Source organism: Marmota monax, unplaced genomic scaffold, assembly GCF_021218885.2.
Source record: "Marmota monax isolate L192 unplaced genomic scaffold, Marmota_monax_Labrador192_F-V1.1 WCK01_AAM20220418_F8-fsc00010, whole genome shotgun sequence".
NCBI classification, from domain to species: domain Eukaryota; kingdom Metazoa; phylum Chordata; class Mammalia; order Rodentia; family Sciuridae; genus Marmota; species Marmota monax.
In genome coordinates this window covers 16,724,635-17,006,339 of record NW_026692321.1, presented here as the reverse complement: position 1 = coordinate 17,006,339, position 281,705 = coordinate 16,724,635, and the positions used below count along the sequence as shown (strand labels likewise).

General features: G+C 38.8%; 6 protein-coding genes across 17 annotated transcripts; 3 read left to right on the top strand and 3 right to left on the bottom strand.

The window, feature by feature from the left end:
- The first annotated feature begins 64,818 nt into the window (after positions 1 to 64,818).
- Itsn2 (intersectin 2) lies at positions 64,819 to 191,487 on the top strand. Of its 6 annotated transcripts, none has more exons than XM_046441363.2 (40): positions 64,819 to 65,008; positions 87,422 to 87,485; positions 93,267 to 93,359; positions 94,921 to 94,984; positions 96,205 to 96,368; positions 98,511 to 98,717; positions 98,842 to 98,938; positions 99,894 to 100,033; positions 108,588 to 108,651; positions 109,325 to 109,462; positions 110,332 to 110,417; positions 111,098 to 111,360; positions 112,343 to 112,492; positions 114,227 to 114,367; positions 115,852 to 115,939; positions 121,990 to 122,129; positions 123,326 to 123,406; positions 131,709 to 131,845; positions 134,878 to 135,014; positions 135,973 to 136,070; positions 139,856 to 140,031; positions 140,384 to 140,525; positions 143,395 to 143,600; positions 145,820 to 145,884; positions 147,887 to 148,053; positions 151,183 to 151,228; positions 151,315 to 151,436; positions 152,468 to 152,564; positions 153,212 to 153,403; positions 175,600 to 175,721; positions 178,449 to 178,555; positions 179,387 to 179,570; positions 182,140 to 182,238; positions 183,934 to 184,101; positions 184,494 to 184,709; positions 185,222 to 185,343; positions 186,124 to 186,206; positions 189,356 to 189,439; positions 189,912 to 190,085; positions 190,594 to 191,487. In XM_046441363.2, the coding sequence occupies exons 2-40, from the start codon at positions 87,455 to 87,457 to the stop codon at positions 190,749 to 190,751; spliced, it is 5,049 nt and encodes a 1,682-aa protein (XP_046297319.1). In that variant the 5' UTR covers positions 64,819 to 65,008; positions 87,422 to 87,454; the 3' UTR covers positions 190,752 to 191,487. The 6 variants fall into 6 exon arrangements, with proteins under 6 accessions (XP_046297319.1, XP_046297318.1, XP_046297317.1 ...); XM_046441362.2 differs by lacking the exon at positions 64,819 to 65,008 and adding an exon at positions 65,028 to 65,122; XM_046441361.2 differs by lacking the exon at positions 64,819 to 65,008 and adding an exon at positions 65,275 to 65,457.
- A 1,112-nt stretch (positions 191,488 to 192,599) lies between these two features.
- On the bottom strand, positions 192,600 to 208,095 carry Fam228a (family with sequence similarity 228 member A). Its single transcript, XM_046441366.2, has 7 exons — positions 207,905 to 208,095; positions 205,874 to 205,942; positions 204,407 to 204,598; positions 201,346 to 201,433; positions 201,082 to 201,226; positions 195,958 to 196,096; positions 192,600 to 192,812 (listed from the first exon to the last, which is right to left on the bottom strand). Exons 1-7 carry the CDS (start codon positions 207,989 to 207,991, stop codon positions 192,600 to 192,602), a joined length of 933 nt encoding a protein of 310 aa, XP_046297322.2. The 5' UTR covers positions 207,992 to 208,095.
- An 8,741-nt stretch (positions 208,096 to 216,836) lies between these two features.
- Positions 216,837 to 239,258, bottom strand: Fam228b (family with sequence similarity 228 member B). The gene is given in 10 exon segments (XM_046441356.2): positions 216,837 to 218,356; positions 218,359 to 218,392; positions 220,749 to 220,853; positions 225,513 to 225,663; positions 225,758 to 225,845; positions 228,715 to 228,795; positions 229,430 to 229,621; positions 232,604 to 232,672; positions 238,184 to 238,311; positions 238,735 to 239,258. Coding segments are annotated over 9 exon segments (1,044 nt in total). The 5' UTR covers positions 238,280 to 238,311; positions 238,735 to 239,258; the 3' UTR covers positions 216,837 to 218,128.
- On the top strand, positions 238,473 to 256,226 carry LOC124090655 (profilin-4). Of its 6 annotated transcripts, XM_058578387.1 has the most exons (10): positions 238,560 to 238,666; positions 240,069 to 240,197; positions 240,792 to 240,929; positions 241,817 to 241,922; positions 247,561 to 247,647; positions 249,800 to 249,942; positions 252,050 to 252,317; positions 253,929 to 254,141; positions 254,986 to 255,182; positions 255,912 to 256,226. In XM_058578387.1, the coding sequence occupies exons 2-10, from the start codon at positions 240,081 to 240,083 to the stop codon at positions 256,092 to 256,094; spliced, it is 1,452 nt and encodes a 483-aa protein (XP_058434370.1). In that variant the 5' UTR covers positions 238,560 to 238,666; positions 240,069 to 240,080; the 3' UTR covers positions 256,095 to 256,226. The 6 variants fall into 6 exon arrangements, with proteins under 6 accessions (XP_046297311.1, XP_046297309.1, XP_058434370.1 ...); XM_046441350.2 differs by lacking the exon at positions 247,561 to 247,647 and having other exon boundaries at positions 238,562 to 238,666; XM_046441353.2 differs by lacking the exons at positions 240,069 to 240,197; positions 240,792 to 240,929; positions 241,817 to 241,922; positions 247,561 to 247,647 and having other exon boundaries at positions 238,541 to 238,666.
- A 415-nt stretch (positions 256,227 to 256,641) lies between these two features.
- Sf3b6 (splicing factor 3b subunit 6) lies at positions 256,642 to 267,444 on the top strand. The gene is made up of 4 exons (XM_046441357.2): positions 256,642 to 256,883; positions 259,693 to 259,811; positions 266,238 to 266,376; positions 266,556 to 267,444. Exons 1-4 carry the CDS (start codon positions 256,854 to 256,856, stop codon positions 266,643 to 266,645), a joined length of 378 nt encoding a protein of 125 aa, XP_046297313.1. The 5' UTR covers positions 256,642 to 256,853; the 3' UTR covers positions 266,646 to 267,444.
- Positions 267,445 to 270,088: 2,644 nt separating this feature from the next.
- Fkbp1b (FKBP prolyl isomerase 1B) lies at positions 270,089 to 281,063 on the bottom strand. 2 transcript variants are annotated; one of them, XM_046441358.2, is made up of 4 exons: positions 280,883 to 281,055; positions 276,996 to 277,043; positions 271,898 to 272,010; positions 270,089 to 270,694 (listed from the first exon to the last, which is right to left on the bottom strand). In XM_046441358.2, the coding sequence occupies exons 1-4, from the start codon at positions 280,917 to 280,919 to the stop codon at positions 270,566 to 270,568; spliced, it is 327 nt and encodes a 108-aa protein (XP_046297314.1). In that variant the 5' UTR covers positions 280,920 to 281,055; the 3' UTR covers positions 270,089 to 270,565. The 2 variants fall into 2 exon arrangements, with proteins under 2 accessions (XP_046297314.1, XP_046297316.1); XM_046441360.2 differs by having other exon boundaries at positions 270,603 to 270,739; positions 280,883 to 281,063.
- Between the last annotated feature and the right edge of the window lie 642 nt (positions 281,064 to 281,705).

Here is a 281,705-nt window from a genome sequence, read left to right as displayed (position 1 = left end):
CTCAATTATTAAATAGGAGATAATATTACCTGCCTCACAAGATAGTTATAAGGATTCAGTAAACACATACAAACCATTTTTAAAAATTAAAATAAACTCCAAAAAAATGCCTAGAAATAAAGGATGAACTGAGTCTACATATCAAAAGGAAGATACAGGGCTGGGGTTGTGGCTCAGCGGTAGAGTGCTTGCCTAGCACGTGCAAGGCTCTGGGTTCGATCCTCAGCACCACATAAAAATAAATAAATAAAGGTATTGTGTCCAATCACAACCAAAAAAAATAAATAAATATTTTTTTAAAAAGGAAGATACAGAGCTAATATTGATGACCAGATGGGCCAGATTGTTTAGGTACTTGCAGGCCACCATAAGAAATTGAAGTTTCATTTTAAATGCAATAGGGATCCTTTGGAGGATTTAAACCAGAGAAGTAGAAGTGTGTGCAGACTTGAAAAGCATTAAGTATGAAAATGAAGAAATGCTTTTGCTTTACAGTGCAGCCTTTCTACGTCCACTTCAGTTGTGGCAGCTCTCACATTCTCTTCTTGCATAGAACCCCTTCTTCCATTTTTCAAAATTCTACCCATAAAGTGACAAGCTTTATACTAGCTTTTCTGGTATGAAGATTTTGGGGGACTAAGCATAGCATGTGATTTAGGGATTAAGTGCATAAAATTAGCATCACCATTGTTTAATAAGCTTGTTTAGCCTAGCCAGATGATGAGCATGGGAAGTGGCAAGGTGATCAGAAGCCAGTTGTCATGTTGGAAGAAGAGGTTTAGAATGATAACTCAGGAACTGGGGGATGAAAGGGTATGAGAAGGAGTTTTCAGAAAACAAAATTCAGGCCAGGCATGGTGATGTATGCCTGTAATCCCAGTTACTAAGGAGGCTGAGACAGGAGGATCACAAGTTCAAGGTCAGCATGAGCTTGTCTCAAAATAAAGTTTAAGAAAGGGCTGTGGGTGGAGTTCAGTAGTAGAATTCTCATCTAACATGTATAAGGACCTGGGTTCAATCCCGGGGTTGGGCTAGGGGGAGAAAACAAAAGTTCTTGACAAGGACAAAGCTTTACTTTCAGCATATCCCAAGGAATCAAAGAAGGCGATTCTATGAAATTGAGGGTGGTATAATGGGACTAGAGGAAAAAATTATGAGAAAGATCAAAGAATACTTGGTGCTTTCCATCCAAACCTATAACTGAATGGGTAGAAAACATTAGGAGATTCCCTGTCAAACATTTGTCCATTTTAACATCACTATCTTTCTTATTCTTCTTTCAATTCTTTTTTAAAAATATTTTTTTAGTTGTAGATAGACTCAATATCTTTATTTTTATTTATTTATTTATTTTTATGTGGTGCTGAGGATTGAACCCTCGGCCTCACACAAGGGAGGCAAGTGATCTACCACCGAGCCACAACCCAGCCCCAATTCTTATTTGTTCTTAAGTTCTATTCTTTAAATCTCAAATTATGTGTAACTTCCTGCAATGTTAAAATACTTACATGGGGTGTTTTGGTTCCATGAGATATTATGCTAATAGGAACCAACTCTCACTATGAATATATTAAAATGCTATATAAAATAATACAATAATTTAATGACATAGTCAAATCTGAGATAAAGAAAGAAGGGGGGTGAGAAGAAAAGGGAAACTACAGAGGCAAAAAATGTGAACTGAAATCAAAGCAGTAAATTCCAGTTATACTATAGTAACCTGGAAAATAGGATACTGGATCTGGATATAAGGACGTGGGGACCCAGGCTGGGGATGGAACATGAACATGGCTGCAGACTTGAGAAAGGCAAAGACTTAGAACTGGGACTCTTACTTAAGTCCTGCTTAACTCTTGCTAATAAGTTCATGACAAAGGAATGAAAAAACAAGTTATCCCAATGGAGGTAGCAAAGTTGCTCTGTACCTGGTACAAGATGGATAAGATCTCCAGTGAGGGAAGAGGAAGTCTAGACTGACTTAATGAGGACATATTGTCCATATTTTCGTGTCCTTGAGGTCTATTAATCCCCAAACTAGTCTAGGACCCATAACATTTTTCAAACTTTGATAGAAGAGTGACCCCCACCGTTCAGGGTACAAAGATGAAGAAAATACACCCTCTCTCCCCTATCCAAAGAAGACATGAACCAGCATGAGGGAGAGCTCATTTATACAACAATGGAAAGAGTCTGTATCCTAAAAACTAGTTATAACAGCAAATCATAAAGAGACCACAATATTTAGGTTAAAATGATTAAGGAGTTGACAGGAAATGCATGATTCATAAAAGGAAAAATTAATAAATTGGACATCATCAAGATGTAAAACTTCTGGTGGGGGTGTAGATCAGGGCAGAGCATGCACCAGACTCTAGGTTCGATCCCTAATGCCAAGAATCAACAAGAAAAACTTTAAACTGCTCACAACTTCTGTAAAGATGATTGAAAGATAAGCCACAGACTGGGAGGGAATTAAAGAGAATGGGAAATGTGTGAGAAAGGTAAGAGACACATCTCTAACAGGAGCTCCTGAGGGAGAAAACCGAGGGAGAGGCAATGTTCAAAAACATAAGAGGTCAAAATTTACTCAGGGAAAGAAATAAGTCCTTACATTGAAGAAACCAACAGGAAAACACACACACACTCCACACAATGGTAAAACTATACAATACAAGATACCAAAAATTACAGTCTCAAAAGCTACCAGAGACAAAGGACATATTACCAAATAAGAATAATTAGTAGACTGTCAGCAGATTTCTTAGCACCAGTAATAGCATCTTAAAGACTAGGTTAATATCGTGAAAGAAGAAGAGAAAATAACTATTTAACTTAAAATCACATTCAGAATTAAAGTGTCTTTTAAAAAAAGAGAAATAAAGACAATGTCAGACATAGACATTGAAATAGAGAATAAGGTTATTACTCACAGGCTATCACTGGAAGATCTATGAGGATCTTCCTGGAGTAAGAGAAGAAAGAAATTGAAACCAAAGTGAAAAAATGAGATGCAAAAAGCAGTTGAGAAATAAATTGGTAAACATATAGACCAAATGTGTACCAATACTCATTGCAAAAAGTACAATAAAAATATCGAAAACTAGCGTTTAGAAACACAGTGCAAATAAAGTAGCAATCAAGAGTAACTTATCAAATGGGAGGACAGGTAAACAAATGAAAGAATATAAGGCCCTTGAATGTGTGGAAAAAGGATAGAATTCTTAATTAACTTTAAGCATTGTTAAATTAATTGCACATTAAACATTAACAATAATAAAAAAACTCCTCTGAAAGTATAAATATAGAATTATATAACTTCCCAATCAATAGAGAAGAAAAGATGACTTTAAAAATCAAGACAATTTATGACAGGAAAAAATACAAACAGAAAATACAAAATAACTTGCTAACATTAATATCAAATATATCTGGGCTGGGACTGGGACTCTGTGGTAGAGCACTTGCCAAGCATGTATGAGATACTGGGCTTGATTCTCAGCATCACATATAAATAAATAAATTAAATAAAGGTCCATCAACAACTAAAAAAAACCAAATATATGGGCTGAGGTTGTGGCTCAATGGTAGAGTGTTCGCCTAGCACATGTGAGGCACTGGGTTCAAACCTCAGCACCACATAAAAATAAAATAAAGACATTGTGTCTACCTACAACTAAAACCCAAGTATATAAGTGATCAAAATAAAAGAAAAAGATTACATTCTGGATTAAAAGTCAGAGATTCTCAGACTGGATTTAAAAAACAGTCAAGTTGGGCTGGAGTGTGGCTCAGTGGTAGAGAGCTTGCCTGACAGGTGTGAGGCCCTGGGTTCTATCCCTAGCACCAAAAAAACAAGTCCTGCCATAAGCTTAGGAAGACAAACATCTGGAAAAAATTAGGAAAATATACATTTAAAAAAAAACAGGTACACTAATATTATTATATAAACATTTACAAGTATTCCTAGTGATTAAGAGCATTTGTTACATAAATAATAAAAGAAATGTCTTTGTTTTGTTCAGTGCTTTTTTTTTTACTGTCTCTTTTTTTTAATTTTTTTTTTTTTAGAGAGAGAGAGAGAATTTTTTTTAATATTTATTTTTTAGTTTTCGGTGGACACAATATCTTTGTTTGTATGTGATGCTGAGGATCGAACCCGGGCCGTACGCATGCCAGGCGAGCGCACTACTGCTTGAGCCACATCCCCAGTCCTTTTTCACTGTCTCTTGAACAATGTGTGGAATATAATAGATACTCAATAAAAGAATCATTAATTTAGTTGTGAGGAAGCTCTCATAACCCAGTCATTTCATAGCCTTAAAATATGTGGATAACAACTTTACAAAAGTCAAGTTATTGATAAATTCATAACCACACTTGAACAATTTAATATTCTTTGCATGGGAAATAAGATCCTTGAATTTAGTTTAAAATACAGATGATGTGTATAGCTGAGTTAATAAATTCAATGGACACACATAAAATGCTATATTCAACAATTAAAGATTAATTTTTCAAGATCATTTATGCCATGTCATAAAGGAAGTCTTAACAAATATTAAAGAATCTATATAGAGATCATGTTTTCTTGACACAGTGTGATGAAGTTAGAAATTAATAACAAAAATATTTTTTAATTTTTTTTTTTAGTTGTTGATAGGCCTTTATTTTATTTATTTATACATGGTGCTGAGAATCAAACCCAGTGCCTCACACATGCCAGGCAAGTGCGCTACTGATGAGCCATAGCCCCAGCCCCCAAAATATTTTTTTAATGTTAGGAAATTTAAAAGCATACTTTGATAATTCCATCTTCAAAGAAGAAATAATAATAAGTGTTAAATACATAAAACTGAATGGCAATGAAAATATCACTTCTCAAACTCAGTACAAATGGGATAGAAAGAAATTACTACCTCAGGTATACATGTATATTTTTTAAAATAATGAAAATTAAGAAGTTGTTTCTAAATCTAGACATTAGAAAATGAATCATAGAAGGTAAAAAGAAGGGATAATAAGAATAACAGTAGAAACTCATTATATGATAAATGAACACTATAACAATACTACTCCTTTGAAGAGGGGCTAAGAAGGTACCATATTTTATCTATTTTTAGATACTTTTTTCATATTAGTATCTTTTTTTAATTTAATTTTTTTTTAGCTGTACGTAAACACAATACCTTTATTTTATTTATTCGGTGCTGAGGATCGAACCCAGGGCCTCACACGTCCTAGGTGAGCGCTCTACCGCTGAGCCCCTGCCCCAGCCCCAGCCCATGTTTCAGTATCTTTAAAATATTTTACAATTGATGGTATCTGTTTTAATCAGCTTTTTTGTCGGGGTAACCACAATACATGACAAGTAACTTAAAGGAGGAAAAATGTATTTGGTGCTCATGGCTTCAGAGGTCTTACTCCATTGCTCTGGGCCCAAGGTGAGGCAGAACTTCACACCAAGAGTGTGGAGAAGGAATGCAGCTCAGAACTTGGCCACCTGGAAGCCTCGAGGGCTCTCACTGAGGGAGAAAATATAAATCCCAAAGACACGCCCCCAGTGACCTGCGTCCTTGAGCTGCACCCTGTCTGTCTACAGTTACCATCCAGTTAATCCATTGGAGTGAATTAATACACTAATTAGGTTAAGGCTCTCATAACCCAGCCATTTCACCTCTAAACTTTCTTGCATTGTCTCACATATGTGCTTTTGGGGGACCTGTTATATCTAGACCATAATAGTATCTAAGAATCAATAAGTTTTCTAGACAAATTTCTGGTAAGGCTGATTGATCTAAAGAGAGAGAGAGAGACAGTGCTAGAAAACAACAACAAAAAAATGCTTTAACCCAATTAGCACCAATAATTATGAAATGACATTATATAAATATATGTATATATGTTTCATATATGTCTATGTACATATACATATATTTCCATTGAGAAGTGGAAAATATAGTAGGCCTATAATCATAAAAGAAAATAAATAATAGTCAATTCTACCACAAAGAAAACATGAGGTTCATATGATTTTATAAACAAGTTCATTTCCAGAAAATGAACTCAAAAATGAAAAGTTCATTTTATGAGGCTAGTATACCCTTGATACCAAAACCAGACAATGATTGCATAAGAAAGGAAGATATAAATCAATCTTGGTTAAAAACATAAATGTAAAAAAAAAAAAAAGTCCTAAACAAAATAACAGCAATTGAAATCCAGGAATGTGATTTTTTTAAAAATCATGACCAACCTGGGTTTATCATACAAACACAATGATGAATACTATAAGAAAAAAATCTATTTCATTTCAACACATTAATAAGTTAAAGAAGGAAGACCATGTGATGATCATCTCAGAGGATACAGGAAAAGCAATCAATAAAATTTATGACCATTCATGATTTTTAAAACCACAAAACTCTTAGCTAAACTAGAAATAGAAGATTTTTCTAACCTTAAAAAAATAAAAGGTATTTCCCAAAACCCTACAACAAACATTATAGTCAGTAGCGAAATGTTACAAACATTTTTAAGTTTAGGGAAGAAAGGATGATTGTTACCACCACTTCCACTTAACATTGTATCAGGATCCTGTGTAAGACACATGTAAAATGTGTAAGAATTAGACTTATAGACTTAAGACTATAATAACATATTAATCATAGTTGTTTTAAATTTCCAGTCTGACAATCCCAACATCTCTGCCATATCTGAATCTGGTTTTGATGCTTGCTTTGTCTCTGTGAACTGGTTTTTTTTTTTTTTTTTTTGGTGTGTGTGTGTGTGTGTGTGTGTTTTAGAATGCCTTATTTATAAATTTTGTTGAAAACCAGACCTAATATACCGAATAAAATGAACTAAAGTAAATAGGTCTTTAGTGGGAGCGTTTATATTTATCTGGCAGGAGGATAAACTGTATTTACAGTTTGCTGTGGCTGTAGATGTCAGAGGCTAAATTTTTCTCTGATTTGTTACTGTTTCTTCTATTGGCTTTAGGTTTCGCTAAAATAGGTTTTCTTAAATAGTGTCTGACACATGCAGACACACAATTCCTTCAGTCATATTCCCTGGTGTTATAAAGGGGCTCAAGCGCTGGTAGGGTTTTGGGAAAGGGGAAGGAGTCTGTTAGATCTATGATTAGGTCTCAGAATTATAGCGAGCCTGTGTGCCTGGGCTGTGACCTTCACAAGGGTTACTTGGTTTTGTTTCATTTTTGTTTTGCCTCCTTTAAATGAAACAGGAAGGCTAGAGGGAGATGGAGTGGGGGGTTTCCCTTCACTACAACTTCAACAAGTGGAAAGATAGTAGGCCCTGGAACTGGGTATTCCCCTTCCCTCTGGTTACTTAATTTTTGGTAAAACCTCACTTAGGCTCAGATAAATAATCTTTCTTGAGGGCAGACCTTTCTAGGAAGAACAAAATGCTCTGGGCATATTTCAGAAGGGTTATTATCTGCCTCTCCCTGTCAGAAACACAGGGGAAATTTCTCTGCTATTCGCCATGAGAATACAGAGGGCTCCTGGAGGTAAAACTCATGAAAGTGTAGGGGTTCCACTAAGGCTGGACCCCGCCACAGTTTTTGATTCTCTCCCATGTCCACATCAAGCCTCCAACAACTCATCATTACAGCCTTGTTTCCCAGCCTCAGTACTGGTTCTGAGGGAGGTTCCTACTCCTGGGCCTCCCAGGCCTCTGCTGGGGTAAGTTGGATTCTCTGTTTCCACCTTTCTGAGCCTTCAATTTATGAGGCAGTAGTTTGCTCTGCGGCCTCAGTTCTCTAAAGAATATTTTTAAAAGTGTTGATTTTCAGTCTGTCCAACCTTTTTCTTTGGTGGACAGGAATGAAGACTTATAACCTTCCACTGCAAAGACCAAAAACCAGAAGTCTCCAACAAAACTGGCTTTATTCATAAATTGTATAATTGTTTATATAGAAAATCCAAAATACCCTATTACAAAAAGTTGAGTAAGGTTTCCAAATTTAAAATAAATATACAACATTCAGTATCATTATTATACACCAAGAACAACTGAATGGAAGATGAAGTTAAAGATTCTATTTGCCAGGGGGCTGGGGTTATGGCTCAGTGGTAGAGTGCTCACCCAGCATGTATGAGGCACTGGGTTTGATCCTCAGCACCACATAAAAAATAAATAAACAAAATAAAGGTATTGTGTCCATCTACAACTAGAAAAGAAATTCTCAAAAAAAAAAAAAAAGATTCTATTGCTGGGCCTAGGTTTGTGGCTCAGTGGTAGAGTGCTTGCCTAACATGTATGAGGCACAGGATTAAATTCTCAGCACCACATATAGATAAATAAAGGTTCATTGACAACTAAATAATATTTTTTTAAAAAGATTCTATTTTCTATTAAAAAAAGTCTATAAGGTTCCTCAGATTAAATATAACAAAAGATGAATAAAACATTTATGAAGAATATTATTTAAGACAACTTTTTAAAATCTAAATAAATGGAGATATAAACCATGCTCAAGGATAGGATACCTCTATATCACAGGCTATATAATGGAAAATATTAATGAATATAATGTAAATATTAATGGGTTTAAGATTTTAAATGTCTGTATCAGGACACACAACCTCAGCTAAAAGACAAGTACCATGTTGGTCAGAGTATGGAGAAACAGGAACTCTCATACACTGCTAGTAGATATCTAAAAGGGTTCAATACCTTTGAAGAGCAATCTAGTGTTATCTTGTGAAGCTGTAGCTGTCTATCTCCTAAGTCCCAACAATTCCACTCCATACTACTTGCCTTTATCGATGTATTTTTAATTTGCCTTTCCAATGCGAAAGAAATAATAAGTAAAATTGTTGGTACTTTAGCACAAATCAAGGTAGAGATTTCAAACTATTCTGGGTCATTATCATATTCTTTACTGTCATGTGCTTGAATAAAAATAATGATACTAATAATTTAATTTTACTTAACTTTATACATGAAGCAATAAAATTAGTAACGAATCTTATTAAATCCCAGACCCACTTTTGAGTACCTGTCTTTTCAATGTTAATATTCTGTGTAATGAAATGGGAAATGTATATAAAAGCACTCTGCACACCAAGGCATGAATTTTTCTCTCAAGGAAAAATAGTTGTGCAATGTTTTGACCTATGAGCTGAAGTAGCCACTTTTTTCATAGAATACCATTTTACTTGAAAGACTGACAAACCATGGTTATTCAGACTTGGCAGGCATTTTCTCAAAAAATGAACAAAGTGAGCCTGTCACTTCAAGGAAAGAGACTGCATCTGTTGCCAATGATAAATGTTCAGCTTTCAAGAAAAAAATTTGAATTTGGAGAATTTGTGTCCACCACCATGAACTTTATAGTTTCCCAATTTTTAAAAACTTTGATGATTAACTCTGTGGTGATATAAATAAATGTGCATTTTTGATATTGCATAATGAAATCTGTCAACATTTATAAGACATGCATAATTCAGTGAACTAATGTTTTCCAAATGACCAAGAAAGATCAGTGGGTTTCATGTAACAGAGTACAATTACATTTATTTGATTTCAGATTCCACATTACAAGTAACCTTTAAGAAACTTGCTGGATTGGGGTTGTGGCTCAGTGGTAGAGCGCTCGCCTAGCACGTGTGAGGCACTGGGTTCAATCCTCAACACCACCTAAAAATAAATAAATAAAATAAAGTCACTGTGTGCATCTACAACTAAAAAACAAATATTCTTTAAAAAAGAAATTTGCTGACTTTTGATTTAGTTTCCAAATTTATCTGAGTTTAGTAGAATGTTCCTCCCTTTTACAACTACATATCTGTGTGAGACCCATGTTTCTTCATATATTTCAACCAGACAACATATTGCAACAGATTGGATACGGAAGCAGATAGAGAATCAGCTGACTTCTATTAACAAAGACATTAAAGAGACTTGCAAAAATGCAAAACAACCGCCCTCTTCTTGCTTATTTTTTCCTGTGGTAAAATGTGGCTGTTTTTTTATTTAAAAACACGTTATTTGTGTTAAAATACATTATTTGTGTTAATATACAGTAGGTTTATTTATTGCTATGTTTAAATGAATTAATACATGTTTTAAAATTTCCCAATTTTGATCACTATAAATATCAGTAGATATAATATACATAAACAAAAGCTATTTGGAGACCTTAATAATTTTAAAAGAATAAAGGATCCCAAGAGCAAAACTGAGAACTATTGCCCTAGAGAGAAAAAAAATCTGTCATATGTTCCCCCAAGAGAAACATAACACTATTCATTGTAGCGATGTTGATGATTTCCCTCCAAAATAAATTACTTCATCAATAAGGGAATGAATAAATACCTTTTGATATCATCGTATAATAAAATGCCTTTTTGAAGTTAACATGAATGTGCTAAATTTATTTGTATTTACTTTAAGTGGTTGATTCTGAAACATTTTGAGAGAAATAAAAATATGTTGCAAAAGGAGAGGTACAGAATGATACTGCTTACAGACATTCCAAAAACAGAGAGAAGGATGTCATTGCTTAGGGTCCACCCACATGCAGTAATAATGTACACACTTGGTTGTGGATACCCAGGAAGATCCATACCAACCCCATGATGGGAGTGGGGAGTGAGGCCAGGGGAATGTGGGGACATTTTAAGTGTATACACAAACTATTTAGAAAAAGATGTAAAGTAAATGAAGCACAAAGCTAACTTTAACTGATCTGGGGCCATTGCCATTCGTTTGAAAAATTCCAGGGTTAAAACATACTTAGTTTTAAGTGCCTGTGTGCATTTCTCTCCGTGAGTGAAGGTAGATCCAACTGGCTATTCCTAGTGAAGTACATTTCTCCACTCTGGGCCTGACGGCCAGCTGCCCTGCTTTTTGCCGGCTGCTGGTTGAGCCTAATAAATGACTTGGGCTAGTTGAAGGGTAATGTCTTTTCTGTCTGCAAAGCTCTTGATCCTGGGTTCTCAGTCATGGCTGCAAAGGAAATTCTCCCTCAGATTTCTTACAGAACTCCTGCAGCTGTCAGGCAGGGCAAGAAGCCAGAATACCCAGGGAACAACTTGAACAGGCATCAGCATAGTTCCCGCTCGCTCGGTGCAGGACTCCCCACACAAAGTCTCCTGTTCCTTTTCCTTTTCCTTTTGAAGCCAGAGAGAAGCCTTTGATTTGTGTGGTGATGATATCATGTAGCCTGCTGGGTGTAGCTGGCTCTGGGCGTGGAGGCACCTAATTCCCCCAGCACCCCCAGCGCTCCCGGAGCCTCCCGAGCCCCACTGGATAATTCCATCATAGAGCTCAGATTATATTTTTCTTTTAAATCCGTATGTTGTGCTCCAAAGTAGTTCCGCTTCCTGGCGTTTTTATTAAGAATACCCTCGGCAATGGTGTTTAGACTTCATGGCCTCTGATAAGGAAGAAAGAGCTTGATACTCTGGTTTTGTTCTGTTTGAAGAGTGTATGCCCAAAGGAATTGTATGTGTCCCAGATTCAACACAGCTGTTAATTAGAGCTGAGAACACTTGGTTGACCCCTATGTGGCTAATTGCTAGAATTGAGAAGCATCTCTAAGGGCCTCGCATGATAACAACTGAAAATTGTACTGAGCCTCACCTAACACTTCTGGATCCAGTTCAGGACGGGAAGCAATAGGCTCCCTGCGGTTCCTGGCACGGGAAAGACAGCTATGTGCTGAAGGAGCAGTATTAAGGATTCTCTTCAGTGATTAAAACACCCACATTTCACTTTGGATGTGTGACTTGAGGCAGTGTGCTCCCAAGAGCTGGTGGGGGAGCTCCAAACTGTGCAGTGTAGCATGTGTGGCCTACTTTGGGGGCTTGAACTGCTCCCTAACATTGCGGCTTTATACCACCAGCATCACCACTACTTTCAAGTCAGATCTGTGATGCAGGGTATAAGGCGACCCCTGTCTTTGTGTGTGTGTGCTCGCGCGGTGGTGGGGATTGAACCCAGGGCTGTGTACATGCAAGGCAAGCACTCTACCAACTGAGCTACATCCCCAGCCCCGACTCCTGTCTTAAAACAAGAAAAATGTATGGAAATCACCTGGCTCCCCCGTGGACCACAAGGATGACAATTACTTCCCTGTCCCCTGTTGGTTCTTTGGGCAGAACACAACAATGGAAATGACTGGAATCAGAAAATAGACTGACTGAGCAGGTGAGAGCTGAGCTAAGTGGGAAGAAGAGGAGATGACTAACAGGAGTGAAAGTAAAGCTGAGGGCTGGGGTTGTGGCTCAGTGGTGGAGCTCTTGCCTCGCATGCGTGAGGCGCTGGGTTCGATCCTCAGCACCACATAAAAATAAATAAAAATAAAGATATTGTGTCTATCTATATTTTAAAAAAGAGTAAAGCTGAAAATCGGAAAGACTGCCAGGGACAGTGGCCAGGGAGAGGAGAATTTATTTACAAATAAATGGGAAGAAGAAGAGGCAGGGATGGGAAAGAATGGATGAAACCAGCCAGATAGTGTTAACAGAGGTGACTCTTCCTCCTTTCTCCCCAAGCCCCGGGGAGAAGGAAAATCAGTAGAGCTGACAGTAGTGTTTGGCCTTCTCAGTCAAGAGGCCCAGAGCACACCTCAGATAGTTAGTGCTCTGGCTGACTCCATTCCCCGATCCTGGCCCAAGGAAGGTGGCCTGGAGCCAGCATGTAAGGAGAGACTCATGATCCTTTTTCCAGAAGAGGTTCAAACCATGGGTCCAATTCCAGGATGTGACAGCAACAAAAAAGCAATCCAAAGTCAGCCTTGCCCAGGGCCGGGTTGGGGAGAGATCAAAAAGGAACTGGAGGAAAAGAAATCAATTTCATTGTCCTCCAGACCCTAGATTATCTGTCAAGGGCGCTCTGCTTAAGGGACAGCTGGGGACTCCACAGGTCTTGAGTCTCTAATTGGACCTTTCACATTCTCCTCCTTCCAACAGACATTTCTCATTAACAAACATATATGGAATGCTCAGGCTATGTTAAACAAGAGTAGGGGAAATAGAGATGGCAAACATGGCTGCAATACTGGAGAAGAAGATCAAATGCACCAAGAATCATACTGTGTAAACAGCAGATCATCACGTTAATAGCTAGATGGTGCAGTGGAGACTCAGTCTGTTGGAAGTGGAATGGGACCAATGAGGGACAAGTAATTGGAGACTTCACGTGGGTGTAGGACTTGAGAAATGGAGACTCAGAGGATAAATGCAAACGTAGAAGTGTTTAACTTGGATAAACTCATAAGGCTGATCTCCCTTGGTTGGAAGTTCATGGTAGAGAATGACAGAAAGTCATGGTCCTTTATTGTCATAAATGTACATGAGGTTTTGTGTGTTGAGACTTCCCATCCAAGTTCTCCTAATGGCTCCCCACAAACCTCCCCCCTACTCCTCTGCAGTGGTAGAGATCCAGCCAGGGCCTTGCACATGCTCAGCAATAACTCTACCACTGAGCTACAACCTCAGTCTGCACACAAGGCAAGAAATAATTAAGAAATAATTTTTAATTTCAGAATTGGAAAACAGCTTAGATTTTATCTTCCAGGCTCCCCACTTTACACTTAAGAAAATGAGTCCCAAAGAGGTCCAATGACCAACTCAAGGTTTTACAGTCATCTAGAGCCAGGACTTGAGACTTACTATTCTTCAGGCATTTAGTAAGAGCAACAAAGGACTTGTCAAAAATTTTATAAATGTGGTTTTCAATTATAAGGACTTATTGTTTTTTCCCATGGTGCTGAGGATAAAACCCATACATGAAATTATTTTCTGAAATAGATATCTAAACAATAATTTTAAATGTTTTGTTTTCTTATATTTAAATAAGCACATAATCATAGAAAATTTTAAAAATAAGCCAAAACGTTAAAATCACACATAATCACAGCATCCAATTCATAAGACTTTTTAGTAATCATTAACATTTGTAATGGAAGTGCTGGGGAGTGATACTGACCAAATTTTATTGTTATATTGTGTGCATGTATGAATATGTAACAACAAATCCCATCATTATGTACGACTATTATGTGCGACAATAAAAATGTGGAAAAAATTGGTTATTATTTTCATCTGATCCTTACGTACAAGAAGTTTTATTTCAGAAGCAAATGTGTCTTGTCCCTTTAATGAGCAACATTTTAGGCAGGCTAATGTGGTAGGGAGAACACAAGATTTGGAGGCTAGGATCGAGGCCTATCCAGTCATTAATAGCTGTATGATTTTTCCCTAAGTCAGTTAACTTCCCCAGGCTTTGGTTTCTCATTTGCAAAATGATGGAGGTCCAGTGATCTACTTCAGATGCCTGCTCTCAATCTGAACTTCAAAACTCAGGCACTGTAAACTTGGAACAGTTATTGAAAACAAAACAGTATCTGATGTTTTAAAAGGAATGTAACAGCGTGTTAAAATAGGCCTCTTCCTCTCCCAGAGTTTTGGCTGAGGCTCCAAAGCTGAGAACAATAGGTTGAAGTCCCCTCAGCCAGCTCCCACCTCCACATTGTGTGGTTCATGACCGTCTAGGCAGGACTTGCAAAGAGATGGTCTAGAGCTTATCCTGCCATGATTAGGCCTTGCACACATATCCAGATTCCATAAGAGAAGGGACCCAAAGTCGACCCTCTGACTTCACCGGAGAAAATGTATTCAGTAAAAGGCTCGCTAGAGATCTCAGGCGACAGAGAAAAGCCAGTGAGACCCAAGAGGAACAAGCTGCCCTTGTAGAAACAGAGGGGAGGATTGTGCCAGGTGGACATGAGAAAGAGAGTTAGACTTGAGTCATTTTATATACTCCACCTAAGAGGCCCTTCTAGATGATTCCCACATAAGAAACACAATGTGGGATGGTATGCTGGAATCCAGATTTTTTTCAGTCAAGTTTTTGTTGCTCTTACTAAATGCCTGAGAAAAACAACTTAAAGGAGGAAAGATTTATTTAGGTTCATGGTTTCAGAGGCTTTATTTAGTCCATTGCCTACACCAGAGAGGCAGAAACACCATGGTGGAAAAGCATGGCAGAGGAAAGCAGTTCCCTTCATGGCCCCTGGGAAGCAGAGAGATCAAAAGGGCCAGGGACAAGATAATACCCTTCAGGGCACAGCCAGTGACCCACTTCCTCCAACTAGGACCCACTTCCTGAAGCCTCCATCATCTCCCAATAATGCCATCGAATCAAGAATTCCTCAATGCATCAATCCATTGATGAGGTCAGAGCCCTCATGCTCCAATCAATTCCCCAAATCTCTGCCCCTGAACAATGAAGCACTGGGGACCAAGATTTCAACACACGGGGGACATTCCAGATACACTCATAACAAAGATAATAAGAGGGAAAATTTAAGATCCTAGCTAAAGTGGGCATTGTTCAGACAAAAGAATGCTGTGGTAGGAAGTCCAAGAGAGGAACAGTCTTTTAACAAATCCTCAAGCAAAGCACCCCACCAGAGAAACACTCATTAGATCTGCTACCTACCGAGGCACTGTGATCACAACTGAGAGACTCAGCAGTCCTGGCCTCTTTTTTCTCTACTTCTCTCTCTCTCCTGAGCACAGCTTGTACGAGAGGAGGCGAAACAGAAAGAAGAAAAGGAACATAACCCCTTCTTCACCATGTTTGTACTTCCAGGTATAGTCCACACTAATGGAGGGAAGAACTTGGGAAAGAAATTAAAGTTTTGGTGTGAGATTGTACTGAACTCTATTTATTTAGGTATTATGGATTGGTCCCAGGGGCTCTCTACCACTAAGCTGCATTCCCAATCCTTTTTATTTATTTTTATTTTGAGACAGGGTCTCACTAAGTTGCTGAAGCTGGCCTTGAAATTGTGATTCTTCTGCCTCAGCCTCCTGAGTAGTGGGTATTACAGGCATGTGCCACCATGCCCAGCTGGACTGAACTTTCTAATACTTGATGGTAACCAGAAAACCATGAGTAGGGAAGAAAGATTTGAGAGAGCAGCTTTAAAGAGACAATCATAAGACAGAACAAGTTACTTTCTGCTTGAAACCTCCCGAGTCCATCCTTTTAAATATATTAGTTACAGGAAAAACATTTTGATGAGTTTGGGGAGGACTGAGTGCAAAGAGAAGAGAGACTGGTGGCTGTAGTCTAGAAATTAGGCAACAAGGCATTGGGGGCTGAGGATATGCCCAAGGTAAATCTGGCAGAAATTTTAATGAATGCTTAGGTAGGGAAGGGAAGTGTGTGGCTGATTCATATGAGCTTCTAAAGTTTTTAGCCTGAGAGACTAGAAGATAGTGACTTGATGGATAGCAATCCCATTTCTGCTTTTAAATGTGACCACACACTTAGGTCAACGATGCTGCATTTTTGGAACTCTTCAATTGCGTTCTGAGCCAATGACTTCTGAGCCAACTTATGAGTCATATAAAGAAATCAATCTCATTACTTTTCATTTCTCCTTTTTTTTTTTTCATTTAATCCATCATGTAGCAAGCTGTTCCCTATGCATTATGTTCCATATGCTGGGCTGGTCACTGCTAAAAAAATTTAACAGGACAGAGGTCTGACATTAAGGAACCTTATCTGCCCCACTTATTCCAGTTAAATATTGGAGAAACCCTGAGTTTTGTGGCCATAGCCCCTTTAATTCCTTTATACCATTGTTCTTCATGTAAAAAGAACAGAGCATGGTGAATATTTGGTATGCACCATCATAAGTATATGACCTTATCATATTTTGTCCATGTTGTTTTATGTCCTGCAGAATTTAGGCTGTTGTGACCACATGGTTGAGAAATTTGATCTTTGTCCAAATTTGCACTTTGTAAATGTAAGCAGATCCTCAAAATCAGTCTAAAAATCACTGGCAAAATATGTACCCAAACAGTCTACAAATGTGTTCTCTTTCTTTCCAACTTCCTGTATTCTCATTCTCTCTCTCTCTCTCTCTCTCTCTCTCTCTCTCTCTCTCTCTCTCTGCCACCCCCCGCCTCATTGATACCACTCAGATTCAGTTCAATCTCACAACTATATATGTTGTGTGTGTGTATGTGTGTGTGTGTGTATCTAGTACACGAAATATCAAAGTTTTATCCTAAGTCCCCTAAGGGATAGAAAAACTAGAAATGTAGTTCTTTCTTTTCAGAAGCCCATAACTTAGTTGGAGAAACAGATACATGTATAAACAGGTATAGGTGATACAAAGTAAATAGTGAAGTGATACAAAAGAGAAAGCAAATTAACAAGAGAGAAATAACCTACAATAATCCCCTCCATTTATTTGTTTGTTTGTTTGTTTTTGGTCCTCAGGTTCAGAGATCTGAGTTGATCATGATCTTCAGTTTATTAACAAACATTTTTTAATACATACTATGTAACAGGTACCTTTCTAAGCACTGAGGATGTGCAGCTTTTATTCAAGTTGGGGATACAGTCAATAAACAAGAAGGTGTCTAGCAATAGTGACTCAAGGAAGAAATAAAAGCAGGATGATGGGACAGAAAGCCATCACATGGCTCCTTAGTTTGGATGGTCAGAAATGCTTTGTCGAAGGATACGATATCCAAGTGTGGTCTGAACAACAGGAAGGAAGTCACCCCCAAAAGGAATACCAGAAGGTTGAACATCCCACACAAAGCCGTGCAGAGGTTCCAGCAAGAACATGTTGCATGTACTGGAAAATCCAAAAGAAGGCACAAGCACCTGATCACTGGGGGCAAGGTGGGGATGAAGTTGGAGAAGTGGGTAGTAACCAGATAACCCAAGGCTAGATTTTAAAATATAAAGTTTAAGTGATCCTTAAGTACTTTCTGCACACAACACACATGCGTGCGCGCACACACACATGCACACACACACACGCACGTTTCCAAAAATGTTTCAAGTATTGGCAGAACAGATAGAATCTAAGACTTTGGAAGAAATAACATTCATTTGGATGAAGTTTAAAAACTCATATTCACATTTAATACTTAATTTGACTGGAAAAATCTAAAGAACAGAAGGCTATTTGCAAACTATACATGAACTTTAAGCTTTCTCAATGGTATTGCTGGATAGTCTAGAAAAGACCAAACTCCCTAAGAAAGTTTTGAAAACAAGAAGCCCCATGATAGTAAGCAGGATGAGTAAAACAATTCCCGTCATGAGGATGAAGAACGGCTGTTTCTATTAGGCTGGACTGTCTGTGCCACATTCTCATCTCTAGTTCTGGATGAGGCCCTGCTCCTATTTTATGTTGCATTTTTATCAATCTTCACTTTCACAGGTATCCTTTCTTGTATTTTTAAATTTTATTTAAAAATTTTTCTTTGTATTTGTAGATGGACAGTGTGCCTTTATTTTATTTTTGTGTGCAATGCTAAGGATCGAACCCAGTGCCTCACACATGCTAGGCAAGCTCTCTGCCACTGAGCCCCAACCCCAGTCCCTCTAGTGTGTTTTGAATATATCCTCTGACAGGTGTTGAACTTTGAGGGACATACCAGTTGTTTCCCACAAGTGTGATTTTAATTAGCTAACATGGTATTGCTCTATGATCTTGTTCTGTGTCTTATTTAATTACTCAAGACAATGTTTTAAATGTCTACCCACATTTCTCTGTGTAGCTCTAATTGCCATCTAACTGCTGCAGGGTATTTTGTCAAAAGCATCCTTCACATTTTAGTTATCAGTTCCCATAGAGATGGATACAGTTTGCTACATACTTCCTAGATGCAAGGAACATCCTCATAAAGGTGACCTTATGGACCTGAAGTAAACGTTTCTCTTGGGGATTGCAGGGCCATAGGATTACTCTCACTCTGCTTCTTTGTTAAGGCTGGATTTTTTTCCCAAATGATACACTAGTCCATGGGCCATTATATTTTCATAAATGATTTATACAGAATGCACTGAGTCTAAGAGACATATTGTGACATATTAAAGGTTAAACATAGATGTTTCAGAATTAAGATCCAGGTATTCTGATTCATCTCTAAACCTTTTTTTCCACTGGGAAAATGCTTTTCTGAAGAAACCAACACAAATGCAAAGTTTAGCTAAATTACTCTTTAAATAAAGAGTATAACTATCCTTCTCTGCCCTCATTCAACAATTACTTATTGAAAGACAGCTAGAGAAGACAGTTTTTCTTTTCCTTTGTGAAGTGAAGGTTTTATTTCCTTCCATAATTAAAGTACCTGTATCAAATAGGTATACACTTGAAGGAACTTACAATCTAATTTCCTTTCATAACCATGGCCAACATTGATACAGGTAACAGGTTCACCAAAGCTTTTCTATAGTTCTGTTTTCTTGCATCTGTATTTCATGGTCTCAGAATCCTTCAAAATTGACAGCTTTACCACGTTCCTGTTCTCCATTTCCAGAGACCACAAATTCCCTCACACTTCAGGTGCCAAATACCAGAATGATTCAGGAAGACATTTGCAAGGCTAGTGGTCAGCGCTCAGTGGGTAGCCCTGTGATGTTGTTAGTTTGTACAGTGCTTTGTTAGCAAGTATGGCAGAGCCATAAACTGGATCCATTTTAACTATGGTTGGTAATGCCCTTGGGTTTGACATAGTTACTTTCTTAGACATGTGGTTCCCAGATGAAATTCATGCTGTGATTTGATTTTTTTTAAATGCAAAAAAAAATCTAGCAGAAATTCATCACCAATATGTTAAGGAATTTGACGACTAAAAATAATCTCTCTGTAGAGTGCATTAATGTGGTGTGCAGATTTGAGAAAAGAGCGAACACATCAGGGAGTCTATATGAAAGAGAATGACATCAACAATTAACTGGGGGCCATCTTTTAACTGGCATCAAAAGATAATCCCACACACCTCCAAATACATTTGAATCTATTAAATAATAAATGATTTCAAATACTTAACTATAGATACTTGCTTTTGAATTAAATTAAATCCATAAAGACAAGTTAAAAGTCAGGGAGAACCACTATGGAAAGCAATATGGAGATTCCTCAGAAAACTTGGAAGAGAACCACCATTTGACCCAGTTATCCCACTCCTTGGTTTATACCCAAAGGACTTAAAATCAGCATACTACAGTGATAAAGCCACATCAATGTTTATAGCAGCTCAATTCACAATAGCTAAACTATGGAACCAAACTAGGTATCCTTCGGCAGATGAATGGAAAAAGAAACTGTGGTATATATACACAGTGGAATATTACTCAGCTTTAAATAAGAATGAAATTATGGCATTTGCAGGTAAATCGATGAAACTGGAGAATAAGTGAAATAAGCCAATCCACAAAACACAAAGGCCAAATGTTTTCTCTGATATGTGGATGCTAATTCACAATAAGGTGGTGGGGGGATAGGAAAGAATAGAAATACTTTGGATTACACAAGGGGAATGAAGGGAAGGGGAATGGGAATAGGACAGATAGTAGAATGAATCAAACATTACTATCCTATGTGCATGTATGATTACACGACCAATGTAATTCCACATCATGTACAACCAGAAGAATGAGAAGTTATTCTCCATATATATATAATACATTCTACTGGGCTGGGGTTGTAGCTCAGTGGTAGAGTGCTTGCCTAGCATGTGTGAGAAACTGGTTTTGATTCTCAGCATCACATATAAATAAATAAAATAAAGGTCCATTGACAACTAAAAAAATTTGAAAAACACAATCTACTATTATATATAACCAATTAGATTAAATTTAATTTTTTTTAAAGTCAGGGAGAATCTAGCATAAAATATGCATCTCCTTCTAGATTCTGAGATGGAATCTGCACATGATATGTGTCAACTCTGAACACAGTTAGGGGCACCTACTCTTTCCCCTCAGAAAATAGTTCTTCTAGTTCTTGGAGAAAGAGACCACTGAGTTGCTTCAAAAGAAGAAGAGCATCAAAGCCAAGAATTATCCTGGCGCAAGCAGGCAGCAATGGGTAATGTAAGGCAGAAGCTGAGAACACTGACATATTTAAATACTAAGACTCAAAGCCCAAGGCCATTATTAAGGCTCTAGGGATCTGGGACCAAATTTGTCTGCAAATTTGTTTTTTCCTTCCATCTTGGTCTTAGTTTCAAAGTGTGGAAGAATTTTTTAATGTCCTGGGAAAGGCATGAAATCTCTAGTTAGCCCCATTTCCCTCCACTCCCAACTATTTTGTATCACTCCACCCCACTCTGTGATGGTCAATTTTATGTGCCAATCTGGATGTGCCACAGTGTCCCAATATTTGTTCACACATTATTCAAGATGTTTTCTGTACACACTTTTTTTTTCAATAAGATTAATATATAAATCTGTGGGCTTTGAGTAAATTGATCTCCATCGTGTGGATGAGTTTCATCCTATTGAAGTCCTAATAAAACTAAGACTGATCTCACCTAAAACAAGAAGGAATTCTGCCAGCAGACTGCTTTTACATTCAACTACAATTCTTCTGAGAATCTTAATTTACCTTCCTTCCTCATCTGATTTTGGCATCACAAGCCTCCATGACCACATGAGCTGATTCCTTAAATTAAGTCTCTGTCTCTGTCCACCCCACTCCCTGACCCCACCCCCGTTGCTACACAAACACACACCCTGTTGGTTTCATTTAGGTTATATACCCAGCCTCTGGAAGCTGTGGAATTTACAGCCATTGTTCAAACAAGTATGCTGTTTTGGAAAGATGATTTTAGTCTGTGGTCCCAAACATCTATTTCCCATCCTTCATTCCACCATTAATTACATATCCCTGGAGAAAAAAAAAAAAAAAAAGAACTGACACTGTAGGTACATTAAGGCAATAATGCAGACCTCAGAACCTTGACTTTTAAGCACTTCAAAGACAGGGACATACTAGAACATGAACTCCCTGAGAGCGGTGACATGGTGTTGTTTGCTTATGTCTCCCCGGTATCAAACAATCTTTGGCACCTGAGAGGCACTTGATAAATATTTTGGAATGAATAAACTCCAGCTTCTGCTTTCTGTCTCTGCAAAGCTCTGAGCTTGGGAGTCAATTTTGAAACTTCTAAGAGCTTTTCCTTCATACATATTTGCCATCAATCCAAGTCAATGTGCTTTTCATGTCTGGCAAATAAGAAGAGTCAGGAATACACCTGTATACTCTAAAAAAAAAAAAAAAGCACATATATGAAGAAGAATTGGGTTCAACACTAGGGTCACATAAAACACGGAGAATGACAGAGAAAATACCACCTCCAGTTCTTTGATTAATTCTAAAAAAAGAGGAGGGCAGGAAAAGCCCAGAGAGGGGAACAGAACAGATGACAAGATTTCTTCCTGTTGATCCTTCTCTTGACTGTTTAACTCAGCATGGTCCTGTAGAAATATGATGTTAAGTCTCACATATAATTTTAAATTTTCTAATATCACAAAAAGGTAAACATGGAACTAGTGAGAATAATTTTTTTATACCTTTATTTTATTTACTTATTTTTATGTGGTGCTGAGGATCCAATCCAGGGCCTCACACATGCGAGGCCAGTGCTCTACCGCTGAGCCACAATCCCAGCCCCGAGAATAATTTTAATAATATATTTTATTTAACCCCATATGTTCAAAATATTGCCATTTCAACATATTCCACTAGCCACATTTAAGGGGCTGATAGCTGTATGTGATCAGAGATTACCATAATGAACAGCATAACTCAATATCCCAGAACCCCTCTTCTTTGGGGGGAGGTGGGAGGTGTACCAGGGTTTGAACTCAGGGGCACTGAGCCATACCCCCAACCCTTTTTGTATTTTATTTAGAGACAGGGTCTCACTGGGTTGCTAAGTGCCTCAGTTTTTGCTGAAGCTGGCTTTGAACTCACAATCTTCCTATCTCAGCTTCCCAAGCTGGTGGGACGATAGTCTTGTGCCACCACACCTACACCCCAGGGCCTCCCAGTATCGTGTTCTGTGATTACAGATTTCAACTATAACATTTCCTTTCATGGTTCTAAGTTCCTCTTGCCACAAACCCCCACCTCTCCCACCCAAACAAAAATCTCACTTGCTTTTTCCGTCTGGTTTTCTCCATGGCCCCAAACCAATACCCGACCTTCCGCAACATGCTCACTTCACCACCTCTGATGGGAGGTGGTAGGATCTCTTCCTCTTTCCCTGTTCCATCTCTGCATCCCTGGCATCTAGCACACTACCTAGCTCGACGAACTGCCTCACGTGAGGGTGGCTTTGAGGGACTTGGACAAGAGGGAGGTTGAGAGGATCCCTGTAAGGGTGAAATCACAAATGCCAGGCTGTCTTCTGTCTACACAGGCTGCCTTCGTGAGCTCTGTTTTCACTTTTGAGACAAGCTCTCACCCTTTGGGCTTTCCCCCTTCAAGCTGGCTTCTTCCAGGAAAAAGAAAGGTTGAATGTGGGGCCCAGAGCCTCCCCCACAATGGGACTCAGCAATGTCTGAGAAACCCAACTGAATTGACTTCAGGCAGAGAGAAGCGTCCAACTGTGGGGCTGGCCTGAGACCCAGGCAAGGTCTGACATCCATCTGGGAGTGGGCCCAGGCAGGGAGGATGCAGTTATGGGGCGGGGGGGGGGGGGGGGAGCATTCTGTTCAGGGCCAGGACACTCCTGCAGTGGGAGACAACAGCTCATGGTTTAAAGGAACCATTTTTGACAGCAGTGACAGCAGGGATCTCACCAGGCCAGTTCCACAATTTGGTTTTGAGAGTTGTTACTGGAAGATCAGCCTCAAGCCTGTTCTTCCAGCCTTTCCAATGCTTATATGAGCTACTTCATAAATTCCTCTCGGCCTAAACTAGTTAGTATGGATTCATTGTTGAAACCAAGAACCTGACCTAATTTTTGGTGATTACAATATCAGTCTTAAGGTTTTCCTTTGTACTGTTAACTGTATCAAAACCTCTGTTGTCTGATTTATCAGCTTTAAATGGAAAAAAAAAATTGAACCTCTGATTATTAAAGATTGGGAATTCAACATATTATCCTACTCAATTTTTATATAATTTGTTTCTGGCTTCAAATTCTGGGCAGCTGGCTTTCCTAGATAATTCCTGTAACTAGTTATAAGCCTAAACTCCAGATCTAGATTTGTTTTCTTTTTTCTTTCTTTCCCTTTTTTTTTTTTTAGGTAACAACTTGGTTTGGGTTTTGATAGTATTATATGACATCAGAATATATTTGTTATTCCATTCTTTTTCAGTTCATACAATTGCAGGATTCAGTCTTTCAAGTACTTACTGATACTTTGAAAAATTTACCACACATTGGCCACAAAACATGGCTCAATACATGTACAGAATAGAAATATTACACACTATGTTTTCTGATAATAAAGTGATTATGTTAGAAATGGAAAAAAATCATAAAACTGGGAAATACAAGGCTGGGGTTGTGGCTCAGTGGCAGAGCACTTGCCTAGCATGTGTGAGGCACCAGGTTTGGTTCTCAGCACCGCATATAAATAACTGAATAAAATAAAGGTCCTTCGACATTAAAAAAAACTGGGAAATACACATGTGTGTTTAAAAATTAAGAAATAATCATTAAATAGTATAGCATTTAAAGAAAAATTATAATGGATAAGTCAATATTTCAAATAAGAATGATAATGAAAATAAAACATTCAAAACATATGATATACTTTAAAATCATTATCTGGAGGGAATTTTAATTTAAACTTTTCTCTTATTCTACATATTTATCATTTACAACATGAAGTTTTGAAATATGTATTATGGAACAGTTAAATGAACCCAACATGTGCATTACCTAACATATTCCAAATCTAGATTTCTTGGTGCCGAGTAGTCTGATTGTTCTCCCACAGAAAAACTGATTTTATGCTTGCCCTACCAGGAGGAAGAGCAGTGGAGAAGAAAAGACACCTTTCACCAAACTCAAACTCACCCTTGTCCGGCTGCTCATCCAGGCCTTGCTATGTCTCTCCATGAGAAGATGGGAGACTACTCACCTTTTTCTTCTTGCTGGCTCCAGATCCTGGGTTTCTACAATAAAATATGATCCTTAAGCCCTACTACAGGATGTTGAGGAATTTTTCTGAGCTCTGTTTCACCATGAGTGGTGACCAACAAAGCCTCACTTTATATTATAGTGAAGATCCTGTTTCAAAATCTAAAAACCCCATAAATCGTCAAAGAAAAGATCCAAAATATCAACTTTGTAAATATTTTTAAAAATAGACAAAGCAATAACAATTACAAGTAAAAAGGCAGATGACCAATTGGGAAAAATATTTACAAATTATATTACAAATAGCTGTTTTCCTAATATAATGAGTTCCTGAAAAAGTAATAAGGCAGAGACCAACAAAACCCAATAAAAAAAAAAACTGGGCTAATGATATGGATAGTTTATAGAAAGACAGTACAAGGGAAACACTAAGACAAATGACTCAGACACATGAAAAGAAAAAAATGTGTTTAAAATCCTACTACTGAGACTCCTTTGTTATCTCTTAGCATGGGATAGACAAAAAGGTATGATAAACGATGATGTTGGGGCTGGGGTTGTGGCTCAGCGGCAGAGCACTTGCCTCGCATGTGTGAGGCCCTGGGTTCGATTCTCAGCACCTCATAAAAATAAATAATTAAAATAAAGGTATTTTAAATAAATAAATAAATAAATAAACCATGATGTTGGCAAGGATCTGGGGAAAGGAGCATGCTTCTTAGTGGGATGATAAATTGGTTCAACTTCTAGAAGGACATTTTGGTAAAATCTATATGGATTATAACTATACATATCCTTTTAGCCAGTATTCCAGTTATAGAGATTTATTTTACAGATAAGTCTTGTGCACACACAAACTTAATTGTGTACAATTACACATTGTTTTTGAGAAGAAAATACTTTTATATCATCTGAAAACAACATGAAGAATAAAAAATTTTATCTTGAAAAACAAGCAGGATGCTTGTTTTTTCAAGATAAAATTTCTTGCTGAACCTTAATATGTATGAAGGAAGGCTATCTATCCTGTGTGGTTAGGTAGGGTAAGAAGGAGGTTCAGATGGAGAGCTGGAAATCACACATTACAGGCAGATCTGGCAGGACTCAAAATGCTCAAATGCAAGTGGATTCTGAGATTCAAAATTAACAATAAGTAGCTCAGAATGAGCTTTGTGCAGGCCAGCTCTCCATACTCCCTTGGACCCTATTTGAAACCACAGAGGGGCAGAGGCAGCAGGGTGAGGAAAGAATCTTACGGCACCATCTTGGCACAGTGGCATAGGGTGGGGAAGAATAGCTGTAGTAACCAGCAGCCCTACAGTGGCAACACTTTCTCTGAGGAAGAGGAGAAGCTAGACTAGCTCACACAAACACACATACGATCCAATCAGGCTCATGGGGGCTCAGGCAGAGGTCTGGCACACTGCTCTGGTGCCTTCCCTGCAAATACTTCAGCAAACAGGTTGTCTAGGCAGCAGGGTCTCTAGGAGACACTATTGGCATTGTATTCCATGTGAATGGCGCCCCCTGGGGAGAGTATAATTTGGATGTTGTCCATTGGAAATATACAGTGTGTGTCAGCCCTGCAGGAAAAGGTGCCCTCATTCAAAGGTGAGAAAGAATCGAAAGGAAAACTGCACAGATCTTTACGAAAACACAAGGTAAAAGATAGAAATCAAAGGGAGAAATGATTGGCAGATAAAGAACACACAGAAAGATCTAACCACAAAATTGTTGAAAATCATGACCAATAAATCTCCACAAACATTAGGCACCAAAGAAAAAATAATCCCTATATAACAAGCACTGAAAGCAGAGGTGAAAGGGTTCAAAGGAAAAATGACAATGCAACTAAAAATGACAAATGAGCTGGCACTTTTTTCTTTGAGATAGAATTACATGAAGCATGATAAACTTTTAAAAAGTAACCACGCCCAAGTAGCCACCAGTCTGACATAGACATGGAGCATCACCCACACCCAGGAAGGCTCCTTCATGCCCCTTCCAAAAGGCAATTGCTGTTTTGATTTCTATTGTAATTTTATCTCCTGTTGAACATCCTGTAAGTAAAAACATATAGTAGGTGCTCTTTATTCACTTTACAGTGTCTGTGAGATTAATCCACATTGCTATGAAGAGAAACAGTTTAGTTTTTTGAATATTACATAGTATTCTATTATATGAACATGCTATTTTTTTATTCATGACTTATTACCATTTTTAACTAATATGAACAAAAATTTAGTGAAAATTTTGTACATGCCTATGGTGGATATAAGCGTTCGATTTTTGCTGGCAATATACAAAGGAGTAGAGTTTTTAGGTCATAAAGCAGCTAAGGCAGGAGGATCTGAAGCTCCAGATCAGCTTCATCAACTTTGTGAGATGCAATCTCAAAATAAAAAGGTAGGGGATGTAGCTCAGTGGTAAGAGCAACCCTGGGTTCAATCCCCAGCCCAGCAAAAAAACAAAAACAAAAAACAACTCAGGGAACTGGGGTTGTGCTAGCATGCATGAGGCTTTGGGTTTGATCCTCAGCACCACATAAAAATAAAGTAAAGATATTGCGTCCACCTGTAACTAAAAATAAATATTTAAAAAAAAACAACTCAGGGTGCAGAATGGTGTATGTAGTATATTTCTTTTAAGCAAATACAAATGATGTCACACACTTAATAATATCTATATAGAGACTGATAGATATGTTTGTGTGTGTGTGTGTGTGTGTGTAGGTGTTGGCAAGTATGTCCACTAACAGTAGCCACCTCTAGGGAGGGAGCCTCAGAACTGAGGGGTAAGAAGACTTACTTTTCACTGCAGATAGTTTCATTTTGTTTGAAAATTTTTTTACCATAGTATCTATTAATTTTCCAAGTATAATAAACACACCCACACCCACACACATTCCCAGCAAAATAGGGAGAAATTACAAACATGTATACCTTGGCCCAAAATTCTACTTCTAGAAATTTACTCCAAATATATACTTGCCCAAGTGCAGGTTGACCTATGTACAAGTTTGTTCATTATAGCATTCTTTGTAAGAACCAAAGTTTGGGAGTAACTAAAATGTCCACCAATAGGACACTGTTGAAATCATAATATTGAAATTGTGGGATTCGTACAGACTACCAAAGAGAATGAGGAAGTTCTTCTGTACCAAAATGGAAGTAAATCCAACATATCTTCAGTGAAAAATAACAAGACGCCCTATTGTTGAGGTAAAAAGGGAAGATAATATGTACATGTATTTGCTTAAATATGTGTAAAATCACTCTGGAAGAACATATCAAAAGCATAAAATGAAACATCCCCATGGAGGGGAACTGGACATATGAGAAATGGGAATGAGAAGGAAATTTTTTTCTTTTTTTTTCCAAATATGTATATATTTTTAGTTGTAGCTGGACACAACTTCTTTATTTATCTTTTTGTGGTACTGAGGATTGAACTCAGTGCCTCACACATGCTAGGCAAGTGCTCTACCACTGAGCAACAACCCCAGCCCCAAGAGAAGGAAAATTTTTGCATATACTTATTTGTATCCTTTGAATTTAGAGCCATGTGAATGAATATAAAGCAAACTCTAAGTTTCCCTGGTGTAGTATTATCAATAGTATTACCAATATAGCTGTGAAATACACAACAGAGGTGCTCATTTGTGAAGATAGTCTTAATCAATAACATAATCAATGCATTCTTTATCACATAAAGAAGTGGATATTACTATATGGTTTACATCATGCATGAAAATAAACTGGGCTGTCCCTAGGGAAAGCTCCACACGGGTAAAGTGGTAAGCCACCTGTCTTAGGTTGACATCATCATGGCCAACCACAACAGGACTCTCATACTTCAACAAGGATGTTGAATGGCAAAGGTCTCCATGAGGAAAGCTAGTGGCTTTCTGAGGAACTTTTATGAAGGCGGAAATTCTTCACAGTACTTTCCATCTCCAGGCACAAATAGCCCTCAGCCAATCACAGAGATTGTGGCACAACAGATGGGGCAGACTGGTGTTTCTGTTTCCCAAGAGGCAAAAGAAATGTCCAGGAAAATTCAAGCATCACACTCTACAGTCACCACTTTAAAATAAGAGGCTTAATGTATATCAATAATTTGTCAGTATTTCTTTGTGTGTTTGTGTGGTACTGGGGATTTAACTTGGGGGCACTCTACCACTGAGTTACATCCTCAGCCCTTTTTTATTTTTTTGTTTTGAGGCAGGGTCTCATGAAGTTGCTGAGGGTGGCCTCAAATTTGCTATCCTCCTGCCTCAGCCTCCAGAGTCACTGTGATTACAGACATGTGCCACTGTGCCTGGCTATTTATCAATATTTCTAAATGTAGTCAAGATTATTTTATTCCATTACAATAATAAATAATTTAGATTTTAAAAGGAAACAAATATACACGCTCAGTTTGGAGGAAACTATCCACAGAGTACATGGTCAGAAAGATCAAAATGCATTAAGTATATAATTTCAAGACTACTGAATTATTTCATGTTGTATTTCATGACAAGTGGACATTACTATTTGAAGAAAAGACAGTAAAATGTTGGATATAATTAGTTATAAGTGCATTTTCTCTCTAAGTATGTTCCATATTAACTTTTATGATATATTCAGTATCTGAGAATTTTCTTGATCATGAGATATTCTAAGCCAATGTGTAAGTTAGAACTCTTTTGGTTCTAAGTGAGACAATATCTGACCCAAACACTGACTTAAAACAGGATTATAAAACAAATAAATGTCTAGGGATAGAGGCTGCCATTAAGTTGGCTTAAAGGCTGAAATGCATCATCAGCGTGTCCCTCTTTCTCCCCTCCCCCTGCCTCCGGCCCCCAGCTTGGTTCCCACTCAAGCTATCAAGACTGTAGCAGCAGCTCTGGGACTCGTATTCCTTCAGGAAAAAAAAAAAAAAAAAGTCCAGCAGGACTGAGAATCTTTCTTCCAGAGTCCCAGCAACCACTACTCTTATTGGCTCTGAATGAGGTTTCTATTCATCAATCAACTCAGCCAAAGGAATGCAATTTTTGGATTAATTTAGATCACAATCGCTGTGCCTGAGCCAGGGTGTGAAGCCCCAGCCAAAGCGATCACACTGGGGAGGCAGGGATTTCCACAGAAGGGTGGCTGCATGGTGGGCAGTGAAGAGAACAGCTGTCAGTAAACAGCTGTAGCCTGAGATAATTGGTGTGCAATGGAAATCAAATAGGAATGAGGGTCGGCAAGAACAAGAAAGGAACACTGAACCAAAGAAGGTACATTAATATTTTAAGTTAAATAAGTCAATGTTTCTGGACTTGACATGTAATTTCGAAAAGAAAGAATAATTACTTTATTCAAAACTTAAAAAAAAAAAAAAACTTTTATAAAATTATCTTGAGAAGAAAATTTTATCCTGAGAATTACTGCAAATATGATTACTCTCATCTAAAAGCATGTCAGAAATGAAAGACAGTGCTGGGAATGAGCGGCTGTCAGTTCTAGATGGAATGTCTAATTTGAAAATGATTTATGCTTTTCCATTTAAGGCTCTAGTCTACAATATGTAAATTGAGGTGATTCTCACAATGCACATAGTGGTGAAGTTTGGGTTAGAAGCAGTGACTTTTAAAATAGTTTTATTGTTAATTTCTACACTCATCAAGTCTTTGATGGCAGGGAATTTAGTCCATAAAATCTTTTTAAGTCACTGCGGAGAATTAGTAATTACCAAAGGCGGAAAAAAACATTTCTGAAGAGGCACTGGTCTTGACATAGGCCCCAGGGAATTTAGCATGCATAATTTCTCCTGAGCTCCTCTGGCAGGCACTATTGGTAGCCTTCCCAACAGCTATTTCCCACATCTTTCTTGCTTAAAAAAATTAAACATGTAAGTAAAACAAAAGCCCTATCCTGATGAACAATGTGCCCGGCTCTGGGTACATCAGAGTAAATCACATCTCCTTTTCTGTCAGTCTAGTGATGGGCATGTGATTAAGTTGTGGCCTTAAAAGTCTGCTGGGAACCTCAGGTTTTCCTTCTGCTTTGGGGGGACTTTTAAAAGAAGAGGAAGAGAAAGCCCTTTGCTCTGCTCCTTCCTTCCTGCATCAACGTGGACCTTTGGGGACACAATGTTCCGAGCAGCTTCACCACCTTGTGGCCGGAAAGGGAAAGCCAGGAAACTGCGAATCTGCCCAGACCCATCTCAGCGGCGAACCACCCCGTGGCTTCCAGAGGTTAAGCGGCATAATGTGGGTCCTGTGGGTGGAGCCAGTTTTAGTTGGATATTTTGTTACTTTCAACCAAAGTGATTCTTAAATGACTTGGCTCCTCCCCGAATTTCTGATTCATGGTTGCTATGCTAAATACCACACAGCTAAATTTGGAGATTAAATATTTGCCTTTTAAAATCTAAAACAAAGGACCAAGTTTCAAAAATTCATTCTTGATGAACAACTGTTTCTTAAACCATTCTATTGACTTAAGTGTGATCCCAGGGTCTAAAAAGATCACATCAGACCCTCTGTATCATTTCCTTTGGAATGCCATTAAATAAATTTATTAAGTAAGAAAACATTCCCTCACAGCTGACACCTGCTCTCCTGTTTCAAATATGACAGTGACATTTGAGGAGGAAAGTTTTGAGCTCATGAACAATGTTCACTCAAATTCACACCAAGACGCGACAGTCTGCTCCTGAAGATAGTAGCGGGCCTCATGAGAGATTGAAAATATAAATACAATGACAGGAAATTGATAAAGGAAATATTTTTAATTCATTTAACTGATACAAAAAACGTAAAAGTTGTACGTATTAATGGTTATCATGTAATGCTGAGTATATGTGTACATCGTATAAGTTTAAATCAAGCTAAACATGTTTTTCTCCTCAAACATTTATCATTTCTTTGTGGTAACAACTTTCAAAATCTTTTCTTCTGGCTCTTGAAATATATAGTACATTACTGTTGTCTGTACATAAAGAAAATTTAAGTATCAGATGAAATTCAACTAGATGATCTTTACAGTTCCTCTCAAATCTGAGAATCAAATGTTTAAAAGGGTATATGTCCCCATGGGCCAGGATTGTGGCTCAGTGGTAGAGTGCTTGCCTAGCATGCATGAGGCACTGGGTTTGATTCCAGTACCACATAAAAAATAATAATAATGAGTAAAGGTATCGTGTCTATCTACAACTAAAAAAAAATAAAGAAATAAAGAATGTATTTCCTCAAAATCTTAAAAGGGAAAACCAAATATTTTTGTTTGATTCTGCCAAACTACTTATATAACCATCTACTCTCCTTAAATATTTGGCATATAGAGGTTTTGGTTTTTTTTTTTTTTCTGCCTTCTAACTGCCTTCTCCTTATCCTTAATATCATAAAACCCAAATTCTATCAGCTACCTTTGTACTAAAAGTTTTCTTCTTTACTGATGACATTGAAGATTCAAGTGAAATCCAACACATTTTTCTTAATCTTTAGCCTCCCTGGACTCCACTACCTCTGAGTCTTTTTTCCAAACCCTGGTTGAAATTGTCTTCTTCCTTTTGTAACAGTCTAGGCTTTTTCTTTTCTTTTCTTTTCTTAGCAATCTTTGTAAGATATAACTGAATCATGGGGTAGGGGGGGCTTCAAGAAAATTCTATCCAAAATCCAATCTCCATTACAAGAATATTGATTCAATGATTAAAATGTGGGGTACCTTTAATCAAATAACTTATGTTTTTACAGTTTACATTTCTGCTAATCTCTTTCCTATGGATCCTGTTGTATAATGAGGGAAGCAAATGGGTAATAGATGCTGGTTAGACAACACAGTACAGTTAAATTTGGATCTTAAACTAGTGAGGGTAAAGGCCTGGCATGTTTTCTAAAAGGTGATCAAAGCGAACTCCTTAAATAGAAAAAAAATCCATTAACCATAAAGCAAAAGAGTGATAAATTAAGCTATGTTAAAATTAATAACTTCTATTTAGTAAGACCCCATTAAGAAAGGAAAGGTAAGGCTGGGGTTGTGGCTTAGCAGTAGAGCTCTTGCCTAGCACGTGTGAGAGGCTTGGTTCGATTCTCAACACCACATAAAAATAAATAAATAAAATAAAGGTATTTAAAAAAAAGGAAAGGAAAGGTAAGCCATAGAATGGGAAATCAAATTTGCATTGAATATTATCGAAAAGACTTGTATCTAGAATATATAAAGAACTTTTACAAATCAACAAAAAATGTGGATAGCCCAATAGATATTCTTGAAGAATTCTGGAAATTTCCCTTGAGGGCTGCTTTTAAACATTTATTAGTCCTAATATGAAACCATCCTAGAAAAATGTCAGCCAACCAAGAACTCTTTACTCCTCATCTTGCTTTTCTGCCACTCCCATTCCCACCTCTCCCCTAGCTCCCTGTAGAATTACTAACAAAGAGCACATAGCTCCTGAGTCCAAGAGGAGAATGCAGGTGGCAGGTCCTAGAGGGAAGACATTTAATTACTGAACTGAGGCTGTTTTTACAGTGTTTCAGTGATATTTTCACTGGGGGGTGTCTGTAGGTCGACCCCTATTTACTTCAGCACATTAAAGTCCTCCTTCCCTAATCTTTTGGCTTCCATAATTGCTGCTGAGAAGTCAGTGGTTCATCTAACTATTATTTTTCTGAAGGTCAACTTTTTATCTCTGGTGGTGCTTAATAATTTCTTTTAGCCTTTGGCTTTGTTTCCCTACAGGGTGTCTATGTGTGGCTTTCTTTTTGTGTGTTCTTGTGATTCATTGGGCTTTTTGTGTTTCTGTATTGATGTCTAGAGCTGAAAAATTCTCAGCTATTATCTCATTAAATGTGGCTTCTGTCGCATTCTTATAGACCTCTTCTTTCAAGACTCCAGTTGAGCATATTAAACATTCTTATTCTGTTCTTTAGCTTTTCTATGTTCATTATTTTTTCTCTGTGAGTTTTCTTCTGAATGACCTGTCTTCATGTATATTCCTTCTTAACCCATTAAGTCTAAGTTTTCTTTTTTCTTGTGATACTAGGGATTGAACCCAGGAGTGCTCTACCACTGACCTACACCCTCTGCTCTTTTAGTTTTTTATTTTGAGACAGGGTTTTGCTAAGTTGCTGAGGCTGACCTCAAACCTGTGTTCCTCCTGCTTCGGCCTCGCAGGTTGCTGGGATTACAGGCATGCACCACCATGCTCAGCTCTAAGTTTTCAATTCTGTGAATGTTTCCATAAAATTGGCACAGGTGCATTAATATAGGGCATAAATCATAATATAGAACTTTAGTTATTATATCAACTAGTATTAATACCATAATTATAAATTATATCTTAGATACTATATTTCAGTTTTTATAAGTGTTCCACATCTGGGATAATGGGACAAAATGTGTTAACTATCTCTAATTTGTTCTTAAATCCATCCATTGCTTTCTTGATCTATTACTCTATTTTTTACTATTTGAATTTCTGTTTGGTTCTTTTAAAACTCAGGTGGGTTCTTATTTTATTGGTTTCTTTTTTTTGGGGGGGGGCATGGTACTGGGGATTAAACCCAAGGCCTTATGCATGTGAGGCAAATGCTGTATTTCTGAGGTATACCCTCAACCCCATTTGTTGTTATACTTTATAGTTCAGTTCCCTTCTAAAATATTCAAGCTTTGCTTTTATCTACTTAAACTTGATGAGCACAGTTGATTTACAATTTGTATCTGGAATCTTTGAGGGTCTGTTTCTGTAGTCTATTGTATTCACTTTTTCTTGTTCATGGTGTTTTATTATTTTGCATGCTTGATATTTTTCCTGTGTCCTGACTATTGTATTTTTAATTATTTATAAAAATCATTTGTGGCTCAGTGGTAGAACACTTGCCTGGCATGTGCTCTACCACCACATATAAATAAATAAATAAAAGACGGTCCATTGACAACTAAAAAAATATTTTAAAAATAATAATTTGAGGGGGTTGGGGTTGTGGCTCAATGGTAGAGCGCTTGCCTAGCACGTGTGAGGCCCTGGGTTCGATCTTCAGCACCACATAAAAATAAATAAATAAATAAAGATATTGTGTCCAACTACAAAAAATATTAATAATAATTTGAGGACTTACTCTGATGTTCTCTTTCTCCAAAGAGAATGTTTATTGCTTTTGCCAGGCACTTGGGGGCATTAGCAATATAACATTACCCTAGTCAAGTTTTAGGGCTAGTTTGCCTTCAATTCACCCTTATTTCTAGTGTTTGTCCTTATAGTCCCAGCTCGGGCTATAAGGGCACTTGCCCCTGGTGGGCCCTACATTCCCACTTTTGTCCTCTGAGCCCTCAAGGTACCATTAAGCCTCCGAAGCACCTGATCTGGATTACTAAATTATTCTTAGGACAAAAATGCCACCAGTGCCAGGCTTATCACTGCAGATTTTCATCTTGTCCAGCATCTTAGCCTAGTAATTACTCACTACTTTGTCTGCTATTTTTAGAAGATGATTTTATATTTGGTACCAGCTTTCTCCTGGTCTTCAGTGGGAACATTTATCTAAATTACTTCTCATTCTTGGAAGTGGATGTCTAATCTCAATTTTTCATCTCTTTATCTGATCCATCCTGTAACTCTTAGAGGAAGCATAGACACAGAGGGAAGAAGGAGCTGGGTTTTTTAATGCCTTCTCCACCAATTTCTTGTATGCATAGTGCAAATTACCTAGCCTTTGACTCTCAATTAAAAAATTAAAGCTAAATTCCCTCCTCTTTAAAGGAGTTAAAGGGAATTATGGAAAAAATAAATCACCGAGTCCTGGAAGAACTTTTGTGCTATTCTCCAAAAATTATTTAGTTTGTGCTGACAAGGTAGCAAATTTACAACCTATAAACTAAACAAAAATAATTTCAGTTGCCTAATTATAAAATTCTGACTGAGTCAAGATCTAAGACAAAATTTGACAGTACCAAACACAGGAGACATTTTAACTTGGGCTCTCTTCTCACTCAAGATGAAAAAATAAGAATTCCTTTGCTGTCAAACTTTTTCTACAAGAGATGGTTTTATTCTTAGGAATCTTAAACTTCCAAATCAATATGGATATTAATGATCATAAGCTATGTTTTAGATAATTGTGCAAAGTTTAAAACATGGTTAATGTAAGAGAGAGTACTGTCAGTGTATTAGCCAGGATAGATTACGTTTCGGTAATAAACAATCCCCAAATTGTATTGCTTTGATTCATTGTAGTTTATTTTTCACTCACGCAAAGCTGCAGGTACCATGGCTCTTCCCATTATCTCCCTTTCAAGCAAGTTATTTCCATCTTTTAGCTATGGTGTCTCAACATTTGGCCTTTGCTATTGCTGTGGCTAGAAAAGAAAGTCATTAACAACTAACAAGTGCTTTTCTCTCTGTGCTTTGTCCCAAAAGTGACATGTGTCAGTTCCACTCACAGTTCATTTGTCATAACTACTCACATAGACCTCCTAACTGCAAGAGAGTTGGGAAATGTGGGGGAGTACATGGATATTCAACGACTAATAAATTATAATAAATTATATCACTTCAGATGTAATTGAACTTCAAATGAACTCCTTGAAGTTTCTCCAACTAAAAGTTATTTCCAAAACAATATAAAAACCATGGTGTGATCTCCAGTATTTGAAGAAGCAGTCTCTATACTGTCTCCCTACTACGGTGGCTAATTTTTTAAGAGTTTCTTACAGCTTCAAAAAATAAAGTTCAGCGTGGAACTTCTTTTATTCTTGGATAGTTGGCTTATATTCAAAAGAAGCAATAGGATTGATTGATTGATTTTAAATGTCACTTGAAATTATTTTTTAACTAACAAAACCAGTTATTTTTAAATTTTTAACTTAAAATACATTTTTTTCAACATTCTGAGTTTTTTTTTAAGCCAAAACTGAAATTATACACTATAAGCTTCAGTCCTTTGGAAAAAAAAATCTGTTAAGATAGTTGGAGATATGGGTAAATTTTATGCATCTGGCTTATGTCACATAGGGTATCTGTCTAAGGACCTTCATTTTTCTAGACAATATAAATTAAAGAGTGGAAGCTCCATTCCTCACATTCAATGGTAAAGGGTGAGTCCAGTTTCTCTAAATAATTAACATGAGCTTTCCATCATTAAAACTTTGCTCTCCATATATAATTTAGTATGGCTGGGTTTTAGAGAAGTCTTTGGTAAGAGAATTTTGCTAAATTTGTTAATAATGTTTCCTTTGTTCTGTTTATTGGTAGGAGATTGAGGGACTGTTGATAATAGTTTAAATTTGTGGTTACAAAGTCAGATCCTATAGGCTCTAAACAGGTAACATAAATAATGAAACACACATGTGAGAGTTGTGGAAACAGTCAAAAATAAGACCAAGCTTATTTAAAGCGGGGACCCAGTACCAGTATATTGTTGTTACCCATGAATTTGGGACCAATGTGGCCAGATCTTCCTAAATGTCATGAGAAAAATAGAAAGCAGTAAAGGATATTTATGTAAGCTCTCTGATTTCTACGTGTATGCAACAAATTCAAAAAAATTAAAAATCCTGTGAAGGTCAAAGGAAACAAGTCTTTTGTGGGTCAACAGTCTGCCACTTCTGTTCTACATTTTCTAAGGCGTTTGGCAAGACAAGTGTCCTGGTAAGTGCTGCCAGGGAAGCTTTGGCCAGGAGCCTGGTGGCACAGAGTTCCTGCAAAGGGAGAGCCTGTGGGGAAATGGGGAGGTAATAAGAGAGAAAAGGAAGAGTGAGGATGATGATTAAGGGAAAGAGAAGTTAAGGAGGAGGATGGTGGCTGAGAAGGGAAGGGCCTGGGAGTGGTGGGGGAGGAACGAAGCCTCTAGCTTTCTTCCTACTCTTTCCTTCCCCTTCTCTTTGATGAGAGAGAGAAACTAAGAAACTAAGAAAAGGAGAATTATAACATCACTAGGCTCTCTTAGAGGGTGCTATAGTTTGGATCTGGAATGTCCTTGAGTTGTCCTTTTTGAAGACCAGGGGATCAAATTCAGGCCCTTGCAAGTGCTAGGCGATGGCGATGCCCTTTTGGCAGCTCCATCCTTCATATGTTAAAGGCGTTCAGTGCCCCTGGGAGGTGGTGGGAGGTCTTCCAGTCCTGGAGGGCGTGGCTTTGAAGGGGAACTGGGACTCCAGCCATTCCTTCTCTCTTTTTTCCAGTCATGAGGCAAATGGCTTTGCTCCATTGTGCAGTCCCTGTCATGCTAGGATGCCTCGCCACAGGCCCAAAAGCAATGGGTCTGCCCAGCCACAAACAGCAGTCTCCAAATTGCCCTCTCTGGGTTAGTCAGCTTGACATCACTGTGACAAAATACTAAGAAAAACAACCTAAAAGAGAAAAGATTTATTTTGGCTCATGGTGTCAGAAGTTTCAGTCCATGGTAGGCTGGCACATTTATTTGTGGGTCAGTGTGAGGCAGATGGTCCTGACTAAAGGGCACGGCAAAACAAAGCTGCTCACCTCACAGTGCCCAGGAAGCAGACAGAGCAAGGAAGGGGCAAGGGCGTGCCCCCCGTGACCCACTTCCTCCATTTATGTCCCATCTCCTATATTTTCCCATCACTTCCGCATAATGCCATCAAATCATGACTCCCTCAATAGACTAATTCACTGATGGGATTAGAATACTCATGATCCGGTCACTTCCCCAAAGCCCCACTTCTGAACATTGTTGCCCAGGGGACAAACCCTTCAACACGTAAGCCTTTGGGGGACATTCCAGATCCAAACCATAACACAGCGGTTACCATATGCCAGGCAATATTCTAAGAGCTTTACATGGATTTTTTCATTTTATCCTCATAACCACTGTGTAGTAAGATATTTGGCCTCCAAACTGAAGGCCAGCCTTTGTCCAAGCTCAGGGAGGTAACTAACCTATAGATATTTGAAATTTTCCAGGTGACAGGAATGTCTTTGTTATTATTATGCCTGACAATTTTTAATAATAAGGCCACCTGTGGTGGGCCCCCTAGATAGTTTATGATAACAAGATGATTCAAGGCAGGGCTGGCCATAGCAGAAAGATGAACTGTGTCATTAGAACACTAGAACTTTCAGTCATGTGATGTTGACCTGACTTCCAGGGAAAGGAGAGAGACTAACAATTGGGTTCAATGAGGTGGGCAATAATTCAATCATTTGTGTCTATGTAATGAAGCCCCAATAAAAATTTGGGATGTCAGAGCTCAGGTGAACTTCCCTGGTTGGTCATACTCTCTTAATACCATCATACTTCATTGTTCAGTAACACATTCTGAGGATGATGGAAGCTTTGCCATATTCTTTGCTTTCTTTGACTGGTTTTAATTTGCATTCTGTACTCTAATAAATGACCATGAGCATAAAAGTTTTCAGGGAGCTTCATGAGTCTTCTAGTGCATTATCAAACCTGGGGATGATCACAGGAACCTCTGATTTTGCAGCCAGTTGTTCTGAGGGTGGCTCCAGGGTACTCCAAATTTGCTGCTGGTATCTGAAGTGAGGGCAGTTTGGGAGGGATTATGCCCTCTATGCTGGTTGCCAATCTCCTTCACAAGCACCCTAAGAGGTTTTTATTTTTCCCATATTTTTATTGGTATATTATAATTATACATAATGAGATTTGTTGTTAGATATTTGCACATCATACAATATAATAAATAATGTGGTTTGGTCAACATGATTCTCCAGTAGTTCCCCTTTCCTTGCTCTGTTGGTCTCCCTCTTATTTTCATGAGATTCCCCTTTCTCCCTCTACCTTCCACATATAATAGAAAACATGATCCTTCACTTTCTGAGTTTGGTTTATTTCGCTTAACATAATGCTCTCAAGTTCCAACCATTTTCCAGTAAATGTCTTAATTTTATTCTTCTCAAAAACTCCATTGTGCACATATATTATAGTTAAAGCATCATCCCGGGGTTTCATACACTGACTTCCAGACCACTCACGTATAATTGAATCAAGCCTTTATTGAAGCACACCGGTGGTGACTGACCAGAACATAAAGCTGTTCCTCAGATCAGCCCTGAACAATTGTAAAGATGCCCCTTTTAAGCCTGAAAACCACAAAAAAGGATGTTTGGGGGTCCAGCCAATGTAAGCAAGCCAAGTGACAGAAGCAGGAGAGTGCAGTCAGGCGGTGGGACTCTTAGCCAATCACAATTAGCCCCAGTCACCCCAGTTACAGAAACAGAGCCCTGTTACCCTAGTTAAAGAAACAATGCCCCATTAGGTAGTTCCGTGTTCTTAAGGGTTTCTATAGCAAAAGGAAAAGAACAACTTGCCCCAGTCATGACCTTTCTATTTGGCATAGTTGTTTTACAAAATGCAGTCACTTTGGCTTAATCATCACTCTTACACCACATTTTCTTTATCCATTCATCTGTTGATGGGCACTGGGGATGGTTCCATAACTTGGTTATTGTGAACTGTACTTCTGTAACATTGATATGCTTGTATCACCATATTATGATGATTTTAGTTCTTCAGAATAAATACCAAGAAGTGGTCAGTCTATTCCCAGTCTTTTGAGGAACCTCCATGCTAATTTCTGTAGTGGTTGTACTACTTTACAATCCCACCAACAGTGTGGAAGTGTTCCTTTTCCCCCATATCCTCCCCAGAATTTATTATTGTTTGAATTTTTTTGGTACTTGTATATGGACCGCATGCCTTTGTCTTATTTGTTTATTTTTATGTGGTGCTAAAAACCATCGAGCCCAGGGCCTCACACATGCTAGGCAAGCACTCTGCTACTGAGCTACAGCCCCAGCCCTATTGTTTGTATTTTTGAAGACCGCCATTCTAACTGGGGTAAGATGAAATCCCAGTGTAGTTTTGATTTGCATTCCCCTAATGTTGTCGTTACATATTTGCACATGCAAACAATATAATAAATAATATGATTTGGTCAACATGATTCTCCAGCATTTCCCCTTCCCTTGCTCTGTTGGTCTCCTTCTAATTTTCATGAGATTCCCTTTTCCCCCTCTACCTTCCACATGTAATAGAAAACGAAATCTTTCTTTTCTTTTTTTTTTTCCATTCGTATTTCTTCTTTTGAGAAGTGTTTGTTTAGTTGATTTGCTCACTTACTAACTGGGTTATTTGTGCTTGTGCTGTTAAGTTTTTTGAGTTCTTTCTTCACATCATTAATTGTTGCCTTTGTTGTGCAGAACCTTTTTAATTTGATGCCATCCCATTAACTAACTCTTGGCATTATTTCTTGATCTTTATGGTGTCTGACTGAGAAAGTTGTTACTTGTGCCTATATATCGGAGGTATGCTTTCTTCTAGAAGTTGCATAGTTTCTGGTCTAATTTCTAGGTATTGGATACATTTCCAGTTGACTTTTGTGCAGGGAGAGAAATAAGGATCTGGTTTCATTCTTTTACATATGGATAACCAGTTTTCCTAGCACCATTTTTTAAGCTGTTCTTTTTCTTTTAATATTTTTTTTAGTTTCAGATGGACACAATATCTTTATTTATTTATTTTTATGCGGTGCTGAGGATTGAACCCAGTGCCTCACACTTGCAAGGCAAGCGCTCTACCACCGAGCCACAACCCCAGCCTATAGCACCATTTGTTAAAAGGCTATCTTGTCTCCAATGTGTGGTTTTGACACTTTGGGCTAGAATCAAATAAGTGTATCTCTGTGAGATTTATCTCTGTATTTTATTCTGTTCCGTTAGTTTATGTGTGTGTGTGTGTGTGTGTGTATATATATATATATATATATATATATATATATATATATATATATTGTTGATAGACCTTTATTTTATTTATTTATATGTGGTGCTGAGAATCGAACCCAGTGCCTCACACATACCAGGCAAGTGCGCTACCACTGAGCCCCAGCCCCAGCCTCAGCCCCAGCCCCCTATGTGTCTGTTTTTATTCTAGTACTGTGCAGTTTTTGTCACTGTAGCTCTGCAACATGACTGGAAGTCAGGTATTGTGATGACTCTGACATTGTTTTATGCCTAGAAATGCTTTGGCTATTCTGGGTCTTTTATTCTTCCAAATGAATTTTAGGACTGTTTTTTCTAGTTCCATGGAGAAGGTTGCCAGTACTTTAATGGGGATTGCATTTAATCTGTATGTTATTTTTGTATTATAGACATTTTAACAATATTAGTTCTATCTACCCATGAACAAGAGAGATCTTCCTATCTTCTAATATCTTCTTTAATTTCTTTTTTCAGTGTTCTATAATTTTCATCATAGAGGTCTTTCACCTCCCTGGTTATATTTGTTGAGTTTTTTTTTTATTCTTTTCTTTAGGCTATTGTAAATAAGATAGTTTTCCTATTTCTTAGCCTATTCATTATTGGTGTATAGGAACATTTTTTTGTATCCTGCTACTTTGCTGAATTTGTTTATTAGCTCTAGCAGTCTTCTGGGGCTTTTTGGATCTTACAAGTATAGGATCATATCATCTGCAAACAGTGATAATTGGCTTCTTCCTTTTCTATTTTTATCCCTTCTATTTTCTTCTCTTGCCTAATTACTCTGGCCAGAATTTCTAGTAGTATATTGTATAGGAGTGGTGAGAGTGGTCATTCTTGTCTTGGTCCAGATTTTGGAGGAATGTTTTCAGTTTTCCCCCATTCACTATGATGTTGGCTTTTGGTTTGTCATACATAGACTTTATGATGTTGGGGTAAGTTCCTTCTATCTCTAGTCTTTAGTGTTTTTATCAGGAATAGGTGGTGAATTTTGTCAAAGGCTTTCTCTGCACTTACTGAAATGACTGTGATTTTTGTCCTCAATTCTATTTATGTGGTGAATTACATTTATTGATTTGCATATGTTAAACCACCCTTGCATCCCTGGAATGAAACCACCTTGGTTATGATGTGTACTCCTCTTAATGTAATGTTGAATATAATTTAGTAATAGTTTATTAAGGATTTTTGCATCTATGTTCATGAGGGATACTGATCCATCATTTTGTTTCCTTGATGTGTCCTTCTCTAGTTTTGGTATCAGGGAGATACTGGTTTTATAGAATGACTTTGGAAGTGTTACACTTCCTTCTATTTCATGGAACAATTTGAGGAGCATTGCCATTAATTCTCCTACAAAGGTTTGGTAGAATTCAGCTGAGAATCCATCTGGTCCTGGGCTTTTCCTTGTTAGAAGGCTCTTTATTACTGCTTCGATCTCATTGTTTACTCTTGGTCTACTTACATTTTCTAGATCCTTTTGGTTCAATTTTGGCAGGTCATATCTGTTTAGAAATGTATCCATTTATTCTAGATTTTCCAATGTACTTAAGTGTAAATTTTAAAAATATCCAAGAGAGTTTTATGATGAAGGAATAATCTGGACATGGAGAGGTTAAGTAACTTTCATGGTGTCATACAGCTAATAAGTGGGAAAGCCAGAATCCATAAGTGGATATTGTAACCATCATACATGCCTGATTACTTTAAACAGTAAGAACGCATAACCAGCTGCACTTAGTGGTGCACACCTATAATCCCAGCTACTCCGGAATCTGAGGCAGGAAGATCACAAATTTGAGGCCAGCCTTTATATTTCAAGCAAATGTTTTAGGGAATGCATATATTCTTTCATTCTAAAAAGAAAATACATGAAGAAACTGCATGGCTAAATCTGGTGACTGCATCCCTTATACTTTACTTTTGTGGCTGTGGCAGCCGTGGTAGCATTATAACTCCATCACAATTAATTTTTAAAAATATTTTCAGTTGTAGATGGACATGAGAACTTTATTTTATTTATTTAATTGTATGTGGTGCTGAGGATCCAACCCAGTTCTTCACGCATGCTGGGAAGCACTCTGCCACTGAGCCACAACCCCAGCCCCTGCAAATTAATTTTTGAACAGCGAAAAATAGATGGAAGAACTAACTTTGAAGTTCTAAAAGACACATAGACACATTTTAATGACTTTATGTCCAACTGTAAGTGATCTTACTAATTATTAAGAAGAGAAAAATATTGTAAAATCTATGTGTTATCTAGAAAATAGGATTTAAAAACATGCCTGTGTATCTATCACACAATTTTTTAAAATAAAGAATATTACATCACCTCTGGCCTTCTTTGTTCCCATTTCCTTCCTTCAAAATAAACACTATCCTAAATTTTTTTTAATGTTTTATTTACATTTTAGTTTTCGGCAGACACAACATCTTTGTTTGTATGTGGTGCTGAGGATCGAACCGGGGCTGCACCCATGCCAGGCGAGCGCACTACCGCTTGAGCCACATCCCCAGCCCCCACTATCCTAAATTTTTGTGTTATCTTTCAATTCTTAGAGCTTAAACACTTGTATACTTATAAAATATATTTATTTAGTTCTGCGTGCTTTTGAATTTTACTTGAATAGTATCATATTCTATGCATTCTGTGACTTGACTTTTTTGACTCAAATTCATATTCCCAAGATTTATCCATGTTGCTGTAACTGTTAAATTTTCACTATTATATATTATTCCATTCTTTGAATTAGGCTATGATCCGTCATTCCACTACAATGGACATTTGCGTTGTTCCTCTAGTGACACTATAGTGTCACTCTGATTGGGTTATTCCATTTCCCCTAATGCACGTTTGAGAGTTTCTTTAGGACACATATCTAGAAGTGGGAACCCTGGGCTTTTTGACATGCACATCTTTGACTTTACTAGATAATGCCAAATTGTTTTTCAAAGTTATTGGTCTCGATTTATACACCCACCAGCAGAGTATTCGAGTTTGTATTATTCTGCACAACTGCCAACTCTCTATATTATTGTCAGCCTAATGTGAATGATGCTGAGCATTCTTCCATGTATTTATTGTGTAATTGGGTTTTCTCTTCTGGGTTAGCCAGCTATCCTTTATCAACTTGTAAAATGCAAAGGATTCTTTTGGTTCATAGCTTTGGAGGTTTCAATCTATGATTGGCCCATTGCTTTGAGCCCGTGGTGGCACATCATGTGGGAACACATGGCAGAGGAAGCCTGTTCATCTCCTGTCAGGGAATCAAAAACCCCTCAGTCCCCTTCAAGGCTATGTCGCCAGTGACCTAAGACCTCCCACAAGGCCTTACTTCTTCTTCTTTTTTTAGTTGTTATCATTTTTTTAGTTGTAGTTGGACACAATACCTTTATTTTATTTATTTATTTTTATGTCGTGCTGAGGATCGAACCCAGGGCCCCACCTGTGCTAGGTGAGTGCTCCACCACTGAGCCACAGCCCCAGCCCCAAGGCCTTACTTATTCTTAACATCTACCACCTCCCCAAAGTGTCAAGCTGAGGACCAATCCTTTAACACATGGGCCTCTGGGGGACATTCTAGATCCAAACTACAGGAAACTATATCCAAATTAAAGCAAACTTGATCCAAGCTATATAGTTTTTGTCCGTTTATCTACTGGGTTTTCATCTTCATAACTTTTCACATGTGTACTTAGCATATTCTCTTAAAGAAAAATATGCAATAGTAAGATGATCTTCAAACAAAAATTCATCCAAAATATTGGTATGGAATTTCCTGAAGTTTTTAGTTTTCCCTCTGCTATACTGAATTTGTAAGTTTAAATCAGGAAATTTAAAACCATCCAAACAACTCATATATTACTAGAGTTCTTTGATTCCAAATCTTCTTTGATATGGAGCTACATTTCTCTAGGAAGATATCACACTGGGATTACATGCAAGTCTCTTATGTTCACAGTGGGATGAAAACTAGGCTTAGAGAAGAAAAACTTTGGACAAAACCAAATATTGTGGGTGAAAACAGAGGAGAATATGATTGGAAAGCAGCTTGTCAAATGGAATGTTTTTTAAATTAATTTATTTATCTTATTTGTACATTATGATTATACATAATAGTGAGATTCATTATGTCACAATCATGCATGCATATAGAGTAATTCCATCCGTCTCATTCCCTAATATGCTCCCTTTCCCCTCCTTCCTCCCCTGGGTCTCCTTGCTATACTCTACTGATCTCCCTCTTATTATTATTTTACTTAGTGAATTGTAATTATTACTTTACTTAGTGCATAACAATATAATAGTATAATTGTAATAATATGTATATATTCATTATATGTAATAATATGTATATTTAATAATAGTATAATAGTAATAATATGTATATATTCATTGTGTTATATTCCTACATGAACATAGCGTAATTTGGCAAATTTCCTTCTCCAATGCTCTGCCATGGCCTCTCCTCCATCTCTCTTGATTCTCTGCCTCTACTGTCTATATGGAGTTTTCTTTATGGACCTGATTTCTTGCCAGATAGAGGACAAAGCTTGTTACTAGAGTTTGGCAATGAGAAAAGAAGATAAACACTGAAAGTATCAAAATACAAATAACAAGCTTGGTGTAGTGGCACATACCTGTAATCCCAGCAACTTGGGAGGCTGAGGCAGGAGGATCACCAGTTCAAAGCCAGCCTCAGCAAAAGTGAGGCGCTAAGTAACTCAGTGAGACCCTGTCTCAAAATAAAATGCAAAATAGGGCTGGGGATGTGACTCAGTGGTTGAGTGCAACTGAGTTCAATTCCTGGTACCAAAAAAAGATAAAATAAAAACAATGACTTCAGCTGTACAGCTCAATAAACATGTTTTGTTTTTTTTAATTCTACTAGTAGTTTTTGTGAATATAGACAAGCTGATTCTAAAATTCATGGAAAAGACAAAAGAACTAAAATAGCTAACACCTGCCGGGTTTCTGTTCTCACTACTAAAAGGCTCAGGGGTCACTCTAGTTAAACTGGGCTAACTGGGCTGCACGAAATAACCACACAAGAGACACAAATACCTTTTTCTTTGGGGTTGCTGTGACGGCTCCTCTGATCTTAAGGGTCCGCAGAAAGAGAGAGCGAGAGAGCACACACACACACACACACACACACACACACACACACACACACACACACACACGCGCTGACCCCTTTTATTGAGGAGAAGCTATTCAAATGAGGCAAGGGGTCAGGTTTCAGGGGGCTGAGTCTATCTTCATGATGTCCACTGTCAGCAGGTTGACTGACACGTGGGTAGGCCACACCCAAGGGCACAGTAAGAGGAGGGGACACACACAAGGCACTTCCATGGAAGATTCTATCCTAAACAGGACAAGGGGTTATATTACAAAGGAACAGGTGAGCATAGCTTCACCCATGGGGCTGTAGCAAGACACACCCATTTCTGTGACTGAGCGCCTCAGCACCCGGCTGGGGAGTGTAACTCAGTCACCGGTAAGGTTGGCCTCCCACAAACACCATTTTAAAATGAAAGAATAAAGTTGAAGGAATCTCACTACATAATTTAAAGACTCACTATATGGCTATTGTAATCAAGAAAAATACAATGACTTCCATCCTGTGTTCTAAGATAAAAGGATTTTAATAAAAGAGAAAAGTTTTTTAAAGCTAAAAACTCTTATTTAATTAATTATTTACATATTATCTCCACTGAGTTCCAAAATTTAAAAACAATTCAAAACAAATATGGTATTGAATGAATAAATAAAATATAAGTGAACACCTAGGGGTAAAACAATGAAGTCCAAACCTATTAAAAGTAACATATGAACACACAGAGTGGAAGGCCTTCATTGCTCCCTGTGCAACGCAGATTTAGCTAAGAGCTTTGTAGCAGCCAGCCACCCCACCCCCTCAAAAAAGAAGCAAAGTCAGTTACCTGTCCACCGTATTTATTAAAGATGTTCAAGAGAGAATATAGTTTTCTGATTCTGCAAAATGAGAAAAACTTCTCCCATTTAGGAAAACACAACCGTGTGGTCTCAGTGAGGATGCAAAATGTCAACAGCCTGGAGCCAGCAGCTTTAGCAGTTGCAAGAAGTAGTGTCACTGGCACAAACACCAACAATTGGACACCAGGTATGGGCAGCCCTGAGACAGAGATCAGTGACTGTCATAACCCACAAGGGTGTGGCCTTCAATTGGCCTCTGAAGGAAAAGAGAAAGAACAGAAACTGCAACCGAACACAGGTGAGATACTTATTAAACAGGGATCCAAGAGCTCTGTAGGAGGAGTCAGTGGTTACTGAATGGAAGGGAAACAAGAGAGAGTCTAATATTCCAGGCCTCTGGCTGTGCACATAGTATGTTCTTTTCTCACTCCGGTTCCCTCCCCCCCTTTTTTCTTTTTAAATTAAACCAAGGGATATGCCTCTTTTAAAATTTAAATAGACCTTATTAGCTTATAGTAGAATTCTACTACTCTGATCCTCATTCCCAAATTCCCATTCCTCTTACACAACTTCTTTCAATGTTTTTGGCTGTTTCTGACTGAGTTCTCCAGCTCCCTGGGTATAAAACACTTGTAAATGGGCTGAATTACCCATTTCATGAGTTCCAAGTGGAGAACAAACAAGAATAAAAAAAAAACAACTGCATTAAGGTACAGACAGAATATTTCTGATACCCTGCTGAGCTCCCCAGAGAGGGAAAGCAATACTTTCATGACTGAAACAGCCACAAACCCCCTCGCACAATTTGCAGTAAATCGTGGGTGTGCGTGCTATCCTCTAGGGGGCGTGCAAGGACTTCCTCACATAAACCCTGTTGCTGGGCTGGCTGCGGGGATTTTACACAAGTCAAGGACATGTTGGGGTTTTATTGCTGAGGGTGGAACTAAGAATGGAAGAAGTAAAGGGATTAAAAAGTATTTGCTTCTGCAGGGACTGTCCTTTCTTCCTGGCATTTGTTTAGGCCTTTGGATTTTAAAAAGTGGTTCTTTGTGGTAACCTGGGCTGGATTTGCCATGATTATTAAAGAAAAATTATTCTGACAATTGTTTAAAAATTGTAAGGCAGACTAATTCCGGGAGACTACCACAATGGAAGTCGTGCAGCAGGGCAAAGGGATCTGACTCAACTCTACAAGGACAGTTAGAAATTTATAGTCACCAAACTGTGTGAGGGGGGTCAGTAGATGGAAAATTACCGAGACAGAGATTTCTGCTAAATTGACTTGATAAGTTTCTTGCAAAAGGGCGAGTCAAAAACTTTTAAGATGGAGGATGAAGAATTGGATCAGCTACCAAGGGTGACCAGATATCCAGGGAGGGGGATTCTCTCTAAATTGACTCAGCAAGATTTTTGCTAAAACTGGTCGAGGCACAGTGTAACAAGAACAGGGACCAGGGTGAAGGACTCGTCTAGAAGAGAGTTCAGAGGAGTCCAACTGAAGTTTGGTCAAATAAGAGTTTTAGTCAAGCTTATGGAGAAAGGGGCTCTTTTTCTTTTGGTTTCCTTTCCCATTGATTCTCGTGGCCCTGGAGATGAGAAACCCAGGAGACCTGCTTCCTCCACAGGCATTGATACTGAAGTCCTGCGTGGCCTGTGCAAGATAAGAGTCACATTTCCAGACTGACACATAGTAAATAATGTCTCATCCTCCATGTATGTTTTTTTCCTCAGAGATCTATGGGGGTGTCTACATTTATGGTTGCTGGACTATTTGGGGATCCAGGATCCAATATTTCTCCTTCATACACAGGACAAACCTTGATGATACAGGTGTTCCTGGACTCACAGTGGGGTTGTGTCCCAATGAACCCATCATAGTTTGAAAATACCACACATCGCAAAATGCCTTTAATATTCTTAACCTTCCAAACATCAGAGCTTAGCAACACAGCACACCATGAAGTATCAGTTGTTTTCCCTTGTGACCACGTGGCTGGCTGGGAGTGTGGCTCTCTGCCACTGCCCAGTATTGTCAGAGAGTGTTACACTGCATTTCTCACTAATCTCAGAAAAGATCACAATTCAAAATATGAAGTAAACTTTCTACTGAATGCATATAGCTTTCATAGCTTTATAAAGTAGAAAAATTATAAAACAAATCATAAGTTGGAGACTGTGAATATATAGTACACACACTCTCATTCTGATTTTAAAAGTATATCTAAAGTTTCTTTAATGTATTTTCCTAGACCTAGAATATAGATTGAATTGTACACCCAGCTTTAACTTAAGACTCCCTAGAATGTGTCACAAATAAACAAAAATTGAATGACTTAGAGAGTAATCCATCGTGAAGACTGTCCTGTGGGCGCTTTCCCACCTGAGAAGGCCTGGGTTGTGCCATGGACCACGCCTCTTATTTCATCACTTGAAATACAATGGAGATTGTATGACTTCTGTAAAGATAAGGAAATGGTTTTGCCCAATAACTTGTCCAAAGTAAAACAGTTGGAAAGGCAGAACTTGGAGTTTAATTGAGGTCTGATGGCAGAACCTTAAAAATTACTCATTATCGTTTTAAAGTAATACACTTGAAACAGAAATGGAATCATAACACATGCTTTGTAACCGATTTTCTCCAAACGATATGTCATGAATGATCTCCCCCTTTTTAACTTTCAAAGATACCTTTTCCAAATAAAGATTTTATACTTCTGAGAAAAGATATCAGCTTGAAAAGTCATGGTTGATTTCTTTCCTTCTCATTCCATAACAAAAACAAATTACAAAGTAATATAAAGTAAGGAAAAAATCTGTCAATGCTAATAATGGAGGAGAGGCAGACAAATATCAGATACTTTTGGAATTTTGTTGAATTTAGGGCAGATTGGAGTATTAAAATATTCAATAATGTTGTTAAATTTAACAAATAAAAATTCAAAACACAGGGGCTGGGGATGTGGCTCAAGTGGTAGCACGCTCGCCTGGCATGCACGGTGCGTTGGGTTCGATCCTCAGCACCACATAAAAATAAAATAAAGATGTTGTGTCCACCGAAAACTAAAAAATAAATATTTAAAAAATTCTCTCTCTCTCTCTAAAAAAAAATACAAAACAGGGACTGTACCTGTAGCTCAGTGGCAGAGCGCTTGTCTAGCATGTGTGAGGCATTAGGTTTGATCCTCAGCAGCACCACATAAAAATAAATAAATAAAATAAAAGTATTCTGTCTATAACAAAATACAAAACACACAGTCAAATTTGAATTTCAGAGAAACAATAAATACTTTTTAGTATAAATAATTTTTAATGTAAAAATTTAGGACTGGGGAATGTAGCTAAGTGGTAGAATTATTTGTCTAACATGTTTGAGGCCCTGGGTTTGAGTCTCATCACCACCATCAAAAGAAAGAAAGAAAGAAACAAACAAACCTGTATCTAGAGTTCCAATTAGTTTCTGAAGACCCAATGAGTTGTGTTAGCCCTAAGATCCAGGGATTTCATGTAATAATAAAGTTGCAGAGATTCTAGAGTGAAAAAATGGGCCCTCCCAAACAATGCAGGTGGAGAGATGAATGGGTGCAACTTCTTTCTGGAGCACAATTTGGCAACATATCAAAAGATTTGAGATATATTATATATATATTATGATATCTAGGGATCTATTTTTTAAACTAATTTTTTATTTATATATGACAGCGAAATGCATTACAATTCTTATTACACATATAGAGCACAATTTTTCATATCTCTGGATGTATACAAAATATATTCACACCAATTCATGTCTTCATACATGTACTTTGGATAATAATGCCCATCCATTCCATCATCATTTCTAACCTCCTGCCTCCTCCCTTCCCCTTCCCCCCCTGCCCTATCTAGAGTTCGTCTATTCCTCCCATGCTCCCCCTCCCTACCCCACTATGAATCAGCCTCCTTATATCAGAGAAAACATTAGGCATTTGTTTTGGGGGTATTGGCTAACTTCACTTAGTATTATCTTCTCTAAGTCCATCCATTTACCTGCAAATGCCATGATTTTATTCTCTTTTATTGCTGATGATATACAATCAATCAACAAATATATGAAAAAATGTTCATCATCACTAGCAATTAGAGAAATGCAAATCAAAACCACTCTAAGATTTCATTTCACTCCAGTCAGAATGGCAGCTATTATGAAAACAAACAACTATGAGTGTTGGCAAAGATGTGGGGAAAAAGGTACACCCTTATATTGCTGGCGGGACTGCAAATTGGTGCAGCCAATATGGAAAGCAGTATAAAGATTTCTTGGAAAATTGGGAATGGAACCACCATTTGACCCAGCTATCCCTCTCCTATACCCAAAGGACTTAAAAACAGAATACTATAGGGACACAGCCACATCAATGTTTATAGCAACACAATTCATAATAGCTAAACTGTGGAACTAACCTAGATGCCCTTCAATAGATGAATGGATTAAAAATGTGATATATATACACAATGGGATATTATTCTAGGGATCTATTCTAAAAATAACAAATACGTTCTCTAATGCGTGGTTTATAATAACAAAAAAGGGCACAGCTTCAGAATAGGAAAATATTTAAATTATGTTATATACTCAGGAATACTATAGAGTCATTAAAAATGAATCCATAAATTATTTATTTTTATTGATATAGATTTCCACCATATACTATTTAAAAAATAAGCTACAAAACTGTATTATAGTAAGATACCATTTTTGTAAGAATATATATACACATATCTATACAAAAATAAGCTACAAACTGTATTATATAAGATACCATTTTTATAAGAATATATATCTATACACATATGTATAGATATATATATACACATACCTATACATATGTATGTGTGCATGTATATATACATGCATTTGTATGCATATAAAAATGTCTAAGAGTGGGGCTGGGGATGTGGCTCAAGCGGTAGCGCGCTCGCCTGGCATGCGTGCGGCCCGGGTTCGATCCTCAGCACCACATACAAAGATGTTGTGTCCGCTGAAAACTAAAAATAAATAAATAAATATTTAAAAAAAATAAAATAAAAAAAAATAAAGACTAGGGTTGTGGCTCAGTGGTAGAGTGCTCACCTAGCACGTGCAAGGCCCTGGGTTTGATCCTAAGCACACATTAAAAAAAAAAAAAAAAAAGGTATTGTGTCCAGCTACAACTAACAAATATTTTAAAAAGTAAGTATTTAGGGGCGGGAATTGTGGCTCAGCGGTAGAGCACTGGCCTAGCACGGGAGGGATCTGGGTTCGATCTTCAGCACCACATAAAAATAAAGGCATTGTGTAGTATCCATCTACACCTAAAAAATAAATATTTTTATTTTAAGTTTCAATTACTTCAAATTTCACCATTTTGGAGCAAGTCAGAGTCAGGGTCTATGTATTACATATTTCTTTTCCTTACTATCCCATTAAACATTGAGAAGTTGCAATGCTAAGAATGGGAATTATGACCATGGAAAAGAAAATTAAATCTCTTCAGTGGAAGATCTAGCATTTGAATTAATCATTATACGAAAAATTAGCTTCTGAAATCTTCACACTACTACCCTTCCAAAGTTAATGCAATTCATTGGGCTTTAAAAAATAAGTTGCCAAACTAGTTATAATCACATGAATCAAGACAGATACAGATAGGATTCTTAACACACATACACACACACACACACACACAAAAAATAATAATATAATAATAAATATTTTTTTAAAAAATAAGTATTAAAAAATAAATAAAGGGCTGGGGCCGTGGCTCAGTGGTAGAGCGCTTGCCTAGCATGTGTGAGGCCCTGGGTTTGATTCTCTGCACTGCATATAAATAAATAAAGTCCATTGACAACTTTAAAAATATTTAAAAATAAATAAATAAATAAATAAAAAGGGCTAGGATGTGGCTAAGTGGTTAAGCACCCCTGGGTTCAATCTTTAGAACCAAAACAAAACAAAAGAGTAGTGAAACCCAGCTAAAAAAAGAGAGGTAATATCTCCTCAATGAAAAAAATCTTGGCAATGGAACCATAAATACCACAAGTCTAAGATTTCTCCTCCCAGGATAGAGATTGGATGATGTAAGGATACAGGAAAAAACAAATTCAGCTTCTCCTTGTATACTCTAATGATACAAATGAGACCCTTCCCACACAGGTAATTATTTTTATTTTGTATTTTTATTTTTTGTGGTACTGAGGATTGAATCCAGGAGAGCTCTGCTATTGAACTACATTCCCAACCCTCTCTGTTTTTTATTTTGAGACAGAGTCTACATTAAATTGCCCACGTTGACCTCAAACCTGTGATCCTCCTGCCTCAGTCTCCCAGTTGCTGAGATTAGAGGTATGTGCTACCGCACCCGGCTAACAAGCAATTAATTCTGCAGCAGATTCTCCAATGGACACCAGCTGGGGTTCTTCTAATTCCATTTAAATCTGACTCGTCTACCTGGAAATAACTTGAGACCCCACAAGTTGACCTCTCAGTCTCACAGTATGGGACACCCCACTTCAGATGCCAACCACAAGTTTGGGCTGCTGAATTTCTGACCAACTGATTATAAATTAGGGTATCAATGACTCTCCTTAAGTTTAATTAATTTGCCAGAATGGTTCCCAGAACTCAGGGAAACACCTTCTCACATTTTCCTGTTTAAAGGATATGATAACAGACACAGATGGAAGAGATACAGAGCACACTATGTGGGAAGCAGCAGTTTCCATGCCTTTCTGGGCACCGCCTTCCAGGTACCTCCACTTGTACAGCTATCTAGACCTCCTGAACTTGGTCCTCTTGAGTTTTTATGGAGGCATAATTAAACCATTGGCCATAGGCAATCAACCCAGTCTTCAGACCTTCACCTCTCCCCAGAGTTGGAAGAGTGGAGCTGAAAGTTTCAACCCTGTAATCATGCCTTGGTCTTTCTGGTGACCAGGATCCATCACGAAGCTACCTCCGGGCTGCCAGCTACCAGTCACCTTGTTAGCATACAAAGACCCTCATTACTCTGAAGATTATAAGGGTTTTAGGAGCTGTATGTCAAGAATGGGGATAAAGACCAAATATATATTTCACAGTATCCCAGGTGGGCACAGAAAAATATTTACCTCAGTGATTACCCTTTTATAAAAATATATTCAGGCTAATACATTTCCATTTATTGTATTTTTTTTTCTTTTTTTGAAATAATAAGGAGTGCTCTACCACTGTGCTATACCCCTAACCCTTTTTATTTTGAGACAGCGTTCTTACTAAATTTCTAAAGCTGTCTTTGAACTTTTGATCCTCCTGCCTTAGTTTCAGAAATGGCTGGGATTATACCCTTAATATCTAGAGTCATTTTGCTCTAATCTGGAGTTGTTCCATTTCTTTAAAGTAATTTCTACTTATTTTTATTCTGCAATTTCATATTTGGGTATTTCAGCTTTGAAGATGAAAGCTTCCATTCTCAAAGGGCACTCATATACAACCAAGTTTTATATAGTAAGTGCAATTTTTTTTAATTAAGAAAAAAATATTCCAAACCTGGAGTAGGGGTAAATAATGACACCTGGGGAAGGGTAGTGGTGAAGTTAGGAACCACCACCAAGGATTCTATAACTGCTTGCCCATTCCTCAATCAGGATCAAGGTTAGGCAAAATTCTCATGATCAAATATGACATTGACCCCTGCCATACGAGGTGGAAGATACTGGGCACAGCTCTCTCTCTAGAGATGGTCAAAAGGTAGTTTATCTGTGGATGTAGCTTGCTCTGTTGTCACCTTACCTATTTGAGTTTCTACACAGTCTGTTCAACATTCTGAGTTCTGAAAAACATAGTATACTCACACAGAGTACCCAAAAGGCAAACTCTAATCAAAATATGGTTATTTTTCCTTTTTGCTTATATCTATATTATAATTTTTCTTTAATATATATTACCTGGGTAAGGTTTTATTTTTTATATGCTCAGGATTGAACTCAGGATCTCATATATGCTAGGCAAGTGTTCTACCTCTAAGCTGCATTTCCAGCCCTTTTTATTTTACTTTAAAACAAGGTCTCATTAAGTTGCCCAGACTGTACTTGAATTTATGATTCTCATGTCTCAGTCTCCCAAACAGCTGGGATTACAGATGTGTGCCCCTTTGCCCAGTTTTAAGCACATTCTTGTGGCACTGGCAAAGCAAGGGTGTGCTTTGAGAACACATACCTGCATGTGTACATTTGCACATACACAATTGGAATTCAACATTTGAGCATCAAAATACACGGGTACTAAAATAGTCATGCAAAAATACCAAAAAAAAAAAAAACCCACAAAATTTACTGGACTTCCTAATTTTAATTTGAAGGTTTAGTGTATTTCATATTTTTAGAAGTTTATACATGGGTGCTATAAGTTTTATGGCCTCTAAACTCTTAAATCAACCTTGGTGATATCAATTCTAAAATGTTTACAACTTCTAACAGGCCATTTCATTTATGTATTCTTAATTTCAACATGTCTTAGCCATAGAATACATTCTGACCCCCTCTACGAAACCAGGAAAAGCTTTTTACATTTCACTTTCATCAAACATCAAAATAGTTCTTAAAGTTAATTATACTTAGTTCAGGATTTTGTGCCAAATATCTAATACTTAACCATTAATTATTATTTTCCAAGTATTGAAAGTACAGTATAAGCCGTTAAGTGCATGTTAAAACCTGGTCCCTACCCCCATAGCTTACCATATAAATTACAAAACCAACTAAATCTAGATTATACACTACATCAAATGAAAGGCATGGCTAAATTTGAAAGGCACAAAGTTCCAGGACCATTTTATAAACCTCTAAGAATTTACTACAATTCTTATCAGTGTTTGTTGCCTTGTGGGTAGAACTATGTATTGTCGTTTTAATCTTCTAACAATGCCATGGCTCCTGTTTAGGAAAGAACATTGAACTTAAGAGAATGCCCTGTGATCCAGCTATCCCACTCCTGGGTATGTAGTCAAAGTAAATTAAGTTAGCATCAAAAACAAATACCTGCACACCTGTGTTCATTTTGGTACCATTCCCAATAGCTAAAATATGAAATCAATCTAGGTCCCTGTCAACAGATGAACAGATAAAGAAATATGGTATATTCACAATAGAGTATTATTCAACCATAAAGAAGAATGAAATCCTCTCATTAGTGGAAAAATGTGTGGAAGTGGAGGACATCATGTTAAGTGAAATAAATCAGACACAGAAAGACAAGTATCACAGGTTCTCTTTCATATGTGGAAACTAAAAAAAAAAAGTCAAACTGAAAGTAGAAGAGAGATCACTAGGGACTGGCAAGGTTAGTGGTGGAGTCTGGAAGAAGAGTGAATGGATGTGATCAATGTGTGCTACATGCATATAGGGAACTATCACAGGGAACCCCACTAATTTGTCCAATTAATATGTGTTAATGATAATTTTTCAAAAATAAGAGAATGCTAGAGTTGTAATGCAATTTCAGAGAGTATAAATAGTTCATGGAAGGAAAAAATTCTCATAAGAAATAATTTTATTACTTAATAATTTTATTACTTAAATTCAGTAATGACAGAAGAAAAACAAGTACAACTAAAAAGCCATTTCCCTTGTAAATAAAAACCTTAAATGATTTGAAATAGAGTTTCAAGGAAGATACAGTGGAATTGGTATCTTCCTATGATGCTATGGCAGTCTTAATTATTTTTATAGGAACTATCAATAATTACTTTCATGCAAAAATTAAAGTTCTGAGAATTCATTCTAAGGATGGGCAAAGAAGAAGGTATTTTAGCAAGCTTTCTGTCACTGTGAAGAATACCTGAGATAATCAACTTAAAAAGAGGAAAGGTTTATTTTGGCTTACAGTTTCAGAGGTTCCAGTCCGTGGTTGATTGGTCATATTGCTTTGGGCTTATGGCACTGAGTACATCATGGTGGGAGCATGTGGCAGAATAGGCCTGCTCACCTTATGGTGGCTGGAAAGCAAAGAGAGAGACAGGGTAGTGTTGGGTCTCATTACCCCCTTCAGTGGTGTATCCTCAATGACCCAACTTCCTTTTACTAGGCCCTACCTCGTACAGATTCTTTCACCTCCCCATAACTCCAGGGACCAGGGACAAGTGTTTAACCCATGGGTCTTTGGGGGACATTTCATTTTCAATCTATAGCAGAAGGGAAAATGACATATATGAAGACTTTTTGTGAAATGTTTATTATTTACATATTTAGAAATGTTTATTAATAATAATAATAATAATAAAGAATCAGCCAGTATCAGGATACTCATTAAGTGAATTACAGTACTCCATTCAATAAGTACTCTGCACTTTTGTAAGAATATAGAAAATATATTATTCTGAAAGAATTCTTATACGATGTTAAGTGAAAAAATAAAATAAAATACAATTGTTACACTATCATTACAAAATATATATATTCCTAGAAGGAAAATGAAAGAAATCTGATTGCTTGAAATGTAAAAACTATTCCTTATTTTCTGAAGAAAAAAGTGAATTTTGGAAAAAAAAAGGTAGTTAAAGCATGCTAGATGTGGGTAGTTTGGTCAGCAACTTTCTTAAGTACCAAAACAATGCTGGCATTTTTTCAGAAGATAGCATTGAAAATTCTTAGTATAGTAAACAAAACAAAACAAAACCAAAAAAAACCTTGAAATTATTTTTGGAACAAAGTTAGGGATGGACAGGTAGATGAAAGTGTGACACTTATACAAATTTTCATTAAGTGCTTTTTGATGAAAATGAGATAATAGACAATCTCTTAAACATGATGTGTGTTAGGGCTGGGAATGCGGCAGAGTGGTAGAGTGCTTGCCTAGCATGTGTGAGAGGACCTGGATTTATTACTCAGTGCCAAACACACAAAAAAGATGGCATAGTCTGAAATCTTTAAAAAAATTCTTCCTCCTGCAAATGAGTATAGTCAATTCTGCAAAAGAAGGCAGACATAGATGATTATATATTTTTGCTTATACTTTTATAAAAACCTAGGGCTGGAAAATTTATGATGTGTATACTTTTCTACCTGAGAAATATATAATAAAGAAGAAAAAAATGGTCAGTAATCAGATAAGATCATTTTGCAGAACTGAAAATCAGACACAGACATTGATTTTATTTTCTTTTTTAAAAAAATATTTATTTTTTAGTTGTAGTTGGACACAATACCTTTATTTCACTTATTTATTTTTATGTGGTGCTGAGGATCGAATTCAGGGTCCTGCCCGTGAGGCAAGCACTCTACCATTGAGCCAAGCCCCAGCCCCAGATTTTATTTCCTTTCAACTGTCTATTTGGAACATAATGAAGCTTCTCTAAATATTTTGAGTAATCTGACCTTCCTAAACTGTCTTGGGTCAATGTGAGTGGTCATGAATGGCAAAGTGTTCATTTAATGTGTTATTAAGGCTCACACTGGTTAGACTACATGTACAACTTTAAGGTCATTACTGCTCATTCCTCTTTAAATGATTAGGTAGATTGTCTTCTCTAGAGAGCAATCAGATTTCTTTCATTTTCCTTCTAGGAAAATTTATTCCTTTAAGTGCTAGTCACATGTAAATAACATGACTAGCACTTAAAGGAATCTAAGAAAAAAGACCATGTAAGTCATACCCTGGCAATCCATGTCCAACACAGAGAATTTGGGCCTTCAGCAGAGGGAGGAATCACAAACACTAGGAGCATCTCACAGTGTGAATGTGTGGTAACATATTTTGGGTAACTGTTCTTTCAAGATAAATTATTTTGGAAGTTCATACTCATGTCCATTTAATACAAAACAGAGAGGAGAAATTATTAACAGTTGTAATATAGTGGACAGAAGTATTGTAGATTAGAAAGAACATATGTTTTACAATTATAAAAATCAAGAATCAAATTCTAGCTTTTGAACTTCCTAAATGTGTAAAGATTAGAGAATATATGTACATTATATATACAAGTGTGTATGTATATATATATGGAATATATATATCATATAGACATTTACATATATGCACACACACATGCCTGGCACACTGAGCAAATAATGGTGATGATAACTGTCAGGAGAACTGAATACTAGCCATTCTCAGTATTCAAGGCTTTGTTCAAGTAGTGGAGTTTCTCTGGCATTCAAGAATTTCCATTTACAAAAGTACCCCCCAAAATTCACCTGTTGAAGAAGGCTTCTAAGGTCAAACTAATTTGCAAGCAATTGATTTTTGTTCTTTCTTTCTCTTCTATATGTGTATGGAATGATGTAATGTGGGACATGTTGCATCAGAAAAGAGGAAACTTAACTTGCTGGCTGCTACCCGCTTCCCAGTCCTGGGGCCACACGTGGCTAAGATAGCGCCTGGCGATTAGCCAGAAGGCATTGCCATGGGTTGTGATGAAGAATCGGACCACCTCTAGGATAGGCTCAGAACCCTTCTGCCCTCACGGACAGCTCGTGTCTCCCATTACTGCCGGTAGGATGGGTGTAGAAGTAAATTCTCCCCACCCTGCTGACCTTTACCCTGATTGGCTCCTGTACATTATATTAGCTGTGTGTGTTTTCTCAATAAACGAGATCCTGCTTTGACTGTTCTCCCTGGTGCGTCTGATTGTCCTCCACCAAAGAGGGAGGGCTGGGTGCCGGCGGCCAGTCGACCTTTACCTTTCTTGGTTCCTCCTGGTTGGGCGTGGTCCCCCAATCTCTCCCGCAGGTCAGGAGGGAAGGGAGGGGGGCTAAAAGCCCTGACATATATGGTTCTACTGAATTAAGCATTCCTAACCTAGAGGTACTAGAAAAGGGAGGGGGAGCATATTCATTGTATACATGCAACAAGAAAGGAAATATTAGAAATGGCAAATAGCACCAAGCATCCAATCCTGATCTCCACCTGAACCTTATGCAGGAAATTCTCCTGATCTGGCCACTCCTACCTAGGGCAGATGAGGATGTTGACCAGCTCGAGGTTTCAGACTCCTCTCTGGACTGTAATTTCATAGCTCGAATTTTTAGAAGTTCATCTTGTTTTCTTAAGGGAAGTCAGGACGGGTCAAGTTTCAAGCATATAATTTAAACAATTAAAATGTGCTCATAGGGGCTGAGGGTAGAGTCCTTGTCTAGATTGTGTGAGGACCTGGTTTCCACATCCAGCACTGCAAAGACCAAAACAAAATGTAGGCTCACATTCATCTGTGGCTTACACTGCTATAGTGTTCCACCCTCTGGCACCAGAGCAAGGGCAAGTACACCATCTCTCACTCTCAAGGGCCAAGGGAAAGAACAGTTATCTTTCTTAAATTTCATTGGCTCAAGACATTGTCTTACACAGAAGAAAATAGCAAGCAATACTAGAAATAAAAATGTTTGTCTGGCCAGACTGGTTCCAAGCAGAACAAAACAATCTGGTCCACTGTGTCTTTTAAAATAAAACATTGTTGCTAACTGAATTTAGAAAAGCCTGTCCTGAGTTTCTCTGTGTAAAGGGAAAAAAGCTGAGTATGGGAAAATTCCCCAAAATAAAAGGCTGAGACTGATTTTACCTCTCCTTCTTCAATATCAACCAAGATTAGGTGATCACAAACAGAACTCTCTAGTTAGCAGGATTATTGTGAGGACAAAATGAAATTTAAAAAAAATAGTAGGGGATTGAAAGTGTAGCTCAGTGGCACTGCATGTGCTTGGCACCCACAGGCCCTGGATTCCGTTCTCAGTACCACACACACAAAGGTACTCAGTGTACAATGCTACCTTATCATTAGTTTGATTATTGAAAGGAGGGAACTGGTATCACTCCAGGTTTGTCTGCAGACAGCAGCAATGGAATAAACAGACAGCTGGGCATATATGCCAGACAGGAAGCATGTCTGACTCTTGAATCAGACTGGATTCCCTTTCTCTGAGCTACACCTGCCACACTGGAAGCCCCTGCTGCTTTACTCATGAATGAGCACATCCTGTCCAGGGCCTCCAGGCTTCACCCAGTCTGGCCTTTGGCTCCACCCTGCAGTGCTGGCCTAGGGCCAAGTCTGGGCTAACTTCCCCTTCAGCTTCCCTGGCACTGCCTTTCCGGTACCATAGGCATCAGGCCAGAGTCTCAAGTTATGCACCACACAAGTGGCCCGAAGATGAGAGTACTCCTTTCCATGCCAGGGTCATTCCCTTCCCTTCTCTTTCCCCTAAATCACTCCTATCTTTCATTTTTCTGCTTCTCTTCCAGCATAGGGTCCAGAATAGGGTCTGTGAGTTCAACAAACTGAGAAAAGAGCCAAGAACCAAGTTTGTACCATTGACCATTCCTGTGAATTAATAACATGGGAGGTTTTTTAATAACTATTTAATTAATTAAAACAAATATCCAATTAGTGAATTGACAACTGTTAAATGAAGGCCTAGCTCTTTTCCTCCATCCTGATCCCCTTACTCTGGCATGCTTTTCATCTGCTCTTATGATCAAATAATGTGGCAGCCACAGCCTGGTTTACCAAATTGACTTGAGTTTTTTATCCACAAAAGATTATTGTCAGCACATCTGTTCTTTTGTCTGGGTTTTGAGAGGAAAAAGAAATCGAAAAAGGAACAAACTTCACTTTTCACCTATTTCTCAAAGGGATAGAATCGATGTGACAGTATATAAGCATGTGTATGTGTGTTTAGGAGTGGGATGGAGAGATTGTGACTTTGTTTTTTTTTTTTTTAACAGATTTAAACAGTTACCCTAGATAGAAAGCACAGAGACTGAACATAGATGGACTAATTCCTACCAAAGAGAGGTAAAAGCAGCACAGCTTTAAAAGGGGCATATTTTCATCAATCAGAGCCAGGTGTTTCTGACCCTCCATGGTGGAACATGGCTAGACTATTGGGACACATGTAATATGAACCTCAAATGATACTGAACAGTTAAATACACATGCAGTTGGAAAGCCAAGAGAAGATAAGGGAGAGAAGGGGAAGAAAAATGTATTTGAAGAAATAATGATTGAGGGGCTGGGGCTGGAGCTCAGGGGCAGAGTGCTTGCCTAGCATGTGTGAGGCACTGGGTTTGATCCTTGGCACCACATAAAAACAAAATAAAACAAAACAAAAACAAATAAAATATGGGCTGGGGTTGTGGCTCAGTGGTAGAATGCTCGCCTAGCATGCACAAGGCACTTGGTTCAACCCTCAGCACCACATAAATGTAAAATAAAGATATTGTGTCCACCTAAAGCTAAAAAATAAACATTTTAAAAAATAAAATAAAATAAAGGCATGCTGTCCATGTACAACTATATTAAAAACAACTTAAAAATACTTGAAAATTTTTAAAATTTAATGAAAATCAGAAATTTGTATCATCAGCTGGTAGTAGGGGGTGAACAAGAGGAAGAGGTGGTGGCATTTGGAAAATACTAAGGAGGAAATTTACAGTTCCCATTTCAAGGCCTGCCTGATGAGAAGAGCAAGTCGGTGAACTAGGACAGTGGGTATGTCACCTATGTGAATCATGAATACCTAAAGACACTAAGAATGATGAGGGTTCTAAATGGAGAGGACTACTACTCCAGGTGCTGAAATTCTTGATAAACTGAATGCCCTGGAAGTTGGTAAAAATAGGGATTGTTAGGTTGGTTCAGGGATAAAGATAGCTGGTGTTAAAAAAATTAAAGAAGGACTTTTGCACGTGAGTGGAAAATGATCTAGAAGTTGCAAGAAAAGCAAGCATGTTTCTTTGGTCATTTCTAAGGTCTGTGCTCCCCTCCTATATTCCATTCTTGTTGAAGAGAATTATCATTACCTAGGCCTACCTAGAAAGCTAAGAATCCTTTACTCCTTTTCTTCCCTCATTACTTATATCTAACAGCCAAATGCTTAATATTGTCCAAATTCTATATATTTGTGGGGATAGATGATTGAATGAATCCTGTATTTGGGGCTGTGACAGAGTAGAATGGGATGGACAGAGTGGCCTCAAAGTTCTGAAGGAAACCCTGGGATATAGTTTAGTGCTTGGCCTATGTACAGTATGCCAGTTCCTATCAGAGGTTATTATCTTTTTAGTTTATCTTAGAGAGGCGATTCAATGTTTTTTTTTTTTTTTCTTAGTAAACATCTCTTCCTACAAATTCCACTTTTGTCCAGCCAAGGATTTGGCACCTTGTTCAGAGAGAATGAGGACTCGGGGTGAATTATACCAGGTCCAGAACCTTGAAACACAAATGACATTGATCAATGATGGGAGGGAAATGGAGACTGGCTATCTGCCTATCAAGAATAAAAAATAGGTTTGATGTTACCAAGTGGTTGGAAAGACTCAGAGGCTTAGACCCTTGACTATGAGCTCCAAAAAGAACCACTACAATTAATTGCTGAAGTCTGAAATGGGAATGAGACCATGTGCCCAAGAGTGGTTTGCTTGCAAAGGAGAACATATTGATTGGTCACCAGGAAGTGAGGGACCTCCTAGACTAATACCAAGGAGTCAGACCTTTCTACATCATAGACATTCAGGACTTGTCTGTCAGGAAAAACTCTGAGTGTGAGAGCGAGAAAAGCCTGTTCATCACTGTTGATGTTTGCTAAATTCCTCACGAGAGCTGGCTGGCCAGTTTAGGTAGGCCTGGGCATTGCTGCCAGCCTGGCTACCTTCACCTGCCGCAACAGGTAAGAAATGGTAAGAAAGCCAGAGTCATTTGATCTCCTGCATCAAAGGAAGTCATATGGATATGAGTTTTGTACCTCAGATCGGTCCTGTCCCTGCCTCTAAAAACCAACAGACAGCTCTATTTTGCTCATTAGGAACTACTGACTCCTTCCTCACCTCAATCACAAAGAAAGCCTTTCTCTGGAAAGCAAGCTGTGTCAAGGGCAAGACCTGGGCGCAGGTAGGTGGATCAAGTCTGGTCTTTTGTGAGGAGGTCAGGAACTGGGAGGGGGTAAAAATTCCGAGTTTGAGAGTCACCGTCCGGTGGCTGTGGGATGGGTAAGCTACTTAGCTCCTGCGGGCAGAAGGGTCTGAGGGAGACAGTCTTCTGGAGCTGGGTCAGAGTACACGGGGAGTTGCTAGAGTGAGTGGGGTAGAGGGTTCTCCTCGTCGGCCCTTTCTGTGAGTTAGGAAAGAGGGTGAGGGAAGGGGAATGGGTGATGCTTGGATACGGTGAAGTCCTGCAGCGGTGCCTGGGACGGGTTCCAGAGGCCCGGAATGGTCCCGTGACCAAGGGTGGGAGCAACCTCTTGCCAACGCCCGTGCCCCAATTCCCAGGGCATCGGTGTCCCCGGATCCGTGGCGAGACCTTCCGTGCGTGCGAAGGCTCCAAGGAGCGTCCCACGTAGAGAGAAAGGGACGAGCTGGGCACCGCCTGGCCCTTTCCGAAACCCTGGGGTCCACTGTGGCAGGAAACGCACCACCCAACCTCAGCATGTCACCTCGGGGAGGAGGAGCCAGGTGGGTCGTCGCAGCTCCAGGAAGGGCTGCCAGGTCCGGGGCTTCGTAGCCTCTCGGAGGACAGAGGAGACTTCGGGCAAGGCCCGCGGGGTCCGGCGCCTCGGGGCTCCGGGGGTGAGGAGCCGCGCCGGCCGCGTGGGGCTCCCGAGGGTGGGGAGCCGGTGCCCCGCAGTGCCCGGCGGGCGGGCCATCGGCTGCCCGGCCCGGCGCCCGCCTCCCCGCCCCCCGGCTTCCTGCGGAGGCCGCGGCCGCCATGTTGTTGTGGGGCTGAGGCGGCGCCGGCGGAGCCGAGCGGCCGTGACAGGCTGCGCAACAGGTTCGCGGGCGGCGGCCTTACGACCCACCGGGCGGCGGCCGAGCAGGGTCTCCCCGCGCCCGCCCGCACCCGCGCCGGGAGTGCTGAGGAGCGCGGGGTCGCGCCTGACGTGCAGACGCGGCGGGGACGCCAGGTGGGTGAAGCCGCTCACCCGGGCTGCCGCAGGGCGCGGGGCAGGTGCGGGCGCCGCCGCCACCGCCGCCGCCCGTAGCTTGGCGGGCCGGGCTGTGGCGGCTCGCGTCCCGGATGGCCGGGGCGGGGGTCGGGAGCCCGGGCGGCCCCCGCGCTAGGCCCCTGCCGGGTTGGCCGCGCCGGGCGGAAACCTTCGGCCCCGGGTTCCTGCCCCCGCGCCGCCGGGCGGACGCCGGGCCGGCCGGGACCCGCAGCCTGCTCCCTGCGGCGCGCCGGGCCCCAGCCGCGCGCGGCCTCGTCGGGCAGGTGGCGGAGGCCGCTAGGGGCCTGGGCGGCGTGGCCCCCCCGGCTTCGGGGCGGAGGCAGAAGACCGGCTTAGGGGCACCCGCACGCTTCCTCGGGGACCCATTTTATTTTGGCGGAGTGGGTTTTCCCCTTTGGTAGTGGTTGGTGCAGAGTGTCAGGTGAGCCGCATCCCTTTGCGTCAAAGTGGCCCGAGTCACGGGAGGACGACAGGAGGATGCTGGGCGTCCTCTCTCGCCGGGATCAAAGTTGGGGAAGGTGAAAATCTGACTTGGGCGTTGCTGAGTTCCAGGGTCTGCCCGGGGCGCGGAGAGGTGTGATCTCTGAAGCCAGAATAAAGTTTATTGCTCATAAAAACGAGAACGACGCCTGCCTGTGCATAATGAATGGGTAAACCGAGACTGAAACTGCAGAGGGCTTTCGTTCTGCAGAAATAGGCTCTATTGGATTTATGGATCTTGTGCTTTGTTGCTGAACTATTGCCGAGAGCTAGTAGGCTTCACTTGAAACGCAGATTCATAGTGAGTTAAGAATATTTTTGACAGAGCCGACCTCTTGACGATAGGAATTAAGGTTAGCACAGAGATTAGGGCTTTACTCCGTGCTCCTGGTCTGTTTTACTAGTGTTGACTTGCTTGCGCAGAGATAGGCAAGGTGTGACTTGAAATTTTGTGTTGTTAGTCAGCTTAATTTAGGTACCAGGACTGTACGTTAAGCTTCTTAAGCCTCTCAAAGAAATTAATGGCCACTCTCTCCGTGCGTGCGGGTAGTACTGTATTGTTATGCAGCGATACATCTAAAAAAAAAAAAAAGTGAAAAATAAGACCTAGAGGCAACCGAGAAACATCACACAAAATCTTTATACGAATTAATAATGGAGTCCTTCACAATTTGAAGTTAGTGGCAACTCTGATGTGCTCACCTTTAGGTTTGGAGGCCGTGTCTGTGATTGCCTTAAATTTTTAAAGTGAAAGTATTTTTGAAGAACGCTGGGGTTAGGGGATGTGTATTGCTGCTGTAGTACTAACAAGCAGCTGAAAAGCTTGCATTTTTTACCGTTTAATACATTCAGTAAGTATTCCCTGTGTTCACTTTTATATTGAAAAGTAGACTGGTTTGAGAAAACTTGACCAGTATTAAATTATTGAGTACCATTGTTAGTTCAACACATCTCAAGGTTCAAATCCTGATTTCTCCCGAATATGAGGAAATATGTTAGGCTCATTCTGGGGATTTATGGCTTAAATTTTTTGTATTTTCACAAAAATAGAATACACTAATTACCCATGCTTGACAGCTTTCAGGGTTTTCTTTATCCATCTTTTTCATGTTTTCCTATTTTTATCTTTTAACCTATGTAGTTAGTATATCTCTCTTTAAAAAGTGGAAAATTTCTTACATAACCTTAGGATTTTTAGCATTCTCTGTGTATACACGAATACACGTTTGGAGAAAGATAACTGGGGATCAAAACCAGGGGCATTCTGCCGCTGAGCTACATCCCTAGGCCCTCCCGAGGTCCAGACAGGTTCTCACCAAGTTGCTGAGACTGGCCTTGAATTTGCAGTCCTCTTGCCTCCTGAGTGGCTGGATTACATGTGTAGGCCTCCACATCCCTTGGATTTTTAGTTTTAATATATCTTTAATATAGTGTTTCACAATTTTCTATCTTTTTAATAAGAGAACATTTATCAGCCATCTCTTTCAACTATATCTTAAGTATTATAAGGTGTCTATTGTGGTTGTCATTTTTAAAGTACTTACTAATTTTAGGCCCTGTGCTATTTTTTACATAATTATTTAAACTCATCAAGACCCTAGAAGTAATTATTGTCCTCCCATCAAATAAATAAATGAAATGTTAACCTGGAGTTTAACTGACTACATCTCTGAGCTTCTAAGTACAAGAGCTAGATTTCAAGCCAGGATCCTTCAGCACCTGTGTCCACTCATCTTGGTTCAGGGAAAAAAAAGTTATATGGGCATTAAATAATTATTTATTTAGTGAATGAATGAAAGTACATACTAGGTATTGATAAATAACCAAAATTTTTTATACACTGTACTTATAAAACATTTAAATTTTAGAAATGATTTAGAATAAGTTATTTACATTACTAAAATGTGATATACTACCATTTAACAGTACATTTCCTTGTTTCACTTTTTAGTTTTTGGTATTGATGATTGAACCCAAGGTACTTAACCACTGAGCCACATTCTCAGCCTTATTTTTAATTTTATTTTGAGACAGGGTCTATCTGAGTCATTTAGGGCCTCGCTAAATTGCTGAAGCTGGCTTTGAATTTGCAATTCTCCTGCTTCAGCCTCCCAAGCTACTGGGATTATAGGAGTATGCCACCACTCCTGGCCTGTTTTTAAAATTTCTCATTTATGGGAAAGTTTGTGGAAAAAATATTTTGAAAAATAGGCCAAGAAATTGTGAAAGACAGGATTCCAAGTATAAAGCAGAAAAATAAGAATGTTTAGAATTAGTTCTGTAGTTGCATAGATCTAAAGCAGAAGATGCATTAGAAATGCTCTTTTTCTGCTTGAGTTCATTTTTTAAGTTTGTATCACCCTATAGTTATTGAGCACAGACACTAATGTTTGCGTTCTCTTGGGTAAAGCATGCATATAGATAGATATTCTTAAGAAAGAGGAACTTAACTGGTCTTAAAGGATATGAAGGCAGAGCGGAAGTTGGGGAGGAAGGGAGGAAACTGAACAGAACTAGGACAGTGAATACATCAAGAATTAATGTATTTTCACAATTCCTAAGAGGGCAGCCTATTTCATTTGAAGAATGTATAGTAGCATTTTGAGAGATTCAACTAAAAAGAATTTTACAACTACATCAGAACACTGAATAATTTAGTTGTTTACTGTGAAGCTAACTCAGTAGTGATTATGGTGTAGACATTTAGGGGTCTACTTCCAGCTGGTAGACATTTAACTTGTCTTATTTAACCAACTGTTTTATGTTTTCTGGATTCTTTTATTTGTGAATGTATGTTTATTTTAGAAAAAGTATATGTAGTTTAATAAAAATTTTGCATATTGTCATCATAACTATACTAGATGAGAATACAGGCTCTCAAATTAGACCTCCTACCCCTATCCCCAGTACTAAATAACTGTATGACCTTGGGCAAATTACTCTAATTCTCTAAGTTACTGTTTCCACATCTGTGAAATGGGGATAGAACTCATATCAGTGCTGTACGTAATGGGCTTAGTAGAGTGACTGCTGCTTAGTGTCAGTGGGTAATGTTACCTGTTATTATTCCAACTTGCTCAGTCAGAAATTTCGAACTAATTTAGCTTATTTCTTTGTTTGGGGGAGGAAGGGATCTTTGTTTTAGTAACTGGGAAAGAAATTAGCTTTTTGCCCTTCATTTTAATCTTATCAAAATAATCCATATAGGAAGTCTGGAAAATAGAGTAGAAGAACTGACACATATTCCCATCTCCTAACACCCAACAAAGCATCTGCCCATTTAGTCCCTTTAATTTCTATTACTTTGGATTATCACTTGAAAATCTTTAAATTCAGGTGAAAAGAGGACTTGATTAGAGAGATTGATGTTGGGAAAGAATAGTATCAAATTGCGCATAGTATCCAAATAGATAAGGAGCTGGCTGGGTTTCCACTGACCTTTAGGAGGGCCCTGGTAACCTCTGCTTTGCAATTTCATTTTTGCTGAAGCACTGCCATATTTGGACACTTAACCACACTACTACCCCTTCTTCCTCAGTCTTCCATCTAATATGCCTTGTGGAGCTTGTAAAATGACCACTTGAATATAAGAATTGAGAAATTGAAGTTAATAAATCTCCCAACTTATATGACATTGGTGCCTTTACTTTTTAGTAAACTTGAAACACTTTTAGGGAGTTTAAGTAAGAACTTCAAAGATTAATGAAATTTGTTGGGAGTGATATGGATGGATTGGGAATGCAAATGTAGCATTCCTTCTTTAATCTTTTAAATTAAGTCCTGAAAATCCAAGTGATAGAAGAAAAGCCTTCTTACTAGAAGCATTTTAGGTTTTCCTTTGCTAAAGTTCTAGTGAAATGCTTATAAATGGATTTTTGTCTTGCTGCAGAGACAATCTATATTGGAAGGCATTCCCTGTCCTTCCATCATTCCCAGCATGTCTGGTTCTCATTCCATTGATTCTTACTTAAAGTTTTTACCTTCTTCTTTCAGCATCCTGGTTCCTACTCTTAGGGTTCCACTGTGTTCCAGAGAGCTGAGTAACTTGGATGATTGGGATGGAAAGAGCCATTTAGATTAGATACCCTGTAACTCCAAACCTCTCCAGTACCTGAGCTTTATGGTCTTTATAACATGGGGTAATTTGCATTTTGAAAGAGCACATGCTGCAGCTTACTCTTAAATCCATTGTTAATCTTGTTCTTTTCACGAGGTTACTTTTTCTCATCTTTATCTTCACTGATTAACAACAACAAAAAAAAGGGCTGGGGATGTGGCTCAAGTGGTAGGGCACTCGCCGGGCATGTGTGCGGCCCGCCGGGTTCCATCCTCAGCACCACATACAAACAAAGATGTTGTGTCCGCCGATAACTAAAAAATAAATATTAACAAAATTCTCTCTCTCTCTTAAAAAAAAAGTATTTCTCCCCTTTCTGCTTTAACTTTCTTTATTCCCAATTACTTTCTTTCCTCTTTAAAAGTTAAGATCAACAGAAGTTACTTATAATTCATGGTGTGGAATTCATTTGTTCATTCTCTCATTTAGCAAAAACCGAATGCTCATGTGTTAGAAACTGGTCCAAACACTAATCCTGTAACCAGTGAACAGAATATACAGAAAACTCTGCTGTAGTGGTACTTACATTCAACAAAGGGAACAGAGACAATAATGTGTATAGAAATTAGAATTGCTAAGTGCCATGGAGAAAATAAGTGGGAAGTGTGGTAGGGAGTGTGTCTAAGTAAGGGAAGTGATTGATTGAAGCTTTTTGTTGCCATAAAAATTAGGAATTCAAAATTAAAGGATTATTATGGATATTTTATGAGTAAAGGGTATCCTTAGTGTAAAATCAGAAACTTAACAGTATTTCAGAATACTGCATTTAAGATAAATGTTTATTATTTTAGTAGTATTATTTGGTTTGTGCCCCACAGATCACTGAATATTTCATTTTTCTATTCACTTAAGCCAGGTGGAAGAAAGAAAGAAAGAAAATCTCCAGGCACATTGTGAGCCTAGAACAGAGATTTTTCAAATGGTTTAAAATAGATGCTTTATTTTGATTTTTCCTAAAAGTGCTGTATTGTGTTTGTTTTAAAATTCTATTGATTTTTTATGTGTACTATTTTTTATGGTGCTGAATAATAAATGTTCTGTGTAGAAAATTGGAAAGCTGTAGAAAAATTTAAAGAGCATAATAGTCAGGAATAATCATATTACCTAAAGATAACCATTATTATTTTATTTTATTTGTTTTGGTACCAGGGATTGAACTCAGGGGCACTTAACCACTGAGCCACACCCCAATCCCTTGTTTGTATTTTATTTAGAGACAGGTTCTCACTGCGTTGCTTAGCACCTCACCAAGTTGCTGAGGCTGGCTTTGAACTTTCAATCCTCCTGACTCAGTCTCCTAAGTTGCTGGGATTACAGGCATGTACCACCGAACCCAGTGAGCATTGTTAATATTTTGATAGATCTCCTTTATGATTTTTTCTTTGCAGATGATAGAATGAATTATATCATGTATTCTCTTATGTAGCTTACTATTTTTTTGGGGGGGGGCAGTTTTGGGGATTGTACCCAGGGTCTTAAACATGCTAGGCAAGTACTATACCATTGAGCGACATCCCTCACCTGTTGTGTAATTTACTTTTTAGCTTATTGGCATTATCAAAACATTGTTCTATTTCACTATATATGTATCTACAATATCCTTTTTTTTTTTTGGTACTGGGTATTGAACCCAGCGGTGCTTTACCACTGGAGCCACATCTCCAGCCCTTTTTATTTTTTTGAGATAGTCTCACTCAGTTGCTGAGACTAATCCCAAACTTTTGATCCTCCTGCCTCAGCCTCCTGAGTTGCTGGGATTACAGGTGTTCACCACCATGCCTAGCTCACAGTATATATTTATTGGCTTTATGATATGACCCTGCTACTACTGAATATTTATAATATCTAACATTTAGTAAGTATTTAGTATATCCTAGTTATTTTTTTGAGATACTATATGTATTTTTACTCTTTTAGTCTTTAGCTTCTCTGTAGCAGGTGTTCTGTTACTTACTTTACACTTGGGAAAATTGAGCAAGGATAGGTTTAATAATTTGCCTAAGATCACACAGCTAGTGATTGGTAGATCTAGGATATGATCTCAGTCTGACTTTGATACTGTGCTTTACTATATTGTTCATCTAATATTAAGGTAGTTTCTATTTTTTGTTATTTTAAATTATGCCATATTCAATGTCCTTGTAGCTGTATTTGCGTTCACACTTGTGATTAATTCCTTATAATAAATTTCTAGTAGTGGAAATATTGGATTAAAAGGTATGGGTATCTCTAAGGCCCATGTAAATATATCACTGAGTTGTCTTTCAGAAAAATTCATCAGTATCAAAGTATGAGTAAAACCAGTCTTGTTTCCCCATATCCGTGGAAACATTGACTTAAAAAAATCCAGTTTTGACTACCTTTTTTGAATTTCTCTCTGAGTAATTAAAAAAGGTTCTGATTTTTTTCATTTTTCTTGAGAAATACTGATCTCTGCCTTTTTCTTTTTTTCACTGACATGCTTATTTCATTTATTTCTAAGATTTTTTTGTTGTTTTTATGGTGTTGGGAATCAAACTTAGGGCCTGGCACATGATAGGCAAGTGCTATATCCCTAGCCCCTAAGAATTCTTTATATATTAAGAGTAAAACCTCTAAGGTATAGGTATTATCCTCCTACCCCCAATTTGTTTCTTAGTTCTTTTTTTGGGGGTGAGTGTGTGTGTGTGAATTTAAAAAATAATAATAGCTAACATTTATATAGTACTTCTTTAAAAAAATTTTTTTAAATTATAGATGGACATAATACCTTTATTTTATTTATTTTTATGTGGTGCTGAGGATTGAACCTAATGCTTCATTAAGTGCTAGGTAAGTGCTCTACCACTGAGCTACTACCCCAACCCTGTATAATACTTCTTATGTTAATATATGCTAATTGTTTTACATTTATTCATTTAATTTTTACAATTTTTCCTATGAGGTAGTGCTAGAGTAGCCCCATTTACAAAGTCCTTTGACATTGTCTTTTAAATTGTCAGACTTTCTCTGTGCTGTTGGCCATTTTTCTTCCCAATTCCTAAAAATCTCCTTCCTTCTTATAGCCAGCTACTGGATACCTGTTGTTAAGTCTTTTGTCACTCAGTTTAGGAGTCATTTCCTTGGGGATTGTTCATCTAATAATTTTGTACTTTCCTAAGGTGTCCTTTTTCTATCCTTCATAATTATAGCAGTTATATGGAATTATAACTTTAGGTCTTATTCTTCTTCTGCATTCCCTTCTCTTATACCTCTGATGACACAGTAAAAATTTGTTGATTTGAGTGCTCATGGTGATGCTGGTGATGTCAAGAAGTGAATCAACCATCTTAGTATATAAGTAGAAAGACTTACACTGAGGAAATAATATTGAAACTGGGCTTTGCAGGCTAGTGGGGGAGAAGGGAAAGAGGAAGAAGCCCAGAGACTAAACTTGAGTGAAAACAAGTTCTGGGAGGTTGTTTAAAATAATTTAGAGGATTACTAACCTTGCCTGTGGGAAAGTCTAAGGAATAAATCCTTTGACCCCAGTATATTTTTTACAGTTCAGAATGTTTGAATCTTCTAGGTTGTATATCTGTACTCCCATTAAACAGCTTTAAATATCTCTTCTGATTCCCCCCTTTATTAATGTAATGGGAGAAGTTGGAGGGAGAGTTCTGACCTCATCTTGGTAAGATTCTGAAAAGCATTGGGAAGTTTGATGAATTGATAGGCTAGTCCACTAGAAGCCTTCACCAGAAGTCCCAGAGAACAAGCCCTGAGTTTTTAATCTTTGGAGACTTCAAGTTCCTTTCCTATCTTTTTCCAGGCTGTGAACACATTTGATTAGACCTCAACTCTTTTTCTCCCCAGCCTGTTTTGTTTCTGACTTCTGTTCTGGCTTTGATAAGAGATGTTCTCTTAATTTGCTAATTTAATTTTGAGATATACTTATTGCTGGTGGTGAAGAAGAATAAATGAGCACTTAATACATATTAACAATGTAATTGTCATTTAGGGTAAATTCAATTCCTTTATAAATCTTTTTTCCCCTTTAAATTTAACTTTGTTTCTCATATGTAACTTAAACACTTTTATGAAAGCAATACATGCCAGTTGTTGAAACTTTGCAAGATAGTTAAAAAAAAAAAAAAAGTCATTCCAAATCTATCATCCACTGACAATTATGTTTTGGTGTCCCCTTTCCTGAGTCTTTTTTGTTTGTTTGTATCTATGTATATATTGTATACATATTACAATGTAACATTGTAGTAAGGAACAGTGGGTTTTACTAACTGGGATTTTAGTTCCAGCTCAGCCTATTAACTTTGTAAGTATAACAATTTCACTAAATCTCAGGTTTTTTCTTTAGAAAGTGAAGATTTCAGCCAGGTGTGGTGACACATGCCTGTAATCCCAGCTACTTAGGGAGGCAGAGGCAAGAGGATCACAAGTTTGAGTGGTGTTGGCAACTTAGCCAGACCCTGTCTCAAAATTTAAAATTGCTGGGATGTAGGTCACTGATGGAACACTTGCTTATCATGTGTGAGGCCCTGGGTTCAATCTCCAGTTCTGGAATAAAAAAGTGATATCATAATAATACTTGTCTTTGTTGTAGTAAGGATGAATAGGCAATATGTTTGATATGACCATATCATAATAAATATAATAGTAATAATCAGGCCTGTTCATTGGTTAGGTTAACGAGGACTGCTGCTCTACTACTGTCTGAGTGAGGGGCACTATTAATCTTGCCTTTCTTTTCTGAAATAAAATTCAATTAAGTCTCAAAAATTTGTTTTTAACATTCCCAAGGGCCTATGAAAATATTTAGTGAGGCTTCCTTTAAAAAGTGTGATTTATCTTGGGTCAGTCTTAACAATTAGTGAATGCTTAAGGTCTGGAGACCCTCCTAGGGTGGCCCTCATAATGGTGTTATCAGTGATAGCAAGGGCTTGGCACTTGATAACTATTGCTTTTTTGCTACTGTTTTTCTCATAATGATAAATATACACATTTAAATTCTAAGAACATAAGCAGTTTTCATGTTACATGGTTTATTAGTTGTTTCATATGTGCTAGGTAAGTGCTCTACCACTGAGCTACAACCCCAACCCTATATAGTACTTCTTATATTAATATATTCTAACTGTTTAAAAAATTAGTTTTATTAGGATTTAATTCACATATATGGATTTGATTTTAAAGGTGGTAGCATTACACTTGGCTTAGTATATTCCATTGTTGGACACTTAACATTATTTTCATTTTTTTCTGTAATTACTAATGCTGCCATGAACATCTTTGTAAATAAGCATTTTTCATATTTACTATTATTTCCTTATGACAGATTAAGGAAATTAAGTTGGTAGGATTCTTTTCTTTTTTAAATAATTTTTTATTTGGAGATGGACATATTCTTTCTTTCTTCCTTTCTCCCCTTATTCCTTTCCTTCTTCCTTCCTTTCTTTCTTTCATTTTTATGTGGTGCTGAGGATCGAACCCAATGCCTCACACATGTGAGGCAAGCACTCTACCACTAAGCCTCAGCCTGGGATTCTTGGTATATATTTTCAAATTACCTTCTGAAGAATTATTCTGATTTTTACTTCTTTAGGCTATGTCTACAAGCACCCAGTTTCTCTCACCATTGCTAGCCCCTGGGTATTAGCCAAGGTGGGTTTTTTTTTGGGGTACCAAGGATTAAACCCAAGGGGGCACTTTAACCACTGACCCACATCCTCAATCCTTTTTTTATAGTTGCTGATGGGCCTTTATTTTATTCATTTATTTATATTCATTGCTGAGAATCGAACCCAATGCCTCACACATGCTAGGCAAGTGCTCTACCACTGAGCCACAACCCTAACCACCCCCCAGTCCTTTTATTTTTTAATATCTTTACTTTATTTTTAATTTATTTTTATGTGTTGCTGAGGATCGAACCCAGTGCCTCACATGTACTAGATGAGCACTGTACCGCTGAGCCACAACCTAGCCCCCTGTCCTTTTTTAATATTTTATTTAGAGACAGGGTCTCACTGAGTTGCTTAGGGCCTTCCTAAGTCTCTGAGGCTAGCTTTGAACTCACGATTCTCCTGCCTTAGCTTCTCTTAGACTCCTGAGCCCCTGGGATTACAGGCATATGCCACTGTGCCCGTTTTTTTTTTTTTTTTTTTTTAATGTAAGTTTATAAGCAGAAACAAAACAAAACTTCGTATTCATTTTCTTTCTTATTAGTAATGTTAACATTTATTAGTCAGTTTTATTTCCTTCAGTAAATTATTTGAGGTCTTGATGTATTCATTATCTATTTAAATAGATCTCTGAACATTAAAAATATTAATTGATCATAATAATTTGTCGTGATTTTTCCCCATTTGTTTACTTTCTAATTTTGTTTTCGAAGGAATTCTTAAATAGTCATATAGATGAAGGTTTATTCTTTCCTTGTGTCTTCCTTGTATTTTAGAGCTTCAAAACTCTGAAAATTATCTTTGTTTCAAAGAGGCGATATTTTACGTGAAAGTGATGCATCTCTCCAAATTTTTCCCCATATTCATTTTGAGTCAAGTAAATAGTTTTGCTTTAATGTTTACATTTCATATGAGACAGATGGGAATAGGCTAAGTAGTTACCCCCCCCCCCCTCTTCACAACAGTGGAAGCTGAGTCACATGCTATTGTTAGGTGTTTTTTCCCTTTTGTATGGGTGAATTCTCACAAGTTTGGAGTTATTGACAGATTCTTCTAAAATCAGTTTAATTTATAGCTTCAACATAATTTTACTAACTGCTTCAGTATTAATTTATCATTGTTTTCTTTTATGCCCTCTTGTTGATTATTTGTGGGCAAAACTGAACATTTATAAAAATCCATGCTTATAATTTGTGTTTAAACATCCTAAACTGCAGAGACTAAGTTGCAGAAATAGAACTGAGAATTAAATTTGTGTAGAGACATTTATCTTCTTTGAAGCCAATTATTAATAGAATTAGTACTGAAAATATTAAAAGTATGTTTTTCTCAAATATTTAAATGAGAAAAACATTCTTTTTTCTTTTATTTTTTATTTATTTGATTATTTTTTTAGTTGTAGGTGGAGACAATGTCTTTATTTTTATTTATTTATTTTTTAATGTTTCGCTGAGGATCGAACCGAGAGCCTCATGCGTGAGGCAAATGCTCTACCACTGAGCTACAACCCCAGCCCTATTTTTATTTAAAACAATTTTTTTTAGTCGTAGGTGGACACAATATATTTATTTATTTATTATGTGGTGCTGAGAATCTAGCCAGTTCCTCACATGTGGTATAGCCCCAGCCCCAGAGGAAAACATTCATTTTTGTATAAGTGATACGACTGTTTGTTGTTTCAGTGAAATCATGTTGGTTAATGACTAGTTTAATTAATATTGATTAACAGTTGTAATAGCCATCATTTACATGCACCTTCTATTTGCCACATGGTGTCTGAGCCTTAAAATAACTTGGCATTTAGGTACAATTATCCATATTTATAAATTAGCAAATTGAGGCTATATCATGTCTAAGTCCAGAAACCTGGGGAGTCATTGCACTGAGATTAAGATTCAAGTTGGTTGATCTGTTTTCAGAGTTTAAGTTCCAGTGTATTAGTCTGCTTGTCCTCTGTGCAGTTGAAAGTATGCTAATCTCTTATAATCAAGGGTTTGTGCTTGAAGAATATTTTAGTGTCTACCATGTGATTGACTGCTTGGCACTAGGTATGAAGACATTAATAGGAGCTTGCAGTCTAGTAGAGGTAGGGCAGGCAGAAAACAAAACCTTTTAATGTTAGATAGTATTATATTAATGAGCTAAAGACAAGATGAAATGTAGCAAAGGGAGTTTTCATAGAAAAGGTGGCAGTATCATTGAGGAGGTAGGTAGTTCCACAATAGAGAGGGCACATGGGAATAAGATGAAACTGAGGTGGAATGGGAAGTATTTCAGTTCTTGAAAGGTAGGGGTAAAACCTTCCATTCTGTCTAATCACAATGGAATGAAATTAGAAATCAATGATATAATAAAAAATAGAAGCTACTCTAACACTTGGAGACTAAATAATATGCTATTGAATGATCAGTGGATAGCAGAAGTAATCAACGATGAAATATAAAAAATAGAGGCAAATGAGAATAGTGACACAACATATCAAAATCTGGGACACTATGAAAATAGTTCTAAAAGGAAAGTTCACAACCCTGAACTCATTCATTAAAAGACTAGAAAGTCTCCAAATAAATAACTTAAGATATAATGACATCATAAGACTCTGGAAAAAGAAAAACAAATCAATGCTAAACACAGAAGATGACAGGAAATAATTAAAATCAGAGAATCAATGAAATTGAAACAACAAAAATCAAAACAAAAGGTTGGTTCTTTAAAAAAATTAATAAAATTGATAAACCTTTAGCTATGCTAATGAAGAGAAAGAGGGAAAAACTCAAATTTCTAAAATTCATGATGGAAAGGAAATGGACACCTCTGAAATACAGAGGATAATCAGAAACTATTTTGAAAACGTATACTCCAATAAAATAGAAAATCTTGAAGACATTGACAAATTTCCTAGAGACATATGACCTACCCAGATTGAACCAGAGGAGGACATGGTAAATTTAAACAGATCAACTTCAAGCAATGAAATTGAAGATACTATCAAAAGTCAACCCCAAAAATAAAAGCTCAGGATGGGATGGATTCTCAGTTGAGTTCTATGAGACCTTCAAAGAAGAACTAACACCAATCCTCTTCAAACTATTCCATAAGATAGAAAGAGGGAACCTTTCCACACTCATTCTGTGAAGCTAGTATCACCCTGATCCCCAAACCAAAAACACATCAAGGAAAGAAAACTTCAGGCCAATATCCCTGATGAACATAGATGCAAAAGTTCTTTCTCTCTCTCTCTTTTTTTTTTGGTGGGGGGTTGGGTACCAGGAATTGAACCTAGGGGCGCTTAACCACTGAACCACATTCCCAGCCCTTTTTTCTATTTTATTTAGAGACAGGGCCCCTGAGTTGCTGAGGGCCTCAATAAGTTGCTGAGGCTGACTTTGAACTCTTTTTTTTTTTTTCCAAATATTTATTTATTTTAGTTCTCGGCGGACACAACATCTTTGTTTGTATGTGGTGCTGAGGATCGAACCCGGGCTGCACGAATGCCAGGCGAGCATGCTACCGCTTGAGCCACATCCCCAGCCCGACTTTGAACTCTTGATCCTCCTGCTTCAGCCTCCTAAGCCACTGCGATTACAGGTGTGCGCCACCATGCCCAGCAAAATATTCTTAATAAAATACTCACAAATCACATACAAAAACACATTAAAAAAGATAGTGCGCCATTATCAAGTAGGTTTCATTCCAGTAATGCAAGCTTGGTTCAACATACAGAAATCAATAAACGTATTTCACCACATCAATAAACATAAATACAAGAATCACATGATTATCTCAATAGATGCAGAAAAAACATTTGACAAAATACAGCATCCATTCATTTTCATTTTTTTTTGAGAGAGAGAGAATTTTAATATTTATTTATTTATTTTAGTTTTTGGCGGACACAATATCTTTGTTTGTATGTGGTGCTGAGGACCGAACCCGGGCCGCACACATGCCAGGCGAGCGTGCTACCGCTTGAGCCATATCCCCAGCCCAGCATCCATTCATTTTCAAAACAGTATAGTGACTGGATTTTTTTTTTAATCATCAGATAAACTCTTACAAAGAAGCCTCAATATGAAATATTTAAAACTAGAGCTTCTCTCATTGAAGTGGTTATTACTTCCCAACTTTTTACTCTTTTTCTTTACTCCATTTTTGTTGAACCTCCTTTAAACTTCTAGAACACTAGGGAGCACAGTTTGAAGACTGCTGGGTTCTTTAAGGTCTCTTAACTCTTAAGTTAATTCTTCAAAATTACATTACTCAAATCACAATGTCTTTAGGAGACAGTAGGAGTGGTCCTATTGTAATACTGGTTCTTTCCTTCTTTCAACTAGTCACTGTCTTTGGCTCAGAAACTAACTTTCTTTGTAACAGTCCCTGTCCATTACCTATACAGTGTCATTCATTCCAAGGACACTGGAGTTCACTCACTTTGTCACTAGTCTCATGTTAGGTAATTGTTAGACAAATATTACCTCCTTTGTAACATGTCCCATACTTTGATTTATTTCCCAAGTAGTGAGAGGTCTATTCTCTGGGTTCTCATAGTATTTCTCAAATCCTTTTATTATAATGACCATTCATATTTGATGAATGAATGAAAAAAAAAATGAATGGGTAGATGGTGAATAGGTATGCACTCTGAATTTCTTCCTAGTGTAGAAACTAAAGTAGTAGGCACTTTTGCTCCAGTCATTCTCATATAGAACTGACTTTGATCTCTTTGGGAACTAGATGAAGCTGGAATAATTTTCTAAACTAATCAGCAAGTATAGTTTTAGAATTGTCCTTGTTTACCTACCATGTGCTGGAGTGGAGGAAGCACTAGAAAGTTTTATAAAAATATACCTTCAGGAACTTGACTGTGTTGCTTTCTTGAATGTCAGGTCTTTCCTCAAATTTAAAGCAAGCTGTAGTTAACTAATATGATTCAAAGTATAATTGAAAAACCCAAACTTTCCTCATAACTCCCAAGCAAAAGCCTGCAGAATTCAATGAGAAATAAACTTCTGTTTTTAAACATATACTTAAAAGAAGCAATCAAGTTACAGAATAGCTATTTGCAGGAGACAGTTTGGTTTAATATCCATGGCTCTGGTGTCTGTCAAGTTTTGAGGAAGCAGTTTGGAGCATTATCTGCTTTGCACCAGACCTTTCTGCATGTTAGTTTGGCTTTGCCTCTTTCCCTGCTTCCTTTGCTTTGTTTGTTTCCGTGTCAACCATATTACCCATCTACTCCGTTTATTTGTTTAGCAAATAAATCTTGTTTTCTCTGGGAAGTCTCATTTATGAACTAGTCATATAGAACTAAATAAGGAAAATGTGAAATGGAAATGCAGTGAGCTAAATGAGGTTATTATGCATTGAACTAGTATTAGAGACATAACGAGGAGACAGTGACTAACTGCTAGAGAGGATAGAAGTCTTTTAAAGAAAAATGACATTTGAGGAGGAGTTGAAGAATCAGAAGAAAGCACTGTGACCACGATAGATGGAGCAGTTCTTTATGAAGGATCAAGGGAAAGAAAAAAAAAAAAAAAGAAAGGTCATCACTGTTTCAAGAAAAGGTTGGTGTACCGAGGACCAAAGAATCAGGGAAAGTGTCTTCAAGTGAAAGTGTTAGAGTAGATTGGGGTGAGATTCTTCATACCAAGAAATTTGGATTTTAACTTGTATTCATTGGAAGACTTTACGCAGGATAGAAATGTTAATGAGTGTTTTAGGAAAAAACTAGTAGCTCTGTGGATGGGTCCTAAAGATGGGAAACTGTTTTAGGAGGTTTTTGTTCTAATTCATATAATAGCCCAGTGATCAGAGTCTCCAAATGATGGACCTGGACATCTGTAGAATTTGTCAATGTCCCAGGTGATGTGATTGGGCAAGTTGGGAAACTTGTTTTAAAAATAGGGCACTGGACATGCACATCAGAGATGTGGTTTCTGAGACCAGTTTTGCTATTTAATTTGTGAGTTTGTACAAGTCTCTTAGTTTTCTCTTCTTGAAAATTGTGCAGTTTTGTATTAAATAATTACTATAAGTCATCATTTCTATAGTTCTCTGCTTCTGAAGAAAAATCTGACTGTAATTGAGCCACTTCTTACAATGGCTAAGATTTGTGCCACCCCTCCACCTACTGACCTTCTGTAGATGATTTCCTACTTCTGTCCTAGCATTTCTATTTTTCTTAATATGAATACATTTTCTTAATTCTTCAAATTATATTTGGTGATTTCTCCAAATTGCATTTGGATTATATTAAATCAAAGCAGTCTCCTTTGCTTTATACCTTGGGTTGAACCCATGATGTTTTACCAATGAACTACATCTCCTGCCCTTTTTGTTTTTATTTGGAAATAGGGTCTTGAGAAGGTGCCAAGGTTGACATTGAACTTGCCATCCTCCTGCTTCAGCCTCCCAAGTTGCTGGGATTACAGGGATGTGCCACTACATCCTGCTCTAATACATATTATCTACCAAGTATATTTTCTTGGTTTCTACAAATGGTATGGCAGTTCTGTATTATTTTTTTATAGAGCAGAAAAATATCCACATGAATATTCTAAATAGATAACTAGCACAGTTCAAATTATGATGACTGCAAACTTTCAAAAATGCCCCTAGTAACATGTCATCCCTTCTATAGAGTAGAAAAGGGTGTTTGTTGGACAGCCACCAGGCATGTAACCGAGGAGATGTTGCTTACTCTTTTTCTTCTTTTCAGAGGATTATACCAAGAGGTAAGTTATCCCCAATTTAGGTATGTGATTGATGTCCTGTGTGTTAGGAGGCAGCCTCGACTTGTTTTTCTTCTCCCCTACAAAGAAATACACCAACATTAAGTTTACCTGTGCTTATAGGAACCTATGACCTACTCATCATTAATTGCTAACTCTGTTTAAAAGAGAGGAGAAGGGAAGTTTGTGGGCTTTAGAGTTAAGATTGGCATCGGATATCATCCTGGTTTCATGATTGAATTTGGGCAACTAATCTAACCTCTTAGCTTCATCATCTTTGAGATGAATATAATATCATCTGACTTGCAGGGATCTTGTGAGGAGTATGAAATATTATTATCAAGGGTGTATAAAGCTTCTTGGACAGAACCTGGAAGGTATTGGATTCTGTGAATATTAAACATGACATGTGTAGATCAATAGAAGTATGTTGAATTAATAGTAAATACTCATTATTAACTATTATAATTATGTGAAGTAAAACATAATTGTGTTTTAAAAATGTAAAACATAGTCTTATATATCTATTGTATTTTTCACAATTTTATTTTTAATTGCAAGTAGACTAGAATTGTTTATTCATGAGGTAATTATTCCACAGTGGGACAGAGAGAATTAGTCTAAATATAACATATGCAGTGGTATGCTTTAAAAATTTAATGATTCCAACAAGTTATTCTATCATATATTTATTTATTTATTTTGTGGTATTGGGGATTGAACTCAGGGCCTCACATATTCTAGGTAAACACTCTACCATTGAGCTACATTTCCAGCATTTTGATTTTGTTTTGAGACCAAGTTGGGTGTTGCCAGGCTGGCCTTGAACTTGCAACCATCTTTCTTTAGCCTTCTAAGTAGGTGGTTTTATAGGTATGCATATAGGTGCCAGTGCCTGGCACGCTACCATATTTAGATATTATCGTGGTCAATTAGATGTTGTATACATATGTAATGTTATGATATGGTATCTGTATATGTGGAGAGCTAAATCCCACATAGGAAGCAAGGAAGGTTCTGTAATATTAAGTACCTTCAGTTTATCATAAGGGATTTGCCCTTCCTGTCCATCATTCTCTGGTTAGGACCATGCCTGTGATTATTGAGCATTTACCATATGGCACTGTTATACTCACAGAATATATGGTGACTAGCTAAAGATTCTAGATAGATGACTTATAAATTTACACCTCCATATGATAGATTAAGGCTTTATGACCATGGCATTCTATTCCTCATTTGTCTTTCTGTTTGTTCAAACTATCTTTAGTAATACACTTGCTGACATATAGACTTACGTGTTATATGTAATACTGTTGGTGAATTTTCTCCTGTTTTAAAATTGTCTTAGTCACGGAAAGCTAACAAAAGAGAGGTGCTTGCTACTGCATGTCTGTAAATAGGTAGTTACTCTGCAGGTATACATCTTATTTTGGCTTTACATTGCTTTCAATAATTTAATATTGAGGAAGTAAAAATGTTTTGCTTGTTTGTGTTGAACCACGACTCCAATTTTGAATCAAATAAAAGCAAGCTTGTATTTGTATACACAGGAACTGGCTAGGACTGTCTCTCCCAAAATCCCAGGCTAGTAATCATTACCCCAGCTCTCCAGGAACATGGTTTTATAGCACAAAAAGTTGCAGAAGGTGGGTGTCTTGAGTACTTACATATAACAGGATTTTGACAAGCATAGTACAAAGGCAGATAGTAGGTTAATGATCTACATGGCATGATATTTCAAGGTAGGGAGTAAATTCAGATCCCAACATCAGAATTTATGCTGCTGAGGTTTCAGAGAGGGTTGTTATCTGGTCAGGAGGAGCCAGGACTTATAAGGCATCAGTAAGATTTTAGAGAGGGTTCTTATCTGTCAGGGAAAGCCAGGCATGGGTGAGTTCAAGGCATTCCAAACAAGTTTAGAAATCAGAGTAATTTATAGTAAAACAGAAATTAACTTTTCATGACTTTGTGATGTGATGGCTTCCAATCTTAAAATGGAGTTATCCTGGGTTCATCAGTCTGTAGAATTTCAGTATTTTAGGAAGTTGTAGTCCTAACTTGGTTTATAAGACTTCCTTTTGTGTAAATTTTTTAGCTGGTCACACCTCAGTTTACCCAGTCTCACAAATTCTGAGAGTTATCTCTTTGATTCCTTTTATTCCATAGTCCCTCATATCTGAAGTCAGTGAATTCTGCTTGTTTTGAACTCTTCACTGTTTCTCCAATTCATCCCATCTTTGTTCTTGCTGCCACTGTTCTAGATCAAGTGCTGGGTGTTGCTCTCGGTTCTTCTGTGATTGATCTCCCTGCTTTAGTCTTGTACTTTTCTTCATGTTGATTGTCAATCTTAAATATAAGTTCTTCTCCTTAAAACCTTGTAAAACTCCTGTCACCTACAGGTTCAAGTCCAAGATTCTGAAACTTACGGTTATTCCCAATTCTTACTCATCCTTAAAGTTTCAACATAGTACCTTCTTTAGGAGTTTCAACTACCCCTCAACAGTTTTGGCATTATTTTTCTGAAAACAAGTCCAATACCCAGAGTTCACCTTTTGAGAAAGGAATGAAGAAAACCAACCCAAACATAGTTGAAGTTTCCTCCTACCCAGTAAAAGTAGACAGATGAAGTCTAAGTGTGGTAACAGGTTTAAAGCCCCATTGCAGTAAAGCTTATTATATAAAGAAAGAATATACACTTTGGCAGGGAGGAAAAGCTAGGAGTCAAAGGCAGTGCCATTCAAAAGTCTCAGTGAAGGTTTACTCATCCCTATTGCCCAGTCCTGGCTTATCCTGATGTAGATGGATGTATCAGACTGTCAGTCCCTGATTCCATTAACCATTCTTATGTAAGTTAAATCCTTTTGCTTATCACACAGTGATATGGTTAAAATGTAATAAATGGCCTGAGCACAGTGGGTCATGTCTGTAATCCCAATACTTGAGGGGCTGAGGCAGGAGGATCACAAATTTGAGTTGAATCCAGGCAATTTAGACCCTGTCTCAAAATTAAAATAAAAAGGGCTGGGGATGTAGCTCAGTGGTAGAGTGGCCTCTGGGTGATTCAATCCCCAATACTGAAGGGGGAAAAAAAAAGATTAAATAGTTTGCCCTATAGGGAGAAAAGCTGCTGCTAGTTGTCATGTAAATAAATGAATTGGATTTATGTACAATTTTTTCTGTTAGTTTGAGTCACTGAATAGATATGAAATACAGTCATATTTCTGCTCATTAAAACTGAGGATTAGATTCATAAGCAAACTGCATTCACTAAGATAATAGTACCTTGTAACACTTCCTGGCAGCTAGTCAGCCAGTTTTACTGGTGACACCGTCTGTCATCATGTGTACCACTTTATGCCTGCTTTGTTTAAAATGGCCTGTGCAAATATTTTTCTTAGGCTTATAAAAATACTAATATTTAAATGACTTGGAGAAATGAATGAAATGCTAAGTGGTCTTTTGTTGTAGTATTGTTTTCCTTTTTTTCGGGGGGGAATACTATGGTTTGAGCTGAGGGACACTTTACCACTGAGTTATATCCACAGCCCCCCTTTTTTAAAAAATATACATTTTATAGTTGTAGTCGGACACAATACCTTTATTTTTTTTAAAAAAATATTTTTTAGTTGTAGTTTGACACAATACCTATATTTTATTTACTTATTTTTATGTGGTGCTGAGGATCAAACCCAGTGCTTCGAATGTGCTAGCTGAGCGCACTACTGCTGAGCCACATCTCCAGCCCCTCCACAACCATTTTTTTTTTTTTTTAATTTTGAAACAGGGTCTCCCTAAGTTGTTGAGGTTGCCAAGGTTGATCTTGAACTTGTGATCCTCCTGCCTCAGTCTCCCAGGTAGCTGAAATTATAGAAGTGCCACATCTTGCCCAACTCCATGGTTTTAATTACCAAGTACATTACTATAAATTTGCTAGGCCTTCATTTTCCCTGGCTAGTCCTACCCTCAAAATCCATGAGACAATGCTGAATTTCAAATTTATTCACAGTTAAATGATGAAGTCAGATTTCAAAAGGATAATGCATTCTCCCTTCCTAGATGTTTGCAAAATAACAAACCTTTTATTAAATACACACTATATGTCAGGTAGTGAGTGCACTGGATTATGTTTAATATTTTAAAAATATCCCTGCAGAGTATTTTTATATAGATGAGAAATTTGAGACTGAAAAAAAGGTTAAATAACTTTTTCATGATCACAGCTAGGAAAATAGATTGAATTTGAACCCAGAGCTGTTAATTTCCGGAGGCACTCCTCTTGCTAGTAAAGAATGCTTGCCCAGCACATTTAGTTATGTTTAAATAAACGTGTATTTTAATAATTATATTTGTATTTTAAACTAGTTACTTTTAGACTTTTTTTTTGCAGTGCTGGGGTAAGCATAGGACTTCACACATGCAAGGCAAGTGTGGTATCATGAGCTATAGCTCCAGTACCCTAATTTAGACTATTTTTTTTAAACTTGTAGGGCTTAAAGAGCTCTGCTGCATTTATTTTGGATATTTTTATTGTTTGGGATTTTTTTTTAAAAGAAGAGTATTATGGATTTCCATCTATTTTTACATAATTTCCCTGAGATAAATTCTTACATAGTTAAAACAGCACTTCCTCACTCCTAAACTAAATTTCTGTAAGAATGTTGGTTCATACCAAGGGTCTATTTATTCAGTATTTGCTATTAAATATGTGGCTGTTTCTTTTAAATGGTTATGTATTTAAGGCAGCACCATTATCCAACAAAATCTCCCACCCTTCCCCAAATGTAAATTCTGCCTGTTCAGCAGAAGCTCTGCATTGTTTCCCATTAGAAGTGTGAACTGAAGGGGACAGACATTCCTACTGCTTACTGAACGTACTAAGCTGTGATCTGCCCTTGTTGTATTATTAATGGCACCATGTTTTTATGTTGCAGATGGATAAGAGCTAGCAAGAAAAATTCAGGACCATGATGGCTCAGTTTCCCACAGCTATGAATGGTAAGGAGCTTTGTGCTTGTGGCAAGATGAGAAGGATATGTATGGGCTTTTCTTGGTAGATAATTTTTCTTGACCTTAGAAATATAAAATTGAAGTATTCTTGTTGAAAATATTAATTAATAATTTATTTCAGAACACTGCATGTATCTCCCATTAGAATATTATGCAGTACATTTCACATATCTAATAAGCATGTTCTGCACTATCATTTGGAATGTGTGCTTGTCATTGAATAGTTAAAAATAACTTGTCATTGAACAGTTAATGATTTTGTGTTTTGTGCATAAAACTGGAGGACAAAAAACAGAGTGCTGTTAGGTGAAGAGTAAGGATGTTCTTGATAGTGTGATGATTGAAGACAGATGAAACCAATAAAAATTCATTTACTAATACACATATAAGATTAAGTTTTCCCTTTACAAAGCATTTTATATGCTGACATATATAATTTTTAACATGAAACATTTTAAAAGAAAATGTGTAAGTAATTTTAGTAATGAAAACTTTTAAAGCTTGTGTTCTGATTCTAATTTTTTTCCAAATACAAATAAGCTACCCTTAATTCTTAAGTTATTGTGAGTATTATTTAGAGTTGAGAAAAATGTACTAGATTTTTAAATTGCTAAAAAATCTAGATACTGAGTTATTAATGCTGTGGTAAATATAAGGTTATAGAGAGTAAAGTCAATTTTTTAACATTTAAATTGAAAACAATAATATTAAACATTTTTTTAAAAAGGAGAGAAGAATCACCATTCCATCATCTTCACAAAGCAATTCTGTTTTGATGCTACCATTTAGTGTAAGGGTATTGTGATTTTTTTTTTCCCTTTTCAGAACTATTATTTAAGAATTTATGTGAAAAAAGTCTTTCATAAGCCCCTATTATTTTGGATTGTCTGTCACCCATAGTTGAACTTAATTGTAAAAAATTATCTACAGATGCATTCTTAAAAGTTCTTTTTAGAAAAAGGATTAATGTAAGCATTGCTTCCATTGTGGAAATGGTGTGGAATTATGGAGATTGGTGCCATAGATAAATTTTTAATATTGAATAATAATTTTTTTCCATAGGATGTATATATGTAAGTTTAAAATTAAGGCAGTAATTTTAGTAACATGCTCTACTCAAGTTTGAGAATTTCCATGCCTGGTATGAAAGAGTTTACATTAAATACAGTTTAGTTATAAGTTTCAACTTCAGGTTTTACAAACAAAATGAACATTAAAAAAAAGCAGGACAGGCTGAGGCTATAGCTCCGTGACAGAGCACTTGCCTAGCATGTGTGAGGCCCTGGGTTTGAGCCTTAGCACCACATAAAAATGAAACAAGTAAAATCAAGGCATGCTGTCCATCTACAACTAAAATAAATGAATGAATGAATGAATGAATGAATGGAGGGGGTGGGGTGGTGGCTAAGTGCTAGAGTGCTTGCCTAGCATGTGTGAGGCACTGGGTCAATTCTCAGCACCACATAAATGAAATAAAGGTCTACCAACAATTTAAAAAATATTATAAAAAATAATATTGGAAACAATTGAGATATTCAATAACAAAAGAATTCTTATGTGAATAATGGTCCAAAGTGTTAGCTTATTTAGAAGTATTACATAAGGAATAAAGATAGTAGTTGTTTCTTTTGAAGAATTGATAGCAAACAGAGATTTGTACTTTCCTACTAAGCTTATAAAGTAAGTGAAGATTGGAAATAACTTATGTATATCTAATTTAAGTCCGGTTCAGGAGCTTATTGAAAGCAACACTCATGTGTAGCACAAAGGCTTCAAAAGTGGTATTTAGTCTTCTAATCAATCCTTAGACATAGTTTGTTCAATTTTCTGATGCTCAGAGCTATTGGGACTTGTCTGTAAAGTGTGCCTAGACTCAGTTGTTTGTCTTAATGCTTCTGATATAGTCCTCCAATTTTTCCATGAATATACTTTTGCTAAGATGAACTGACTCCTTTAAAAAAAAATTTTTTTGTAGTTGTAGATGGACAGAATGCCTTTATTTTATTTATTAATTGTTATGTGGTATTGAGGATACAACCCAATGCCTCATGCATACTAGGCAAGTGTTTTGCCATTGAGCTACAGCCCCAGACCAAACCAGAGCCTTTTTATTTTATTTATTTATTTATTTAAATATTTACTTTTTGGTTGTAGTTAGACACTATACCTTTATTTTATTTATCTATTTTTATGTGGTGCTGAGGATCAAACCCAGGGCCTCGCACCTGCTAGGCGAGTGCTCTACCACTGAGCCACACCCCCAGCCCCCAGATCCTTTTTATACTTCTTTGGCTTACTACAGAACTGTGCTATTGTAGTGGCCTCTAGCCCTTCAGTTTCAATTCAAATTAATAAAAATAAAATAAAATTAAAAATTCAGTCTGCATTTCAAGTGCATGAAATAAACACATGTGGCTAGTGGCTACCATATTGGACAGTGAAGATATAGAAAATTCACATCATCTCAGAAAGTTCTTTTGAACAGATATTCTTTTCTTAGTCTCTTTGCTTTACTTCTCATCTCCTTAACAGACTTACAAAGGGTGACTCTACTACTGGTGTCTTTTAAGCTATCTTTAATCATGGTAGGCTTGCTTTCTGCTTTTCACAAATTTGATAAAGTTGAAAATTCAGAGAGCATGATAGGTGAGCCTTCTGATAAATGTTGCTACCAGTTGATAGTATAGTGTGAGGTGTCTTATTGCAGCTTAAAATTGTGGAGTACTGAAGACTGATTAAGTGAGAAAGAAGTTCTAAAGGGGGCTGAGGTTGTGGCTCAGTGGCAGAGCGCCTGCCTTGTGTGTGCAAGGCCCTGAGTTCGATCCTCAGCACCACATAGACATAAATAAATAAAATAAAGGCATTGTGTCCATCTACAGCTAAAAAAATTAAAAAAAAAAAAAAAAAGAAGTTCTGAAGCCTGTTAAAGGGGCTGTATCCAAAATCTGGAATAGGGGAGGAGGCAGTGGCAATAGGGACAGCCAATGACTTTAGGAAGAAAACATATTTTTAGAGCTTTATGTCCTTTTTAGAGCTCAATCTTTTCAACTGTGTAGTTAAGAAATTGCTGTGAATGGATCTGTAGAATCAAGTAGAAAACTGTACTGCATTTATAAGTTGTTTTATTTTTTTCCCGGTACTGGGAATTGAACCCAGGGTGCTCTACCACTGAGCTATATCCACAGCCCTTTTATTTTTAAGTTTGAGACAGGGTCTTACCACATTGTTGAGGTTGGCCTCAAAATTGTGATTCTTCCACCTCAGCCTCCTGAGTAGCTGGGGATTACAATTGTGTGCTACCATGGCTTGCATAACCTAAGTTTTTATTCTTCAAGTCCCTACACCATGTGGACCAGTATTCCATTGTATTTTAGAGATTTAAATTAGTATTAAGTCAACATGTATCATTCAACTGTTTAAACTAGAGAAAAATAACCCCTGCAGCCTATTTCTTTTTTCTTTTTCTTCTTTTTTTAGTGGACACAATATTTTTTTAAATGTATTTATTTGTATGTGGTGCGAGGATCGAACCCAGTGCCTCACACATGCAAGGCAAGCACTGTACCACTGAGCTATAGCTCCAGCCCCCGTGTAGGCTATTTCTGATATTTAGTTATTACAACATATAGGTAAGATATAACATGTTTGAATTATGTGCATTCAGAATTATGTTAGAATACTGCCATTTTATCACCTGGCTGTGTATATTTTTATATGCATACAAATAAAAACAGGGATGACACTACTTCCTGTATAGAATCTAGCTTATAATAGTTTTTAGAAAATGTGGGTTTTTCCTTCTGCATTGATCATAAGAATGTTTAACAGAGCTAGTAGGTGAGAAGAGAATAAGCAACAGAAATCTTTATGAAAATACCACATTCTCAATTTAGAGATGAGTTGGGGGAAGGGGATAGAATATCAGTGCATTCCTAACATGATTATCTGAGAATATGAAGGGTTGTTAAGCTTTTTAAGGAAATATTAGACATCAGCCCCCAAACTTAAGTGAGTCTGCCTTTCTCTATGGCTTCTGTATGGCTTACAAGACAGATTTTTTTTACTTGAGTTGCAAAATAACAAACTTGGCTCTTTAAAAGAATCTGGTAATTACATATTCTAAATAAGAAAGAGTTGGAGTAACTATTTTTAAATTGGCTTTAAATTACATGTGTCTCCCAGTTTTGTTATTTCTGTGTTATTTCATTTCTAGAGAATTCTTGGTGCATTGATATCTTTTAATATGGCCATTTGTTTTGAAGTGTTCAAATTTGAAGATTATTCATCTTTGTACCCCATAAACATTTGTTGAATGAATGAATATGAAGGAGTCAAGGTAACTAATTGTTCTCATAAGGAATTAAGTGGTTAACATTAACAGGTAGGTTGAGTTGGCCATGTGAAGACAGGTAGCCAAGGAAAAGGAAGACGTAGTGGTACACAAGGTGTCATACTGTGATAGGATCTGTGCTGCTGTCCTGATGCAGCAGACTGTTTTCATCTTAGGACAGCAGTAGTCAGTCATTGCCTGGGGATACACAGCCATGGATGTTAGGGCAGCTCAAACCTTCCTAACCAGACTCTCCAGACTTAAAATAGTCTTAAGGTTTCTGACTAAAAAACCTGTCAGTATTATCTGGCAAGAGTACCTTAACAGAAGGAAAAAAATCCTAAAAATTTGAATGCTTTAACTTCTCTCTTCTTCTTTTGGTGCTGGAGATTAAACCCAGGGCCTCATGCATGATAGCACAACACTCTACCATTGAACTACCCCCCCAGCCCTGACTTCCCTTGGGATAGGGTTGAGTAAAGAAACTTAACTTACTGGGTTGGGGTTGTAGCTCAGTGGTGGAGCGCTTGCCTCACATGTGTGAGGCACTGGATTTTATCCTCAGGACCACATAAAAATAAATAAATAAAATAAAGATATGGTGTCCACCTACAACTGAAAATAAAAAAAGAAAAGAAAGAAACTAATTAACCCTCCATGTGGCAGGCATATATTATTTATTTGTTTGATTATTTAATTTGGGGTGGGGCATGCTCATTATGTTGTCCAGGCTGGCCTTGAACTCATGGGCTCACGTTATCCTCCTTCCCTTTTTTTGGTACCTGGGTGGAACTCAGGGGCACTTGACCACTGAGCCATATCCCCAGCCCTATTTTGTATTTTATTTTGAGACAGGGTCTCCCTAGGTTGCTAAGCGACTTGCTTTTTGCCGAAGCTGGCTTTGAACTCGCAATCTTCCTACCTTTTTTTGTTTTTTTATTATTGTTTATTATTATTTTTTTATTCTATATATTTGTTATCTGTGACAGCAGAATGCATTCTTAACAGCACCTCCCCCCTCAGCTGCTGGGATCACAGGCATGCGCCACCACACCCAGCAGCAAGGCTTTTCTTACATGTGTTTCTGCTTAGGTTTCTTCTTCACAGGTTAACACTATAAATGGTGGAGATTCTTTTCTAAGAATTTGTTGAGAATAGGAATAACATTTTATACATCTTTTTATTGTCAGGTTTAGCTTGTTCTAGTGAATGGTATACAGTAATTGTTCAGTAAATGTTAATTGAGTGAGTGAAACCGTTAGGGCTGTGCTACTCATGGTTGGTAGAGCTCTGTTCTTTGTGTCACTCACAGGTTAAATGCTGTCTTTAAATGGATGCTTATGAGTCATAGTGCATTTTAGAATTGAGCATTCTCACATACACACTATTTTGAGCACTCCCACTTACACACTTTAATTTGTCTTTCATATATGTTGTAGGAGGACCGAACATGTGGGCTATTACCTCTGAAGAACGTACTAAGCATGACAAACAGTTCGATAACCTTAAGCCTTCAGGAGGTTACATAACAGGTATATTTATAATCGTGTTTATAATTTGTTTTATTTTACTTGTCAATTATGCTCCTTTTAGGAACTGATAAAATTTGTATTGATCAAATTCTAGAATTTAAAAGGAAAAAAAAAAATAAGATAGTTTCTTATTTTTCCCGAAACTATCTGATTTGTTGTTTTGAATTTGGCATATAGAAGATTTTTTTTCTTGAATCTTAAATGATAGTCAAGAATTTCTGCTTAATTGTCTAGTTTTCACATCTTAATATTATATCTAAAAGTTTTCAGTTTATTTCTTAGATTCATTTCCTGGAGGGTAATCTAGAATTTTTTTTTCTGGAGTGCATTTTTATAATATTAGTTTTTTTTTTATCTTTGAGGCTGTGCAAACCATTGATTGTTGATACTAGCCCTTGTTTTATAGGAAAGAGATAATTTAGGTGTGTCTTTCAAATTGTTTTCTAAAAATGAAACTTTTATTTTTGTTCCAAAGTAGTATAGCTTTATATACAGTAATAGTCATGATAATAACAAATATCCTTTTTCTTGAATTTGACTAATGCCAGATTTTGTGATAAATATTAGTTGTTGTTTTACCTTGACAACAGCCCTGTGAGGTAGATACTGCTGTTGTCTATACTTACGGTTGGTAAAACCAAGACTTCGAAATGTTATGGAACCTGCCTAATGTTATAAAGATGGCTAGTGTTGATCTGTGTTTTGAAATCTTTCACTGTGACTTTGGGAATCCATCCTCTTAACCATTATAGTTTGTTATTTATATTTCTCCTATAGTGACCCCTTTACCTAGTCTCAGGATTTGATTGCTTTGCTTACAAGTCAATATTATGGCCTGTTATTGTTCATGGGTACTGGTGAAACACCCAAAATACCCGAGTCAGAGACCAAAGAATTTGTTACTAATAGCACATACAGCAACATGAGCATGAGCATGTTTCTTTTAGATTATTAGTCCTATAAAGATAATGCAGAACACTCAGAAAGATGCTGGACATGTATTAGTTTTGTAGCAAAAGAGAAACACTGAACTGAGGGAACCCATCATCTTGTAGCAAGCAGTAAAGCAAATTTGTTCTTTGTCTCAGTGGGAGACATTATCTCATTCCTCAAGCTTGCTCACTTACAAGCACCATTCTGAGAAATGACCTAAGCATGGAGGAATTAGGATTTTGCATTCTTGTCACATACAACAAGAAGCATAGATATATGCAGAAACCATGGAGGACTCTCTGTCCTAATACTTGGCACTTTTTATGTTTAACTCTTTTAGGAGGTAGTGTTAAATGGAAATATTATCCCTAATTGTGGAAAATCTAAGAAATTATTTAATCTTACATCACTGGTTGATATGTAATATCACTTCAGTTGTGATTTATGTTCTAAAACATCTTATTAAAGTAATACAAATAATTTCATATTTGTATTTCTACTTCATTTACTCCATGACTAGAATTAAAAATTTAATAAACCAATAAAGTGTTCCCATTGTTATTATTCAGTGGCACTAGAGGAATTTATTTACTAATGACTGCTTGGTTTATGTTTTTATTATCTTCAGGTGATCAAGCCCGCACTTTTTTCTTACAATCAGGTCTGCCGGCTCCTATTTTAGCTGAAATATGGTAAAATTTCTTTTTGTTTTGTTAACAAATGTACTTATGTTTCTGATGGCCTGTTGTTTTTTTATAATATGGTGTTAACATTAAATTATTTTTATGTGTACTTGATTATTTTTAAGAGTATTTTTCAGAGGCTGGGGATGTGGCTCAAGTGGTAGTGCGCTCGCCTGGCACGCGTGAGGTCCGGGTTCGATCCTCAGCACCACATACAAAGATGTTGTGTCTGCTGAAAACTAAAAAATAAATATTAAAAATAAAAAAAAAAGAATATTTTTTCAATTTTATTGAGCAAATGATTAAAAATAATAGTTTTTCCCCCCCACAGGACAATTTTCTAATTTTATTAGAACTTTTTTTTAAAAGTATTTTTTAGTTGTAGTTGGACACAATATCTTTATTTTATTTTTATGTGGTGCTGAGGATCGAACCCAGTGCCTCACATGTGCTAGGCAAGCGCTCTGCTGCTGAGCCACAATCCCAGCCCAATTTTATTAGAACTTCTAAGGAAAAAAGATGTATATATCATCCAGAAATATTTGTTATGCTGGGATGGTGGCTCAGTAGTAGAGTACTTGCCTAGCATGTCTTAGGCACTGGGTTCAATTCTCAGCATTACATATAAATAAAAAAAAATAAAAGTCCATCAACAACTAAAAAAAGATATTTTTAAAAAAGAAATATTTAATTGGGCAGAATCTCAAAATTTTCTTTCTCTTAGTTTGTAGTGGTTAAATTATTTTGTCATTTATAAACTCAAAAGTAGCCCTTCACCTTTTAAAAAATTTATTCTCTAGAATATATGGGGTTGTGTTTTCCAGTGTATTTACAATAAATAACAACCACTACCCTTTCTTCCTTTCCTCTTAGAATATTTCTATACTTAAGAGAATGCCAAGCACATAACATGCATTTAATAAACAGTTAAACAAATAAATTTAAAATGATTCTATTCTTGAATCATTTCTGTCTACCTATGGGAATTCATCCTATAGGTCTCTATATTCTATATAGATAGGTAGTATTTTATTAGATGCTGTATCTGGTCAGTGTTTCTTAATGTATAGGGTTTTTCTTTTTGTTATTCATATATATTTTTAATTAAGTGGTGATCTATTTGTGAATGTGAAGTCCTGGTTTTTATTTTGTTAACCTTAATAGTTATGTTGGTTTTCTCACCAACACCCCTGCCACATACCAACCTACCTACCTCATACTTCTTTTAGGGCCTTATCAGACCTGAACAAGGATGGGAAGATGGACCAGCAAGAGTTCTCCATAGCTATGAAACTCATCAAGCTAAAGCTTCAAGGCCAACAGTTGCCCATGGTTCTCCCTCCCATTATGAAACAACCCCCTATGTTCTCTCCATTAATTTCTGCTCGTTTTGGTATGTATTTATTAATTAAGTTGTCTGTATTTGATAGTTCACCTTGATTACTAGAATAATACTTGGGGATAAGAAAAGGATTTTTTTAACACAAAATGACAAACCCCAAACTCCCAAATTAATTTTTTATGTTTAAGATAAGAAATATTAAATTCACTGTCATAGCGAGAGTGTCCATGTGTTCCAGTTTTCCAGAATAGTTCTGGTTTATGCCTTTTGTCCTGACATCTGGTCTAGTCAGTGTCCCCTTTCATAACTCCCAGTTGGGTAATAATTATATGCTCCCTTTAGTTATAGTTGATCCTAAATATTATTCTCATTTTCTCTATGAGCTCATCCAAGTAGAGAGTAGGATGGTGATTACCAGAGCTGTAGAGGGAGGAGAAGGGATGATGATGATAAAATGGTCAGTGGGTACAAAATTACAGTTATAGAGGAGAAATAAATTCTGCTGTTCTGTTGCACAATAGAGTGACTATAGTTAACAATTTTTTATTACATATTTCAAAATAACCAGAAGAGAGGACTTTGAATGTTTTCAGCACAAATAAATGATAAATGTTTGAGATGATAGATATGCTAAATACCTGATTTGACCATTACACAATGTATACATGTTTCAAAACATTATATTGTACCTCATAAATATGTGAAATTATTATGTGTCACTCAAACATCAAATAAAACAAAAAAATTGAACAACTTGAGATTCACTTGAAAGCGTTTACTTGGGAAAATAATTTTAAATTATAAGAAATTATTAAGTTTCTATTAGAAATTTCTTTTAAGTTAAGTGTTAATTAGCACTGGATATGGTAGTGCATGCTTATAATCCCAGTAACTCAGGAGCCTGAGGCAGGAGGATCACAAGTTTGAGGCCAGCCTCAGCAGCTTAGTGAAACCTCATCTCAAAATAAAAAATAAAAGACTGAGAATGTAGCTTAGTTAGAGTGCCCCTGGGTTCAATTCCCAGTACCAATAAATGAAGGAATAAATAAATTAATATTAATTAACCAACTGAATTGAGGGCCCAAACTTATAGACTTTGTGTTATCAATTTACATATTCATCAAAGATATGTTGATATGTTTCCTATTAATTTTGATTATCCAATTTTTTACTATATATGAGAAGCATTCATTTTGAATGGAACATTCAGTTAGCTATCTGTGTTTTATGTAAACTAAAAAATATTCTGCTATATTTTAATCAGCCTACTTTTTGCCTTAAGTTGTATACTTTGCCTTTAAAAAATATATTTATGCTGGGCATGTATGTGCATACCTCTAATTCCGGCAACTTGGAACTCTGAAGTGAGAGGATCATGATATAGAACTATATCTTTCCTTCACTCCAGATGTTAGATCTTAAATACCAATTACACTGAGATTTAGAGATAAATACCAAATCGCTATGTGACTGTATTCATATCTTGGGCTTAGTGTTTTTCAATTACTAAACAAATGTCTTCACTTTGTTCCTTTAAAAGAATTTTCCTTGAATTCTAAATACATTGCTTATAAAAAAATATGTGGCATGCTTTCTTGCAAATAATGCAAATGTATAAGTGGGTTTCTAAAGTATTGACTAATTAGAACATTTTTGTTTGAGGAGTGTGTGTGTATTTGTGTGTGTATGCGTGTGTGTGTGGGTGAGTCAAGTAACTTGGCACTTGACTTACATAAACTTGGTTTTTTTTATGTTAAGAAAAACAATTGATCACTAAAATAGTCTCGTTGAGGGTACTAATACTTAATTGGAAAAGGCTGCTTAGGTTTAATCACAATTAGAGAAGAAAATCTTAGCTGATTAGGAGGCATCTTCTTAGTTCATATAGGTCAGAATATTAGTTTTTAAAGCAGTGATTTACCTTTCTCACTTTTGGTTCAAGACTGCTTTAGGGAATTTTTTTTTTTTTTTTTTTTTTTTTTTTTAACACAGAGCCTTGTGCATGCTAGGAAAGTGCAGTACCAACTGAGCTATATCCCCAGGCCTGCTTTAGTGAATTTTTACTAAACAAATATCTTAATTTGTTTAGTTTGCCTATGGTGTTCCTGTTCACTGTACTGTGAACTTGCTATTTGGCATGTGCTTTATAGTTGACTTAGTAGCACTGGAAAATGTGTTCTCTTTTGTCTCTAGGGATGGGAAGCATGCCCAATTTGTCCATTCCTCAGTCATTGCCACCAGTTGCACCTATAACAACACCCTTGTCTTCTGCAACTTCAGGGACCAGTCTTCCTCCCTTAATGATGCCTGCTCCCCTAGTGCCTTCTGTTAGTACATCATCATTACCAAATGGAACCGCCAGTCTCATTCAGCCTTTATCCATTCCTTATTCTACTTCAAGTAAGTGTCTAATGAGTCAGTTTTCATGTGAAGAAACTATTGGATTTGTGTTCAGTTAGATACACATTTCCTTCTTTGTGAGACTGCTTAGTGTGAACTTATGCCTTTTTTTTTTTTTTTTAAGCATTGCCTCATACATCATCTTACAGTCTGATGATGGGAGGATTTGGTGGTGCTAGTATACAGAAGGCCCAGTCTCTGATTGATTTAGGATCCAGTAGGTATGAATATTTAACACTTAAACAACTTTCTTTGCTTTCAGTAAGGAGTATGTAATAAGCTCTGAACTTATCCAGGTTTTACTTTGTAATAGCCAAATGTAGGTATGTAAGGTAAATCTGCTACTTATAACTCACATAAAGTAAGTTTTTTTTATCCTCAGAATTATTAAATGTGGTGTTTTGAAAAAAAATGTAAACTAAAAAATATTCTATGTTTCAATCAGTCAACTTTTTGGCCCAAGCTGTGTACTTTGCCTTTTTAAAAAGTGTGTGTGCTGGGCATGGATACACACCTGTAATCACAGCAACTTGGAAGACTGAGGTGGGAGAATCACGAGTTCAAGGCCAGCCTGGGCAACATTATTTCAAAACAAAACAAAACAAAAATGTATGTTTCTCAAAATGTCTCATAATCATTGTACATTGTTAATTTCTTTCTTGAGTAGCTACTGCTGATTGAGTGTCTTTTAAATTTTAGAAATCACAAAAGCATCACTTCTCTTAGAGGTCACTGTTAAGCTCTTCAAAGCAGTGTGAAAAGAGTGGTAGCTTTAACCCATAAGAACAACATTCCAGTCACAGCCTAAACGTTCACTGATTTTTGTGACCTTATTTTTTCTTAATATCACTGAGCCATAGTTTATTCATTTAAAAGATGGGGACAATAATATCTTTTAAGTTTGTTGGGAAGATAAGAAATTATATTTGTAAAGGCTGTAGCATATCACAAGACCTGGCACATAGAGGCTTATTGGTATGTGATAGACCTTTGGAGTTTTGTACATTGTATGGTACTTGCTTTACTTAGAATAATGATAATTGCTTAAATTTTAGGTTTTTTAAAAATACAAATGTAAAAGCAATTATTATGTAAAGTATTATTCTTATTGTTTATCTTACAAGTTTTAATTAAAAGTATTTAGTAACAAAACATTTTAAATTAATTTTGTTATAGCTCAACTTCCTCAACTGCTTCACTCTCAGGGAACTCGCCCAAGACTGGGACTTCAGAGTGGGCGGTTCCTCAGCCTTCAAGATTAAAATACCGGCAAAAATTTAATAGTCTTGATAAAAGCATGAGTGGATATCTCTCAGGTAAGCCATATACAGTGCCATTAAAGATGAGAATTAAATTATTATTAAATTATTTTATACAGATTTATTTGAAAAACTGTAATTTGACTTTGCACTTTGTAGGTCAACTAAGTTTTAATACTCCAAAAGTTTAGATGACATTTGACAAATAAAAATATTATAAGTTGTATGAAATTCAGAGATGAAATCAACTTGATTGCTTCTTCAAAGTTCTTACAATCAAGTTGAACATGTTAGTATACACCCAACCTTTTGGAAAAAGACCTGTCTCTCAAATGTATCAACCTCATCCTCTAAGCTTTTCAGTGCATGAAGGAACCCCAAGTCACTAGGTGCCATGTGTAGAATTTAGCCTTCACTTACTTACCCTATTGGATCTTTCCTCTGCTTGCCCTTTGCAAACCTCAGACAAGCATTATTCACCATCCTTTAGTGCTTTAACCCAAATATGCCTATAAGACTTGGTCTTAGATCCTTGTAGAACATTTGAGTCCAGGCTAGAACATTATCCAAACTTTACTAAGTGAGGATAGTGAAGGGGATATACACAGAGGCTAATAGGCAAGCAGAGTTCTTAACTTCTGACTTTCTCACTCCCTCTTCACTTAGAAACTATGATGTAGGACAGAGTAAAATAAATATTTAAAAATAGTAGAGCTTTAACATGTCAGAGAATGTAGAATGGGAGAAATTAATACTGAAAGGCTCAGATAAAAGAGAAAGGGTTAGGATTTAGACAGAGATTGAAGATGAGGGCATTTGAGATTGACAGAGAAGAAATCCTAGGTAAAAAATACACGGACTAAACCAGCACTACAGAACTTAAAAATATTCCATATAAAAGACATAAGAAAACAAACCCAAGAGCTCACAAATGAACAAACCTCATTTGAAGAGTAGCTAAGCAAATGAGAAACAGGACCAAATTAGATATGATAAACAAATCAAAATGGAAGGAATTAATAAGCATCTCTCTGTAATAAACTTTGAATATAAATGGACTGAGTTCTCCAATGAAAAGACATAGGCTGGGGCCGAGGTTGTAGCTCAGTGGTAGAGTATTTGCCTAGCACATGTGAGGCACTGGGATTGATTCTCAGCACCACATAAAAATAAATAATAAAATAAAGGTATTGTGTCCATCTACAACTAAAGACATTATCTTAAAAAAAAAGACATAAGCTGGCAGGATGAATTAAAAAACAAGATCCAATTATATGCTATTTACAAGAGATGCATCTTACAGGCAAAGAAAGCCACAGGCTGAAAATGAAAGGGTGAAAATTAGTAAACCATGTGAATGGAGCCCTGAAACAAGCAGGAGTGGCTACTCTCATATTTGACAAAGCATACTTTAAAACACAATTAATCCGAAGAGTCAAAGAAGGTCATACTGGTAAAGGGAAAAGTGCAAAAAGAATATATAAAAGTAATAAATATTCATGCCCGAACTGTGGGTTCAACTAATTACACAAAAGACTAGAGACACTACTCAAATTAAAGCCTAAGAAAGACTCTAGTATAATAATAATATGGGTGATTTCAGCATACCTCTCTCACCATTAGATTAGGTCATCCAGATATAAATTTAGTGAAGACTCTTTGGATATGAAAAATTTTATATGAACTCAACAGACATTTATAGAATATTTCATCCAATCGCAGCTGAATGAATACACTTTATTCTCAGTAACTCATGGAATCTTCTTCAAAATAGACTATTTTAGATCACAAAGCAACTCTTAGCAAATAGAAAAAAAATGATATAATTCCTTGCATGTTATCAGATCATAAAAGAATGAAATTAGAAATCAGCATGACAAAACCCTACAGAAACTATATAAACACATGTAGACTGAACAATACTGTTTTAAATGGATGATAAAGAAATCAAGGGAGAAATTAAACAATTCTTAGACTCAAATGAGAATAGTGATATAACATATCAGAACCTCTGGGGCACTATGAAGGCAGTTCTAAGAAGAAAACTTATAGTGTTGAGAGCCTAGATAAGAAAATAAGAAAGATCCCAAATAAACAACTAATGATGTATCTCAAGGCCTTTGAAAAAGAACTAACCAATTTCAAAACCAGTAGAAGAAAATAATTAAGATCAGAGCCAAAATCAATGAACTTGAGAACAACTACAACAATACAATACAAAGGATCAGTGAAACAAAGAGTTGATTTTTTTTGAAAAGATAAGGAAGATTGATAAGCCCTTAGCCAAACTAACCAAATGAAAAACAGAAAACACAAATTAATAAATTAGAGATGAAAAAGGAGAAATCACCACAAACATTCAGAAATCCAGGAAATTATTAGGAACTATTTTGAAAACTTATACTTTAAAGAATTAGAAAATCTAGCAGAAATGGGTACATTTCTAGACAAATACAATCTGCCAAAACTGAACAGGACATAGAAAATTTAAACAGACCAATAACTTATAATGAGAGAGAAGCAGTAATAAAAAGCCTTTCAAAAAAGAAAAGCTCAGGACTAGATAGAGTCTCAGCTAAATTCTATCAAACCCTTAAAGAAGAACTGATGCTAATATTCTTCAGATTATTCCATGAAATGGAAAGGGATGGAACACTTCCAAATTCATTCTGTGAAGCCGGAACACTCCTACCCGAACCAGATAAGGACACATCAAGGAAAGAAAACTATGACCAATATCCCTGATGAACTTAGATGTAAAAGTACTTAATAAAATATTAGCAAATTGTGTTCAATGGCATATTAAGAAGATTGTACACCACAACCAAGTTGATTTTATTCCAGATATGCAAGGAATATTTAATATATACAAGTCAATAAATATAACTAATCACATAAATTGAATTAAGGACGAAAACCACTTAGTAATCTCAATAGATGCAGAGAAGGCCTTCAACAAAATTCAGCACCCATTTATGATAAAAACACTGAAGAAACAAGGGATAGAAGGAACCTACCTCAACATCATAAAGGCTACAGATGAAAAACCCAAAACCAACCTCAGAGTAAATGGGGACAAACTGAAATCATTTCCTTTAAAGTATTGGACAAGACAAGGATGTCTACTCTCACCACTCCTATTTAATACTAGTGCTAAAAATTCTAACCAGAGCAATTAGGCAAGAGAAGGAAATAGAAAGGATAAAAATAGGAAAGAAAGAAAACAAATTATCACTGTTTGTGGATGATATAATCCTATGCCTAGAAGATCCAAAAAGTTCCACCAAAAGACTGCTTAGAGGTCAAAAACAAATTTAGCGAAGTAGCTGGTTACAAAATCAGCTTATGAAAATGAATAGATTTCCTGTATATCAACAATGAATCTGCTGAGAAAGAAATCAGGAAAACAGTTCCATTCTCAATAGCCTTAAAGAAAAAAAAAAAAAAAGAAGAAGAAGAAGAATACCTAGGAATAAATCGAACCAAGGAGTGAGGAGTGAGATACTTCTACAATGACATTCTTCACACAAGCAGACAAAAACAGTCCTAAAGTTTATTTGGAAGAACAAAAGACTCTGAATAGCCAGCCAAAGCATTTCTAAGCCATGAAAGTAATGTTGGAGGCATCACAATATCTGCCTTCGAATTATACTACAGAGCTGTAGAAACAAAAATAGCATGGTACTGGCATAAAAACAGAATCATAAATCACTGGTACAGAATAGAAGATACAAAGACAAGCCCACACAGGTACAGTTTTCTGATCCTTGACAAAAGTGCCAAAAACATACATTGGAGAAAAGACAGCCTTTTTAACAAGTGGTATTGGGAATACTGGTTATCCATATGTAGAAAAATGAAACTAGACCCTTATCTCTCACCCTGTACAAAAATCAACTCAAAATAGATCAAAGACCTAGGAATCAGCCCAGAAACTATGCAGCTCCTAGAAGAAAACATAAGTCAACACTCCAACATATGGGCACAGGCAACAACTTTCTCAATAGGACCCCTAAAGCTCAGGAAACAATACGAACAGGTAATAAATGGGATGACATCAAATTTAAAAGCTTCTGCACAGCAAAGGAAACAATTAGGAATGTGAAGAGAGAACCTATAGAATGGGAGAAAATCTTTGCTAGCTACTCTTTGGACAGGATTAATATCTAGAATCTATAAAGAACTCAAAAAACTTGACACCGAAAAATCAAATAACGCATTTAATAAATGGGTAAGTGAATTAAACAGATACTTCTCAAAAATAGAAACACAAATGTCCAACAAAATATGAAAAAAATGTTCAACAACATTAACAATTAGGGAAATGCCAATCAAAACTATCCTGGATTTCATCTCGTACCAGTTAGAATAGCAGTCATCAAGAAAATAAATAATAATAAATGCTGGAGAGGATGTGGAGAAAAAGGAACACTTTTACACTGGTTAGTGTGATTTTAAATGAGCACAACCATTATAGAAATCAGTATGGAGGTTCATCAAAAAACTAGGCATGAAACCACCATATGATCCAGCCATAACACTCCTTGGTATTTATCCTGAAGAATTAAAGTCATCATACTACAGTGATACATGCGTACCCATAATTATAGCAGCACAATTCACAGTAGCCAAACTATGGAAGAGGCCTAAGTGTCTATCAATGAATTAATGGATAAGGAAAATGTAGCATACATACACAATAGAGTTTTATTCACCCATGAAGAAAACGGAAATTATGTCATTTGCAGGAAAATGGATAGAACTAGAGATGATTATGTTAAGCGAAATAAGTCAAACTCAGAAGGTTAAGTATTGTGATTTCTCTCATATGAAAGCTAGAAAGGAAAAAGGAAAAGAAAGGTTGAAGTGGGTAGGGATCTCATGAAAATCAAAGGGGTATTAGTATAGGAAAGGGACCAAGGGATGAGGGGTGGAGAGGAAGGAGGGAAGTACTGGGGAATGATAGTGACCAAATTATATTGTTATACTGTGTGCATGTATGAATATGTTACAACAAATCCCTTCATTATGTGCAACTATAATATACTAATAAAAAATGGGGGGAAAATACGTGGCATGTTTGGAGAATGAAAAATAGTCTGTGAGGTTGGGGTTGTGACTCAGTGGTAAAGTGCTTGCCCAGCATGTGTGAGGCACTGGGTTCCATTCTCAGCACCACATATAAATAAATTTAAAAATAAAGATCCATTGACAACTAAAAGTATGTTTTTAAAAAATAGTCTGAAGTAGGAGTATAGGGTCTGTAGTTCTGCAGTAGGGTAAGGGTGCAATGAGACTTGGAATTAACTGAACAAACAAAATATACAGTGTTTTTTTCCAAAGATACCTACTTGCATAAATAAAAACATTTTTTCCTTTTAAAGCAAGGGAATTGAACCCACGAAGTTTTGGATAGTGGGGCTGTTGTATTATTGTACTTCATAACTTACATATTATACTATGTGTTTTTACATGTGCCTATTTTTACCTAAGTAAAATTTTCTGCTTTTTAATCAAATGATATAAAACAAGGTATATTGTATTTTTCTTTTCCTGTCCTGGAGATTGAACCAAGGAGAGCTCTACCACTTAGTTACATCCCCAGCCCTTTTTATTTTTCATTTTGAGACAGGGTCTTGCTAAGTTGCCCAAGATGGCCTTGAATTTGTGATCTTTCTACCTCAGCCTCCTAAGTAGCTGGGATTACAGGTGTGTGTTTTCATGCCCAATTATACTGTATTTTTTAGATACATATTTTAATAAAATCTTTTAATGTATCTGAAACTGGCCTGTGTATTGCTTTAAGTGGTGTCTTGGTGTACTATGTCATAATTTTATGACTATTTTTTCTTAGTGTGTGTATATATATATATATATATATATATATATATATATATACACATACATACACACACACACACACACACACAAGTAATGAAATGTTAGATTGTATGAGATGTGACATTGAAACTTAATTGAGATAAATGTCATGATCCCCATTTTTTGAAAAAATGAACTTCTTTGGACCCTACATTTTTCATTAAAGGAATATCTTTTTTCAACTTCAGAAGAGTGTGTTCATATGGGCTTTTCTTAGTAACATACTCTGCTGGCTGGCTGTGGCCCTTTATATTATTCAGACTTTGCTTGTCCTCCTGCAGTATTTTTTTTTAACCATTTACATCCTCCTAGCTTGTGTCTGTTCTCTCTTTTGCCTAGTGTGAGGGGATTTTCTTTCAATCCTCTTTGTCCAGGAGCTTAAATATTATTAAATCTTTTCAAGTTTGAGACAGTCTTCCATTTCTATTAGAAGAATCCTGCTCTTAACACAAAGACCTCCTTAACTCTTATTTCCTATGTGAAATTTAGAGAGTAATTAGTAGCGTGAATCTATGAGCTATATCCAGAATTTTTTCTTATCTGATTTCTCATAAACAGCCAGATTAAAAATAGAATGGAAGGCTGGGGATATAGCTCATTTGGTAGAGTGCTTCCCTTACATGCGCGAGGCCCTGGGTTCAATCCCAAGCACCACAGGGGGAAAAAAAATTGAGGAGAAAATATTTAAAAGTTACATAATATGAACAATCAGCTGCAACTTATAATACATGGTAGCTTTGATTAGCAAGTCCTGTATGTTCAAAGTCCAGTGGACCAATGGGGTTAGCTCTGTTTGTGCTGGCTTTGTAGTGGGAACTGTTCCTAAGGAAGAGTTGTTTAAACTCTTAACGTATGTAGAGTTGTGTTGGATAGGCCTTGTTTTAGACTGAACCTGAAGTCGAGACCAACTCTTCTGGTGCTCATGGCTTAGTCACCTAGAGATGGGAGGTGAGGTACCTGCTTCACTGACTAGGAAACCATCCCTGGAGAAGCCACGATTCTATCCATGGTCCAGCAAGCCACAGACTAGCTTACTATCAGTGAATGCTAATTTGAAGAAGACAGGGATTTTTTTTTCTGGATTGTATTCCTGAGCTTTCTGTATGTCTTTTTTCTGGATGTGACATTCTATATCATGAATTCTATTACAAAAAACATACTTTTGATTACTGAGGAAGAGAAAAGAATTTGAATATTTTACTACATACACTAAACATTCAATAAATATTAGTTATCATTGTCAGATGCTATCACATAAGTCCTCATGTACCTTAAATAGAGGAAAACTCTGGATTCCAACTTCATGAATTATTTTATTAAGCATCCATTTTCGAGGTATTGGGTATGCACTAGCGAATAAGCAGTCCAGGTTTTTGTCTTCTTAGAATGTAATAGCATTGTAGGGGAAACAGATGAGATAAACAAGCAAATAAAAATTACATTACCAGGGTTGAGGCTGCAGCTCAGTGGTAAAATGCTTGTCTCGCACGTGTGAGGCACTGGGTTCAATCCTCAGCACCACATAAAAATAAATAAAGATACTGTGTGTTCATCTACAACTAAATAAATATTTTTTAAAAATTGCATTACCAATTGTGATAGAAGATATGAAGGAAACAGGAAGTGTATTGAATGATAGGGTGGACTGGGAAGACCTGAGAAAGTGGCATTTTAAATTGAGACAAAGTAGGGAGGATGCAGATATGAAATGACATGGATTTGTAGGACTTGATGTAGGATAAAGACAGGAGAAAAAGGGATCAAGGGAACTTTTGGATTCCTGACTTGAGCCACTGGGTGGACAGTGATGTCATTCATAGAGAAAAGAAGATTGGGGAAAATGATTTGTGGTGAAAACTAAGAAGAGAGACATGGAAGATCATATGGAGAGTTTTATATGTATTGGTTTGAGATGACTGTAAAATATCTAAATAGGTAAAGAAGTATAAATTTAGAGGAGAGATTTGGACTATGGATATACATTTGGAGATCATCAGGTTCTAGGTGCCTGTTTAAAGCCATAGAAGTGGATGTGACTACATAGAGACAAAGTGCCCAGAATAGTTCCTTAGAGGGATGATGTATTTACAGATCACTTAGGAAGAAAGAGAATAGAGACAAAGACATAACCAGAAATGAGAAATCTAAGAATGTATTAAGGAAGTCATGCTTCAAATTGCACTGGGAGTACAAGAAGGCTGAAGAACCTCTCATACTGTCTCTGCCTGGTGACTTTTTCCTTTATGTCAACTGCTTGTGTGTACTGCTATTTTTTTTTAAATTTCTTTTTTAGTTGTGGATGGATACAATTCCTTTATTTTGTTTTGTTTATTTTTAAAAAATATTTTTTTAGTTGTAGGTGGACACAATATCTTTATTTAAGTTGTACTGAGGATCGAACCCAGTGCCTGACACATGCTAGGTGAGCGCTCTACTACTGAGCCAAACCCCAGCCCATGTACTGCTATTTTAATGAAAGAACATGGGGGAAGCACTTGAACTCACTAATTCTAGATTTTTGGCTTCTTGGAGCAAGTACTGTGTTTGATTACTACTGAATGCTCAGTTTGTGGCACATGGTAAGAACATTTTGATATTAAAAGTTCCCAAGATACCAGCAGTGTTATATTATTGTTGTAGAATTATATAACATATATAATTATTATATTTAGGTTTGCATAACTCTAAAGAGGCTAAAAAATTTTTTCTTTATGGTTTTCCCTTCAACCAGGTTTTCAAGCTAGAAATGCCCTTCTTCAGTCAAATCTTTCTCAAACTCAGCTAGCCACTATTTGGTGAGTTTGTCTGTTAATTATTATTTTAAACTATACCTCCTCTATTATAAGAAAGATATTGTTTCTGGAAAAAATTGTTTCTATAAAAGTTTGTAATTCAAAGATCCTCCATAAAAGCAGCCATTTGAAAGTTAACGTTGACTTTAAAACCAAACATACTTGTGCAAAGCATTGTTCTTGAGAACTTAGCATTTAATTGTTTTACAAGAAAAGTACACTTTTCTTCTATATAATGACTTCTATGGAGAATCAGACAATATATCCTTATAGGTAAATGTGGTTAGGTAGATGAATTGAACATGACATAAGCCACCTTCTCACAATGGGTATTTCCCATTCTGTTTCAAAGTCTTCCCTCTTTTGTGTTATGAAAATTAAGGGTTAAAATTAATTCACTTTTTTGTATATATTTTAATTTCACTAAAATATGATAGCCCATTAGTTTTATCATCATTATTCTTTTTTTTTTTTTAGTTGTTGATGGACCTTTATTTTATTTATTTGTATGTGGTGCTGAGAATCGAACCCAGTGCCTCATGCATGCTAGGCAAGCGCTCTATCACTGAGCCACAACCCCAGCCTCCTCATCATTATTCTTTTAAAAATAAAATTTTTTCAAACAGTATTTTATTCCAAATGGACTTTGTAAGTATAAATTTCACATTTTCTTTAGGTCTCTGGCTGACATTGATGGTGATGGACAGCTAAAAGCTGAAGAGTTTATCCTTGCTATGCACCTCACTGACATGGCCAAAGCTGGACAACCTTTGCCACTGACTTTACCTCCTGAGCTGGTCCCTCCTTCTTTCAGGTGAGTGTCTCTAAAGAAGAGCTATGTTTTTTCATTACTTGGCAGGTGTGCTTTTAGTTTGGGATTTGTTAGGGTCTGTCCTGTACTTTAAAGGATAGAGTTAAATATTTGTGTTGGCATTTGATTTTAATATCCAACGAGTTACACTTGAAAGGAGTACATATTAGAAGGTATGTTTTCACCATGTTACAGACAGGAAATTGGTAACTAAAGAGATTAAGAGAAACTTGCCTGGGCTGGGAATGTGGCTCAAGTGGTAGCATGCCTGCCTAGCATGCGTGAGGCACTGGGTTCTTGCGTAAGGCATGGGTTCGATTCTCAACACCACATAAAAACAAAATAAAGATATTGTGTCCACCTAAAACTAAAAAATAAATATTAAAAAAAAAAAGAGAGAGAGAGAGAGAGAGCAACTTGCCCAAGAATAGCAATTAGTTTGCTGGGTGCAGTAGAGAGTAATCCCAGTGGCTTGAGAGGCTGAGGCAGGAAGATCTTGAGTTCAAAGCTAGCCTCAGCAACTAGCAAGGCCCTAAGCAACTCAGTGAGACCTTGCCTCTAAATAAAAAGTGCTGGGATATGGCTCAGTGGTAAAGTACCCCTGGGTTCAATCCCTGGTACCCCCCCGCGCCGCCCCCCCCCCCCAAAAAAAAGAATAGCAGTTAGCTGAACCATAATTTGAATTCAGATCTCTGGCTTGAAATCCATATACTGCTCGCTGTACATTGTAACTATAAACCATACTTTGTTTTAAATATCTTTAACAGTATTCTAAATATTAATTTGTAATAATCATTGGTAGTTTATATTATCTTGTCTGAAAATTCCCAGACTGCATGATATTAAATTTGTTTGTTATTTGCTTTTCTTAGAGGAGGAAAGCAAATTGATTCTATTAATGGAACTCTGCCTTCTTATCAGAAAGTGCAGGAAGAGGAACCTCAGAAGAAATTGCCAGGTATCATTGAATGTCTGAGTTGTATGTTTATAGCGAGTTCTTTGAAGTTTTACTTTGAAATGTAGATGCATATTTAGAATTTTTGCATTCTTTAAATTTCATATTGCTATATGAGAAAACTATATGATGAATGAGATGAATTTTGATGTCAATAAAATTTAGCTAGGCAAAATGAGAAGACTGAAGGAAGAAGAGACAGTGTCCAAGTTAGGGTGTTTCTCCCACTTAGGCAGGATTAGTAGAGCAAACTTTGTGATGAAATCTTTAGCATTAACTTTTTTTTTAAAGATATTGGTTGAAAGAGTACATATGTAACTGTTTTAAAATATTTAAAAGTTAATGAACATGTATCAAACAAAACAAAGGTATAGCCACACAGCTTTCATTGTCCTAGAAGAAAACTCTGAGAAAAAAGCTAAAATAGTATTTAATTGACAAGGATAGTAAAAATTATTTTTCTCTTGGATGAATTCAAATATAAAATTTGTTTGTTTGTTTTTGAATGAATATATTTAGAAGTAAATATTTTCCAGTTTACATTTGAATTAAAATTATTCTTAGGAGAAATAGCCAAAGAATGAGAGCACACAAATGATCACAAGGTGCAAGTATGTTGAACTAGATTACAGGTCCTATAGGCTCTTGCTGAGTGGGGACAGCTGACAGTGTGCCTTCTTTAGTTACCTTTGAGGACAAGCGGAAAGCCAACTACGAGCGAGGGAACATGGAACTGGAGAAGCGTCGCCAAGCCTTGATGGAGCAGCAACAGAGGGAGGCAGAACGTAAAGCCCAGAAAGAAAAGGAGGAGTGGGAACGAAAGCAGAGAGAATTACAAGAACAAGAATGGAAGAAACAACTTGAATTAGAAAAGCGCTTGGAGAAACAGAGGGAATTGGAGAGACAACGGGAGGAAGAAAGGAGAAAAGAGATAGAAAGAAGAGAGGTTATTTTTAAGTTATTTTATTTCCTAAGAAATCTTTCATTTAATAAGAAATTACATTTCATGTAACAAAAACATGTTTTTTTTTGTTTGTTTTTTGCATTTTTATTGTACCTTTTCCTCTGCATCATTTCATTCTAAAAGATAGGAATCTCCCTTCCTTTAAGAAGGGAAAGAGGACCCTTTCATGTAAGGGCTTTTCAAGGCTGCTAAGTGTAGAGACAACCACTCTGCAGTTGATAGCTCAATCAAAAGAGAATTAACTGTCCTTCCTGAGTTGAGTGAGGAGCTAAGGATAGTGGGGAGCGAGGAGTCAGACTGAGCCAAGACGTTAGATGAAAGCAAGTTTAGGATTCAGATTTTACAATTTAAGGAATTGGAGGAACAGAAGGACAAGAGTGGGAAGGTGAGGGTCTAGAAAGAAATCAAGAGGGTGGCCTTGTGTAGGTGCTCAGGATAGTGTTATATGGGATCCCTGGGAGGATTGACTGTGTATTAAAGGGTGAGGAATGAGCACTGTAAATTATGGTGCACTGAAAAAATGTAAATAGATATTTTTTTCTCCATAGAAGAATAGAGATGTTATTATTCCTCTTACCATTTGTATTTATGAAGTGTCATTTTTGCTCTTAAGAGAAAAATTCCTATATTTAAATGATGGTCCAGTGAAGCAATCAGTGATGGCTGTAGCTCAGTGGTAGAGCACTTGTTTTGCGCGTGTGAGGCACTGGGTTCGATCCTCAACACCACATAAAAATAAATAAAGATATTGTGTCCATCTACAACTAAAAATTATTTTTTTAAAAAAGGTGATGGATAAAGTAGTCACTTTGGTGGGAGTCTTTAGACCTATTGATAAAGCTAGATTTGCCCACCTAATCTTTAGACACTGTGGCCTATGAAGTGCTGAACACTGTCATACCTTCAGTTTCTGAAAGATGCAAAGTTTTTAATTTAAAATTTAACTTTAATTCATTATTCTCAGGCAGCAAAACAGGAACTTGAACGACAACGTCGTTTAGAGTGGGAGAGAATTCGTCGACAGGAGCTTCTCAATCAAAAGAATAGAGAACAGGAAGAAATTGTCAGGTTAAACTCTAAAAAGAAGAGTCTTCATCTTGAGTTGGAAGCACTGGTATGGCTAAAGTTTAATGGAATTTATTTGAATGATGCTAAAGTTACCTGTTGAAAAATACAATTGTTTTTTAAAATCATATCTCATAAATAAATTTTGTTTAATGTAATTACTAGTTTTATTTTCAGATGTACTTTCAATAGATTTGACAGTATAGTTTACTAAAAAAGGCTAGAGATTCAAAATGCTGAGAATTCTGTTAAAATTTTAGTTTAGATGCTGGGCAAGACATTTTCTTCCTGTGTGTCTCAACCTTGCCTATGTATAAAATAAAGAGTGTACTAATTCATTAATTTTTAGCTTTCAAATCAGTCTCTAGAAGAAAGCCTACAAAGGATACTACCCAACAGATGGCTCTATATTTATCTGCTTTATTTTTATTAGCGTTTTATCTAGGATTTGGTTGGATAAAAGGATTCTTTTGAGCTGGGAATGTAGCTCAGTTATAGAGTCCTTGCCTAACATGCAAGGCCCCAAGTTCAAACCCCAGGAAGGAGGTGGGGGGAGTCTTCCTTTGTTAAAAAGAAAAATGACTTAAAAATTGTTATCTAAATGGTCTCTTAAAATTACTTCCAGTTCTATATGCAGAGTTTAGAAAGGTCCAGAACCTGTACTTAGACATATTGAAGATTGTAGTGTGAGCTCTAGGAAGGATACAGCATATTTAGTGTGTATTCCTCAAATATGAAACAATCTTCAGTAAAACTTCCATTATTTATGATTTTTAACCAGAGATCACATTTCTCCTCACTCTATTGGTTTGTTAGGGCTACCATAAGAAAATACTACAGGTTAAGTAGCTTAAATACCAGAAATTTATGTTTTTCACAGTCCTGGAAGTTAGCAGTTGAATATCAAGGTGTCTGTGGGTTTAGTTTCTCATGAGGTCTCTCTGGCTTGCTGGTGGCTACCTTATTCCTGTGTTCATAGTCTTTTCCTCTGTGCATGTGCATATCTATTATGTTTTGTGTCTAGATGTTCTCTTACAAGGACACTAGTCAGATTGGATTAGGACCTGCTCATATTACTTCATTTGACCTTAGTTACCTTTTTAAAGATTCTTTCTCCAAGTATAATCATATTCTGATGCACCAGGGTTAGGACTTTAAAGAATTTTGTAAGGGACACGATTCAGCCTATAACGCCTCAACTCACCCTTCTTCTTAGGCCCCATTGAAAATTTCTTATTTTCCTCTCCCTCCTCAGAAAAGAAAGGGGAAGAGAGGTTACTCATTGATTAAGGAACGGAGTACTATTATAGGAAAAGAGAATTGTTTTCAAAAAGGTTCTCTTAGATACTGTTTAACTAGAGGAAATTAGACAATAATATTGAGAGTAGGAATAAAAGCTCAGAGAAGGTAATGCTAAATGTTACATATAAACGTTTATTCCTTCTCATTATTCTTTGAAATTATCTCTGATATTAATATTTTAAGTATATGCCTAAGTGCTGAATTCAGAAAAATACTAAGTATATTTGTGCTTTCTCATCTTAACGTTTGATCTCTTATGCTCTGAGAATGATGTATTTTCTTCCAATACTTCTCTTGAGTTAACAGATGCAACTCTACAACATATTTCACTTGGTTTTAGACCTTTATTTCAGAGTATAAATAATAAGTGGCATTTAAAATTTTAACTAAAAACAAATTTTATCCTGGTGGAACATTTCCTTTTAGCACTTTATGTAAATATACACAACCTTATACATATGTTTGTATGGTCTTCCTCCAGAATGGCAAACATCAGCAGATTTCAGGCAGACTTCAAGATGTCCGACTCAGGAAGCAAACACAAAAAACTGAGCTGGAAGTTCTAGATAAGCAGTGTGACCTGGAAATAATGGAAATCAAGCAGCTTCAACAGGAACTTCAGGTAAGTCCTTTGTTGATAAATTGTCCATAAATGTGTAGTTATTCACAGTTCTTCCAATAGTGTGATTGTACTTTTGGGGATCATGAGCCCCTTGGAGTCTCTGGTAAACCTGTAATGTAAATATACACAACCTTATACATAATATCAGAAATCGTATGTCTCCTAAAACTCTGCTAGACATCCAGTTAAGTTCTGCTTAATATTTATATGTAAATGGACATTTACCACTTTGAGTTTTAACTCTTTCGTAAAAGAAAAAAATGTATGTATATATTTGTCTTGGTCTATTCATGCTGTTATCAGAATATCTTAGACTGGGTAAGTTATAATACCAGAAACTTATTGCTAATAGTTATAGAGGCTGGAAATTTGAAGACCAAGGCACTGTAAGTCAGTGTCTGGTGAGTTTACTCTCTGCTTTGAAGATGTCATCCTGCACTTCCTCACATGGCAGATGGGGCAGGGCAGCTCCCTTCGACTTGTTTTATTATAAGAACACTAATCCCATTCATTAGGGAAGAGCTCTCATGATTTAATCACCTCCTAAAATCCTACCTATTAGCACAATTGCATTGGGGGTTAAGTATCAAAATATTAACTTTGGAGAGGACACCAGCATTCATACTGTACTATACATTAAAGTAAGTTTATAGCTACCTTGAAACTTTGACATACTCTTTCCAGAATTGTGGTAAGAATGTTAAGTATGTCCCTCAAAAACCTGGTAATTCTGTTCTTTTGTGCAGTAGGGTGTGTGTGATTCAAGAACTATTTTTGCAGAATAAGGATTCTAAGAAGCATTCATGTCTAGATAGTCTTCTTACCCCATTTCTCTTACTGTATGGTCTGACAATCAGTCTTTTCCCTGTGTCACAGCATATATAAACAAAAGCCAGAAAACATTTCATGTCTATCTAAACCTGTTTCCCTTGTTCTCCCTGAATTTTTGGTCCTTTTTTTTTTTTAAAGAGAGAGATAGAGAGAGAGAATTTTTTTTTTAATATTTATTTTTTAGTTCTCGGCGGACATAACATCTTTGTTTGTATGTGGTGCTGAGGATCGAACCTGGGCTGCACGCATGCCAGGCGAGCGAGCTGCCGCCTGAGCCACATCCCCAGCCCTTTTGGTCCTTTTTTGATAATCACACAGGCAGCACTCTGGAGTGTCGTGCTCTGGTACAGGTGCCAGAGGCACCCCTTATGCTCTGCTCACATTAGAAAGCTGAAGATTGTAGACTTCTAGACACATCCTCTTGATGTGGCTTCTTTATTGCCTTTTTATCTCATCCAGTTATAAATGGATATTTAAGTGTTTGCTTTTTAGTCCTGCATAGTTCTATTCTAGTTTGTTCATAAACTAGAAGCATGTTATAATTATGTATTATCACTGTACTAATTTCATAAGTGATTAAATCATGTTTAAAAGTTTTCAAAAAATTCTTGGGTATTACAACCTTAATTAGATATAATTTTTCTTTTTATAAGGAATATCAAAATAAACTTATCTATCTGGTACCTGAGAAGCAATTATTAAATGAAAGAATTAAAAACATGCAGCTCAATAACACACCTGGTAAGTCTCTAGTTTTGTTTATTCTTTACTGAATGATTGTATCATTTTGTGTGTGTATATATATATATCTATCTATCACATTTTCCTTATCTATTCCAGTCACTGATGAGCACTTAGGCTGGTTCCATAGTTTGGCTATTATGAATTGTGCTGTTATAACCATGGGTATGCATGTATCACTATAGTATGATGACTTTTTTTCTTTAGGATAAATACCAAGGCTGGTTGTTCCATATCTAGTCTTTTTTTTTTTTTGAAATCAGAGATTGAACTCGGGCACTCAACCACTGAGCCACATTCCCAGCCCTATTTTGTATTTTATTTATTTAGAGACAGAGTTTCACTGAATTGCTTTGGGCCTTGCTAAATTGCTGAGGCTGGTTTTGAACTTAAGATCTTTCTGTGTCAGCCTCCCTAGCCGCTGGGATTATAGGTGTGTCCCATGCCTGGCATACCTAGTCTTTTGATGAATGGTGAACCTCCATATTGATCCCATAGTGGTTGTACTAATTTACAATCCCACCAAAAGTGTAAAAGTGTTTATTTTTCTCCACATCCTCTCCAGCATTTATTATTATTTGTATTCTTGATGACTCCCATTTTGACTGGAAGTATTATTATTAAAAAATATCATTATTCTGGGCTGGGATTGTGGCTCAATGGTAGAGTGCTCACCCATCATGTGCGAGTCCTTGGGTTCGATCCTCAGCACCACATAAAAATAAAATAAAGATATTGTGTCCAACTACAACTAAAAAATAAATATTAAAAAAAATCATTATTCTGTCATCAATAATATTTTTTCCAATAAGTTAAATTTTCAAAATAATATGGAAAATATTATTATAGATAATAGAGCACTTTTGTGATAAAATGAAAACTAATTATTGTATGTCTTCCTATATTGATATTTTTATTTTTTATAAGTTAAATATCAAATAAGATATTTCATTATTGATAATGCTGATGTTGGACACATGGTTTATCTGAGAGTGTACAACTGCATCTATAAAACATTTCCTGGAAAGTTCAGTCTCTAGAAAGCAAAGGCTAGGAAAAATCTAGGTTATACATGCTCAGGTTCTTATTTTCAGCCTCCCAATTTATGAAAGGGTAGAAAGAAGCTGGGAATATTGTGCCAATTTCTTCACATGGAAGAAACACCAGAATAAAAAGTTTATTTTTGTGAACTATTCTTAGAATTGTCAGTTGCCTTCTACTGATAGGGTTTATTCATATCTCCTCTCAGACTGTCTTCTTTGCATCTGATTCTTTTCTGCTCAAACTATATTACCCCGCTAACTGGGCACAATTGTACACACCTATAATCCCAGCAACTTGGGAGGCTGAAACAAAAGGATCACAAGTTAGAGGCCAGCCTCAGCAACTTAGTGAGGCTCTCAGCAAATTAGCAAGACCCTAATGAAAATAAGAAAATAAAAAAGACTGAGGATACAGTTGAGAGGTAAAGTGCTCCTTGGTTCAATCCTTTCTACCATAGTAATAATAATAACAACAACAGCAGCAGCAACAACTATATTAGTCTCCTACTGTGTCCCTTCATGGATATTCCAAAGGTAGTACAAGTCACCCCTCTTGAACTGTGCAGTGAAAGAAATATATCATCAACATCATTGTTGTTGTCATTGTTGTTGCTGTTTGTGCTGTGAATGCAGCAATGTTTACTGTATTTTATTTGGAACCTGGTAGAACTACTCTTCTCTGTGGAATATGATCCATTCAGCTTTATTTATCCATACTCCAGTTAAAAATATGAAGCTTTTGTTTGGGAGTTAAATAGTACCCTGTATCCTTTTGATTCTTCTCTTCATAACAGTTACTATTTATGATTACTGACCGTTTGTCAGATACCGTGCTAGGCAGTTTTCATGCATTATTTTTTTAATCTGTGCAACAACCCTGTAATATAGTAATTCCTATTGTGCAGTGCAGGAAAACTCAGCTTCAGAGAGACTAAAGAGTTAATCAAGATTGTTTAGTGGTATTACTCAAATTCATGTCCATCTGACTCTAAAGTCATTATACTATCACATTGTCTTCCACTGATCTAATGTAGTGTTCATATACAGTTAAATTTGGTATTAAAACATGCATTATTAGTGATGCCCATTGTTATGAACAAAGAAGAAATATTTAGCTATAAAATTTTACTGATAGATATAAAACATTTCTGAATAAAAAGAGACATTTTATGTTCATGAATGAACTCGCTCAGTGCAGAAGTACTATGCCAGTTCTCTCCTAATTCATCCATACATTCAGTTCTATTCAGGTTTCTTTAAATGAAATTTGGCGAGATACTTCACAACCTCACTTAAAAAAAATTGTAGAAGATTGAGAAAGACTTGGGGAAAAAAAAAAAAAAACATGGACAAACTGAGTGTAGTGGTGCACGCCTCTAATCCCAACAACTCAGGAGGCTTAGGCAGGAGGGTCCAAGTTTGAGGCTAGCCTTAGCAACTTAGAAAGAACCTATTAAAATACAAAAGGGCTGGGCATGTAGCTTGTAGGACAGCACACCCCTGAATTTAATCCCTACTACCATCAAAAAAAAAAGAACTGGACTTGTAGCTCAGAGGTAGAATTCTTGCCTTGGATGTGTGAATCTCGGTGTTTAAGCCTCAGTACCACCAAAAAACCCTTCTTTACAGCAAGGAAAAAATCAAGAGCATGAAGAGAGTCTACAGAATGGGAGAAAATCTTTACCACCTGTACTTCAGATAAGGCATTAATTTCTATGATATACAAAGAACTAAAAAAAAAAACCACCAGGGCTGGGGCTGTAGCTCAGTGGCAGAGCATTTGCTTAGCATGTGTGAGGCACTGGGTTCTATCCTCAGCACCACATAAAAAAATAAATAAAATAAAGGCATTCTGTTCATCTACAACTATTAAAAAAAAAAAACCCCAAATAAAACAATAAATCAGTAAATGGGCAAAGGGACTAAACAGACACTTCTCAAAAGAAGTAATATGGTCAACAAATACATGAAAAAATATTTAACATCTCTAGCAATTAGGGAAATGGAAACTAAAACTACACTGAGATTTCATCTCACTCTAGTCAGAATGACAGTTATCAAGAGGCTGGGATCGTGGCTCAGTGGGAGAGCACTTGCCTGGCATGTGTGAGGGTTCAGTTCTCAGCACCGCATATAAATAAATAAAGATCCATTAACAACTAAAAAAAAAAAAAAATGGAGAGAACACAAGTCACAATAAATGTGAGTGAAGATGTGGAAGAAAAATTTAACTCATACATTGCTCATGGGACTACAAATTGCTGCAACCACTCTGGAAAGCAGTGTGGAGATTCCTTAGAAAACTTGGAATAGAACCATCATTTGACCCAGTTATTCAACTCCTTAGCATATACTCAAAAAAAAAAAAATCAGCATACTCCAGGGACCTCAATATTGGTAGCAGCCCAATTCACAATAGCAGTGTTTATAGCAGCTCAGTTCACAATAGCAAATCTATGGAACCAACCTAGGTACCCTTCAACAGATGAGTGGATAAAGAAAATATGGTATTTATACCCCAATAGAATATTACTCAGCCATAAAATAGAATGAAATGATGGCATTTGCTGGTAAGTGGATGAAACTGGAGTCTGTCATGCTAAGTGAAATAAGCTAGTCCCCCCAAAACAAATGCTAAATGTTCTCTCTGATATGTGGATGCTAACCACATCCCCCCACGGTGGGGGAAGAATAGAAGTCCATTGGATTAAACAAAGGGGAATGAAGGGAAGGGAGGGGGATAAAAAATGAAAGACAGTGGAATGAATCTGACATAACTTTCCTATGTACATATATGAACACACCACAGTGAATCTCACCATCATGTATATCCATAAGACTGGGGTCCTAATTAGAATAAGATGTACTCCATGCTTGTATAGTTTTTCAAAGTGCACTCTACTGTCATGTGTAACTAGAAAGAACCAATAAAAATATTTAAAAACCAATAATAAAAATGGGCAATAGATACTTGTAAAGATGCTCTATGTTACAAATAATGGGGAAATGAAATCAAAACTACATTAAACTGTTATTATTATAATGGATGTTATCTTAAGAAATGACTGTGAAGAAAAGCGAACCCTTGTACTCTGTTGTTGGAAAAGTAAATTGGTGCAGCCATTTTGAAAAATAGGAAATTCCTCAAAAAATTAAAAAGAGAATGGCCATGTGACCCAGCAGCCTCACTTCTGAGTATATGTTTGAAGGAAATAAAAATCACTGTTTCAAGGAGATGTCTGTATTCTCATGTTCACTGCAGCATTATTCACCACAGCCAAGCTATGGAAACAACTTATATGTCCATCCACAGATAAATGGATAAGGAAAATGTGATGTGCACCAGTACACACACACCTCACATAAACTATGGAATATTATTCAGCTGTGAAAAAAGAAAATCCTCCCATTTGTGACACACATGAGTGCCCTTGGATGATATTATGCTAAGTGAAATAAGCTAGGCCTGGAAAGACAAAGACTGCATGATCTCACATGTGGAATTTAAAAATGTTGCACTCAGAAAAAGAGTAGAAAGGTGGTTATCAGGGTCAGAGAGTAGGGAAGATGTTGGTCAAAGGGTACACACAATTAAAGATGAATAAAGTTCTGGAGACCTAATATATAGTATCATGACTAGCTAATAATAATGTATTATATACTTAAAGTTTGCTAGGGAAGTAGACTTTAGTTGTCTTTCTGAAAGAAAAAGGTAACTATAGATGGATAGTAACCCTGGATATGATGTGATGGATATGTTAATTTGCTGCACTGAAGTAATCATTTCACTATCAAAGCATCATATTGTATACTTTAAATATAGACAGTAAATTTTTTAACATAAATGTGTTTTTCCTTTTGCAGAGCAATTCTTTACTATCTAGTCTTATAAAACACTTAGACATGTGCATTAAAATGTGTACAGGGGTATTTATTGCAGCATTTTTATGTAATGGTAGAAAATTAAAAACAATCTAAATGATAATTGAAAAAGGAAATGGTTGCATTAAAGAGGGAATGGCCATAATGTAGACTACGATGGAGTAAAGACTATTAGATCTGTATGTCCTGCTTGATGATATAACTTAAAAACAAGTTGCAGAGTAGTGTAAACAATATATTCCTACTAAAACCCATGGAACCAGGCGTGATGGCATATACTTGTAATCCCATGTTACTCAGGAGCTTGAGGCAGAAGAGGGCTGGGTACCCCTGGGTACAATCCCTTGTATGTCCAAAAAAAGATTGACTGTGCACATATGTAAGAATAAGTGCTTACAAAGGGAATAAGCTGGGCTTTGAGCTGAAGGAATACTTTTAGCTTTTTACTCTAATGCTTCATTTGATTTAAATTATACTTGATTTCTATATTTTAATACAGTTTAAAAATATACATTTGAATAGTAATTTTTTAATATAATTGACATTATAGATTTGTCCCTGGTTTCTCTATCCTTGTGTGAGCATATAAAAAAATCATATAAAATAGAGACCCCTGTTCTTACCTCCTAAAATAATGTTACTAAATAATCCAGTTGGTAATATGTATTGAGTCCTTGCTGTGAATATTCCCCAGTTCTTGGGAACCTTATGAATAAATAGAAAGCTATTTTAGCAAAACATGTTATTAATTGAGTAATCAGTGTAGGCTGGAAACTATGCTTGGGTTTTATTTCCATCACCACATTTAATGAGATGGATGGTGTGATGCCCATCGAGTAGAAAAAGATGTGAGGACCAGATTGGTGAAACACTTTATCCAAAGTAGAGTTTCACTTCAGTTCCTGGTCTTTTTGAGTACAAAACCAATGCTTGGTACCCATTTCCTCTGAGGATCTTCCCAGTATATGATCTGGGAAGAAATGACCACTGAGTGTTTTCTCCTTCATTAGTCACATAATATGGGTACATCCTATGTATTTCTAAGTTAGCCAGATAGTAAATGACATACTGGTAACAACATAGGAAATTCTACCAAATGTAACTGTCTTGATGTTTGTATTTCAGATTCAGGGATCAGTTTACTTCATAAAAAATCTTTAGAAAAGGAAGAATTATGCCAAAGACTTAAAGAACAATTAGATGCTCTTGAAAAAGAAACTGCATCTAAACTTTCAGAAATGGATTCATTTAATAATCAATTGAAGGTATTTGTCCTCTATTATATTCATTTTGAGGTAGCTGCCTTCTCACCTCCCTTATTTTGATTGAATAGAATGAATAGCTAAAGCTGTTATTGCTATATGTTATTGCTATTATGTCATTTCATAATTTATGTTATGATTTTCAACTATACCAGAATTGCAAGATAGTTTTTAATGTTCTCTAAAATGTTACATTGTATCATAAAAAATATGTCATTTACCATATTATCTACCAATTTTTGATGTCTTTGTTGTCTTTTTGTTGGCATCTATACATTTCAAGAACAATTACCTTTGTCAGTATTACAAAACTGTTGTCAGTCAAGATGATCTCAGGCAATGTTCTAAAATGGAAAATATGGAAACTTTAAAAAATAGTTCTGGTATACATTTTAATTAGGATCCCAGTCTTGTGGTTGGATTAAAAAAAATAGTTCTGGTGGTAGCGGCTCTTTTAACATGCTAAATTATTATTATTATTTTGTTAAAGTATAATTTGATTATCCTTTATGAAATAATGCAATGATCAAGCAGAATCTAGCACTTTTGCATGAAAAGTTAAATTCTTTATAGCCAGAAGAATGAGAAGTTATACTCCATTTTATGTATGATGTGTCAAAATGTATTCTACTGTCACATATAACTAATTAGAACAAATTAAAAAAAGAAGTTAAATTCCTGATTCATTGTTTGTGTCAATGGCAGAGCAGATGTTCAAAGCACACTGAGTGCTTATCTTTCTGTGTAATGTTAGTTGTATATGAAGCCATATCTATGAAAAAGAGATAATAGAAGCTAAAAACCAGACTTTTAGCACAAAATTCATATTTGGAAATAGTCTTAGTTATTATTTTGTTAACTGGGCATAAAGTTTTCAGAGCATAAAGTATATAGCATAAAAAGTTATTTATTTGGTTTTTATCTTGCTGACTTTATTTAAAATAACATTAACACTAATTATGGAGTAAACAACATGATAAAGAAAACACCATGGTGGCTTCAGTTAAGAAGGAGAAACTTGAGGTGAATAATGTTAATAATGTACTTTACACAGCATATCCTATATAACAATTTTTAAAGAAAACAAAATAACTTGTCATTGATGGTCAAACAAACCAGCCAAGTTATCTTCCCTACGTTTTTAATTTTTTTTAATTTGTACATAGTTTAACTGGCTTTTTGTCTGCCTTATCTTACAGTGTGGGAATATGGATGACTCTGTTCTTCAGTGCCTTTTGTCTCTGCTAAGCTGTCTCAACAACCTCTTCCTCTTACTTAAGGTTATTTTCTAATATCTAGCTCCTTTTTTTTTTTTAGTTACATTACTTTTTTCTTTTTAACTAGACTACTCTTTGCCTTTAAGTATCTTTGTTTGAAATAACATACAATAAAGAATTTTTCTTTCTGCTTGCTTGAATATCCTTCTGCTGTCTTACTGCCTGTTTGAGTCTAATGCCAGAAATCAGGAAGATTACACACAGTTACCTTTCTCATGAGGAGCCAACTGGTTCTCCTGCATCATCCCCAGGAGTGGGACTAACTCATGGGATGATTACTAATTCAACTCAAAGGAAAACAAGGGAATGTGAGATTAAATCACTTTCCCCATATCACTGAGAACCATTGTTTAAACTTATACCTTCTGAAATCTAGGGTATAGTTACATGTATAGACTAGGCTGCATCCTACTTCTACTATAAGTAAAAGTTTTAAAGAACCACTAATATGGGGCAGTTTTACTTAGGTCTAGTTACCAGGCTTCATATTTAGATATGCTTGGACTCTAGCTAAAAATATTTCAATTATTTATGTAAGTTATTTGCTTTCCCATGCATAACACAACAGAGTATTGAAAATGCTCAATAAATTCTTCTTTAACATGATTTAAAGAAAGGTGCTTTATTTATATTTACCACTTATTTACCCTAGTATATTTTAACTGCACATTCTACTTGATACTAAAATGGGTGGAAACAGGCAGTTGCACATATATTATGCAGTGAAAACCAGAACATTGTAATATAGCTGATTTGTTACCTGAGCAAAGGTAGGGCACTTTGGAAAGTTGGCAGTAGCATCGGCCCCATTTATTAGCCTTTATGTTTATAGCATGACTGGCCAGATTATCTGGTTTTCGAATTTTTGCTACAGATTGCACAGAAACTTAAACCTGAGTTTTTCTGTAAATTGAGATACAGTGATGATTTGTGGACTGTATTTACTCACATAGTTTGATTCTTTCAGTTCGCATTTGATTCTCTACAGGCCAGCAGATTTTTCTTGTCTCTTGTTTTACTTTCTTCCTTTTGCTTCCTGCCTTCTAGTCTTTTACTGCTTATTGTTAATTTCATCAGAGGCAATTTAGGAAAATACAAGGATGAAAATATTCTGTCAGAGTGAATAGGAGACTTGACTGTGTTATCATAGAAAGCAAGAAAAGAGGTCTTCTGTAGTCATTGTAAAATGATACAGAGTGATCAGAGAGCAGTATTGAAAAGTATCTGTTGACTGTCAACAAGGAGGCTTTGAAGATCTTGCTGAAAGTGCCATTTCAGTTGAGTGATAAGCAGAATGTGGATTGCAGTGGATGGGGAATGAATGGGAGCAGAAGAAGGATTAAGTGAGTAGGAACAACTCTGAGGAGCAGGAAGAGAGCATGGAGTGAACAGAGAACTGGAGGGAGTTGGTGGTGGGGGGTCAGGGGGAGCTTTAAAGAAAGACTTGAGAGGAAAGGAAGGAAAGGGAGATGGAGATTGAAGTTAAAAAGTGGTGATAATTGAAAGAGCATGGTCCCTGAGGAAGTAGATATAGAATCCAGAGCATAGATTAAAGGAATATCTAAAAAAATATTTTCAGTGTTGCATACAGGAGAAAGATATATATGAATGCAACTAAACTCGTTGGTGGAGAGTAGAAAATTGACAGATTCAAGATTTAAAGTTAGAAGTGAATTGTACCATCACAAAAAATGTGTCTGGGTGAGTGAGGAAATGGAATAACACCTTAGACCTGAATAAGGGGGGTATAGATACAAGAAGTGTTGCTGATTTGAGATGGACAGCTGAGGGACTTCTGGTCTGATGGCTTGATGAAGCAGGGTTTTAGCTGATAGTGAAGAGAATGATGGAAGGTGAAAGATGTTTCAGGAAAGAGAAGTAGGCATAAAATAGACATATAGAGTGAGGGTGGTGCAGGCTTGATAGAGAAAAACAGTGTTTTGAGCTATGTTAGTTGCCCCTTTGAAGTTGAAGGTCACACCTAATTGAATGATTTTTCTCTGTTAATGTTCAGCTGCTTAGATATAAGCACAGAGAAGTCTGATGAAGTGGGTTTGGAATTTTAATAGACATGGGCCAAGAGGAAGGGACAAGGGAATCACAGATCTTAACGTAAGAATTATGATAAAAGATGAACTCTGAAATATGAACCAGATATGATAGGAAGGGAGTGCTGATGAAGAGAAAATGATGGGGTCAACAGAATGGAGGACTCAAGTTAAAAATTTGTTTAAATGCCTATACCAGGTATAAGAAAAGATCAAAGGCTAAGAACTTATGCTTGAGAAATGGGGTGTTTATCAGTGGTAATTCTGTTTCTGATGGTGATAAGACTTGGAGTATACTATTGAGAATGGTAGATTAAATGGAATAAAAAGGTCATTGGTGAAGAGATAGCCTCATAATTGAGGGTTGGGCCAGGTGGGTAGGGGACTGCTGAGGATGGAACCCAAGCTTCACACATCCTAGGCAAGTGCTCTATCACTGAGCTATACTGCCAGCCCTGAAGTTGAGGTTTTGATTGAGTCATCTATCTATGTGTAGGATGAGTGAATGAGGATCAGTGACCCGGTGATCAATAGGTGACAATAAAAACGAAGGGAGAGAGTGATATTGCTGGATAGTATGAGTCTCAGAAAAGCATCTAGTTTATAAGAGTCTAGGAATGGCAGTGAACCAGCAAGGAAAATGCTACAGTTTTTCCCTGGCCCTGATGTGAATAGATTATGAGAGATCAGCTAAGAAGGTAAGGAAATTTCCATTCAGAGAAGAAGTGTTCATATGAGATCCCCTGGTCACAAAGAGCAAGTTCCAGGAGAGTGAAACTATTGGGGAGATTATGTGTGAGGAATTGAGTCAGATCATGGGATAAACAGAGATGTGACTAAGAATGACAAGAGGGTTTTGGAGGAAGATAAGTACTTTGTTCTAATGCTGTGGCCCTTTGTGACAGTTGAGCATCTGGAGTGATTGATTTTTCCTTTAGGCTAATTGTAGTGAAAACAGAAGTATAACATTTAAAAATATTTATCTTAGAAAGTTATGTTTTATTTATTGACCGTGAAATATATATATACAGAATCAGTAATAATTTTTACTCTTTTAATCAAGTGATACCAAGACACATAGCAAAACCAGTAGGTTCAAAGGTGAAACATTGAACAGGCCATTATTCATTAAGAAAATTGAGGGGCTTGGGTTGTGGCTTGGTGGCAAAGTGCTTGCCTAACATGTGTGAGGCATGGGGTTCAATCCTCAGCACTACATAAAAATAAATGAATAAAATAAGAAAAAAAGAACATTTAAAAAAAAAAGAAAGGGGCTGGGGCTGTATCTCAGTGGCAGAGCCCTTGCCTAGCACGCGTGAGGAACTGGGTTTGATCCTCAGCACGACATAAAAATAAACAAATAAAATAAAGGCATTCTGTCCATATACAACTATAAAAAAAATTTTTAAGAAGAAAATTGATATGTTGTTCAGTAGTTAGCAGTCAAATGCAAAGAAAAAATGCTGGCCTAGAAATCTGAAAAAATGAGTTCTAGTCCTATCCATGCCATTGGCTAGTTGTGTATCCTCCAAATTTTGCTTTATTCATTTATAAAACAAAACTCACTCATTTATAAAACAAAACTCACTCCTCTCCCCTGTCTTTTTTGCAGGGTCTTATGATAATTAAAGGAAATAGCACACACAGAAGTGCTTTGTGAACTCTTATGTGCTGTACAAGTAGTTTTGTTATTCATTCAGGAAGAAGCTGTCCAGAATCTCTAAAATACCTTTAATGTGTTGGCAAGTCATCACTGCTGACTTTGTGTAATGACTGGGAAAATGCTTTTCCTTAGGGAATAGAATCTGTCAACATCAGAATTGCAGCTTCCAGTGGGCTAGGTCTTCTCCTATACTCCCAAGGATATGGGATAACCTATGTTAGTTACATCACTCCAGGTGGCAGATGAAATTTTGATTTACGCAGGTAACAATAAGACTAGTTTGGGAATGAGGAACACTAGTCCTTTGGATTGTAAATTAAAACTTAAATGAAGTATGTGCATTAGATGTTACAGAAAACATTTCCCAAACTCATAAGGTAGTAATTAAGGAAGTATTTCCTTTCTTCCTTCACAGATTTTTAGGTTTGCCTTTGGAACCTCTTTTCTCCAAAATGGGATATAATAGGAGGAAGTGAGAGCCTTAAGAACTGCAGGGAGACATATAAGAACTGCTGGATAGAAATAGAAACATAGAAACATAGAAAAATAGAAACATGGTTTCTAAAGCACAGCCTCTTAACCATTTTTATGCCATGGATTCTTTAGCAGTTTAGCAAAATCTCTAGACCATTTGTCGAAATAATATTTTAAATGCATAAAATGAAATAGGTAGGATTGTTTTTTTAAATTACAATTCATAAAATATTTTTTAAAACATTTTGATACATTTATATATATATATGTGCTTCTATATTAATAAATAACAAGATCTAGTGTTAGATATACCATTTTTGAGTCAAGAAATATGTATGTATCAAGTTATCTATGAAATAAAAATCTGATTTTTTTGGTGAAAAATGTCACAAATACAAGTAAGTAGTACTACTGTAGTAAGTTGCTTATATTTGAACTAGAAGAAAATCTATATTTCAGAAAAAAATGGTGAAAGTTAAGATTAATTTGTGTTTCAGTTCATGGACCTAAATTTTGTTTAAAAAAACTAATACCATAAAAACTAAGTAAATCAATCTAACCAAGTGATCAAATGTAATATTGTCAAAGTGGGACAAACCAGTGTTGTGTTTCTCCTAATGGTGCAATATATCTGAGAAGAAGTCAACATCACTTCGATGCTACTTTTGCCAGAAATATATGAGTCCAAGTGTGAGGAAATGGAGAAACCACATTTTGGTTTGTTCTGTTAAACAGCTGATTAGCCCAACCATACTCTAAAGATGAGAATCTTGAAAAATGTGGAAAAACTCTTCCAGAGTAAAGGAAGCTAAAGAGCCGTGCTAAGAGGAGACGAAGGAGATGTGATAGCTAAGTGCAGTGTATGATCCTAGATTGGATCATGGATTTTTTTTTTAAAGTCATTACCAAGGCAGATATTTACAGTTAGGGAAATTTTTTAATATGAACTCTATATTAAATATGTCATGTTTAGTTTCTTTAGTTTGGTACTTGCATTCACATTGTAGATATGTAGGAAAATGAAGCATTTAGGGTGAAAGCAATCAGTGTCCACAATTTAGTTAATTTTCTGTAGTTTTGAAAGTTATTAAAAATAAAAAGAGAAAATTTAGAGTTAGGAAATACTCTCAAGTGTTTGTGAAACCTATAGAAGTATATTGTAAAGATATAAAGGTAATAAGTAAATTAGCCAAGGGCAAAAAACAGTGTTGAGAAATGGAAAAGAGACAGAATGTAAATGAGCTGATTCTTCATATTTCATATCAAGAGTAAATAACTTTTTCTAATTCACTAATCAAGTTATTCTAACAATAGCAAGTATTTATTAATGGATTTCTCAGTCGTGGCACTATTCTAATATTAATTTATCTTAACCCTATCACAGAGGTACTGTTCTTGTTCACATTTTACATAGGAGCTAATTAAGAAAAAGAAGTCAATCTGCTCAATGTCACACAAACTAGTAAATGGCAGAGCCAAAATTCAATCCAGATAGTTAAGGTGTTACCTTAAGTGGTTATATTAGAGGAGAAAAGTGTTCTACTTAAGCTAGAAAAAGAATAGCATGATATCAATAAATAAACCAAAGACAGTAGAAGTAAATTAGTGAAATAGAAAACAAAGACATTTAATACAGAGAATCAAGAAAGCTAAAATTTGATCCTTTAAAAGACATAAGATGGGGCTAGGGTTGTGACTCAACAGTAGAGCGCTCACCCAGTACATGCGAGGCACTGGGTTCAATCCTCACCACCAAATAAATTAATAAAATAAAGGTATTATATCAACTACAACTAAAAAAAATTTTAAAAAAAGAATAATAAGATTAACAAACTTTTGGAAAGACCAGATTAAAAAAGAAAAAGCAGAGTAAAGAAAATTAGGAGTAGAAAGGAGATATAACTACATATACAACAAACACTAAAAGATAAGATAGTATGACACAATTTTACATACAAATACGAAAACTTAGGTGAAATGAGCAAGTTATAATTTTCCAAAAGTGACTCAAGAAGAAGCAAAATATGTAAATATTTCTGTCTATATTTAACATTTTAAATCTGTAGTTGAAAATGTTCCTTAAAAAAAGTATCCAGATCCAGTGATTTTACTAAAGGCAAGTAATTCCACTTGTTTGTAGCTGTTTCAGAATACAGTTGTTTAGCTGTTTACACTTGTTTGAACTTAATATTCTCCTTATTTATGATTTCAACCAGTAATAATAGCTAATATTTTTGAGAATTTAACCATGAGTCCTTTGCTGTTGTAAGCACTTTACATGTATTAACTCATTGTATCCTCACAACTCTCTGAGGCATGTACAGATGAGGAAATTCTAACTTTCCTTAAAAAACAAAACAAAACAAAAAAACCCTGTTTCGTCATTGACAGAGCTTAATCTAAAACTCAGTGGTCTCAATATAGACTCATGCTTCTTATCACTAAACTACATTGCTCATCCATAGATTGTAGCCACTACATTTTTTGCTTTTTGATAGAATTTAGGGAAAAGTGCAACAAATAAAAACTGAAGCTGAGCACTATGGAAACTTTGCTGTGAATGCATTATGTATATTATTGACTTAAGTTGCAAGTATTTTTGCTCACACGTTTTGGATGAAGCCTCTGGACACAACATATACTTAGATTTACCATTTTAATCAAGTTGAAGTGGCTGACCTATAAAATAGTTTATTTCTGGAACAAAAAGAATCTTGTTTGGTTTTGGTTTGGAGTTTTGTTATTATGCGTTGGTAGATACCAAAAACATTTTTTACCACAACATTATACCTAAATATTGTCTTGGTCCCACTTTCGCTATGAAGTTTCTTTTGATTACTTTTAAGTTTTTTGTTTGTTTTCTCTTTCCTCCAACTTTTTGTTCTTCTCTCTTGTTATGGATTTTGTAGATTCCAAGCAAAAGAAATTCAGTTCAAAATGGATAAGCTAGCGAATGATTATTGAAAGAATATCAGGATGACTGAATTGTTAAAAGAGCTGCTGGACAAGGGCAATTCTAGTACACTGAGCAGTGGAATTGAAGAGTCCCTGTCCCTTATTCCCCTTCTCTCCGCTTTCATCTCTGGTCTTTTCTTTTTATATACATTAACTTAATTCCTGCCACTCATGGGTTTGCTTGGTAACCAAACATGTCCAGCTGTATTTTATCTCAGCTTAATGAGCCCAGAGAAAGGAAAGATTCTGGCCCCACTTGGTCCTTTAGACCAATCATTTTGTGCAGGGAGGTGAGGTACGGTGGTCGTTTAGAAAAGAGTAAATGATTGACCCTGGGTAGGAATGGGAAGACAGATCTGCCAAAATACATGGGATGGGGAGGGCAAGGAGATCAGCTTCCCAAAGGAAGAGTGCTGTAAGAAGGGGGAAAGAATACAAATTTCTGCTAAGGCACTTAACTATATTTCACATTTGACACTTTTCTCTGCTTTGAGATTATATGCTCTTTGAAGGGAAAGACTGTATACTTGGATGTCAAGCAACTTGGGATTGGATCCCCTTTTAATCCATTACAGTACTTTGCATACAACTAGATGCTCAATAAGTATTTCAATTCCTGTTTGGAATGCATTTCGTTATGTTGGCTTATTTTAGTCATGGTTTTAGGCAAACATTATCTTTTGCATTTTTAATTTTGGACTAAATTGTTTAATAATTGCTTCTATGTTTAGTTCAATATCTTATTGGATAAAAGTTACTGATAACTTGATATAAAAAGCATAACCAAACAAAATTCCTCTTAAAATGTTATTACAAGCAGATTGTTCCACCACATTTTTAATGAATTGCTTTTTTACTTAAAATGACTTTCCAAATCATTTTGGAAACAAAGAGTTGCTTGGTTAAATAATCTGTGTTCCTTAGAAATGAACTGATGTGAAAGTAGGTAATTTTAACCTGTATTTGTCTCAGTGGCTACATGGCTTAAATACTACTGTATTTAAGATTTTTTTATCATCTAGAATATTTTTAAAAATGTTAAATCTTTTAAATTTAGTTTGACTTGCTTTAGGATTTTTGTCCTTTAATGCAAATGTCACATTATTACATTAGATAAAAATATGTAAATTATTTGAGTGTTGACTTATTTCCATTTTATCCTTAGGAACTGAGAGAAAGCTACAATACACAGCAGTTAGCCCTTGAACAACTTCATAAGATCAAACATGACAAATTGAAGGAAATTGAAAGAAAAAGATTAGAGCTAATACAAAAAAAGAAACTAGAAGATGAGGCTGCAAGGTAGTATAATTGATAAATTTACTATACTGTATTGTTATTAGAATTCTGATTTTGTTGCCCATGTCTTTAATTTGTCTGAAAATTTAGGGGTGATAAAAGGATTATGCTAGGATGCTAATCAGAGTCTAAATTTTATGAATTTGATCCTTCTTATAGGGACCAAGTTTTCAGTAGCCAGTTTTATATTCCATTCCAAATACAGCCTTTGAAGTCAGATCTGGATTAGAATTTTTAGTCTAACACTTACTACCTAAGTGACCTTGATTAAGCCATTTTACCATTCTGAACCTCAGTTTCTCCATCTGAAAAGAGTCATTATGCGTCCTTGTAGGTAATTGAGTATTAAATAAAATAATATAGCTAAAGAACCAAGTATATGCCTATAAATACATACAATTGTAATTTTTTAGATTTAATTCTGTTACTCAAGTTTTGTTTTTTGAGTGGTGTTTTGTAATAATGCATTTATAATCAAATAAATTTATAAAAGTGAAAAAAAAGAATGAAGTATAACATCCTGCATATAATAAGCACTCATTAATACCATTTCTCTGTAGTTAATTTGTTACTTTGTTCTGACAGATTATAAAAATGAAATAGTTAACTCTCTCAAGTAATTCATGTAATTCTCTTTATGCCACTGAAATATTGAATCGTCATATATGGAAGCCTAGAACCATTTTTTTAGAGACTTTGCATCATTTTTTTTCTGTCCATAAGATCCTATTTTAAATATATTTCTTTGTTTCTCACAAGTTCTCCACTATCAGAAATTAGTGTGATTAATCAACAAATATCAATGAACTAATATTCCTTTTCCTTGGTGAAGAGTAGATAAGTTTATGTCTGTGAAAGAGCTCATTACTGGGGAGGCAAAAGAGATACATGCTACCATTTAGCAGACTCTATTCTTCTTCTTTTTTTTTTTAACTGTCTATTTTTATAGGGTTCCTCATACATGTTAGGGAAGCACTCTACCACTGAACCCCACCCCCAGCCCTAGTGGACCTCTATTCTAAATAGCTTCAGAATAACTTTGAGCACATTTTTATTGAGTGCTGCTGCTATGTTGCAAGTGGACACAATACCTTTATTTTATTTATTTTTATCTAGTGCTGAGGATCGAAACCAGCGTCTTGCACGTCCTAAGCGAGTGTTCTACCACTGAGCCACAACCTCAGCCCCTGGATTCCTTATAATTTTAATAGGGGATTCAGACAATTAACTAAATTGCTGTAATATTTTTTACTTTAATACCCACATTTTCATGGTCTCCTAGCCAGAGATAATAGAATAATATAGAAGTAGATATAGAGGAGTTCTTCACTTGTTAACATTACATAAAGGAACTATGCAGTTTACATAACTACATATAATCACTATGTCAGAATTTTCTTTTGATATACATGAAATTATCATTGATAATTATTCATCTCACAATTCTTTTCAGGCCAGTAAACCAAATTAATAATGCATGTTTTCATTTCATTAGTAATACATGTTTCATATTAGTTGAAATTAAGTAAGGACTACAAGTAAAAGCACTGTCCTCATTTCATTCATTTTTCTTGCACATAATCTTAACTAGGGTAGGAAAGAAATCAAAGAGAACAGAAGGACATGTAGGATCTAATTGATTCAGAGCTAGGTGACAGTACTACATTTTGGTTTGCTTGTTAATTTGCCCAGGTATGTTCCCTTCTTGTTCCAAACTATTGGTAATAGGTTCTCACATTGTAGATGTGGCATCGTTGCCTTTTGTCCCCTTTCTGAGGCATCTTCTGGCACTGGACCAATTTCTCATTCACTAGCTCTTTCATAAGAAAGTTTACTAGAATTTAATGAACTTTCTGATGTTTTCAATGTCCAACTACATATGTGGTAAGTACTCTGATAATGGTGTTCATAAGACTGTGGGAAGTTAGTAAAAGTCAGTAGATATCCTGGTCTCGGAATAGTGTTAGGGAAAGTTACAGAGGAACTGGGAAAGGGAATATTAGTTGAAATTAAGTAAGGACTACAAATAAAAGCACTGTCCTCAAGGGAGCCCCACATTTCAGTTATGGAAGCTTCTGGAAGAAGTATCCTAAGACATGATAGGGTATATAGGAGGATTTAGGAAGGGTTGAAAGGAAGCTAGTAGCAGGATACTGGGCCAGTACTATGAAGTATAAGACAGTTTGGGACAAAGAGAAAGGATTAATGACTAAGAGCCTATAATTTATGTTTTATTCAGGATTTCTAAATTCCTTCCGGAATAGACTGAGAATTAAGCCAAGATTCCCACTTTGATGGGGTATAAATGTACCCTAATCCATGAGTATAGCTGACCATGGTCTCACCTGCCCCAAATAATATTAAAGTTTAAAGAATAATTTAGTGGTGTCCACTCCACATCTGAATACAGTCATAAAAATGCATGCAATGGAGTACTATGATGTGCATTAGTTCTAATGCTAAAATAATTAAGTCTAATCACAAATCATCTTGATTGTCATATGTCCCAGAAAAATGCACAGAAACATGACTAAATGAGAAAAAAAAATGCTTTGTAAGCTAGTGTGAAAAACTTTTTGAAGGGAAAATATAAAAAATAAACTTTCCAGAAGCATTTCAGCAGTTGATGAGTCCATAAAACAGGGGCAGATAGTATAGCAGGAATGAAAGCTAAAAGGCAGTCCTTGTGAAGAATCTAGAGAAAAAATTTTAGATTTGTTTGCCAAAAGGTTCATTTCAGCTTTTTTTTTTTTTCTTTTTGGGGGGTTGGGAAGTTGAATGGCAAGAGGAATGGGAGGGTATGGAAAGTTGTTCAGTCATACTATCCAGCTCACCTGTCGTCTTAAGTTTCCTGTTTTAATTGATTGGTTGGTTAATTGACTTCCCTTCATCCCTGAATCCCACTGTTTCTTCCCATCCCTGTAGTACTACTTTTTTACTAGTTCTCCAGCTACTTAAAGTAAGAAATGATTTGTATTTTCACTAAGTACAAAAATAATTCTTAGGACATTATGCAAACTTTCTTTTATTTAAAGGAAAGCAAAGCAAGGAAAAGAAAACTTATGGAGGGAAAGTCTTAGAAAGGAGGAAGAAGAAAAACAAAAACGACTTCAGGAAGAAAAAACACAAGAAAAAATTCAAGAAGATGAACGAAAAGCTAAGGAGAAACAATGTAAGGATATGGCTAAAAGATTTGATTTTCAGAGGCAAAGCAATAAAAGCAATAATAAAAGATATCTGATGAGAAGCAAAAGAAGAAAAACAAACAGAAAGTTACTAATCTTAGAGTTAAGATAATCTTTTTAAAGTTAAATTTGGATGAGAACTATATAGAGATATTAAAACAGACTGAAGGTAGAAATCTGAACATAATGGGAGGAAAAAAAGGTTGTTACCACCAACAGCAAAGACCATGTCATGGTTTTCAAAACTGAAATAAATTGTTTTAAATATTTTACTCAACCAGTATAACTAAACTATTTTAGTGAAACAACAGTAAAATTTTAAGTAATTTTTTCCGAAGATATACTTTGTTTTTGTTACACTTTGGAGTCTGTTCCTAAAATACCTTAATATTATATCCTCTTTCTGATGCATAAGCTTTGAATTCATATTAATGATACAACGTGTTCAAAATTTTTACAAGTTAAAGCATGTATTCTAAAAATTTAAAGTAAAACATTTTTAATCTTATCAAATCCAGTAAATTTGGAAATTCTTCTACTGTTTTTTCCTTTAGAACTATACTGATAAATCTAAAATCTTTCTTCAGCCAACCCTGTTTACTAGCTGATATTCTCATTGTGACCTCCCTTTGTGTGCTTTTCTTTTGTAATATTCTGACCTCAACACGTATCCCCTTAGTCACCTTCTACTTGGCCTGCCTGCACTCCCACAGACCCTTCAGACTGAAGCCGTCTCTCTGTTTTGCTGCCTCCCACTTTACTTCAGTTGAATATTCATATTTGCTTTTATAGTGGTTATAAGTAGTGAAGATACTTAAATCCTCAAAAGTCTTTAGCAGAAGGATTTTCACAATACTTTTCTATTAGATTTTAAGAGCTCTTTATTGAATCATAACAAAGATATGAATACATGAAAACAAATTGTGATAATTTTCTTCTCTTTAGGTGAGACAGCTAGTGCTTTGGTGAATTATAAAGCATTATACCCCTTTGAAGCAAGGAATCATGATGAGATGAGTTTTAATTCTGGGGATATAATTCAGGTAGGAAATAAAGTCTTTTTTCACTCTCATGATAAACTAAATACATTATAATACATTGCTTTCTGTAATAATATTGATTATACTGAATTTTTTTTTTTTTTTTTTTTGTAATAGGAATTGAATCCAAAGACACTTAACCACTGAGTCACATCCCCAATCCCCAGCCCTTTTTATTTTTTATTTTGAGGCAGGGTCTAGCTAAATTGCTTAGGGCCTGGCTAAGTGGCTGAGGTTGGCCTTGAACTTGTGATCTTCCTGCCTCAGCCTCCTTTCACTAGTATTACAGGCATGTTCCACCACACCCAAGAAATATTTTAAGAAGATAAGTAACTATTGATTTATCATGTGGCCCTACAACATACCTTAGAGCTACATGGGACAATTATTATTACTGTTATATTCTAGGAAGGAAGCTTAGACTCACACAAATTGTATCTGTCATCACAATGCCAGAGAGGGATACAAGTGTGTGTCTTTTGATTCCAGTTTCAAATCTTGTGTTCTTTCCACTATGCCATATTGCTTCACATCATAAAAAGTGATATTGATTTTGTTAATTTAATAAATTAACAATAAAATATTGAGAAGCTGGTTGTTTTTTGGCAACTGTTGAAAGAGTTGAAGGTTTTAGATGCAGGCCATTTGTTCCTTGGAATAATAGGTCTTTATTGTATTCTCATAATCCACATAAAATGGATGAATAAGAGAAGATGCAGGGAATTGTGTTTGTTAGATCCACTGTGAGGTAATTCTAAAGTATAGGCTTTAGAAACACAAACTGGAATTTTAATCTCTATATAGTATGTGAATTATGTATCAGTAAGACATTATTAAAAACAAAGAGCTGGGTTGGGGTTGTGGCTCAGCGGTAGAGCGCTTGACTTAGACGTGCGAGGCACTGGGTTGGATCCTCAGCACCACATAAAAATAAATAAATTAAATAAAGGCATTGTTTCCATCTACAACTAAAAACAATAAAACAAAGAGAGAGAGAGCTAGATACAGTGATATACTTCTGTAATTCCAATTACTTGGGAGGATGAGGCAGGAGAATTGTAAGTTCAAGGGTAGACTATGCAACTTAGCAAGACTCTGTCTCAAAATAATTTTTTTAAAAAAGATCAGGGATCATAGCTCAGGGGCAGACTGCTTGCACAAGACATGCTTGTTAAATCCCCAGAAGTGGAAAAAAAAAAGAAGTTAAATATGTACCTACCATATGAATCAACCATTCCACTCTTAGGTGATTACTTAAGAGGATTTAAAGCATATATTCACTTAAAGACAAATGTTATTAACCATTTTATTTGTAATAACTAAAAACTGGGAAAAACTAAAATGTCGAATGGAGGGAGTTAAAATTGTATATCCAATCAATGTAATTACATAGGAATAAATCTTACTGCAGCATGGATAGATTTCAAAATAAATACATTAAGAGAAAGAAGATGACAAAAAGGATATTGTATGATTTTATTTATATAAAACTCTAGAAAATGCAAACTAATCTATGGTGACAGAAAGACCAGTGTTTGCACAGAAATGCGGAAGGAGCAGTAGAGGAGGGAGGGAGGACTTATAATGGAGCAAGAGGAAACTTTGGGGAATGATAGATATGTTCATTATTTTTATTGTGGTGATTTTTACAGTCACATGAACATGTTAGGACATGAAATTCAGCAAGTTAAATGTGAAGTTTAGGTTAATTATACCTCAATAAGTTGTTTGTAACCAGGCACAATGGTGCACACTTGTAATCCCAGAAACTCAGGAAGCTGAGGCAGGAGGATTGCAAGTCTGAGGCCAGCTTGGGCAACTTAACTAAGAACTTCAGCAATTTAGCGAGACCCTGTGTCAACTTAAGAAATTAAGTTTGGGGATGTAGCTCAGTGGTAAAGTGCTCCTGACCTCAAAAATGTTAATGGATTCTACATGATTTTAATAGTTGTAACCCTGTCAAATCAGTGGTTTGCAAAGGTATGGGAAGTAAAGTGGAAATAAGCAGATACATACTATGCTAGATGGAGTTAATGAAAAGGCTCCACAGACAAATGGAGGAGATTATATGTACATCAGTAATACAGTATGAGGGGCTGGGGTTGTAGCTCAGTGGTAGAGCACTTGCCTAGCATGTTGAGGCACTGGGTTCGATCCTCAGCACCACATAAAATAAGTAAATAAATAAAAGACATTGTGTTCATCTACAATTAAAAAAAAGTTTTAAAATAATACAATATGATAATACTGATTATAATAGTATATATAAGTGGCTGGGTTGAGGGCAAAATCTTGAAGGATGAGTGAAGGTTACAATTATCTTAGGTATTATATAATAAATTCTACCATAGGTTAGTGAGGATGGGGTTGAAAAAAGTTCAGAAGTTTTTAGTGCAAGGCTAGGAGTTTGGCTGCAGAAGTATAGTAGAGGTAAGAACCACACATTTTTTTTTTTTACAATGACTAAGTCATTGGTGGTAAGAATAATAGAAATACAGAAAAATTAGGTGAAGGATGGGCCAGGGGTGAGGGGGTGTAGAGAAAAGTTCAGTCTTAGACTTCAATTGGAAGTTTCATGGGACAGCCAGTTGAAAATATCCTGCAAGGAGTTGAAGGTGTAAGTGGAAGTCAGTTCTGAAGATAGAGCTATAGGGTTAATTATTGCAGAGGGAACTGATCAAGCTGAGGAGCAAATGGGTTTGTTAAAAACGTAGAGTGTGAGGCAAAAAAGCCAGTGATGAAACTTGTGTTAAAGGGACAGGAACCAAGAAGCAGAGCAAGAAACACTGATGAATGGAGGTTGTCTTACTAGGAGGGAAATATCTGGGAGAAGTGAAACTGGTAAATCACCTAATACATTTCTCTAGTTAGAGAACAGTATTCAGAGGTTTTTCTAGTTCTGTTAGTTCAGGAGTTCTGTAATAAGCTGGATATGGTAGCACAGGGCTGTAATCCAAGGTACTTGAAATGAGACAGGTGGATCACAATTTAAAGACCAGCCTCAGCAACTTAGCAAAATCTGGTCTTCAAAAAATTATTTATTTTAGCTGTTGATGGACCTCTGTTTTATTTATTTATTTATATGTGGTGTTGAGAATCAAACCCAGTGCCTCACACATGGTAGGCAAGCACTCTACACAACCCTAGCCCTCAAAAAAAATTTTTAAATGAAAATAGAGGCTAGGAATGTAGCTTAGTGGTAGAGCATGTGCCTCAGTGGTGGCATACATGAGGCCCTGGATCAATCCCCAGTATTGTGAAAAAAAAAATCTATTGGAAAATTAAAAGTTTACAAGAAAAGAAATGTAATCAGAACATTGCATGACTCAGATGTGAAATATTTACATAGTCATAACATAACATTAAATATAATTTAACCAAAAATTATGATGTAACAATATTGGCAGTGTAAGAGGGTGTAGTGAAAGAGGGGTAAATTTTAATTTTTCCATAACCATATCTTATTTAGAAATATAAATGGTAATAAGAAGAAACAACTAAATGGCATGTTACTGTTAGGAATGGAAGTCAGGGCATAAGGACCCTTGAAGTGGGGCAAGATTGTTTTCTCTCATAAGCTGTTAACTGTTTTCATTTATTAATTTGGATAAAATTTAAAACGATAACTTGTCAATTCTTGAAATAGCAACCTAATTATTTAAAAATTCCTTAGCTATTTAGTTAAATGGATTTAATTCTGTAAAAGAGAATATTATACAACAGTCTGCATATCTTTCCATTATAAATGTGTAGATTTCTAAGCACTGTTCACCTCTTTGTTTCTATAGGTTGATGAAAAAACTGTAGGAGAACCTGGTTGGCTTTATGGTAGTTTTAAAGGAAATTTTGGCTGGTTCCCCTGCAATTATGTAGAAAAAATGCCATCAAGTGAAAAACCTGTATCTCCTAAGAAGGCCTTACTTCCTCCTACAGTATCTTTATCTGCTACCTCAACTTCTTCTGAGTAAGTTTTGAGCTAACAGTGGGATTTATATAGTTCTACCAACTAATGTAGTATGCTAATGTGGAGCTGGTCGACCTGATGCTTCCTCGTGTTGTTAATCCGGGCTGTACTCCCCCAAGAGAACCTTTTTTATTCCATATCTAATGCTGAAATTTTAAAAAGGAAAACATAGGTTTTTTCATGAATTCTGTTTTTCCACAAATTATGTTTAGTGTATATAATATACAAGTGGATAGTATACTTGTAAATATAGTATGTATTAGGGAGACCATATTAGTCTATAAAAATTGATAGTACTTTATTAGATTTTTAAACAATTAAGTATACTTACATTAAAGTGTTACGTTTGCAGACCACTTTCTTCTCAACCGGCATCAGTAGCTGATTATCAAAATGTATCTTTTTCAAACCTAACTGTTAATTCATCATGGCAGAAAAAATCAGCTTTTACTCGCACTGTGTCCCCTGGGTCCATATCACCTATTCATGGACAGGTATGTTATTCATAATTTTTGTGTGCTTTATTCTTTGAATTTGCTTCTGATTCATATGAAATAGAATAAAGATTTTTGTACAAAAATATCATTCACTCATTTAACCAGAGTTTGTAGCATTTGGTTTCTGTTCTTACCATTCACTTGTGGTGCAAAGTTAAGGAGTGATTATTACCTAAAGGATTCTCATCAATGATTCATTCCCATAGTATCAAGTAGAAGATAAGCTGTTTGGGGCTTGAGGGTTTTGGTTGTTTTGTCTTAAATTTAAGTAATTTGAGAACCCTGGAAAATATATATGTATACATATATAAATTTTACATACATACACATATATATGTACACATATATATATGATATATACATATATTTATATATAACCTCTGATTTAGTATAAACATTCAAAGTATTGATACATTAGCATTGTTAAAAAGAAATTTCAGATTCCATTAAAATAAAGCCCTACAGATTCACTCAGGAATGTTTATTACATGATTATGGGTTCCAGCATTTTATTATGAAGTAGAAATTTAAAGAAAAATAAGTCAAAATACCTTTCAGTTAGTAATTCATAAATTAATAAGGGAGACAGATATAAATAAGTGTAAAATGTGAGAAATTATATAAAGATATCTACAAATCCCTGAGAGGGGAGAGAGCATGTTGTTCAATCTGTGTGAATTGGAGCAGTCTTCATGAAGGGAATGTATTTTAGTGGGACCTTCAAAGATAAGCCAGATTTTACCAAACTGAAGGGGAGTTACTCAAGTGAAAGATCAGTTTGAGAAAAGTCACTGAGGCACGTTAATGCACAGTGTTTGCAGGAAGCAGGAAGAAATATATAGTATAGCTGTAATATAGGGTTCATGGAGAAGTGAAACTGGAGAGAGAGGTTGAGGTTTATTAATAAGGGAAGCATTTACCACCCTGCTAAGCAACTTGTCAGTGAAAAGCCAAGAAAGGTTTTTAAGAGAGGAGTTGAGGTATATGCTTAAGAAGGATAACCCTGGCAGTGAAGTAGAGGCCAGACTGGCAGAAAGAAGCAAAGCAAGGGAAACCGTTACGGCAGGCTGTTAAGCAACTAAGTAACAAGAGATGCTGGTGTGAACCAGGGTATAGTCACGAAAATAGAAGAGGAGATGGCTTTAGAAAAGTGTTAGGACTTGACACGAAGTAGATAGCCCATTGAATGTGGAGAGTGAGGAAGATGGAGATAAAGATAATTCTTCAGAATCTTTAGCTTGAGCAACTGAAAGGACAGTGATAATGTTGTCTTCAGTAGGCAGTGGATGAGGAGTGGGTTTGAGGGGTTCTAAAATGGTTACATTTCAGACGGCTAAGTTCAAGGTGTATGTAATAAACAACCTGGCGGAAATACTAGTAGGCATTTTGATGTAGGACCTGGAGCTCAGGAGGTAAAGTTACCCTGAAAATACAGATTTGAGGTCTTGGGCTAACATGAGGTTATTTAAGGAAAGCATGTGGAACAGTGAGGGATGAGGGCTGGACAGAATAGGAGCCCTCAGTCACCAGGGGGCAGGCTTCAGGAACTACAAGGGTTTTAGTGATGTCAGCACTGCGCAGAGATCAAGGAGAATAAAAATTTCAGAAGGAACTTTTTGTTTTGATGTTATTATCAATAACCTTTTCTGGAAGAGGTTCAATAGAATGATGGTGCAGAACCTAAATTAGAAGGGATCAAGGGGTGACACTGGAAAGCAAGTTGAAGACTATTTCTTTCCAAATTTAGAAGTAGAAGAAAGTAGAGAAGTAACAAAGGGAATTGAAGGCTGCACAGAGGAATTTAATTTTACAGAATATTTTTAGAAAGTGAAAGGGCATAATGGAATATTTATAGGACAAGAGAAGAGGTTAACTTTATTAAAGGAACAAAAAATTTCCTTCCTCTGAGTGACAAAGAAAAAAGAATGAACATGAATTTGAACAAGTGAAGAACTAAAAAGCAGAGGGAGGTTGAGCATAACTCCATCTCCATGCCTGGTGGAGTAACTAAGTCAACTGCAGTTAGGAGGCACCGGAATCTGGAGGAGGGAAAAAATTTGTAGTACCTCTTTCCCTTTGTTCCATGATATATATGAATGATGGGTTTATGAATACTTCTTTAGTACTCTGTTTACCTTCTGTACCAGTAATGATATTTCCTTAGATAGTAGGTATTCAAGAAGGTTACACATTGTTCTTTTAATTTGAAGTCAGTCAGTAAATTAAGATTATGTTACCACCATAACTAGTCTACTGTTAAAATAATAATTATAACTATATTATGTATGAGGAAACAGAAATCTTGGTTACTGTGGTCTTGCATTTCCTTGTTTGTGGCTCAGTGTTCATAGCGGCTCAGTTCACAATAGCTAAGCTCTGGAACCAACGTAGGTGCCTTTCAATAGATGAATGGATAAAGAAAATGTGGTACATATACACAATGGAATATTACTTGGCCATAAAGAAGAATGAAATTATGGCATTTGCCGGTAAATAGATGAAAGTGGAGACTGTCATGCTAAGTGAAATAAGCCAATCCCCCAAAACCAAAGGCCAAATGTTCTCTCTGATGTGCAGATGCTGGCCCCCAATAAACTGGGGAGTGGGAGTGGAGGTTCACTGGATTGGACAGAGGAATGGGGGAAAGTGAGGGGAGATGAGAATGGAAAAGACAGTAGAATGAGTTGGACATAACTTTTCTATGTTCATATATGAATACATGACCAGTGTAACTTCACATTATGTACAACCACAAGAATTGGAAGTTATTCTCTATGTATGTGTGATACGTCAAAATACATTCTACTGTCCTGTATAACTTAAAAAAACAAATTAAAAATACTTGTTTGTGGCTTTATATTCGCAGGGACAGGTTGTAGAAAACCTAAAAGCACAGGCACTTTGTTCCTGGACTGCAAAGAAAGATAATCACTTGAATTTCTCAAAACATGATGTTATTACAGTCTTGGAACAGCAAGAAAACTGGTGGTTTGGGGAGGTGCATGGAGGAAGAGGATGGTTTCCAAAATCTTATGTCAAGATCATTCCTGGAAGTGAAATAAAGCGAGAAGAGTAAGCATGCCGGGTGTCCCGCGGGGTGTGGGTGTCGGTGTTCCCATTAATGAGCCAGCCATGGTCTGACTGACTGTGTGATAAAAGAAAAAGTTCATGCTTAAGTTTGAATATCAGAAAGGTAATTCATGGGGCGATAAGAGCATACTTCAGATGTTTGTGCCAGTTCTATAATATCTTTCATTCCACTCATTTCAAATTCATGAAGTTTTCAAAGTACTGTATTTAGAATTTTAGATGTGTACCTGAAGATCAACTAGAAAAGCAACTTTGCATTTCCTTGGAGCATTTCTCCCTTGTTTACTATATTTTTTCAGTATTTAAACAATTCTTTGCTTAGGTACTCCCCTTTACCAGATTGGGGCATTCCCTCTGGGCCTCTAGGGTTCCTTAACACTAACCTCTCCATTGCTCATACCTACATCCTTTTAAGTCATGAGATTTGTTACTTATTTTTCAGCTTTTCTATGCCTATTAGTCTTAATGAATAGTAGCTACTGAATTATATTAGCTCAAGGAATGAGGAAAGAAGAAAAAGAAATGCATTTTCAGATGAACAAAACTAAAAACTAGATAGGTTAAGATCTCTGACCTTTAATTCCCAGTAAAGGTCCAATTATCAAATATCTTTAATACAAGGAAATAAGCACTAAAATAAAGCTGAGTTAACTATCTCTGGTTGGAATTTGATCTAAATAGAAAAGCAGTGTAACATAATGAAAAGATACTGGTTTTAGAAATAAAGAGACTTGAGTTTGATTCTGCCGTTTTTTTGCCAGACGATAAGAAGTAACCTATTTGGTCTGCAGTTTTCTAATTGATTGATGAAAAGATTAACTAATCTTTAAGAATATTTTTAGTGCTGAAGTTGTTTATCAACATTTAGTTCAAATGTAGAAATTTACTGACGTGGACTTTTGGAAGCGTGAAATAATAGCACTAACAACAGTACATAGTTGACATCTGTGTGCTGTGTGTTACAGCCTTTTTAAGAATTATCTTATTTAATTCCATAGCACTTGACAGAAAAGAAAATGTAAGCAAAAGGAGATTAAGTTTAATTGTGTTAGAAGGCATTTCTTCTAACTTTCCATTCAGTAACTGACCTTTCTAAGAGATAAATCTTTCAACTTGAAAGCCTGCAATAGTGAAGAATCAGCACTAATGAAGGCAGCCCCTCCAGTTGTGGCATGAGTTTTAGTAAGGTTCCTTCTTTGTTAGCTTGAAAACTGCCTCACTATATAATTTACTCATGGGACCTGGGGAGCCTTTGTGCATCCCACAGGTATCTAGTCTTCAACATTCCGCAGGTATCTGGTTGACCAGTCTTCTAAATTTTTGAAAAGTTTCCTAGATTAAAATGGAAATTGTTACACATATTCTGATACTTTTAAAATTTTTTAATATTTTTAATGTAATACATTCTAAACAACTAATAAAATTCATATATTGCCCTCACTTTCCTCTAAACCAAGCCAAGTGCCTTATGTGCTTTATCAAAAAACTTCCCTTTTACCGAAGCCCAGTTGTCTCAAAACCTCCTTCAGAAAGGCAAAGTACCTCACATTTGAAAAACTATAAATCGTATTGAAGTTACTTTAGTGGATTTTTAAAAAAATTTTTTTTAGTTGTTTATGGACCTTTATTTTATTTGCTTATTTATATGTGGTGCTGCGAATCGAATACCGTGCCTCACGTGTACAAGGCAAGTGCTCTAACACTGAGCTACAACTCTAGCCCTACTTTAGTGTTTTTAAAACATTTAAGTTTATAATTAGGCAGTTCTTACTTCAGAAGGATTTTATTCATTTATTTTTTTTTTGAATTTGAATAAAATAATTTTTTTATATCAAATCTTTCTTAACTATGTGCTTTCTTTTTTTTAAGATTCTGTTTTATTTTTTTATTAGCTACACATTACAGTACAATGATCTTGACAATTCATACATTTGAATCAAATGGGGTATAGTTTCTCATTATTTATTTTTATTTATTTTATTTTTATGTGGTTCGATTCTCAGTACCACATAAAAATAAATAAATAAAATATGAGAGCATTTGTAGTCTGAATATTAAGACAGTATTTAGATTAATTTAAGGAAGCCCCAAAGGAATTCACTGATGAAAACTGCTATATCCATCAAATCACCTTTCTTGTTTTTTGCTTGTGTTTTTTTTTTTGTTGTTGTTGTTAATTTGTTTGTGTCTTTATTTGGCAGGCCAGAAGCTTTATATGCAGCTGTAAATAAGAAAGCTACCTCCACAGCCTATCCAGTTGGAGAAGGTAAGCTTTTGCCAATTCGTAAATCAGATAGGGGTCAGTTTAGCTACTGGCTAATTATTTAACTTCGCACAATTGTTGTTTTCTTGTTTCTGTGTCTTTGGTATTAAAGTAGGTTAGAAAACCTGCCCATGTCTACTTCATATGAATATTGACGATATAAAAAATATGATTGATAGTACTTGGCACTTTTTGAAAGTCGGTGCTATAAAAATTCAGCCTAGATTGGCTCAATAAATAAGATTACAAATAAAAAATGTTTTGATGATTGATTATATAGGTATTTAGGAAGTAATGAAATTTCAGTACATTAGTTTATAATTAAACTGCATTTTGCTTAGTGTGCCAAATAAATAAATAGGATTTGGAGTCAAGGAACCCTTTGTTATAAATATTACAAAGAAATTTTTACTATAGTACTTTGTATTGTTTGGTTAAGAAATTTTGATTATGTTAATGGGATGAAAAATCAAAGATTGTCTACCCTAATTTCAGGTAATATTTGACTTAACAGCTACATAGATTTTATAAATGAAATATATTTTCCATTATAAAATTAATTGACTAGTTGAAGTATATTTTATTTTGCTTAAAAATAAAATTTTTAAGCTGGGGTTATGGCTCAGTGGTAGAGCACTCGCCTGGCATGGGTGAAGTACTGGGTTTGATTCTCAGCACCATATAAAAATAAATAAATAAAATAAAGGTATTGTGTCCAACTATAACTAAAAAAAAATTAAAAATAAATAAGTAAATTTAATGGCAAATGAAATTTTATTCAATAACCATTAAGTTGAATATTCTATTTTAGAGCCTGAAAGACACAAGAATAAATAATATATAGTCTCCAAAGTGCTCACAATAGAATGAAGAGGATAAGCCTATAGTTATGATAAATTCTACAATGAGTGAACAAAAACTATTTTGAGAAGGACCTATGAATAGCAATGTTGCATCATCTTAAACAAAAAGTAGGATCTTAACATAGTGGCAAAGGAAGAAAAAGGACTTCTGGACAGAGGGAAGAGAATGAATCAAGTTAGGGCCATGAAGTTGAGGGAACTTTAAATCACCAGTTAGGCTGCAGTCATAGGTGTACTATGAATGAGGCTCTGAGAGGGGCCTAAGAAATAGTGAGGAGCATTTTGGAAATTACTTAACTTATTACAATTTAAACATTTTAGTTGCTTTTTGTTATATCAGCTAAGTTAGTAGCAGGAATGAATGTGAAGAGTAGATAGATTATAGATGGTGTTTCTCATCCTTTCTAGTATGATAAAAGATCAAATTGCATGTTAGCAAATATAAATAAAACTAAAAAAGAAAGAAAAAGACTTCTAAAAGCATAGTCACTGTTTTTTCTAAATAATAACAATCACAGGAACAAAAAAACAAAGCCAATATAGAAACTTAGATATTTCCCTCAAGGTAATTCATTAATAGTTATTTGTTGAGCATCTACTTGTAGCCAACCACTATGCTTGAAGCTGGGTCATTATGATAGGTCTTGGCTTCTGGTACCGCTGTCTGCTAGATATTGGGCATTTCCATAACTGTATATATAAAAGAAATAACAAAGAATTTAGCAGATTAAAATATATTTTGTAAAAGGAAGTTAACATTTTTTTTCATGTCTTGCTTGACTCCAATATTTCATACTGAGTAACTTAATCGTATTAAGCCTCAGTTTCATTGTCTATGGATACTAATAACTCTTTGTAGTTTTAGGTAATTCTTTATGATTAAAAAATAATGGTGATTATAACAAGGCTGTTGGGAAAAACTCATGGAGAAGCTTTATGTTAAATAATCTTTTACTAAGCAATTGTTAAATAATAACTTCCATTCCTTTTTCTATCTTCAGATCTTTTTGTATTGGGTTTTCTTAAGACATAGAGGTCTTTTACAGTAAACTTACACAAGATCCTAGAGATTAACCTAATTTCTTTTTTATTTCTATAAAATCAGAATTAAAATCCACTTCCTTTTGCTTTATTCCCTACAGAATATATTGCACTTTATTCATATTCAAGTGTAGAACCAGGAGATTTGACTTTCACTGAAGGTGAAGAAATACTGGTGACCCAGAAAGATGGAGAGTGGTGGACAGGAAGTATTGGAGATAGAACTGGAATTTTTCCATCAAACTATGTCAAACCAAAAGATCAAGAGGTATTAAAAACAAAATCACTCCATTCTTGTTGATCAAGATTAGTATTTAAAACAGAGATCATATATGGTTTTGACCAGGCTACTTGCTTACAAGAAAACTAGTCACACTAGCTCCAGTACCAGAGTTTATTTTAGGCATCCAATTAAAGAAATAAGAGGGACAGGATTTCATGAAATTCTAAGAACAAAAACCACATGTAGCATTAAGCCTCATGATCACTAAAAATAAGGAGTGATTCTGGACTCTCAGCAGAGTTTACAAAGGACCACCTTGAAGGAGTCTGTAAATCTTTAAGACTCTAACATTAGTGTAATTCATCTTACACTCTAAAGTTCCTGCTTCTTTTCATCCCATAATGTCATACAGAAGTTCTTAAGACTTTTTATATACTTAAAATTTTTTAAGGGCTGAACACGGTGACACACACTAGTAACTCCAGAGGCTGAGGCATGAGGGTCGAAAATTCGAGGCCAGCCTTAGCAATTTAGTGAGGCCTCCTCAACTTAGCTAGACCCTGTCTCAAAAAACATAAATTAAAAAGAACTGGAAAAGCAGCCCAGTGGTAAAGCTCCCTTAGGTGAAAGCCTTAATAAATAAATAAATAAGTTGCCGGATCTGGTGGTACATGCCTGTGCCTATAAATCCCAGGAGCTTGGGAGGCTGAGGCAGTAGGTTCACAAGTTCAAAGCCAGCCTCAGCCTAAAGCAACTCAGCAAGATCCTGTCTCTAAATAAAACATATTTTTAAAAGTGGGGGCTCTCACTGGTTAAGCACCATTGGGTTCAATTGCTGGTACCAAAAAAAAAAAATTGAGTACAGAAGGTTTCTTTTTAAGTATATCGGTTGTATCTAGTGATATTTACCACAAATTGAAACTGAAATTATTTAAACATTTATTTAAACGTTTACTCATTTAAAGCCATTACATGATAACATAAATAACTCACTTTTTATGAAAAGCAACTGTATTTTTCAAGAAAAAAATTAGAAGAGTGGCATTATTTTATATTTTTGACAAAAGTCTTCAATGTCTCGCCTAATGGTACATAGCTAGATGCTCATGTTTCTGTGTTCAATCTGATATGATATGTTCTTTTGATTGAAGTATGTGAACAAAATTCAACCTGATACCAATAGCGGAGAAATGGAGAAGTATTTTAATGTTTGCAAATGTCTGTGAATATTCTTCTTTGATTCTGTTACACCAAAACTTGATGAATGTTTATGTTTATAAAGCACCAATTAGAAAACAGTAAATAAATAGGAGACCAGTAGAACAGAGGAAGAGGAGCAGGGAAGGGTGGAGAGGAGGGGAAATAGAGGTAGTAGAGGAGGTAACGGAGAAAATGATATTCATACATGTGTGAATGTGTCAAAATAAATCTCACTATTGAAAAACTAGGGGTGGAACCACAATATGACCCAGCTATCCCTCTCCTTGGTATTTTCTCATAAGATCTAAAATCAGTGTACTACAGTGGCATAGTCACATCAGTGTTTGTAGCATAATTCACAATAGCTAAATTATGGAATTGACCTAGATGTCTATCAGTAGATGAATGGATTAAGAAATTGTGTACACACACACACACCATGGAGTTACACTCAGCCATAAAAAAGAGTAAAGTGAATGGAGAATATCATGCTAAGTAAAATTAGCCAAACTCAGAAATTAAAAGGTCAAATGTTTTTTCTCATATGCAGAAGCTAGAGTAAAATAAAGGAAATAAAGGAAGGGTAGGATAACATAAAGAACAAAATTCAGGGGCTGGGGTTGTGGCTCAGTCGTAGAGCACTTGCCTAGCACATGCAAGGCACTGTGTTCTATCTTTAGTACCTCATAAAAATGAATAAATAAAAATAAAGGTATTTTTAAAAAAAGAACAAAATACAAACTAATAGGGGCTGGGGATGTAGCTCAGTTGGTAGAGTTGTTGCCTCACATGCACAAGGACCTGGGTTCAATTCCCAGCACCACAAAAAACAAACAAACAAACAAAAAACAAATTAATAGACAAGTGAAAGAAAGTCTAGTAGAATAGGGGAAGGAGAAAGAGAGGGAAAGGAGGATGGGAGGAAAAAGGGGAAATCATGAGCTGAAATCAATTTCCATGCACATACTGAGTTTGTCAGGATGAACTTAACTCCTATGTATAATAAAAAAATAAATAAAGCTCTAATCAAAACTGGAGGCAATCATAATTGCTTAATAGTATTATTGTGGAAACTAGTTTTTTAAATTTTTTTTAGTTGTAGATGGACACAATACCTTTATTTTATTTATTTATTTATTTTTATGTGGTACTGAGGATTAAATCCAGTGCCTCACACATTGTAGGCAAGCGCTCTGCCACTGAGCTACAACCTCAGCCCATGAAAACTAGTTGACTAGTGTGATCTCTTAGAGTAGTGCCTGTTATACAGTACTCAAAAAAATGTTAACATTTACTGCCATCAACTCTGTGTAATACTTTTACTGCAGCTGTGTATCCTAAGAAAAAAATTCTTTTTGATCCCATCCCTTTTTTTTCTTCAAATTTCTATAAAATAGGAAATACGTTTGGTCCAATTTATCTTTTAACATCAAACAGAAATCAGAGTTTGCCTACCCACGGTGTGGTATTTTTGTTTTTAAATCAGTTCAATTGGTATAATGGTAACCTGGTTAAAAACAAACAAACAAAAAAAAAAAGTGCCTCTTACTCAGCAGGAACTATAGGATGAGTCAGGGTCCCTAGAGAAAGCAGGAACAAACTCACATGTGTCTAAACATATCCAGGACACACATGTTGTATCTAGTGGGCATTGATGTTAATCCCATTAATGACTGGGGTGCACTTGGCCTAGATATTCATGTTTAATATTCAAGAAAGATTGAGATAATGAGCCCTTTCTGTTTGAGTCAGTGATGACATGACCCACTTGCATATTATATATTCCATTAACCAACCAGATCTCCTTGTTGGATTCTTTATTTATTTGGTTTATGTAAGGTTAATTATCATTTTGAGTTGCATTTAAAGAAACAAAAGTCCTGGGAATTAGAATTCTTTAAATCCCAGTAATCTTTGTACTTTTACCTCTGGATTGTTGGAAATGATTTTTTAAAAAATGTCTCTTTCTTGTAGAATTTTGGGAGTGCTGGAAAATCTGGAATATCAAACAAAAAACCTGGTATGTATAATAATGAGCTTGAAAAATTACTGAAGTGTTTACTGTGTCATATCTTGAGTTCATAATTCTGTTTTTCTTCTTTTCAGAGATTGCTCAAGTAACTTCAGCTTATGTTGCTTCTGGTGCTGAACAGCTTAGCCTTGCACCAGGGCAGTTAATATTAATTTTGAAAAAAAATGCAAGTGGATGGTGGCAAGGGGAGTTACAGGTATAATTTTTAACATCTATTGATTTTATTACAAAAATAATGCTCATTAAAAAATCAATAAAAATTTTGTATCACCCATAATCAGCACCAACATTATAGCGTATTACGTTTAGTGTACTATGTTTCCCTCTAGTCATCATCTTTTTTTTTTCTTTTTGTAGCTGTAGATGAACAGAATGACTTTATTTGTTTATTTTTATGTGGTGCTAAAGTTCAAATCCAGTGCCTTACACATGCTAGCAAAGTACTGTGCTACTGAGCCACAGCCACAACCCCTCCCTCTAGTCTTTTGCCTCTTCATTTTTAGTACAGTTGAGTTGATATAATTATAAGTAATAATTGAAAGAACAATTTTCTCTGAAGACAGTTGTCTTCCAATAATGCATGCCTTACTAAAACCTCAATCACCTTCTTAAAGGAAAGCATAGCATCATCTTGGCCTGGGATAGGCCCAGGTGTAGTCTGCCCTCTAGGAGAAAGACCTGATTCAGGCAGTGTACTCAGAAAATAATGCATTGCACTGTCCTCCAGTAATCTTAGGTTTTTGAAGCAGCAGTGCAGGGAAACAGAATTCAGACCTAAGTGAGTCTGGTTTTTTCTAAAAATGTCAACAGATGGCTGTAGCATATGTTTTGAGAGAGAAATAGCATTATTCTCTCAGTTCTAAAATGTCCTTACTAGCTTTTTAGGGTTGAATGATGAGAGGTATAACTGTATTTTTATATAAAATTAATAATGGTTATTAATGCAGAGATAAACATAGCTTCATTCTTGCAAATCAAAATCTTATGACTCCTAGAGATCAGTGGGGGCCCACAACTCCCATAAACTAAGACACTTATCAGTCAGAATATTCCAAGGATTTAGAGATGGTTACCTCCCAGTAGCCCAGTGCAAATACCTGACCTGTCTTAGAACAAGATTAAATTATTTATTATATTGCCAAGATTTCTGTAATTTTTCAAGTTATGTCTCAGTGATTGTTTCTGATCTCATCTTTAAATTGGGTATTTCTTTTGCTAATTCCATAGGCCAGAGGAAAAAAGCGTCAGAAGGGATGGTTTCCTGCCAGCCATGTTAAACTTTTGGGTCCAAGCAGTGAAAGAACCACACCTGCCTTTCATGCTGGTATGAAAATGGATTAATTTGTACTTCATCTTGGAGAGCTTTGTTAAAACTCATCAACTTCTTAGACTAACTCTTTGGAAGATGAAAAATGTGTCCCCTCCATACATCTGCTTAAAAGTAACATGCCACTGATAACTTCCTTTCTGAAAAGTTCCATGTAGGAACAGCCAACTGCTCGTTGATAACTTAAGCCTCTTTACTCCTTGAAATTTTTCAACATGGAATTCCTACACCATTGTACTTAAAGTGAAGCAGTTCTCTTGGATTTTTAACCAGAATTTTTAAATTCTTCTTTTTGTAAGACAAGAAATGTGGGCAGGAAGGTAGGAAAATTTTAGCCTATTTTAATATTGAATGTTGGGGTAATTTAAATTCTAGAAATTTTTTTTTTCTCTTTCACATTTTTTATTGGTACATTTTAGTTGTACATAATCAGGGGATTCTTTGTTATTTATTCATATATGCACACAATTTAACAATATAATATGACCTATATGACTCCCCAACACTTCCCTCCTTCCTCCCCTCCTCCCACCCCCTTGTCTCTTTTCTCTACTGATTTACCTTTGCTTTTCATGAGATTCCCCACTAGGAATAGTTTTGATCCTTGTAGGATAATTAATTTGTTTAATTATTATTTTTGATAGTATGTCAGGTGATTGCCATGTATGACTATGTTGCAAATAATGAAGACGAGCTCAACTTCTCCAAGGGACAGCTTATCAATGTTATGAACAAAGACGATCCAGACTGGTGGCAAGGAGAAGCCAATGGAGTGACTGGTCTCTTTCCTTCAAACTACGTTAAGATGACGACAGACTCAGATCCAAGTCAGCAGTGTGAGTAATATCAAATTATTTACCTCTCATCTGGTGTGAAAACCTTAATATGCAGTACAACATTTATTACTGCCCTAGATCAGCTCTTAAACTCAGCACTCACAGCAAATGTAGATTAATGTTTAAAGAAAAAGCAAAAGGAGACATTTTACAAGATCAAAAGTTACACTATTTTAAATACTTTATTTCCTAGCCTTCAGCCTTAATTTTAGATTTTATCTGAAAAAATGTATAGGGGCTAGGGTTGTGGCTCAGTGATAGAGCACTTGCCTAGCATGTGTGAGGCACTGGGTTTCATTCTTAGCACCATAGATAGATAGATAGATAGATAGATTGATCGACCGACAACTTATAAAAATATTTTTTTTTTTTAATTTTTTTAAATGTATAATTTCTCTTGTGGGTTCTTTGGTGTGATATCCATCTACACTGCAGCTTCCCTTCACCATCAACCTCTTTTTTCAGTGTCCAGTGCTCTTTTTCAGCTTAACAAAATATAGCAAGTAACTATAATTGCCCTATCCATCTATTCAGAATTAACCTTTTAGTGTACAGATGCCATTAATTTTGCAACCTTCTCATTTATTTCCCAGATATTTATTCATCATCTAGGTTGGAAGAAAATTAAATAAGCTGTTTAAACTGTTTGCAAAACCCTTATTAGATGATTGTTTAGATAGCCACTTCATGCCACTGAAAAATGGTCTGTTTTACTATTTTCAGAACAGTGCCAGACCTCAGAGTGTGAAATTTGGTATTATATTAAATTATTTCACTAGACTTAATGGCGCATGCCTATAATCCCATCAATTAAGAAAGATCTCAAATTCAAGGCTAACATGGGCAACTTAGCCAGACCCTGTCTCAAAATAAATGGGCTGGGGGTTATCTTAGTGATACCACCCCCCTCCCCAAAAAAAGCTGTATGTGGTGGTGTGCATTTGTAATCCCAGCAACTCAGCTCAGAAGAATCAAGTTCAAGGACAGCCTCAGCAATTCAAGCAAAACCCTGTCTCAAAATTTTTAAAAGAAGGGTGAGGGGCTAGAGATAGAGCTCAGTGGTAGAGTGCCCCTAGGTTTAATTCCCAGTACCAAAAAAAGAAAAACAACATCTCTTGGTAGTTACCTATCCTTTATAGTTGACAGTAAACACAGTATTAATAATAAATTAGGGAATAAGCCATACTTAGAAATAAATTTTTACTTTAATAAAATGTATATTGTTTTTCCCTATCCTTTCAATTTTTAATTTTGTTTACAAAATAAGTCATGATTTATATTTTTATCACTGTAGTGAAATAATTAAGATTTAGCCTTTCATTTTTGTTTTAGCTGCTGAGAACACGTATATGGTAACTCAGTCAAAACTGAGATATATTTGTGATCCAGTTACACACTGGATAATTATTCTTTACCACATCTGTGTTTTCACTTTAGAACTTTGTAAAGATAGTTCTGGTCTTGGGAGAAAGAAAATGGTAACAACTTAGATTGCCTGTTGAATGGCCATTTTTAAGTTCTGCTGATAATTTTTCAGTTTCCAGTGATAAATTAGAAATCCATTTATAATTAGAATTACCTGCAGCACCTTTCTGGGAGCTGAGAGTGGTTGATACTTTGAGACTTAACTGTGCTAAAAGATCTTTGCTAGTGATCTCTGATTAATTCCATCCTCTCTGTACATTTAGCTTTTGTAGCATCTATGATCTAAAGTGATGTTTTTTAAAATTTTTGTTAAAGAGTTATTTTTAATCTTGTTTTCCAGTGGTGAAATACTTTTTTTTTTCCAATTAAGCCTCATACAATGAGGAATATAAATAATAGATAAAAGCTTATTCTAAAGGAAGGGCAGCATCATGCTCCATTCTTTCCCTTTATTCCGTGACAGTCCTTTCAGGTTCCCTTCTAGGGAAATTAACCTTTGTAGGAAGTTGTGACAACTTTTTATTCTTAAACAGCATAATAGGTTGCCAATAAATTGTTCAATACACAAACGATACAGAAAATAGATAATCTCAAACTAGTTATCCATACAGATTACTTTTGGTCAGAGAATGCTTTGTGTACACTCTAGTGTGGATAGAACTGGCAGAGCTTCAGTCTGCCTGAAGTGAGGCCCCCATCTGTGAAGTGATAGAATTTTCTATAGTGACGGAAAGAGTCTATATTTGCATCATCCAGTACAGTGGCCATTAGCCACATGTACCTTTTGAGTATCTGGAATGTGGCTAATATGACTGAGAAACTCAATTTTTAATTTAATTTTAATTAAACCTAAATAGTCACTTGTGACCGGTGGCTACCGTATTGGGCAGCACAACTTTAGAAGACAACCACTTTCAAGCCTTCCCTGAAGGAAAATAAGAAATAGCAATATTGAAACATAGAAATAAGAAAAGGCAAAGTAAATGACCTACACAATAATTTTAAAGGAACAAAATTTCTATGAGCTTCAGATTTTATTTTTTATGATGTTTTCAGATTTTATGTCAACATTTCTATTCATTGAAAAAATTTATTCATTTCATAAATATTCTTTAAATGTCCTCTACATACTTAAAAGCATTGGGACTATAAGCACAAAAATCCTTGCACCAATCCTTCAGTCCTTGATGTGAAATAGACTGAGAGTGGTAGAGAACAAACATTCAGATAAATATAACAGTGGCTATAAAGATTATTTATACAAATCGGAGATTTTCCCTAATCTGTGTCGGGAAGAAGGCATGTCATCATTGGAAGACTTTACAGAGGGCTTTTAATCTGGAACATGAAGGACAAGTAGTAACAGTTTGCTAGAAAGGCAGATGTTGGGGATGGGAGGAGGCACCAGTTATTTTCTTGATCATTTTACATATTGAGAGCTGGGAGAATAGAATGCTTGAGGTATTATTTCAAAATAGAAGAAACTTTGAAGTTCTCTTTGTTATAAATTTATTACAAGTAACTTAACCTTTTACCTTATTTTTGGTTGATATATATATATTTTTTTTAATTTGAGCATATTGAAAAACTGAATACTTTATTGTTTTGCCTCAACTAATGACCAATAGTCATCATCCTTCCTGGAATAAAAGAGCTCTCAATTCTGTAATTCTCAAGATAATTCACAAATAGATTCTTCTAAGAAAGCTTCTTGTTTGAATAAAACAACCATTTAAATCACCTAGGAGACCAAAGAATACCAGTTTTGTTCACTTGCAATAATTATTTATTAGAAACTAAACAGTCATAATTGCTTTTTCAAAGATAAAGAATAGAGTTAACTGTATTGGTAACTATGAAATTCACATTGAGTTTATATAAACCCATAACTTTAGTAGGAAATGGTTCAGAAAATGCTTAATCCTTAAAGTTAGGAAGTGATTTGAGACCTTTGTTACACTGTCTAGATTTTTAGAATCGTCTGTCTATAATCTTTGCATGAGACTTTAAGAGCTGGTTAAATTATAGATTACCATTTGTGTTTCTCTGGCCCTTATAAGTATTATTTTCATTTTACTTATGTAACTAGAACATTTTTAAAGATTGAGATTTTTAATAGTTCAAATTTGTTTAGTTGATGTTGCATGTTATTATTAGTCAAATTTTTTCTCACCCACCTAATTTGCGTTATGTTCATTTTATTCCTCATTTTTCTTTTTTTAGGACCCAATGTTGTCTTCCAGTTGTGAAAGCACCCCAGAGACCCACTATCCAAGTTTGACTCTAGCGTGGAGTCAGGGCAGGCAGCCCTGATAAAATATCTCCTACACAATTCATTTACTTCGTTCGAATGTTAGAGCCACTTGTGATTATTTCTTTGTGTTTCTGATTTATAGTTAAAATTTATTTGTAACAAGTTCAAGGATAGTGGGTCTTTGTGTGGCTTTCCCTGCTGTTCACTCTGGCATCCTTTAGCATTTTTCTTCTTTTTTAATTTGGCAATTGTAGGTCATTAGCATGCATATTGAGTTTGCCCTTACATGGTGGGAGTTCAAACACACAAAGACCCACTATTTGCACAAACTAGTCTCTCTGGTTTGGAATGGGCTGCCATGCTTTTCTAGTATTATTGCAACATGTATGTTCATTACAGAATTGAGGTAAAGTTTTCTTATGTTCCGCTATTATGTTTGATCTAATCCTAAACACAATGAGCCCTTCACTGGCTCACTCGGTGATCTGCCCTGAAATATGTACTGTATATTACTTTCTAATATGCCACTATATGAGTGTCAATATTTAGATTGTTGAAAGGCCAAGAACTGGAAATAACCTTTTCTCTATTTTTTTGTGTAATTGGAGTGGGAGCAATTACATTTAGGTGGAGCTTTTCTTATCTCACACAAGAGGAAAGTGGCCTGCTCTGGTGGCTGTGTGCTCAGTGGGCTGTGTATGTTTAGTCTGCTTCAACTGCCCAAGAATAAGCACTGTACTTTGGTAGTTCCTATAGGATCTTTGTGTGCTCTGGGCTGATGAAGATACTGTATCATGAGCATTTAGTTTTTACTTCTTTATTGATAATCTAAAAATTGATTATTTTTCAGAAATGAAAGATTCCCACCATTGACTGTGAGACATGAAACCCTCCCTAACTTAAATATCTCTAATATTTTTTAAAGTCAGAATTCACATTATCTATTTTAATTAGGTGACTGCATGTCCTAGAACACAAAAGGACACTAGTTGGCACTCTGAAATGTATTTAGTAAGGATCATAAGGAATCCTTAAAGAGTGTAAATTTCCCTGAAGCAGGCATACAGGCTCTAATCAAGGACTCAGTGAAGGAAGGATGTTTAAGAGCTGGCATTCCTCTATGTTTGTGAAGCTTCTTTGAGGCTAGGAAATTGATTTTACCATCCCAGCTTCTCTGGAGGGGATCTGTTGTTCAACTACATTGACTGCTTTGGCGTAGGATCCTTGAGTGGAAACACTTTTAAAGTAATAGACATTATTATGAACTAGTAGATGTGAGAGTACTTAGCTGAAACAAAAAGGAGTTTTAATAGACAGTATTATACTATATTTGAAAATCAATGAGAGTTTATGCAATTTTAAGTGTTTACAAACTGCAGTGCAATCTGTTCATGAATGTCTAAGTATTATCAGGAAAAATGTACATATAATCAGTCTTATTTGCTCACAGAGTTCTTTAAGAAAATCGAAATGTTTTTATACCTCCCAGTTTAAGTTAGAAGTATATTTTGAGTAATATTTATGTTAATGTGCCTATACATTATGAATGAATTATTTTAGTCATAAATTTTTTAAATCATAACTTTACAGCACAAGAAAGAATCAGTAGTTTAGTTAAAGCCTCACAAAGTTCAAATGTCTGTGTTCCCAGATATTTCACATTTTTGGAGTATAGAGAGATGTATGTGTGCTCCCTGAGATGGGGAGCACACATGTTTGGCATTTGCCATCATCACCATATTTTATAAATAGGGCATTAATAGGGAAGCAATAATAATATCATTTTACAGGTAGAATAATATATTTGCCTGCAGTCACTAAAAAGAGACAGTGAAAAGACTGAGTCCTTGTGAATTCAACTGACTTTTCCAAATTATATGGATTACCTGGTCTTGCCTTTTACCTTCTGAACTTTCTAGTTTTGTACTCTTGAGTTAAGTTTAAGGACAGTTACTTTAAATACTGACAATAAAAATCAGACCACTGTTAATTAACCACATTAGTTGCTCTAACAGTTTTTCCTTGTAATTTTGAATGGGGCTTATCTGATATACTGATAAGTTATTTCAAAGGTATTTCTGTATCTCAAATCACTTCACTTTTACACTGATAAATATAGATTATTAGGACATTCAGGTGCAGCTTAACATCTATAATCAGTCTTCAAATAATGTGTTCATCGGGTACGTATGGATTAAATCACATAGTGTTGATGAATGTCAGTCTGGAAAAACACTTAACTGTACTAACTGAAATACCATTCTTTGTGTAGTTACTTTGTCATATATTTTTGAGAGAAAGCTAAAAAGAAAGGAAATTATATGACATATATAGTAATATATGAGACTTATTTAAAAGTGCATGCAATCCTTTGCAATACCTCATTCAGTCGTGTATTTGTTCTCTTCTTCATTCACTATAAGGCAGCCTTCAATTTGCTTAGAAGGAAAGAGGTTATTAGAAACACAGAGTTTTTAAATGGGAGTACAACTGAATAAATTTGAACCCTGTAGGAGGAAAAGAAAAAAATACCTGTTTATATATTTTAGTATGTGATTAATTACATATGTAATTAAACTTGACCAGTTTTCCAGCCATGAAAAATCAGTTCTAAAACTAAAGCTGATTTTGAAAAAATTTTAAAATTAAAATTAACCCTATTCATTATATAGTTTCTCCAAAACTTTGAGTCCTTTTGAAATAATCCAACTATTTTAAAAAGTATAATTGCTATTTTCGTTTTAAAATGCACTATGAATACTGTAGTTTAAAAGAAAGAATGTGGGAAAGGAAAAGTAGAGAAAGAAATGCTAGTTCCAGTCCAAAGCTTTATTTGCCAAGTTTTCTTAGAATGAATTTACCAAGTTATGAATTCTTGTAAATAAAATCTATAATGGAAATATTGAGAGACTTTTGCCTAAAGTGGCATTATTTGATGCTACTGTGATGCTACTGTAATGTAATAAATTATTAAATTGTTGCAAAGTGCTGTTTTTGCCTTAAATTTTTATTTTGTGTGTCTTGAAAACTATAGTATTAAAGGTATTGAGATTGTGCAAATGCTGGGCACGCTTGGCATGAGATAATCTGTTATTTTTACAAAATTGTAATATAACTATGCAAGTGTGTTTATTAAAAGGACACAAACTACATTACTTGTATTGTGTATTTCTTTTGAAGCATCCTTTAAAATTTATCTTTAATTGTTACATGTAGGTGTGATTAAATGTCTTTGGAATTTCTTTTTTTCTTAATGTAGTCTCTGGGTATAGGCCAGAAAATTGTTTTGTGTCACAGGGGCAAAATAAATTGAGATAATTTGATCTATGATAATCATACTTACCTCAAGCAAAAAGAAATTTTGATTTTAATATGCAGTTTAATTACAAAATTAAAGGAAAAATATAATCTAAGATACGGATAGACTCTCATGTTACTGAACAATTTTTACTACAACTTTTTTCCTAAAAAGGAACTTACAAATTAATACTCCAAATGTGAAGTAAGACTTTTTAGTAGAAATTAGAAGTCTGTATAAAAGAACCTTCAGTGAATGCTTGGGGCCATCACAGTCAAACAAAATATTACACTTAAGTAATTAAGTTGGTAGTTCTGTATGGCCTTGGGTGAAAAGAAAAATATGGATCAAAATCTAAACCATCAATGCATACCATAAATAACCTCTTCTAAAATACTTTCCTCAAGCCTGGAAAGTTATCCAACTAACACGTATTGAGTATTTACATGAGTTCAAACAGAGTACTGGGTACTAGAGATACAGAAATGATTGTGATGGGGTCTTAGACTTAGGTAGTGCATAGCTCTGTGAGGGAATCAGGTGCAGAAGCAGTTAATTATAAAACACAGCAACAGATATTTACTGGCTCCATGGGAGTACAGAGGAGGAATACCTGATTCAACCACAGATTGATGAGGGAGAGAAGACATCCTGGAGGAAGCAACTACCAGATCCCTATGATAAGTAGGGCAAGCCAGATTCTGGGGGCTGGAGGTGTGATCATAAGCAGTTCAGTATTGCTAGAGGCAGTGCAAAGCCAGGACCAGTGGAAGTTGAGGCTTCAGAAACAGGCCAGTGGTTAAATCATAGATTGCCTTGTTTTTCTAGGGGAAAAAGAAACTGTCAATGACTTGGTCCTGAATGGCTTGAAGTCCAGCCTGTGCATAGGGATTTTTTAAAGTTCCCCATGTTATTCTGACATACAGCCATGGTGGAGAAAAAGTGAAGAAAGAGTTCTGAGGGAAAATTAGCAGAAGTTGAAGATCAGTGGAATGTGAGAGTAGGTAGAAGAGTCAGTTATTCCCAGGTTTGTATCTTGAGTAACAGTGGGATAATGGTGCCACCAATTGCAGTAAAGAACCAGAGTTGGGGGAAGAAGATGAGTTAGGATTTTATTTATAAGGTGCCTGTGGGACATCTAGATAGAATTGTCCAGAAAGTGGACAGATATAAATAAAATATACAGCATCAGGAAAACATCAGCTGATGGAATGGTGCACTACCGTACATACTGGTGGCTGTCAAACCAGAAAAAGGTGATGAGATTTCTTGGAGAGAAGATTAGACCTTTGAGACCCACAGTTAGGGATGGAATAGTGCAAGGAACAAATGAAGACAGAAAACACTTTCGGCAAGAATAGATTGTTATGCTAATGTCGCCCCATTTTTAAAAAGTAATGAAATTTTAGCTGTGCAACCATTGCTAGTACCAGAAAAGGAAACAGGTAAAGCATTCTCTTTTTTTTAACCTTTATTTTATTTATTTACTTTTATGTGGTGCTGAGGATCGAACCCAGTGCCTCACACGTGCTAGGCAAGCGCTCTACCACTGAACCCCAACCCCAACCCCCCCCCCCCGAAAAGCATTCTTTATTGAGGACTTGTTAGTGTAAGTACTTTTCTAAGATCCTTCAGTGTACTTCACTACTTTTATTGGGGAGGGAGTAGATACTGGGTATTGAACCCAGTGGCACTTAACCACTGAGCCACATCCCCAGCTTTTTTTATATTTTATTTTACTTACAGACAGGTCTCACTGAGTTATTAGGGCCTCACTAAATTTCTGAGGCTGCCTTTGGATTTGCCATCTTCCTACCTCAGCCTGAGCTGCTGGGATTACAAGCATGCACCACAGCACTCGGCTCATGAGATTGTTGGCTATTTCTATATCTTCGGAGAAATGTCTATTCAGATCTTTTGCTTATTTTCTAATGGAGTTATTATTCTGCATAATCACTTTTTAAGACTTTGGATCAGTTTTAGGTTCACAGCAAAACTACAAGGAAGGTTTATATATTCTAATGCCCTCCACCCCCACAGATACTTAGCCTTTCCATTATCTACATCCCCTACCTCAGCAATACATCTGCACTGACATGTCATCATTGCCTGAAGTCTTGGTGTTAGACACTCTGTGAGTTTGGACAAATCGTAATGACATGTATCTACCATTATGGTACATTTCAGGGTAATCCAACTTCCCTGAGAATTCTCTGTGCTCCACTTGGTCATTCCTCCCTCCCTTCTAGACCCTGACAACCACAGATCTTTTTGCTATCTCCTTGGTTTTGCTTTTACAGAACATTACATGGTTACAATCATACAGCATTTAGTCTTGGCTCTTCTAGTAATGTGAACATGTTTCCTCCATATCTGTCATAACGTGATAATTCTTATTTTTGATGCTGAATAATATTTTGTTGTCTGGAGGTATCAGTTTGTTTATTCACTTACTGAAGACATCTTGGTTGCTTCCAAGTTTTGGCAATTATGAATAAAGCTACTTAAGTATTTGTGTGCAGGTTTTTATGTGGACAAAGGCTTATAGTTCCTTTGAGTAAATACCAAAGAGCATGATTGCTGAATCATAGTCTATGTTTGGTTTTGTAACAGCCAAACTGTTCCAAAGTGGCTGTACCATTTGGTATCCCACCAGCAGTGAGTTAGAACTTCTATTGCTCTATGTCCCATGTTTCAACAGCATTATGGATACTGGCCATTATAATAGGTGTGCAATTGTGTCTTGTTTTAATTTGAATTTCTCTGAAGACATCTAATGTTGATAACCTTTTCATATGCTTATTTTCCATCTGCATATCTTCTTTAGTAAGGTTTCTATGAGATCTTTGGCCTATTTTAAAAATCAGGTTGTTTTCTTGTTTTTAAGAGTGCCTAGTATACTTTGGAAAATAAATGTCTTTTACAAATATTTTCTCCCAGTCTGTGGCTTATCTTTCTTGACCATGTCTTTCACAGGGCAGAAAGTTTTAGTGAAGTCCAGCTTATCAGTTCTTTCTTTTATAGACTATACCTTAAAAGTTGTTACCAAACCCAAGGACAGGTAGATTTTCTCCTATGTTATGTTCTATGTGGTGTTTCATATTTGGGTCTTGGGACAATGGTGCATTTTAGTTTTCATGAAGGATATATATGTCACTTGTTCAGCACCATTTGTTGGAACTATTTTTCTTTTTTGTTGGTGCTAGGATTTGAATCCAGGGCCTTGTGAATGCCAGGCAAGTAGTTTATCACTGAGCTACATCCTCAACCCCTATTTGTGGAAACTAAATAAGCCTTGAGGTTGAGTAGTAGTATCCTCAACTTTTGTCTTCTATAGTATTGTATTGGCTGTTCTGGGTCTTTTGCTTCTGTATATAAATTTTAGAATTAGCTTTTAAATCTTTTTTTTTTTTTTTGGTACGGGGGTGTTGAACCCAGGGGTGCTTAACCACTGAGCACATCCCCAGCCCCTTTTTTAATATTTTGTTAGAGACAGGGTCTCACTGAGTTGTTAGGTGCCTCACTAAGTTGCTGAGACTAGCTTTGAGCTCTCGATCCTCCTGCTTCGGCCTCCTGAGTCACTGGGATTACAGGCATGTACCACTGAGCCCGGCTTAAATCACTTTTTAATGTTAGTCTTTAACAACAACTTATGAAAGATGTTCTTAAGGAAGACATTATTAAGGCTGTTATTAACAGGCAAAAATCAGTTAGTCTTTCAAAGAGGGTAATAAAATGAGCACAGTGGGAAATAGAGTAGCTTTGAACCCTGGTTCTACCCTCTGAGCTTTAGCCTTGTCTGTATAATGAGGACAGAAATACCTACAGTGAGGCTTAGGCATTTGTAAAGCATTAGTTCATTGCCTGGCTCATAATAGATGCTAGAGATAATAATTAACATGTAATAAACATTTGCTGTGTACCAAGTGATGCAGTAAGCATTTTGATACCACCACCATCTTTCCTGGGGGTTGGCTGCTCTTCCAAACTGGAAAAGCAGAACAATCATCAGTTAATTCAAGATGGAGGTGAGAAGAGGGTGAAGAAAATTAACTGTGTTAGATGAGTCCAGGCTATCCTGGAAGAACCTTCCACTGGATTCCTATGTCACCTGTAATTATCTGTTAGCCACCATGAAATCAGAATCAGGAAGTGGTAGAGAATGAGTGTGTCCTAAATTCAGCACTTTGGGGCAGAGTCTCGAGTCATAAACAAGTTGAAAATGAGTTGTATAATCATACCATTGGGGGAGATTAGAGGTGTAGTAGGCTTTTCAATAATACCAAGAGAAAATATATGTGCTTATAAAACTCGTATTGCCCCAGGATAGTACTGTGTAACTGGTGTACTGGTAGAAAGAGCTACAGTATATAGATTTGTAATTAGCTATTAGCTACATAGTCTAAGTATGTGCATGATAGAGTAGAGGAGTGTATAAAGGAACCAGTTTCTTTTCTTAGACACAAACAAGATTTAAAGGAGAGAAAGACCCCCATTGGCTTTTGCAGTGCCTTGGGCTATTTAGCATTCAGAAAAAAAATATCCTAAATCCTTTTCCCTCCACAATTCATTTTGGCATAAGACGAGGTCAGGTTTATACACACTATCTTCAGTGGGTGCAGTATAAGCACCACTTAATACGGCTTGCTCTTTCCAAGTGGAAGAGTGGAATCCAGATCGCTAGATTTGAAGATCTGGTAGTTCTGAAGTCTACAGTAAGCCACTTACCACCAAGCTTCACATGCTCTATTTATACAGGAGGGGTTAAAGTTGCCTGCATTAGAAGATAGATCACATGTGGGTAACAGCTATTTTTATTGTTGGAATTGAAAGTTCTATGTTGGGTAAACATGAAGAAACATGTTTCATAACTTCTCTTCACAACAATCTAAATTCTGGGGCTAAGCACTTGCCTAGCACATGCAGGGCCCAGTATTAAAAAAAAAAAAAAAAGGCAGCTTCATAATAAGAGTGCATTAATTCCCTCAATTGAGTTGGTGATAGGACTCTGGCAGGCTAGAAAGAGTACAAATACAGCCTGAACTAACTGCTCTAGGAGCCTGAATCTATAGTTTAGTACTTCAGCCTACCATTAAATGGCCTTTGTTAACCTTAGGCATATAAAATTTTATAGTAGATTAAAAACTAAAAACAAATCCAATAAAATTTTTCTTTAACCCCTTGAATTTATCAACAGACTTGCTTTGATAGTCCTAGAATACGGTTTTCTGATAGCCATGTATTTGCTTTCTGATAGTCTATGGCTTTAAATTGCAATAAGAATTTGAGTTTAAGTGAGCAACATAGTAACTGATAACAACAACAAATGGTAGTCATCAAAAGACACAGTAATTTCGAAATTTGTCCAAAGGAGCTGGGGATGTAGCTCAGTGGTAGATCTGTTCCCAGCACTACTGGAAAAAAAAAAAAAAAAAAGTAAAAATTTGTTCAAGAATTATTTAAATTTTCAAAAACAAAAACACAATATACAGGCTTTGTGGTACACTGTACTTAATAAATATTTGCAAAGTAGATAAAAGGCTGTTATTCTTTTTTTTAAGAGAGAGAGGAGAATTTTTTAATATTTATTTTTTTAGTTTTCGGCAGACACAACATCTTTATGTTATTTTTATGTGGTGCTGAGGATTGAACCCAGCGCCTCACACGTGCCAGGCGAGCACACTACCGCTTGAGCCACATCCCCAGCCCAAAAGGCTATTATTCTTTTACAAAATAAAATATCCAGTAATTTTCTAGTGCCCTAATAAAATTTCAGTATAAAGGCAACCTGCAATATAAATGCACCCAGTTTAGTCATCTGGATTTACTGTTAAAATCTTATGTTATCACTGAGCTTAAACACAGTACAAAACCATTATGTGCTACTCTGACTACTTAACTGAGTACACAGAGAATAGCATTATTCAAGGCCATTGCTCTCAGAATGGGCCAGCACTTGTCTGGGACTTATTACATAATCTGAACAAGCCCTCTCTGTTTTAGTCAGCACATTGTCTTTTGCCCTTCACCTTTTGGAATCTTGTAGATCTTTTCTCCTCTCCTAAGGATCTCTCTTTGGCTTCTTGTTATTGCTTGCACTATAACAGCACAGTGGTCCCCAGCTGTGATGGTGGGACACAGAGTCTTCATAACTTGTCTCCCCATCTTCATATTCTGCCACAGTGTGAGGGTCTTTTGGCCCAACCCACTGCTAATTATTTGTCTGGGAACTTTGAGCTGATAGTAACCATGATCTCTTATTTTTCTTCTTTGCCCACCAGAAAAAAATCTGTCAAGAAGTTTTCATCAGTGTCTGTGACCACCTCTTAATGTTGCTATACTGTCCCCTGAAGCTCAAGTTCATCTTCATATCACAACCTATAAGCATTTATTGATATAGCCCGGGGGGTGTAGCCAATTATAAGACAGATAAAAATCCTGACCTCTTGGAGATAGCAGTTGAGTAGAGTGAAACAGAAAACAAAACAAGTAAAGTGAGTAGTGTTTAGAAACAGAATAGGGAAGTGCTGAGGAGGACGTGGATCAAGGGATTTCATTTTAAATATATTCAAATAAAGCTTCTTCCTAATAGTGATGTTGAACCAAAGACCTGAAGGGAATAGGGGATAGCTGTAAGGAGCCAGGTGGCTGTCTGGAGGATCCTTTGAGGCAGAGGGGACAGACAGCACAGACAAAGGCTCTGCAGCAGAAGTGTGCCTGTAATGAGAACAGCATGGCGGCCAGTGCAGGGCGGAAGAGAGGGAAGATCATTAGAGGGAAGTGAGGAGGATAATCGAGGAGGTGGGAGAGATTATTGAAGTTTTTGTGTACTGTTTGTAATAACTCTGGCTTTTGCTTGCAGTGAGAAAAACCTTGGGAGGGTTTTACTCATAGGAGTGACATGACCTGAGATAGTTTTAACAGGGTCACCCTGGCTTGCTAGATTAAAGTGGGAGGGGGGAATGATCAGAAGCAAGGGGGTCCATTAGGACACCAGTTCAGTAATCTGAGTATGAATGATGGTGGCTTGAATTAGGATGAAGTGATAAATGTGGTGAGAAGGTTCAAATTATGGATGTATTTTGAAGATAGAGCCAACAGGGGAATTGAATGTGGAGTGTGGTAAGAGAGGTATGAAAGATGTCTCCAAAGATCTTGGCCTGAGCCACCAGAGAGACCTAGGTGGAAAATAATGAAAGAGGAGCAGGTTGAAGCAAGATGATTAGGAGTTGGCTTTTAATTGTTACCTTGATGTGCCTTGTAGACACACAGGTGGGGTATAAATTCTGGAGTATTTCAGTACATCCCAAGTCAGGAGAGTGAACTAGATCACCAAGGCTGTGAGCACACTGAGTTCCAAGAATTGAAGGAGAGGGCACTCAACATTAAGAGTCCAGAAAGGAACCTTAAAGGCTGAGCAGGGAGGTGGGAAGATATGAGGAGAGTACTAACTAGAAGCCAACAGAAAAAGGGTTTTAAAGAGGAGGAAGAGGACTGTGGAGATAGCTCAGTGGTAGAGTGTTTACGTAGTTGCATAGCACAAAGAGAGAGAGAGGGGTATCACTCATCACAAGGATTAGTGGGTAGGTCAAGTAAAATGAGTACCTGTTACTAAAGGAGGAAACTACCTGGGATATTAGGAAGCTTCTCTTCTTTAAATTAAAGCATTTGAAAATAATGTTAAGTCTACATTTTTCTTGCTATATTTGGTAAATCTTTTGCCCATAGTAATACAAATTATTGATATTTGTTGAAACTGGTTCTGTGGATTCTTAAAAAAAAAAAGTATTTTCTTACACACACCTGTAATCCCAGTGACTCAGGAGGCTGATGATGCAGGATGATCTCAAGTTGGAGGACAGCTTCGGCAACCTAGAGAGGCCCTAAGCATCTTAGAGAGACCCTGTCTCAAAATAAAAAGGGCTAGGGATGTAGCTCAGTGATAGAGCACCCCTAGGTTCAATCCCTAGTATTAAAAAAAAAAAGTGTAAAGTGTATTTTCTTGTATAAGTGTTCATTATATCAAGGTTGTTAACGGTGTTCAAATCTTTCAGTATCTTAAGAATTTTCATTGATACAGATATTAAACTCACTTCTATGATTATGGATATCTTATTTTTCTTAAGGTCAGTGAAGGGTGGTAATAATTCTGTTCACTTTTTATTTTGCACTTTGAGGCCTTTCTGTTAGTTACAAATTATTACATTTTCCAGTTGAGTTATTTGCTATTGCCTTGTACAGATATTTTAAAGCCTAATTTGTTGCTGATGAAGGCTCCCTAGCTGCTTATTGAGAATTTATGTTCATATAGTTTTTTTCCAGCCCTCTACTTCCAACATTTCTATTTTTAGTATTTTTAATCTAAAATCTCTATTTTTACTGACAGATTCAAGCCATTTTCATTGATGAGGACAATTTAATACTTTTTATATTTATCACATTATAATATTTTCATTTTCCATGCATTTTCTTTGCTTCTTTTGTTCTACCAGCACAGACTTCCACTGCATTGAGCAAGTTTCTTTATTTCCTGTACTGATTTGGAAATTGTGTGTTGACTATTCTGTCAGTAGTTACTTTTCCATTTTTACCATATGTTTGCCTTAATGAAGTCTAAATTTGATCAGTATCTTCTCATGATCAATGCAAACAGAATAATTCTCCTCTTTCAGATTACTATGTTTTGTATTTTAACCACTTTTTATTTATACCCACCAACTTAGCCATTATTATTATTTTATATAGTCAATGGTTATTTTGAATTTTCACCTATTACTATCTTTGCTCACCAATCTTCCTTATATCTCATTTTTCCCCTTCCTAGTCAATTTCCTTCTTCCGGAAACACACCTCTTAATATTTCCTCAGTGTGTCTGTTAGTGGTAAGTGCCTGCCGACTTTGCCTGAAAATGTCTGTTTCTCCCCCATTCAGGAATGGTAGTATAATTCAATTTCTAGATTGACAGTTATTTTTTTCCTCTACACTCTATTGTTGTGTAAAGGTGTGCAGCCACTCTAATGGCTGTTCCTATGAGATTATTCTGGTTTTTCTTTTCTGTTTAATCATTTTTTTTTTTTGCCTCCTTGGCATTCTATAATCTGAGTATGGATTTATTTTATTTTTTCTAAGCAGAAATAATTGTTCCTCCTTTAAGAAATTGTAAGGAGTTATATCATCAATACTAGAAAAGTTTCAACCATTGTGATCTCAATATTACCTCACTGCTTTCTTTTATTCTCTGATATATAAGTTAGGCCACAGTCTGTGTCTTATAACCTCCATTTTTTCCGTCTCTTTCTTTCTGGGCTGTTTTCTTTAGATCTGTTTTCAGATTTATTAATTCTTTCCTCAGATGTGTCCGTGATAATATTTGTTATTTTTATTTCTTTTTCAAATCTGCCTACTCTTATTTTTTGAAGCCCTTCATATGGTCTTGTGTTAAACATATTTTACATCTCTACTTATATTTTGTTATGTTTGGGAGGTTCTAATTCTCTTTTTTATTATGGTGGATTTGATCCTTATTTGGGGGGGTGAGGGTTACTTGTTTTTTTTGTTGTTGTTGTTTTTTGCTTTCAGTCATCTTTAGGTTTTCTGTGGAAATCCTTGAGAACCAACGTACTGAGAGTGATCCTCCAGACCAGTCATACATATTCTTTGGCCAAGTACCCTCAGGGTATCACCAGCCAAAGACCAATTTTCATATTGATTCATCAGTTGAGGAATTCTTGAACTCCAAGATATGTAAGCCCAGCATTTCCTTCTTCACTCAGCAGAGACGGAAGCTTTCTTACCATCTCACTGTTCTGGTGGGAGGATTTTTTCCTAGTCCCCCCTGTCATCTTCAGTCTCCTGCCAGAACCTCTTCTCATTGGCCAAACCCAGGCAGAAGCCAACTAAAAGGAAAGCTTGTCTTCCTTGCAGCCAGAACAAAGCAGGCAAAAGGGAGAAATGGATCTGGAGATAAACAAGACAAGAACCATATTATACCACTTAACAAATGTGGCCTGACCCCCGGTGGTTAGAGCACTGTGCCTCGTCTTATTATAGACCTGTGTTAAGACAAAATCTTCAACCTCCAGTGGGAAACCTGGATATAATAACTATACAGATTAAGAACAATATGAGGGCTAGGGTTGTGGCTCAGCGGTAGAGCACTCCCTAACTCGAGGTCCTAGGTTTGATCTTTAGCACCACATAAAAATAAACAAAATAAAGGTATTGTGTCCAACTACAACTAAAAAATAAATATTAAAAAAGAACAATATAAGGGGCTGGGTTTGTGGCTCAGCAGTAGAGCACTCACTTTGCACGTTCGAGGCCTTAGGTTCGATCTTCAGCACCATATAAAAATAAATAAACAAAATAAAGGTATTGTGTACAACTAAGAAATAAATATTAAAAAAAGAACAATATGAGTTAGATTATGCATTTTAAAATGCAGATACAGGGGGCTGTAGCTCAGTGGCAGAGCAGTTGACCTGCACATATGAGGCACTGGGTTCGATCCTCAGCGCCACATAAAAATAAACAAATAAAATAAAGGCATGCTGTCCATCTACAACTACAAAAAAAATTTTTTTTAATGCAGTGCTGGGGTTGTGACTCAGTGGTAGAGCGCTTGCTAACATGTGTGAGGCACTGGGTTTGATCTTTAGCACCACATAAAAATAAAATAAATAAAATAATGGCATGCTGTCCATCTATAACCACAAAAGAATTTTTTTTTTAATGCAGATACAGGGGTGGAAAGCATAGCTCAGTGGAGAGGGCATGCTTAATTAGTGGGAGGCCCTGGGTTCAATTCCCAGCAACCCACCCCATACCCAAAAAAAAAAAAAAAAAAAAAAAACAGAAAAATACCATGGAAACACAAAGGAGAAGCTAGTCTAGGGATCAGTGGGACCGAGGGATGGGAGAGGTTTCCCCAAAATAATATCCCTTTACCTGCACCTCAGAGGCTAAGTAAGATGGTTCTATGTGGAGAACCAGGCTATGGATAGTAGAAGCAACAGGAACAGCAATGGCAGAGCCATGGAAAGTATGTATGACCTCTAGGACAACCAAGCCTCTGCCAGGGAAATGAAAAGATGGGTGGAGCCAGACCATAGAGACCCAGAGCCCTCTGCTGCTGAGTTAGCACTTCTGTTTGCAACTGGTGGGAGCCACTGAATATTTTGTGAGGGAAGAAACATAAAAAATGTGCTGGCTGGCTTAAGCTGCTCATCAGAAATTTAATGTGAATCACAAACACAGCCCATATATAAATTTAAAATTTCCAGCAATCACATTTTTTTTAAAAGTAAGAAGAAGTCAATGAAATTGCTTCTGATATTTAATTAGTCCAGTTTATACCCCAAATATTCCAATATATAATTAATATATTATTTATGTGATATTTTACTTGGTTTTGGAAATTGGTCTTCAAAATCCAGTGTGTATTATACATCTGTAGCATGTCTCTTTGGGCTAGTGACATTTCAAGCATTCAGTAGTCACTTGTTGCTAATGGCTACTATATTGAACAGTGCTGGTATAGAAATGGCAAAGGGGTGTATTCTATCCATAAATCCCTAATTCCTTAGTTTCTCAAAAGATTACCCTCCCTTCCTTCAAAACAAGAAGGTTCTCTGGTCAAATCTGGGTTCATCAAGTTGAATACTTCTTTAGTGCAGGACTTCTCAGAGCTTATTAAGCTAATGTGCATTGTGGCCCTAAGAGAGCAATATGCGGTCTGCCACATGGCCCAGATTCATTTGACCTTACAGGACAGAAACAACCATTTCCTACTTCAGTATTTGCTAGCAGAGAGCCTGGTGGCAGGCAGAGACAGAAATGCAGAAGCGGGCACCAAGGAAAGGAGAGTCACAAAGGCTGAGAAAGGAGAGACTCAAGCCTCCCAAGAGTTGGTTCATCTGAGGTGCCAGTGTTGTGGGCAGGTAGAGGAGGCCACAGCCAGGAGAGGTCATTGAGCTTGGCAATGCTGAGGTCCTCGTTGCCTTCCTGAGAGCTGTGTCGAGTGGGGGAGGGGGACAGGAGGCAGGATCAGAGCAGTAACAGGGAGCACTGTAGACCCCCTTTGTGACTTTAGCAATGAGACAGAAAGAGAAGTACTAGGGAGGGAGCAGGGTTGAAGGAAGGATGCTGTGTTTGTTTTAAATAGTGGGTCAGGAGAAACACCTAACCCTGTTCACGGCCTAAGAAGGAAGAAGTAAAGTGCAGATTGCATTGTGAAGGGAAGGGAGGAAGGAGAGGGCAAGTTAAGGATGCTGGACTAGGACTCCCTCGTCCCCTGACCCGGAAGGAGTGAGCAGCAAGTACGAGGGGCACTGTGTCTTTATTTTTCTCCTGAAACTTGTTGTGAGGGGAGGGCAGGAGTCAGACTGGAAACTTGAACAGAGGAGAGAAGTTTAAGAGCCATGTAATGAAAAGCAAAGGTGTCACTAGGCATAGTGGACAAGGGTTGTCCTCGTGCTCATTGATGAACATATGTTACATGTGTTCCAACTTTGTAATGATTAAGTACCTGAGGTTTTTCTCATTGTTCCAAGCTATTATTCCAGAAGAGGCCACTATTTGTGAATTTTAATATAAATCACTCTTTCCTGGAGTGTGATGCAAACATCCCATAGTACATAAGGCACTGGAGTGCAAAACAGTGCCCAGGTGGACCCATTCTATTTTAATGATTGTGTATTCAACGACTTTAAGAAACATAACAAGCACATTCAACTTCAAACATGAGCAAATTCAGAGAAAAATATTAAGTAAATAATACTAGAGCTTGAATGTAAAACCTAAATGACTAAAGTTTGTAAAACACCAGGTAAGAGCTGGGGTAACTTTAGAAACCGTTCTAATTGCTTCCCTCAGTCATGACCAGTGCCTGGTGGTACCACAGGCAGCACTCTTTCACAGGTGTCTGGCCTTGTGCCTGGCCTTGCTATACAACAGCCCAGTTATGCCAATTAGCCTTCCCAACTCACTGCACTCAGTCACTCTCTGCAGATCTCCCTGACAAAACAGAATAAAATGCAGTCCCCTTAAAGCTTAATTTGAACATGGCAGAAACATTATGATTTCTTCTTGGTAGCACTATTCATAACCTGCCATCTTCAAATCCCCTCCAAACCACCCACCACACAGTGGGAGTAATTTTTTAAAATATGTTGTCCCCATCTACAGAAAACAGAAAAGCTATCTTCTTTAGATGTATAAGCCCAAATCCATACAAAATATTATAAAAATTCAGAAGAAATCAGAAAAAGAAACTCCCTTTAAAAAATCAATGTCATGGGGCTGGGGCTGTACCTCAGTGGCAGAGCACTTGCCTAGCACACATGAGGCACTGGGTTTCAGCCTCAGCACCACATAAAAATAAACAAATAAAATAAAGGCATTCTGTCCATCTACAACTATTAAAAAAAAAAAAAAAACAATGTTAAGATCCGGTCTGGTGGCACATGCCTGTAATCCCAGCAGCCTGGGAGGCTGAGGAAGGAGGATCATGAGTTCAAAGCCACCCTGAGTAACTGGGAGACACTAAGCAACTCAGTGAGACCCTGTCTCTAAATAAAATATAAAGTAGAGCTGGGGATGTGGCTCAGTGGTTGAGTGCCGTGGAGTTCAATCCCTGGTACTCTCCCTACCCCCGCCAAAAAAAAAAAAACAGTGTCAGGATGAGGATGGAGCTCATGCCTGAGGCCCTGGATTCAATCCCCAGTACCACACACACATAAAAAAAAAATTCTGATCCTTGCATGTTCTGCTTCTGGGGCTTCCCTGTGAGGTGTGTCTGCATCTGTCACAACATGCCCTCCATTCCCAAGGCCCTGCTGCCCTTCCTGACGCCTCCACTACAAAAGAGTATCCACACTTCATTGGGTCTGTCTCCCATCAGCCCTCACAGTTTTCTGAAACACACTGTTTGCTACCCTATTTTGACGCTTGCTGGGTACTGTTAGAAGAGAAATTCCTTAGACCAATTAAACTTAGAGTTTACTTGTACAAAGAAATATAAAACCAGACAAAAACAATTCACAAGTTAGGTAGCTAGCAGAACGGGTTCTGAGAAATCCAACCAATAATGTGAACTGACAGCATTTATAGAAAATGGAAGTGAGACACAGAAGACAACTAACTGGCTACAACTCCATCAAGTTGTCAATCAATCATTGCTTAACTACCTAGTTTTTTATAGCTTATTTACTTAATTGACTACAGGGCCTCCTGCAACCAACCAAAATTCAGTTACTGTGATTAAGTTCTCTATTGGTTTGGTCTGTTGGATGCCCAGTTCCAACCAGGAGTCCCACACATCTTATTGCACCTATCTGCTTTTGCTTTTTGCCAGCAGAGAAGCTTCCTAAGCTATTCCTTGCCCCCCTGTGCACAGACCAGCCCTCAGTTACTTGAGAATGATTCTGGAATATGTCAGTTCACAGTTTGACATTTAGTTCTGCTCCTGGTGGGCCTATAAATTGATGCAAAGGGAATACAATACCCCTCTCCCTCGTGTGAGGCTGCTTGGGACTTCCCTCTCAGTGACTCCGGGCTGGCTGCAGTGTATCCACAGCTAGAACTCCTGTGTTCCAGTGGCTTAAGGCAGTGGTCTTGTTGGGAACCTCTGAGTCCTGAGAATTTTAGGTTTTCTAACCTTAGAACTTTCCTCTGAGAAATCTAGAGACATGATTCTCAGACATGTTTTTAACAATAAGTAAAAGTAAGAAATACTTTATATCCCCAAATACATACATAATTTAGAACTTTAATAATACTTAACAAAACTGTATACATGATAGTCTATTTAATTTTTTTAATGCTAGGCCTGACCAGCATTTTAAAAAATTAAATTAATAATGACCCAATGATGGCTCATGATCTGCAGTTTGGAAAACATTTCAATAATTTAAAAAATGTCTTGAGGTGGTGAGATTCTTCAGAAACTCAGCATACTTATCGCTTTGAGGCCTTTTCTAAAAATCCTTTAATCCTGTCATTGCTACTCAGAAAGAAATCAGGAGCACATTGAAATATCACAGATGTGGCTAATTTACCACTTTGGCACACTGAGTAGTAGGTTATTAACTCAAGCAGTGGGTCGGTCTCTGTGTGTCACGCTCTTTGGAAAGATTGTCAGCCTAGCATATTTCTGATAACTGTCTATTTCTACAAAACAACCAAAATAATATTTTAAGCCCTACCCTGTCTTCCCACAGGGTGTGCTGATCTCCAAGCCCTGGACACAATGCAGCCAATCGAGAGGAAAAGACAGGGCTACATTCATGAGCTGATTCAGACGGAAGAGCGGTACATGGATGATCTGCAGCTTGTTGTTGAGGTGAGGGGCTATTGCCAGCTAGCTCAGGAGCGTCTGCTGTCTTTTGTAGAGGATGGCAGGTGTCAGTCTCAGGGCTGCTCCCACTTGGAAGCAAAGCAAGGCATCACGTTTTGTTTTGTAATGCTGGGGATTGAACTCAGGGCCTCGCTCATGCTAGGTATGCGCTGTACCAGTGATCTACATTCCCTCCCCCTTTTTTGTGGTACTGGGAATTGAGCCCAGGGGCACTCTAACACTGAGCCTCATCCCCAGCCCTTTTTTTAATTTTAATTTTTAGTTTGGGTCTCCCTAAGTTGCCCAGGCTGACCTTGAACTTGAAATCCTCCTGCCTTAACCTCCTGAGCAGCTGGGATTGCAGGTGTGCACCATCACACCAGCTAGACCTCACTTATTTTTTTTTAATATTTATTTTTTAGTTGTAGTTGGACACAATGCCTTTATTTTATTCATTTATCTTTATGTGGTGCTGAGGATTGAATCCAGGGTCTCGCACGTGTGAGGCGAGTGCTCTACCGCTGAGCCACAACCCCAGCCCTGGACCTCACTTTTGATGCATAGATTCACAGACAGTGGCAGGGACTTGCACAGCCTCAAAATGCCATCTGCGCCAACTGGGTAATGTTGGATTGAAAGTCTAACGAGGGTATCTGCTCTCTTCCAAGCTAGCTCATTCAGAGCAAAGAGAGAACAGGAGGGCACAGAAATGCCACAGTTTGAAGTGGTAGAACCAATCAAGGAAAGACAAGGGACAGAGTGGGTGTAAAGCTCCAAAACAGACTTGACCTCACATTTTTACCTAACTATATTTACACTGCTGTTTTGACACCTGACATTTTCATCAACTTTGGTATTTCCAGAGGAACTGCAAAGCAGTGGAGATGTTTGCCTAATGTTTCTATCAATTTAGAAAAATAAATAGGATCAAATTGTAAAATATATTCCAAATATATCTTCACTGTTGGTTTATATTTGTGCCTATTAATGTTACCAGTGACCTCTAAGCTGTCCTTGTTAGAGAAGCACTTTATAATGATTTATGTTGGATGGAAAAAGAAAGAAAAAAAAAGACTTTGTTTGCATGGCTTTTAGTTCCCAGTAAACGTGTCAAGGCGCTCAGGTGAGATGTCTTAAATAAACCACCCGAAGAGGACACATGCACCTCACACCTGGCATGATCTGTCTGCATCTGCCTCCCAGCAAGGCCTGGACCTAAATGCCCCTCAGTGCAGGTGCTCTGTTCCCATAGAAGTTCCCAGAAGACCTGACTTATTCACTCTGCTTCCCTCACAGAGCCCGGCACAGAACTGCTATATAGAGTTAAGAAACAAAGTGACATAAATTAATTTGTTGATAAAAGAACAGCTAGAAACCAGAGCCGTTCCTGTCCTTAGTGGCAGCCTCAGAGCAGAAAGACTGTCTTTCTAGGGTCATTCTCATAGGAACATCCTGGCATCTTCAGTCTTCAGAGGGTATCAGTTCATAGCATTTATATCTTCATTCTGTGAATCCACATTCAACTCAATTCAACAAACATCAGCCTACCAGGTGCAAAGCACTATGCCAGAAAACAGAGATGAAAAAGGAAGTTCGTGTCCTCAGGGAGGTCACAGTCCTGTTGGGAGGCAGAGTGGGATGCAATGAAAGCTAGCTGCCAAAAGAGGGGTCCACCCCCAGCCAGGAAGGACTTTTCCAGCTGTGCTTCAGGAAGCAGAAGTGGGAAGGTATGTTGGGGTTTGGAGCCCAGAGGTTGTGCAATATGGCCAGAGTGTCAAGTACCTGAGGGCCAGTTGGTGAGGTCAGAGGGGGAAGATCTCACAGACCTGTGAATCTCTGGAAGGAGTTGCAGCTCAACCCACCACCAGTAGGGGAGCCTTTGAATGATTTCAGTGAGGAGCAGTATGTCATGGAAAGATCACATATGAGAAGCATAGTTCCAGATAACCATTCTATGTCCTTAAGATTTTAAAGTCATTTCCTAGATGTCAGATTTGTGTATTGGAAACTTGGACTTAGAATCAAATAGAGCTGAATTTTTATTTTTGTAGCTGCTCCATGTTCTAGCTTTGTGACCTTGATCGAATGACTTGGTAAGTCTTTATTTCTTCCTGAGCCAATTGGGAAAAATTAATACCTGACTCCCTTTATCTATATCATCTGAGAAGTTCTGTGAGAACTGTATACACACCACACACATGTGAACACACACATCTGCATATTTATACATATGGAATGCAGTTGGAGAGTATTTTTCCTTCCTCTCAGCCAGCCACCCTCTGCGATCCACACCTGCTTGGGGATCAGTCTGGGGGCCCCACTCTGTTTCTCTACTGAATTCATCACAAGCCATTCCCAAGAACTCTGGGATGCTCAGTCCAACAATAGTCATGCTTTCTCAGTTCTGCAAGGTCTTACACTATGTAGATAACACATAGATACCTGTGTCGGGGTCTATTTAACCTCCATAATGTCCCTGTGAGATGGGTAGGAGAATCTCCTGTGATAGCGGTTGTTACCAGATTCAGTCCTTAGAATCACCCTTGATAGAACCCAAATAACAAAAAGTAGGGAAATTATGCAGTTTAAAATTTAACAATCATATAAATATGCTTATTTAGAATACCATGATCTTACTAGTTTGAGTGTATGAAGACACTGTTTAATTTACAGCACACATAAGGCATGTATCCACACTAAGGTTAACTTATTTTTTCTATGTTTTGAACTTAGGTTTTTCAGAAACGGATGGCAGAGTCAGGCTTTCTCACTGAGGGAGAAATGTCCTTAATATTTGTTAACTGGAAAGAGCTCATCATGTCCAACACGAAGCTGCTGAAGTGAGTCATGAGCATCCCGGTCACTGCTGCCACACTGACTTTGTCACGCATCACCCCCTGCAGGGGCCACTTCACAAAGGAATCTTCAACTGTTTCTGCTCCCTCAAGCTTTGTAAAATGCCCAGTCACTGTAAAATACATAATTATTGAGGAAAGTCAAGAAATATAACAAAGAAAATATTTGATTAAACAAAGACATGATTAAATCATTAAGCAAGTGCTATAATTCCAAATATAAGTGCTATAATTCCAAAGTGTAAGACATCTGGCTCTGGCAGGAGGATAGTGAGAGTCAGAAGAGGAGCTGCCACTCATGCCCCAGACGTAATCAGAGTATGGCAGTATCCTAAGTCCTGGTGTGAAATTCCACTGCTCAGGTCACTTGTCATCCTTTACACCTAGGGGAGAATGAGCAGTGGGGCTGGGCTCTGTCCCTGCTGATTTACCTCTGCCCGGGCCTCTGCAGCTCTTGTGCCTTTTTTCCCATACAGACAGTGACAGTGCCCTTCTTATTGGTTCATTTGAATTGGTTAGTATTTTTCAGAAGAAACTTCACTAAGAAACTGAAGTAAAACCGAAATAGGCCTAAGAAGCCCAAGTGTATAGACGTCATTTTTTTTTTCTTTGCTAACATTTCCACTGGTTGACTTGGTCAGCAGAGCTCTAGAACTGCCCATGTACCTCTCCTTCCTGCTGACCTTTCCCTCCCAGTGCCAGAGGTGTCCTAGGTAACTCTCTGGGTGTCATTATCTTTGGTCTCCTATGGCATTCACCCTTTAATTACCAGGGACATTCACTGAGAAACACAAGGTGAGAATATGTCATTTGCAGGGCCTTGCGGGTACGGAAGAAAACTGGGGGTGAGAAGATGCCAGTGCAGATGATTGGGGACATCCTGGCAGCCGAGCTGTCCCACATGCAGGCCTATATCCGGTTCTGCAGCTGTCAGCTTAATGGAGCAGCTCTGTTGCAGCAGAAGACAGATGAAGACTCAGACTTCAAAGAATTTTTAAAGGTAACTCCATCTGGGGCCTTGCAGATGTCTTTTGCTGGGATAGTAGGCAGGCCAGCCCCCTTCTGAGCTGAAAACAGCAGTGTATTTGGCCCCATAGGGAATCTGAGCAGTGGAGAAAGGGGTCCCCATCTATTTCCAAAGAAAACACAAACATGGAGAGAATTTTCTGATAGCTTTGTGTTTGTTGCCTTTTCTTGGCACTGGGACCATGATTTTGCCCATTGAATAGCAGAGTATTTTGTTTCTTAAGCAAACTTATTTATCAGCTACTTGATTTTCCCAAAGAAAGATTTATAAAGCTATTTAATTTTTAAATTGTATTTATATAATATTCATCTTTTCCAGAAGGAATATAAAATAGCACACTTAAATGTATAAAATGCAACAAGATATGGGGCTGGGGTTGTGGCTCAGAGGTAGAGCTCTTGCCTACCATGCATGAGGCACTGGGTTTGATCCTCAGCACCACATAAAAATAAAATAAAGATATTGTATCCACCTATAGCTAAAAAATAAATATTAAAAAATGCAACAAGATAAAATAAAACTTACTTAAAATAAGCAGATAGCCAGGTATGGTGGCATGCACCTGTAGTCCTAGCTACTCAAGAGCTACTCAAGATGTTAAATGATCACTTGAGCCCACAAGGAAGGAACCAGCCTGGGCAACACAGTGAGACTGTGTCTCAAACAAAACAAAATTAATAGAAAAACAAACTGTGTCAAAAGACACCAGGAATTATCATAATGCATAAGATGCATATCTGTGATCCTATACATATACCAGAAGTGTGCAAAGATGTCATCAAAGCTTCCAGAAACTGATGAGAAGAGGCAAAAATGATCAGTTCTATGAAGCCATGGTCATAAATTAAATACTAGAAGTGCGAGGCCAGGCAGGGTGGCACACACCTGTAATCCCCAGTGGCTCAGGAGGCTGAGGCAAGAGGATTACAAGTTCAAGATCAGCCTCAGAAACTTAGCAACACCCTAAGCAACTTAGCGAGGTCCTGTGTCAAGATAAAAGAAATAAAAAGGGTTGGGGATGTAGCTCGGTAGTAAAGCAACTCTGGGTTCAATCCCCAGTACCAAAGTGGGAGTGGGGAGGTTAGAACTGTCCTCAGAAAGAGAACACTCCATAGAGATAATGAGCCACCGACTACCTTGTAACAATACAGTAGTGAACTTTGTATAGCTGGTTGCTGGACTAAAATGTCACATTTGGAAAAGTTCTTTTCACTGATGTTGCTCAGTAATACAAACTATTAACTCCACATGTTAAAAGGATGAGGGAAATGAAAGCAAAATGTGTTTTCTTGCTCTTCTTTACATTTCTTTATGGTTCTTGTGTTCATGAAATACTGCAAATTGGGATCTATTATGGCAATAACCTGTATCCCAAAATATTACTTTTTAAAACTCATAAAGAAGTAAAAAACATGAAGATGCTTGTTATAGCAGCACATATAGACATCTATCCAAAAACAAAAGGAGGAGCAGTTTTAATGTCCAATAATGGGGAAAGATAAATAATCATGCATGTATTTTTCAGTCATTAAAAATGAATATTCTAGACACTAGCTACTCTCTTCAGGTGCTGTGCTGGTACTGGGAGTAGGAGCAAACAGGATTGGTCCTTGGCCCCCCAGCCTCCACAGCCTAATGAGGGACAGAGACACCTAAAACTTGATGCCTCTACCTGCATTGCCCAGTTCAAGTATGGTATATGCTAAAGGTGGCCAGAGAAGGGTCATGGAGAGAAGGGAAGGCATCCGGGAGAGAACCTAGCCAAGGGAAGCTGACCCAAGCTTGAGAGATGGGTATGAATCAGCCACATGAAGAAAGGGCCACAGAAACAGTATCAGCAAGCTCACACCTTCAGCACGCAGCACACAGCAGGTGCTCAATAAATGGAAGCAATTGTTTCAGATGAAGTAGAGACAGTAGGCATGATGGGGTAAGGAAATCAAGAGCCCTTCAGGAGACAGAGATGGGAGTCAGTGACATCTCCCAGATGTGCTTGTGGGTTGGTGGCTGCATGTCAAAGGTTGCTGCCAGCTCAGGAATGGAGGTAGAAAAGATGGCTTTTACAAGGGAAGATGACTTCATTTGGAGTATGTTGAAACTAACGTGCCTTTGGAACATCAGGTAAGGAGGAATGTCACATGGGAGGGTGGAACACCAGAGAACGTCTGGGTTACAGATGCTGGGCCTCAGCTGCAGGGCATCTGAGGTAGTAGCTACAGAGAGTGGGCAGAGGAGGAGAAGGATGCGAAGACCAAGGCCAACGGGCTGGGAAGGCAGCCAGGGGAGAGTAGTTTTAGAAGCAGAAGAGGAATGGCCGCACAGGCTGCCAACGGCATGTGAGAAAGAGCCCGAAGCAGCCTCTGGGCTTGTGAGCACATGGCTGAGGGATTTCAGCTGCTAACCTGATATGAATCATTTTGGATCCCAAGTTGTTATAAGAAATTTGAAATCTGAAAGGTGGTCAAAGGCAGGGGTATGGCTAGGGTTCCCCTTGTTTTGACTGGGGCAATGAGTTCCTCATAAGCCTCTCAATTGTTTGCAGAAGCTGGCCTCGGACCCTCGGTGTAAAGGCATGCCCCTCTCCAGCTTCCTACTGAAGCCCATGCAGAGGATCACCCGCTACCCGCTGCTCATCAAAAGTGTGAGTGCCACACTGGGCGGTCTTAATCACACTGGGCTGTCCAAATGTCTGCAGAGATTCCAAATGTCTGTAGAGATTCACAGAGGCCAGATACTGAGAGGTTTCAGTATGCCAGTCTCGCCCTGCACATGTGTGACCCTGGAAAAGAGGTCCACTGCCGCACAGACCATGCTCCTGTGTCTCCGTATGCATGTGCATGCATAGGGACATACACACGCAATTCAAAGGCTAAAGCCTAATGGGCAAATAAAAGAAGCATCTAATGTCATCCCACTCTCTAGAAACTGCCAAAGTAGCCCAGTCTCAGTGTGCTTATCTGGGTAAGGTGAAGGCCTCTCTAAGTGTGTAGCTGTGGGGACTCCCTTGGGTCCAGAGATAGGGCAGAGTCCCCTACCTCGGGCCCCATAACCATGAGCCCCAGTCTTTCTTCTGAGATGCAAATTCATCTTCCAACGGAGCACCTTTACCCAGATGACCCAGACATCTCTAACTCAACACATCCTGGACAGACTGTGATCAGCCCTCACTACATCTCTCATCAGCTTGCTGACCAAACATCCCTTCCAAAATTCCATCCATTTTTGTTTTTGACATAGCAGTTTAGGCATCTTGAAGCAGTACACCTTCAAAGGAGAAGGCAGACTTTCCAAAGGACTATTCCACAAAAAATCATTTATATAATTTACAATGAAAAACAGTAGTAATCACATAGGACTGATACTTCTATTGATTAGACCCCATATTACAGATACCTATGTCATGGCTGGGGAGCTGGATTAATTAATTACACGTTAATCCAGCTCCCAGCCCTGTAACTGAAATATCTGGGGCCAGATATATTCCAGAATTCAGAAAGTAATTCAAATACCATAAATTTATTACACAGCAGCAAAACAAGGGCAGCACTTAAAACCAATCACTAACATTTCTACAAAGGAATACAGGAGCCATCAGTGAAAACAGAACAAGCAAATACATCTCTTCCATTCAAGTGAGGTTTGCCACCAACCAGTGCCGAATAAGAACTTGAGGCTTCCAGACTTTTTTGCAGTTGGTCTTATAAACAAAGGACTGTGGGCCTGTCAGACTACAGTGCCGGATTCTAAACAGTGGTGGTCTGCTGATGGGCCTTTAATTTCCAGAGAGACCCCACAAAGTTGTGCTGGCCTCTGTGAAATCACTTCAGAATGGACTGAGTGCACCTGCTGAAGGTGTGACTTCACTGCATTTCTCCTGTGGAGGGAAGTCATTGCTTTCATCAGAATCTTCAAAGAATCATTGACCCTCAAGATGTAACGAACCATTGCTCTTCAGCAAGTTAACACACTTGTCAAAACTGTAGTCAATTTATATTGAAGGGCTCACCACCCTAAAGGCACAAGATACGTGACCAATTATGGGTGGACGTAGGTCTGTACCCTTTAACATAAGGCTTATTACCAGACCCAATCAGAGCTACAGATCCATAGAGTATCTGTCGCCCCCTGTTCTACCACATTACCTGTCCTTCTGTCCCTAAGGGATGTGGACTGTGAACTTCTCAAGGGCAGAAACCATGATGTTGTTGGCTCTGGTATCTCCAGAGACTGCCTGGCCCCACCCACGTGAGCAGGCAGTGACGCTCGGTGGATCAGCAGCTGTTAGGAGGCTGAAAGGCACAGAGCCTCCCACAGGACACTGCCTGCTCTCTTCCAGATTCTGGAGAACACCCCAGAGAGTCACGTGGACCACTCCCCCCTGAAGCTGTCCCTCGAGCGGGCTGAGGAGCTTTGTTCTCAGGTGAACGAGGGAGTTCGGGAAAAGGAGAATTCAGACCGACTGGAGTGGATCCAGGCGCATGTCCAATGTGAAGGTCTAGCAGAGGTGAGGCCTGTGGCTCAGCCAGATGCCACTTGGCAGACGCTGGGTGGGGACCCAGCTTCTCACCTTCCCCTAGTATGGAAAGTACACACCTGGATCAGGTGTGCAGGCACCACCCTGCGTTTCTTCTCGGTCTGTCACCTTCCTGTCTGTAGAGACAATCTGAGTTTTGTTCTGAGTTCTCTGAATTCAGCTGGTAGAACCAGTATTCCGAGGTGTGCATGCGTGTCCATTTCTGCTGGGCCATGTGCAGATCTCCTGTGTGGAGGCGAGATGCCGGCCACATCGTCTCCTAGAGAATCCCGCCACAGCACCCTCGGCCCGGGACCTGGCCTCTCAGGGATGCTGGGATGGTTCTGGGGGACTTACAAAGTGACATTTTCTTTCTCTTTAAGCAACTTATTTTCAACTCCCTCACCAACTGCCTGGGGCCCCGGAAGCTTTTACACAGTGGGAAACTATACAAGACCAAGAGCAATAAGGAACTACATGGATTCCTCTTCAATGACTTCCTGCTGCTTACCTATATGGTCAAGCAGTTCGCTGTTTCCTCTGCCTCCGAGAAACTTTTCAGCTCCAAGTCCAATGCTCAGTTCAAAATGTATAAAACGGTGAGTACTGCCCACCAGCTATAGCACCCCGGGCCTGGCCAGGCTTCACCTTGACCTCAAGAGCCTGCCCTCCTGGAACTCTTCGCCTGTTTTAGGTGGCTCACGCTTCTTTTGCCTGGAAGGAGTCCAGTGTGGTGGGTTTTCTTTGTCCATTGATGGCATCTGCAGAATCCAGCTTTGGATTTTGGCTTCCTCCTTGCATATTGACACCTGGTCCCACCTGTCCATATCCAGCATCAGGTCTCTAATAAACAGCCTGACACAGGGCCAGGTGTCAGTGTGCAGAGGAGAGCCTGTGGCACTCAGAGCTCCTGTCCCCAGTTCAGCAACGCCTAATGCACCCCAAGTGTACACAATGGAGGCCATTTGTTTCTCCCTGGGTAAAAGACCTTAAACGCCAGACAGTCTCCTTTCTACTTCTCCACAAGGCTCTTCAGAACAGAGACTCTAGACGTAGGTGAGTGGAGCATTGGCCCATCTCATAGCACATGTTTTGGCCCTAATTCTTTCAGCCCATTTTTCTGAATGAAGTCTTGGTGAAACTGCCTACAGACCCTTCCAGCGATGAGCCCGTCTTCCACATTTCTCACATTGACCGGGTCTACACCCTCCGAACAGACAACATTAATGAAAGGTCAGTCCTGCCCCTGTGTGTTCTGCCTTGACATCTAGGAGAAAGCCTGGACCTATCCCTCTGCCGTGAACCTGTCTCCGCCCATGCTCACTTCCTACTAACTGTCCTCCCCTCTCTTACCTCACCCCACTCCACTCCAGTCCCATGGTAGACCCTGGTTTAGATGTACCGAGTCAGGCTCCTCCTACCACGCCTCTCCCCACTCCCTCCCCACAAGCTTTCATGGTGGCAGATCCAGGGCCTCAGTCTCCACTGAGGTCCTATCAGGGATGCCCCTGGGTGGTGGTCCATGGCCTTCACTGGTTTCTGAGATCCTTCCTGTGCTGCTCAGCCTCAGTCCTCCCTGAACCCCACATCCCTCAGACCTGCACTCCGCCAGCCTGCTGTCCCCCCTGTCCCCATCCACAAGCCACTGGCCAGCCTTCCTGGGGGAGCGCCATAGCGGCTGCCTCTGATGGCAAGCCGGTGCACCCCTCCTCCTCTGCACAGTTCTCGTGCTCTGCTGTCATCTAGGTGGTTAATTTCGTCTTTAGCTCTGGGTCCCCAGCACCTTGCAAGGGTCTGGTGTTTTGTAAGCAGCTGAGAACTGTCTTTGGAAATATCCAATTCAACCTCAATTAGCAACCAGGTTTTTCATCTGAACTAATATCAGGTGTACGATTCAAAACTTGCTAATGCTGAGATTCGCAAGAGAAAAAAGAAGGGCAGAGTTGTGGGGTTGTGGTTGAGCCCTGGAGGCCCTGGGAAGTCCCCCATGGCTGTGCTCTGCTTCTCCTGCAGGACAGCGTGGGTCCAGAAAATCAAGGCAGCCTCTGAGCAGTACATTGACACAGAAAAGAAGAAGCGAGAGAAGGCTTATCAAGGTATCTGGTGGTGCCCTGGAGGGTTGGAACCAGTTGCCAGGGGAATGTGGGCAGGGGGGGTCTGGCCCAGGGGACACAAGATCTGCCTCTACAGTGACAGGTGATGGTGACATGAGCTAGCAGAGCCCTGGCACCAGCCCTTCCCACTGCAGCTGTTCCAAAACTCCCTGAGCCCCCACCACAGACATGGGCACCTGGTGCCACCTCTGGGGCTTCCCTTCTCCCTGCAGTGGAGACTATCCTTTCTGTTTCACCACCAGTTCTTACTCCATTCACGGCTAACCTCACACCTGCGGGACTCCTTCTGCTCCCCTGACTCCACTCTCTGGGCTCTGGAACACTGCTCCTCTGCCCACAGCTCAGTTCCACCTTGACCCTCCAAGGCCATGTCCTGGGCTCTCAGTCTGCTCCTCCTCACTTCCACACCCTGTCCCAGAGCTGTGGAAATGGCTTTTTCAAGAGCATCAATGACCTAATCAGGCTTGGGTCACTTCCTTGCTGAAGCTTCCTGGCCCAGTGGCTGAGGTTCTAGGCTCCTCCTTGCCTCTGGACCCCATCACTTCCCAGGGGTCCTCCTAGCCCCAGCCTTCTTTCTTCATCTCCCTCCCAGCTCTTCCTCCCCTTTTACCAGAGTCCGCCCTCCTGAGCACTCTCTCCCTGGGGACCTGCCTCCTCTCTCAGTGAGGTCCCAGCTGCCCTGTCCTCCAGCTCTGACACCAGTTCCTCCCCAGACACCCTGCTCAGCTCTCCCCTCCCCTGTGCCTGTTGGCATTCCCAGTGGGGTTCACTAGCCTCTTTCCAACAGTGGCTCCCCCTCCTGAGAAGCTCTGTGGATGGGAGCATTGCCCTTGACCACCAGACTGAAACCTGCCCTCTGCCTGCCCCCCAGCCTCTCATCTCATCAGCGGCTGAGGCCTGTCCTTCTCCGCCATCATCCTTCCCATCTGCCTGGGCCTTTCCTTCAGTCTCCCGCCAGGTAGAGCACCAGGCTCCCTTTCCCTCCACCACCCATCCTCTTCATTTCTGTAGTATTCTGTTTACAGAGCTGCTCTTAGCATGCTTCCCTTACTTAGGTACCTCCCCTTTTGCCTCTGAAATGGAAGACAAATTTCTCATCCTAAACTCAGGGCCCATCCCCAGCATTCCCTCCTGCCCAGCCCATCGCCCACCATTTCCTAATCCTGGCCTGTGCCACTGCTGAGTGACCCACTCACGGCACCCAGTCAGGCCTTCCGTGTTCGTGCTACCTGTCCACCTGAAAGGCTTCACCCACTTCAGTGTTCTTCCCATTCTTCAAGACCCAAGTCAGTCACTGCCTCCTTCCTGCTGCCGTAACCAGCCTGGAGCCCCCACTGGGCTTGCGCCTGTAACACACTCTGAACTTGAGTCCTCAGTTGCTCTGCTTAAGTCCCCTAAGCCACTTTTCTGTCTTCATGACCCTCAGCATCCTCAAGGCAACTCTCTTCCCTCATGTCCACTGGGGCTCCGTATTGGTCACAGTGATTGTGCTCACTCTGTTCACAGATCCTCACCAGCTCAGTGTGGCGCCTCCCCACTCCTGGCCCTCTGACCAGAACTGCCATAGCCCTGGCACTCTCCCTCACCTCCATGTGAATGCCAAGCCCCTCCCGGCCACCCGTCCCAGCTGTGCCCAGACCTGCCCTTGGCCTCCTCCCCAGTGGAGGCCAGGGCTCCATCCACCCCTGCCGTGCCCTGTCCCCACCTCACTTCCTCCTGCCTGCCCAGTCCTCCTGCCAGGCTCCTGGCTCTGCAGTTGCAGCTCTTTGTGTTTTCATTCAGGTTTCCCTTATTTTTAAGTTCTGTGCTCCTGAAGGGACGTGTGAACTGGCTTTCACCAATTGAATGTTACTTTAGAGGTACTTTAAAAGCTTGCTATTGAAAAATCAACGAATCATTTCATAAAGCATATAATGATGTCTTAATTGGCCAAAGATGCAAATCAAAATTTTTCTATTGAGTTTTGCTTACCGTCGATATCTGTATATATTCTGCATTCCATGTGTTCAGTTCTTTAGACCTGTGTCGATTACTTACTCTGTGTCAGGTTCTGTGCTACAAGTAACTGAGTCTACAGAGAAGAGTAAGGACAGCCCCTGCCTTCAGGGGGACTGAGGGCACATTCTGAGGTGGAGAGAGATGGACCTTTCTTATAGAGAAGGCATACATGCTTAGAGCTAAAAAAGAAATCAGTAGCTCACCAAGCATCCTGTTTATGAATACTAACCTGCTTAACACCTGCTTAACTTCATGTTTATCAAGATGAGCCCACTGACTCATCTTTCTCCATATTAAAAGTATTCTGAGTCCCTCCTTAAATAGAACCAGACCTTCAGTCAAACTGCCTACTAAGCTATACTGTTTATGCACATGTAATTGGAGTTTCGGTGAATGGTTTAGACTTTGGTATCTGATGTTTACATTTTGGCCCTGCTTCTTAAAAGCTCTGAATGGAGTACATTATGGTCCTTTCTCAGCCTCAGTTTTTTCTCATCTATAAAATGGGAAGCTACCTTATAAGGTTTTTATGCAATTTAAATATATGTAGATATCTAGCACATGCTTAAAACAGAGTAAGTATCCAATGTTATTTGCTATGAAGTGCTGAATAAATTACATGCATTATTGCTTTGTTAATATTACTACTTGCTAGGTAACTGAGGGTTAATAAAGGATGAATACAACTGTCTATGTGCCACATGGCTCCTCTTCGGCAGAGGAGACAGATATTATACAGAATCTCAGACCCAGTAGGCTGTGGAATGCTCATAAATCAGAGTAGTGAATACACAGAGGAGGGAATGGGCCGGGGAGGTAGCTATGAGATTGACTGGGTGGTGAAGCATGAGTAGGATGATGAGGGGCAGGGACTGCAGGTAACGTGTTCCTGTCAGACAACACTGCCCAGGTGCAACAGCTTGTGAGGTTGGAGTAGTTTCATGTCTGGTTAGAAAGACAGACTGTGAGGGCTGGGGGTGTAGCTCAGTGGTAGAGGTGTTCTTAGCACTCACAAGGCCCTGGGTTCAATGCCCAGCATCAAATGTTTTTAAAAGTATCAGGAGAGACTGAGGGTCCACAGCCCATCATCACTGCACAGAGAAATTAATATAACTCATCTCCCTCTTTTGTAGCCCGCTCTCAAAAGACATCAGGCATTGGACGTCTGATGGTGCATGTCGTTGAAGCCACAGAATTAAAAGCCTGTAAACCAAATGGTAAATGCTTCTTTCACTCAACAGACATAGCAATGCCCTGCTCTTTGCTGGTGACCCTCTGCACTCTGAATGATGGGATGCATTTTTAAAGTCAGTGTTCGCAGTGCCACAGAGATGTGATAATCCACTTATTGGACCAGTATTGTCACTCTGGTTCCCCACTAAGTACCAATGCCTGCCTTCCTCAGCGCTTCTGCATTGAAACGCACAACGCAGGTTGCATTGGCATTGCCCAGGCTCATGGGGAGGGGGGTTGGCTTTAGAGCTCACAGTCGCTTCCAAGGGTTACAATGAGGCTTCATGCTCGGGAACAGAGGCTGTACTGCCAGACCACAGGGCAGACGGGGTCTTTCAGGCAGTGGCCCTGCTGCGGTGGTCTCTAGTATTGCAGACCTGGTTCTGCTTGAGGGCGGCCCTGTTCGTCAAGCATTTCACCTACGACGTCACATGTCTGTGGTTCATTTCTGTTTAGGAAAGAGTAATCCATACTGCGAAATCAGCATGGGCTCCCAGAGCTACACCACCAGAACCCTCCAGGACACACTGAATCCCAAGTGGAACTTTAACTGCCAGTTCTTTATTAAGGATCTTTACCAAGATGTGCTATGTCTCACTATGTTTGACAGAGACCATTTTTCTCCAGATGGTAAGTATAACTTGGCTTGGAGGTCAAAAGATGTTCCTAGTTTTCTAGAACTTAGGGTCTGTATCCAGGATGCTCAGCCATTCATACACCCCATGACTACTATGGAAAATGACAGATTTGTGTCATCTCGTTTTAGCCACAGTGGACGCCCTTCCTCAGGAGGAGGGGACGGTGTCAGATGCATTTCAGGTCTTTGACCAGAGTCACTATCTGCACGCACCAGCTAAACCCTGTGGGGTATACCGAAGGAGTAGAACGTTCTCTGACCAGAGAGACTTGGACTACAAATAGGCAGCTGCCCTTAGACAAATCTGTTGTCATTGTACATGCATCTATTCAGAGTATCAAACAGCCATAAGTTAAAAGAAGTTACTTGTTTTGGATGTAAAAGTTTTGTGAACCTCTTTTAGACACTTCTCTTGAGGTAGTCTTTTTTTTTTTTTCCCTGCATTTAATAGTTTTATAAAGAACAAAGACTTTAGACCTTTACATGATGTTTATTCACCAGATTTCCTAGGTCGTACTGAAGTTCCAGTGGCAAAAATTCAAACAGAACAGGAAAACAAAGGCCCTACCACCCGTCGACTACTGCTGCACGAGGTCCCCACGGGGGAGGTCTGGGTCCGCTTTGACCTTCAGCTTTTTGAACAAAAAACTCTCCCTTAGGGGATTGGGGAGGACAGCACCAGAGGCTCTGCCCTCAAGACTGGGCTCTCCTGGGACTGAGGAGCATCACTCGGCTTCATCCATCACAAAGCCATGCAAGCTGGAGCCTGTATTTTATTGCACACTAAATCGCTAGCAATCTATGCAAACATGACCTTTCCTATAAAAAAACAAACCCCACAGCACAGTGCCTTGTACTAGTGTTAACATGTTCAGCTGTGTTTAGATGCCAGGTTTCCATTTTCAGGGCTATAAAAGTATTATGTGGAAATGAGGCATCAGACCAACAGATGTTACCACTTGGTGAATGTGTCTACCAGGAGGAGTGGTTTGGTGACACTGGACCATTCCACACCATGTGACCTCTGCTGGGTCACGGCACTCAGGAGGTGAAGGGTTGGGATGAAACGCTGCAGCCTCAGCGCTCCCGCAGCTGATACTGATAGAGCGTCTACTCGTGCACTGAATAAAAACAGAAACTTGATCCTTTTCTTCCTAACTAGATTTTATCATTCTCTGCTATGACAATATAGATTGAAATATAAAGGGGGAAGCTTGATGTACTTTAAATACTGTGAATTCTAATGATGTGGAAAATATTTTTCAACTTTAATTTTCTGAAGTATAAATTATTTATGTAAATTCCTTGTTTGCATATTTCATAGGACATGCATCTTTAAGCTTTATCATTGCCAATATGTACAGAAGAGAATAAAAATAAAAGTTTATGAAGTTATCTTTCAAAGTTTGATTTATTTTCTACATGAAACACTTTTAAAATGTAATTTCAGAGACTGCTGATAGTGAAACCAAATTTCTTTTCTGGTACAATGGGGAAAAACCAAAGATGGGGTGACAATATGGCCAAGAGACCCAAGGCCTAGCTTGACTCTGCCATTGTAACTTTGGTGAATCTGTGTTTCATGTTCCTGGGGCAAAGTTTCTTCACTGGCTACAATGGAAAATATAATTCAATATATTCAAATTTTTTAAATCCATCATTGACTCATTCCATGTATTGGTCCTGGACAATGATTGGATAAAACAGACAAAAAGAAGAAGAAACAGCATTTGGAATTGACAAGAACAACTGAACATTTTGCTCACTTACAGCAAAGTCTGGCGGGTCAGCACAGCCTCACTGAGCAAGCAAACTGCTGGCTGTCTCTCAGGTTTGGAAAAATGCATGTGTTGGTTCTGGAACTAACTGTGGGCTAATGTCAGAATGCCTGCCATGTCCCTAATGATCGGGCAGGTTTAAAACCAGCTCTGGGGTTTGTTTGTTTGTTTTTTAGCTGTAACTGCAGAACAATCCTCTTCCCAGGACTACTGGGGACTTTAATTCTCACTAGATGAGCTGTGACTAGTACCATTTCTCCATCTTGAGACAAGTCAGGTTCTTTGGGCAGATTTAGGACAGAGTCACCTGCCTGATCTGAGTAAGATGGCTTGGAGGATAATTCACGTCAGTAATGCACCCAGCAGCTCCATCATCCTCTGGAAGACACTTGGCCAAAGGGTAACTCCACCTTCCTAAAGAGGATCCACTTCTTAGCAACCTGGCTTTGTTACCAAGTGCGTCAGAGGAGAGAGTGTCCCCTGGGGGCATTACTGGGACTGACTGGGAGTGGGACACTATTCGTAAAACCTGGATATTGGCCCCGAGCCAGCACTGTGCCTCTCTGAGCATCAAATATTAGGGGATAATAATCCATCTTGCTGTTAAAATTCTCAACTCAAGGTTCCTGTTTCATTACCAGAGAGCTCCATAAACAGTAAGTGCTACTATCTGGACATTTCTTGCAATATCCTTCCACTCCTCGAGGGGGAAACCATATTCCCAATACTTTAACTGTTGTAGGACATGGCAGACCGAAGTCCGTGAAGCTTTATTACCTTGTGCCAATGGTGGCCTTGCCTGGCCATCCCCTGCAGGGAGGCCAGGTGCTTCCCCAGGACCTCGGCTGTCATCACTCTTCTTTCTACGGGCTGTGGCCCCCATCTCTGTTCATGATCCCCAGCCGCCCAGGAGCGGGGTCTCTGCTGTCGGGTCCCTAAAACCTAGTGACAGAAGAGAAGGACTGAGTGTGGTGTAAGGCCGTGGAGGCTCACGGAGCAGAGGGACCTAGAATCCTGCCCCACACCTGGTCCTTCTGCCAAGCTGAGTCTCGGGGGGGCTCTGCATCACCTCCTGCCTCGCTTGTCTCCTCTGCTCTCTGCCGCTCTCCCGTGAGATCTCCATCCTCAGCTGCGTGGACCTTAGTGTGCAGAGACCTGCTGTCCGCACGGGATCCCCTGCCACTGTGCTCAGACCAGCCAGGTGTTCCCAGCACCCTCGCACCCTTCAGTTAGGGACAACTGTGACTGGGTCCTAGCCTACAGATCAGAGGAGTGACGTGCACACTTCAGGCCTGGCCCATGTATGCTAGGGCAGAACTCATCCCAAATTGCTTCCCCTTGATGGTTGACATGAATGAGTTCCCTGGAAGCCAGGTGCTGAAGATGACAAAGGCCCATCAGAAGAGTCCTGAAAGGGGGCCAGTCTACGGACACACCCACCCAATACTTAGGCATGAACAAGAGCAAACTTCTGTGTGTTTAAACCACTATCTACTGTTTGGTGTCAGCAAATAACCTTTGCTACCATAAGAGTAGAGCTGACTAGTCACATGAAGATCTGAAATAAACAAGTGGGTCATCACACCAAAAAGCTTCTATACAGCAAAGGAAACCAAAAAAATGAGGAATAGGAGAAAATACTTGCAAACCATATAGCCAATAAGGAGTCTGTATTCAAAATACATGAGGAAATCATACAACCCAATAGCAGAAAAGCTAAGAACTCAATTTAAAAATGGGAAAGAGCTTGAATAGATTTGGGATATTTACCCAGGGATTCTTTACCACTGAGCTACATCCACATCCCTTTTTATTTTTAATTTTGAGACAGGGTCTCACTAAGTTGCTTAGGGCCTCACTAAATTGCTGAGGCTGGCCTTGAACTTATGATCCTCCTGCCTCAGCCTCCTGAGTTGTGAATAGATATTTTTTTAAAGAAGACAAATGATAATAGCCATAAGAAAAGATGTTCAACATCACTAATCAGGGAAATGTAGATTGAAACCACAGTAAGATACCATATCACACCTGTTAGGTTGTTAGTTATCAACAAGTCAAATTAACAAGTGTGGGTGAGTATATGGAGAAAAGGGAACACATGTCTACTTTCAGTAGAACATAAACTGGTACAGCCATTATGAAGAACAATATGGAGGTTCCCCAAAATTTAAAAACAGAACCTCTATATCGTCCAGTTACTTCACAACTGAGCATATATATTTGAAGGAAATAAAACCATGTCTTGAATAGATATTTTCACTGCCAAGTTTATTGCAACATTATTCATAAGAGCTAAGACACATAAACTAAGTGTCCATTGATAGGTGAATTGGTAAAGACAAGGAAGTCCTATCGTTTGTAACAACATGGATGAACTCGGAGGACATCATTCGCAATGAAACAAGCCAGTCCCAGAAAGATTTACACTGCAAAAACTGGTTGATGTGTGAAATCTAAAAAAGTTGAACTCAGAGAGCAGGTGTCAGGTGAGAGGTGGGAAAAGGGGGAGCCCTTGGTCAAAGGCTGTCCACTTTTAGTCATGACGCTCTAGAGTCCCACTGTACAGCATGGTGACTAAGTTATTAATACTCTATTATTTACGGTTGGACCTCCCTATTCATGGATTCCACATCCATAGATTTAATCAACTGCAGATCAAAAATATTTGGGAGAAAAACTGTATCTGTACTGAACATTTAGACTTCTTTTCCTGATCATTACTTTCTAAACAATACATCAGAACTATTTAAAAGTGCATTTATATTGATCTAGGCATCTTAAGTATCTAGAGATGACTTAAAGTACATAGGAGGATGTGCATAGGGTATATGCAAAAATTACACCATCTATCTAAGGGGCTCAAGCGTCACATGCTGTGGGATTCACAGAGCATCCTAGAAACAATCCCACAGATACCAAGGGACAACTGGACCTGAAACTTGCTGAGAGAGTGGATCTTAAGTGTTCTCACCACACACACAGTAACAGTGTGGAGTGAAGGATATATTAGTATGTACATGAAATCATCGCCCACATTCAATATTTTAAAAAATTGAATGGAGGGGCTCCTTTGCTCTCAAATATAATTATGCTCAGAAAAAGCTGATGAGGAAAGCAGTCTGGTAACCTGCCATCTAAGGAGAATTCATTTGACTCCAGAGAGACTGGGAGAACAACAGGCTGAGGAGAAGTGGGTCCCAAAATATCCAACCAGGTTTTCAAACTGGAGAGAGGAGATGGTCCTTGGCCCTCTGCGTGTGGCTGGTGGAAGGAGAAATCAAAGACGTGCAGCTGTCCACTCACAACAGGTCCTGGACCCTTCGCCTACCGCAGGCACTTTCCCAGGGGCTAACCTCAGGCTTCAGGGCTTGTGGGAGAGGGATGGGGGGTGCAGGCCAGGAGCTGCTGTGCCCAGCAAACCGTGAGCACTGGGTGGAAAACTGATGGCAAAATCCCTGCATATAAACCACCTCTTAAGGCTGGGGCAGCTCTCCTGGCATGCACGAGGCCTTAGGTTCAATCCCAGCACCACTAAAAGAAAATAAAGGTAAAATAAAAGACCTCTTAGATATTTAAAATCTCATTTCGCTTTACCCCTTTTTGTATAAATTTCAGTTCAAAAAATCCCCAATTATTGTGACTGAACTGAAAACAAGATTTTTGGTCAGGCTTGGATGTGAGAAGTGATCAGTGGTAGAAAAATGGTGGGAGGACGCAGACTCATGGAAAAGAGCTGAGACCACCTTAGAGGACAGCTCCTTTCTGCCAAGGGTCTCTTGAAAGTGGGGTCCAAGGTCCCACATCTGCCACTGTCTGAGCCTCATGACCCAAGGCTTTCCCACCCAGAGTGCCCCCCCCCCAGCAGCAGCTCCAAGTCGAGGCAGCCCCACTGGTTCTTGTGCATGGAGTCACTGTCCCCTTCTGCCGCCTCCTCTTTGCCCCTTTCCTGGGCTACTGCCTCCTCTGCCCCCAGGAGCCTAGTTTTGAGGGAAGGCCTTGCTGGGGGCTCTGCTTTTGAGGTGGAGGATACTGTCTTGGGGATGCTGCCAAATCCTGCCAGCCAGGCCCTGCCCCAGGTCTCGCTCACCAGACCCTTCTTCTCAGCCTCTTTGCTCTTGCAGAGCTGGGAGAAACGGAACTGCCTTTCAAAAGCAAGCTGACTGAGGTCGGTCGTCTTCTCCTTACCAAACAGACGCTTCTTTTCCATACAGATAGGCCTTTCAGGACTTTGGAGAAAAGAAGAAACATTATCTCAACTCAGAACAAACTGAACTGTACCATTCTAAGGAATTAATTTAATGAACTCTGTGTTCATTATAAAAAGGAAAAGCCATCGAGACATCAGTGGTAGCTGTCCCTCTGCTATGGATTGGATGAGACCCTTAAAGGTCCTTATTTAAACTCTAGGTTCCCAGGTTGGTAGTATGGGGAGGTCCTGTGAGGCCTACTGGGAGGGTCACAGGTCATGGGTGCATGTCATTGAAAGGGACCATGGGACCTTGATCTTTTCCTTTCTCTCTCTGCTTCCTGACTCCTGATGTGAGCAGTTTGCTCCTACAAGTATTCCTATGATGTACTTCCCTCAACAATGGCCCAAAGCAGTTGGGACCACCTCGTCCTGGACTTGAACCTTGAAAACTGAGCTACGTAAACCTTTTCTCTTTGTAAGCTAATTGCTTCAGGTATTTCACTGTGATGATGTGAAGCTGGCTAATACAGCTCTCAGTCTCTCTGCCCACCCACACCCCTGCTGGCACAGTCTGCAGGTGAGCCGGGGTCCTGGGACCCTTCTCCAGCTGTGGCTGAGGCACAGAGAGAGTTGTGATGAGGGATTAATAGACAGCCTCCAGTGCTCAAGCCCGAAAGTCAGCAAAACTGGAGCATCTGCTTCCTACACCTGCAGAGAAAGCAGCGCGCAGAGAAACAGAAATTAAGCAGGTTCACAAGAAGAAGTGACAGTGAAAACCACATCGTCCCCAAAGGGAAGGGACTGATCTCTTGTCCCTCAAGCAGTCTGGCTTTCTGGCCTCGTCTTTCATAATATGCTGGTGCTTTCTAACATATGTACCTCCCCTGTCCCCCATTTCTTTAACTTGAGAAGGATTATGTTCTTTGTTTATCAAACTGCTTCTTACTCATCTAACCACCTTGTGCTTAAGTCCTTTCTTACTTGGTCAGCTGTGTGAGGCACCCAGAGGGCTGTCACCAAAAGGCTGCAGGTAACCCACCCCCATCTCTTTCCTCCCTCCGTTTACTCATCCTCCACCACTCTCTAGTTGAGCACTGGGAACACAGCCCTGCCCTCAGGGGCTGGCTGCTGGGAGGGTGGGCCATGCTACTGTGGGACTTTCTTGCGGCACCCAAGTGGCCAGTGATAGAGCAAGGACACTCATGACCCCAAGGGTCAGGAGCTATAAACATGCAGACTTGACCAGAGACTCCTGTGGATAATATGTATTTCTTTTCTTTAAGGAAAAGGGATTTTTGAGATGAAGCCAGAAAGGATGTCAGGGCCCAGATGGCACCTCATGTGCCTGTTAAGGAGACTGCATATGTTTGAGAGGGTTATGGGAAGCTACAGAGAGTTCTCAGCTGATTGCTCCTGAGACATCACTCAAGCTGTTAGGCAGAGACTCGACTGGAAGAGACCAGATTAAAGAAGCAGGACCAGCTAAGGCACTGCAACATCAGAGGCTGGGGAGCCAGAGAGGGGAAAGGAAGAGGAGAGAGAAAGAGAATGCCTTTGATGAGAAGTTAGGTTATTATTAATGTTCAAATAAAAATGGTTTTTAAAAGGGCCGAGGATGCAGGTCAGTGATAGAGCACTTTTCTAGAATGTGTATAAGGCCCTGAGTTTGAACCCCAGCACCACGACACTTCCACTTCTGTAGTGAGTGTCCAAATTTGCATTCTGCTGCAACAACTAGTGGGAACCAGAAAATCTACCCCAAACACTCAAAACTGTAAAACCATTGGATGCCTGTGGAAACAATTCCAGAAAGGGGACAGGCTTTCCGGACTGAGCTGACAATCTCCAGCTAAGCCCTGCTTCCACACTTCCCTTGGAGCATTTCGAGTACCAGGGTAGAAACTGATTCCTCTGTGCTCTGAGGATCTTTGGTGGGTTATTTTTCCTCCTGGGACCTGGTAGCTGTCCTCACAGTTAGGCATTTAATCTTGTTCTCAACATCTCCTCCCACAGTGGGCAAGTCAAGCAACGTATTTGAGTTAGGTTCCCCAGTGGAGTGAGGGTGGAGACTCTCCAGACCCCTGAGCACAGACAGACCTCTTCAGAACGTTTTCCTATGAAAAGAACCAAACAGGAATTCTAGAACCGCACAACAAAATGGCTGAAAATAAGAACTCAGCAGATGGGTTTAACAACAGATTATCAGATACAATGAAAGACATTTTTAAAAATCTAGAATCAAATATGGAGAGACAAAAAGAATAGAAAATTCACAAGAAAAGTAAGAGCCAAAAAAGGTCACAGTGAGAAAATCTAAAATATGTTTAACTGGAGTACCCAAAAGAGAAGAGAGAGAGAATATAGCAGCAGTAACAATCAAAGAGAAAATGACTCAGAACGTTCCAAAATCAGCTAAAGACATGAATCTACAGACACACCATGAATTCCAAGTAGAAAAAGAAATCCACATCTGGAAACATCCCATAACACTATAAAAAAAAAAATCAAAGAATGAGAAAATCCTAAAAGTATCCAGGGAAAAGAGATAAATTACTTTGAAAAGAACAACAGTAAGACTGGCACTTGATTTCTTAATTAAAAGACAACAGGATATATGTTAAAACAAAATAACTTCCAACCTAGTATTCTTTATTGTGTAAAAACATGCTTTTATAAATGAAGGTGACTTTACTGTCATGTATATCTAAAAAGAACAAACAAATTTTTTTCTTTTAAATTAAGGTGGGGGGCTGGGGTTGTGGCTCAGCAGGAGAGCACTTGCCTAGTGCATGTGAGGCCCTGGGTTCAATCCTCAGCACCACATAAAAATAAATAAATAAAAACAAAGGTATTGTGTCCAACTACGACTAAAAAAAAAATTTTTTTTTTTAAATGAAGGTAAGCCAGGTATGATAGTGCACACTGTAATTCCAGTGACTGAGAAGGCTGAAGAAGGAGGATCAGAAATTCAAAGCCAGCCTCAGCAACTTAGTGAGGCCCTAAGCAACTTGGTGAGACCCTGTCTCAAAATTTAAAAACAAAAAAGGACTGGGGACCCATCATTATGCACAACTATAATGCACCAATAAAAAATCTGGACAAAAATAGAAAAAAATTGGGAGGAGGGCTGGGAATGTAGTTCAGTGGTAAAGCACCCCTGGGTTAAATCTTCAGTAATAGATAGATAGATAGGTGAAATCTGAAAGACTATTTACTATATAATTCCAAACATATGGGGCTGGGGATGTGGCTCAAGTGGTAGTGTGCTCGCCTGGCATGCGTACGGCCCGGGTTCGATCCTCAGCACCACATACAAACAAAGATGTTGTATCGCTGAAAACTAAAAGAAAATAAATAAATATTAAAAATTCTCTCTTAAAAAAAAAAATTCCAAACATATGACACTCTGGAAAAGAAAAATCTATGAAGATAGTAAAGAGATCAGTGGTTGCTGAGAATGGGGGCAGGGGATAAATTGGTAGAGCACAGATGATTTGGGGTATAGTGAAACTATCCTGTAAGATACTGCAATGAGAGCTCCACATCACTATACTTTGTTAAATCCCATAACATGGTACACCACCAAAAATGAACTGTCACATAAATCATAGACTGATTATGTCAATGTGCGTTCATTGATTGTAATGCACTACTGTGGCAAAGGGTGTCCACAGTGGAGGGAGACGTGTATCTGTGGACAGAGGATATAAAGGAACTGTCTCAGTATTTTATGCGAACATAAAATTTTCTGGAAAACTAAAATGTATTATGTTAAAAAGAAAAAATAAAGGATAAGTAAGCATTTTAAAGCTAATAGAAGCTGAAAGGGTCCCCATAAGCAAAAACACACTAAGGAAAATTACAAAAATGATTTTTGTTTGTTTACTAGTTGTGAAGGATATACTGAAGTATTTATAAATGATACAACTTGAGGCCTAGAAATTCTTCTAGGAAAGATTTGCTTCAGAAAAGAAAGAGCAAAAGTCATAGTGAATCAAGGACCTAGGAATTAGGCCAGAGACTCTGCAACTAATAAATAAAAAAAAAAAAAAGCAGGCCCAAATCTCCATCGTGTCAGAGGCCTTGACTTCCTTAAAAGACTCCTAAAGCATAAGAAGTAAAATCAAGAATCAATAAATGGGATGGGTTCAAACTAAAAAGCTTCTTCTCAGCAAAAGAAACAATTAATGAAGTGAAGAGAGAGCCTACAGAGTGGGAGCAAATTTTTACCACACATACCTCAGATGGAGCACTCATCTCCAGGATGTCTAAAGAACTCAAAAAACTTAACACCAAAAAAACCAAATAACCCAATCAATGAATGGGCTGAAAAAATGAGCAGATTCTTCACAGAAGAAGATATACAACAAATTTATGGAAAAAATGTTCAACATCTCCAACAATTAGAGAAATGCAAATCAAAACTACTCTAAGATTTCATCTCACTCCAGTCAGAATGGCAATTATCAAAAAATCAAGCAACAATAAGTGCAAGGATGTGGGGGAAAAGGTACACTGATTCATTGCTGGGATTGCAAAATGGTATAACCAGTTTGGAAAACAGTATGGAGATACCTTAGAAAACTTGGATTGGAACCACTATTTGACCCAGCTACCCCTCTCCTCTATACCCAAAGGACTTAAAATCAGCATGCTACAGAGATGCAGCCACTTCAATGTTTATAGCAGCTCAATTCACAATAGCTAAACAGTGGAAGCAGCCTAAATGCCCTTCAATAGATGAATGGATAAAGAAACTGTGGTATAGATACACAGTGGAATACTAGTTAGCCTTTTATTTTTAAATATCTTCATTTTATTTGGGATCTGTTAAGTTATTTGTGTTTCATGCTGTTCTCTACATATACTGCCTAACACAAAGGTGATGATAGTAAAAACAAAAAAACCATAAGTCACTAAAAAAAAAAAAAAAATGACTAGTTACAAAACTTACATTAGGAAGTACCCTAAACTGCAGGTGCAACAAGCATTTGCTTGTTCATTTGGGTGCTCTCTCCGTACCTGAATGCCTTACTTTTCCTGGGTACCCCAGAGGCTTTTTGAGACTCTTTCGGAATCACGTTTTGCAGAGTGAAAATGAATGGGGGCCATTTGGCGTGCAGTCTGTCCTTGGTTTCCTTGAGCTCTTTGGCGAAGTATTGTTTTCCTGTAGGAAAATAAAACATCTAAGTCAACACTCTTAAAAACAGCCCCAGTGGGTCTTGGGCTGGAGCATCATTTGACAATTAGCAGTCTCTAAGCCTGAAGTCCCTGACCCCAGAGCACCTGTCTCATATCGACGGCTGGCTCTGGCCTCTTCCTCTGCCTTTTGCTGTCTTCGCAGCAGAGGACCACAAAACGGAGGGACTGGAGCCTGCAAAAAAAGTGACACACTTTGAGACCCAAAATGCGTTAGTATTAGGCTGTTCACACCTGGGCAAAGCATTCCAGGCCTTTGTGTACCCTGAGAACAGAGGCCCAGGAGCACCCCCGTCCACAGAGCCGGGGAGAGTAGACAGCAGCTGCCTCCATGGAGCAGAGGGAAGGAGGTGGCCTGCTCCCTCCGGCTCAGTCCTGCTGTGGCTGGGCCACTACACGCCATGCCCAGGTCAGGTCTTGTCCTGAAGGCTCTCTCAGTCTAGAACAGACAGGTCACACACAGTGACAATCTAGTCTTGAGAGAAGCCAGCTCAGGACACTGCAAGAGCACAAGGAGCGCTCCAACCACCGAGGAGGAAGGAGGCCCTTGGGGAAGCCGCTGCAGAGGGGAACGTTCGCAGGCCATTTTATAAGGTATTTTTTTCTCTCCTCCTGATTATAAGCCTTGGGCTTTTCCCTGTAGTTCCTCACAACACTTAACCCAATGCTGGGCCCGAGGGTCTAGGTGCCACACCAAGCATCACAGACAGGACTCTGCACCTAATAGAAAAAAAAGCAGGCCCAAATCTCCATCATGTCAGAGGCCCTGACTTCCTTAACAAGACTCCTAAAGCACAAGAAGTAAAATCAAGAATCAATAAATGGGATAGATTCACACTAAAAAGTGCATGACCAAAAGAACCTGATCTGGCTTGGGTTTCTGCAAGAAGCAAAATAAACCACGTCTCTCTTCAGGGTGAGACATAGCATTAAAACAAACAACAAAAAAACAAAACAAAACAAAAAAACCCACAACTAACAGCAATATCTGGTGGCTAATTCTGCTGCCCAGGAGCAAAACTAAAACCTGCATCTCTCCGTTTTAACTGGTTCACTGGTAGCTGAGGCAGCTGAAGTCTCAGTCAGTAGGATTCCAACTGTTGGCTCTTCTGGGCAGCCTTCCTGCGACCCCATACACCTTCTGCAGAGAGGACCCTCCTGAGTCCCATTGACTCTGTATAGATCCTGTGACAAGTCACGCTCCACTGTACACACTGTCCCCGGGCCTCTCTTCCTCTGTTGGAGGCCAGTGAACAAATGAATAAATGAAAGAGGAAATTTCTCACGCAGATACATTATGCAACCATCTAAGTTATTTGGGTTCCTATTCTAATAGTCAGGGAAAGGCTTATTTGGAATTTAGAAAAGGGATAGAGAATAACTCTGAGAACTCGCAGGCTGGAGGGGGGGGCGGGCGGGGAGGGGGTAGCTCAGTGATAGAGAACTTGCCTAGCATGTGTGAAGCCCAGAGCTCCCTCCCAACACACACACACAGAAGCACTAAAATGACGAGGTTTTCCCAACTCCAGCACTCCTAAGGATAAATAAATAAAAGACGCCTACCGTGCTTTTCCATAATTTGGTTTCTTTCTCTTCCTATAGAAAGGATCATCATAATGATCCCTAGATACAATTTCTTTTCGGAAAAAAACACACCTAAGAGCAAATCACTGTACAAGAACTGTTTGCAAGATTCATAAAAACCAAATAGCCAAATGCTCATTTTTAGATAAACACACAGCTTCAAAGGGTTATAAGAGGCTTTGGCAGAAATTTAGACTGCAGTGAAAGTCCACCATCTTTTACAAGGAATCATTCAGTTTTAGTCTGAAATCACCAAAGAGCCTTGTTTTGAGAACTTTCTGCTCCACAAGGCAGTCGCTCTTTGGGTCATTTTAATCATGAGGAAGTTTATCCTTAGACTGAGGGTGATTCTACCTTGTAACTTCCTGGTGCAGATGTGAGTTCACACGCCTGCCCATCAGTCACAGGTCTGCCTTTCATACACTTAGTATTTACTCCCCTTCGGGCCAGCTCCTGGGTAAACACCCACCTCTCTCCACTCTTCCTGCTATGAAGTGGCGCTGAGACTCCACCCTCTTCTAAAGGTTCTATAGCTGTGTGGCAACAGGAGTGACAGGGCCAGACAGGCTGGGCACAGCCTATTTCACCTGAGAGCGCAGATGTTTTGGTGGACGCCAGTTCACGTGGCTCACACTAAATCACAGACACTTGAAATCACTTGGACTTCAACATGTTATTTTTGAGAAGTGACTTTCCTGTGGTACACGTATATGATCTCACTTCTGGACATAACTAAGATTGTGCACTTTGATCATGCACTCATAGGGTATGTAGGTATTTAACATATATATCAGAAATGTTGTTCACAAATACACTTCAACACTCTGACATCCCAACTAAACTGTTCTACATCTCCAGTAAATACCTAAGGAGGGGGACCAAAAAAAAATGAAGAGTGGCTGGATATGGTGGCACATGCCTGTAATCCCGCTGCTCGGGAGGCTGAGACAGAAGGATTGCGAGTTCAAAGCCAGCCTCAGCAATGACGAGGCGCTAAGCAACTCAGTGAGACCCTGTCTCTAAATAAAATACAAAATAGGGCTGGGATATGGCTCAGAGGTCTCTGGTCGCGTACCCCTCAGTTCAATGCCTGGTATTCACACCCCCCCCCAAAAAAAAAAAGAGTGAAAATACTGTAGACAAATTTGGTACTGCAAATAGGTGGGCCTAAATTCCTAAGGAGACTTCTGACCTCAAAAGTTAAAAGAAAAAAACATCTTCAAAGTAAGAAACCAAACGCATGTTGTTTTGTAAAGCCAGTCTGAAGAGCTGAACTGTTAGCCCTGTATCAATGGCTGGCTGACCACAGATATTAGAAAGGCTCTCTCCTGACTCTGCGTGGACACATGACCCAGTCCTGGCTAATGAGAGCTATGGGAAAGCTGGGTAGGGGATCCCTGATCAAAGAACAGGGAGGAGAAGAGTCACTAGCGCCTCCCCCACTGCAGCTATAAACACCATTAGGCAAATGTGAGTATGATGAGATGAATGGAAAATATTAAGAAATATTATGGATAGAAAAATAGAAAAAACTGACATTTATTAAAAAAAAAAAACTCGGTACCGTTTTATCTGTGGATTTTAAAAAACATTCAAAGTTCTCTCGCTTTGTTTTTTCAGCTCCTCTATTTGAAGTTACTTTTCCCATAATTCTCTGTTGAATGGGCTCTGCAACATTCATAATCCATTTTCTGTGTAACATCTCTTTTCTTCTTTCCTTAAAAGTATCCAGATGCTGAAAATATGTATCCAATCTCTATTGAATACAAACAAAACAGATTATTAAGAAATTTTCCATTTATGGGGATTTGAATATGGGGTGAGGGGAAGACACACTTGTCTCTATTCCTGAGCAATCCACCACATTCCGGCTGCCAAGTCCTAGCACAAAATCCTGAGAGCACGGAGCAGGAAAAAGACGTGAACAGTCCTAAGGCACACCGTGCCTTCATACTGACCTGCATTTAATTCATTAACCAGATTAAACTGTTTCTAACTCCCCAATTTTTTTTTTTTTTTTTGCTTCTTTTTAAGGATTTCAAAACATTTTCTGGTTACCCAGTCCATGTCCAGCCCTTATCATCAGAAAAGGTTGTGACTAAATTGGGAGAGCAAAAAAGAGCACCAAATTTGTTTAGACACCTCATTCCGATCTATAAACAGGCTACTCCCACCTACCACCTTTGATGCCCAAATGAGAACATATGTGTATTTTCTTCAACTGCAAACCACAATACAAATGTCAAAGTATTATTAGAACTCCCAATTTCAATCCCCCTCACTAAGATCAACCCCCCTTAAGTTTACTAATTCCATAGTGATGATGGATCGTTACTCTTGAATACTAATTCGTTTTGGTGGTTTTAGGAGATACAGGAGGAGGAGGCAAGTTTCAGGAGGAAAGAATTTCTATGTAGTCCTAGGACAAAGAAGGGGAGCAGTTAGAACAATCCCTCAGACACAAACAGGATTCAGGACTCTTAGTGATCCTGCAAGGAGGTGGCACAATCTCAGGTCTCTGCAGTATAAGGAGTGAATCAGAGGAGCCTCATTCTCCCTACAAAATGAGTCTCTTTGACGCGGTGCTACAGTTTGGACAGTAAGTCATCCCAGAGAGTTGAATGCTCGTCCCAGCTGACAGCACTATTGGGGGTGGTGGAGGCGAGGCCTTACTGGAGGAAGTAGGCCACTGGGGGGTAGATTGAGACCCCTACCCCTTCCTCTCTTTCTCTTTTTGCCTCCTGGCTGCTGTGAGATGGGCAACTCTGCTTCAGCATGCACTCCCCACCATGAAGTTCTGCCTTGCCACAGGCCCAAAACCATGGGGCCAAGTGACCACAGACTAAAACCTCTGAAGCTGGGAGCCAGAATAAACCTTTCTTCTTTTTAAGTGGTTTATCTCAGGTATTCGTTGCAGTGAAGAAACCCGACTAACACAGGGTGACACCAGCTCTCGGTCATGCTCTCTGCATCCCTCCTGCTCCCCCCCCCCCAGCACACTTAGAACACACAGTCTGTAGCCAGCGCTTACCTTCACAACATAATTTTCTCGAAATAATATTGCATGTACAGCTTCATCAATGTCTTCTCTAGCTAATACCTAAAATTACAGAATTGGAGAGGAGGAGGTTAATCCTGAAGAAACAAACCAGAATGACAAGTCTCAGTGTAGGTTACCCATAGCTTTAGTGTAAATCTAATGGCTGCACCTCAAAGCATAGTGTGTAACTTTTTATTAAGGAAGATTGTGAAAACTCATCATCTAGGTTCATCAATGATCAACTCACAGTCAATTTCATGTGATCTAAATCCCTACTCATTTTCCGCCCTCCACCCAGATGACTCTGAGACAAATCCTTGACATCAGGGCTGGGGTTGTGGCTCAGAGGTAGAGCGCTTGCCCAGATGTGTGAGGCACTGAGTTCGATCCTCGTCACCACATTTAAAAAATAAATAAAATAAAGGCATTGTGTTCATCCACAACTGAAAATATTTTTAAAAACCCTTGACATCATACCATTAAGTCATTTTTTAAGTACCAAGAAGCTTACTAATTAAAGGGATCCTGTACAAATTGAAGCCTCTTTTCGGGTACTCATTTATTAGGTATGTTTTAAAGGGCCCTTGACGTCTCCTATCTTCTGAAAGGTCACTTCATAGGTCAAAAACACAGGAAGTTCTGTTGAGAGCAACATCTAGAGTCTCCAAGCTACTTGTCCCAGCTTCTGATTTCTTACAGACCTTGTCTCACACGAGGGACTTTCTGTTTCCATTATGAGTTTGAGTGAAGCTGATGCCTTTAAATCTTCACTGTGGGGCTTTTTCGTTTGGATAAGTATAAACTGGTCTGCAGTTTTGATTCCTATATTGCTAAGGAGGAAAAATGAAAGGGCAATAAAAAGCCAGTCTCTGAGCCTGGCACTGTGGCCCACGCCTATAATCCCAGAGACTTGGGAGGCTGAGGCAGGAGGATCACAAGTTCAAAACCAGCTTCAGCAACTTAGCAAGGGCCTGTGTCAAAATAAAAATAAAAAGGACTAGGGATGTGGCTCATTAGTTAAGCACCCCTGGGTTCAACCTCCAGTAAAAACAAAGCAAAGCAAAACAAAACAAACAAACAACAACAACAAAAAACCCCACCAGCATCTGGAAGAGATACCTGGAATAATTTTCTCTAGTGAAAAATCATACAGGTTCTTAAAATGTTGTTATTCCATCTCTGGTTCTTCTTTCTGTTCCTGCCACTTTTGCATCAAAGTCAACTAAACCCCAAATCAAAATACCCCATCTGTAAATAAAGAAATCTCAGAAAGGAGAGCTTTATTTTTATCCGTAGTTTCATATCTTCATGTGAAATCTAAAATGATATTTGAACAGCTAGTTGGATAATCTCCAAAAAATGCTCTTTATAGTGTAAACAGAATCTCACTTCAAAGCCTTCTCAGACTTATTTTAAGAAGGAAACTGAAAACGTATGTAAAACAAACACGTTTCCCCGATACTAAACTATAAATTTAGAACCAATCATTCTATTTGGGGAAGTAGAAATCTGACAACTGTCTTGGGAACCCCCCCCCCGCCCCCCAGCCACCCCTGAGGAGGAGGAAGCAGATGTCACACACACTGTCTGTTGTGCTGTGTGGCAGGCTGAGCCCAGGGGCGCAACCCCGGAGCCACATCCGCAGCCCTTTGGATTTTTATTTTGAGACAAGGTCTCTCTAAATCATACTAAAGCTGACCTCGACCTTTAGATGCTCCTGCCTCGGCCTCCCAGATCTCTGGGATTACAGGAGTGTGCACCGCGCCGGCTCCGGGTCAGGTTGTTAAACCACCTTTTTTGTTTGTTAAAGAAATGGGCAAGAAAATAGGCAGAACTTTCCTTACAAGGAGGCCAATCAGAGGGCGGTAGAGACAACCACGCTGTGCTCACGAGGGAATCCTTACCAGACCTGGGTGCGAGGAACTGCCCGGGAGCCCCTGCGGGGCAGCTGGCCTCCCCCCGCCGGCCTCCCCCAGCCCGGCCAGGTGTCCAGCCACCCCCGGCGGTTGATGGGCGCCTCACCTCCATGAGCGGCACGGACTCGGGCTGGGGCCATCTTTTTAAGTTCTCTGGACTGAAATGTTGAGCGTAGTTGGACGTGGCAGCCATAGACCGGAGTCCTCGGGGGAGAAGAGGCAAACTAGGGACGCCCGGGTCCTCGCCCGCCCCTCTCCAGCGGCCGCAGGTCCCACCACACGCGCCCGCCTGGTCCTGGGCAGTGTCCTGGTCCGGCGCCAGGAGGTCGCAGGCCGCCGGTGGCTGGGGTGCGCGAACCCGCGCGCCCGAGGCGGCCTCTAACGCCTGCCCAGGGAGCCTCGCAGCCCGCGACCCCGCGCCTGCGGAGGCCGGGGCAGGAGGTCGCCTCCGGAGGTCGCAGGTTCGAGGTCAGCCTCAGCAATTTAACGAGACCTTGTCTCAAAATGAAAAGAATAAAAAGAGCCGGGCGCGCCGGGTGGCCCGCGCCTGTAATCCCAACGGATGTGGAGGCTGAGGCAGGAGGATCGCGAGTTTAAAACCAGCCTCAGCAAAAAACCAAGGCACTAAGCAACTCAGTAAGACCCTGCCTCTAATAAAATACAAAATAGGGCTGGGGCTGGGGCTCAGTGGTTGCGTGCCCCTGACTTCAATCCCTGGTACCATGAATAAATAAATAAATAGGGCTGGGGATGGGGCTCACTGCTAGGGTGTCCCTGGGTTCAACCCCTGGTATGGGGTGGGGGGAATAAAGGAAGGACCTATAACGCCCCCAGCAACACCACCTACGCCCCTGATGGGATCAAGCTTCCCGCAGTCTGCAAGCTAGCTCCAGGTAGCCGGCAGCTCTGTCCGGGTCTTTCCCACCCTAAAGAAGGAGCTCTATGCTGGGCTCAGGGGCTGGTCCAGTTGATTTTCTATTACATTATTAAGTTTTTAATTTTTATTTTAGTTGTACCTGACAGTAGAAGGCATTTTGGCAGAATGATACATAGATCATACTTATTCTATTTAGGATCCCACTCTTGAGGTTGCCCATCATGTGGGTTTGCCTGGTCATGGATGCAAATACAAGGCTAGGAAAGTTCTGACCAGTTGGTTTTACTCTCTCCTATTCCCTCCTTCTCTTCCTTCCCTTGGTTTCCCTTTTCCAGTCCAACTCCCTTGTTTGGGGTTAGCATCCACAAATGAGAGAGATCATTCTGCCTTTGGTTTCTCGGGATTGGCTTACTTCACTTAGCACGATATTCTCCATTCCATCCATTTATTGGCAAATGCTATGATTTCATTCTCCTTTATGGCTGAGTAATATTCCACTGTGTACAAGTACCACATTTTCTTTATCCAGGTTGTTTTCATAGCTTGGCTACTGTGAGTTGAGCTGCCTTAAACATGGATGTGGCTATGTCACTGTAGTATGCTGGTTTTAAGTCGTTTGGGTATAGACCAACTATTACATTATTGATTTAACAGGTTCAAATATCATTTGTGAAAAGCAAGGAAACTGGTATATTTTTATGATTTTCTCCTCTTCCCCTCCTAATTTGTAGCAGTGTTCATAACACTTTAATTCCATCCCATCACCATGACCACTTTTTTTTTTTTGGGGGGGGGGTCTCTTCTTACAGTTAACAGAGTCAGTATTCCCATTGAGTCCTTTTACTATATATTTTTTGGAGGTGTCTCGACCCACGTTCATGATCTAATCTTTTTTTTTCAAGAAGAGAGAGGCCTGGGCCAGGCAGCTCAGTGGTGCAGCACTTGCCTAGTATGCTCCAACCCCGGGGGGTTGTATCCCCAGCAGTGCAAAAACAAAACCATTCTTTTTTATTGCCAAATAATATTCTATTTTATGGATATAACACATTTCATTTTACCTACTTATCAGTAATGAACATTTGATTGTCTCCATTTTGGCGATTCGGAATAATGCTGTTTCGTCTACGGCCATACCACCCTGAACGCGCCCGACCTCGTCGGAATAATGCTGTTTTGAATCTCTTGAAGTAGAGAACTCTGCTTAGTTTTTTGAATCATGGCACACTGTCTGATCATGAATTCTATCTGGTGGGTGTTTGTGTAATCCCCTCCCCCACTTGTTTCCTTGCTGTGTTTTATGGTCTCTCTGGACCTCGTGCCAGTTCGTTTTTGATGACTCGTCTGTGAATGAAGTGAGTGTTTTCCAAACTAACTAGTTGCGGGAAGTTTCAGTGAAAGAGACCCTTGGGACTGTGCCCCACGCTGGTAGGATTTTCCCTGTAACCTGGGATTTCCTGAGTTCCTTTAGCTTTTCTTCTCCTTGGCCAACAGAGACAGGCAGCCAGAGGGCTGTCCGTGTCGTTCTTCTACCACCATCACAGGAGCAGACTCTTGCAGCCAAATGTCTGGCCATGAGATTCTTTGTTCGGGTCCCGGGATGCTGGGAGCTGGGGGTCTTGCCTCTGCCTCTGCAGTGCAGGGTGACCCTCAGCGTGGGGAAAGCCCTTGGTCGGTGCATTCTGTCCCCTGCAGCCAAAGCCATCATCTGTCTTTCCTCCTAGTCTCCTGCTTTCCCTCCTATTTCATAATTTGGATTTTCATCATCTAGTTTTCTCAGGTCTATTGTTATTTCTGTTTCTGTTTTCCTTAATATCTGTGAGTGATTTGTAAGAATAATTGTAAATTCTTGCTTGGTACCACACTATGCAGGCTGGAGGCATAAAATATTTACAGAAAATGAAAATCTGGCAGTTTCAGGTAAACCCAGCTGTATGCTGCAGGGGGTTTCAGAAGCCCCTTGTTTCCCACATCCCAGGGCTGTCTGATTTCAGCAGCACCACTGACTGCTGCTGTAGTGTCGTACCACCTCGATTGCCCTGCTGTGTGCACCTCTCTTCTTCCCTTACTAGCCAGGCGACCTTTGGCAAATGACGTCTTCCTTCTGTGCCTCTATTTATACATCAGTAAAGCAGATATGATAATTCTTCAAGTCCTTTAAAAAGATCCCCTTTGCCTAAGGAAGGCTAAATTCTGCTCTCCTGCACTGTGTCCTGTGCTTTACCATGACGAGGACTGAAACTCCACATGAGCCCCAGGGTGATGTTCCGAATGCCAATCAGCAAGTGAGCAGTCACGATGAACTTTTAAGTTCTCTAGAGAATACTGGAAAAACCTGGGGAGGATATGTGGACGTGGATTTTAAGGGTGCCTGACCAAAGGAAACATACCTTAATTTAGAAACAATAAACAGGAACTCAATAAGATCACTATCATTTTTATTAGACCTTTCAGCAAAAATTTTTTAAAATGTATTCATTTTTAAAATTTATTCTAATTTGTTATACATGATGGCAGAATGCAAATCATTTCATATTATCCATATAGAGCACAATTTTTCAAGACACTGATTGTACACAAAGTATTTTCACACCATTCATGTCTGATACATGAACTTAGGGGAATGATGTCCATCTTATTCCACCACCTTTCCTACCCCCTTGCCCCCTTCCTTCCCCCTTCCCCTCCCTCCCCTTTGCCCTATCTAAAGCTCCTCCATTCCTCCCATTATGAGTCAGCATCCTCATATCAGAGAAAACATTCGGCCTTTGCTTTTTTGGGATTGGCTTGATTCACTTAGCATGATATTCTCCAACTCCATTCATTTACCTGCAGATGCCATGGTTTTACTCTCTTTTAATGCTGAGTAATGTTCCATTGTGTGTATGTGCCAAAGTTTCCCTATCCATTCATCCACTGAAGGGCATCTAGGTTGGTTCCACAATTTAGCTATTGTGAATTGTTTCAGCAACATTTTTTAATTTCTGGGGAAAATACCTTTGCAATAACTGTCCATCCATGGTATTGCCATTTCTTAATTGCTGTAGGCATTGAGCTGAAAAACGAATGATTAAAAAAAAAATATTGCAGATGTTTTCCTTAGAGATAGAACAGGATGTGTGGGCTTTCCTCAGTCCTCACCTGCAGGATTCCTGCTTGCAGGTAAATTCCTGAAACAGCTGTCTTGTGTCTCCCCTTCCCACTGTATGCTCCTTGATTGCTGAGACCTTTGGAAGATGACAAAAGGGAACAGTTCAGTGTGCTGCAGTGGCGAGGGGCTTGCGGTAGTACAAGCAACTAAGCTGAGCGGAGGCCCCTGAAGCCTAGTCCTGGCAGAGCTGAGAGATTAATCTTGCAGGCAGGTCTCCTGAGTCCCCTGCCTCTGCCTTGCCTTGCTCTATCTAGTGCCGCAGTCTGGCTGGGCACAAATGCCGCAGTCTGGCTGGGTACACAATCACGAGCCACCACACAGCTTGTAGATTCAAACAGCAACTCTTTATTCCCGAACTCACACCAGCCGTCTACAATCACGTTCTGGGGAAATCCACGTTCTCTGCCCAAATCCACCCCCACTGGGCTTCTGTCTCCCAAAAAATACTGTCTGAATCCCGTGAGAACTCAAGGGGAACTCAGGCAGCAGGATACGCCCTATTCCCAGCAGGAATAATCTTAAACCTGGAACCTAAACCGGAACGCCCTAAACCCGATTATCCTAAACCTGGAACACCCTAAACCTGGAACCGCCCTGGTCCTTGAGCAAGGTCACCTACATGCAATGTCACTGCAAAATGTCCTATTTCCACGAGTCCTTCCACTAAGTAACATGGGGTACGCTGGCAAGGAAATTGTCATACCTACTTGGCTAATGGCTCCCAGCAATCTAGATTCGGAAACATGGAAATACCAGGGACAGAGCCAGCCATAGCGTGGATGGAGCAGGTCACCAACGCATGATATGAATGGAAGGACCCCCAATGGTCCTGCTTTCCGAGGTCAGTAGACTTGGAGTAGTAATTTATACTGAGATGGTTGTGATTTAGAAAATACTGGATTCCATTCTTTGGTCAAACCTCTAGATTTCCCTAAACCCCATCTCACCATCAGCTGATGACCTCACGTCACTGAGAAAATGAGCAGAAATAAACCATCTTCCTTCATGGAATCGGCCCAGCTAACATCATCTCTATCCAGACTCTGCTTTCCTTCCTCCCACTACAAGGAGACTGTGGTGGGCTTCAGCCCAGGACCCCTGCGGGGAGCCACTGTGAACCACTGGAGGGTCGTGTAGAAGCTGTATCCCTAAGATGGGCTGGTCTGTCCAGCCCCTGCTTTTTAAAATTACTTTCCATGTCCTCCAGTTTTTTCACTATTTCCTCTTTCTTAGCTTTTTTTTTTTTTTTAATTTATTTAGTGGTGCTGGGGACTGAGCCCAGAGCCTTGGGCATGCCAAGCAAGCACTCTGTCAAGTGGGCTATATCGTCAGCTCCTCTTTCTTAGCTTTTATTCCACAGCCAGCCCATCCCACTGAGGGGAACCTCGATTCTGTCGCCTGCACAGGCGGGGGGAGGGGGGGGGAATGCCGCCTCTTCACCTCCTGCTCTTCCCGCCAGCGGCCCCCCCCTCATCAATTTGCTCTCCCACTGGTGCATTTCCACTGGGAGACTGCACAGGTCATGGCATCTGGCATCTGGTAAGAACATTTCCTTGTCCCCGACCCTCTCCAGCCACCAACCCATCTCTCCACTCCCCTGATAGCAAAATTCCACAAAAGTTTTGCTGATATCCTGTCTTCCCGCCCTCACCCCGTCCTCTCTTGAATCCCCTCTCATCAAGCTTTCCTTCCAACGGCTCCATGGCTCCACGGCTCCACGGTAACTTCAGTGATGAAGTCACCAGTTGCTTCTCAGTCTTGCTGAATACAGAGGAAATCCTCAGTGCTCATTTTGCTTGCCGCCTGGCGGCATTGTGACATAGTGGTGGTGCCCTCTTTTTTGACACCCTCTCCCTCTGGGCCTCTGCGACACCACGCTTTTCCTTTTCTTCCTACCTTGGTGGCCAGCCACTTGCTCCTTTCACGTTTTTTCCACTGGCTCTGCCTCCTCCTGCCAGCCTCTAAATCTTGGAGTTCCTCGGGACTAGTCCTCATCCTTCTCCTGACACTCACTGCCATGTGATCTCCTAATCAAATAGCATCTCTGTGAAGATGGCTCAAAGTCTCATCTCCACCCAAGGCTGTTCTCCCAGCTCCAGCCTGTGCGTGCTGCTGCCCACTGCGTGGCCCCGGGGGATGTGGAATGGGCAGATCACAGGTACGGATGGACGCGCACCTGATTCTAGTCTCTGAGTCTCTTAGGCAATAGATGCTATGTTCTAAAGAGAGGTGTGGAGACCACTCTTCAGATTTGCAAAGTAGAGGTGAAACTGGTGTGGTGTTTAACTACTCATCCACATGAGGGGTATTCAAAGGTCAGAGGCTGGCACTGTAGCTCAGTGGTAGAGCATTGCCTGGCATTTGTGAGGCACTGGATTCGATTCTCAGCAACACATATGAATAAGTAAAATAAAGGTCCATCAACAACTAATATATATATATATATATATATATATATATATATATATATATATATATACACATACATATTTAAAGTGGTAGAGAACTTGCCTCGCACACACGAGGTCCTGGGTTCGATCCTCAGCACCACATAAAAATAAATAAGTGAAATAAAGGTATTGTGTCCAACTATAACTAAAAATATATATATTTTTAAAAAGAGGTCAAGAATTTAAACTGAAGAGGAGCGTTTTTTTTTTTTTATTTTTTTTAATTTTTTTTTGCAAAGAGTCGTTGGTGTTTTGCGAGCACTCCTGACAACACATCAGGTGTTGGGACGCATGTTTGCAGTAGATCAGTGATGAGCCCACCTAAGTAAATGGACCCAGGTTGTGTTGGCTTGGATCCTGCCTGAAGGAGCAAATCTCTGCAGAAGGAGTAGTGGGACTTCCATCAGAGGCTGAGGGGTAGAGTCATAAGCAACCAGCTGGAAAAGAAACCCTCAGATGAGAAATCTCCAGCAATAGGAGTTTTCTCTGAAGATCACTTGAAAGTGTCCTAGAGGATGCTTTAGACTAAACTAGGTATCATAACATTAGAGGTAAGAGGAACTGGGTGAGGTGGCACAAGCCTGTAATCCCAGCAACTCGGGAGGCTGAGGCAGGAGGATCACAAGTTCTGTAAGGGTCCCGCGAAACGTCAGAGAAAGAGACCACCAAGTGACCACTCATGCAATTGGCAGAAGGGGGGATTTATTGAACCAGCATGCTGGGGCTCTGTGCCCACTCAAGAAGGGAAAGCAGCCCAGAGCCCCGAGCAGGGGCTGAGGATTGCTTAAGTACACTTTTTGGGGAGGGCGGAGGGCTTTGTATACATCAGAACAAATCATCATTAGGCGCGGGAAAATTGAACAACAACTCCTAAACATGATTGGTTCATTCATTGGCGGGAACAGGTCAGGCTGGAGTGATAGGTCATTCCTAAGGAGGGGGTTACATTTAAACTGATTGGTCCAGGCCCTGCAATGCCTGCGTGCAACCACACAGACCCCTTCAGTTATTAAACAACCAGACAATCAGGGGAAATGTTTACTGGGCGGTTCTAAGCATTGTCTTAACAGCTAACTCAGACCTTGCAGCTTAGAAACTTTTACAACACCCGATCTTTTACCCTTTAACTTTTACGCTTTAACTTCAATTTCTTTTACCCTTACAGTTCAAAGTCAGCCTGATCAACCTATCGGGACCCTAAGCATCTTAGCGATATCCTGTCTCTAAATAAAATATTTTTTAAAAGGGCTGGGGATGTGACTCAGTGGTTAAGCGACCCTGGGTTCAATCTCTGATACCAAAACAAAACAAACAAAAAACTTTGGGGATAAGAGACTTCCTGCCCCACTACCTCTTTCTTCCTCCCACTAGGACTCTGAAGAGACTAGAATCACAGTGGCATGATGCAGAGATAAGAAATAAAGAGGAAGATGGGAAAGAGAGGAGATGTCTACCCCACTCTCCTGTCCTGCACTGCCAGCCTCAGCAACCCAGGCCAGGGAGAGAACGGAGAGAAATGAAGATCAGCATTATTGCCATTAGACCAGAGAGGCCATCTTAACTACCTAAGGGAGACTTTGTAGCCAGAAGACTTTACCTTCTGAAAAAGCCCAGGACAGGAGGAAACTACCCCAAACAGAACATGCTTAGGTGGCTGGTGAAGGAAAACCTGAGTGGCTTTGTAAGTATACCTGGCAAAGCCTCCTTCTATGTTGCACTGGAGGCCGGGTACTCGAACTGAGCCCCACACAGGACTGCTCTGCTCACACTTCTCTCTTCAGTGAATAGGCCCACAGGCCACCAGGCCCCTCAGGACAGAAAGCTAGGGGAGGGCTGTCTTTGACTCTTGCTTCCCCCCACTCACCATGGCAACAGGAAGGAGCTCTGCCAGCTTGTTCACCTCCCGCTACCCACGACGGCCCCGAGCTCCGGCCACCATGCTCCTCTGCCTAGTCCCGGCTCCTAGCTGCTCTCCTGCTCCTATGATAGGGTGTACAGCAGCCTTATTCTTACGCTGAAAAGGTTGAGATCGTATTTCTCCTTGGAGAGGCTTCCCATCCCACTTTGTCTTGTATTCCAGCTCCCTGTGGTGGCCTGTGACCCTCGTACAGCTGGGCACCTGCCTCCCCCGGCCTGTCCCCTGCCTTTCCCTCCACACTCACTGTGTCGCAGCCTCGCTGGCCCTGGCTGTTTCCTGAACATGCCAACTGCAGTCCCATCTTGGGCAGTCTCCTGTGCCAATCCATGTGTCTGGCTCACTTCCTCAGGCTGCTGCTGCGCACGTCTCTTCAGAGAACCTTCCCTGACTCCCCTCCTGGCCCATCCCCACCCCACACCCCTGTCCTTATTACTAACTTGCAGGATGATACAGGTGGACTTTTGGTTATGGTCTGTCTCCCCATCAAAATGCAAGTGCCACTGATGAGAGCTTTTCTGCTTTGTGCCTCGTTAAGTCCCCAGCCCCTCCAATGCTGCCTGGCTCAGAGCAGGTCTAGGTGCATGTTAAAATTTTGAGGAAGCAAACAAACACTGGGGAGGGTACTGAAAGTGGTAGTAAAAGGAATTAAGACACAAAATGAAATTTTAATAAATTTTCATGAGTAAAAAAATCCATTAGGGAGTAGGGAAATGGAGAGACAGGAAAGAAGTCAGACGGACAGATCGCCACGTGAGACACAGGCTCTTCACGTTTCTCCATCTTTCTTTTTTCTTCCACAGGCGATCCTTTGTTGAAATATTGTCTTTCGTACCTCTTAACTAGCTGGGCATCCTGCTGTTGACGTCATCTATGATATCCTCAGGGTGGCGGCCATCAACATTGCAGCCTACAGTCTGGCCAGCCCCCATGATCTCTTGAAGAATTCCAGAAAGTTTTCTAGCTAAAGGCAGAGCCACATCTGTTGGGCAAGTTTGATAATGTCATCCCAATTGATATTACCACTGTGTTTAATGTTTTTTCGTTTCTTTCCGTCTCTCGAAGGTTCCTTGAGGGCTTTGATGATCAGGGTAGAGACAGAGGGTACTGCCTTGATCTGGGCCTGTCTTTACAATCAGTTTCACTGTGATTCCCAGGCCTTTGAGTCACCAGCTAGCTTGGCAATGTCACCACCAACCTTTTTGAAGACAGACCCAGGGGGCTGATCTCGGGGACCATCAGTACACCTCAGGTTCACAAATTTGATCTTGATGGGCTGAACTTGGGCAGCATGGCACATACCGGCTGGTGTCAGATAAATGATTAAGGGCAACCAAAGGAAGTCGCACCTTGACCTCCTCTGAGCTTCGTGCTCACTGATGAATTCTAACTAGGAAGGGAGGAGGAGGAGGAGGAGTAAGCATTTTGACCTCTCTAAAGCCACTCCAAAAAGAGGCTGTCTCCAGAAAGTTGGGACAACTGGTGGAGAGAACTGAGGAAGAGCTCCGCCCAGTCCTGGAAGCAGTCTGGGCAAGGTCCGGCACATTTCACTGTGGCTCTCTTAGGAGAGCTCTGAACTCTATGGACACCTATATTTTCTATACAGTTTACATTTGGGGGCTTTTGCTTTTAAATTTTACTACTTTAATTTAGTGTTGGTCCTTTGGAAAATTTTCTGTCTTGATTGAATTAAGGGAACAAAACTTTGGCCTGGCTTGGGTTTAAGTGTCAAATAGTAGAGAACTGGTAGGAAAATAGACAGGTGGGACCTCAGGAGAGGGAGCCAGGGAAACCCCGCACAGCACAGGCCCCCCAGCAGACTGCACCTCCATGTGCAGCTCTGCCAAGTTGCAGGGATGCAGCCGACAGCTCTCTGTTCCTTCTGAATACAGGACACCGCCTCTCAGTTTCTCCTGTCCCACCCCCCACACACACACACACTAGAGCAGGTGGTCCCCTGCCTCCTCTCCTGTCGGAAGCCCGCCACACCGCGCAGTTCCCGGCTGCTCAGACTGTGGTGCCTGCAATGGCTGCCCCGTGTGCTGCCCTGGCTCTCGCCCATCCTGGTCTTCATCCTTTTCTGCCTCCTGGGTGACATTTAAGGAAGAAAAATGTTCTTCGGAGTTGGCCTCTGTAGTACTTGGGTTCTTTCCCTCCTGATAACAGAGAGAGGTTCTTTTTCCGGAAAGGATGGCCCTTTGTTTCTGTAGGGAGGAACCGGGAAGGAAGGGATTCTCTTAACTCTCAACTTAATTGTAGCACTTAACATTTTTATTTAAGATTGAAATTGAGGGCTGGGGATGTGGGTCAAGCGGTAGCGCGCTCGCCTGGGTGAGGCCCAGGTTCGATCCTCAGCACCACATACAAAGATGTTGTGTCCGCCAAAAACTAAAAAATAAATATTAAAAATTCTCGCTCTCTCTCTCTAAAAAAAATTTAAAAAAAAAGAAATTGATGGGTTCTATATGAATTTACATGATTTTATGAAAAAGAAACCCAAATAAATGGAATTACCTTACCCTAGTATTATTTGCATCTTAAGTCTCTTTGCTTAATCAGCTGAGCCTGGGTCCCTAGGAGTGAATGAGCCCCAGGTGCAACTCTCCAGTCTGGGGTGATCTAACTCTGCCACAGACAAGCCTGCCTCTCCACCGGTGGCCCTCACTGGAACACTTCCTTCATCCACGGAAGACTCCAGTCTCCCTCCTTTTACAGATGGAATTTTACACTCGAGCCTCAATACGAACTCCCAGGTTCCCCAACAAGGTGATATTCCCCTTCTGATCTGGGTCACACTCTGCTACAAGAGGTATTTGAAAACAAAATCTCTCTCTTTCTCTTTTTTTTTCCAATTGAGAGAATTTAGGATGAAGATATTGATTATCCTTAAAATCTTATCCAGACATGTTATTCTGTTTGAGACTGCAGCAGTCAGGGTACAGAGAGAGAGACTTATTCCTTTGGACTCTGACATACACAAGTGATTCTGAATCGTTCTATCTTTTAAGGCCTTCAACCACTGAGCAAATAGGGCTTAGTTCCAGTACTTCCTTTATCCAGCGCTGAATAAGGAACAAAGCTGCATCACCTCAGGGACTCTGAGAAGTGCACACCAGTTAACTCCATCTCTGACATCATCCATTTCTATTTTTTCTTTTAATTTATTTTTTCCCGAGACAATTTATTTATTTTTTCCTGAGCAGCTGCATTGCTCAGGCTGGTCCTGAACTCTGGACTCCAGTGCTTCTGCCTCCTCAGCCTCCGCAGAACCACTGAGAGAGCAGGGCAAGTAGCCCTGCTGGCACCAAGCCAGCTGCCCTAAATGCCCCCAGCTGCAGCCGCCTGGCATTTACAAACCAAGTTCCAAACCTATTCAGGAAAAGGAAGGGAAACCATGGCTGCTTACTCTGGCACTTTTTGGAACAGGGACCTGTAGGCCAACCTCCTGCACAATGAAATGTAAGCTCATTTTTCTTCCACTTTGTTTTTTTACAGCTTTGCTGAGGTACAATTTACATACCACAAAAGCCACCCATTTTTAAGTGTAAAGTCAATGGTTTTCAGTATATTCACAGAGCTGTGCAGTCATGACCATGATCTAATTTTAGAACATTTCCATTGGCCCAAAACCTCATGCCTATCCACAGCGACTTCCATTCCCCGCCACTGGCAACCACTATGCACCTTCTACCTCCATAGATTTGCCTTTTGTAGGCATTTCATATGAAAACAATCACTTGTGATTGGCTTCCTTTGCCGAGTCTAATGATGTTGTATCAGTACTTCTTTCCTTTTTATTGCTGAATTATATTCCATCATATGGCTACTCCTTGTTCATCCATTCATCAGTTGAACATTTGAGTTGTTTCCATTATTTTATTTTTGATATTGTGAACAATGCTGTTATGAATGCTCACATCCTGACCTTTATATGGACATAAGTTTTTATTTCTCCTAAGGAGAAAGCTATTTGTTGAATTGCTATGTCATATGGTAATCTAGTGTTTAGCATTTTGAGAAACTACCAAACTGCTTTCCAGAGTTGCTATACTTTTTTACATTTCCTCCAGCAATCTGTCAGATTACTACAAGTTATGTAATTACATACAGAAATCTCTTTACTTTTAATTGCATAACTAGTTAACTAAGAGGATAACTAAGAGGATCCATGTTTCATGCGGTTGTAGGCACCGCTTCTCTGCTTATGACATCTTTTCAGTCTGGATACAATACTGTAATAGTTACCATCTACCAAAACTCATCCCAAACCCCATTTATACTGTTTCAATTTAACTAAAAATCTCCTAACCTTTAACAAGAGGTACAAGAGTTCAAGCATTTCCCCCATTTCTATACTTGTTATTTATGTTATTTATTCCTTAAGCCAGAGGAAAGTTGTCACCTCACCCAGACACCATAGTGGGAAGTGCCTGATGTCAGGTGGCACGAGAGCCTGGTGAGGCCTTGGCACAGACGCCAGCAATTGAAAATATGGCAGGGTGACAGCACAGGCAAGCATTTAAATGGAAGGAGAGCAAAGCCAAGCAATAGCAGGCTTACTTGTAAGTGACTGACTTTTCTTCTTGGTATTCCGTCAGATGAGGCACTCTTGCCGAGGGTTTCAAATCAAGACTACTAGCATTAACATTCACTTTCACTTTTAACCTGTAACAGAAGAACATGTGTGAGGATGTTTTGAAAACAATATTAAGTTAAATTTATGCAGAAATCATTGTTACACACTGACTGCTTGGTATCTGCTCAAAAATACCATTACTTGAAACTGGACAAGATTAATTAAGAGTCTCTGAAATCATGATGGGGATTGATCTACTATTCACTGAGGACAAAGAATCAGCCAGGCAAAATTTAAGCCACTCCCTATCCAGTGGGAGCTTACACTTGGATATAAAAAGAAGTTGTAAAGATGTGTCATTTACAAGGATAAACATAAAATATTTTTCCACAGAGAGAATCAAGCTTTCCATTTCCCAGTCTCCCTTGCTATGAGGTGCCAGACGGGTGCCTTAGGTTCCTCCAGTCTTGCCCTCAGAGTTGATGGAAGGTTTTTTTTGCCCTGTGTAGGGCATCTTGATGGCATAGATAAGGGATGTGGTATGGCAATGCATAAAGTGTTTAAAGAGAGAAAGGATCCAATCAGCAAGACAGCAAAGCTGTGAGACCCTGTCAGAAATGAACAAACATGATAGGGGCAAAGAAGAAACTTTAAAAAATTAAAATTTTAATTTTCAACACCATGAAGAAAGAATTAGCAAACCGGAAATTATATCCAAAGAAATTACCTAAGGTGATACAGAATATAGAAAATATATTAGGAGACAGGAAATGTAAAGCATATATTGAGAGACATATATATTAGTATTCTGAATCCAGAACCAAAATGGAAATAATGAGGGGGAAAAAAGCAATATTTAACGTGATTGTTGCTACGTTGCTATGTTCCTGAACTGGTAAAACACATAAATACAGAGATCCAGGAAAAACAACATGTACCAGTCAGTTAAAGAAAAAGAAATCCATGCAAAGACATCTGTAGAAAGAACACAGAACGCTAAAGACAAAGCAAAGTTCTTAAAAGCAATCACAGAGAAAGGACAAAAAAAAAAAAAAATCAGAATGTCAGCAGACTCTAAAAAACAACAATAGAGGGCTGGGATGTGGCTCAAGTGGTAGTGCGCTCACCTAGCATGCGTGAGGCACTGGGTTCGATTGTCAGCACCACATAAAAACAAAATAAAGACATTGTGTCCACCTGGAACTAAAAAATAAATATATATTAAAAAACAATAGAGATCAAAAAATTATATAGCTAAAGCATTAGGAGGAAATAAATGTCAACCTAAAATTGTGTACTCAGTCAATTATCTTTAAAGAAAAATTGAATTCTAAGGCTGAACTTCAAGGATAAGGAAAATGGCCCCAGAAATGTATAAAATGAGATGAGGCACATATGGATTCCTCCCTCACTGTAGCTGCTTCCCACAACTGTGTGCTACAGAGCTTGCCCAGAATTCCTGTTAACTTCTCAGAGGACGCTTCGCCTTGGATGTACCCAAAATGGAGATAATATTTAAATTAATAAAAGTATGAAATAGAACATTGAATGATTTAAGTCTTTTTTTAATATATATATATTTTTAATTTTTATTATTTATTTTTCAGTTTTCGGCGGACACAACATCTTTGTTTGTATCTGGTGCTGAGGATCGAACCCAGGCCGCACGCATGCCAGGCGAGTGCGCTACCGCTTGAGCCACATCCCCAGCCCAATTTAAGTTTTAAGAAACTAATTCTTCTCCTTATTTTTCCATTTGTATCCAAGATCCCACTCTTATCTCTTTTCTACTAGTTTCTATGAGGTGTCTCTCTTTATGCTTCCGTAACAACCTGTGCATGTCAGTGTTACTGCATTTGCCACATTATGATAGAATAATCTACTTAAATGTCCTCTGAATTAGATTATGGTTCTTTAAAGGCAAGTACAACTCGTACAACTGGATGCATAATTCTTTGACTGAATGAATTACTGTGGTGTTGTGGGTTGAAGTGTGTTCCCCTCCAAAGATACATTCAGTTCCTAATCCCTTGTATATGTGAATGTAGTGTTATTTGGAAATAGGATCTTTGCAGATATAATGAAGTTAAAATAAGTAACACTAGATTAGGGTGGGTCCTAACCCAATACCAGGTTTCCGTATAAAAAGCAGAAAACCTGGACACAGACTCAGAGACGATCAGGTGATGAAGGAGGCAGGGGTTGGAGAGAGAGGCTACCAGCCAAGAATGCCAAGGACTGCCAGCAACCACGAGTAGCTAGGAGAACAGCAAGGGAGAGTCCTCCCCAGAGCCTTCAGAGAGAGCACGGCCCGGCCAACACCTTGATCTTAGACTTTTAGCCTCCAGAACTGTGAGAGAAAAATTTCTCTCGTGTTAAGCAACTTAGTTTGTGGTGTTTTATTATGGCAGCCATAGGAAACTAATACACACGATGAAAACTCAAAACTTAAGTGGCTGGGGTGTGGCCCAGTAGTTAGAGCGCGTTTGCACAGAAGCTGTTATTATTACAGATCAGCCAGTGGAGTACAGATTTAGTGTATGGGATTGTTAAGGAAGGGGCAGATAGAAGAAGATGTAAGAGTAGGCATGACAGGGTTCAGTGCTGAATTAATTAAAGGGATTAGAAAAAGAGATAAAGAAGAAGCCAGGCCCAGTGGAGGACACCTGTTAATCCTAGAAACTTGGGAGGCTGAGGCAGAAGGATCACAAATTCAAGGCCACCTCAGCAATTTAGAGAGGCCTAAAGCAACATAGTGAGTCCTGGTCTGAAAATAAAAAGGGCTGAGGAGCTGGGTTGTGGCTCAGTGGTAGAGCTCAGTAGTGCCTGGCATGTGTGAGGCACTGGGTTCAATCCTCAGCACCACATATAAATAAATTAAATAAAAGTACTGCATCCATCTACAACTAAAAATATTTAAAACGGGAGTGGGGCTGGGAATGTAGCCCAGTGGTAAAGTGACTCTGGGTTCAACACACTGTAGCAAAAACCAAAAGAGATAAGGCAGAATCCTAATGTTTCCTATAATTAACAACACAAAAGAAGCAAGTTTAGGTGCATAAAATGATTAAAATGACTAGTCCCCCCTCAAGCACAAGGCAAAGCAACTTACCACTAGAGGCGTTTGAGGCCCTGTACACTAGCAGTAACAATAACCATAGCTGTACGCAAACTGATCAACTTCTGACTATATAGCCCAATTGTACACACCAATGATTGACAGATGCAGCACATTGATTTCTAGGGAAAAAGATTAGTCTATACTATTCTTCCACTTCAAATATCTGGTATTCAGTCAAAAATTATAAGGCATGCAAAAAAAAAAAAAAAAAAAAGCAAGATAAAATAACACATTGTCCAGAGATGAAAAAAATCAACAGAACCAGATCCATAAGTGATCCTAATCTTGGAACTATCAAGGAATTTAAAATAATTGTGATAAGTATGGTTAAAAAAAAAAATCTAGTGGAGGGGCTGGGGATGTGGCTCAAGCGATAACACGCTCACCTGGCATGCGCGGGGCACTGGGTTCGATCCTCAGCACCACATAAAAATAAAATAAAGATGTTGTGTCCACCGGAAAAAAAAAAAATCTAGTGGAAAAGGTAGACAACATGTATTAAACCAATGATGAATTATCAGAAAAAGTGGAAACTTTGTGGAATAATATAAAACAAAAATGCTAGAAATAAAGATCATGATATCAGCAATGAAGCGCTCTTTTGATGGGCTCTGCAGTAGATGGGACACAGCTGAGGAAAGTCTCAGTGAACTTAAAGATATGTCAGTAGAAATCATCTAAATAAATGCAAAGAGAAAAAATAAGAGCTATAGTAATGTGGACATTGTCAGCAGTGGTCTAACAGACATAATTAGATTATCAGAAGTATTAAAAAAAAAAACCAAATAGCAGACTGGGGCATAAAAAAAAAAAAAAAAAAAAACTGAGGTAAGAATGTTCTAGAATCTCCCCAAAATAGACATAAAACCACAGATACAAGAATCTGAGAGGACTGGGGGTGTAGCTCAGTGGTAGAGTGCTTACCTAGCATGCATGACGCCATGAATTCAATCCCCAATACCAAAAAATAAAAATAAAAACTAATTTCAGAGACCCTTAGGTAAGACAGAAAGAAATAAACAAATCTAAAAAACATTATAATCTAGTTAATGAAAACCAAAGATAAAGAGAAAATCCTGACCATACCCAAGTAAATATCACAGAGAAACAAGGAATTATAGATTTTTCATTGAAAATGAAAACTTTTAAAAATAATAACTATGAGGGGTAGGGTTGTAGCTCAGTGGTAGAGTGCTTGCCTTGTATGTGTGAGGCCCTGGGTTCAATCCTCAACACCACATAAAAACAAATAAATAAAAACAAAGATATTATGTCCATCTACAACTAAAAAATATATTTAAAAAACAATAATAACTGAAAACATTTTATCACTGTCTCAAGAAAAAAATTTTGCTCAGTGTGGTGGCACATGCCTATAATCCCAGTGGCTCAGGAGACTTGAGGCAGGAGGATCATGAGTTCAAAGCCAGCCTCAGCAATTTAGTGCCATATGTGGATAACCTAAGCAACTTAGTGGGACCCAGTCTCTAAATAAAATATAAAAAAATGGTTGGGGATGTGCTCAGTGGTAAAGCGCCCTTGGGTTCAATCCCTGGTACCACCAAAAAAGAAAGAAAGAATTTTCAAAGCCTAGAATGTTCATAATTTCTATTATATCAGCCATTACCTGCTCCTTTTACAAAATTCACTTTCTATGTATCTTGTAGGCAGTTTCAGCCACTCATTTGGAGTCATAAAGTGCCTCGAATTAGAAATTATTGGGAATCTGGACTGGATCTTCTCAATTTCTTTAAATTCTTTCATTGTATATAGTTTGCCTGCAGGAAGATGAATAATCCAAATTAGCACACTTAAATGCAACTGTCATTGCTCTTGGACTGTGAAACCACGTAAAAACTTGAAGCTGAGTACCAGTCTCACACTGAAGGAGAGTTCTTCTTTCATCATCCTTGTCACATTGTGCTTTTTTCAGAGGGTCACAAAACGGTGGGATGATAACCTACAAGAGAAGCGCTTATTTGAGGACTGGATTGCAGGTCTGAGGAGTAAATGTTTTCATCTATTGTAGGTTATCCACATATGGCTCTTATACCAGAAGATTCAAGAATACAGTGTCTATACACTAATAGCAGGATCTATCTATCTATCTATCATCTATTTACTATCTATCATCTACCTATCTCTATAACATATATCTATTATGTAGACCCTCTCTATATATTTAACCATTACAAGAGATGGGGTACTGTAGTACTTCTCTTAACAAGGCCCTATAGTCAAAAAGGCAAGATTAGCTCTTGTTTCAAAGTGTGGGTTCTGTTTTCAAAACTTCTTTTTTTTTTTTTTTAAAGAGAGAGAGAGAGAGAGAATTCTTAATATTTATTTTTTAGTTTTCGGCGGACACAACATCTTTGTTTGTATGTGGTGCTGAGGATCGAACCTGGGCTGCACGCATGCCAGGCGAGCGCGCTACCGCTTGAGCCACATCCACAGCCCCTCCAAAACTTCTTTTACATTAGCATATATTCCTAAATTTTAAAATCCCTTTATTGTTCACAAAAGGAAAAAATGTATCCACGTATTTGTCTTAATCCTAGCATCCATAATTACCAACATAATTAAATATTATGCAAAACTTTAGCAAAATGCTATTCAAAATGTAAATCATCTGGGCTGAGGTTGTGGCCCAGCGGTAGAATGCTCGCCTAGCATGTGCGAGGCCCTGGGTTCAATCTTCAGCACCACATAAAAACAAATAAATAAAATAAAGGTATCATGTCCAACTACAACTAAAAAATAAATACTAAAAAAATGTAAATCATTTTACTTTACAATAGTAAAGCCCTAGATCTATTTTAATGGCCAATGTTATCACGTGACAGTTTTATATAAAAAACAGAATTCAGCAACTATCACATTCATGGCTTAGAGCTTAGTCTGAAATTATACCGGGTCACCTATGTATCTTCCTAGTAATAATCCTGGGATAAATAGAATGCACAACATGACTTTAGAGTTAAAATACACAGCGCTCAGACTGCCCTTTAGAATGGTGCTTTTACAGAAGTTATGAAGAGTGCTACTTATAAAGAGAAGACATCAACTTGCTATAAAAAGAGACAAGAGCAGTACTATCATTTTAAAGTATTTTTATATCACCTAGTGATATATGAATAACAAATCAATTTTTAAACTTTAAAGAGAGAAACAACATTCTGCATAGGACTTGGCACATGGTAAGATAACAGAACAATGGGATTCTAGTATTTGCTATAGTCTGAATGTTTGTGTCCCTTCCAAATCCCTATGTTCAAATTCACCAGTGAGAAGGCCCCTTTAGAAGGTGTTCAAGGATAGCATCTTGATCTTGCACATCCCAGTTAAGTTTTTGTTGTTAATAAACAATATAACCAGTCTAAAGTATTTTGGGCTAGAAGGAGGAACAAACTAAGATAGTATGAAAAAGATATAGTTTAAAATCTCAATATCTGTGTTCCTAGTAAGTGAGTCTAAAACTCTAGCTCTTAAATTTTCAGTTTAATTTTTACCTATAAAATAGGGACTGTGGTATGCATGCACAGACACGCACAATTTTTTTTAAAAAAGATCTAGAATTCCAGAACAAATGTCAGCAGCTTAAAAATGTCTATGGCCCAAAGAAGTTTTGGGGGAAATTTTATTTTGTTTAATAATATCCACCATTAGCCAAATGGTGGAGAAACAGACTCTGCTGGGAGTGTAGGTTTACACAGCCTATCTGGAGGACTGTCCAGCAGTATGAATCAAAATCATGCACACCCTTGAACTCAGCAATTCTACTTCTAGCAACTTGGCTGTGGGGAAAACAACAAGAAATATCAGGCTACAGAGATGTGCATCATAAGTCATTTATGACAGCAATACTCAAAAACAATCTACATATTCAAATGGGGAATCTGCTAAAAGGAGGCTGTATGGTAAGTAAGTACATGATTAGAAACACATTTATACTCTTCTGTTTGCTGTGGAGTGACTTTCACACATAACCTATCTGTGCTTTGCTTTTGTTATGTGTGAATTACCTTATACAGTGGGAGATATTGGGAAAAAAAAGTTCTAAGGCTTGGTTAAGGCTTCAGTGTAAGTTAGCTGCTATTAATAATAGAATATTGTGCAATGATTGAAGTTATGGGTTTGTATTTATTGACAGAAAAGCAATCCATAAATTGTTGCTGTAAGTGACAGCATATTATAAGATCAAATGTATGACATAGTCCCATTCTTTACTTATTTACTTAAAAAAGTTTTTTGTTTTTTTTTTTTTAATATTGGGAATTGAATATAAGGGCACTTAATCACTGAGCCATATCCCCAGCCCCCTTTTTTGTATTTTATTTGGAGACAGTATTTTGTATTTTATTTAGAGTATTTTTGTATTTTATACATATGTGTGTGTATGTATATATATATATATATATATATATATATATATATATGCACATAAATATAGAAAGTCTAGAAGGATATACAGAAAAATGTTCATGAATTAACTCTGGGTAATGGAATTATGACTGTTTTTTATTTTCTGCATTTGAAAAATCAATATTCTCATTGATCTATCGTGAAAATTGATAACTTGTGTATCAAATTTAAAAGTCTATGAAATTTTTAAGCATTTTCTATTACCCAATTATTATACAATATTTTCAAATTTTACAAAGTTTTAATTTACTTTGGCCTTTGGGATTTTTCTTAAGATACAGAGATGAAAAACTATTCTTAAACTCTTACTGCATTTTTAAGGAATCATTAAAGGACAAGTTATATAGTAGGGCCACTCAAAATAACCAGACACATACCATCAACACTAAAATGAGAAATTTACCTACTTTCATGAAATTGGGGTCTTCTTTGCTCATACAAAAAGGATCATATTCTTTTGGATCATAATGTTGTATAAATGCATTTCCCTATAAGTTGGAAATAAAACCACATGTAAGAATAAAAGGTACACAATTAGTTTTGAGCATGGCAGGACTAGAGTCAAACACAGTTTCATTCTTGTGCTTCAAAGTGGCATCATCAATGACAAATGCAATAAGAAAGAGAAGACTAAATTGGAAATTAAATTTAATTTATTCCAGTAATAAATACGTATAATAGTGATGAAAGGAATCTAGTTAAAATTTGTAAGATTTTAATGAAGACTGTTGGGACACCAAAAGATTTGGAAATTTGTTTATAACAAACATCTGCAATCTTTTAAAAATGCAAAAAGAACAGAAATATTTAATAACTTTTCAACTAATCAAGTTTCAGAGCAAATGAAAAATATATCCTAAACCTAGAGTCCAAATTTTTTAAATTGGCAAATAAAATAAACAATTTCAAAATGGTTCCCGTGTACACAGTTGAATCCCGGCCTCAACCTCCTCCTCCATTCTTTCCCATGTCCTGGAGGTAGGAATGTTTTCTGCTGTCACAGGTATGTGTTGCACAAACATAAGAGGAGAGGGAGCAGACTGCATGACTAGATAGTAAGCAAACAAAGACAATCATAATGTTTAAACTCAATGAAAAAAGCATTAAATGATCTCTTAGTACCTTTTTATTTACATAGTTCAGAAAACTATCTAATTCCTCTTGTCTCCTTTTTTTAATCTTCTTATGTGAACAAACTTTGTCTATAATTTTCTTCTGGAGAGGATCTGCCACATGGTCAACCCATCTTTTATATAACATCTCTTTTCTTCTCGTATTTAATAAGTCATGATGTTGTAAATACTTATCAAATTCCTAGTAAACAGGGATAGAAAAGACAAATATATTATTATCCTAAAGCTTTCGTGTTCTAAGATTTTCTAAAATTTCATAAATCTCAATTATTCCTAAAAATGACCCACACATGCTTTCATTAAATCAAATACCTATTTGGCTCCTACTGTTTGATACATACTGTGCTGAAAACAAGGAGTACAGGAATAATTGAGAGGACATGTCTGCTCTCCTTGGGGAGACAGACTAAACAACTCCAACAGCAGAGGAGGACAGAGTAAAGAACATGTGTATATTTAGAATGTCTACATATATGGGCCATACAGTAATTGAAGAACACATAGAAGAGAAAAAAAACCATTTTCTGGAGTCTTAAAAAATTCCTATTTTGGTGTTTCCTCAAAAAAATTAAACAGAATTACTATACAGCCTAGCAATTCTATTTCTTATGTCACCAGACAGGGTTTTATGAAGGTCCCTCCTAGGGGCAGTGGGACCTCAACTCAGCCCAGGGAGGTTCTTAAAATGAATTTCAGGACAAATTCAAAAACAAAGCACAAGCAAAGACATCTTAGCAAAGACTGCAAAGCAAAGCAGGGTGTGGATGCCCCTCACCTCTCAGAGAAGAAAAGTGACACACCCTGGGATGGGCCGCCCTCTAACAATTAGATATATGCTTTTCCTGAGAAGAAAAGTGCAGGTTCCCGGGTAAGTGTTTGTGAGGATCAAATCCATGTCAATCGTTTGCTATCTGGGGTTCAGACCTTCTTGGTTAAGCTGTCTAGCCATTAAATCAGTTGTGGACATATTGTGCAGGTCTTTGAATCTGGAGCCATTTAAATGGGTTTTGTTTTTGTTCTAGTTGATCTGGTACAAGCACATGCAGGAGGTTTTGCATCTAACTAAAGAGACAAGCATGGCTGGTCATGATTGTAGATCTGGGTCTCCCATCAAGTAAGGGTGCCCCCACTTTTCTCTCTCTCTCTCTCTCTCTCTCTCTCTCTCTCTCTCTCTCAGCCCACTCTCTCATTTAGCTATATACTCAAAAGAATTAAAAACAGGACTAAATTAGATATTTGCATACCAGGATTCATTGCCACATTCACAGTTACCAAAAGGTGGTAAGAACCCAAGAGCCAATCAAAAAAAATGAATGGATAAATAAAATGTGACATACACATACAAGGGAATATTATTCAAGCATAAAAAGGGGTAAATTCTTGGGCTGGGGATGTGGCTCAAGTGGTAGCATGCTCGCCTGGCATGCACTGGGCGCTGGGTTCTATCCTCAGCAACACATACAAATAAAATAAAGATGTTGTGTCCACCAAAAACTATATTAGAAAATTATTTCTCTCTCTAAAAAAAAAAAAAAAAAAAACAGGGGATGGGGGTGGTAAATTCTGGTGTAAGCTACAACATGGCTGAACCTTGAAAATAGCATGCCAAAGTGAAATAAGCCAAAGAAGGACAAATACTGCAGGATTTCACCTATGTAAAATATTTGGAATAGGCAAAAATTGTGGAGCTGGGCATGGTGGCACTTGCCTGTTGGGAGGCTGAGCCAAGAGGATTAAATCAAGGCCAGCCTCAGCAAGTTAGTGAGCCCCTAAGCAACTTAGTGAACCCCTGTCTTAAAATAAAAAATTTAAAAAAGGGCTGGGGAATATAGCTCAGTGGTAAAGTGCCCCTGGGTTCAATCTGTTTTGTAGAAACAGAAAGTAGATTAGTGGTTACCAGGGGCTTTGGGAGAGGTAAAAATAAGTAGTTAACTGCTTATTGAGTACAGCATTTCAGTTTAGGGGTAACAAAAGGATTTGGAAATAGCGGTGATGATTGCAGAATTATTGTGAACATATTTAATAAAACTGATGGTACACTTAAAAGTTGTAAAATGGCAAATTTTATGCAGTACATATTTTGCCACAATAAAAAAAGTGATCTACTTTTAAAAAAAAAAAAAAAGATTTTCAAAGTGAGAGACCTTTGGCCTGGGCCTTAAAGAATATAAAATTATTTGATTATGCAGGAATAAAAAAGAATGGCAGAGAATGAGGAAGGAGAATATTCTATGAGGAAAGAGAAAAGAGTAAAAAGAGTAAATGCAAAAGTGTATTAGAACCTGGTCCAAAGAGCAGGTAGTTTGTAAAGAAGCTGCCTAATTAGACCATAAACTAAACATTCTCACTAAAACTTCTCATCTACCTTTCATGTAACAAATGAAATTATGTGATTGGTAGCATCATCATGAAATCAAAATGAAAAAAATATATATTAGGAACCCTGAGATGTTCTCTGGGTCTAATACTCTTCAGTTATTCCCAGTGATAATTTCTTTTCTTTTTAAAGAATATGAAAGAAAATTCTTGTGTGTGTGCATTACTGCAATTGAACCCAAGGGTGTTTTGCCAGTGAGTGACATCCTCAGCCCTTCTCATTTTTTATTTTGAGACAGGGTCTCACTAAATTGCTGAGGGTCTTACTATGTTGCTAAGGTTGGACTCAAAATGGCAATCCTCTTGCCTCCAGTCTCCTGAGTCAATGGGATTAAAAGCTTGTGCCACCATGCTTGTCTAAAGAAAATTCTTAAAAATAGATTGACCATTTTATTATAATTTGCATGGATGTTCTGTTAAGCTCATCCTTCTACAGTTAAATCCAGTGATAATCCATGCATATCTGAATAATAATTAATAATCAACCAGGCGTTCTGATCACACTCTAAAAATTAGGTGATTCACAGTGACTCAGTAGAATCCTTATAAAATGAAGGAACAAGTGAGTAGACAGATATTCTTCAGATGTATCTATTGAAGGAACCCCCCCACCTTGTAGGAAGAAAGAACTTCTATAAGAAACACTCCCAGGATCCCTTAAAGTTAATCCCAGTGCTAAAGAATGTTTTAAATTCTATTTTCTAAAACTCTTTACAGGATACATCATTGAAAGTGAAAAAAAAAGTTTAATTTGTTCATTGACATGAGTTTTGTAGCCAGTTCTTACCTTAATTATATACTTTTCTCTACATAAGATAGATTGAATAGCTGCATCAATATCTTCTTTAGCTAAGGCCTAAAAGAACAGAATGAAATTTTGAATATCAACTCTTGAAAAATTAAATTACTGGTACTATCTGAACTCATTGACAGACATATGCGTGAAAGGTTCTAATTTTGAAGAAGAAAATTCAGTTTTTCCATTTCTCTCTTTTTTTTCCTCTTTCCACATTTTTTATTAGTACATTACAGATATATATAATGATGGGATTTGTTGTTACATAGTCATACCAGTTTTTCTATTTCAAATCATATTTCCAAGTACCTTTTTAAAGAGTATTTTAATCTTTCTGCTCTTGATTAGAGCTTATTCTAAGGGAAAAAATAAACTCAGCTCTCAGGCATTTTGAGTCCCATAACAGTAAAATGGCTTGCCCAGAGTCACAAAGTAGTTAGAATCCATTTTTTTTTTCCACATCGAATAAAATGTTTTTCCTTTATGGTTTAAAATACACACAAACAGCTTCTATCAACTAGATAAGACAGACTGGTCTTCCAGCTTTAAGTTTTACAGAACCATCTAAGAATTTGTCAACAGTCTCATAAAATGCTTAGTGCCACCTAAGACAAGTGCTATACCTATAAGAAATACCACTAGTGTAAGATAATAAAAGGTCTTAGAAGTTCTATTCAATCCCCTGTTCTTCTTTCTGTTCTTCCATGGTGAACTCACCCACTAATTTTGTTTTTCAAAATTGCTTAAATATGGAGCTGGGGATGTGGCTCAAGCGGTAGTGTGCTCACCTGGCATGCATGGGGCCAAGGTTCGATCCTCAGCACCACATACAAACAAAGATGTTGTGTCCACTGAAAACTAAAGAATAAATTTAAAAAAAAAATTTAAAAAAATTGCTTAAATATAAGCTAAAATAGAAAAACTGTTCATAAAATAAATCAAGGAAGAGTTACATTTTTATCCATTAACTTACACCTATTCATGAAATGTAAAATCATATCAAATGGGTGATTGGATCTTCTCAAAAAGAACAAAATATCTTATTGAAATAAAAAGATGGGCTGGGGATGTGGCTCAGGCGGTAGCACGCTCGCCTGGCATGCGTGCGGCCCCCGTTCGATCCTCAGCACCACATACAAAGATGTTGTGTCCGCCGAAAACTAAAAAATAAATATTAATAAAAAAAAAAAAAGAAATAAAAAGAAACTTGCTATCAATCAAGGTCTTCTTTCATTCTTTCAACTAATTTTTCCATGACAACAAATTATCTGAACTTTTATCAGACAGTAAGGATATAAATATAATTAAAATAAATTAATTTATCATTAGTAAAGACTCTTTAGCTATCAAGTAAATATTAATAATAAATAATATTTTGTACACAATGCATATTTTCAGATTTTAAAGCAACATAATCTTTAGGGACTTGTTCATAACAACATTAACTTTTCCATTTTCATAACAAATCTTCCACAATTAAATATTTGCCATAAAATACAAAAGTTAAATCCTCTCATAATCACATAAATATAAAATATTCTCAGGGCTGGTGCATGTTCTACATGCATGTTCTCAGCATGTACAAAGCCCTGAGTTCAAGCTACAGCACCACAAGTTAAAAAGAAAGAAGTCAGGCAAGGTGACACATGCTTGCAATCCCAGTGACTTGGGAGGCTGAGGCAGGAGGATCACAAGTTCGAAGACAGCCTCAGCAACTTAGCTCGAGGCCTTAAGCAACTTAGAGAGACACTTTCTCAAAAAAATTAACAGGATTGGGGTATACATCAATGGTAAAGAACCCTTGGGTTCAATCCCCAGTACCAAAACAAAAAGAAAGAAAATATTCTCAGGTTAACTGGTGGTGGAAATAATTCTGTCCCACTACTTTTTATTTCCAGAACAGATGAGTAAAATTTCATAATCAAAGAACTATCTTTTCTAATTAACCCCATAGAAGTTAAGGTTCATAGGAGTTTCCTAGAAGCCTAGAAAATCCTGAGCTAAACCACAGTTTAAATTCAAGTGTGTCTGGGCTGGGGTTGTGGCTAAGAGGTAGAACACTTGCCTACCATGCATGAGGCACTGATTTAGATCCTCAGCACCACGTAAAAATAAAATAACGATATTGTTATAGCTAAAAATAAATATTTTTTAAAAAATTCAAATGTGTCTAATTCAAAATTCATTCTTTCATCTTTTTGCCTAATAGAATTACTATTCCTGTCGAATCTGTTGTCCTCGACTATGATGGGGGCTGAACCAACATTCTAGCTCCAGCCAAAAATAAGAAAAAGACATTGAAGACACTGAAAAGTGACCAAAGGCAGGGCCAATGGAAGGTAGTGAACACTTCGAAATAGACAACAGCCCTGGATGAACTTTCAGGTTTTTGTGGACTTTTGCCTGAGAACAGCGATCAATCAGAGCTAAAGGAGGTAGCTAAAACTCAGAAAGAAACACATACACTGGTTCAGGAATTAGAAGACATAGTTGAAGGCAACCATGGGAGCTGGGAGGTGAGAGGAGAAATACCTAAAAGAAAAGAGCCACAAATTCTTCAAATGAATTCTGGCCAAATCTCTAGCAGAGTCTTTTTTGGGGGGCAGAGGGAGGTCCCAGGGATTGAACTCAGGGGTACTGGACCACTGAGCCAAATCCCCAGCCATATATATATATAATTTTATTTAGAGACAGGGTCTCACTGAGTTGCTTAGCACCTCGCAATTGCTGAGGCTGGCTTTGAACTCAGGATCTTCCTATCTTAGCCTCCCAAGCTGCTGAGATTATAGGCATGAGCCACCCTGTCTGGCTTCTAGCAGAGTCTTGATCTATATACCCACAGGGCAAACTCCATGCAGCCCACCTAAAGGTAAAAAAGAACTAAACAGTAATTTTATTCGCTACTAACCAAGGAAAGACAAAGTTTGGAGTTCAAGTTCAGCTAAATTAACTGCCTGATTAAAAAAAAAAAAAGTTCAGTACTCTTCAGAGGACTATAACAGAATCCAGATCCTCTATGATGTATCACTTATAATATCTAAAATATAATTGAGAATTGTGAACACACAAAGAAAGAGGAAAGAGGCAATCAATGGAGAACAATTCTGAGATGGCCAATACATTAGAATTAGGAGACAAGGATTTTAGGACAGCTATTATAGCTATGCTTAACAACTTAAGGAGGGCTGGGATTGCAGCTCAGTGGTAGAGCACTTGCTTAGCATGTTTGAGGCACTGGGTTTAATCCTCAGCATCACATAAAAATAAATAAATAAAATAAAGGTATTGTGTCCATCTACAACCAATAATATTTTAAAAAAGAACTTAAAGGAACTATGCCCACAGTCAATGAATAGAAAATCTTATCAGAGAAACAGAATTGAAAAAAAAAAAAAAAAAAAAACTAAGTAGGAAAATTCAATTCTTAAATTTAGACAAACAAATCTGAGTGGGTTTAACAGCACATTAGAGATGACATAAAAAGAGTCAGTGAACTTGAAGACACAGTATTAAAAACAATTCAGTCTTGTGGGGCAGGGGTTGTGGCTCAGTGGTTGAGCGCTTGCCTAGCATGTGTGAGGTGCTGGGTTTGATCCTCAGCACCACATATAAATAAACAAATAAAATAAAGGTATTGTGACCAACTACAACTAAAAAAAATTAAAAAAGAAAAACAATTCAATCCAAAAAAAGTGAGAAAAAATTGGAAAATAATTAACAGAGCCGTAGTTGCCTATTAAACAATGTTGAAAGAGTTAACAAATGGGCAATCAGATTTGCAAAAGTAAGGAGTTAAAAAAAATGGAACATCTGAAGAGAAAAATGGCTGGATAAGAACTTCCACCTTCAGACATAAGAGTAACAAGGAATAAATGTACCCTCCCACCCAAAATAACTGAAAAATATTAAATAAATGAAACGGTCATTTTTAAGATATTGAACACCAGCCAATGAAGGATAGAGGCCCCTAAAAAGCAAAAACCAAAGAGCCCATCTGTCTCCCTAAACTGAGAAGGATCTAGGAGTCAGGGGAAGCCCAGGAAGATAGTTCATAAAGTAGGGTACATTGGAAGACAAGCCACAAAAAGGCTCTGGAGATCTGCAAAAGATCAGAGCTACAGAAGGCCCCCCTGAGCCTTCAGATGAGTTTAACCCTATAAGCATGTGGGAAACCACCTAAAGAAACACTGGGGTTGGGGCGGACAGTGCTGAAAGAATTAGATAACCAATCCTAAGAGGTCACATAGACCCAGGGGTACTTCTTTTAACATCAGCCAGAGTGCAAAACCCCATAGTTCACAGATCAAATCAAATATCAGTTAGAATACAAAAAACTGAAACTCTCAGATATTACTACTGGGAATGTAAAGTAATTAATGACTGGAAATCAATTTGACCCATTATAAAAAGTTAATTTCATTTACCATATGACCCAGTCATTCCTCGTCTAGATATCTAGTCAAGAGAAATGAAAGCATGTGTCTATAAAACAACATGTGTGTGAGTGCTCACAACAGCTTTATTTATAAAAGCCAAAGATGAAACAACCCAAATGTCCATCAATACAGTGGACAAATTGGGATATACCCATCTAATGAGATAACATTCAGCAAAAAGAGAAATCAAACATTGGTGAACTACAAAATAATTATAATGAGTGAAACAAGCCTTAGAAAAAGACTACATACTGTAAGATTCCATTTGCATTAAAAATGTAAATGCAAGGGCTGGGGTTGTGGCTCAGTGTCAGAGTGCTTGCCTGGCATGTGTGAGGCACTGTGTTCAATCCTAGGCACCACATAAAAAGAAAATAAAGGTATTGAGTTCACTACAACTAATATGTGTATATATATATATATATATATATATATATATATATATATATATATATTTTTTTTTTTAAATGTAAATGTAAATTAAATTATAGTGACAGAAAGCAAAGCAGTGTTGCAAGGGGTGAAGAGGTGGATTACAAAAGGACAGAGGGAGATACACACACACACACACACACACACACACATGTATCTCCAAACCCCAAAATGTACACTTTAAATATATGCAGTTTATTGTGTCAATCATACCTTAGTAAAATTGTTTAAAAAACAAATTAAAACATATCAAAATTTGGGTAAAGCAGTACTTCAAGAACTTACAGCTTTGTTGAGTTAAAAAAAAAAAAAGTAGCTGGGTGCAATAGCGCAAGCCTGCTCTGGAGGCTGAGGCAGGAGGATTGAAAGTTCAAGCCAGCCTCAGCAACTGCAAGGCTGCTAAACAACTCAGTGAGACCCTGTCTCTATATAAAATACAAAATAGGGCTGGGGATGTGGCTCAGTGGTCGAGTGACCCTGAGTTCAATCCCTGGTACCCGCTCCCCCCCCCCAAAAAAAAAAGAAAGAAAGAAAGAGAGAGACAGGTCAACGACCTATATAATTCCACCTTAAGAGGCTAAAAAGTTAAAAGGCAAATAGAAAGCAAAGGGACTGTTAAAGAGAAACAGAAAGCAACAGAAAAAATAACATGTAGCATAAGCCATCGCCTACTGCATCCACCCACCTAAGAACCTCACTATACCTCCGTGAAGGCAAGCTGTGGTTCCAACCATTCTTTTGAGCTCTTGACTCTGGGAAGTGTGGCAGTTACCAGATCGTGGCTGCCTAGGTTTTTCATTGTGGTCACGAGTAACAGAGACCCTAGAAAAACTAAAAGTCATTTAGTAATTAAAATTCACAGACATCATCTTTTCTGTTTAACAACCAATACTTTTGACTTTGAGCGGATGTGAAATGGGGTTTGAACACCAGCCAACCACGTTTTTCCTAACAAGAGGCTTCCCCTCAAGGTGTAATTTTTTTGTTTTAGACAAGCTCTCGCTAAGTCGCTTTGCTGAGGCTGGCCTCGAACTTCCAATTCTCCCGCCTCGGCCTCGCGAGCCGCCGGGCCTGCAGTGGTGCGCGCCGCGCCCAGCCCCCGCAGGCTTGTGACGGCGTCTCCAGAGCCAGACGTTTTGCAGCAGGTGTGACTCTCTGAACCTACGCCCAGCCTCTACTACTACAGGTACCCCCCAAACCAGCCAGCTGGCAACAGCCTGGCCTCGAGGAGTCCCGTGTGCAGCGGTTCTCTACCTTTTGGAGCCGTGTGTGGGAGAACTGCACCTTTCAGGCTACCGGAGCGCAGGCCGAGCTCCTTAGAGAAGGGAAGCTGGGGCTTTCGGGCAAAATCTGCGAGTCCTCAAACTCTGAGAGACCACAGCCTCCCCAGGGCCTGCGTCTGCGGCAGAGGCTGTCGGTGGGCGCACGGGCAGATCTAGGCGCCCACTCCGGCACTGGGGCGCGGGCTCGCGCGGCCTCCCCAGCCCTGGGCTCCGCGCCCTCGGCGTGCACCGGGCCACTTGGCTATGCTGCACCACGCTGGGCCCAAGGCCCGAGAGCCGCCCGCCCAGGCCTGCGGCCTCAGCCCGAGCGCGCGCTTTGGAACGCACGAACGTTCGCGTCCAGTGTCCCCGCGCCGCAGCCCCGCGCGGCCCCTCCGCCGCGGAGGACGCCACCAGGCTGCGCTGGGGACGCTGAAGCGGGCGGAGGACGGCGAGACCCGGAGCCGCGCGCGAGTCGCGGTTCGGCCGACTGGCCGTAGTCCGTGCTCCTCGGTGACAGGCGGCCGTCACAGCCAATCCCGCCGCCTTCGCCCGCGGCGGTTGACCTGCCCGTCCGCGCCACGCCCGCCGTCTCTGTACCCAGGCGTCCTCTCCCTCAAGTCCTCTGTGCCTTGCGTGCGTCTCGGGGCCATCGGGGCTGGAGATTAGCCGCCCGCACCTCGCTCCCTGTCCGGCTCCGACACCCCGCATCCCCGTGACCAAACTACTGGAAGGGAGCGGTGGGGAAGAGGCGTCTGCCCTCTGTATCCCCGCGGTGGATGAGTTGTGCTGCTGAGCACAGTCCAAGATGTTGGGTCTTGGGCGGGAAATGTTGGTTTAAGGGACTTTAATGTTGATTTAAGGGACTCCCTTTTTACTCCCTGGGGTGTTGATCAGTGTCTATCCTTGGCGCAGGTGCTGGTCAGCGGGAAGGGAATGTTGAGGATTCATAACTCATTTAGCTCCGTAGTTCTCCGTTCTGGCTGCTTTGGAGTTCAGGGTTTTGGGTTTGGGGGTGCCACCATGTTCAGTTTGTTTTTAAATCCCAGGTGATTTTCATACAAACATAACTGGAAAGCTCTGATGCTATGCGATTTTCCAAACAGCCTCATAACCCACTCCGTGTGAACAGTGATTTTCTTTGGTTCTGTTTTCCTCCTTGAGGGGTGGACACTGGATGATGGGCCACCATTTCCACTCTTCATTTTTTTCAAAGTACCCACGCTGATATTAAAGCTGTAGGAAATGTTTTAGGAACATTTTGCATTCTCAGGCCTTTTAAGAGGTAGCCAGAGTAGATGACTTCATCTGTAGTTCCCATTTCAGATCTAAGGGAGCATGAGCCACTTGCAGAACTTATTGTTAGATAGTCTCCTGGGAACGAAGCATGTGGACAGCGCAGCCCTCATCAAACTACATGAGCGGAGCGTGTGTGTCGCATCGCCAGGATTTAGTGTAAGAAAAAAACAAGTTTGGGCATAAGACTTTTAAATGAACTTTTCCTATAAAGAGCTAGGATAATTATATGGGGTTTATGGGCCACATAGTCGCTGTCAGTCATTCTACTTTGCAGGAGTAATGGAAAAACTAAAAGAATGGGTGTGACTATGTTCCAATAAAACCTTTAGGGGAGGCGGGGAGGGGAGGGGGGGGTTGTTCGGTATTGAACTGGGGGGCACTTGACCACTGAGCCACATCCCCAGGCCTGTTATTCATTCAGGATATGAAATTCATGTCCATATTTCATTTAGAGACAGGGTCTCACTGAGTTGTTTAGTACCTCGCTTTTGCTGAGGATGGCTATGAATGCACCATCCTCCTGCCTCAGCCTCCTGAGCACTTGGGATTATAGGTCTGTGCCACCAGCACTGGCTAACACGTTCTTTATAAACACTGAAATATGAATTTCACATGTCACAAGGTGATGTTCTTTTGATTTTTTCCCCCCAACCATTAAAAAATGTAAGAACCATCCCCAACTTTCAGATCACAAACAGGCAGTGGCTACTGGCATAGTTTGCTAACTCCTGGTCTATTTAACCTCCACAGCTAATGCCGAGTGATGTCCGAACACTTGTGAATGGATTTGCCAAAAACCCTTTGCAAACCCGCAGAGAAGGGTTGTATTTCAAGGAGAAGGATTATAAATGTGTCCGGGCAGATGACTATTCTCTTTATGCTAAGAATGTGAGTGTTCAAAATTTGAAGACAGCTGTGTAAAAAGCTTAAGAATTTGACTCTGATTTTCTTTGTACTTCCTGAACATTTCCATAAAACAGATTAACCTCATCACTGCCTCGAACAGTCTAGTGCCAGGAAGGCATATCTGAAAGAAAGTGCTATCAGAAAGCCTTGTTCGACAAGCATTCATTCCAGATTTTATCAACTGAAGCTCGCCTGAACTCTCTCTTTCCAGGACAGTCCATCTTCATACTCTACTTCTTCCTCCTTAAAAAAACAAAATGATACTAGTTGATTATTTCTTATCATAAACGCTTAAGACCAGAAGTGTTGCAGATTTTAGAATCTTTCATATTTTGGGATATTTGCAGATATATAAGATCCCTTGGGAATGGTACCCAAATCTAATCATGAAATTTATTTGTTTTATATAAACCTTCTAGACATAGCCTAAAGGTAATGGTATACAAATTTTCAGTGTGTCTGCAACTGTACTGTGACCTGTCACATGAGGTCCATGGGGAATTTTCCACTTCTAGTATTTAAAACTTTGGAGAATTTCAGATTTTGAATTTTTTTTTTTATTAGGACCTCTTGGTGTTCTCTTACCTATAAGGAATTCAGGAGATGAAATTCATGTCCATTGGATGTCTCATATTATGAGTTCAGCACACTTCACATTCTAAACAAAATAGTCTCCTTTTACAGAGGAGGCAAAGCAACTGAGGCTTTAAAAGGATAAATAATTCCTCCATAGTCATGCAGCAGAAAATGGAGGTGCTAGAATTCAAGCCCAGAGCCAACGAATTCCAAGATGTATTGCCTCTGTGTTATATCAGTTGTTCCACTGGGTTAGGACCTTTGCAGGGCATTCTATTTTATTCTTTATCCAGGACAACAGAGGTGTGATTGTTGTGAAGACCCATCTGTTTCTTCTGGTGGCCACTTATATTGAGGGAATGTATCCAAGTGTCTGTGTAGAAGCCACAGAGAAACTGGGTAAGTTTGCCTCCCCACGCCTGACTTTAGTCCCTGTGTGTCAGGTCTTCTGAATACAAGTAACAGTGACCCAATTCAAACCAGGTAGGGGAGAAAGGAGGAATTTACAGAAAAGATATTGGGACTGTTGAATCACTGTTGAAATAGTCACTGAGTCACAGGCAAAGCAGATGCCAGGAATGGGAACACTGCTAGGACTCTTGTCTCTGCTTCCAACTCAACTTTATTCTATCCTATTACAAAGTACCTCCTTCATGGCTGGTATCAGGGCCAAGCCTCCCATCCTATCCCTTAATTTCTCTTAGGACCCTGACTTAACAAGTCCAGGGTCATATGATTTATCCCATTATTAATCAGGTATGGAGGAGGGGTGGAATGAGGGAGCAGGTTAAAAAGCAGGTAAGTAACTGCTGGCCCACCTTCTCTGAAGGAACCTTTTATAGAAAGTTACTGGAAGCCAAGTAGCCACCTTGTTGATGTGCATAGCATTCCTCGTCTATGTCTATACCTGCCCCCCCCCCAGTACTGAGGACTGAACCCAGGGCCCCACACATGTTAGGCAAGCACTGAGCTACACCCCACCAGTTTTTATTATTATTGTTATTATTAGTAGTAGTTGTAGACACAATATCTTTATTTTATTTGTTTATTTATATGTGGTGCTGAGGATCGAACCCAGTGCCTCACATGGGCGAGGCAAGCGCTCTACTACTGAACTACAACCCCAGCCCAAACACCCCAACAGTTTGAAAATTTTATTTTGATATAGAATCTCACTAAGTTTCCCAGACTGGCCTCAAACTTGCAATCCTCCTGTCTCAATCTCCCCAAGTAGCTGAGATTACAGGTGGGCACCATTATACCTGGCTTTGTCTATACATTTTTAATATAGATCTAAGAGAACTAAGGCAAAATTTGAGCTTAGTAAATAGCAAACTGTTCTGTGTTTTATAGTCTTCTAAATTTCAAATTCTTTTAAAAAATTATTGAAATTACATAAACACTCCTTTGAAATAGTAGACATGTCTTGCAAGGAAAGCCATCCATTCATCCTTATGTCTCCAGGCCTAGCACATAGTAGGCACAACATTGTTTAAATAAATAATATGGTTAGATAATTTACTATTCATTAATAATTACCAAGCTATGTTTTCTTTCAGGAGACTATCTAAGAAAAAAAGGATATTAAGTCATAAGAGGACTATAAAAGACAACTTTTTCATTTTAGAAGAAAACTATAGATCCCAAAGAAACAATGTCTTATTTTGTGGTTGGAAAACACAAGGCAGAAGATACCCAAAAAGAAGACTGAGTTAAGGGGGCAATTTTTCTTATTTCAATAGATTATCTTTGGAATTACTTGATTAACTTCTTTTTCTTTATTGTTAGTTTTGTTTTTGTCTTGGCCATTGGCATGGAGTGTGAGAGCACTGAGAAAACTGTTGGGAGTTTTCTCTCTATGAGGCTCTTGTACTCCTAACACCAGATAGACCAAGAATGCGAGGCCCTAACCACTCTTTATCTAGATGACTACTCAGAATGATACTGCAGCAAGCAACCTTAAAAAATGATATGTTTCCCTTCAAGGTAAAGAACAAACTTGGTCATTGCTTGCTATAAAATAAGTAGAGTCCCTGAGCTCAACATTCCTCTCCTATAATGTAGTTCACTGCATTTATGACATCCCTTTGGTCTACATCACCAGTGTGGGATCTAGAAGTAAGGGGGAACTTAATGCCACCCAGCAATGGGCCACTAGTCAAAGTGTTAGATGAACATTCCATATTCCATCTGAAAACATTTGGTATTATTGAATATTGTACTGGTCTTCTCAAAAAATCAGGGATTTCTGACTCTACTTCCCTCACTGCATCCTAGTCCACACTACTTAATAAGAAAAAATGGTCACTGAATGCAGCCTTTCCAAGAAAGGATTCATCTTCTTCTTTGTCAGTTCCTGGATAATGATCAAAATGATAAGTTAGAGGCTAGGGTTATAGCTGAGTGGTAGAGCACTTGCCTCGCACATGTGCGAGGCACTGGGTTTGATCCTCAGCACCACATAAAAATAAAATAAAGATATTGTGTCCATCTTTAAAAAAAAAACTTTTAAAAATGATATTTAAAGAGTCATAGAACCATTTTGAAAATTTTGGATTTACCCTGACCATTCCTGGACATGATATATCTTTGTTTCCCCAAAAGGCAACCCCAGGACAGTCTGGTTAGTATACTAGTATAACTAGACTATTAGTATACTCTTCAGATGTTCCCTAGGGAGGGTATGACTTAGACCACTGGCCAAGGCAGAAGAGACCTAGGGAATTCAAACATTTTTTTTTTTTTTACTTATCAATGGACCTTTATTTTATTTATATATGCAGTGTTGAGAATCGAACACATGCTAGGCAAACGCTCTGCCATAGAGCCACAACCCCAGCCCCCAAACTTAATTCTTGATTAGCCAGCATGGACTGGCATGATTCTACATCATAAGGGTAATGACTATCTAAAGAGCACGCTGCTTTCCAGGTCCCTCTAACTGTATAATACATGGGCCAAGTGGGGATATAATGGGTCCCTAAATTTTGTAAAGCTACCCCTGACCCTCTCGTGTCTGACCCTTCCAAATAAAATGTCTGGGTGCAAGTAGGGCATGATTGGAGAAAAATGTAGTTATAGCAACTGGGATGGGATATACCAATTATATAGCCATGGAGGCCCTGGTACCTGGAAAGAGTACATCTTAGACCTCCCAAGATAGGGAAATGCAGAAACGCCTTAATCCTTTTTTTTTTTTTTTCTTCTAGTGCTGAAGGTCAAACTCAGGGTCTCATGCATGCTAGGCAAATGCTATACCACAGAACTATATTTTCATTCCCTCCTTAATACTCTTTTTGTCCCCTCAACTTGGTAAAATAGTTATATGGTCTACCTTACTAACCTTGGTAAATAGATTGAAATGAAATCTTAGACCCTTTGCAGTTCTTTACACCAACAGGCAGCAAAGTGCAATATTCCAAATTCCAAAGACAGTGTGCTGGGGAAAATCGTGTTTTTTAGTGTTTATAAAATTCTCTCATTTTCAGGTTGTGTAACAGTTGTAACAGTCTTTCAAAGAACTTATTTCCAGCATCATTCCTTTTCTGAGTGTGGGTGTTAAGAGCCAGAGATTTTTTTTTCTTGGTCAGCCTTACTACTAGTCCAATTCGTTTGTTAATTCAGTTGCATGATTCTTATTTTGGATGAAAGCTTACAATGTAAGGATTATAGGGTGCCAAAAGAAAGGAAAATTCCAAATATTTTAAAATGTAAAATCCTCTTCATTCTCTATTGTTCAAAAATGCATCATATGGCTGGGCATGGTGGTGCTCTCTTATAATCCCAGTGACTCAAGAGGCCCAGGCAGGAGAATTGCAAGTTCAAGGCTATTCTCAGAAACTTAGCAAGACTGTGTCTAAAAAACAGAAAGAAGGAAAAAGGAAAAAGAAGGACTGGAAATGTAGCTCAGTGGTAAAGTGGCCCTGGATTCAATCACCAGTACTGAAAAAAAAGCATCATAAGTGAAAGAGAATCCTATGAGATTCTTATAACAAAAAGGACAGTCCTTTTCCAATAAGAATGTCAACAGATTTTTTTTTTCTTTTCTTTTTTTGGTACTGGGAATTAAACTCAGGGGCACTCAACCACTGAGCCACATCCCCAGGCCTGTTTTGTATTTTATTTAGAGACAGGGTCTCACTGAGTTGCTTAGGGCCTCATTAAGTTGCTGAGGCTGGCTTTGAACTCGCAGCCCTCCTGCCTCAGCCTCCTGAGCCACTGGAATTACAGGTGTGCACCACAGATGTTTTTTATAAATGATGTATGTCTGCAGCTCCAAGATATTAGTGAAAATATATTTAAAGCATGTGATAAGATAAACAGATATGATCAATAAAATAGCAAAAAATATATTGGAATTAACATTTTTACTTTTTGAATCCTCCTGAGTATGTAAGTTTAAACAAGGTGCACTAAATGGAAAAAAAAAGATATAATTAATAATCATGATAAGTCTTCAAAAAGCTTTATTGGTATAATTCCAGAAACTGAGAACTTGAATGACACTTTTGACTGAGTAACAAATCCTTTACATACTGGGTGGTTTCCAAGTCTTTGCCTTTAACTAAATTGGAGCAAGACCTAATTAAGCTGTCAGCTAATAGATCATTGAAAATAATTTTTGATAGATCATTATATAGTTTTTATCATATAACTCAGATATTCAAAGAAGTAGCTGGCATTTCTATAATGGAATTTCTTATCTGATTTATGCAAACTAGGTTTCTCAGAGCTTGCCTACTCAAATGAAATATTGGAAGAGAATTAATGTTGAACTCAGTCCCATTGTAGCAATAACTATTTGCTATAGTCATAACTATATAACTATAGATATGACTATCTGTTTACTTTCTATGTTTAATAATTACTAATATTTAAAGTAATACATGTTTTCATAAATTGTAGACTAATATTGTAATGATAAATAAATACAGAAGAAATTTAACTTTTAGAATCTGCTGGTTATAGGAAATAATTTTTTAAAATTAGTTTCAGTTTATATACATATTTTTGTTGAAGATAAGAATGATGGGGGGCCCTGGGGATGTGGCTCAAGAGGTAGCGCGCTCGCCTGGCATGCGTGCGGCCTGGGTTTGATCCTCAGCACCACATACAAACAAAGATGTTGTGTCCTCCAAAAACTAAAAAATAAATATATAAATATTAAAATTCTCTCTCTCTCTCTCCCTTTAAAAAAAAAATAAGAAAAAAACTTAAAAAAAAAAAAAGATCAGGGGGCTGGGGTTGTGGCTCAGTTGTATAACACTTGCCTAGCACATGTGAGGCACTGGGTTTTATACTCAGTACCACATAAAAATAAATAAATAAAATAAAGGTACTGTGTCCAGCTACTACTAAAAAAAAGAATGATCAGTAGGCCAGGTACAATGGCACATACCTTTAATCCTAGTTGTTTGGGAGCCGGAGGCAGGAGGATTGTGAGTTCAAAACCAGCCTTCACAACTTAGTGTGAGGCCTTTTAAGCAACTCAGCAAGACCCTGTCTCTAAATGAAATATTTTTTTAAAAGAGGGGCTGGGGATGTGGTTCAGTGCTTGAGTGCCCCTGGATTCAATTCCTGGTACCAAATAAATAAATAAAAGATTGACCAGTAAAAGCTTGGCATGGTGGAACATGCCTGCCATCCTAGCTTCTTAGGAGGCTGAGGCACAAGGATTGCTTGAACCTACAAGTTTAAGATCAGCCCAGGCAATATATCAATATCTTGGCTTAAAAAAAAAAGCAAAATGTAGCAGGATATAATTCTATGAGAAAACCAGAATAAAAATATGGGTACTACAAGAAAAATAAAATTATAAAACTACCAACTGCTAAAGAAGAGCCTCTTTGAGTCTTTAGTGAAGTCTTGCAAATCAAATTGCTCTGAAATCAGATTCCATTTTATACATTTAAAAGTGTGAAATAAAAAGAAAAATGAAATTATGTCATTTGAAGGAAAATGGGTGAACCTAGAGACCATTATGTTAAACAAGTCAAACTCAGAAGGTTAAGGGTCCTGTGTTTTCTCTGATATGCAGAAGCTAGAGAAGAAAGAGGAAAAGAATGGTGGGGGCCAGGATCTCATGAAAATCCAAGGGAGATCACCAGAGGAAAGAGACCAAAGGGTAGGAGGTGGGGAGGAAAGGGGGAAGTGATGGGGACTAATATTGGTTGAATTATATTGTTATATAGGTATTGGCGGCATGTACGAATATGTAACAACAAATCCCATCAGTATGTATAACTATAATACACCAATTTAAAAATGTAGAACAAAAATAAAACAAAAGTATAATATAAGAAATTAAAATGTCAGTATTGATGACCAGAAATCAATATCTTTGGCAACTATTTAAGATGAAACATTTTAGATATCAACCTAAAAAATATAAGTGTAAGATCAGGTGAGGCGGGCAGTGACCAAAGGAGGCAGATTTAAAAAGGCCACCCAAGGAGATTTTATTGAGATATCACTCCCCTGAGGAACTCATCAGACCGACAGAGTAGACAGGAGAAGGGTCTGAGGAGAAACTATGTGGGAGCTCGACTGGACTGGAGACTTGGGGGGGGGGGGCTTAGGCAGGAAGGGAAGGGCTTGGGACAGGAAAAGGTGTTTTTAGAGTCCTTGTCCCACTGGAGTTGGTCAGGGGAGCTGGCTGAACTCCAGGATTGGCCAGGAGGTCCTGATGATTGACAGGCATTTCTGTCAGTGCCTGATTGATGTTTCTTTTCCACGCTGCCTGCTTTGTTCTAAGTCACCTCCACCCACCTATAAGAAGGAACACATAGTTTTTGAAAATTCTTTTTGTCTATATGAGAATTAAAAAGTGTGAAGAGCACCACCAGATTAAGAAGAAATACCTTGGCCCCTGAGTCATGGAGGATGGGTGCCCAGGAAGATGGCAAGTAGCTAAACAGGGGTAGACCCAGGGGCCAACAGGCCAACTTCAAGTCCTTCCCTCTCCCAGAGCCTTCCCAAATCCTGGGTCTTGGGATTTGCTGGATCAGCCTCAGGGTAAAATGCCATGGAGACAGGGGAGGAGGAGCCCAGAGAAAGTCCTGCAGGCACAGAAGCTGGTATGGTACCCACAGTGAATTTCTCTGGCTTCCCCAGGGAGAGTGTTAGTCCTTAGGCTGTTCCAGACCACGAATCACTGAAGCCAGATTTAAAGATAGGTAATTAGTGTAGTTACGTAAATCAGGTATAATATAGGGTAAAATCGAGAATGAAGGCCATATTGAGAAGGGATTCCGGGAAAAGGGGAATTGAAAATGTTCCCAAGGAAATGTTAATGAAGCAGCTGTCCCTGGCCAGATTACACCTTTGGCCCACCTGTCTCCCACCCTTTGGGCCTTCCCCACCTACATTCCATCACTGCAAGATAACAGAACAAAGGACAAAAATGCAAGTGACAGGAATGCAGGAAATCTAAAAATAAACCTTAGCTATAAAAAAAGGGAAGTACTTCCCCCTCCATGGATTTCATCTCTTGAGTCCCCTTCTTCCTCTGGGGAGAAGTCTTTTCTGCTGTCCTTAATAAAGCTTCTACTTTCCACTCTACACTTGCCTCCGCATGCTTCTCTGGTGTTATACTTCAGCATTGGGGAAGCAAGGACTCCTCACTGGTAAACAGCGGTAACATCACCACTGAGCTACCGGGCCACCAAGCTAGGTCTTGGAACTAGAGAAACTACTGCCTCAAGGTGACTCAGCAGAACTTCACGGTGTAATGCAGGTTGCTTAAGATGAACAAACAGACCGCCCAGAACAAAGTCCCTCCCTGACCTGGGCCTGCTGCAGCAGGTTGCACCCATATTAGGAAGTGAGGCCCAGGCACCCCCATTCTAGGAGGGAAACACTCTTGGCAGGATGGCTTCAGGTATGGCTCTCTTCCTTCTTAGCTTGTTGTCCCCTCCTCTCTGGACAGTGTACAACTCCCTGGGAAGGCAGGCTGAATCTCAGGGAAAGGGACTGGTTGCAGTTGCAGGGGCTGCACTGCACCACACCCTGGGCCACAAATTATGTCATACTGGCTAAATCTCCACTTCTTTAATTCCAAAACCAAGTAGCTGCATTACTTGTCCTCTTCATGCTGGAGAGGACTCAGGATGCGTAACCGCTGGAAATTTAGGGAGGGAAGTCACAGGTAGTGAGACATAAGGCAGCTGCAGTGACATAATAGGCCATGGGAGGCTGGTGTCAGGTGACCCTGATTTGAGTAAGGGGCTTCTTTCACACCTGTCTCAGTCTCCTGCCTCTTCCCCATTTTTCCTCAGATAGAATGCTAGCTGTGTACTTCGACAATCCTGGGGGACCAGAAAATCTCTACATAAAGGAGGTGCCCAAACCGATCCCCGGGGAGGGTGAAGTCCTTCTGAAGGTGGCTGTCAGTGCCCTGAACCGCGCGGACTTATTCCAGGTATCGTCGCTGGGGAATGGTAATGGGAGAGCTGCCTGAATAAGGAACTGACCCTCCAGCAGGTGGAGCCAGGTGTATCCAGATGGGTGGTTTGGGTTCTCCTCTAATCAGATTCCCGAGGGCTTCCAGCAACCCTCGCGATGCCTCACTGAGCTGGCCTTGGACACCCCATAGAACCCCACCTGAGGGTGTGCTGAGAGCGTCGGCATGGAAATCAGCAAGGAAAGAAACCGGTTCGTTTGGTGGCTGCAGGTGCCTCCACACTTGCAAGTGGATTCTTTTCTTTAACCCTCTCAACTATCAAAGGAGACAGGTATTTTGGTCTCCATGTCAGCGATGAGGAAACTAAGAATAGCCAGCAAGCGCCTTAAGCCAGAAACCTGGGATTCATTTGGTTTCTCTCTGCTCTTGCATCCATTTCATCAGCTTGCTCGGTGGATTCCACCTCCACGAGAGATCTCAAATCAGGCCAGTTCGTCGTTTCGCTTCTGAAAAGATCTGAGTCCTGGCCAAAGTCATCTTACCCCAGTTCTTGCAGCGCCCTCTGCAGTACATTCTCCAAATGGCAACTGAGGGAACAGACCGAGATCCCTATGCGCTTGGGATAAAATGGAAATGGCCTACCCCCAGGGGACCTGCAGCTTTGGAGGGCGGCACATCCTGCACCAGAGCTGGAGCTACTTCCCCTCCCCACAGCCATCCAGCCACCTTCACAATCCTTCCTGCCTCAGAGCTTAGTGTTTGCCTTTGTCTCTCAACCATTCTTTGGCTGTCTGCCTCCTTCTTTCATAGGTAGCTTGGCATTATGTTTATAGACCTTACCTTAGTCTGTATTTACATATTTATTTGTTGACTTCTTTAAAGTCTGTCTTCCCCCACTATACTGTGAGTTCTAGCAGGTCAGAAGCCATCTGCCTTGCCTAGCACAGGGCTTGATAACAGGAAGCATGCAGTATTTGTTGTATGACAGATTACAAAGTAGAAGTTGGGTACAGTGATGATGCTTATAATCCCAGAGAAGTGGGAGGCTGAAGCAGGAGGATCACAAGTTTGAGATCAGCTTCAGAAACTAATCAAGGCCTTAAGCAATTTAGGGAAACCCTATCTCAGAGTAAAAAAAAAGGGGGGTGGGGTGGGGGGTTCCGGGGATGTAGCTCAGTACATCTGAGTTCAACCCAGATTGAACCCCTGGTTTCAATCCCTAGTACCAAAAAAAAAAAAAAAAAAAGAAAGAAAGAAAGAAAAAAAAAAAGAGCAGAAACAAAGTTTAAACCCAGATCCATTTGACTCCAAAGTCCACAGAGCTTGCTTTCAAGAAAGAGGGAATCATTTGGGCACAGGAAGAAGCTACCTCCCCTACCTCCCCTGCTGTACCAGAAATAACACTGGATCCCCAAGCTAGGTTAGAATGGTTTCATGTGGAAGTTCAGAATCATGGGTAGCAGACAGAGGGCCTGTGCACATTTTTTTTTTTTTTTTGTACCAGGGATTGAACCCAGAGGCACCTCAAGCCAGTGTAAAACCAGAGGGACACAGGTTCCTTTGTTTGGATCCTGTTTGGCTCCAAGGTCCCAGATTATGCCAAGCAGCCATAAACTGAGTGCCTCACATGCTGTTGGCTGAAGTCCTGTGCCACAGAGGTGGGCCAGCACCTGCACAGGTAGAGAGAACATGAAAGCTAGTTTGTATAACATTCATTGCTGCAAGATAAAATTTCTAGCTAGAAAAGATCCTGTGGTAGCCCACTTTATTATACAAACTAAGTTCAGAGCAGGAGACACGGGGTTGAGATGGCAGAAAATCCACTTGCCAGCCCACCTCTAACCTCACCCTTCCTCTGGGGCCCCACTGACTGCTGGACTGAGACTGAAACTAGGGAGACATCATCTTGGATGGCTTTCTCTGGGGTTAATACTTTAAGTGACCATCTCTAATAAGGTTCCTTACAACAACTGTTTTTTTAAAGACTATCCAACTTTTCTCCAATCCCAAAAGACAATACTTGAACTCCAAGCAGACAGCTACCTTCTCCCTCCAACAACAAGGAGGGCTGATACTTGACCCCTTGTATCAGACCCACTTAACTTGTCTGTCCCTCTCTTTGCAGAGACAGGGCCAGTATCACCCACCCCCAGGAGCCAGCAGCATTTTAGGACTTGAGGCATCAGGATATGTGTCAGAGCTGGGGCCTGGCTGCCAGGGGCACTGGAAGATTGGGGACCCAGCCATGGCTCTGCTGCCTGGTGGGGGCCAGGCTCAGTATGTCACTGTCCCTGAAGAACTCCTGATGAGCATCCCAGAGGGACTGACCCTGCACCAGGCTGCTGCCATCCCAGAAGTTTGGCTCACCTCCTTCCAGCTGTTACATCTTTTGGGTGAGGATGCCTCCTGCTCACTCCATGAGACACGGCTCAGCTCCCCCAGGAATCAGTCTCCTCAAACTCCATTAGTCCTCCAGCCCCAGTGCCCTACCTCCCCTGCTGTACCAGAAATAACACTGGATCCCCAAGCTAGGTTAGAATGGTTTGATGTGGAGGCTCAGAATCATGGTTAGCAGCAGACAGAGGGCCTGTGCACATCTTTTTTTTTTTTTGGTACCAGGGATTGAACCCAGAGGCACTTAACCACTGAGCCACATTCCCAGACCCACATATGTGTATGTATGTGTGTGTGTGTGTGTGTATATATATATATATATATATATATAGTTAATTAGAGACAGGATCTTGCTGAGTTGCTTAGGGCCTCTCTAAGTTGCTGAGGCTGGCTTTGAATTCGTGATCCTCCTGCCTTAGCCTCCCGAGTCACTGGGATTACAGGCATGCTCTACCACACCCAGCTTGTGTACATCTTAACACTGTGCACAGCAACAGTTCTGGCTCCTCAAAATCATGCTGAGCCAGTGCATCAGAAGGGGTTGGAGACATAGCTCACTGCAGAGCACTTGCCTTACATACTCAGTGGCCTGGGTTTGACACCTAGCACTGCAGAAACAAAAAACTCAGAAGGGGCCAGTCAGTTACTTTGTTTATTCCTCCTCAATCCCACCGAGGTCAGCCAAGAGCTCATGTGAGGGAGCCTAAGAAAACTTGATCCCTGCCATCAGAGAGCTCAGTGTTACCTGGGACCTGTGCACAAAAATCAAACAACCATAGAGTTTGGAAAGGTAGCCTGTCTCTAACTGAGACGGGAAAAGTTGGAGTGGGCAAGGGTTGTCAGAGGTGGGTTTGAGAACAAGAGAACTTAAGTGTGAGTGGAACTGTAATATACAGAAAGCACATCAAGGTGGCTGAAAAGAGTGAGGTCAGCTACTCCACTCAGAGGAGAAGGTGACTGTTGTGCAGACAGATTGTGGTGGTTTTGAATGCCAGGCTGCCTGGACTCAAAGGCAAGCCAGTGGAGAACCACTTTCCATTTGGGGAAGAAGTATCATAATGAGAGTTCCATTTTGGGAAAAAGAGCCTCGTGCCTCTATGTGGTGCCTGGATATGTAAGACCACTTGGAGGCCAGTTTCAGACTAAAGGACTGGCTTCAGGTGGTGTCAGTGGGAATGGTGGCTATTCTTACTGAGTAGGTCAGACATGTGCATTTTGGTGTTATTTCATAAGTAAAACAGAGGTTATGGATGTGGCTGCTAACAACCTTATTTTATATATATATATATTTTTAGTTGTAGTTGGACACAATATCTTTATTTATTTTTATGTGGTGCTGAGAATCGAACCCAGTGCCTCACACGCGCACGGCGGGCTCTCTACCACTGAGCTACAGCCCAGTTTCTAAAGGTCATTTACTACTAACAGCCTATTTCTAAAAGTCATTTACTACTTTGACCAGAGGGAATAAGACAAAAAAGAACTATTGATATGCTCAGAAAGCAAGAGATTAGGCATTTGGTCCAAGTGTCAAGTGATCATGGTAGAATGCCTATGTGTGAACATGTAGTAGTTGGAAAGTAGAATTGCTTCTGTGGTTTCTGTCACAGGAAATGTACAGGCTGGAGAAACTGTGCTAATCCACGCAGGGGCAAGTGCTGTGGGCACAGCTGCCATCCAACTCACCCGGATGGCTGGTGCTATTCCTCTGGTCACAGCTGGATCCCAGAACAAGCTTCAAATGGCAGAAAAGCTTGGAGCAGCTGCTGGATTCAATTACAAAGAACAGGATTTTTGTGAAGCAACACTGAAATTTACCAAAGGTAAATAACTGCTTCTACAGTTCAACAGGAATTTCAGAGGTGATTAAACAAAAATCCTCACCAAATCCAAGGCTGCTAGTCCTCTCTATCAGTCTTGCCTATGCTAAATACACTACAGCTGCTCTGGTCAAATTCTAGTATTCTTGTGTTTGACCACGGGAGACAGGCAGCCAGTACTTATTTAGGTCTAAGATGTTTTCCATGTGCATTCTTGAGTGATGTGATTCATGCATACTTTAGAAACTGGATAATCAGGCAGATTATCCTGATTATTATTCCCAACTAGCCAATCCTCAGTGAGTTAACAGGAAGCCTAAGACAGAGTACACTCATAGTAGGGCTTGTGTGGGAGCTTCCTAAATGGATGAATAGATGGGTTTATGTCTATATACCAAGACCAAATATGGATATTTTTTGCTAATCCCTTTTCATTTTTCATATGAGAAGAAAGGGACCAATAAAAACAAAGTTAGGAAGTCTGTGATTCTGATGTCCCAGTGCATAACTTCCATGTTAGCCTGCCTTATAGCCTGAGGTGGCTCTCCTCTGTTCTGCTCTTGTTCACTCCTGGGTGAGAGGAAATACCAGTTATATTGTTGTACTATTTCCTTCTTATGGTGGGTAGTGATCAGAAAAGATGAACTCTATTATACATGCTATGATAGAGTTCATTACCTAAACTCTATTCACAACAATGTTTCTATGACCAATGTTTCTAGTTCTAACATACATTTACCACTTGCATCTCTATTTATTTTTACCCATATATCTACAAACATACCATGGAATTGAATTCCAAATTTTCTGTGGCTGATTAATAATACAAATCTGTTTCCTATGGAAGGTGCTGGAGTGAACCTTATTCTAGACTGCATAGGTGGATCCTACTGGGAGAAAAATGTCAACTGCCTGGCTCTTGATGGTCGATGGATTCTCTACGGTCTGTTGGGAGGAGAAGATGTCAGTGGGCCCCTGTTTTCAAAGCTATTTTATAAACGAGGAAGTCTGATCACTAGTCGGTTGAGAAATAGGGACAAGAAGGTGAGTGAGGAATGAAAAGAAAATGTGATTGATCTATTTACCCAGAAAATTGTGCTTTGTTTACATTACACCCAGAATAGAAAGCCTACAAAGAAACCTGCCACCTTGTGGATAAATAGTTTCAGAGAACTAATTCACATCAGTCAACAGAAGCTTCTGCATCTTGAAAAGAGTGTAGCTAGTACTTTGTATACATAACTTTCTAACAGAATGGACAAAGCTTTGACCACATTAGGAAGACTTCTAAGAGTTCCAAGACTTTGTTTTCAAAGGCAGAACTCTTCTCGGTGTGCTAAGAAAGCTTAACAGGCAAGTAAGTCCCTAGTTTCAATAGATTATATGTTCCTACCATTTTTTCTGTATGATATTCTAACAGATGCCAACTTTGGGAATGTCTCCCACCATAGGGATTCACACCTCTAGGGGAGAGCGAAGTTTAGCGTTCCTTTTGCACTGACACTACCTGAGTCCTGTCTGTGTCTGCCTCTTGCATGACACCTTTATTTTAAAATAGTTCTTAGGCTGTCAGTGACACTATTATTTTATTCCAAACTTAAGTCTTTACCTGGTATTGTACAGAGGTTACACATTTGGGAGCATGCAGCTACATAATGGGAAGTGAGCAGATGTGCTTTTTTACACGTAGGTAGGGCATTAAGGCTAAGCAGGAGAGGGAGTGGTTGGGTAAAGCCTCTGTCCAAACTCATGGTCTCCTTTTCTTTATCTTAGTACAAGCAAATGCTGGTGAAAGCGTTCACAGAGCAAATTCTGCCCCATTTCTCCAAGGAGGGACCCCAACGTCTCCTGCCAGTGCTGGACAGAGTCTACCCAATGGCTGAAATCCAAGCCGCCCATGAGTACATGCAGGCTAACAGGAACGTGGGCAAAATCGTCCTGGAATTGCCCCAGTGAAGAAGGGGGCGATGCAGGACACCCGTCACCCCGGGTTTTCCCAGAGTGAACTTGGAGAGAATGCTCCTCCAAAGTCCTCCTCGTCAATTGATCGTGTAAAGCTGGTCTAAGTAAATAAAGAGTGGACTTGAAGGGTGGCGTACTCACTATAGGCAGCCACAGCTCACGGGCTGTGGCAGGAGTGAGGTGGGGTTCAGGCCGGTCACTTGATGCTGGACCTGAGGTCCACACCACCGCTGAGGTGCCCGGTACGGTTACAGCTTAACCACGACACACACAGCCAGAACTACACGCTTGGCTTCGCGCACTGCTGAAGGGCCACGCCCGCTCTCGAGACCCCAGCGCTCGGCAGCACTCCCGCTACTCAACCAGGGCCTTGTCCTACCTTGCCTTCGCTCCCTAGACCCCGCCCCTCCGACCGGCCCCTTGCTACACATGGCTGCCCTGCCAGAACTCCGCCCCTCGTGGAGCACAAGTCCCGCCCTTTCCGGCTCATAACCCGGAAATGTCTTGGGCGCTCTCACTTTTACCTTCCGGTCTGTCTTGGATCTCAAGCTAGATTGGTACTGGGAGAGTGGGATACTGCGTCAGCACGTCTCGGCGTGAGGCTGTTATTCCGGCAGTGCTGTAACAGCTTCCGGCGGGATCTGGGTGTTAACACTTTACCTCAGAAGTCGTGTTGCGCTCGAAGGCAAACGCATTCCGGAGGGGTCCCGAGGAATTCTGTGTTTGCTGCTGTAACCTCTTCAGCCCGCCAAGATGGCGATGCAAGCGGCCAAGAGGGCGAACGTGAGTACCGGGCCATATGCGGAATAGGGGAAGGACTTCGCTGCTTGGCTTTTGGCGGCCTCGGTCAAAACGGTCCTGCCCTTCTCCTTCCCCCAAACGGGGAAGTTAAGAATTTACCATGGGGGGATTGTGTCCAGGGCCTGTCCTCAGGGGGCATGTGCCTGAACCACACTTCCGCCCCACCCCCTTGGGAGCTCCTCGTCTCCTGCTGTCAGTGACAGGTTGACTCACCCCCAGGATCTGGTGTTAGGATCTTCTTGTTGGCCTAAAAGTCGATAGCACAGACTAGTCCTGAGTAAGCAACTCTGTGGTTCACTGGCAACTAGAGCCCGGGATTCTCATGAAGCTTTTGGGTCCTTCATTAACACATTAATCCAACAATATTATTGAACACCTGCTGTGTTGGGAAGCAATTCATCAGTTTTACTTATTGAATTCCGACTCTGTGCCGCACACTAGTCTTAGGTACTAGGGACACAGTAGTGAATAAAACAAGAAGTCCTTATGCTTACATTCTAAGAGAGTGGAATGTTATGGAAATATTTTTAAAATAAAACCTCAAGTAAAGATGAAGCCAGGTAATTGACTTTTGGATATGTTGAGATGTAGATTTTTTTGTGTGACTTTGATGATAGCAAATATTTCACTGGATGAAAACTTGGTTGTAGTAGGATGAAAAGAGGTGAAAGTTGAGAAAATGAAGACAACAAAGAGCTCTTTCCATGAGTCTTCGTTATGAATAGAGAACAGAGAAGTTGGGTGATAGTTGGCTTAAAAAAAAAAAAAAAGATGCATGATATGAGATGTATTTGTATTCCAGTGAGAATACTCCAGCAGATTAGAAGAAACATGGTATGGAAGAAAGACAGGTTTTGAGTACATGAACGGATGGCGTAGTAATAGAAGGAATGTGGATGGAAATAGATGAATGATGTTTAGTCGTTTCAGTGATAGGAATATAAAGTACTTACTATTTTATCTCATCTATTTTCTCCAAGAAGCAAGAGTCAGGGTCATCTCCTGGGATGGGAAGGGAAGAGTGTACAGTCCAACTCAGATGTGAGAGGGAATGATGGTGGTAAGGTATGCAGAGAGAAAGTGTAAGATGGTGCTTAGCAGAGTGAGAAAACAAATCTACTAGAGAAGTATATATTATGATTGGTGGTGTCAATTTTTTTTTTAAAGAGAGAGTGAGAGAGGAGAGAGAGAATTTTTTAATATTTATTTTTTTAGTTATCGGCGGATACAACATCTTTGTTTTGTATGTGGTGCTGAGGATCGAACCCAGGCCGCACGCATGCCAGGCGAGCGCGCTACCACTTGAGCCACTCCCCAGCCCGGTGGTGTCAATTTTTTAACTTAACCTTGAATCTTGAAATCTAAAACCTTATTGTAATTATTCATTTTATTACCATTGTTAGTTTGAAGACAGGGAATAGTATCTTTTTTAAAAAATTTATTTATGTGGTGCTGAGGATCCAACCCAGTGCCTCACATGCTGGGCAAGCACTGTACCAGTGAGTTACAACCTCAGCCCAGGGTATAGTATCATAATCTTCAACTAATATAATACTTAGCTTAATGCTAAATATTTTTGGTTTTCAGTTTAATAAATACTTATTGAGCAGATTTGTGTCTAGTATGTAATAGAACTTGTTAACTACAGAGAGTCATCACCATAGACCAAAGAGAGTATGAAGAGTCAAGGAGAGTATACAGCAGGTCAAGAAAAGAAGTTGACAATAAAGCCCTGTGGAACAACATATTTTAATGTCAAAGAACACTGAAAATAAATAACAAATCAAAATTAGGAGAAAATAATGTCACGCAGGGACTAGACAGCAGTGTCAAAAGCCTCAGAGAAGTTCAAGAATTGAACACTGCAATTAAAAAGTCTTAGTAAATAAGAGCTCTTTAGCAAAGTGCTGGGGTGGAAACTTAGGTTTGAATGTCAACACGGTAAAGAATATGAGTCAGTTAATATAGACTTTTTCTATATGCTTGACAAGAAAAAAAGAGAAGATAGGATATAAAGAGAGAGAGAAAGCTGTTAAGTTCAGAGAAGGCAGAACTCTTGTCTTTTTTTCTTTAACTGTCTATTCTTAATACCTACCCTGGTATAAACATAAAAAAGGAACTAAGTGGGCTAGGGATGTGGCTCAAGCGGTAGCGCGCTCGCCTGGCATGCGTGCGGCCCGGGTTCGATCCTCAGCACCACATACAAACAAAGATGTTGTGTCCGCCGAAAACTATAAAAAAAAAAAATAAAGTAAATATTAAAAAAAAAAGAACTAAGTATTTGTTGAATGAATGAAGAGGGATCCAAATAAGCATTTTGTGTAAGGATTGACATGAGCACCTGCTCATATGCGGAACAGGAAAAGCCAATGGGGAGGGAAAGCATGTAAAGACAAGAGAGATCATTGATATAAGAAGTTTGAAAAAACCAAAGAAGGGTTACCAGTGGAAGTTTTATTGTGTGGCAAATAGGACAGTTCCCTTCTTTCCTATAGAAAGGTGATCTGAGGCTTCAAGGATTTTTGAGTAAAAAATTGTTGAGTTGGAAATCCTTGTTAAACTGTAGCGACCAAAAGCCTGGTTTTTGTAGTAGCCCCTTTTTAGTTCCTACTAATGGTCTTCCCTTAGAATCAATGCTCTCTTGTTTTGCTGAAGATCATTGCATTTTTAGTAACATCAGATTATACCTCTAATTCTTGGCATTTTATTATTATGTTATCATTGAGATTTTTTTTTTAATGGTAGCACTCTTGCCCTCATTAAAATGACCTGTACATATTTTTCATTTTAGATTCGACTTCCACCTGAAGTAAATCGGATTTTATATATAAGAAATTTACCATACAAAATCACAGCTGAAGAAATGTATGATATATTTGGGAAATATGGACCTATTCGTCAAATCAGAGTGTGAGTCTTACTGAGATTCAAATGTCATTTAAAGAAAATGATTGCATAATCTATAATCTCAGAATTGTAGCTGACAGCAAGGCTGTGCTGTATGTTGCAGTGATGTTGTCTGTTTTACAGGTGAAACCACTGAGGCCCTTGAGTCCAAGTATTCTTCTCATCTCACACAGTGCTTAGTGATAAAATCTTCTGGTTCTAAACTGAACCTCTTTACTTCACAGTACCATAGCTTCTGCCACGTAAAAGTCCCAATGAAAGGATTTCTAAAGTTCTTATATTTGGTCATATTTCATTCTTAACACATTTTCTTTTGTGACCTGAGAGCTCCTTTCCAGCTTTTAGAACTGTAAGATCCTAAGGAGTCTCCTTTTGAATGCTCACCATCACTCCAGAGAGAGTGAGTAAACCAAGAGTTGGCAATGTATGATCATTGATATTCATATCACGGTGAAAATGAAAGTGTTGTAAATCAGCTGTCCTTTTTGGAGATTTCACTTCTTGAAGCATCTAAGAGCTTTGGGTCCTCTCCACAGAATACATATAACATTTTGCCTATATCTTGGTTACATGGACTTTACAGTGGTTAATCCTATTCTAGATACAGAGAATGGTATCTAGGGATCAGGAGACAAGATTCCACTTAAGGCCTTGTTACTAGCCATGTGACAAATTGCCTAACTCTTTGGTTTTCTCTTCATTTGTGAAATAATCTGGACGGTATCCTTTTGACTTTTTCTTTCTTTTTTTGGTACTGGGATTGAACCCAGGGGCACTTTACTACTGAGTTACACCCCTAGCCCCTTTTATTTTTTATCTTGAGACAGGATCTTGCTAAGTTACTTATGACCTAAGTTCTTGAAGCTGACTTCAAACTTAGAATCCTGCCTCAGCTTCCTGAGTTTCTGGGATTACAGGAATGCACCACAGTGCTGGTACCCTTTTGAATCGTAATGTGGTGGCAGCCTGATACGTTTACTGAATTAGTTGTTAGATCTGGGTTCAAATACTAAACTGAGCACTTTTCAGTTGTATGAAACTAGGAAGAGTATCTATAATCTATATGAGTTTTCGGTTATTTATGAAATACAGTGTTTCTCACTTATCTGTCTTAAAATAATTTTAGTTTGGATCACATTAGACAATGTTTGTAAAAGTACTTTATTGTTGAGTATTTCCTTCCCAGTGTACATTATCTACTCTATCTGTGATCTCTTAGCATTTCTGTGTACATCTCTTATTAGTTAACTTGTGCTTTTGCTGTTCATGTACTCTTTTGTCTTTCCCAGCGGCCTGTGAGCTTCTTCAGGCCTGGTACCACACATTCTTTCAGCTTTGTGCCGATAGCACTTGTCATGCCTAATCTGTGGTGAGCACCCAAGGTATATAAATGAATGAATAATATAGAAAATGGTAGCATGGTTGCAATTAATTTATGAAGGCATTATAAAGTTTATTGATAATGCTCAATTAAGAGATACTTAAATTAATGAAGTTAGAGAATGTTTTAGAAATCCAAATGAAAGGGCAAGTACTGAAGTAGGGGCATCTTCTGAAGAGCACAGTCTGGGGCCTCTATCTGGGATAGTTATCACCAGATCCTCTCATACCTAGCTCTTCCTCATCCTGTAGTTCTCAGCTTCAGTGTCACCTTTTCAAAGAAGTTGACCACTGAAGCTAAAGCATCTCTCCTCATTAATCTCCCTCACAACTGTTCTTAATTTTATTTATTTATTTTGCTGTACTGAGGGTTGAATCCAAGGGTACTCTACCACTAAGATACATCCCCAGCCCTTTTTATTTCTTATTTTTATTTGAGACAGGGTCTTGCTAGGAACTTGTGATTCTCCCGCCTCAGCCTTCCCAGTAGGTGGAATTACAGGTGTGCACCACCATACCTGGCTTTTATTTTTGTGTTTTACAATTTCTCATGATTCATAATTAGTTCATGTTTATTTACTTATATCTTTCTCTTACTTGAAGGGATGATGCCTACCTTCATTGTAGTTCTAGTGCCTATCCATTAGGAAGAATGCAATATGATTATTGAATTAATTCGCAAAAAATTGGGGTATAGAAACTTGGGTCTTGATTATAGATTGAGAAACAGTTTTTGCTGTTTTCACTGTGATCAAGTTCTCTTGCTTACTTGGGACCTAGAACTATGGTGACCAGCCTTCCCAGTTTGCCCACTACTGAGAAATTTTCTGGAATGGAACTTTCAGTGCTGAAACCTGGACAGACCCTGGCAAACCAGGATGATTGATCACCTTATCTGACATGTAGCAAACAGTTGGTTCTTTATACTTTTTAAAACCATTATATACTGTTACCTTTTCTGGTTATTAAAATCACACATGAGTAGGGCAGATTATGACACATGAAGAAATTGAAGCTCAAAGAGACTTTGATGAGGTTTTCTTATTTTCTCTTTTAAGGTTTTTACCACCAATTAAAAAAATGTTAGTGTCTAACCTATGTGTCTACCAAATAAAATGCTTTTAAAAAACCAAATTAGGGCTGGGGCTGTAGCTCAGTGCTAGAGCACTTGCCTAGCATGTGTGAGGCACTGGGTTCGATCCTCAGTACCACATAAAAATGAATAAATGAAACATAAATAAATGGGTCTATCTGTAGCTAAAAACAACAACAAAAAAATCCAAAAAAAAAAGAATGCTTTTAAAGTATGAGGTTGAAAATTAGGGCTAGGACACTTGAAATGGAGAGTCTTTGAAGTGGGCTTAGGGGATAGGGGTTGAGCTCAGTGCTAGAGCACTTGCCTAGGATGTTTAAGATCCTGGGTTGCATCCCCAGTACTGCAAAAATAAAATAATCCTACCCCTGTTTTAGCTCTTAAGAAGATATAAGAGGAAGAAAGATAATCCCAGAGGCTCCAAAGGCTGTTTAAAGCCAGCCTCAGCAAAAAAGTGAGGTGCTAAGCAACTCAGTGAGACCGTGTCTCTAAGTAAAATACAAAATAGGGCTGGGGATGGGGCTCAGTGGTTGAGTGTCTCTGAGTTCAATCCCTGGTACTCTACCCCCTCAACAAAAAAAAAAAAAGAAGAAGAAGAAGAAGAAATAGCTTCCCGGAAAACATACATGTGAAAGAATTTATAGGAGATAGTAGATCTCTACCTTTCAAATACATATTAGCACTTGTTCTATACCTGGCACTGTGGGAATAAAATGAAGTATAAAATAACCTTTGCCCTTAAAGAACTTAAAAATCTGTTTTTTGTTTGTTTTGTTTTGTTTTTTGTTCTTTTCTTTTTGGCGGCTGTCAACTTCCATACCTGATTCATTCTTGAAAATGAGTAAGCTGTTAAAAGGGGCATGCACAAGGCCCTGGGTTCAATCCCCAGCACCACCACAAAAAAGGAGAGGGGGCATGGTGGCTCATGCTTGTAATCCCAGCAGCTCAGGAAGCTGAGACAGAAGAATTGCGAGTTCAAAGCCAGCCTCAGCAAAAAAACAAGGCGCTAAGCAACTCAGCGAGAACCTTTCTCTAAATAAAATACAAAGATGGGCTGGGGGTGTGGCTCAGTTGGTCGAGTGCCCCTGAGTTCAGTCCCCAGTCCCCAGTATCCCCCCTCCCCCCCCCAAAAAAAAAAGTTAATAGTATTCCCAAACAGTAAAGATCCTATAAAATCCTTCTTAAGGCCCATATAACCTAACAAAGTAAGCTCATTCATTGACACTGGTACCTTCTGGTCACCCCCATACTGTATACCTGTTCCATTTCCTTTTTGTAGGAAGCATAAACTCTGAGCAGGGCCTACACTGGAATTCTGTCCTAGATCAAATCTAAGTAGATACCTCCCCTTACCGTGGGTCTGTTACCTTTTCTTGGCCCCATATAGGAACTGTGGCAAATGGTGAATCATCTCACAGTCTTAAATTTCATTCCACAGTTGTGTGGCTGCAGCCAGACAGAGGCAAGGAGGCATCTTCATTACATCAGAGCATTAGCAGCGTGGGATCTCAGTCCACTGTCCCCACTAACAAGCCCATGACTGTCTCCTGCATGCAATTCAGTGCTCCTGTTGTTTCTCACACTTCCCTACATCTCCCAGAACAAATTTATGAATTTAAGAGAAGACATGGCAAGGAACACCTACACTAGAATCAGTCCTGGTATCTGTAAGTTCCAGCTTCCACTTCTAGCCACATTCCAGCATTCTGTCCTGGCTTGTAGATAACTCACAAGTGTACTTATACCCCCATCTTAGCAGAAGCCGAGCCCTTTTTCTCAGCCAGACAGGGCTATGTAATGCATTAGGGTTTGGATTGTTTTTAAAATGAATATATGAGCCAGGCACCATGACATGCTCCTGTAATCTCAGCAGCTTAGGAGGATGAGGCAGGAGGATCACAAGTTCAAAGCCAACCTCAGTAATTTAGTGAGACCCTATCTCAAAATTAAAAAATGACTAGGGATATGGCTCAGTGGTTAAGGTCCCCTGGGCTTAATCCCTGGTGCCAATAAATAAATAAACAAATAAAATTAATATATGGAAGTAGGGGACTAACTGTATTACATTTTACAAAGTTAAAGAATCTAGCAAAAGTGGAAGAAACTATTAACTGTTCATAGAGGACTTCCTTTCTTGTCCATAAAGGATGATGGTTGGCTGCCTTCCCATATGTCATTTATAAGTTTGGCCATCTTCCTGGGTGGCCATCTTCCTTCCTTTCCTACCCACTCCCCTAGACATGCAAAATAGGTTTTGTTTTTATGGGTTTAAACTCTAGTAAAATATTATCGAGGAATATTTATTTCCTACATTGATGAAGATTGTCTTGTCTTTAAGGATTAAAACTATATGTTGTACATTTCTAATCCAAAATCCAAAACTTTTTTTCAGTCCTGAGCACTCTACCACTAAGCTATACTTCCAACCTCCCACCGTTTTTTAAGATTTTTGAGACCATGTCTAAATTGTTGAGGCAAGCCTTGAACTTGATATTCTCCTGGCCTAGAATCCAAAACTTTTTTTTGGTGGGGGTACCAGGGATCGAACCCAGGAGCAGTGGGCCATTGTGCCACATCCACAGCCCTATTTTGTATTTATATAGAGACAGGGTCTCACTGAGTTGCTTAGTGCCTCACCGTTTCTGAGACTGGCTTTGAACCCAAAACCCTCCTGCCTCAGCCTCCCAAGCCACTGAGATTACAGGCATGCACCATTGCACCCAGCTAGAGTCTAACACTTTTTGAGCACTAACATGACACTAAAAAAGTTTTGGATTTTGGAGCATTTGGATTTCAGGTTTTTAGAATGCTCAGCTAAAATAAAACTATGAAAAGATTCTAAAATCTGAAACACTTCTGGCTCTAAATATTTCAGATAAGGGATTCTCAACCTCTGTAATTAAATTAGAGTGAGGAAGAAAAAAAAGTCTTTAAAAACAAGGACGTGGCTGGGGTTGTGGCTCAGCGGTAAACCATTTGCCTAACACGTGCGAGGCCCTGGGTTTGATCCTCAGCACCACATACAAATAAATAAATAAAGGATATTGTGTCCAACTACAACTAAAAGATAAATTATTAAAAAAAAAAAAAAAAGGAATTCTCCTTGCTGACTAACAAGAGTCATGACTCCTAGGTATTATTTACTTTAAGACTAAAACAGTGGAGCCAGGCACAGTAGTGCATCTATAATCCTAAGGACTCTGGAGGCTGAGGCAGAAGGATCACGAGTTCAAGGCCAGCCTCAGCAACTCAGTGAGACTCTCAGCAATTTAGTGAGATCCTGTCTCAAAATAAAAAATAAAAAGGGCTAGAGATGTGGCTCAGTGGTTAAGCACCCCTTGTTTCAATCCCCAGTAACCCCTTCCCACTTAAAAAAAAAAAAAAGACTTAAAACAGTGAACATGAAGGCAGTGAGAGTTTCAAGCTAATTCTTTGCTTGCTAATAGTGCTTTAGTAGCTATGTTCTTAGTATCACTAATATAATAATAAATAAAAACTATAAATTTTTTACTTAAAGTAAAAATGAAAATAAAAATATCTAACTTAAGAAATTAAAAGCTTATGCCCATCTGTTTATTTCCTCTGATGGTTTTCAGGTTGATCTCAAAGTACTTAAATAAATATACTTCATTTACCATCTTTAAAAGATAGCTAGCCAGGCACAGTGGCCCACACCTGTAATCTCAGTGACTCAGCTGAGATACGAGGATCATAAGTTTGAGGCCAGCCTAGGCAAGTGGTAAAGTGCCACTGGTTCAATTCCCAGTACAAAAAAAAAAAAAAAAAGGACTGGAGATGTAGCTTAGTGGTAGAGCACTTATCTAACATGCCCAAGGCCCTGGGTTAGATCCCTGGCAACGCCAGCAAGCAGGGGGAAACAACAGCAAAGTTCAGTTATTCAGTTATCAGTGTTTGGGTAAATATGTATTTTAGTTTCATTCAGTTTATCTTTGCAGGGGGAATACACCTGAGACCAGAGGAACAGCCTATGTGGTCTATGAAGATATTTTTGATGCCAAGAATGCATGTGACCACCTATCAGGATTCAATGTTTGTAACAGATACCTCGTGGTTTTATACTATAATGCTAACAGGGTAAGTACAGCAAAGTTCTTGTCACATGATAAGAGAATGAATGTGGAACTGTACCTGGGTGGGCAATGTAAGGCTTGTATTTTGTTTGTTTTTTGTGAGGTTTTTTGGCTATTTCTTTGGTGAAATTCATTTAGCTGTAGATTTGTACCTATTAACTTTGGTGCTTCCCACATTTCCAGGCATTTCAGAAAATGGACACCAAAAAGAAGGAGGAACAGTTGAAGCTTCTCAAGGAAAAATATGGCATCAATACAGATCCACCAAAATAAGTGTTATCTGCATTTTCACTTTGGACTAAAACCTTTTTTTTTTTCCTTTTAATTCTGATTATTGTGATTTCTCATTTGAGATTCAAAATTATTTGCTTGAAACTTTGATATATACTAGAATACATTTATAAACTTGAAGTGTTTTGTAAAACATGTCATTGTTTCCTTTTGAACTTTTCCCTTCTGTTTGATATCAGGAAAAAACTAAAAAGTTGACGTAGAGGAAAGATTGTGCATGGGCCTATGGACTCTTTTTTAGTTTCTTAAGAGCAGGGACCTTTTTATATTATTAGTGCTTACAGTGTCCAATCTAGTGATTAGTCATTAAAAGAATTTGTTGTAATCTTGTCATTTATTGAAAGTCTATTGATAATGAACTCTTCATTACAACAGTCCATATAGGCATCAGCATGTTTCTGGTGAAGAAACCAAAGTTCATCATCATGCTGGTTGGATGAGTAATATGCTTTCATAAAAAGCCAGTATAACAGCAACCAGTTATTAATCAGGACTACACATTTGAATAATACTTGCTTTACAGATAACCAAACACCTTTGACAGTATGGATACCCTTGTCCCTAGCATAGAGGTCTCTCATAGCAGTGGCTTTTTAGGTGACCGCACATTGTTAGAAATTTGAGAGCAAGAAGCCTAGGACATGGTGATGTTACATGTCTGAGATTGTATTTAAGTAGCTTTTCATTTTAGTTATTAAGAATTTGTATATATTTGGGGTCTTATCTCACAGTATATCTTTGCTGTAAATAAATTTTTCATGTTTCTTTTTATGAGTTCCTATGACATGGAAATAGTATGGTTATTACCACATTCATTATAGCTTGGCAGCCCAGGAAGACAGAGCTATAATTTTCTTTTTATGGTTTAGGCAGGGGCCAAATGGAAAAACATGGACTAATTGTTTTGTGTATAACTAAAACCTAAAATAAATTTTAAAAGTACATACACTAAATCATTTAAATGGACAAAGAGCATCTATTCTACTTAAATGGACTATACTTTTTTGAACTGTCTTTTCAAAACTCACTGTTGAAATAATTGTCCTATTTATTAATTACGGCTGAGTTTTTTTTGTTTTGTTTTGTTTTAAAGCACTGTAAGAGAAATAGTCATTTCTAAGAGGGGTGGGCAGATACAAAAGGAGCCACAGCTGTAATTTTCTTCTGAATGCCTTTATGAATTCCTTAGAAGTTTTGCAATGTATGGTATAACTTTATTTACAAATGTAAAAAGAATTTTCTGAAAGACTTTTTGTTGAGGGAAAACTGAAATTAGACTTACTTACTTAGAGTGTTAAGAATTTGAAAGTTTTCTTCTAATTGTTTGGAAATTCTGTAGTTAACAAGAACTTTCACTCAGTGAACAAATATTAAGTTCCTACTATGTGCCAGGTACTATGAACTGTGAAGCAGAAGCTGAGGCTATAGTTAACCACAAATCTTCTGTACCAGGCTCCTAAAGCTCAATTTTCCAAACTGTATTTAAGAGTGTAGTGGGTGATTATGTCCCTGTAAACATACACAGGCACATGTGCTCGAGCTGCTTTTCTTTCTTCTAGGCTAAAGCTCTTATTTCTAAGAATTTGTATGAATAGAGAATTCATTGTTTGAAAACAACTGATAGGACACAGATCTCATTAATCCCCTGTTTAACTTTTAGTGGCTCTCACAAGACAATGTCCAGACTCTTCAGCATCTATCTGTATCTTAACATTCTGCTTTTTTTTTTTTTTTTGGGGTAGTACTGGACAAGGGATTGAACCCAAGGGTGCTCTCTATCCCTTAGCTACATTCCTAGTTCTCTTTATTTTTTTATTTTGAGACAGGATCTTACTAAGTTGCTGCAGCTGACCTCAAACTTAGCCTCCTTAGTAACATTACAGGTGTGTGCCACCATGCCTGGCTCTGCATCATCTTTTAAGAGCTCCAGTAAAATGGGTCATTTTCTCAACTTACTTATAAAGCTTGGCATATCCTCTCCAGGTACTAGCCAAAGGTGTTTGATTTTTAGGGAGTTCTTGGTGCATGTCTCCTATTATCACCTAGGCTATAAATACTTTACATCTTTTATATGCAGATGTAGAGTGGGCACCTGAAATAGTCTTAGATGTGATTTTTAGTTATCCTGTTGGTGTGATAGCAAAAAATGTGGGTATGTGTTTTATACAGGCTGAATTCTGAGAAATTATCATAGGCATTTGCTCATCAAGGGTAGCAGGGAACCAAGACATTCTAAAGGCATTGCCCCATAGAAGAATGGGTACTTCAGCCTTTAACAAGTGCAGCACCCTCTGTCTGTTCTGGTCCCACTGTGAAGGTGAGCCCAGGACTGTGGGTAATTAAAAGAAGATAGCCCCTTTCTTACTTCTATTTCTTCATCCTAAATACCTCCTATTCATTAACTGCTTGGCCCTCAGCAGAGGAATTAGCCACAATCTCTTGGAGACAAGAGGGTTGGATGAAGTAACCAGGGTGACATGGCCCTGTATCCTATATATGACATTATGTGACATATATCAGTGTATCTTTGAAGGAAACTTCAGGGTACTGTTACCAGCCCATCCCTCCTCAACGTCATCACTAATTATGGCCAAGAGCTTATCTCACTCTATGCCAACAAAAAGAACATTGTCCTCGATTTCTCTGATCTATAAAATAACCCACAGCAATAAGGACTGATTTTAAAATCTAACCAGGGATTCCAGTTTGTTACAGGAAATGTTGATGGAAATAAGTAGTATAGCTGGGCATGGTGGCATGTGCCTGTAGTCCCAGCTGTGTGAATAGCTGAGGCAGGATTACCTGAATCCAGGAGTTTGAAACCAGCCTAGACAACATATCAAGACCCTGTCTCAAATCAAAAAAGGAAAAAGGAAACGAAGCAGTACATATGGAAACAAGTTCAGAATCATATATCTCAGAAATAATTTCCCTAATGTAAGCAAATCTGGGATGAAACCAAGCAGTATATGTGAAAATAAGTTCAGAATCACCCATTCTTTTCAAAAGCATCTTCCCAATGTGAGTTTTGTATGGTTCCAAGCTTTTAATACACTTATATTTATTTAGATGCTGAAAATGTTCCCATCTAGGGGAAGGGAAGCTTATCCTTTTTACTCTAGTCCAAGCAAATAGAAATTGTAAGATCACATGAAGTGCATAAATCCCACAATGGACTGCTTGGCTTGTGGGATTAATTATTCTGAGCCTGTTAGATGAGTAATAGGAAATATCTACATTGCAGGGTTGCTTAAAGGATCAGTGATTTTATTTATTTAAAAGTATGCAGACAAGGCCCAGCATGGACAGTGCTCACATTGTGTATTAAATGTAGTACCACTCTCCTAACCACTTGAAAGTCTCCTTTCTACTCTTTTCCCCAAGGCACTTGGCACTTCCTACCTACAAGAAGGATGGACAGGAAGTTGTCAAGCACAGAGCCTTTATTTTACATATTATTTCCAAAGAGGACAATTGTTTAAGTGAGCAGCCAACAGAATTTATAAGTGACAGCAAAGGTAACTGGCTCAAGTCCCTCGTGTACACCATGTACATTGCGTGTCTGAGCACCTTTTGTATCTGGCTTAAGTGAAGGTAAGGCAGTGTAGATTGTGCAAACAAGAAATCTGTGGTCTGTGATCAGAAATAATTACTACATGCATCACATGAAATGCACAATCTGACGTTTTGATCTGCAGCTGAAGTTTCCTCAAGCAAAGATGCACGTGAACAATGACAAACACATATAGAGCAATTTGGGCAAAAAGAATGGATAATACCGCAGGGCAGTGAGGTTAGCACACTGATCAAGAGCCCCAAACAGGAGGAGCCGTCCCAGTGGCAGAGCAGGCTAAGAGGGTGAGCAGCAGCCATCTCCAGCCACCTCGAGTTCCTTCCTGCCTTCACTCTAAGTTGAGCAGCTCCACGTCAAAGATGAGGGTGGCATTGGGAGGGATGACACCAGGGTGGCCTGTGGCTCCATATGCCACATCAGGGGTGCAGGTCAGCTTCGCCCTCTGCCCCAAGCTCATCTAGCAGGGATGGGGGCAGATGGGGAAAGGAGAAAGAGGACCCAGCTTGATTTAAAAGGAAAAAGAGATAACTATGGCATTTTCCCAAACCATGTTCATGGTAACTGAAGATCTGAGATGAATTTAATATATGGCATGTTGAAATTGTGCTAAGTATAACAAATATGGATTCTGCCTCAAAACAGCAGATATGACTATGGGACAATAATCAACAAAGTAATCTCAAATTTATTAATTTAACAAACATTTCTAGTTATTCAATTAGAATATGGCCCAAACACTTTTATTTGCTCACTCTCATTCAAAGAATCACATTACTTATTATACACATGGGTGGCAAGGCAGCATATTAAAGAGGTTCAGGGATTAGAGGCCACAGCAAGATTGTGAGGGTGGAGAGGCCTACTGTGATGGAATGTAATATGCTTCATAGACAAGGAAGAAGAGCTTTAGCCAATGTTCATCACAATAGTTGTCTAGAACCCACTGGGCATTGCCAGGTAAACCTAGTTACCTATATTGCATGCAGATAATCCTAGTGACTGGGAGCTGAAGCAGGAGGATCACAAGTATGAGGTCAGCCTGGGAACTTAGCAAGATCTTCTCAAAAAAAGGGATGGGGATATAGATCAGTGGTAGAGCACCCTGGGTTCCATCCCCAATATTGCCAAGAAAAAAAAATGCACTAGGCATGAATGGAACACTTGGTGATTTTTGAATAAGTCGATTTTTGAATAATTAAAAAATTTGAGTAGATTGGCTAATAGTGTTTTATCAGTGGTTATGTAAGATGTAACCATTTGGGGAAGCTAGATAAAAAAAATGTACAGGAATTCTGTGGTATTTTTGCAATGTCTAAGGTTGTTTTTTTAAAAATTAAAAGACAAAACCAAAATACCTTCTTGGCCTACCCCACTCTAACTCCTCTGCTGCCTTGGGCCTGGACAGTTGGTTCACCACCTCAGCTAGTAACAAGCAAGCCTAGGAGGATGTGCTCGAGATACTGCCCCAGTGACAAAAAGCAGGCATGCTGGCAACCATAGGGGTGAGGACACAAAGCTAAGAGTGAACACTAGGTGGCGCTGCCATGCCCTAGTAGAGTAAAAAAGCAGTAGTTTGGTCTGTGATAGAGGTTGGAGGTGCTGAGTCCAGACCCTCCACCCCAACTCTTTAGGCTCCCTTTAATGAGTAGCCTCATCCTACCTGGGCTGCACCCTCTTCAAAACCTTTGATGACTTCCTGTTTGCCAATTCTGAACTTGAAAGGTTTGTTTCTGTCTCTGGATGAATCGAATTTCTTCCCATTTTGAAGCATCCCTGTCAAAGCAAGAATAGAGTGGAAAAGAGCTGTGGTGTAAGTTAACTCCCAGTTCAGATTCAACATGTCTAAATGGAATCTTATTCTGCACAAATCTGCTCCTCCAGTCCTCCTATTCTGCCCTCTTGACCAAGCAAGAAACCTGGACACTTCCTTTGTCTCACCCCCATATATAGACTACCACCATGCCCCAAATCTCTTTCGAGTCCATCTATTTTCTCTATTTCTATTGTCACTACCACCTTGTGATTTGAATCACCATTAAGTCTTACCTGTGGACAGGAACAACATCCTAAATGGTCTTTATGCTGTAATCCTACTTCTCTGTTCCATTATCTACTCCACAAGCAGATAGATTTTTTTCTTTAAACAAAAGTCTGATCATATTACTCCTCTACTAAAAATATTTGTTTTTTTGTTTGTTTGTTTTTTGTTTTTTTAAAGAGAGGGGTAGACAGAGGTAGACAGAGAGAGAATTTTTTTTATATTTATTTTTTAGTTATCGGTGGGCACAACATCTTTGTTTGTATGTGGTGCTGAGGATCGAACCCGGGCCGCACGCATGCCAGGCGAGCGCGCTACCGCTTGAGCCACATCCCCAGGCTACTAAAAATATTTGAATAGCTCACCAGGGCAGACTCCATATGCCTACATTGCCTGCAGGCACTTCAAGATTTGGCTATTACCTACCTCATGACCATCTCTGCTCTCTTCTTCCCATCCTGCCCTTGTGTCCTATTTAGGTCATACCATTCTCAAATACCTCTGCACTTTACAGGTTTTCATGCTGTTTCCTCAGCCTAAAGTTCTCTTTTCTCAGGTATTCTAGCCTTAGATTGAGATCTCATCTATGGTTCCTAAGGTTTTCACAATGCAAAACCCAAAGGTTACATCATCCCCTGCTGCAATGAACACTATAAGGTGACCTTGCTGATCAGTGGTAGCTTCCAGAACTGTCTGACACCAGAACACCCCAGTAGTGTCTCCAGCAGTTCAGAGTACTCCTTATTCTCTAACTGCAGAAGCTTGGTCATCCCTAATGTATCTGTGTGGTCTCCTTCCAGCAGGCCAAGGCCCAAGAACTGCTTTTCTATTTTCACTTCTTATTGGTGATTCTCAAAGATCAGAGCTTCTGTACATAGTGCAATTCCACAACTCCATGCAGTCCCTGGACCACTACAAAATGTAATTTGCAACCACAGGAAGACCTGGCCTGTAAATTCAGACACTGGGTTCTGACTTTAGTCTGGCGCTAACTCATTGTGTGAGGTGAGGCAAATCACTTCCTCTATCTGGGTCTCAGATTTTCCATATTTAACACAGGAGGCTCTGCCAACTTAGTGTCTGAACATCTATAATTTTACTTCCGAATTCCAACAATTTGTGTACTTGAGAAAGAACCTTATTACCTACCTTCTGGGTAGAATAAATTGGGCTCTTGCCCTGGGATTTAAATGAGGCAAAAGAAAAAACCTTTCTGGTTACCCAGAGATATATAGAGAGGAATGCTAAGATCATCAAATACAAACTCACATATACACACAGGTGGCTTAGATATTCAAATACACAGAGCTGCTTATGCATGCTCACATGCTCCTTATGCACACACACACACACACACACACAGGAGGAAATCCCTGATGGTCAAACAGATGCTAAGAAAATATTTAGATACACAGATCTACATACATTCACAGACACATACTTGAACAAATTTGTGGATATGCACACACAGGCACACACTCCATTTATAGACTGTTTCATTCCCTAATCTCTCCATGCTTCCTATGACCAAATCTACTTAGGACCATATATCTATTGCTGCAAGTTCAGACCAAATGACAAAATCTAGAAATAGGACTACATACGTGTGGCCACTCAGTCTGACAAAGATGCCACTGCAATGCATTAAACAAAAGATAATTTTTTTGGATTGAAATAGTGATTTTGTGAATTACTGTTGCTGGATGAACTGTATATCCATAAGGGGGAAAAAATCAAACCTTGATCCCTACCAAACCCACACACAAAAATCAATTCCAGGCGTATCATAGATCCAGATATGAAAAATAAGATTTAAAGCTGAGGATGGAGCTCAGTGGTAGAGTGCTTGCCTAGCATGAGCAAGGCCCTGGGTTTGATCCCTAGCACTGCAATAATAGCAGCAGCAACAATAATAATAAATTTACTACAAGGTAATATGTAAAAAAAAAAAAAAAGAACCTTCATGACTTAGATAGACAAAATTTCTTGAACTGAACACAAAATATAAACCATAAAGGAAAAAAAACTGGTAACTGTGACTTCATAAAAATAAGGAATTTCTGGACTGGGGTTGTAGCTCAGTGGTAGAGCACTTGCCTTGCATATGTGAGGCACTGGGTTCAATCCTCAGCACCACAGAAAAATAAACAAACAAAGATTGTGTCCATATATAACTAAAAAAAATTTTTTTTAAATAAGGAATTTCTGTTTAAATGATCATGAAGAGAGTCAAAAGGCAAGTCACAGAGTGGGAAAAGATGTTTGGGATAGGTATATCCAAAATATATAAGGAATAGAAATCAATAAGAAAAAGAATCTAATTTTTTAACACATTTTTTTTTGCTTGCTTTTTATGTGTTGGGGATTGAAAACAGGGCCTTGTGCATACTAAACACATGCTTTATCACTGAGTTACACTCCCAACAACCTAATTTTAAAAACGGACGTTTGAGCAGTCTAAAGAGGCTATCCAAATGGCGAGTAAGCACATGAAAAAGTGCTCAACTTCCTTATTCATCAGGGAAAATGTAAATCAAAACCACAATGAGATTCCACCAGGCACCCCTAGAGTAGTCCAGAAACAAAAACCTGACAATACCAAGTGTAGTGAGGACATGAGGTAACTGGAACATTCGTATCCTGCTGACAGAAGTGGAAACTGGCACTACTTTAGAAAACTGCTTGGCAATACTGCTGAAACTGAACAGAGGTGTAATCCTGTACCCCAGCAGTTCTAGTTCTGGTTATATACTCAGTAGAAACGTATACACATGTGTACATATGTGCAATACAAAACAGTTCACAGCAACACCATTCATAGCCACTGAAAACCATAAACAACCCAAATGTTCATCAATAGTAGATGGGAGCCTGCCTAGTATTCACAAGGCCCTGGGTTCAGTCCCCAGCACCAAAAAAAAAAAAAAAAAAAAAAAAAAGATGGGATATGTACATTTAGCTGGGATATGTTCAGTAGCATGTGCCTGTAATCCACTGATTCAGGAGGCTTAGGCAGGAGGATCATAAAGTCAAGGTCAGGCTCAGCAATTTGGCAAGGCCCTAAGCAACTTAGAAAGACCCCTGTCTCAAAAAATAAAAAGGGGTGGGTTGGAGATGTAACTTAGTGGTAAACCTTCCCTGGGTTCAATCCCTGGTACCAAAAAAAAAAAAAAAAAAAAGAAAGAAAGAAAAAGAAAACCCTGTAAAAGAATTAAAAAAATAAAAAACACCACTGTGGCTAAATCTCACAGACATAATCTTGCTTGCCTAGCATCTGCTGGGTTTGATCCCCAGCACCACCACCACCCCCACCGGCAAAAAAAAAAAAAAAAATTGAGCTGTACATTGATTATGTTTTCTACTTTTTTTGTGGGGCGTGGAGGTTACTGGGGATTGACCAGGTGCACTTAACCACTGAGTCACATCCCCAATCCTTTTTTTAAAAAATTTATTTTTTATTTCTTGTTGAGTTGCTTAAGGCCTCACTAAATTGCTGAGGCTGGCTTTGAATTTGCGATCCTCCTGCCTCAGCCTCCCAAGCTGCTAGTATTAGTTTTAATTTTTTAAAGTTTATAAAAGTCCCATATAGTCCCCTGCTGTGTTTTATCAATCTCTCCCCATACCAGCCACTTATAGCTGATGTTAGTGTTTAATGCACATTGCCTGTTCTACATATGTACTGTGAAAAGACTTTGCAAAAGGATGTTGTGTTTTCAGTAATTTGATAAATATTGGTCTGTCTGCAACACATAGAACAGATAAATCAATTCCCTGGGTCAGAGGGCCCAGAGGCCCCATGGTAATTAGGTCACATTACCAGGAGATAAAACAGCCCCAGTCCACTGACATCAGCGACGGGCAATGCAACTGTTGAGAAACAGCCGCACTGTCTGCTAGAACTAACCTGGTGTTTCACACTGGCCCTGAGAACTGCTAAAAATGGCCCCATCCAACATGTCCCAGGAATTTAGCTGGGCTTGCTGTATGCTAAGTGACTGTCACCCACTGAGTCTGCCACATTAGGAAGCAGGTCACAAAGCAGAGCTCTCATTCCCCTTGGAAAAATACCTGCTCATGATCTTCCTGCCAGCAATCCTGAAGAACTCATCTAGAATGAATATCCCTTGGCCCACCTGGCCTTCAGATACATAGCATCCAGGAGGAGATAGCAAAAACATGGAGCCCTCCTTGGGGTTCCCCCAGTACTGAGAGACAAGCACCACCAACATTCTACCCCTCACACTGCACCAGAGGCTCCAGGTGACTTGTCTGTCCTAACTACAGACCCAGTGAAAGTAGGCATGTCACACGGTTGGTGTCCGATAACAGCAGATTGAATTAAGCAGTGTATTTTTGAAAACAAGAAATTGTGAGGCCAACCTCCTCTTCTCGAATGATACTGTAGGATGAAAAGGGAGTCTGCTGGGAGTTTTGGGGCTCTTCAATCTTTCAGAGAGACCTCCAGCTATCAAGACAAAATCAGGAAGGCCAGAGCACCACTCTGACCCCAGTGAGGGAAGGGGACTGGAGATGCTTGATTCAAGTATGGGCTGGCACCATGAGGGCCTTTGTGGTATGAAAAGAAGAGGACTGGTCACAGTCCTCTTTTTTGGGGGGGCTTCAGGCCTGATCTGGAGACAGACATCTCAGGAGAAGAGCTCAGAGGACCTTTCTGCCTTGGGAGTGGCAGGCTGGTAAGGGCTGAGAGAATGAGGCCTACCTGTGTAGTGTACCACGCATGTTTGGCCCTTCTTCGGAAATGTCCTTCCTGCAAGGAGACACGAGGGAAGATGAAGGAGTAGGGTATTAGAAAAACTCACCTGTGACTTTCAAGTATGATTCTGACCATGTCCCCATCTGTATCATGAGTCGGTCCCTGGCCCATGGCCCCAGTTCTGACTCTATGCCTTGTATGAGACAGAACTAATCACATCACCTTCTGGCTTGGAATTAAACCTTTTTTTTGGTACCACGAATTGAATCTAGGGGTGCTTAACCACTGAGCCACATCCCCATCCCTTTTTTATATTTTATACCTCAGGGTCTCACTGAGTTGCTTAGGGCCTTACTAAGTTGCTGAGCCTGACTTTGAACTCACGATCTTCCTGCCTCAGCCTCCCAAGCAGCTGGGATTACAGGCGTGCACCACTATGCTTGGCTCTGGAATTGAACTTTATGCCATTGGTTTCCTCAACTCTAATCTCCCTGTCTGCCCTACCTGCACACAAACTTTCTTTGATTGCTCTTTTTGCTTTCCTTCATTTATTCCAAGAACATTTATGGGTAAGCTAATATATGCCAGACCCGGACTAGATTCCAGAGATACAGAATAATATATGAACTCATGAGGAATTTATGGGAAAAGACTCATAGATCCTAGATTATATAGAATGATGACTGTTATCAAGGATGAGTAAAATTATTCACAACTATTTACTGAGTACCTACTATGCATCAGGCCTGTGCCTGATTCTGGGATATAGTTCCCTGCTCCTTTGGAGTTTACATTCTAATGGAGGGAGAAAAACAATACTCAAATAAACAAGGTAATTACAGATGGTGATAAGTCCTTTAAAGAAAATATATACCCCTGAGTGTGTATATGGCTATAATACTAGCAACTCAAGAGACTGAGGCAGGAGGATCTCAAATTCAAGGCTAGAATAGGAAACTCAGTGAAACTCTGTCTCAAAAAATAAAAAGGGCTAGATATATAGCTCAGTGGTAAAATAAATAAATTAATAAAAATAAAAGAAAGAAAGAAAAAAAAAAAAAACAGCCAGGCTTGGTGGCACACACCTATAATCCCAGCTATTCTGGAAGCTGAGGCAGGAAGATTGCAAATTACTATTTGATGATAACTTGTCTCAAAAAGGGCTGTGGATGTGGGCTGGGGATGTGGCTCAAGTAGTATCCCACTCGCCTGGCATGCGTGCGGCCCAGGTTCGATCCTCAGCACCACATAGAAACGAAGATGTTATGTCCACCGAAAATTAAAAAAATAAATATTAAAAATTTCCTCTCTCTTTCTAAAAAAAATTTTTTTTAAAAAAAAGGGCTGTGGATGTAAACCAGTGCCCAATACAAAAAAAAAAAGGAGAGGGAAAAGAAAAGAAAAATAATCACAGTGATGAATTAAAGAGAAATATCATAGGCAATTTTAGAAAGGATAATCCAGGAGGGCCTCTTGAAGGAGATGACTTTGAACTGAGATTTGAGGGAAGGAGAAACCAGTGCACAGATGTTGAGGCAGGAAAGGACTGATATATTTGCAGAACTGATAGGAGACTAGGTGTTTGGATGGAGGGAGGGAAGTAGGAAAGAGATGGATCATGCAGCTTGTAGAGTCAAGTTCAATACTAAGTGCAATAGGAAACCACTAGAAGGTTTTAAGCAAGAGAATGACATAATCTGAATTAAGATTTTATAAGATCACTCTGGCGGTTTTGTGGGGGATGGACAGTTAGGTGTCTGTTGCAATAATCCAGACAAGAAATCAATGGTGGCTTGAATTAAAGTGATGGCAGCTGACAAGAAAGTGAAATACATTGGAGACATATTTTGGAAGTGGAGCTGACAGGGCATGCAAATGGACTGGAGATGGGGGAAAAGGCGAAAACAAGAATGATGCTTGGATTTTAAGTCTGGGCAACTGTGATGGGTGGTGGAGCTGTTTCCTGAGATGGGAAAGATTGAGGAGGAACAGATTTGTGAGGGTGGCAATCTTGAGATGCCTATTAGACATCTGAGTTTCTACTGCAAGTAGGCAGATGCAGAGTCTGCACTGGAGGCACAAATTTGGGTGGAATTTAAAGCTACTGGGCTGGATAATCAAACCTGAGAATAATGACTCTGCCAACATTTAGAAAAAAACTCTTCGAACCAGGAGAAGGGAGCAACTAAGTGACTAAAGGAGCCAGGGAAAGCATCACAGAGCAGAAAAGGGTTCAACTGGGTCTTTGAAGATGAGTAAGAGTTTGCCGGAGGAAGTAAAGGGACCTATTCTGGGAAAGGGGATAACATGTAAGACATGTTCAAAGGCCTAGAGTCCAGCCAGAGCCAGAGCCCTGTCTGTTTGACTGCTGTAACCCTAGGGTCTAGCACACAAGTACATGCTTCATAAATATTTGCTGAATGAGTGGTGTATTTAACAACTTGCAAGCAGCTTGGCAAAGCTAGAGGAAAGTTGGTGGTGGACATAGGGACAGTACTGAGAGAAGCTCTAGGGTGGAAGGTTAGAACAGCTCCTATCACCAAAGGGCAGGGTGCCTGCAGAAGGAGAGCAAAGAATCATTACAAGATTTTCTGCCTGAGGGAGGACCCTGGTCAGATATATTTTTCTCTCTCCTCTCCTATTCTTTTGTAGTAGTAGGGCCTCACCCATGAGAGGGAAGCACTCTGAGTTACATCCCCAGCCTCCAAACATGCGTTTTAAAAAGAGGTCTCAGGCTGCCTTGAAGAAAATGAGGGGAGTGGGTGTGAAGAGAGACCAGACTGAAGGCAGGGAGGTGAGACTGAAGGTGGGAGGACAGTTCAGAGGCTATGAGATGGGGGGAAGGGTGACAAAGCTTGGAGAGATGCACCCTGGACCCCAGCACCAAGGTTCTCTGAGTGGCTAAAGAAGCATCAGGGATGATGCGGCTCATGGCTGGGACTTCTAGGCACCACTGCCTTTCAACAAGAAGGGTGCCTGGAATCAAAAAGCCCTCCAATTTCCTGGGAAAGGGAACATCTAATAGAAAGTTTGCTTGTCACGACCTGCAGACAAGGAAGTTTTCGGTTTTAATTAAATTTTATTTAAGAATTGGCTATTCCTTACACACCCAGAACCAATTATTCAAGAGCTTAGGAAAGTGAAGGCTGCCTGTTCCCAGACAGAGTACAGGAGGACCCAGAGGCGCACTCTTGGGTGGGGAAGGTGGTGGGGATCGCGAGTTCTGCTCCGCACTTGCTGACTCTGAGGTATACAGGGCTCTCTAGGCAGGTCACGCAGCAGGTTGGAGGTCTGGGCTGCGAGTCTTAAACGTGGAGGCCATGGCGGTGGACAGGATGGCCAGGGAGACTGAGTGGGACGGGGACGATGAAGTGTGATGCAGTGAAGTGGCGGAGGGAGCGCTTCCCCTTCCCAGACTGGCTCTGTCCCTACAGCTTGCTGCTTGCTGCCCAGTTCTCCCAGGGCCGCCAGACGGGAGGCCGGGTGTGATGGGGCGCGTTAGAAGGAGATGCCCCAAGCAGCAGGGAGCCCAAAGCAGGTCCTTCCCCGGCAGGTAGGGAAAGCGGAGCGGAAACCCGACCCTGGGAAGTCAGCAGTAGCGGGTAACTGAGAGGTTTCAGCCCCTGCAGCGGTAGCTGCGGCCCCCGGGGCGGTGGCGGGCCGCAGACCCCCGTCGCGAGCCGCCGCCTCCATTCCCCTAGGTGAGCGGGCGCGGAAGGGGGTGGTGGCGAATCGCCTCCCAGACCCCCTAGAATCGCGTCTGGGGGTCTCCTCCAGCCGCCAGCGTCTGGGCCCGCCCCTACTTCGGTCCCCCCGACCCCTCTGAATCAGACCCCAGCCCGCCGGGCTCCGCCCCGGGACCCCTTCTCCTCCCCGGCTCCGCCGCCCGGTACCGTCTCCCGGGGAGATGGTCTCGATCTCCACGCCCATCGCGGTCCCACAGGCCCCGCCTCCGGGGGTCCTCGCGGTTACCCCGACCCCGGCTCGGGTTCGGCCCCGCAGGCGCTCCGGCTCGCCTCCCTGCCGCCTCTGCAGAGCCGGAGGAGGTGCGGCTGGAGTCGGGACCTGCGCGGGGAGGGGCCACCGGGAAGGGGGCGGCGGGGTGGAGCTGCGCGAAAAGGTGGGTTCGGCCGGGGCGGGGCCCTGGGGAAGCGACCCTGACGTGGCTGCTCCGGAGCCTGGCCCGACTAAGGGTCACTAACTCACTGGCCACGGAGGGCGGTGAGGGTGCGAGACATACAGGCACCCGCACATCCACATATCCATCCATCTCGATCCATCCATTCAATACATATTTATTTAGCATCTATTCTGTGCTAAACTGGGGAGTCAACCTGGTCCTACAGACTAGGAGAAGGCCGGCAATGAAACATTTTAATTAGATGTTCTCAGTGCCATAGAGTTCAGGGCACTATGGGAGTCCTGAACTAGTTAGGCTTCGTGGGTTTGTAGAAGGACAGAGGGTAGGGAGGACACCAGTTGTTGACTCTGCTCCACCCACCTTAAACCCCTATTCACTATCCCCTGTAGTTCTACTCAACGCACGCACGTGTATTGGGTTCTCACTTTTTAAAGCCAAGATGCACCCTGGGAATACAAATTGAATTAAGACAGGATCCCTGTCTTAACAGAAACTGAGTTAGGGACGCTAAGGACTCAACTACAGCATCAAGTAATGAACACGGTGGAAGGAGTGAAGAAATTCTACTCTTCACT

Bases quoted from the DNA above. Each gene is read 5' to 3' on its own strand.
- LOC124090655 (XM_058578387.1), top strand. From the start codon at position 240,081: ATGAGCCACTTGCAGAACTTATTGTTAGATAGTCTCCTGGGAACGAAG. The intron at 247,648-249,799 runs GTAGGAGGTGGG...ATTTTTCCTCAG, and splicing joins CAGAGGAAAGAGACCAAAGG to ATAGAATGCTAGCTGTGTAC. The intron at 254,142-254,985 runs GTAAATAACTGC...TTCCTATGGAAG, and splicing joins AACACTGAAATTTACCAAAG to GTGCTGGAGTGAACCTTATT.
- Fkbp1b (XM_046441358.2), bottom strand. From the start codon at position 280,919: ATGGGCGTGGAGATCGAGACCATCTCCCCGGGAGACG. The intron at 272,011-276,995 runs GTAGGCCTCATT...TTGCTTTGACAG, and splicing joins ATGCGTGGTACACTACACAG to GGATGCTTCAAAATGGGAAG. The intron at 270,695-271,897 runs GTAGGATGAGGC...CATCCCTGCTAG, and splicing joins TTGAAGAGGGTGCAGCCCAG to ATGAGCTTGGGGCAGAGGGC.
- Itsn2 (XM_046441363.2), top strand. From the start codon at position 87,455: ATGATGGCTCAGTTTCCCACAGCTATGAATG. The intron at 109,463-110,331 runs GTGAGTGTCTCT...TGCTTTTCTTAG, and splicing joins CTGGTCCCTCCTTCTTTCAG to AGGAGGAAAGCAAATTGATT. The intron at 145,885-147,886 runs GTAAGCTTTTGC...TATTCCCTACAG, and splicing joins AGCCTATCCAGTTGGAGAAG to AATATATTGCACTTTATTCA.
- Sf3b6 (XM_046441357.2), top strand. From the start codon at position 256,854: ATGGCGATGCAAGCGGCCAAGAGGGCGAAC. The intron at 256,884-259,692 runs GTGAGTACCGGG...TTTTCATTTTAG, and splicing joins AAGCGGCCAAGAGGGCGAAC to ATTCGACTTCCACCTGAAGT. The intron at 259,812-266,237 runs GTGAGTCTTACT...TTATCTTTGCAG, and splicing joins CCTATTCGTCAAATCAGAGT to GGGGAATACACCTGAGACCA.
- Fam228a (XM_046441366.2), bottom strand. From the start codon at position 207,991: ATGGCTGCCACGTCCAACTACGCTCAACATTTCAGTCCAGAGAACTTA. The intron at 205,943-207,904 runs GTGAGGCGCCCA...CTGTAATTTTAG, and splicing joins AGTCCGTGCCGCTCATGGAG to GTATTAGCTAGAGAAGACAT. The intron at 196,097-201,081 runs GTACGGAGAGAG...TTTTCTCCAAAG, and splicing joins AGGAAAAGTAAGGCATTCAG to TCCTGAAAGGCCTATCTGTA.